Source organism: Natator depressus, chromosome 15, assembly GCF_965152275.1.
Source record: "Natator depressus isolate rNatDep1 chromosome 15, rNatDep2.hap1, whole genome shotgun sequence".
Classification (NCBI taxonomy): Eukaryota; Metazoa; Chordata; order Testudines; family Cheloniidae; genus Natator; species Natator depressus.
In genome coordinates, this window is record NC_134248.1 from 6,585,176 (window position 1) to 6,873,533 (window position 288,358).

General features: G+C 47.6%; 1 protein-coding gene and 1 long non-coding RNA gene across 4 annotated transcripts; one reads left to right on the plus strand and one right to left on the minus strand.

The window, feature by feature from the left end:
- Positions 1 to 22,999: 22,999 nt before the first annotated feature.
- RBM19 (RNA binding motif protein 19) lies at positions 23,000 to 158,057 on the minus strand. Of its 3 annotated transcripts, none has more exons than XM_074973153.1 (25): positions 157,877 to 158,056; positions 148,609 to 148,791; positions 147,386 to 147,517; positions 147,106 to 147,144; positions 146,268 to 146,490; positions 141,984 to 142,270; positions 139,927 to 140,007; positions 139,486 to 139,564; positions 138,523 to 138,594; positions 136,752 to 136,952; positions 134,836 to 134,966; positions 134,193 to 134,314; positions 133,533 to 133,629; positions 131,528 to 131,638; positions 129,898 to 130,098; positions 128,279 to 128,396; positions 121,083 to 121,231; positions 118,897 to 118,957; positions 116,669 to 116,748; positions 115,987 to 116,042; positions 111,684 to 111,800; positions 71,336 to 71,441; positions 60,961 to 61,081; positions 43,614 to 43,734; positions 23,000 to 23,400 (listed from the first exon to the last, which is right to left on the minus strand). In XM_074973153.1, the coding sequence occupies exons 1-24, from the start codon at positions 157,910 to 157,912 to the stop codon at positions 43,646 to 43,648; spliced, it is 2,892 nt and encodes a 963-aa protein (XP_074829254.1). In that variant the 5' UTR covers positions 157,913 to 158,056; the 3' UTR covers positions 23,000 to 23,400; positions 43,614 to 43,645. The 3 variants fall into 3 exon arrangements, with proteins under 3 accessions (XP_074829254.1, XP_074829255.1, XP_074829256.1); XM_074973154.1 differs by lacking the exon at positions 157,877 to 158,056 and adding an exon at positions 156,689 to 156,825 and having other exon boundaries at positions 23,001 to 23,400; XM_074973155.1 differs by lacking the exons at positions 23,000 to 23,400; positions 43,614 to 43,734; positions 60,961 to 61,081; positions 71,336 to 71,441 and adding an exon at positions 102,673 to 102,815 and having other exon boundaries at positions 157,877 to 158,057.
- Positions 79,508 to 90,069, plus strand: LOC141999406 (uncharacterized). Its single transcript, XR_012642003.1, has 3 exons — positions 79,508 to 79,519; positions 79,929 to 80,034; positions 90,037 to 90,069. It is a non-coding gene; the product is annotated as an uncharacterized LOC141999406 (long non-coding RNA).
- Positions 158,058 to 288,358: the final 130,301 nt, after the last annotated feature.

Genomic DNA, 288,358 nt, shown 5'->3' on the forward strand with positions numbered 1-288,358 from the left:
GAATTCAAAATCGGTTTAACTGGAATTGTGCTTAAATTGAATTCAAACTTATTGTTAATTACAATGTGCAGTGTGCTAGCACCTAGAGGCCCCAACCAAACACAAGCCCCCGCCCATGCTAGATGCTGTACAAACACACCGAAAGAGACAGTCGTGGTCCTGAAGAGCTCAGGATCAAATAGCTAAGACAGACAAATGGTGTGAGAGAGAACAGAGAAGTGACTCACGCAAGAACTCACAGCAGATTAGTAGCAGAGAGAGTGCTAGAACAAAGGTCTCCTGAGCAGAGCTGGACAGGAAATGGGAAAAACTTGGAGATTAAAAAAAAAAAAAAAATCCCATCATGAATCAGGATGAAAAGTCAAAATCTCAAAAATTTCCACAAACTGATAACCCAAAAAACACCCCCCGCCCAAAAAAAAACAGTTTGGGTCCATCTAAATGGTTTGATAATTTTGAAACATTTCATTTCAATTTTGACTTTTATTACTATTATTATTTTTAACTGTACATTAAATTTTGAAACAAAAAGTCATTTTAAATCGAAACGCTGCACTTTTCATTTTGACACAGGCAAACCGGCCTATTTTGACAATTTTGGTTCCTGCCCCCCACACACACTTTTTTTTTTTTTTTTTTTTTGAAATGGGAAAGAACTGATGCTTTCCTGCCAAAAAAAAAAAAAAAAAAAAAAGTTTTTCATTTTTTATGAATTGGCATTTTTTGATGGAGAAATGTTTTGTTAAAAAAAATTCCAACCTGCTCTACGCCTGCGTTTTAGTTGAGTGCCCAACACACAAGACTGCTCTGTCTCTGGTTGTTTTTCAAACATGGTTCAACAGTATAGACAGGGGCCTGTTGCTTACCTTCATCTCACAGGTATGGAACGTGGCATGAGCCCACTGCTGATCACCTTTGTACAGACCTGGGCCTTCTTCCATGGAGTTTTAGAAACTCAGACATGGCCAGTTTTTCACATGCAAGGAACACTGGGGTGGGCATCTGAATTTGATCCTGGGCATGTACTCTTTTTGCCAACAAATGCAAGGTGTAGGGGTTGGCAAAAACAATGATTAAGTTTCAAAACCACCTGTGGCAATACTGAGACATTCATGAATTTCCCTCTCCCGGGTGAAAATTCTTTCTTTGTTTAGTGAAAAAGTCAGTGTCCTTGTTGCTGAAGCTGCAGAAAAAGGTGGTAGGGTAAAAAGAAAAAAAAGGGGGGGTTTTCTCCCATCGCCCCAGACTTTGGAGCAGTGGCTTAAGAAAAATGACTATGGCCTAGAGCTCCTAACTAGACTAAAATTCCCCTAGTTCTAATCCCACCTTTACCACAGATTTGGTGTATGACCTTCAGCACATGGCTGAGAGGAATTGGTTTGGATTCAGGCCTTGTCTACACTAGAAAGGCTTTTCTGGCGTAGTTCTATGGGGAAATCCTCCTAGCGGTGATGCAGCTTGTCCATTGGAAGAGTCCTTTTGCCAGTGCAGTTCATACCAGTTCCCCAAATGAAATAAACCATTCTGGCAAAAGGACTGTTTTGCCGATATAGCTGCATCTACACTAGGGCTTTTGCCAGCACCGCCATGCCAGTCAGGGGATGATTTTTTCACTCCTAACTAACAAAACATTTAAGTGGGCCAGGCCTCATCTTGGGACGTTGCTCCTGGTTCCATAGACCTCTTCCCTTCAAGCTTTGTTTGTCTCAGCCCTAGGTGGCCTGACCTGATGAAGCTGTGGGGACTAAACCCATAGCTTGGAGAGAAGGTTATTACAGTGACCCACCAGAGCACTGGTGGAGCAGCCTGTTAGCTAAGCAGTGTCCTTCCTCAGCGCCATCCGGCACCGACTCAGTCCCATCACCCTCTCGTGAAATAGGCCCTTCCCCCCAATGAGAGAGAAGCGCCCTGACGCCAAATGCAGGAGGCGGCAGCTGTCAAGCCACGGTGACAGGTTTAACCTCGCACCCATGGCTGAGGCCTGGGAAGCAGCCAGAGCATGGTCAGCTCTGTGCTTTGAGCCAGTAGCCAGCTGGGATGGGTGTAGGCTGGTCACAATGGCCATGAGAGCCTGCGACATCATCCCTGGGGGCAATGTGTCACCCAGAGCAAACGAATGGCTGAGGGAGACAGCTGAGCCGCCGGTTCTGGCCTCCAGCACAGAGACCTGGACGCCAGCTCCAACCCCATCCTGGGACTCTCACGTTAGGTGCTCAGGCCTCGGCCTGGGAGGCTTCCTGAATTTGAGGTCACAGGGAACCAGCTCAGCTGCCCCGACTGGAGACGTCTAGGCAAATAGCCGTTTTCTGACGAGGTCTCGAAGGGGTGCAGCTTCCGCAGGTAGGTATGGGACCGAAGCTCCCTCCAGGGCAGGGGGTCTGTGCTGTCTGTGTCAGGCTATCCACAGCCCAGTATGAAAACTCCATTCCCAATACAATCCCCTGGGCCACCCCAAAGCATCGCGTTTCCACCCTCCTTCATCATGACATGAAGTGAGACTGCGCATCTCCTCCTCCCCCAGGGTGACAAGCCGGGGTCTAGGACCACCTTAGACCAACGTATTCCTGCTACTTCCTCCTTCCACGGGTCCCTCACCTCCCGTTCACATGGGATTGGGCAAACACCGGCTTTCCCCTTCCTCCTGCCCCTGTCTTCTCACCACACCCCAGGGCCTGCGACCAACCCTCCCATGCCCCCCTGAAGCCCACCCAGCCCTTAAGAGCCGAGCTCTCTGCCCACGCCCTCCCCTCCTGCCTCGGCCTGCCCAGCAGTGTCGGCGTGTTTGTGGCGAGCACGGTTCCTCATTGATCCAGCTGTCTGGCAGCGAGGCTATCTGATAAATCCAGGCAGCAGTAATGAACCTCCCAACACGTCTCTTCCCAGAGAATAAACCAGCCCTAGCCCAGGCGGTTAATATTTAACTGAATAAGGGCCATAAATATGGAAAATGGGACTTTTAATTAAATAAGCAGCTTTTAAAAGGCCCCTTGGGCTAGAGAGGCTTTTGTTTAAATATGATTGATTTGACACGTCCTTTTCCTCACGCTATCTCGCTCTCGCCCACTCCTCGGAGTCGAACAAGCAGGGACACTCGGTCCCTGGCCTTGTTCCCAGGGGCTAGAGCCAGCCCCGGGAGGGGAGGAAGGGGAGCAGCCCCACGACCGGCTGGCTGCCTCAGGGCTTCCCCATTGGGGTTATCGCCTTTTCACAGCACCCTGACGGGCACGATGGGGAACTGAGTGTAAAAGACGCAAGAAACCAGCCGAGGAAATCTTTGGGTTTGGGACAGTGGGGAGGGTGATAGGGAATGGGCGGCAGGGCTGTGCACACTGCCCTCATGCCCCTGGCCTCACTCTCGATCCTGCCACATCCCCTGCTATTTCAGTGCTGATATTTCTGCTGATGCACCCCAGTGCCACTCCACAGCCCCCTGCTACTCCCATTCTGGCCTCCCACACACGACTCTGCCAGCGGACCTCAGGCCGGACCTCGCAGCACCACTCTGACTCCAGGCCAGGGAGCTTTACCAATGCCCTGCCGCTCCCCATGCCATTCCAGCCCCGGTCTCCTGCTCTGCACTTCCCACATACTTGACTCCTGGCCCGAGACACTCTTGCAGTCCTGCTTTCCTTAGCAAGCTCTGCCAATGTACATTTGGCCTGCAGCCCATCTTCCTGCTCCAGGACTGTTCCCATGCACTGTGCTGCGAGCACTGGAGGAGAACACTTGCTTTTCCCATTTGCACTCCTCCAGAAGAAGGGAGTTTTGCAGTAAAGACAGAGGCTCCAGTTAGATTCACTTACTGCTCAGGCATGCACCGTGTGGCAAAGCTTGGTTGCCCCAACCCTGCAGCGCTCAGCCCTGGGTGGCACAAGTGGGCAACCATTTGCAGAAGTTCACAGGGAAAGGCCAGATACAGAGCCCATCAGTTCCCTGGTGGAAGGGGCTAACATTCAGTGGTTTGACTGGGGAATCTTCCCTTTATTATCCATCAACTCCACACCCTTCGGGCTGGATTTCCCCACCCTCCTGCCCTCTCCTCCCTGGGTTGCCCAGCTACTGCAGGGACTTGGGTGCGCTAGGAATTGGACAGAAAGATACTTCCATCCCCTTTGCCTAATTGCTCTGAACTTTCCCGTACTTCACAACAGCATCTTGCTTCAGCCGCAAACGTGGAGGGGGCAAAAGGCTAAGGCTTAGGTCCGCTGAGATATTTAGGAACCTAACTCCCATGGATCGCAGTGGGAATCAGGCTCCTAAATACCTTGGGGGATCTGGATCCAAGTGTCTAGGAAGGTCTTTGCCATCAGGTCATCCCCATTGTCCATCAGAGCCCAGAGGTGCAATGTCAGCGATGACAGTTGCTTCTTCACCCTTTCCCCAGGAGGGAGGATTGAGCTGGTGAATTCACTACAGACCACCAAGGCCTAGCACATGCTGCATCCACCGATCCACTCCTATGGGCTGCTGTATCAGTGTTATATTGCAGTAGAGTCCAGAGGCCCAGCTGAGATTGGGGTCCCACTGTGCTAGGTGCTAGAGACAGGCCGTGCCCTAATCAGCTCACAGTATAAATGGACAGGACACCGGGTGCATGAGCAAACTGAGGCATAGAGGGGAAATGACTTGCCCAAGGTCATTTCCTGACCCCCAGGCGAGTGCTCTAGCCACTAGACTACACTGCCAGATACAAAATTGCCCTGGGAAGGGATATTGGAACGAAACCATGGATTCCCTGCATTCCAGCAGCTCTCAGATCATTGAATCAAAGAAAGGAGGGAGGGCAGCCTTTCCCCTTCCCTGCATCCTCCCCAGAGCCCTTGTGTTGTGGCGACACCCCAGCAAACCTGGAGACAACTTCATATCCCAGACTATTCTGCAGCAATGGGCTAAACCATTCAAGACAACCATGACCACAAGACAGCAGCCAGGATGCCTCAGAGCCTTGCTCAAGTCATCAGAGAAGCAATAGGAACAGTGTACGCAAGCCAAGCTGAAACTGCACCTATCCTGGCTCCCTGGGGAGTGAGAGGCAAGGTCAAGACTTGAGCACTGCTCCCCCTAGTGGTAGGACATTTCCCACAGCGCCGTGGTTATGTTAAAATACATTAAACCACATTTTCTTTAAAGTTGTTTAACATGGAGGCTCATTTAGGCTTCAGGGTGTTTTTATTTTAAAGCTATTTTGTAGATTCCAGGTTATTTCCTATTCTCCCAGTGCAATTGGATCAAATTTTGTGTATGAAACTTTTTTTGTTGAAAAATGCAGATGTGGCAGCACGGAAACGTTTCGCAAGGTGAAGTCTGGTTCCCAGACCTGTGTCAGCTGGAAACCCTAAAAGTAGTTCTAAAAAAAATCAAAGTGTTTCATTTGGATGTTTTCAAAACAAAATGTTTGATTTCTTAGAATAAAACAGTTTCATTTTAAAACTCTGTTAATTTTTTTAATAAAAACCATCAAACCTGGTTACAAATGCTCAACACCGAACTCACATGTGTTGTTTGACTTCAAGCAATTTTTCTTCCAGACTGTTTGATTCTCCAAAACTTTTGAAAAAAATAGTTTTTGGTTTAACCACAAATGATTTTTCTCTTCTGATTTTTCGGAATTGCCAGTGAATTGAGAATCTGTTATATGCGTCTTGTTCTATGTCACAGATACAGGGCTAGCTGCCCCTTGGACCCCTGCTTCCAATCTCACTGAACACACCCCACTCAGCTGTTAGGCCCTTTGCCTGTAACTATACAAGGGGCAAAACTATGATTACCCCATTCTCAGACCAGTCTCTGCTGTAATTCCCTGGGCATCAGCTGTGATTGCTCAGCAGGATCAACTGGGTCTAGTGACCTGCAGGCTTTCCCTTCAGGAGCTGGAGTGAGCACGGGGACCTCAAAGCAAACTTTTCAGAATAAAGTATTTTTAATTTCAAAAGTAGGAACAAAGCATCAACAGAGCACAGGGTTCTCAACACAATGGAAGGTCTAAGCACATCTCTATCTTACCGAGATGCTTAGGGAGGCCTAGCTTATCCCAGACACCCCCACCTCCAGGGACTGGGGCTCAGACTGCTTCCCTGCAAGTATGTCTGCACTGCAAAACAAGGTGTGTTCCTAATTTGGGTTAAAACAGCAATGAAGACACAGCAACTTGGCTTGTAAATACATTAGGGGAGCTCAACTCAACTCCTCCCATCCCCATTTTTCACTCTTCCTATCTGGTCACCCTAGTTTAAACCCAAATTGCTGTGTCTTGACTGCTATTTTAACCCGAACCAAGAACACACCTTCGGTTTTTTTGCAGTGAAGACAGAACTTCAGTTGTTACCAACTCTCATGACCTTGTCATGGGTCTCAGGATAATCATTGTTTTCCTTAAAGCCCCAGCTCCTGGAGTCACGTGGAGATGTGATGATTTCAGCCTTGATTCTTAGAGAAACAGTAAGCTTCTGGCCCTCGGAGCTGTGGAGAAAGCATCAAAATGTGACCTCAGTGCACCCTAGAGGCTCAAAAAGCAGAAGGTAAATTAAAAAAAAACAACAAATCAGTATTTTTACATAATCTCACAATTTTAAAGCCAATCTCGTGATTGGTGGTGAGCCTGACTCATGATTTTGGAACATTTGGGGTTGGCAGTTCTGTAACTTGCCTGTCTCCCCCTGTGCTTCTCTTCTGTTCCAAAGTTCTGCAGTTGCCTGCCTGGAGGCCCCCCGAGATTATACCCCTGCTTGCCAGCCAGGTGGCCTCAGCATGGACCAAGGTAAACTCTAAGGGGAAAGACTCTTGCACTGTCCTTTAAGTATTGGTAAGCAGGGCACCGTGAAGCTAACTGTCTCCTGGACAGGAGGGCATTAACCCTTCGTAACCCTACGGCAAGTACTACCGTAGTAGTACATCAGACAGATGGAACATATAAAATTCATGAAATATTACAGGCATCTCCCATGTCCATAGGTGCCAAGTCTGTGGGTGCTGCAGGGCTGGAGCAGCTGTGGGGGAAAAAAGGTGGGTGCTCAACACCCACCAGCCACAACTGTTTGGCAGCACCCCCAATCAGCTGTTTGGCGGGGCCCCTGATTAGCTGATGGGAGATGCCGCCAAACAGCTGTTTGGTGGCTGGCAGAGGGGCTTGGGGGAGGGCAGAGAGCAGTGAGTGGGCAGGGGCCTCAGGGAGGGTGCGGAGCAGGAGTGGGAAGAGGTGGAGTGCGGGCAGGGCCTTGACGGAGGGGGAGGAATGAGGGGGAATCTTGGGGAACAGGGTGGAGTGGGGACGGGGCCTAGAGGCATTTCTGCCTATAAGGTGCTCCCCCTATGCCCAGGCACGGGGGGGCGTGCAGCAGAATGAAAGCACAGATTTGGCAGATGATCACGTTTTTATATGCCATCCTACTGTGCTCCAACAGGGCTGAGGGAAGGCAATGCCCCCGTTAGGCCCTGATTCAGCAAAGCTCTTAAGTGCCTGCTTAACTCGACACACGTATTTAAGGCCCACTGAAATCAACAGGATTTAGGCACACAGGCCGGAGATTTTCCAAGGGCCCAGAGGGAGTTTAGCTGCCCAAATCCCATTCAAAGCCAGTCAGAGTTGGGCCCCGAATGTGCACAGGCACCTTTGAAAATGTCATCCCCCTTAAAGATAAGCACATTTTCAAACGCTTTGCTGCACTGGGGCATAGTGGGGTGGGGCAAAGAACTGAAGCTGCAGGACCGTTACTGAGCTGGCAAGTGTAGCAAGAGTTAGGCAAGTGGGGACAAAACCTCTAGGGGTGTTTGTGCTCCCCCCCACCATGAACGCCCTTTGTTTTAGGGGTTTGGATCTGCTAGAAGCCCTTAGGGTGCCTCCCCCTCTTTTTAAAGTTTTTAAAATGTGTGGAGTGGGGGAAGAAGAAAAATGATTTAAAAATATAATGGCTGCTACGCAGAAAGCCTCATTGAAGTGCCCGAGTGCCGCCCAACTGCACCAGCCAGAATGCACCTGCTGTGTAGCAGGACAGCCCAGGCAGGAACCAGCATTGCAGGAACTTGGATTTATCGAGGGCCTTTCAGCCCCTGGAGCTCAGCAGACGGTTCCTGGAGAGGGAGCGGAAGAACAGGAATTAGGGCGCACTAAAGCTCATACAAGGAAGGAGTGGAGCCAACGTGGCATGCCCGCGCCCCTGTCAGTTTTCTGGGCTGGGGGCCACGGCTGCTTTGGTCATTTGGGGCAATGCTTGGGGCACAGTAGACTGGAATGATGGGCCTAGTGATTCTACCCCAGGCCTTCTGGGTGACCGGAGGCAAGTCACTTACATTCTTTGGGCCTCCACTCTGAACCTGTGAAATAGGGAGAATGATTCTTTCCTTTCTGCCCCTCTTTGGCTTGTCTCTTTAAACTGTCAGCTCTTTGGGGCAGGGCCGTAGTCTGGATGTTGCTGGGCTGACCACCATGAAACTCTGAAGAATCTAGCCTGGGCCTTTGAAGTCAATGGGAGTCCCACTCCCTGACCCCAATGAAGCCACACTCCATCTTGCCAGTAACACTGCCTGGATTCTATCAACCCTTCTCCCGCCCGTCACTCAGCCCCGGAGATCTTATACCACTGCTGGTGACCCACTTGATTCTACTCCTGCCGCTTTGCACTCACTTGGGGACCTGGGAGGGAGGGAGGGAGGGAGGGAGACATCTCCCTTGAGTCTGGGGACCAGTACGAGGGTGAGGCAAGAAATCAGGACCGAGAATGAAGCGTTGACTCAAAGAGCCTATGCATCAGGGAACTTACTGCCTTTTATGGCGACAGTCTGTTTCCAGCGTGCACTGAACAAAGGCCCTTTTCTGAATCATAAAGCATTTGACAGTAGTTCCACTTTGTTTAAACCTAGATGCATTCAGAAGGGTCCCTCTCAAGATCAGAATCCTTGATTTTGAGAAGTAATGTCCCTAGCTGAGGCCCTGACAACACTTGCCATTACTACAGTCCATATTATTTTTTAAATCTAAATTAGTGTGAAACTCTTCCATCAGCTACACACCAGTGTAGTTCAGAGTAACCCTGCTGCCTTCAATGGAGTTACACCAGCTTTCCACCAACATCCCCAAGGACAGAATTTGGTTGTTCACTTAACACATACATTTACTTTGTGCACTGAACTCAGCTTGGGCATTTAAACTGGCTGGTTTGGGTGCTGCTCATAAGGCACAGCACTCGAGTCCTTCTCCTGTGTGCACTGATGTGAATCAGGAGCGGCGTCACTGAAATCAGGGGAGAAATGCTGGCCTGAGCGGGGTGTAAGGGAGAAAAGAATCAGGCTCAGTGTCTAATCCAGCTTCTGACATGCAATCCGCACACCACAGGCTTTGGGGGGATGGAGGTGTGTGGTTCACTACCTTGTATCAGCCCACATCCTCCTCCCCTTTCAAAGACGTTAAAAATCCTGAAGGCACATTTTCATAACAGAGACTAGCAAGGTTTATTTTATATACTTACAATAAAGCCTATTATTTGTATGTATTTATATTACAGTAGCATCTAGAAGCCTTATCTGAGATAGGGGCCCCATTGAAATAGGTGCTGTACAGACACAGAGTGCTATGAAAAGCACACAATCTAAGCAGACAAGACAAAGGGTGGTTGGGGAAACTGAGGCACAGAGAGGGGAAATGACTTGCCCAAGATCACCCAGAAAATCTGTGGCAGGGCTGGGCATAGAACCCAGTTCTCCTCCAACCCAGCCTAGCTGCTAGATGAAACTGCCTCTAAAAAACAACCTTCAAGCTGAAACTCCAGTCAACGAGCAGTGTCCCTTTGAGAGACAAAGCGTTTGTGGTTTATAGTCTGGAGACATTAAAAAACAAACAAAAGAGCCCAACAGAAGTGCATAAAATCCCCCCGAACAAAGAGACCAGATTTTGGCTTTGGAGAAGAGAAGGTTCCTAGAGCAACGCTCCAGGCAGATAAATGACTTTCTGTTACTCCTACAAGTTCGGCGGAAAGGGAGAGAGCCGAAGAAAAGCAGCGCGAGGGAAGGAGGGGAAACCAGAGAGCGGGTAAGGGTGGATAAAGGAGAGCAGTAGGGAATGCTGTGCAGCAGGCAGGCGCAGGTCCAAGGTCAGCGCTCCCGCTCTGCTCAGTATGCCGCGCTACCTGCCGACTCCACATGAGCACACCCAGGCAGCCTGAAGCTATGCAGAGCCGTGGCCTCTGTCAAGCACACGCCACTGGCAACACAGCCCCCCTCCTCCCCCAGCCGAGAGGCCAGAGCTGTGCTTCATCTCCGTGTGCCAGCTCCAAGGGCGATTTACGGCTGCCCTCGCTGCCCCGCTCCCGGATCCCATTTCACTGCAGGCCGGGCTTTACACAGAAAGCCTTGGGGCATATGCTGCCGCAGTAATTCATGCCGCCTGTGACACGCCACAGCCGCTGCCTTGGCAACGGACGAGGGTGTTACAAGGCACCGTCGCCTGTGTACAGATGGGGGTGGGTTTGTCTCTGGAACGGGGGAACCGTGGCTCAGCTGCCAACTTAGATGGACCAGCCCGAGATGTGCTAGGCAGGGCCGCATTTGGCGCTTGCCCGGCTACGGTCATGTCAACAAAACAGAACACGACCAAGCCAGCCTATTCAAGCAGAGAGCTGCAATGTCTGAGCTGGATCCCAAGGATCTATAAGATCCCTGTCAGGATCCAGGAGGTCAGGGCACTCACTGGCCTTTTAGCCAAAGTCAAAACATTTTGCTGCAGGTCCCAGTGAAATTACCTGAGCTGAAATTTCATCCCTGTCACACGTTTGTCCGTTTCACGAAAGCATGGAGTGATGGGACAGTTTGGCATCGCTGGGACTGCAGGCCCAAGGAGAACACTAGCCCAGGACTGGAAAAGCAAGGGGGGTATTGTAGGCCAGGACTGAGCGACGTTGGCAAACCTGGGCTAAGGGGGCAGGACTGGAATAGCAGGGGTACTACGGGTCAGGATTGAGGGACAGCTGCAGAGCTGATGTGAGAGAGCAGGGCTGGGGGTACTCTATACTGCTCAGGACGAGGCTCCTCCCTTGCTCCAACCAGAGATCACAGCCCCTGCGTTATACTATGTCTGGCTCTAGCCAGCATTATCAGCTACTTCCCTGAGTACTTACATTCACGTACACCCCCAAATAACTCAAAACTAGAGTCCGAATTAGAGGATAAGGTGCAGAGCTACAGTAATAGCTTGATAGGTGTCCCTTAAAGACTTGAGAGGTGCTGTGTCCTAATGATCAGTACCTGTGCCTGGGAGTTGGGACTCCCACGTCTGAACTTGGTAACTTTCACCCAGCATCATCAGGAGAGGGAAAGTGTCTTGGAGGCTATGGTCACAATTCCCATGTGGAAACAACTGTTTCATGGCAGCCCCCTAACCCCAATAACCCATCCAGTGCACTGCCAGGGCCCGGACTGCACGATCTGGGCATCACAGCATGGGGAGTAGATGGCCAGCCCTCAGTGGAGAAAGAGGTGGTTAGGGACTATTTAGAAAAGCTGGACGTGCACAAATCCATAGGGCCGGATGAGTTGCATCCGAGAGTGCTAAAGGAATTGGCGGCTGTGATTGCAGAGCCATTGGCCATTATTTTTGAAAACTCGTGGCGAAGGGGGAAGTCCCGGATGACTGGAAAAAGGCTAATGTAGTGCCCATCTTTAAAAAAGGGAAGAAGGAGGATCCTGGGAACTACAGGCCAGTCAGCCTCACCTCAGTCCCTGGAAAAATCATGGAGCAGGTCCTCAAAGAATCAATCCTGAAGCACTTACATGAGAGGAAAGTGATCAGGAACAGTCAGCATGGATTCACCAAGGGAAGGTCATGCCTGACTAATCTAATCGCCTTCTATGATGAGATAACTGGTTCTGTGGATGAAGGGAAAGCAGTGGATGTATTGTTTCTTGACTTTAGCAAAGCTTTTGACACGGTCTCCCACAGTATTCTTGTCAGCAAGTTAAAGAAGTCTGGGCTGGATGAATGCACTGTAAGGTGGGTAGAAAGTTGGCTAGATTGTCGGGCTCAACGGGTAGTGATCAATGGCTCCATGTCTAGTTGGCAGCCGGTGTCAAGTGGAGTGCCCCAGGGGTCGGTTTTGTTCAATATCTTCATAAATGATCTGGAGGATGGTGTGGATCGCACCCTCAGCAAATTTGCGGATGATACTAAACTAGGAGGAGTGGTAGATACGCTGGAGGGCAGGGATAGGATACAGAGGGACCTAGACAAATTGGAGGATTGGGCCAAAAGAAATCTGATGAGGTTCAATAAGGATAAGTGCAGGGTCCTGCACTTAGGACGGAAGAACCCAATGCACCGCTACAGACTAGGGACCGAATGGCTAGGCAGCAGTTCTGCGGAAAAGGACCTAGGGGTTACAGTGGACGAGAAGCTGGATATGAGTCAGCAGTGTGCCCTTGTTGCCAAGAAGGCCAATGGCATTTTGGGATGTATAAGTAGGGGCATAGCGAGCAGATCGAGGGACGTGATCGTTCCCCTCTATTCGACATTGGTGAGGCCTCATCTGGAGTAGTGTGTCCAGTTTTGGGCCAGACTCTACAAGAAGGACGTGGATAAATTGGAGAGAGTCCAGCGAAGGGCAACAAAAATGATTAGGGGTCTGGAACACATGACTTATGAGGAGAGGCTGAGGGAACTGGGATTGTTTAGTCTGCAGAAGAGAAGAATGAGGGGGGATTTGATAGCTACTTTCAACTACCTGAGAGGTGGTTCCAGAGAGGATGGTTCTAGACTATTCTCAGTGGTAGAAGAGGACAGGACAAGGAGTAATGGTCTCAAATTGCAGTGGGGGAGGTTTAGGTTGGATATTAGGAAAAACTTTTTCACCAAGAGGGTGGTGAAACACTGGAATGTGTTACCTAGGGAGGTGGTAGAATCTCCTTCCTTAGAAGTTTTTAAGGTCAGGCTTGACAAAGCCCTGTCTGGGATGATTTAATTGGGGATTGGTCCTGCTTTGAGCAGGGGGTTGGACTAGATGACCTCCTGAGGTCCCTTCCAACCCTGATATTCTATGATTCTATGATCTCAGATGTTTTCCATCTCTAACTTCTATGATTCTCTGAGGTGTCAAGTTCAAGGTCTCAGTCCTTAGTTTCAAGGCGCTCAGTGGCCTGGGCCCCAGACACCTCAAAACTAATCTAAAGCTCCGGGATAAAGATGGTGATCAGCAACCTCATTCCCCAGACACAATAGAACCTTCTACCACCAGGGTAGAGCTCGTTTTTAGACTGTTCAATGAACACAAGCACTGAGGACCATCTCAAACCTCCCCACCTTCTGATTCATGGTGGACTTCTCTGACCTGCCTTCTCCACATGCGGAGCAATGCGTCCATTTAAAAAATCAAAACCAAATGCTCTACTGCACATCCGATTCTCCCCTCAGAAAAGGGCAAGAGAATGAATGCACCACAGGAAGTACTCAGAGACTGCCGTGATGGGGGTGTGTGATAGGGCGTTTGTCCCACACTAGCCCATAAAGGGTTAATAGGACCCTAGGGAGGCTGTGCAGGAGATAGCCAATTATGTCTGGACAGGCCCATATAAGAAGAGCTGCAGGGCAGAGCAGGTCAGTCACGCCCTGGAGCTCAGGGAGGGAGGAGGAGGAGGACTGGCTGCCTTGCAGGCAGAGGTCAGCTAGCACCTTGGACAGAGCAGTGCTGGGCAGGATCAGGGGAGCAAGAGTGAGCTCCTAGCAGACTGCTGACAAGCTGGGGCTCTGAGACAAGAGCGGAGAAGGTGCTGGGGCTGCGGGGAAGTGGCCCAGGGAAGTAGGCTAAGGGGTTGGTGGGGACATCACATGTGGCTGCCATCTACAGGGTCCCTGGGATGGGACCTGGAGTAGTGGGTGGGCCTGGGTCCCCGCCTTTCCCCTAACTGTTACCAAGGAAGTGGCTGGACAGTGGACAGCCGTTCCCCTGGAAGGGGGAAGAACTGAATGTGACACAGCTGGAGGGCTATGTCTTGAAGAGGATGCCGCAGTCCTTGGGGTGACATGGGTCCAGGAGTGGAGGTGATGGCAGGCGAGACACCGGCAAAGAGGGCGCACCGACTAGCAGAGCTGATCCCTGGGACATCCAGCAGGAGGTGTCGCAGTGGTGAACCATGCCCCATCACAGGGTGGATAAGAACCTACGCAGAAGAACACAATAGAAGGGTGACCCTTTGCTGAGTAGGCCGATATAAGAAAGGACAGGGACGTTTCTGGTGAGCTGGGTGAAGTTACAATCCCAAAGCCATGGAGCAGCCGCTGCCTGGCCTCTGGGTGTTGGCAGAGCCCCACCAAAGAGTGTAAGCCACAGGATGATGCAAGTGCCAGTTGACTGGGGTTTGCTGAAGAAGCCATGGGGAAAAAAGCACCTCCTTAAGAATCTGCATTGGAATCTAGGCTGGGCCGAAGCACAAACCCAGCCAGCAGCTCCTGTGCTTTGGGGGTGCATAGAGCTATGTCCCATGAAAGATCTGCGGCTCACAGGATGGCCCTGTCTCTGATGCCAGCAGAGTGAATAGAGGGGGAGGAAACACGACTGCCAGACCTTCATGTGCCCCCATCCAGCTATGGGATAGGGGGGCAAACTCATCTGATTTCCCCTTCACAATAACTTGAGATCCCACAGACCCTGGGGCGGGGTCAAGTCAGAATCCAAGAGAGGGTTTTACCAAGGCAAGTGGCACACAGACACAGATGCACACATGGGACACACGCAGATGGAGATGAACCATTGTATGGTGACTAGGGCTGGTTGACAATTTTCCAGAAAAATGGTTTTCCATCAGAAAACGAAGAGGCATCCAAACTGGAACCGTTCGTGGAAAAGGGCTGGTTCTGACAATCTGTTCGACTACAGATATTTTTGACACCAGTTTCTAAGTCGTCAGAATGTTTCATGTAGACATTTTCTCAACAAAAAATGCCCGTTCTCTGGTTCCAACAGACTTCGCACTTAGAAATTTAAGTGAAGAATTGTTACAAAAATTAAAAGTCCACTTGGAAACAAAAGGTTCTGATTGACCTGAACCAAAATTCTTCATGACTTTCAGTTTGCAAAACTTTTCAAGACTTTTCAGCTGGGAAAATTTTTAGATCCCAAATTTTCGAGGGACAGGAAAACCAACCTCAAACAGAGAGCGACCAACAGGAGCTGTGTTCTGCCAAGAGAGAGACAAAGTGCCGTGTGGCGAGAGGACAGATGCCCCCTCCCAAGGAGGGTGAACTCTGTGTGTGATTAACATGGGTCTGTACTGCTCAGTCACTTTAAAATCATGGACTCTTCCTGCAAATGAATCTAGCCAAAGGGAACGCCATTGCTCTGGCAGAAAGGAGACACACACACAGAGCCCAGCTTCAAATATGCAGTAAAAACATGACTTAATAGCTTTGTTATTGTTTGACATTTGGGTTTTACTCGCTATAGAAAGTGGCACTAATTACTTCTTAGTTACACAGGAGCTGCAGTGTAACTGGAGCGCAGGGTTTTATGGAGTGCTGCCAACTGTAATTGCAAAGCCGTTTTGTGGGTGAGCCGCGCAGTTCCCAGTTCTGCAATGCACTGCCCACCCTCAAAGTCAATGCAGTCCTAAGGGTAGCAGAGGCCTCACGGGGGCTGCATGTCTGGCATTCACAGTGACCAGTGGACACAAGCGACCACACTCCATACAAAGTGCAATACTCTCTCCGGGCTATAGCTGCCTCTGACAAATATGAAAGTACTAAGGTGAACAGAGGAGGGAGACAGCTCACACCATCCCTCAAGCTCTCTCTGCGTGGCAGGCTGTTAGCTCATGTCCATGGCTGGCTTTGGCATTTCGCTGGGAAGCCATGGGAGTGAAATACAGGTGCGAGCCTGAACTGCTGAGCAAATCTGCCCAGCTCCTGAGATGTACCAATGCAGTGATGTCTGCTGTCTGGCCTGACCAGAGCTCTTCGCTGTTTGTTAGGCTGGAGGTCTAGGTTGGATATGAGGAAACACTATTTCACTAGGAAGGTGGTGAAGCACTGGAATGGGTTACCTAGGGAGGTGGTGGAATCTCCATCCTTAGAAGTTTTTAAGGCCCGGCTTGACAAAGCCTTAGCTGGGATGATTTAGTTGGGATTGGTCCTGCTTTGAGCAGGGGGTTGGACTAGATGACCTCCCGAGGTCTCTTCCAACCCTATGATTCTAAGATTCTATGAATTCTCCCATCGTCTTTTTATGACACCATTTGCTTCCTGGGTACCCTGGTGATGGGGCATTAGAAATCTGTAGATAGCGCACAGGCAATTCACCTGAGCCTGTCAAACTCAATCATCCAACACCTTCCCAAGCACATGATCCTCCAGAAGGTCCCTCACCCACGAAGGAGCGAGGTGGCTCTTGACTTTTGTTCTTATTGTTACATTTCACACTAGATTGCTCCACCTCTCTCTCTCCCCGCTACTCCCACCTCCTCCAGCAGACAGATGACAAGTGAGAATGTATTGTCCCATAGAAATGATCTTCCCAGCATAACTCCCTGCCCTTGCATTGTCTGGACAAGCCTGGGTGATTCATAGTGGCAAAAAAATTGGGGCGGGGGGGGGGAGGAGGGGGGGAATGGTCATTCAGAAAAGCAGAAAGGAGGGGGAAAAAACCCATCTCCCCATACACTCCCCCTTCGACAGCCTGTCTGCAGGGTGAGAATGAGACACGCCTACCTTGTGAGATCCAGGGGGATTTTGAAAATTTCACACTCACTCCCAGTCTAATTCCACACACTCAGAAACTCTGCCCAAAGGTCTCTCGACACTCCCAGCAGCACAATCTGAATTTTTCCCTATGAAAAGCCACCTTCTTGCTCACCCTCCCCGCTTTGCATTTGCTGCCCAGCCACTAGCACGCAGAGCAGGGCACGTTCATTCCGGGTCTGTTTGCCTTTTTGTTTTGCTTGGCTCTGCTCCTGCTTCTGGATGTAATAAACTCTGCTCCAGCTCTGCCTGCATGAGGGAGGTGCAATGGGCTGGCCAGAGGGCGCTTGGCAATGCCACATTCCCAAGGGAGTTGGAACCTCTTGCTCAATGGTTGGGCAGAAGATGGGAGCATCAGGGAGGACAACACACAAGGAGGGTGGCTGAGGTGCCCACCTTGTGCTGGGCCAAGCAGACTCCACAAGCTAAGTGGGATCAGGTCTGCTCTGTGCAGCGCTGGGAGACCTCTAAAGAACACAAAGGAGCTCAGGACGTGGAGCTGGTGGTTTTGTAGACAGCACTATTTTCTTAGGTGATTTAAATACGATGGGACCCGCTTAATCCAGTCCGTGGTTGCAGAAGTACTTTATCCTGCTGTTGGCCATGTAGTAAGAAAGATGGCCTAGTAAAGACAGCCCGCGGCTGGGACTCAAGAAACACAGGTTCAATTCCCAGCTAGGCCACAGGTTTCCTGTGTGTGACCTTGGGCAAATCACTTAATCTACGTTGTGCATCCCGGGGAACAATACTGATGTACCTCACAGTAGGGGGATAAATCTGCTCAGATACTATGGTAACAAGGGCTGTAAAAGTACCTAGGATAGACCACAGCTGAAGGGGAGGCGGCCTTGTAGACTCCGCCAGTCACGATGGCACAGGCTCCTCTGCTCTATACGTCATGGTTACCTCCTGTCCCGCTCTCTGTGGCAGCCCGTGGCAGCAGGTGGCAGGTCTCGGTAAACAAAGCAGGTCCAGCTGCTCCCATTTTGCAAATTCTGAGGGGGGGGCAGCACCTGTCGCTAAAAAGGGCTAGGCCTCCTTCCCAATGGCAAAGTTGTCAGTAACATTCACCATATTAATGGTGATTCCGTTTAATTTCCACCTTTTCGCTACGTTTCCTCCACCTATTTACATTTAAGGAGTCCTCGTAGAGGGAGGGTGCACGTAACTATCTGCATGAACAAAGCGACGCTAACTATGCCCCGGACCGTGACTTGTTCCCGAATGGAATTGTGTGTGTAAAGTTCCGAAGAAATGAGCGAGCACTAGCTTGTTAACAGAGCCGGTTAGACTTAACTTCCAAGCATTCTGTAGGTCAAAGCCTGGAATGGCAATCCTCTAACTACGCTTCCCACAATGCCCCAGGAAGCTTGAGCACACCCTTAAAACCATTTATGAGCTTTTCATTGTGATGGCAGATTGTTACATTAATTTTTCTTTTTTTACTGTAGAAGTGAGGCCATGTGCTATTTTTATTAAATAAGGTGAGACGCATTAAAAAATCAACGTTTAAAAGTTAGCCTTACCATTTACTGTTCCAGTAACTCCATACACACACAGTATCGGCTCCACTTCCCGGAAGTCCAGTCAGATGAGGCCGCTGACACACAGCAAACACAGCCCAGCATGAGGAAAAAGCTGGATATTATAAGAGCTTTACTTTTTTTTGACAAATGTCTGGTTAAATTAAACTGCTATAAAAGCATCAGGAGGCCTTACCTTACAATTTTTAATGTCACCCACCTCTCATTAATTCAAATGCTGTCTCAAATGACATCATCAGATAGCAGTTCCTGCAGGGAGGATGGCTTCCTCTTGACTGTTTTTTTTTGTTTTGGGGTCTCTGAATCTGTTTTTAGTGACATACTCTTTAAAATTCCTAAAATATATTGATAAAATGTATATTTCATACCACATTGGAGTTTTCCTTTAAATAGGGGTTGAAACCACCTATGCACATGTACATGCAATGACCAGTGCTTATATGCCATATACTCTCTACTGAATATAGAGTGGCCTAAATTTTCCAAACGGACTTTGGCTGCCTCAATATTGGGGGGGTGCAGATTGAGATCTGAACACCCGCACTCCGAAAACTAGGCCTTTTTAACACATCTCAAGTTGGGCACTTAATAGTGGAGAAAACCCAAGTCTCCAGTCGCTTTTGAAAGTTGAAACCAATGTACGCCAATGAAACCAATGTTGTTGTAATTCCCAACGATTTCAACAAGCTCCTCAGACCAGTTGAAAAGCTCCGCTCCAGGACAGGATTATGAAGAGGTCACTGCAGAATCAAGTTCTTACCTGATTATGTAGACGTTAGTAAGGACAGGCTGTGAAATGGGTATAATCTTTATGTACAACTGTCCATGACCCAAGGACCGCTTTCACTGACATGCTAGTTCACCGAAGTGTGTCACGGAAGGTCTGTACTGAAAGCCTGTTTCACTCTGATCAGCATAATCATTGCAAAATATAAGTACAGAGAATACGTAAAGAGCTATGTTTCTATACACACACTGAAAACTGTGTTTTTAAGGTACATAAAACAGGTCAGCAGAAGGCAGTAAACAGGTTCCATTCACACAACGGACAGGAGACACTTCTCTTCCTGGCTGACCATTGTGTAACGGGTAACAGGTGTAACGGGTAAGCTGGGGTGTACCATTCCTTTGGGAACAGCAGGTCTGGTAATTCTGAGAATGTCCAGTGGAACAGGGGCTGAACACTGCGGAAGGACGCTCGGAGGGTTCGGGGGCTGTCGGGCGTCTGTCACTAACCTGCAGAGGGACAGCAGAGGCTGTGTAGGCTGGTGGGGGAGTGCTTGTGAGGTCTGTGGCTAGGGGTGTCGTAGAGCTAACAGGCACATACAAGGCTTCTTCACGCTAAGCGCAGGTGGTAGCGAGGTGCCTCACAAGAGTGGGTATTCCTAGGAACCATGACACTGCCCCTCACTGGGCTCCACAGAGGGTTCATTAATGCTTTGAGATCACAGAACAGAGAGTAACAAGAAGGGTTTCTTCAGGTATGTTAGCAACAAGAAGAAAGTCAAGGAAAGTGTGGGCCCCTTACTGAATGAGGGAGGCAACCTAGTGACAGAGGATGTGGAAAAAGCTAATGTACTCAATGCTTTTTTTGCCTCTGTCTTCACGAACAAGGTCAGCTCCCAGACTGCTGCACTGGGCAGCACAGCATGGGGAGGAGGTGACCAGCCCTCTGTGGAGAAAGAAGTGGTTCGGGACTATTTAGAAAAGCTGGACGAGCACAAGTCCATGGGGCCGGATGCGCTGCATCCGAGAGTGCTAAAGGAGTTGGCGGATGTGATCGCAGAGCCATTGGCCATTATCTTTGAAAACTCATGGCGATCGGGGGAGGTCCCGGATGACTGGAAAAAAGCTAATGTAGTGCCCATCTTTAAAAAAGGGAAGGAGGAGGATCCTGGGAACTACAGGCCAGTCAGCCTCACCTCAGTCCCTGGAAAAATCATGGAGCAGGTCCTCAAGGAATCAATTCTGAAGCACTTAGAGGAGAGGAAAGTGATGAGGAACAGTCAGCATGGATTCACCAAGGGCAAGTCATGCCTGACTAATCTAATTGCCTTCTATGATGAAATAACTGGCTCTGTGGATGAGGGGAAAGCAGTGGACATGTTGTTCCTTGACTTTAGCAAAGCTTTTGACACGGTTTCCCACAGTATTCTTGCCAGCAAGTTAAAGAAGTATGGGATGGATGAATGGACTATAAGGTGGGTAGAAAGTTGGCTAGATTGTCGGGCTCAACGGGTAGTGATCAATGGCTCCATGTCTAGTTGGCAGCCGGTATCAAGTGGAGTGCCCCAAGGGTCAGTCCTCGGGCTGGTTTTGTTCAATATCTTCATAAATGATCTGGAGGATGGTGTGGATTGCACCCTCAGCAAGTTTGCAGATGACACTAAACTGGGAGGAGAGGTAGATACGCTGGAGGGTAGGGATAGGATACAGAGGGCCCTAGACAAATGAGAGGATTGGGCCAAAAGAAATCTGATGAGGTTCAACAAGGACAAGTGCAGAGTTCTGCACTTAGGACGGAAGAACCCCATGCACTGCTACAGACTAGGGACCGAATGGCTCGGCAGCAGTTCTGCAGAAAAGGACCTAGGGGTTACAGTGGACGAGAAGCTGGATGTGAGTCAACAGTGTGCCCTTGTTGCCCAGAAGGCCAATGGCATTTTGGGATGTAGAAGTAGGGGCATTGCCATCAGATCGAGGGACGTGATCCTTCCCCTCTATTCGACATTGGTGAGGCCTCATCTGGAGTACTGTGTCCAGTTTTGGGCCTCACACTACAAGAAGGATGTGGAAAAATTGGAAAACATCCAGCAGAGGGCAACAAAAATGATTAGGGGACTGGAACACATGACTTATGAGGAGAGGCTGAGGGAACTGGGATTGTTTAGTCTGCGGAAGAGAAGAATGAAGGGGGATTTGATAGCTGCTTTCAACTACCTGAAAGGGGGTTCCAAAGAGGATGGATCTAGACTGTTCTCAGTGGTAGCAGATGACAGGACAAGGAGTAATGGTCTCAAGTTGCAGTGGGGGAGGTTTAGGTTGGATATTAGGAAAAACCTTTTCACTCGGAGGGTGGTGAAACACTGGAATGTGTTACCGAGGGAGGTAGTGGAATCTCCTTCCTTAGAAGTTTTTAAGGTCAGGCTTGACAAAGCCCTGGCTGGGATGATTTAATTGGGGATCGGTCCTGCTTTGAGCAGGGGGTTGGACTAGAATACCTCCTGAGGTCCCTTCCAACCCTGATATTCTATGATTCTATGACGCTGGCGAAAAGCAAAGTAATTACCAGTACTATGGGAGAGATTATTACCCACGAGGCTTCAGAATTTGAGTGCTTTTGGTGCCTCTTTCTCTTGGACTCTATTGAAAAATCTCCGCCTACATTAATATCCGCCAAGTCTTCACCACCTCTAGATTTCCTGGGTGTGCATCTTTTAGACCGTCATCTCTTTGGGGCTGGCACTGGGACTAGTTTTGTGCACTGAGCAGTGCCACACGCATCGCCAATGCTAACCACACCACTATGCCCATCTCTAGTTTAACCATTTCATGCCAAGAGTAAATGACCTCTACAAAACGACGACTGATCCGTCAAGCCCAAGGAGTTACCTCTGAGATGACATGGTTCTTTCTCAGATGCCCAGTACCTCTGAGTAGAGACTTGGGGTAGGATTTTCAAAAAGCACTTGCTCAGCATTGGCCCAACTCATACCATTGATTTCAAAGTGAGCAAACCACCATTTAAAATTCTCCTTTTAAAACCTGAGCCACCAGCTGTGAGAGTCACTGACACCTCCCCAGTGCATCCCCATCTAAGAGGGCAGAAAACCAGGCATCCTGCATTTGAGAAAGGGGCAGTGGTGGGACTCCCATCTCCTGAACTAGAGTCTGCCCCACTTGGCCCAGGTTTGCCTCTGTTCAAGGCTGGGCCATGCCTGGCATCCTGCAACCACTTCCCACTTGATGCTCAGAGCGGGATTTTCAAAAGCACCATGCATCCGCCTAATGCTGCTTCCCAGTGATCTCAATGACAAAATGCCCATAGCCTTCAATGGGAGCAGAGTTAGGCCAATGCTGAGTGCATCTGAAACCCCTTCTTTACAGGTGGGAACGAATAGAGACCGCATCCCAAACTCCGGAATCATTTTAGGCAGCCACAAGATGTAACCTTCCAGGGAAGCCTTAAGACACCTTCCCAGGGAGCAAGCTGACACTGTGACTGAAGGCAGTACTGGGCTCACGTCCACTCCCTTGGGAAACCAGGCAAATCAGGCCAATAGCAGAAAGAAGGGTTTTTTAAAGCTATGCAGTGATAAAACATATATATAAATAAATAGAAAATTTGCAGCAAACATGTGTGATCTGTTGCATCCTCTGTTAGCCAGAGCAGTTTTGATGTAAGACAGCAATTCCCAGGGGGAAGGGGGTGAAGTGAAATACTTTATCAGCTGGGTACATATGTAAACCAGTACCCCCGGCTGAAAAGCAAAAGCTTCTTTTCCTTTGAAACCGGGGAAGTGAAGGGCCACTGCTGGCTGCGAGCGTGGACAGAAATGACAGGCACAGAGATGAACACGAACATTTTCACCTTCCTCGTGGGCTCGGATAAACAACCAATTGTGGTTAATAGAAATAAAAAGGGATTCATCTATTTTTAGTAACAGTTTTGAATTTTATTTTTTTTAAAGTACACGGATGTTTTTTAAATTATTCAAGCAGTAGGAACAATCGGTTACAAAAGCAAACGACTGATGTTCCCTTGGGGAGTAGCTTTCTCAGTCTGAAGGGCCAGCTCCCCAGATTGCAATGCTGGTGGGTGTGCACCTCGCTGAGGTGAAGGACTTAACGTTCTAGCCTGAAATCCTTCTCTGGTTTAACAGGGCCTTCCCCAGGCGCACGCTGACGGGCATGTGTTGCTTGCAGATGGAAAAGGCTCGTCTTCCACCTGTGGATTCAAGGGGCATTTCCCTTTTGGCTTTAAAGGGCCTGGCTACCAGATCTGTGTCTGAAGCAAGAATTGGTCCTCTGGTTTAAAGGCCTGGCATAGCAGGTTCAGATGGCAACAAATGTGCTTCATCTTCTTGGTTGCAGAATACAGAGGTGGATGCATGCCACTCACTCTCTCTGTGTCCATCAGCAGATGACCTGAAGGAACAGAAAAAACAAAAACAAAACACCATGTGGCATTGTTACCTTTCATCACTGTTTAGAAAGCAGGACAGAATCTTCTGCTACCAAATGTACACAGCAGAGGCCAATGTACCAATAAAATGCAGCAGTGTGGAGGTGGGGGGAGGCTGAAAGTGACCAGACCAACGCACCTGAAAGCAGCCAGCCCTTGTGGTGGGGGCAAAGAAACACAGACCCCTAAGGGAAGTCCCCTAAGCCACAGCCCAAGTGAAATGCCCATTAAAAATGAACAGTGCTGCTCCCCAATTCCAGGGAAAAGTTTTAATACACACAAAATAAAGGTAAGCAAAATGGATGGAGATGAAGGAGGAGGAGAAGAGAGAGAGAGAAAAAAGGAGAGAATGAATAGAGGGACAGGGAGAGAGGGAGAATGAGAAAGAAGGGGGAGGGAGTGAAAGAGCACACACGCGCGTACCCATCTGGGCAATGCATCACATTGAAATTGCCCCGCATTAAAAATTCACCAGCCAGTGAATTTTCAAGGGATTTGTAGTAATTAGATGACAAAATGCTGGCAAATCTCAGGCTTGCCGAAGATGTTACTCAGGGGTCAAAGACTCGACACTTTTGGCTGGGTAATTTGTAAGTGTCAATCACACTCAGCCATCAGAGAGAAAGGAAAGATCTAACGGCTGAATTCTAACTAAGTCCACTGTTCTTGCCTTCAGCCACCCTGTCTGCTATCATCCCCCCTCGCTCCCGCCTTTATCTAATGCAAACGCAGCCACTGCCTCTCGCGAGGGACTCAAGACTCGGCAGTTTAAACACAGATTTCTTTTTTTAAACTTCCCGTTTTTTATTTTTAAAACCCGGATGCATGGAGTGAGTGAAACCTGCGTGGTTATTTTCATGTGGCTAGAAAGACGACTGCATGGCAGTATAACGACAGTCCCTGTCACTACAGGTCTTTCCCTGGTCTCCCCAAATCCCAGTGCCATTTCACCTACTGGTGGAAGAATGCATCGCTCCACATCAAGGCTTTCTCTAGCTGACCCTCAATGTGCCCTAGGCCCCGTCTCAGTGGCTGGCAAATCAGGATTTTCTCATTTAGTCCCTTGCTAGGTTCTTAGAATCACTTTTAGACAATGGGCTCTTATCCCATCCCTCGTCATCCCCCTGGCTCCTGGGAGAAAAGAACAAACCAAAATAAAGCATTTGCAGTTTCATTTGCCTCACATGATACAAAACCAAGATCTACTCAGGCTGTCACAGAAGACCCAGGCCCCGATCCTGCGATGCACTCCACATCGGAGTCCCTTATGCTTATATGCAGCCCCACTGCATCTGAAGGGGATGAGCATGGGTGCAGGGGTTTAGCTGCATACAGCCCAAGGGGTCTCAGTGAGCAAACCCAGTAATAAATCCCGAGTGCGGTAATCCAGGGAAAACTGCTGCATAAATGACACTGACCTGACCGAGCGAATAGGAAAGAGAGGAGAGGATTTACTCCTTTTCTTTACTCATGAACCAGGATGCCCTCCACTGACACACTCCCTTACAGGAGGCTTAGACAGAGGTCAGAAGTTTGGGAGTGCAACAGACATGGCAGTTCAGTGGCGAGCAAGATGAGACTTGTAATGCAGTCTTATGAAAGGGTCACCAGCTTTCAGTCACCAAGTTACAGACCGGCAGCCAGAGGAAGGGTAAAGCACAGAACTGGGAACGAGGTTTACTGGGCTCAGTTCTTGGCTCTGTTATGACTTCCTGAGCCAAACTCTGCTCTCACTCACACCTGGCTCAATCCAAAGTAACTCCACTTCGTAGTGGCTTCCACTTTAGGGTCTTGACTCAAACTTTGACTAACTGGTGCTCTCTCCTGCAAGATGCAGCACAGCACTTAAGCACGTGCTTATCCCCTTTGAAGTCGGTGGGATTCCTCATGTGCTTACATTTAAGCACATGCTTTGGAGCTTGGCTGGATCTGGGCCAGACCTCAGCACCTTGCAGCCTTTGAGCCACACAACATTCCTGAGAGGAGTAAGTTCCATTTGACGGATGGGGAAATGGAGACACAGAAAGGTTTGAACATTTGGCTTTAATGTGGATGCCTGAAGTTAAGCACCTAAATCCTTATTTTGGTGCCAGAATTAAGTGTCTTGATTGTCCACAGCACCCAGCGGCTTTGATGGGACCTGTGGAAGCTCACCAGGCTCAACAATCAAGCTAAACTTATTCAGGTGCCTATCGTCAGGCATTCAGTTTTGAAAGTGTTGATTTAAGTGGCTTGGTCAAGGTCCCATCATCACCATGGCAAAGCCCTAAGGGGCATAGCTCCTTGCAGACTGAACACCACCTGGATCGATCTCTAGCTAGATCCTTAAAGTGGTCTGGCTGGATATTCAACTTATGTCCATCACTGGCGACCTTAGTGCATCACTGAATCTTTCAGCCAAGGTCCCCCAGGGAGTCACATTCTATTCTCATCTACTACTAGTATACCCCAGAAGCTGCCACTCTCGCCTTGTGAATCACTCCAGGCTCACACACCTTTAAGAGCAAAATTTGACCCAAGAAACCTGTAGCACAGCTGGGCATAGGACCCAGGACTCCTAACTGAAACATCATCCTCTCTCTAGGGGTACCCTGGGATCAATGCGTTTCAGATCAGGGCTCTGCCGAACCAAACTTCACTCAAGCTTATGGCAATCACCCAACTCCCTTTGATGGAATAACAACCCTATAATTCATAGCTGCTTATTCAGGCCACGTTCGAGATACAGCAAAAAACTAATTGATTCACAAGCGTGTGTGCAAGTTATTTTAGGTCACCAAAAATCACAGGGGCGTGTGTCTAGCTGCATTCACTTTACCCATGTTTTATGTGTTTAAACAATGTCATTGCCCACTCTCTAAACCCTGTGGCTCACATCTGTTTCTGGACTGCCAGTAAGGAAGAAGGAAAAGTGGGAGGAGAGGTAACGACTAAGGTAGTGAAGGTGTAGGACTGTCATGAAAACCCAATGGCAAGTGGCTAAATCTATCCTTTTCATACAGCAGAGCACTGGGCACTGCGGCAATGACGACACAATCTAGGGCAACTGGGATTATACAGAGGGGACAATTTGGGCATCAAAACACCAAGAATTTTAGTGTGGGTGAGGCTGACCCATCAGACAGATCCCAGGGCAAAGCAGTCCTACCGTATGTGACAAAGAATTCCCAAAATACTAAAAAATCTAAGTCTCAGAAAAACAGCCCTCTTCCTCAATCCCTCCTGTGGGCTAAATTTTGTAAGATTCTGCATGTTATAGAAACACAGGAACAGAAGAAAATTACATTTGAAAAGAAGAGATACACTTTTGTGTAGCAATCTTGTCAAATCTCGCCGTAGGGTGGTGTGACCATTATATCAGTGGTAACTCAGCCAAACAGCATTCTCTTGATCTTGGCCCATAGAAATGCCCTATGTAAATGAGCTAAGGGGACTGTTAATGTTGCTGCAGGTTTCGCCTTAATTTAAAAAGTAATTTAACAGCTGTGAAATGCTGCCCAACAACAGAGCAGATTTGAGTTGGGGCTATTTTTGCTAGCCAACAGCAGGATTTTAGTTCTATTATAAACATTTAAATAGCATTAATTGTGTGTTAGGGCACCTAGAACTTTACAAAGGTGTCTTTTTTATTGTTATTTACATTGAATGACATACAACCAAACATGCAAAGTACACATGCTGGCAGGTAGATGAGGACAGAGCTAAGGTTGTGTGGGGTATTTTCTCTCTTCATTTTCCACAGTTCCCTCCTTTTTTTTAGTGGAACTTTAACTTTGAATTTCTTGGCTTTCATCCATTTGTGTTTTTAAACTACAACATTCCACTAAAGTTTTTTTTTTTCCTCCTGTAAGTTATTGATACATATTTACAACTTTAACTCAATGAATTTCTCCCTTGGGAATAGATAAACTATGGATCTGACCACATATACACACCCACATGTGCACAGCGAGTGAAAGAACCAAGCCACTGCTGTGATATCCCACTGATGATCTATTAGGTCAGACCCTGGTCCCAGGGAGATGCTCTCCAGAATTGCAAAGGAGCCAGCCAATGGAATATACTCTGCATTTAAAGTCTTTTAGGCTTCAGTTGAGCAAAACACTCAGGATAAAGTTTTCAAAAGGATGTAGGTGATTTAGCAGCTTAAGCTCTACTGAAAGATTCTTGGAATCTGAATAAGACTCAGGTCTGGTCTACACTACAATATTGCTCCCACCAATGTAAGCCCCTCACTAAACTGACTTAATTGCATGAGAGGTGTAACACTTAGGTCACTTGCAGCCAACAGAAGGAGCTAGTATGGCCATGCAAACAATTTTGTAGTGTAGACTTGCCCATAGGCTCGTAAGTACCTGAGTCACTTTTAAAAATAGGTCTTAAGCTCCTAAGTCACTTAGGTAGTGGCAGTGTGACTTGCAGCCACTGAATACGGGCTCAAGATACGTGTTTAGGTGTGACTAAGCAGGAGTGATCCTCCAGCCTCTTCCTGCAGTTCCAGGAACATACCGATTGCCACATGGGATCAGCCCAGTGCAGTCTCCTGCCTGACAGTGGCCAGGACCAGCTCCTTCAGAGCACAGTCCCAGAAACCTTGCAGTAGACAACTGCAGAACATCCTGCCTATGGAGGAAGTTCTGCCCTAGTCCCTGCCAGTCAGAGGTCGTTGTATGTCCTGGAACAGGCTAATATCATAAAACCCATTGTTTTTTCAAGGACTCTGTTTAGTCATATTGTACATCATCCACTCCCCCCATCTTACAACCCTCCTCAAACGCTTCACTGCCTGCACCCTTTGGTTCTTGCCATCATGGCTTGACAAAAGATAATGCAGCAGAGCGTCAATCTAACATTGCGGTCCATCTAATCCAGGAGCCTGTCTCCAACAGCAGCCAATGCAACATGCATCAGAGAAATTCCCCAACACCTCCTATAAATACACTCCTATGTGCCACAATGTACCAAGGGAGGAAGTTTCTTCCTAAGCTCAATCCATTGATGGTTTTACAGTCTGGGATGAGGATGAAAGCTCATCTAATTGCTTTCCCCGGGGAAAGCCATATGCTAGTCTTAGTGACAGGTCTAACCGTTTATTAAAAATGTCACCAAGATGTTTGACTCAGCCATATCCTGCCTCAGTGAGTTCCACAAGTTAAAAAGGGAAATAGTTTGATATGCAATTATTAGTGTTATATTTATTGCCATTAAGTGCCCTCCTTTATTATAACAGAGTACACAGGCAATAAACAAGCCTTTCTGGGCACAATTCCCTATTATATATATAACTCAGCTCCTCTTGCTCATCTTTCCAATGACACATTTATGTTTATAAGCAGTGCTGTGTGCAATCATTGACACAGTACCTTTGTTCAACCTTGTGCCCCGGCCTTAGAGCATTAAAATGATCCGATGGGGACTGCTCCATCACTTGCAACACATGCAGTATACCTGCAGAACAAGAGGAGGGTACTGAGGGGCAGCCATACATGCTCTCATTCTGCTGCTGCCGCACACCATCGGCTCAAGCTGCACGGCCAGGGTTTGACGTGCTCACAGCCTCTCGTGTGAATTATAGCCTTGTGCTCCCAACTCCTTTATTCTCTCTCTGGCTGGTGAAGGTAATGGCAAGAAGAAAGGAGAATTCACAGCTTAGGGGAAGGTGGAGGTCAAAGGTTCTGGAGTTCCAATATTTCTTTATCTTCTCGAGTGATATGGGAAGATGCTCAATCCCACAGACAGTCAAAGAATTACAGCTCTGTATGTCTCTCTCCAGTTTAAACACACAAGGAAACCAGTGTGGAGGAGTTTAACCAATTAGTTTGGGGGCCTTTCCAACCTTTTACTCCACAGTTCATAGTTCAGATCATTCTGGCCTAGCCTAGAAGGACTATAAAGTGGTTTGAGGCGAGACGGAGGTTCCTAGATTACTGGACATCTTCTGTACCTACTCGGAGGTCCGCAGGCCCAACAGATCAGTGTTTCTCTGGGCGCTAGACAACTCAAGGCGAATTGTAACAACTGTACCACACAGGGATAAGAGTCTGGTCGCCATTCCTTCCCTCTGGATCAACTGGGTGTGTAAAGGGCCTCAGCTCTAGCTGGAGAGTGAGCATCACTACCAAGGGCAACCCAGCCCAGAGTACAGGATGTGTACGTTACTCCCTGAACAGATTGCTGAGACACTCACCCCGAAGTTGGGCTTTTTAAAGTGCCTGGCAGATTCTACTGGTCAGGCTAGAACACCTTCCTCCCTTCCCCAAAAACACATGCTCACTGAAGTCAGCAAAAACATCACTTCATAGATGTTAAGGCCAGAAGGGACCATTCTGATCTTTTAGCCTGACCTCCCAGATAATGCCGGATCATTTAAAGACCTAGAGAACTCTTGCTCCATTTGGTTTGGGGTATTAATTAGAATCATAGAATATCAGGGTTGGAAGGGACCTCAGGAGGTCATCTAGTCCAACCTCCTGCTCAAGGCAGGACCAATCCCCAATTTTTGCCCCAGATCCCTAAATGGCCCCCTCAAGGATTGAACTCACAACCCTGGGTTTAGCAGGCCAATGCTCAATGACCACTGAGCTATCCCTCCCCCCATTCATCCCTGATGAACAACATTGGCTGGCTCAAATACACAGAGAGCCACAGGTCCATTTCCTACTTCTCCTGCCCCTCCACCGAGGCTCCTAACCTCACCACAGAGAATGGCAACCCAAGTCTAGATCTCACTCTAGCACGCAAAGGGCCATTACATGGAGCTACTGCACCAGCTCCAGTGCCGATGCTGAAGTCAAATATGGAAGGCACTTGTTGCCAATGCCCTCACAAGGGATGTCAAGATTGCCTTCCAAACTCGCCCCTTCCGTTGCCATGCCTTGCGGACAGATTTTTATGCTATTTCGTCCGCGTACGGCACTGGTTTGCATATTTCACCGATTCCGGTCACATCGTGTACGCATATGCCTCAGCCAACGTTTGTTGATATTCTCTCTCCCTCTCTCCTAGTTCCAGTTTGGGGTGAAAGCCTTCCTTATTAGCCAATTTGGATACCCATTTACTGTGAATTACTGAGCCTGATTATTATTCATGAATGGATAAATCTGAAATCTCAGTCTCTGCCATGCGATTTTTCTCCCTCTTGAATGCATATATTTAGGGAAAATAGGAGGCAGTGTGTATCACACAGTCTCTCTCTCTCACACACACACACACCATAGAAGGAAAATCTGGACAGTGGCTTTTCGCAGCCCTCGTTTGCTTTTTAACCAGTGTACATGGATCTGCCACAATCAGCACTGATGTTCACTGAGATGGGACACAGTAATGCAGGTGGATGCTAGCACTGTGTTACCTGAGGTGAGGGACGCTTTAAACTGGAGCAGGAATGGAAACTGGAAGTTACGGGACAGAGAGCCAACACCAGCCAGGAGCTCAGAAAATTGGAGCATTTTGACTGCTGGGTGCAGGAGGCTTAAGAACACATTCCAGCCCAATGCACACAACACTGGCTTACGACGCTGAGAGTTAAAGTCTGACGAGGCAGGAGTAGTTTCGGGCTGCCATGCAATCTTCTATAATTGATTCCAGGTTCTCCAGCAGGGTAGGCAGAGGGTTTTTAAAATTTAAAGGGCATAAATAATGATGAAAGAACGTAATTACTAGCTAAGGAAAGAGTCCAAAGGCTACATTAAAAAAACAAAAACAAAAAAACCCCAAAGAAATCACAGCGCACCTGCACAAACAGCGGGGACTTGTACTGTGGACTCCACAATAATCATCACTGGCACTTATTGCATGCAGCCGTTTCCAGCCGGAGAGATACAAGGTATTTTACAGATGGGGAAACTGAGACAACGAGGTTAAGCAACGTGACTACCACATTTCCTAGCTGCCCTTGCAGTCAAAGGGAATGAGGGAGGCAGTGTGGCCTAATGAGAGCACTGGACTAGACTTAGGAGACCTGCGCTCTATTCCTAGCTCTTCCACCAGCCTGCTGAGTGACCCTGGGCAAGTCACTTAACTTCCCCGTGCCTCAGTTTCCTCATCTGTAAAAATGGGGATGACAATCCAGACCTCGTCTGTAAAGTGCTTTGAGATCTACTGGTGAAGACAGGCATTATTAGTATTATTCTAAACTAGAGCTCGCTCATGGGTGGGGAATACTGCAGGCTCTTCCATAGCTGACCTTTGAGAGACTTTGGTAACTTCAGCCGAAACGCCAAGTTGCCTGCTTCAACCTGCAATTATTGTGCAGCTACAGGGAACCTGACAGGCTGGGGACCTGGGCTGAACCCCTACATCTTCACACACAGATTGGAGTATTCGCACACACTCCAACTGGAGGCATCCTCTTCGGAAAATCTGGAGCATGGTTTGCAATTGCTTTGATAATCCAGTGATACCCAAAATGGAAGAGAGAGTGCATTGGATGTGCATGCCACTCAGAGAAGTGCAAAAGGGGCTAAGCCACAGGGAGTGACGCGACCACCTTTTCCTTTGTTGGTCGAGGAGAGCAGGCAAGGTTACAGAGGAGAATGACCATCGGCACAAAACCACAGGAATACAGAGTTTACACACACCCTTGCAAGGATCCAGCAGCTGGCTGCAGCTCGGATGCGGAAAGGATTGAGTATGCCGCAACAACCTGGCAAGATGTGAGTTCTTTCTTCATCTCCACCAAAGGGCTGGGAAACAACGTTGACCATGCTGGTTTCTTCTTTGAATTCAGCCTCGAGATGTAGGTAGGGTCTTGTGACAGAATACACCCCTGCATTCACTGCCTACACAATACTGTAATAATCTTTGTACAAGGTATGTACAAAGGGCCGGACGAGTTGCATCCGAGAGTGCTAAAGGAATTGGCGAATGTGATTGCAGAGCCATTGGCCATTATCTTTGAAAACTCGTGGCGAACGGGGGAAGTCCCAGATGACTGGAAAAAGGCTAATGTAGTGCCAATCTTTAAAAAAGGGAAGAAGGAGGATCCTGGGAACTACAGGCCAGTCAGCCTCACCTCAGTCCCCGGAAAAATCATGGAGCAGGTCCTCAAGGAATCAATCCTGAAGCACTTACACGAGAGGAAAGTGATCAGGAACAGTCAGCATGGATTCACCAAGCGTAGGTCATGCCTGACTAATCTAATCGCCTTCTATGATGAGATTACTGATTCTGTGGATGAAGGGAAAGCAGTGGATGTAGTTTCTTGACTTTAGCAAAGCTTTTGACACGGTCTCCCACAGTATTCTTGTCAGCAAGTTAAAGAAGTATGGGCTGGATGAATGCACTATAAGGTGGGTAGAAAGTTGGCTAGATTGTCGGGCTCAACGGGTAGTGATCAATGGCTCCATGTCTAGTTGGCAGCCGGTGTCAAGTGGAGCGTCCCAGGGGTCGGTCCTGGGGCCGGTTTTGTTCAATATCTTCATAAATGATCTGGAGGATGGTGTGGATTGCACTCAAGGCAAATTTGCGGATGATACTAAACTGGGAGGAGTGGTAGATACGCTGGAGGGCAGGGATAGGATACAGAGGGACCTAGACAAATTGGAGGATTGGGCCAAAAGAAACCTGATGAGGTTCAATGAGGATAAGTGCAGAGTCCTGCACTTAGGACGGAAGAACCCAATGCACAGCTACAGACTAGGGACCGAATGGCTAGGCAGCAGTTCTGTGGAAAAGGACCTAGGGGTTACAGTGGACGAGAAGCTGGATATGAGTCAGCAGTGTGCCCTTGTTGCCAAGAAGGTCAATGGCATTTTGGGATGTATAAGTAGGCGCATAGCGAGCAGATCGAGGGACGTGATCATTCCCCTCTATTCGACATTGGTGAGGCCTCATCTGGAGTACTGTATCCAGTTTTGGGCCAGACACTACAAGAAGGACGTGGATAAATTGGAGAGAGTCCAGCAAAGGGCAACAAAAATGATTAGGGGTCTGGAACACATGACTTATGAGGAGAGGCTGAGGGAACTGGGATTGTTTAGTCTGCAGAAGAGAAGAATGAGGGGGGATTTGATAGCTGCTTTCAACTACCTGAGAGGTGGTTCCAGAGAGGATGGTTCTAGACTATTCTCAGTGGTAGAAGAGGACAGGACAAGGAGTAATGGTCTCAAGTTGCAGTGGGGGAGGTTTAGGTTGGATATTAGGAAAAACTTTTTCACTAGGAGGGTGGTGAAACACTGGAATGCGTTACCTAGGGAGGTGGTAGAATCTCCTTCCTTGGAAGTTTTTAAGGTCAGGCTTGACAAAGCCCTGGCTGGGATGATTTGATTGGGGATTGGTCCTGCTTTGAGCAGGGGGTTGGACTAGATGACCTCCTGAGGTCCCTTCCAACCCTGATATTCTATGATTCTATGATTCTGTGTCTTGTAAGGTTTCATTTGAAAACTCATAATTTGCTGCTCAGTATTGTCCTGATTAAATATGTGTGGCAACACTACGTGAAGTTATAAGATTCCCCAGCATGATGCTAAGAGTGCATGTTCAAGATCCACATAGCACCAAACTGGTCCAAAAAGCCTGTCTTGAACAAAAGAGTGCATGTTTGCCTTAATTTGCATTTAAGCAGTAAACAGAGTCATCAAGCAGGAAGGCAAAACAAAGGAAGCTCAGACAGGGGGAAAAAAAAAACCAGCAGGGAACATCCTTCCACACAGGCTCTGGCTCCTAGTACCCAGATGGAAATGTTTTTCAAAAGGGGGATGGAAACTATAAAAAGAAGAGGCAAACACACCAAGCCACCCCTCTTTCTCTCCCTGCCCACCTCATTCTCTGCATCTAAGAAGACAAAAGGAAATGGCCCCGGGACTCTGGGAGAGGAGTCCTGACCTGTAAATTTGGTCAGTAATCTGCTGGAGCCTGCAGTGAGACAGTTTGCTTTGGAAATGAGATAGTTTTTTAAGTAGATACTAAAAAGCCTTTTATCTTTATTTTTCTTGTAACCATTTCTGACTTTTATGCCTCATGACTTGTACTCACTTAAAATCTTTGTGTGTAGTTAATAAACTTCTTTTGCTGTTTTATCTAATCCCGTGGTTTTAAGTTGAACTGTCTGGGTAACTCTCTTTAAGATAATAAGCTGGTATATGATTGTCTTAAAGGAAAAACAGACTTAAAATATTTGCACTGTCCAGGAGAGGACTGGGTAGTCCAGGGCATACATTTCTGGGAGAAGATCCGGGACTAGGGGTGTGCTGGTATAACCAAGGCTGGTAAGAGGCAGGGTATAACTGGCAAGCTGCAGTTACACATAGACACTCAGGGGGTGGCTTGCATGCTGGAAGGCTGTTTGTAAGCGGCTCAGGTGGGAGCTACTACAGCAAGGCAGGGTAAGGCACCCAAGGTTGCAGGGCAGGGATGACACAGCCCTCCACTGGTGTGGATTGTGCCCCGGTAGGTCAAAGGCCTTTATTCAATTAGCCAAACAGATGCTGGGTTATCAGGTTCTCCCTTCTGTAAAGGTACAGCTGGAATAGAGCCCAGAGCAGCCAAAACCCACAACGTATGCTCCAGCCAGGGCAAATCCAGTAGAGACAGGAAGAAATCACCTGGACCTAGGTACCAGAGTGATGCAAGGGGACACAAACACACACAGAGATCATCAAGCTTTCCTGAGTAGGCAGCAATACAAGGTGTCACAGAGTCACCGGGTGATGCTCTGGAACTACTCCATATGAAGCCAGTCAGGACTCTGGGGAAGCCTCCTCTCTCTGAGCAGACTGTCGCCAGGGCAAGAAGCTTACACAGCTTCGACCCTTCCTGGGTCTGACCTCGGAGCATTCAGCATCCCCTTCCTCACTGTGTGTTTCCTGCAGCGAGTCCGCCTGGGCAGGGCTTCTGGGGAAGCCAAAGGGCCCTGCACCCCAACTCTGCAGTGACTCTCAGCCAGCCAGTAAAACAGGTTTATTAGCTGACAGGAACACAGCGTAGAACAGAACTTGTTAGCACAGAAATCAATGACTTTCAGCCAAGTCCAACTTGGGGAGTCCTGTGCCCTGGACTCCCCCTCCAGGACTCCCCCTCTTCCAGTCTCCCCCAAGCAGACTGCTCCGTTTCCAGCCACCCGACCTCTGACATGCCCATTGCTCCCCCTCCTTGTCTTTGTCCTGCTTCCCGGGCAAAAGGTGTCACCTGGTCGCATCCCCCTCCCTGGTCTCAGGTTATGAAGGGCACTGGCATTGCCTATGTGCAGACAGCTGGACAGCCTCACCAGCCCCGAGGGCCTCAGCAAAAATCACACACCCAATTCCCACCACCAAAATATTGGTGCAATACATAGGGAAACTGAGGTACCCACAGGATTAGTATAGGACAGTAAGACTCGTTTGCAACATAACAAGGTGAATAAAACCTCACTTCGTCACACAAGGGTGCAATGTGTGAAACCACAACACAGCAGGCCTGGATGCTGGTTTAACATTTACAAGCAGATTGCAGGCTATACCCTGCGGTTTCATTTCTGTCTGGGGTATGGGATGGATCAGAGAAACCCCACAGACCCTGGCCAAGATTTTCCAAAAGTGGCTAGTGATTTTGGATGCCCAATGTATGTTGATTTTCAGGAAGTGCTGAGCACCTGCCCTCTAAAATTCCTAATCCTTTAAGATGTCCCAAAAATAGGGGCACTCAAAATCACCGTTGAACATTTCGCCTGATATGTTTATTACTGTCTGTATTACACTGGTATTGTTGTTGTCCCTTAGTAGGTACTGCTGCCACCGAGGCCTTTGGCAATGGACAGCTATGCGTTAAAGCTACGCTAAACCATATTACTTTATCTAACCCAGTAAAAAGGCTACATTCTAATACAGCCCTGTCCCTGTTCTCTCCGCCCTCCCTGTGGTCTTTGGTCTATGGTTCTCTTCTTCCCAACACACAACTGAGCTGGATTCTTAGCTGGTGTAAATCAGCAGAATTCAATGACCTATGGCAATTGACACCAATGGAGCATCTCATTGACAACGCTTCATTTAAATATATATTTACTTGTTTTGTGATCCATGACAGGGGCTACTAGGTACTACCATAAAACAAAGAATAAATAATACTAATAATTCCCAGCCAAAATAAACACATTAAGATGGAGGTCATGTTGAGAATGCATGTAAGGCTAAAAATCAATATAGGGATATTTGGTGAATTAACGATAAGGAAAGTGAAGAGTTTGTATTATTCCATCATTAGGTTCATCTGAGACCAAAAGAAGTCTTACGATGGGTGCTACATTTCTTAAAAGACCCATTTACAATTTCATTTCAATTCAAACTAATTAATGGATATTCTTGTATGTTGTCAGAAAATCCCTTTTGAGTGCTGTAATTTCAGGGGCAGGCTTCATGGTGTTCTTTGTACATAACAAAGAAGTTGAATCCTTGCTCGAAGAGTAAAAATCAACTCAAATTGTACCATGGAGCTGTGATCAGCACCTCCATAATATTCTCTCTCTCTCTCTCTCTCTCTTTCTCTCTCACACACACACAAAAAACTGTGTAGCTGTGATCAGCACCTCCATAACAATGCACACATACATATATTATATATGTACATACATGTAAAAGCTTCCCCCACCAACATTAAAGAGATTTATTTGAAACTAAATTGTCTGAAAAATTGGCCAATGCCAACTGCTGAATGAGATAAGTATCATTAAGGGAAAAGAAAGTCTTCATTACTTTCAAAGAGGAAAAGCCTGTACACCAATGGGGAATAACATGTTTTAAAACATATCAAAGGGTTAAATTAATTTTCATTAAAATTTAAATGCGGGAAGGCTCCCTTCCCCCCCTCCCCTGCGCCTTTGAATGTTTGACTGGCAACCATTTCATATTTCAATCTCGGCAGAACAAATTGAATTAGATGTTGAAACCAAACTCTGCTCTGTTCTCTAAAGCCTACATGCTCTGCTTGCGCTAATCCTTTTCGTTGCTGCTACAGAGCACAGAGACGCTCAGCAAGAAATCTGCCCTGCCATAAAAGACAATAAGAAAAGAAGGGGGGAGGGAAACACAACAAACCCACAACCCCATCAAGCCTTGCTTAAGTTGTCTTCCACGTGTGCTTTAAAAAGACTGGAGTCAGAACCCCCATTCTGACCCCTCACCAGTTGTCATCAGGGTAGAATGGATATCAAGTATTTGTCGTCTTTCCACTCCTCTACTCGCTCCCTCATCATTTTATACATACCTTTTAAAAAGAGTTTAAAATGAACCAGAATCTCGACTTATCTTTTACATGATTTCCACCCACCCACACCCAGACTTCTGGTTCTCAATTCCAAATATGCAAATTCTATCCACACAAGCCAACTGGAAACTTCCCCATCAAAAGATGCATCTCTACCCAGCCTGTCTTCTCAATTTCATGCCGTGAAATCATCATAATCTCAATGACCTCACAGCTACTGGAGATCAATAACAGGCCTTTCTGTTTGTTTTTCCCTCCCCAAAGCGTAGTTGATAAAGGTACCACAGACTGAGCAGAAGACAGGAATGCCACAATGATTATTAATCATTGATATCTTTGTAGCTCTTAGGAGTCCTGTCATGGTCCAGATCCCATTGTGCCAGGAGCTGTACAAACCCAGAGCAAGAAAACAGTGCCCCTGCCTCAAAGAGCTTCCAATCAGTCTAACCCCATCCCTTTTACTGACAAGCTGACACACCACTTTAACCTTTCTGTGCCTCAGTTTACCAACCTGCAACATGAGGACAATGTCCATCCTGCCTCTTAAGAGGGTTGGGAGAATCCATGTTTGCACAGTGCAAAGCACCGTAAGGGCTAAAGTGCCATTTAGTGGACTAGTCTTTCTCCACTGCAGAGATGAACCTAAATCTTGGGCTTGGGTGTCAAGCAAAAGTGAGTTTGCCTGTTACCAAATGGTGAAGTAACAAAACTACGAATGCAGTTAAGAGATTCATAGATTCCAAGGCCAGAAGGGACCACTGTGATCATCTAGTCTGACTTCCTTTGTAACACCGGCCAGAGAACTGCCCCACGATAATTCCTAGAGTAGAGCTTTTAGAAAAACATCCCATCTTGACTGTAAAAATTGCCAGTGATGGAGAATCCACCACGACCCTTGGTAAAATTACTCCAGTGGTTAATTAACCTCATCATTAAAAGTTGACCCCTTATTTCCAGTCTGAATTTGTCAAGCTTCCATTTCCAACCCCGGATCATATTTGACCTTTCGCTGCTATTTGAAGAGCCCATTATTAAATACTTGTTCCCCATGTAGGTACTTCAAGGTCCAGTTCAGCATGACTGGAACAGCAGGGAGCTGCAGACAACATTAAAGGGATGATGGTAGAACCTTTGTTCCCTGTGCCCACAAAGGACTGGAACGGCAGAATGCTATGGATCAGGCCAGAGGTACATGGGGAGAGCTCTGTGTCTATTGTTGCCAGGCTCTACCCTGCCTGTGCTATTCCCAGCTCTAACCAATGCTCACCGTCCTTTCCCCTCACGCTGCTCCCTCCCCACCCCCACGTCTCTCCTCTTGCTCCCTTCTCAAGAGGGAGGTGTTAACAGCAGATGCATCTGGAGGCATCCTTATATTAGAGCCATTCCAAAAGGACAAATGGTATCTCAAGGCCCTGTACTTATTCCAGACGCACGGCATGGAGCAGACAGTTATTTAACCCAGCTTGGATTATTCCTGTGGTCATGTAGCCACCTTTCCTTTCATCAGCAGAGCCCTGATGCTGTGTGTGCTTCCGTCACAAACGGGAGCCTGGGAAGGCAGACATATTAGAAAGGTTATTGGTCAGCTGTAGGCCCAGATGTGTTTTGAGTCACTATTCAGGAGGCCACCGGTATTGTGGGTTTAACAAAAGTCCAATAATAAGTAAGGTTATGAGCATCCCACTGCTAGGCGTATTGGTAAACGTCTCGCAACAATAGACAGCTATCACAGAAAAAAACAGCCTCTCGCACACTAATACACATCGCACACAAAACACATGCCACTGAGAGCTGGATGACTATCTGCGCACACAAGGGCCTAGTTCTGAGGACACAGCTAAGACTGAAAAAGGGTATGTGTGTGGGGGGGGGGGGGAGGGGGAGACCCTTTCCTTAGACATATTAAAACTAGACAGGGAAAAGCAACTGAAAACTAGGGAGCATCCCAGGATTGGCAGGGAGAGTAGATGCCCTAATTGGCCTTCGTCATCCCGTGACCCCTGGGTAACCTCAAGAAGTTTATGAGCAGATGCCTTTCCTGACCTGTTCTACACACACAGTAAACAGGGCAGGTAACATTTTCAAAAGCACACAGATGACTTAGGAGCCTAATTTTCGACTTAAGTTAATGGAACTTCAGCCATTTTGAAAATTGTACCCAGTCTGAGCTCACTTCTTTGTTGGGTTTTGCTTTACCATCGGAGAAAACAACTCAGGGTCATGGCTTTGCCTCTTTTGATTCTGGAAGTCGCTCTGGGAATCAGGGGAATTGGAAGACAGACACTCTTGGTTCCACTGCAGGAGGAAGAAATTCGGAATAACTCAGGCCTTTTTCGGAGCCAAAGTTCAGACAATGTGTGTTGCTCTTGGTGGCGAACAAGTCTGTCTCAGGGGGTCTCCACCGTTGGAAATCAATTTGTGATGGATCTGTGCAATGACAATATGTGTTGGTCACTAACTGCCTGCTCACAAGTCTGATTCCTGGGAGGTGATGGGCCACTGGTGTTACCCTGTTCTGATGGCACCTGTTCCAGAAATAGATGGCTTTGAGGCAGAGAGGTGAGGAGTGGGCACTCCCTTGCTTATCTAGCACATGGTCATCATGCTGTCTGAGATGATCACCATGACTGAGTTTTGGAGAAGAGGCAGGAACGGCACACGGGCCATTCTGATGGCTGGGTTCTGGGACGTACACATGCAGCCCCCTGTTGCTTGGGAACCAGGTGACTCAGAGCTACAGGTGGTGCAAGTGAGCTCTCCATCCTGTCCCTGACACATCTGTGATCAAGATCCTTGCTGGGGAGAGGACTGAGAAGGGGAACCCTTTCCAAGTGTTTGAGGGTGTCAGGCAGCTCCAAGTGACATGATACACTACTATCGCCTTCTCGTCTATCAGGTGTTTCACCGGAGAATAGACTGCCCTGAACCAGAGCTGGAGGGCATGTAGGTAAAGCCTGGCAAGTGGCATCATGTACTTGCTGAGGTGGCTGCCGGACTCAGCTGCATCGATGGCCCCAGTGTCGGGTGATCAGCGTCGATGTCATCAGTGCTGATTTTGATGGGGTTTTCTTCCTGCCCTTCTCACTGCTAGACCCCAGGATGCAGTGTCTGCTCAGAGAAGAACTTGCTGAGCGTCACCCCCTGGGTTCCTCGGAGGCGGAAGTCTCCTCCAGGCTGAGGTGACATGCATCAACTGCTTGAGCAGGTGAAGTCTGAGCCATGTGTCCCTGGGCACACGAATCCTTGACAAGAATGATTTGCACACCAAGTACCTATCAAGGATGCGACCCTCCCCCAGACAGACAGGGGCATCAGCTGGGCCCATCGACGAGAGGGATGAGTCCGTTGTAGGTCGGGTAAGGCCCAAAACCTGAAGGTTTGGAGTCCACCATAGCAGTTAGCATGAAGCACCCTGCCCTGCTGTGCATGAGTGGGTGTCTCCTGATCTTTTTCTCTTAGTTTTGGAACGTCCCGTTTCAAAGAATTAACAACGGAGGAAAGTGATGAAAGACCCTTCTCAAAACTAATGAGTTTGAAGCTCACGAAAGAGCAGTGGGTCGGACAGTCGCCAGGATCCACGTTGCTGTCGAGGGCAGTCACAGAACAGAGGGACCGTGAGCTCTCAGCTCTTCATGCCCTCACATGGGAGCATGAGGTGGCATAGGGCACGTGTGCAGCCCTGATGGACGCTGCTCCTCCACAACATCCGATCAAGTGCCTGAGGGGCCAGTGCACCTACAGTGGGAGCCATGCTGACACATCATTAAGGAAGAAATGAAAGTTATTGCATTAAATACACACACAAATTTCTGATTGGTGCAACAATTCAAAACGCTGCCTCGCTCATGTCTGCACACGTAGGTGGTGAAAATGCAGCCACGTCTAGCCACCTGTACTGAAGAGGAGTTTACGATAAATCCACCTAATTAAAAAAATATCCAAAAATACATTTATCCCTGGAAACTCAGCAACCAAAAAACCAACTCTATGCATAGAATATTAAGTTAAACCTGAAGATGTGCAGCGGAAGGCTGGAATTCACACTCAGGGTGGAATGTGCCAGCTGTAGCTGTCCCCCCACCATAAGCAAATGCACTAAAAAATCTGTATCAGCCACAATCCTGCAGCCACTGTCCTTGCACGAGCGCCACTGGTTGCGGGCACTAGCGCTGGGTGAGCAGGATTTGCTGCGGGGGCTCAGGAATGAGGTGGAAAGGGAGCTATAACCTGCAATCACAGGCACAGAAGGGTGCAGCAGGCCTGGCTTCTTATTTATTAGTCTGCAAGAGTTTCCACAGAAGCTGTTCCATCCTCCCTAGAGCCTTCGAGACTGTGTCCCCTCCCGGCGCCCCACGCCATGGAACTGTAAGGAGAAGACATGAGCTGCACAGCACAAGAGGGAGCAATGCCAATTACCACTCAAGGCAGCATGAACAAGACACTCTAAGTAGCTTACCAGTCAAAGGAAGAAGGCAGTGCAAAATCTTGAATCCTATTACATGCCACTTTGGGGCTAGGTGGCTTTTGTTTTGTGTCACAGCATTTCACTTCCATCATATTTTGCCAGCAAATTTAGCCCTGCTGAGAAGCATCAGACTGACAAGACCACAGAGCAGGCCTATCTGGGCATGGTAGCCACACACTGGCCCACCGAGATACACAGACAGCGTGCTCAGACCTCTGGGTCAGAGGAGCTCACTATGTCCCACTCCATCTCTGGCCTCTCCACTGAGATGGCTAGAGGTCCCAATTGGATTTCACTGCAACAGTTCTGCGGCTACCTGCCCCACTGGAAATGGGACTAAGATCTCAGTCTCGTTTCATACCTGCCGGCTAACGGCGATGCCTTTGCTCACTGCAAACCCGAGACTCTGGAGTGGACTGGCTGCATGCAGCAAGGCCTGAGCTAGCCAATCCCCTCCAATACGACAGCTGTCTCCATCAGTTTGTAGCAGGTGACTATAGAATGTCACAGCGGTGTCTGAACAGCACAGCTGTCATCCAGCCCCATGGTAGCATCTCCGTGACCTTGAGGTGCCTGGTCCCTACAGATGGAGCGAGGCGGCACAAGTCAGCAGTGGTGGCAGGAAAAAGGAGATTGCCAAGCTACCCATTTTGCGGCAACAGCTGCTGGCTGCTCTCTAGACAGGCTCTTTGGCATCCCATCTGTTTCCTCAAATGGAACAGGGGCAGGTGAGGGAGAATTCGGTATTCTCCAGCTCCACTGCCTTTCCTCTCAAAGCCCCGTGAAAGTGCATAAAGCGAGCAGGCTGCTGACTGATTTCACCCCAAAGCCCAAACGTGGCACCAGTACTGGACCTGGTTCTGATCCACCACCCCAGTATTGTGACAAAAAAACTGGTGAGGGGGTGACAGATTGCACACAGGGGCATTGCAAACCGGTCGAGCACTGATTCCAGCTAATGGAACAACCAGCCTTTGAGGCAGTGCCATCTGGTAAGTGGGAGTTGGGACTGCTAGGATCTTCTCCGAGCTCTGCAACTGACCTGCGGTGAGACCTCAGTCATGACATTTAATACCTGCTGTGGGACTTAATGTTTCTAAAGTGCTTTGGGAAGTTTGGATGAGAGGGGCTAGATAACCAGGGAAGAGCAGGGGCTGTTTCCACACTGAAAGGAAACCTGCCCTTTGCTTCTGTAAGAGCCGCGACCCGCTGCAGCAAAAAGGCACATGCACCTCACAAAAGACCAGGCAAGCGGTGGGCTGCGACCTCCGAGTCTCTGCTAAGCTGCTTATTTTACTATTACCCTGCATCCTCCCCTGCCTCCATCTCCATTTGTCTTTTTGGACCAGCTGTTGCATCCAGTCCGACACGAAGACTGTAACTCTGAGGCAGGGTCTGTCTTCTTTGTACAGCACCTAGCGCAATGGGACCCTGATCCTTGACTGGAGCTCCTAGGCGCTACCATAATCGAAACAATAATAAAACAACTGAAAGTTGAGAGGACTTGCCCCTGCCCCTGCATGGAACACATACCCTCCGACACCAAACAGCAGCTGATGAGTCTGCTAGTCGCCCGCATCGTCATCCCTGTCCTCCTCCAGCTGCTCGAGGATTTCGTCCAAAGCCACAGCACGCTGCTTCTTCTTCGGGGAATCTGTGAGGCCCAGATGGCAGAGGAGCGGGCGGGATGAGAGAACACAGACACAGTTAGAAGACATGCATCTGTACCTCACTGCAGCCAGCTTCTGAGGAGCTTTCCCAACCCCTACCCGTGCTGAGCCGTGCACGGGGCTGGCAACAATCGCATTCAAACGCTTCAGAGCCTGGTGCTGTCACAGCTGGGATTAGAAGCCAGGCATTCCTGGCTCCCAGGCCTGAGCTCTGATCATGTCTCTCCACCCCAGACAAGCCGAAAGGGCCTCCTCACCTTTAGAGGAGCAGAAGGCCAAGTGAGCTTGCATCCCGGTATCTGCGCCATGGGGCCTGGGGCAGGTTGTGGGGAGGAAGAGGACGGGCTGTGGAAGCTTCCACACTGCTCTGACTCTTGTGGGCTTGTCTTTGTAACAGTGGGGAGGGCAGGACAGGAGAGGGCTCCTGGGGAGTCTCTCTCCTTCCACTTGCCGTTCTGCAGGATGAGTGCGTGTGATGGGGGGGATGGGACGGGATTGCAGATCTTCCCCCTTTCACCCCTCTGACCAGGGAGGACACTTGCACCCTATGGGGGGCAGCCAGATGTCACGTGTGTGTGCGGCGCCTATCAGAGGGGCTAATCACAGGAAGCAAAGGGGTGAAGAGCAGGACAGAGGGGCAGCACACCTGGTCTCAGCGAGATGAGAGCACATGGATGGGGATACTGACTATGAGGTGGGGGGGGGAGAGCAAGGCAACCGGCAGCTTCCCCACCAGGATCATGTCCCCTGGACGGTGTGCACAGGAGGGAAGCTGGCTGCCCCAATCCCCCCTGCAGCAACCCCGGGCTGCATACGCCATCCTCGTTAGCTCCCTCTCCCCCACTCTAGCTCTCCTGAGCAGCTCGTCTTTAAAGCTCTCAACTATCATTTGCTTCTTCGTAATAATCAGGCTCTGGCAGTGCACAATGGCCTCTGGAAATTGAATTTGCAGGGAGGTAATGGGAGCTGTGGCAGCGGCGGCAGCCGGAAACAGAAGGGCAGGTGCGGCAAAGCATGAACTAAATGCCTGTCACTCTCTTGGCTGATGTTAACAACGCTGGGGCTGTGCCATGCAGACTCAGCCTGATGTAGACCTGCTCCCCAATAAGGGGCGCTCCCTGGGGCTGGGTGTTCCGGGGGGTGGCGAGCGACAGCTACGACTCACTGCCTCCAAAGCTGGCGGGAGATTTAACCCCTCTCCTGCTGCAGCCCCTGCGGTGACAGGGCTTTGTTTGGAGGCAAACCCGCACATTGCTTTAAAGAAATATGCAGTGGGATTCCTTGCAGTGCCCACTCCTTTGATGTACCCTGATCTATTGAATCCATTTATACAGGAGCACATCTCATGGGCATCTAAGCCCCCGTGAGGCATTCAAGTCAGGACTGAGGGTCCCACTGCTATTTGTCAGGGGGGAGGTGGATGATCCACCCAGGACAGGGCTACATGCTACATCTGGGGTACGATCCCGTGTGTCCATGGGCCAGCAATGTCCACTCTGGATTGATTGATAGGGGTTATAGTGGACAAGAAGCTGGATATGAGTCAACAGTGTGCCCTTGTAGCCAAGAAGGCCAATGGCATTTTGGGATGTATAAGTAGGGGCATTGCCAGCAGATCAAGGGACGTGATCGTTCCCCTCTATTTGACATTGGTGAGGCCACATCTGGAGTACTGTGTCCAGTTTTGGGCCCCACACTACAAGAAGGATGTGGAAAAATTGGAGAGAATCCAGCGGAGGGCAACAAAAATGATTAGGGGACTGGAACACATGACTTACGAGGAGAGGCTGAGGGAACTGGGATTGTTTAGTCTACAGAAGAGAAGAATGAGGGGAGATTTGATAGCTGCTTTTAACTACCTGAAAGGGGGTTCCAAAGAGGATGGATCTAGACTATTCTCAGTGGTAGTGGATAACAGGACAAGGAGTAATGGTCTCAAGTTGCAGTGGGGGAGGTTTAGGTTGGATATTAGGAAGAACTTTTTCACTAGGAGGGTGGTGAAACACTGGAATGCGTTACCTAGGGAGGTGGTAGAATCTCCTTCCTTAGAAGTTTTTAAGGTCAGGCTTGACAAAGCCCTGGCTGGGATGATTTAGTTGGGGACTGGTCCTGCTTTGAGCAGCGGGTTGGACTAGATGACCTCCTGAGGTCCCTTCCAACCCTGATAGTCTATGATTCTATGATCACGAACATTACACGCGGTTCAAGCTGTACTGGTTAGTAGCGATTTGACATGTAAATCACATGGGCCTTTCCTTCCCCATGTTGGATTACAGCACCAGCACGTGATGTGAGCCCTCGTGTACACCTTTGACGGTGGCTTTCTGAGAAGGTGCGACATTAGGGATAACCTGCCTGGGTGAACGCTTGCCAAGAGTGAACCCAGAGGAGAGCGAGCGTGGCCAGAGTGAATTAATTTCAAGCTCCAGGCGAGCATCCATGGAAAAATTATCACCTAGCTTAGTGACACCAGTCAAGGGAGACCTTTAGCCCTGCTTGCTGAGGATGGCGTCTCTAGGAAAGACAGACAAGCTACCCCCACATCCTCCTCCCATGAGGAAGCACACCTCCACATGGAGAACAGCTGTTTAAATCCTGCTCTCAGACATCAAAAGCCTCACTGGGTTTCTCAAACAAACAAACATACCGCAGGACTGAAGAAAGGTGTAAAATAAATAAATGGAACAAGCTGTGCATTTTCTTTTAGTATTACAGCTGCTGCCGAAGATAAACAACAAGGAAATGTCACAAAGGATCAATACAGAAGAAATTAACCTGACAAAAGCGCACACCCCCTCTTTCCCCCTTAAACAATTTTGCATTTCTGGAGTTCCCATCTAATGATTTTATTTTTCAATTAATTCCTTGACAGAATGCCAGAATTGGTCTCCCTCGACTTCTAGACTTTAGGAATGCTGTGGGAGACAGGCGAGGGGGAAGGGAGATCAGGGGGGTGGGGGGAGAGAATATTGTCCTGCCATGGCTTCCGCTCAGTGTCAGACCCCTGGAGACAGGAGGAAGGCTAAAATGATCTATTCAGAGAGCAACCCTCCCATTGTTAAAGTGAGACATAAGGCTGCAGGTGTCTCTTGCTTAAACATGACAAGGAAAATTGGGACAAACTGAAACAATTGAAAGTCTGGAACCTCACAGCCACCAGTAACCTTAACTCTGCCCTAGGATCCTTACCCAATCGCCATCTACAGACCCCTAATGTTACCCAATACCCTAGTCATCTTTGACTCATCCCAGATCACCTTTCTACTAACTTTCGGGGACATCAGAATTAGCCCAGCCTCCTACCTGGATGTTTCCCCAATCTCCCTCCCCTGCACACACAAAACCCTCTCACTCAAGTGTAGTGGTGGTTTCAACTTAGGCTAGCTGGGGCAGCAGGGCTTTCACTGGGGCTGTAACCCACCTGTTTTTCAGTGAGGACACAGGCTAAGCCACTCAAGTGCTGAAAGTCCTCTAATGCCTTCCCTCAATTCACCCTGTGAGCTCAGAAGGACAGACAAGTTCTCTTACAATTCACTGGGGGAAAAAGCCATAAAGCGGCTCAGCTCACTGAAGTGCGAAGCACCCTGGGATGGGCCCCCAGAAGTCCTAGTGACACACATGCAGCACCAGTGAGGACACTGTAACTTGAGGTCACACTTCACTCTGTTATTGAGAAACAGGGATAACATACTCTCCATATACGTGCACCAAGTCCAACTGGTACTTTGCGCTACACACTGCACGAAGTGGGAACAGGTACGGTTACTGTCCGACCACCATCATCAGTGTTAACTCATATGTGGTAGTGTGCACACACGGCTGGGTTCAGATTTCAGGGGTGACTCACGAGTAGCTTTGCTGATGGCAGCGGAGTTATACCAGTGTAAAGGAGATCAGAAGCAAGCGGCATCTGTCTAGGGGAACCAAGAACTGGAGACAGACGCCATCAATCAGAAGGCTGCTGATGGAACCTTAACTATAAACATTAACTCCAAATTTTCAAAATTTAGAGAAGCCCTAATCATCCTTGTGTTGCTTTTTGGTGTCTAAATAGGTTATACCTTATATGACGGTTACATTCATAGCTGTAAAGGGTTAGCAATTGATAGGCAGCTGTTTTAATAAACAGTAAATTGTCAAAAATTAAACATGTCATTAGGTTGCTTATAACCACGGCTTGTCAATTACACCTTCCACTGATACCCTTATCTAACACTTACCAGCCTTATCTGCATATCACTATCACTTATTGACCCTTTATAAGCTACTTATTACAGACAAAAAATGTGTTAAAAGAATGTTGCAAAGTCAAACGCTCAAAAAATAGGAGCTGTCGGAATTAAGGTTCCACGGGTCAACCCTAATGTGGCCTTGGGCGTGTTATAATAGCATAGCGAGCCTGAGGGTCTCATCTTGCTCTCCCTCAAAAGATCAACATCAACGCGTATCCCTCGAAAACAACAGCCCAGATTGGGGGTTATTGCTTAGCTTGAATAGGAGCACAGGATGTTGACAGAGGGCACCGCATCAGGCAGCGTTCAAGTATTTGACTAGGCACTTCACAGTCACCCCGGGGTCACTCCTCAGCTTCCAACGCTCTGCAGTGTGCCTGTACGCTGACCAAACCTGGGACCCGATGCCCCACGCGGGAGAAGGTAGTTCCACCACTCATGGTGCTTCATGGTAATACCACGCCAGCTACTTTCCTACCTAGGCTTGTGCGAGACGTGCGTACTTCTCACTGTAATGGTGGCGGTATAAAAGAGGGAGACAGGCAGTCCTCAGCCTTCCTTTTGTCTGAGGAATTTACATGACCTTCAGCCCTATGGCATCTGAGCACCTCACAGTCTTTACACACACCCCTGTGCGGTAGGGCAGGGCTAATGTCCCCATTGTACAGAGGGGAAACTGAGGCACAGACACACTATAAACTGCTCAAGGTTACACAAGAAGTGTGTGGGGCAGCAAGGAATTGAATCTGGATCTCCCAAGTCCCACTGGACCTTCCACCCTTCTACACTGTCATCCTAACCTGCTAAGGTGCCTATAAACAGCGGCTGAAACACCAGGGGTCTCAATAGCAAGCCTGTGGGCTTTGTAAAATCTGTCCTTCAAAATCCAAAGTTACTGCCAATGCTTTGCATCCTTTCTGCTGCCTAGACTTGCATGGCCTCTGACAGTTTGAATTTTAATTCTGAATAATTAAAATCACAGCTGAAAGCAGAAACTCACTGAAACGCCAACTCTGCACGAACGCCCAGCATAGAAACTGTCTGATCCTTTGTTGTTTTGCAGACAGAACTGGGATTTGGCCAACGTCGCATGGGAAGCTGGTGGCAGAGTCAGGAATAGAACCCAAGAGTCCTGACTCCCCTGTGGGAGCGACTGCTGCTACGGCTCCCCAGAAATGAGTACGTCCCAAGATGCACATAGCTGTAGCAGGGAGATTTCAGCAGCTGGGCATAGTCAGCTGAAGGGTCTTGAGAGGGGCTGCACAGAGCACTGTGAATGGGACCCTATCTGGGAGAAAGCTTCTCCACCTCCTGGCAGGCGAACTGGCCAGCTAAGGGGATGAGGGATGGAAATGCAGAGCCTTCCGCCTCTAGGTCGTCAGCTGCAATCTAGCTCAGATCACTGTGAATGAGCATTACCATCGCCCGATGGCGATGTGGTGGCCTCTGACAAATCAGTTGCCACAGCCCATGCCCTAGTAGGCGAGTGTGTATGTCATCATGTCCCCTGCAACTGGTCACAGCAGGCGACGTCTGGAGACATGACCAGGAACAAAAGGGCCACAGGGAGTCAGCGGCTGTCAAACCATTGGTGAGCTCTACTGTACTGTGCAGGGTGGAGGCATCGCACCTTGATGGGGCTGCAGGTGGGGAGGTGGGTGTGGGAAGCTTTCCCAGGCCATACTGCTCTGGGGGTGGAGGAGTTCAATCTGCAGCGCTGCCAAGACAGCACCTTGGATCAGCATCAAATGAAAATAACAATATAAAATACAAGCTGCCAGTGAGGATATGCCTCCCCCTCCCCCGCCACTTGCCAATGCAGAAGAGATCTGGGTTCAAGTCCTGGCTCTGTCACAGACTTCCTGAATGACTCTGGGCGAGTGTCAACCTCTCAGTGCCCAGAATTGTCAGTCTTGCCTATTTAGAATGTAAGCTCTTCAGGGCAGGGACTGCTTCTTCCTCCGTGTTTGTACAGCACCAAGCACAATGGGGCTCTGATCTCAGTGCGGTTGCATAATTAGAGGTGGGCGCTCACTCTCTACATAAGCAGGCCCTTGCTCTCCAGACTAGGAACTCCCAGAGGTGACACAGGCAGGCAGCTGCTGGGAATGCACATAACCATTTGCGCACCTTCAAAAAAAAGGAAGCAAATTGGTTTGACTTTGGTGCATGCATCGAGGTTCTGCTGCTCCAAGCTGGTTAAGGTTTGCCTGCTAACTATGCCATTTGCTTCCTTTAGACAATATCAAAAGCCAATGAGGGCGGGGGCTAACGGGGAATTACCATGGGATTATCACATGGCAGGGTTGTGGCTGTCACACTAATCCGGCAGGGTTTTACTCTCTGGCTACGGCATGTGTTTGCATTAGTTACAGATGCTCTGAAAAACAAAACAAAAACAGAGGCACAAAGCAGAGGGGAAGGGAGATACATACTGGTGAAAGGAACGCGTCTCAAATGAAAACAAACACGGGCTCTGAGGAGCTCTTCAAACTCGATTACAGGTGGGGTCTCTACAATGCACTTACCAAAAGGCCACCAAAAAGCCTCTAAAAAACTTTCCAAAGGACTCAAGGATAGCAACACTGGGTTTGATAGTGATAGGAAGTATTACTGGGCCAGATCCTTAGCTGGTGTAAATTGGTGCAGCTCCATCGATGCAGACTGTAAATAGTGGGCCAGATCCTCAGCATCAGTGGAGCTACACTGATTTACACCATCTCAGGATCTGACCCATTATTTACAACCGCAGTGCATGCACCAAAGTCAAACCAATTTGCTTCCCACAGCCTTCTGCAGAGCATCTGCCTGGTCATGTCTGTTCACCCCACAGCCTCCTGCAGAGGCTCTGGCTGGTCATGTCTGTTCACCCCACAGCCTCCTGGAGAATGAGAGGAACTGGTTATAAAATGTTGATGCCTTGTTTTTTCTGTGCATCTTTAGCACTGAAACATGAAACAAGTCCCCTGTCATGCCGCCCCCCCGCCCCACATGCTTTCCATTTGGAAGCACCCCTATACACACCCACACTTGCTGCCCCCATCTTGCCCATGAAAAGTCACTTTCCCCCTCCTAAGCCTAGTGCGAAATTCCCCCTCCGTCAGTTTAATTCTTTGATCGATGGGGAAGAGAAGGAAAAACGGCCCTGCTCAGCTAGCCTCCCAAGTTACCCCTGGCAGGAGATCGCCGGCCCCGCTGGTGACGGCTGAGTGAAATGTTTGCGGAGCACAGAGAACACAAGTCAATAGTAATTTAACTGGATTGGGAGCAAGTACCTTCCCTGCACGGATTGCAGCTCCCGGGAGAGAGGGAGCGTGTGCAGGATATTACCGGCTCGCTCGGAAATAGTTCCAAAACACCACTTGCCAGAGTGAGGGAGGCAGAGGGAGGCTTGCAGGCTGACACCGGCGCTACTGCTGTCTGGAATCGCAAGGGCTAGAGAAAGCAAGAGGGGGTTGTGTCTGTTCATAGAGGTGTGCCCCTCTCTGAGGCATCACCTCCCCTGGGAACTGACTGGACAGACCAGACTCCAGGTTGGAAAGCATCCGCAACCTCCAATTTCCAAAGGCCACGGGAGGATTGGAGTGGTGACAGCGGGGTGCACCCCAAAACGAGCAGGGCTCAGCTCCCAGTTCAATCGTGCACTGGTTTGTGTGCAAAGCAGCCTCAATTGTAAAAGTAACTCCCCCACACTGGAAAAGTATTCTAGGAAAATTCTTCCCATCACCCAACTCCTTCCCTGCAGGAATCCAGAGCCCTACGTAAGTTCTCGGAGCAGGGTCCGATGGAGCCTTGAGTGGCTGAATGCAGATCAGCTGCCATACAGGCTCATAGGAAAGGCCATAAGAGATAACCCCAGTGGGCCGCCCAGCCCAGCACGTGTCTGACAGTGGACAGCACTAGATGCCTTAGAGGAAAATGGAAGGAACCCCATTAATAACCTACGTACAGGGGAAAGCTTCTTCCCGACACCCCCCCAGTTAGGGCTTGTCTATACAGTGACACTCAGGAGAGCTAATCCAAATGAATTTTTCAAGAGGATTAATTAAGCCACATTAAATCCCTGTGTGGATGCACTTAGTCAGAATTAAAGTGGCCTTAATTCAGTCTAGTTTAATTCACTTCAGAAATGAATTAAGTGTTCACGCAGGGGTTTAATGTGGTTTAACTAATACACTTTACATACATCTTTAGATCATTCGAATTAACTCTCCTATCTCTCCGTAGATAAGCCCTTAGTGTTTGCTTTATAGCCCTGCAACCTAACCCAAACCCAATGGGGACTCAAGTACAAGTTCCTGCGTGGGATAGCTCAGTGGTTTGAGCATTGGCCTGCTAAACCCAGGGTTGTGAGTTCAATCCTTGAGGGGGCCATTTAGGGATCTGGGGCAAAAATTGGGGATTGGTCCTGCTTTGAGCAGGGGGTTGGACTAGATAACCTCTTGAGGTCCCTTCCAACCCAGATATTCTATGATTCCTCTTGGGCCGTGGCTGGGTCAGCTCAACTCCTGCCCATGTGATCAGCCCGGTGGCAGCTGCGTGTCCCACTCCTGCAAGCTGACACCTCCCTGCACTGTGCGCTCTGTGGAGCGAGCGTGCCGAGGAATTGCAGCATCTCTCACTGCATGGTGCACACAGCGCAGCAGGGGGCGGTGGACAGCAGGAGCAGGGCACGCAGCTGCTGGCGCCAGCTCCATGGGTAGGAGGCATCAGTGTCACTGAATCGGGTTCCAGGGGAAGGGTTGGGAAAGGTGAGCTTGGGTTTGGTTTCAGCTTAAAAATCAGACCCGAGCAGAGCTCTAGCTCGTTTTATGTCCTTAAGCAGAAGGGTTTCTATCCTTTACATTTGTTTTTTCTTCCCAATGTTACAGTGGATGTTCTCTTTGAACATAAAAGCATCTAATACTTTCTGGAATTCTGCTAAGCTCCTGCCTCAATATCATCTCATAGCACTGAGTTCCACGGGCTAACGGCGTGGTGTATAAAAAAAGTATTTAAAACCTGGGGTTGTGTAATGCATAATGTATACAAACCGAGAGCACTAAAAAGAGGCTATACTAATATATGATAAGAGGGCAAACACAATCCTTGGATGCATATGCAGGGGAATATCAATTAGGAGTAGGGAGGTGTTACTGCCACTGTAGATGGCCGTAGGGAGACCATTCTGGAATACTGCGTCCAGTTCTGGTACCCACATTTCAAAAAGGAAGTTGGAAAAAACATGGAAAGGTTTCAAAAGAAGCTACAAGATGATCCGAGGTCTGAAAAACAAGCGAGAGCCTGAAGACACTATCTATCTAGTTTGCTGAAGAGAAGGCTAAGGGGTGACTTGATGACAATTGCAAAAACCTACATGGCAAAGAGATTTCTGACAGCTGATGGCTCTTTAGTCGAGCAAAAAACAAAAACCAAGATCCAATGATTGGAAGATGAACCTAGACGAATGCAGATTAGAAATAAGTTGCATACTTTTAACAGTGAGGGAAATTAATTCTCTAGCTGGACCAAATTCTCTAGCAATGGTGGATCCTCCATTGCTTGCAGTCTAGAAGTCAAAACTGTATATCTTTCTAAAAGGTACCTACAGAAGTCATAGGCTAGATGCAGGAATCAGTTGGTGAGATTCTCTGGCCTGTGCTATTTGGTAGGTCAGACTAGATGAGGATTATGATCCCTTCTTTCCTTAAAATCTATTAGTCTATACTTACTTTGATGTATAGAAATGCTAAAAAGGGCACCCATCCATATGGTCTAAGACAGTAGTTCTCAACCTTTTTGATACCAGAGACCAGCTTGCTGCCTTCCTAAACTGTGTCAGGGAGATCACAGGTCTAGAGACTGGTCGTTGAGAACCACTGGTCTAAGAGAATCACTATGAAGAGGATGGAGTTTATTGTTCGTGCAAGCCAAACATTTAGTGAAAGTGTGGCCGCAGTAGTCTTGGAGCGTGCACCGTGTCATCCAATGTTAAAAAAAATGGACAAGTTGTTACAAACCCATCTCCCTCCTCGTTGGCACTGTGAAGCCTGTCCTACACGTGGACACATGAGGTATTAATGTTGGCAACACCTGTACAACCCTGTTGCGGCCACAAAGAAGAAGAAACTGAAAAAGGGCTTTTTCATACCCCCCCCCCCCGGCAAGTGTTTCAAAATACTTTTTAAGTTTTACTATCAATTAGCATGAAACATGGAATGACACGACTACAAAAGGGGTACATTCTGAAACTTACGAGGGATATGGAATATTCATCACATTTGTCCTGCCCAGACATTTGCCTTATTCTAGTATGTGCAGAAACTTCCATGACACGTTAATTGTTTGCTCACATTTCCGTGCAAGTTTTACTAATAACCAGGAAGAGAGCCAGGTGTACTGTAGTCCAGGCTTATGTTCTGCAGCTCTGCCTGCATAACACTGCCAGTGCAGCGTGATATAGACGGGCACCACCTCATTATACAAGTCCTGAGCCTGACGTGACCAGAGTCTACAGATTTATTCAGTGAATACAAATCACTTGCATTTCTGGGGCACTTTTGATTCTAAAGGACCCCAAAGCGCTTTGTAAACTATACAGGCATCACTTCACTGCCCACAGAACGGCAGCCCCTCTGGTGTGGCAGGACGCAGCTGTTGAACAATGCACAGTAACACCGCACAGAGTTTAGGGCAGGAAGCAAAGAATGCTCCATCAGCCCAAGGAAGGGACTGCTGTGCCGTCAGTACGCTGAGGACACCGAGCTCCAGTTGTCCTTCTCAGCTGTGGATAGTAGAGCAGAAGTGGGGACCGGCATGAAAAGTTGTTCACTCCTGGCAATACAGAAGTGGGAGCTTTTTGGTGGAAGGGAGCACTTGGAAGAACTGGTAACAATAGTGACCTCACCCTTAATGTAGGATGTCTGCTCTCCATGTCTCAGGGTCCTGCTGGACTCATCTCTGCTCCTGGGCACTCAGAGCCTGGGTGGGCAGAAATGCCTTTTCCTCCTCCTCCTCCCTTTCCTCTTGGATGCTGCCCTGGTCATGGTGGAACATGCCTTGGTGCCCTCAAGGCTAGGTTACTGCCACAGGAGGACTCTTAAAGCCACCTGGAAACCACAGCCAGTTGGGCAGATAGCAGCCCTCCTCATAAGCAGTGCTCATGTTGGTCCACCCAGGGCTGCACGTACTAGACGAGTAGTTTTCAAACTGCAGGTCATGACCCAGAACTGGGTTGCGGAATGTCAGGCACTGGGTCGCGGCGGCTCCGATCAGCACTGCTGACCGGGCTGTTAAAAGTCCTGTTGGCGGTGCTGCCCAGCTAAGGCAGGCTAGTTCCTACCTGTTCTGACACTGTGCTGCACACCGGAAGCAACCAGCAGCAGGTCCGGCTCCTAGGCGGGAGGGCCACAGGGCTCCGCACACTGCCCCTGCCCTGAGCACCGGCTCCACACACCCATTGGCTGGTTCCCAGCCAATGGGAGCTGGAGGGGTGGTGCCTTTGGGTGAGAGCCGCGTGGAGACGCTTGCGCACCTCCACCTACGAGCTGGACCTGCTGCTGGCCGCTTCCGGGGCGCAACGTGGTCTGCAGTGTCAGGACAGGCAGGAAGCCTGCCTTAGCACCCCCGCTGCAACGCTGTCCAGGAGCCGCCCAAGGTAAGCCCGCACCCCAATCCCCTGCCCCAGCCCTGAGAGCCCCCAAACCCGGAGCCCCTTCCTGCATCCCATACCCCTCATCCCCAGCCCCACCCCAGAGCCTGCACCCCCAGCCCAGAACCCTGACTCCCTCCTGCACCCCCAACCCCCTCCCACACCCTGAATGCCTCATTCCCGGCCCCACCCCGCAGCCCTCACCCTGCACCCCAACCCTGAGACCCTCCCACACACCAAACCCCTCATCCCCAGCTCCGTTGGGTCATGGGCATCAACAATTTTCTTCAACTGGGTCACCAGAAAATAAGTTTGAAAACCACTGTGCTAGACTGTCTGCCAGTCTAACTCTGGGTCCGTTTCAAGAACACAGCCTCCATTCTTTAAATCCCCAAACTTGGACTTGAATCTGGCTCTCCTTAAGATCATCTCTCACCTGCACCCTGCCCATGCCTACCCTATACCACTGAGGCTGGCAGAGCCCGCTTTCAAACTAAGAGCCAGGAAGCAGAATGCTACCTGGGAGAAGGCACCAGGTAAGATCTCTCCTGCTGGATTTCCCCTACCAGGTAAATGAGGCGCAATCATGGCTGTGCACACTGGACACCACACCCAGATTCCTTCTTGTCAGTGAGCAGCTTTGCTACAGGGACATGTAATCTGTTGAGGGATGTAATCAGTTCAGGTCCTGGTGCCTAGGTACTACGGGGAAGGGACCTTAGAAATGCATGCAATGGAATAACATTGGGAAGACCGCAATGACTGCTACTGGAGACTGGCCAGGGTAACACAGCTGTCACCCCTCTTCTTGTGCTATGGGATCTCCAATGACCACACATGGTCAGGACCTTACTTTGACGTGTCACCCAAAACATAAAACCACCAGTACAGCACCCCCAGTACATTAGGCGCTATGTCAGTGTCTACTCAAAGCACCAATTACTGTCTCACCAGCACCACATCCTGCAGCAACTTTGAATCTTTGGCGGGGTCTCTCAATCCAAGCAACCACCAGCTCTGACCCTATTTCGCTTAAGACTGGACAAGCTCACAGCCCGAGTGAGCCTGGGGAGAAGTGGTGGTGGGGTGCTGGCATGGCTGCCGGCTGCTAGTGATGCAAGTCGTATTTGAACCCAGTTCTCCAGGCAAGAGCATTAACCCACAGCACTGCCCTACCTGCTATTAACAAAAGAACAGGAAGGGGGGCATTTTTTTAAAAAAAAACAACCTGAGCATGTAGCCAAACAAAGCCATTTCCCTTCTGCCTGAGAGGCCAGCAAACAAAGATTTCTGCATCAGATTCTTTTGGCACTATTATATGCACTCTGCTGAATTCACAGGCACTACGGCCTGCAAAAGGACTGAAAGCTTCTCTCAGCCACGAGCCTGCTGTTTGAACCGCACTCTGGATGAATGAGACACAGCCGGCAGCTTACTTACTTTCCTCTGCTGTGTTCACTTCTCTTCCTCTCCCGAGCTACCTCCGACGCACGTCTGCCAGAGCATCCCCCGCTTTGCTTGCTATGTGGGTTCGCTTTCAAAATCCAATTCAGGGGAGGGGGAGGGACAGAAGATGCTGTACCCAGACAAGCAGAGCTCTCCGCCTTCCCTGCTGATGCTTTCTGCCCTCTAAGGCTGCTGATCTTTTGAGCGACTTATGCTCCTCTTTGAAACGTCTACTGCATTGCAAGACGCCATGTTCTCTGTCTCTTGGGAGACACAGGAGAAAGAAAACAAGGCTGTGTTCTACATGGCCAAGGGCCCAACCCCCGTGGCTAAAAGCACGATATAAGCTGCCCTCAAATTCAAGGTAAAGTGTACGCACTGGGTTGCACATAAAAAACCTGGCTGTCCCATGCATGATCTGGAAGAACCCGGGGTGCACTAAATGCAGGGGAAACCATGTGCTTCAATGGAAATGGCTCGCTGGAAAGCAGAAAGAAAGGAGAAAAATGGAGTGTGCTCTCCGCAAAGGAGGCAGCGCGGGGCCTCAGCAGAGCGGAGCGGGTTCAGGTGGTGTTTCTATGTTCACAGTACGTGTGCCCCCAGCAGGAATGCTCATGGCTGGCAACAAATGAAAAACGTTCTGCTCCATGACTCACTCTCACTCTGCTAATCTAAACTGCGGCCTTGCTTGATGGGTGCTTGTGGTCTGAACAGCTCCCTTATCAGCCGGCGCGGAGCAGGAAGCACGGCTGGAGAGACGAGCACGTGGGTGGTTATAACAATCTGTGCCACAGTAACAACTAGCTGCGTGGCAAGATGGGATGGAGGAGGTCAGGGGAATAAATGGTGAAGCAGCTTTCGATTACAATCACCAATGACAAGAGTTTGGGGCTCTCAGACACAGACATGTAGACTTTTTATTCCAACAATCACTCACAGGACAGTATTAGAGTCCCAGCACTGGGCTAGACGCGAAGGGTCAAAGAGGTTTCAGAGCAGAACTGCAGTGCATTGGCACAAAGCTGGGTATTGCACAGCGCATTGGCACAAAGCTGGGTATTGCACAGCGCAGACCCACAATATGCCTGGCTCCACCAATGGAAAAAATCAGCCCCTCTCCTCCCCTAGCTAACGTGCTATACCGACCAAAACAATGGTGAAGGTGTATCAGAGAGGCTCCTGATAGAAGGGAGAGATGCAGTTGCAGTTTACCTATGCTTATGTCTAGCCCTTCCATTTTCTGCAATATTACAGCAATGGTATGTGTCTCCCACACGTTCCAACATGGCAGACTGAAGCCACACAGAGCCTGGTGGACACACATTTCCCGTTCAGCTCCCAGTAACGCTGTCAGGTTCCCTTTGGGGGTGGCTTTGAAGGACCATATGCTGGAACAGAAAGCTCCAGGCAACTAGGAGATGAGCTAAGTCCCAGATATAGTCACACTGGGCTCTCAGACAACCACTGAACCCAGGGTCCAGAAGGGGCATTGCTATTAAATACGTATATTTCAGAAGCGCCTCTAGGGCTGAATTTGGATCAGGGCATTGTACAAACACAAGAGGCTTACTATCCAAGTAAAGAAACAAAATCAGCATCGCTGGAGGGACTGAATCCACCAACCTTTCAGTTAACAGCTGCATGCACTTGCTCACTGTCCCACAGAGATGTTTGGTCAAGAGCATTCCTTTTAAGTAGATGCCCTCACAGTGGACTCCAGGTTCAAGCCCTGAGTCCAGTCCATGAGGTCTGGCCTCTTATGTATTTCCCTGAAAACAGGGCTAAGCACAAAGCAACTGAATGCCAACTAGAAGTAACAATTAGCCAGGGGCAGTTGCCAGTGCGCAGGTAGGGAGGGCAGGGGTTGAAGTCCAATTGGTCTGTTTCCCTATCTCCCAGCACTCTCACACCAAGAACAATTCAAAGCGAGAGACTGCTCTTATTTTCAGTTCCAAACAGATGTGGCTTACTGAACTGTCTCTTGGTCCACAGCTAAGATCCTGGGGACATGGTGCCAGTTTGGCTTCCAACTTCTATCCACAGCAGATAATACAAATGCTAGGACATTAAGATCCCAAGGACTCAGGGAAAACAAAACCAGACAGAGAACAAGCGCAGAGAAATCAGTGCACCTGTTGGAGCCCAGTGTGACCTGTTGGCAGAGCTGGCTGAGGGGGAGGTTGACAAAGCAGGGGGAGCAGTCTGCATTTTTATTAGATCTGCAGTCACCAGGGAAAGTCAAGATCCGTTTTTTAAATGACTCCTCGAGGTGGCACAAGGGCTCTGGAGACTATGAAAACAGAGGGGGAGGCAATTCTAAGTATATTAGGGACAAATAAATCACCTTCCTTGCAGCTCCCTTCTCCTCTAGGGTCACCTTGAGGAAACCTCTTTCCCCACCTTACATCTCCAACTCCACATGCCGTGTCTGGAGCTATTTACATGCACAATTCCTCCCCCTCGGTGCACTGACGCCCCCTGGTGGTTCAATTTTGTTGGCAGACATTTGCACATGCCAGGCCTCTCTTGTGGTATCTAGGTCACACCAGTGGCTCGCCTATTATTTCCAGTGCTCACTTGCTTTCCTGCCTTTCACCAACAGCTGACTGTCACCCCTTCACATTCAACAGCTGGTCCATCTGGTGGGATCCAGCCACACCCCTTTCACTGGAGACTGTCTTCCTAACCTGAATGTCTGTCAAGAACCACTGCCCATGCAGTCCTCTATTCCAGGGTGGGGGAGACGTGAGGTTTGCGTCTCATCGCCATGTACGTAAACTGATGCTTTCAACGCTTCCCTGGAATTACCCATCTCAACCCTTTTTTCTGGAGGCAGCTGGCTTGTGTATGTTGGGGGCAGATTGCGTTGAAAGGCAGAAGGAGGAGCATTGATCTCCACTATAGTCCTTGAACCCAGGGGAGAGCTTCTTACACAAATATTTGCCAACCAACGCATTGGCCCTTGTCAATGGCTGTCAATAGAAGTCTGCAGTAGGGTTATCTATGGAAATGTCGGCTTCTGGAATCTGATCCAAACAACACTGTTCAACTCTCAACTTCTTATCTGTTCCATTTTTACCTGGACTTCATTCTCCTCCTTCTGGAGGCCTGTATTTCTTGTAAATTAGCCACTCCAGGCACTAAACATGCTACCTTAACACACAGCATATGGGGATGTAGCATTTCAGTGTGCCAAAGCACATAATATCACGCTCTAATGTAGAACTCTTCATCAGTAGATCTCAAAGTGCTTTACAGAGGTGGTCAGTAGCACTACCCCCATTTTACAGATGGGGAAACTGAGGCTCGTCAGACCACTGGCTGGGCCAGGAATAGAACACAGTGTCTCCTAAGTTCCAGCCCAATGCTCTACCCACTAGGCAATACTGCACAGTTCCACGGCCTTATTATTCAGAGCCATGGATATCAAAACAGCTTCCTGACCATTACCACCTCACCTCCTATTTGGGATGCCTAAATATTTGGAATTACCCACAGCATTGCCAGACTAGTGAACCCATACGGACTGCAGAAAATCATTTCATGGATTGACTGCTCCAGCGAGCGCATAAAGGGTCAACATACAGATGCATACAGGCAGGCATGAGCAAACGAGTAGTCAGGATGTTTCATGACACCTTTCCTTGGCACAACCTTCATTACCAGGGTATGGCTTCCCGCCAGTGCTCCTCGGTGCGGTTTACTCTAAAAGCACAGGAGACATCCTTGGTTTCCACATCCACCATGCAATACACCTCGCAGTTATGTTCTCGGGTTCCACCATCCATTTGCCAACCCATGAGAACAGACAGCTCCTGGGAAAGAACTGGTCTGACCCATACCAGATAGGGACACACTTATCTCAGATGTATTCACCATCTGGCTGGATGCTACTACATTACCGTGAAAATGCTCGGCTGTTTTCCGTCTCAGAGCCTCCACTGTTTCCTCCGTGTCAGCCCACTCCAAGACCAGCCTCCTGCCGTACAAGTGTGTGCTGTGGCACAGGGCGCTGAAGGCTTTCTGAAGGTTTAAAGGGGGGTGGGGAAAAAGAAATCTCATGTAAGGAAACAAACTTAATATCTGTACGGGTTAAGTAATAGACATTGCCCTCCCTCCACCTCAAAAAAACCAAAAACCAAATCTATAGGGACTCCTGGAACCCCAAGGCATCCAACTGTGGGGGTAGGGGGCATTACATAAGAATGGACATCCTGGGTCAGACCAAAGGTCCATCTAGGCCAGTATCCTGTCTTCCAACAATGGCCATTGCCAGGTGCTTCAGAGGGAGTGAACAGAACAGGTAATCATCAAGTGACCCATCTCCTGTTGTCCATTCCCACCTCATGATCCAGACAGGGTGCTGATGTTCCTAAACACCTGCATTATGGAGTCTTCCCCTTGAAATCCAGCTACTCAAGGGGTACATCTACACTGGAATAAAAGACCTGCGGCACAGCCACAACTGGCCTGGGTCAGCTGACTCGGGTTAACCGGGCTCAGGCTGCGGGGCTAAAAATTGCAGTGTGGACATTTGGGCTCGGGCTGGAGCCTGACCTTTGCAGGGTCCTCGACCTCAGGCTCCAGGACAAGTGTGAACATCTACACAGCAATTTTACAGCCCCTCAGCCAGAGCCCCATAAGCCTGAGCCAGCTGACCGGGTCAGCCACAGGTGTTTAATTGCTGTGTACACATACCCTAGAAGACAGCTCTCTCTCGGGAAGAGCAGTCTTCTGCAGCATGGTATCTTACGAATGCATTTGGTGGGGGCGATGGGAGGAGACATAAAACCGGGTGCAGTTGAGAAACACTGGCACAGGTTGGATGTGCCATTCCGCACTGCCTCCAGGCATACGTTTAGTGCAACACAACAGCTGTACAACCTGGAGTGTGGTCTTCTGCTTAGAATGGGAGCAGTCATCTAAGTCTCTCACACCAGGAAAGGTCAGACTAGATGACCACAGTGGTCCGTTCTGGCCGTGGAATCTGACAACACCGCAGACCATGTCACTCTCCTGTACGTCACAGTGAGAGTGTGAAACACAAGCATGACTCCAGAGCTCAGCTTTATGATTAAGTAGGTCCGCTGAGGCAATGCATTTTGAGAACTCCAGCTACTGGGGGTAAGAAGTCTTCCCTTCCACTAAATTCTGGCGATAGCATAAGTCACGGGAGCAAATCCGGATGCATCAGAACCCCAAAATGGAATTGCCTTCTATTTCATTATTGTGGTTTTGTTTCTCACATAGTAAAAAGGTTCGAATGTTTCCCTATTTGCTATTGCTAAAGAACGTGAGGAAGGCCATGACCCCACACTGACACTGAAGGCACAAGTGCTGGCAGTACCATTAACACAACAGACTTTCTAGATCCTCAGCTGATCAATGGGAATGCTCAGGAAACACTGGCTTTTTCCTTGGAGCTGTGCTCGGGACATTGCAGGAGTGCGCCCCGTTATGCAAACACACAGAGCCAGCATTTCTATAGCTCCATTCATTCCAAGGGACTGCAAAGTGCTTCAGAACAAGCCCAGACACATTTAGGAAGACTAAAATGTTCTCATAAATGTGTTAGATAAGACTGAAATAAAACATGTTTATAAGGTTTGTAAACTGACTTCTATGGGACACCTACAGTGACTTAAATGTATGTAGAGTGAGAAACGAATCAATTCACCAGGAAGTGAAATTGCAGCCATGTCTGGGGTGCAACACAAGAGCTTTTTAACAGCATACAGTAACACTACACAACTACTCAGGACAGGATTTGAACAGCATATGCAATTAAAACAGGGACAATTTAGACAGACAGTATTGTAGGTAGTTACTCAGACTGGCACTGGGTCAGGATACCAGAATTAGCCTAGTCTGACTCCTGTCTCCTACAGTGACCAGTCTTAGAAACTTTAGAAGAAGTTGCAAGAATCTTCATAATGTCTCACGTTTGAACCCAAGCCCCTTTCCATCCTCTCATAAATCAGCCTGACTCGGCACAGAAAACACTCAGGAACCAGATCTTAAGACCCTGCTGAGGGATGGGTCACAGCCTGAGTCTCACTAGGACTCAGGTCCAAGTCCTGTCATTTTGCAGTAGAGATAAAAGGTCTGCACAGTGCAGTGTGAATGTGTGAGCATGGCTGTGCATGGCTGTGGGACCTGGGTCCAGCAATCACAAATCCAGGTTTATCATGTAGCTTGGACGTTCAAGCGCAGGTATGGAAATACCGAGTCCGCAAGCCCGGGTCCCGCAGATGCGGGTTTACAATGCAGTGTAGACATACCCTTAGGGACTAACCTGCCAAAGGGGGGAGGAAAGGGGGAGTATTATTTTTCTTACTGGCCCTACTCTGTTGATGGCTGGTTCCTACTTTGAAGCAGGCAATTTTATAACCAGCATATATGTTTATCCAGACATAACCATGCATGTTCTTATCCATATAAATGTCTAATCCTTTTATGTGACTCCTACAAAGCTCCTGAAGCAATGAATTCCACGGGTTAATTATCTGTTGCATAAAAAAAAATTGCCATTTCAATATATTGCCTGTTTCAGTGAATGTCTCCCCCATTCTAACATTAAAAAAAAAAAGAGTGAACAGGAGCTCCTGATTTGCCTGCCCTCCCCCATTCATTATTTTATTGACCTCTCATCTCTCTCTTCTTCTTCTCCTCTCTAAACTATATGATCCTAAACTGGGAAAGGACGGATGCATTAATTTTCGGTTGGGCGTATTTTCTCCTCCTAGTACTTTTGCAGCTACAGCTGTTTTTATTTGCCGCCGCTGTTGTTTTAAAGGCCTATTTTCACATGGAATGTTAGCCAATTAGCAGAGCAATGTGTTGGCTTAAACAAATAGTCGAGGGGTAGGAGGAGGACTCGGGAGCAGAGAATTGTGATGGCTGTTTACATTGGCACAAAGAGCAATTCCACCCCTGGCAAACAACTGCAGCTCTAATCACTAGGCCTCATTTGTTAATTTATACTTTTTAATTTCTCACTTCCCACAACCCGAAGAAGAGAAAGGCTGTATTGAAAACAGTCAGGAATGAGCACGTATTGCCAGGGCAGCCATATTTTGCCCTCCTGGGGGGTCCAGCTGGTAACCTGCCAGGCAACTGGGCACCTCATCTATATCAAATGAAGCTGTCTGCAGCCACCTGTATTGTTAACGCAGGGTGCTGCCTGTGGAGACCACAGGTCCCAGCATGCTGGGATGTTCCATCCAGTCTGCTTGAATATGTTAACCCAATTAGTGTTCTTTATTCCTGTGCTCAAATATATGGACTTAATTTGTATTGCCAGTTTACAGGTTTGTTAATAAATGTGAGCATTATTGATCCTTTGGAAAAAAACAAAAAACATTGCATGCTGGGAACTATAGTGTCTGTGGGACCACCTTCAAGATGACCTCCCAAAGAAGGTGCAGGGGAAAGGAAGATATGTTTGTGCCATTTTTTTATTTCTTTAGGAGATATGAAGAAGGCCTATAAGGATTTTTTTCTTCTTTATTTTTAATCCTCCCCCTTCCTTTTTTTTTTAAACATTAGAAATTCAGGTCATGTCTACATTGGAAGAATCTGTGGACAACCAGTGAACAAGAAAGACATTGCGAAGTCACCAGAGAAACTATACGTGTTATAGACGGACAGTAATTTTTTTTTCTATTCAGACTGTTTACATCTCAAGAGCCGAGAAGGCTCCTCCCAAGCCCTCACCTCTGGAATTTCTCCAAAAGAAAACAGGCAAGATGAGACTTGACATTCATGATATCATTAATATAATATAATATAATGAGAAAAAAATTCTGATGTTCTTTATACATCATAAAGGAAATGAGCAGAAACCTAACTCTCTCTCCGTTTCAGGTCACCTTTTAAGAGGAGGTTGGGTGAATTCAATCCTCAGGATCACACTTTATCCCCATCCGACCTACTGGCTGATAACCAGAGCTGTAGCCAGCTGTTCATCCAAGACTGACACTCATTGGAAGAGACTTCTAACCCTCCACTTACGAGTATCTCTTTACATCGATGTAAAGGAGGGTGGTGAAACACTGGAATGTGTTACCTAGGGAGGTGGTGGAATCTCCTTCCTTTGATGTTTTTAAGGTCAGGCTTGACAAAACCCTGGCTGGGATGATTTAGTTGGGGATTGGTCCTGCTTTGAGCAGGGGGTTGGACTAGATGACCTCCTGAGGTCCCTTCCAACCCTGATATTCTATGATTCTATGATTTAAAAGCTCTAGGTGCCCTTGATTGTTGAAAAATGCAAATCAAAAAGGAACTCCACCACAACCAAGCAGCAGCAACCTCTGCTAGTACAACCCAAGCTAGGTAAATGAAAATACTAAGCATCCTTCCCCCTCCAACTCTCCACCACCCTTACGATTCTCCCCGGCTTTCAAAATGCCTCAGGGCTTGCATGAAAACTACAGGCCTAGTGTTTAAGGAAAAAAGGACATGCTCATGTTTAAAACCTTGCTTCTGAACCCTTGTGGATCTGATTTTACATTGTTTGGTTTAGCTTAATGTAACAGCTCGCTATGGCAGGAATTCTTTGCTAGCTAAGTGCCACTTACAGAGTCCTAAAATTACAATATGGCTTTGGGAGAGTCAGCCAGCTGAGTTAGAGTTGGCTGCTCCATGTGCTGTGAATAGACTAAATCAGCCTAATGCAGTTTTCACTTGCAAATTTAAACAAACTGCACCCCAAAATGCTTTGTAAAGTTCAGTAATAAATTAAATGTTGCTTATTTGTAATCCACTTCCAGGGTGCTCATTAAAAGGCATCTAGAGCCCATGCAGATGTGAACCAACAGCATACATAACATTTCCAAAAAAGCCTAAAGAAAACCAGCTAGCTAAATCCAGAACATAGCCAGGAAGCATCACACACATGCTCAAAATGTGTTTTCTGATGAGCTATTGAACTGTGGTGCTGCTGGAAGTACTGGTAGCCAGGTCCTGGAAAGGGTTAGAGAGGAGGTAGGTGTTGGGTAAGCCAAAATGAACAGGGAAAGATAGAGAGAGGAAGAGGTGGCCAAGAAGGTGGGGTGGAACAAGCTGATGGAAGGTGTTTTGAAAGCCAGAAGGGCAATTCTGCGATGGATTCCAAAGCCAAGGGGCAGCTAGTCAAGCTGTTTGGGGACTGGGCTGTGCAGATGGAAGAGACAGTCTGCTTGTAATGGTGTCTGATGGCCTGGGGATTTGGAAAGTCATAGATCAAGAGACTGGACCACTCAGTTAATCTCCCTTGGGTGCTATTCCTCACCATCTCTAAACACTGTTTTAATTTTGGGGACACTGCTTCTTTGCCTCTTCATTCCCCATTGCCCTATTAAACACTCAAGCGTAAGAGCCTTAGGGCCAGAGTCATTAGAGGGACAAAGGGTTGATAACATTAGACTGCTGACAAATTTTCTTTCCTTCCTAAAAAGGAAACAGTCCCAGATGAGGACATTCCCTACAATGCCAGCTGAGCTCAAGTTTGTTTTAAAGGGTTGAACATCTTTCCTGAATGGGCAATTTCTATTTGGAGACCAGATGTATTTTTATATCAGCAGGGGGGAAGGAAAGCAGAAACTCTGCCTGCAGTATTAGCTAAAAACAACCCAACTCTCTGCAGTGAGTACTCCAGGAAACATACAAATAAGCCAGTGCTGCTTTAATCAGAATCAATGTGCTTAGCAACACTGATCTGTGCAAAACAAATTCCTCCATGCAGCCACAAAACCAGATACCTTTAAACTTGACATCCATCTTTCAGAAGAGATGTAAACCAATGACCTGGCCTGCGGTTGTTAAAAATCCCAGGGTGCTTTTTAACAAGAGTCAGGATGTTAAAAACGGCTGCCCTGGCTACATTCCAATTCTGATCATTCCTCACTTTCAGTTATTAGAGGTGATAGCCTTCAGTTCCTGTTCTAACGTGTCTAGGGCTGCTGTGTTCTGCCATACACCAGAGGTGGTTGCATTTCAATAGTGGATTGTTAATCTTACTATAGGAGCATCTTGAGGTGATCATGGCCCCATTGGACCAGGAGCCCTGTTAACAAATGAGAGAGAGTTCCTGCTTTGAAGACTTTACAATTTAAAAGTCAGATGGGAGGTTCAGCTTCAGTAACTCAATTAGAATAAAGAAAAGGAGTACTTGTGGCACCTTAGAGACTAACCAATTTATTTGAGCATGAGCTTTCGTGAGCTACAGCTCACTTCATCGGATGCATACTGTGGAAACTGCAGAAGACATTATATACACAGAGACCATGAAACAATACCTCCTCCCACCCCACTCTCCTGCTGGTAATAGCTTATCTAAAGTGATCATCAAGTTGGGCCATTTCCAGCACAAATCCAGGTTTTCTCACCCTCCGCCCCCCCCAACACACAAACTCACTCTCCTGCTGGTAATAGCCCATCCAAAGTGACCACTCTCTTTACAATGTGTATGATAATCAAGATAGGCCATTTCTAGCACAAATCCAGGTTTTCTCACCCCCCCCACCCCCCTCCAAAAACTACACACACAAACTCACTCTCCTGCTGGTAATAGCTTATCCAAAGTGACCACTCTCCTTACAATGTGTATGAAAATCAAGGTGGGCCATTTCCAGCACAAATCCAGGTTTTCTCACCCCCCCCCCCCAAAAAAAACCAACAAAAAAACAAAAAAAAACCACACACACACACAAACTCACTCTCCTGCTGGTAATAGCTCATCCAAAGTGACCACTCTCCCTACAATGTGCATGATAATCAAGGTGGGCCATTTCCAGCATAAATCCAAGTTTAACCAGAACGTCTGGGGGGGGGGGGGGGGTAGGAAAAAACAAGGGGAAATAGGCTACCTTCCATAATGACTTAGCCACTCCCAGTCTCTATTTAAGCCTAAATTAATAGTATCCAATTTGCAAATGAATTCCAATTCAGCAGTTTCTCGCTGGAGTCTGGATTTGAAGTTTTTTTGTTGTAAGATAGCGACCTTCATGTCTGTGATTGCGTGACCAGAGAGATTGAAGTGTTCTCCGACTGGTTTTTGAATGTTATAATTCTTGACATCTGATTTGTGTCCATTTATTCTTTTACGTAGAGACTGTCCAGTTTGACCAATGTACATGGCAGAGGGGCATTGCTGGCACATGATGGCATATATCACATTGGTGGATGTGCAGGTGAATGAGCCTCTGATAGTGTGGCTGATGTTATTAGGCCCTGTGATGGTGTCCCCTGAATAGATATGTGGGCACAGTTGGCAACGGGCTTTGTGCAAAGATAGGTTCCTGGGTTAGTGGTTCTGTTGTGTGGTATGTGGTTGTTGGTGAGTATTTGCTTCAGGTTGGGGGGCTGTCTGTAGGCAAGGACTGGCCTGTCTCCCAAGATTTGAGAGAGTGTTGGGTCATCCTTCAGGATAGGTTGTAGATCCTTAATAATGCGTTGGAGGGGTTTTAGTTGGGGGCTGAAGGTGACGGCTAGTGGCGTTCTATTATTTTCTTTGTTAGGCCTGTCCTGTAGTAGGTGACTTCTGGGAACTCTCCTGGCTCTATCAATCTGTTTCTGAAACCTGTCAATTAGAATAGCACCTTACAACAAGAGCTGGCTATCACAGGCTACTTGTGGAATAAAGAACATCCTACTCATCATGAGCAAGGGCATCAGAATCTGGTTCTAAAAGACCCATTTGAAACACAGTGGATTCTGAGAGAGAGTTAGGTGCCCAGTTCCTTTAGGCTGTTATGAAAATTCCAGTTCACTCACTCAGAGTCATTGTAATTGCCTTGCGAAACAGGTGGACAAGGCAGTTCACAGGAACTAAGAGCACTTTTATCACACAACAAACATTTTATGTTTACAATAGGTTCTTCTTTCACAGTCCACAACAGTTCAGCTCAGAGGTCTCTCAGCCTGCCTCCCCCCTCTCTCGTTCCCATAGCATTGAACCGGGAGCCAGTTATGCAAGGGTTTACAAAATTCAGAATCCTACTCATCGATACGTGGTTCATTCTTTTCTTGACGGCCAACAGAATGAACCTGCTGTGCACTTTCTTAACACAATTAAATCCCCCAAAGAAACAGAAAACAAAGCTACTTTCCTCAAAAGGAAGAAAAGCACAAAGCTCTCTCTCGATGCAGGGCAATGCCCCAGCACAAAAGGATCTGTGCCCTTGAGAATTACTGCTAGGTCGGTGTCTAGGGACGAATGAAGTCACACACTGGACTACAGATCTGAGGGATGTTGCCCAGGTGAAACCTCTAACAGGGAAGTCTGCCCCTTTAGGGGCAGGGGGTCTGGGGACAGCCAGCCCTGTTTTGAGCCAGGGCCTCTTTAAGAGCAGATGCTCGGGCCTGGGAGAGGAAGTAGGGTGGTTCTGGTGGCAGGCCGTGGAAAAGAGGGACTCCCAAGCAGACAGTCTGTGGGAAGACTGGGGATGAACTGCCAGGGACAGGGAGTTGGATTTACATTGAACCGTTTTCATGTTAGGTATCAGAGGGGTAGCCGTGTTAGTCTGGGTCTGTAAAAGCGGCAAAGAGTCCGGTGGCACCTTATAGACTAACAGACGTATTGGAGCATAAGCTTTCGTGGGTGAATACCCACTTCGTCGGATGCATGTAGTGAAAATTTCCAGAGGCAGGTATAAATATGTAAGCAACAATCAGGCTAGGGATAACAAGGTTAGTTCAATCAGGAAGGATGAGGCCTCTTCTAGCAGTTGAGGTGTGAACACCAAGGGAGGAGAAACTGCTTTTGTAGTTGACTAGCCATTCACAGTCTTTGTTTAATCCTAAACTGATGGTGTCAAATTTGCAAATGAACTGAAGCTCAGCAGTTTCTCTTTGAAGTCTGGTCCTGAAGATTTTTTGCTGCAGGATGGCTATCTTTAAATCTGCTATTGTGTGTCCAGGGAGGCTGAAGTGTTCTCCTACAGGTTTTTGTATATTGCCATTCCTAATATCTCATTTGTGGGCATGTTTTCATGGTGGGGCTTACTAAAGATTGTAGTGCAGCCAGTAAATGGTGCCAGGGAGAAAGGGCCTGAACAGACTCTGGGAGTGGCATTTACTCTTTCCTGGGCGATGGAGACAAGCTGACAGCTTAGGAAGCCTCTCTGATGCATCTGTCCCCCTTACAGGCACAGGTGGCAGGAAGAGGAGCAGCAAAGCATGAAAAGCCAAAACCTTCATTTTGAGGCTTGCTGCTTTTTTTTCCTGCCACAAGTCCCAACCCCCGTGCCTCAGGGTATGGGATACAGCAACTCATTCGAGACAAGGTATAAACACATACAACAGCCAGTAGAGGGTGCTAAGGTGGATAGGCTCAGCACATCAATCTCCAGCCCCAATCAGGACCCCTTTGGTTGGAGCCAGGCTGACATCTGCCATCTACCATCCGATGAAGTGAGCTGTAGCTCACGAAAGCTCATGCTCAAATAAACTGGTTAGTCTCTAAGGTGCCACAAGTACTCCTTTTCTTTTTTCTTTTTACGAATACAGACTAACACGGTTGTTACTCTGAAACCTACCTGACAATTGGGATCCAGGAACTCCTTGGATTATTCTTATATGTATAAGAATAGTATTTGCTCAGATTGGGGCTCCATTGTGCTAGCCACTGTACATACACATAGCGGGAAACAATCCCTGCCCTAAAGAACTTAAATTAAATAGACCAGACAGACAAAGGGTAGGACTAGGGAAGTATCTTTACGCCCATTTTACGAATGGGAAACGGAGGCTCAAAGATGGGAATAACTTGTCCAGCCAGAGTCAACCAGTGACAAAACCAGGACTGGACCGAGGAATCTTCCTAACTTCCAAACTTGTGTTCGTTCCTCCTGTGATGCTATTCAACGGCGAGCCATACAATACCATTTGGTGGCTTTTACACGACAGCAGAGCTGTCATGACAGCTTCTCTGGCCAGTCAAAAACTCTACTAGATTCATAGATTCCAAGGCCAAAAGGAACCATTGTGATCATCCAATTGGATCCCCCTGTATCTGAAGGCCTCAGGCGGTAACTCCTTAGTTTAGGCCTTGCCTACATTGAGAATTAGCAAACATTCCAACCATTGCTGGCCAAGCACCCAGGAAGATGCACCACTGCAAAATCCAAGTGCAGACAAGGAAAGCCACAATAAAGTAAGCTGCTGATTGCTGAAATCTGGCCTGAATCCTACCCTAGACAAGGCCACTGTTCTTTAAGTGAAAGGCCAGAAAGCAGACATAATTTGAGGGCTGGAAGGAAGAGGGATAGGGAGAGAGGACTGTGCCACTAAGCTCACCTTGGCATCCTGTTTGGTGAGGAAATCCACAAATCCAAAGCCACGGTGAGATCCTGTCCCGGCCATTTTCTTTGGCAGGCGGACGGTCTTCAGCTCTCCAAAGGTGCTGTGAATAAGAGACAGGGAAACAATACTTTGACAAAAACCCACCTCATTTATGAGCCAAGGCAGTGCCATTACAGGGATGTCCCCTTTTCATGTAAGCCTGGCAGGCATTACAGCTACAAAATGATCACTGCAGGCAAATGCTGTACCATTTCTCTAGGCCACATTTAGTGACAGATCTTGGCTACTAAAGGTCTTCCAATCGGACACTCCCCAACACAGCAGAAGACATATTTGCAGTATTTGGCATGTTTCTTCTCTCCTCGGAGGAAAGTGAGGATTTGTGCTGTACCACTGTACACAGTGTTGAACGCACAAGTACATCTCCTCCTCGTTAACAGTTTAATATTAGGCAGCAGCACACTCGGCCTCAATTTATGGTGAACTCCCCATTCCTTTCAGGCGGTATTTAAAATCAGCCGCTGTACACAGGGCACTGATGTGAACCAGGAAAGGACAGGAGCCCATGGGGATAGAAAGCCATGCCAGGCAGGCTCACAGTGCTAGCATGGTCTTTCCAGGAACAGCTCCCCTATCTCCCACAGGTTCCACTCCTCACTCCCTGCGGATGTGAGTATCCTCTGAGCAGCGTCATAACGTGTAAAGCATTAAAGAATCAGGCAGCTGACTCTAGTTACCTCCCAATCCTGTCCGATTGGCTTCTCTTTTCAAGCTATTCTCTTACTTCAGACCCCTTGATGGGCTGGGTCAGAGGGAAACGTAGCTTGTGAGAACTGAAGGCTGATTCTGAATACTTTACCTTCTCCCCACCCCCCCCCCGGAGAGAGAGAGAGAGACACTGCCATTTTAGAAATTCCACAAGAGGCCACCTTTCTCTGCAGCTGAGCTCTAGCTCCCTTTCTTTTCTTTTTAATGTCCAGTTATCATACACATATGCACAAATTGCAGACAATAAATATTTAATGTGGACTGGGTCTGAATAGATGTGTTATTTTATTTGAAAATCTACACACACCCAAAGAGGTTGGAGATGCAACAATGCCAAAGAGCGACCGGGACTAAACACAGTAAAGGCCGTAAATGCTCTCGTGAAATGATATAAGCTAAATCCAGAGAGTTAACCCGCTGCACTGGCAGCATGACCAGGCATTCATCTATCCAATTTCCTCAGGCAGTGCGGTGTGTAAATGTAGCATTATGAATCCTCAAAATGAATCTGCACGTCTGCTCCTCGTAGCTCTTCCCCCCCCCCCCCCGCAACCCCCCCCTTTGAGATGGTGCTAAGGAAACAAACAAACAGAAGAGACGCAACAGCCTTGGAGAGCAGGAGCGCTCAAGTCTAAACGCGGCAGAAACATTACATTGTTTTTGGTGGTGAACCAGTCTCCCACAAGGTGGCTGGTGGGGAATTGAGACAACAAGAACTCCATGTACTTCTCCATTACTATTTGTATTAGAGTGGTGCCTGGCTGAGCCAAACAAGATTGGGGCCCTGCTGGTCTATGCACACCTAGTAAGAGAGAGCCCCTGCCCCAAAGAGAGTACAGTCTGAAGGGACAAGACAAAGGGTGGGAGGGGAAAAAGAAGCAGACAGAGGGGAAGTGACATGCCTAAGCCACCCCAGGTCAGTGGTCACATTAAAATGCAGGTCTCCTGGCTCCCAGACCAGTGCCCAAATGACTAGACAACATCAGGTCACACTTCCAACAGGGGAATGTTGCAGGGTGGATACAAATCAATGATTTAAAAAAAAAAAAATTAAAAGAATCAAATTTTTTTTTACTTAAATCAGATTTTTTTTGATAAAATGCTTTTTGAGGAAGAAACTTATCTAAAGACAGTTTTAACTGAGATACATTATAGCTCAAAGATATCTCAACATGGAATAGGGATATAAATTCTAATTCTATAGTATGAGACAATATATTCATGTAATGTTTAAGAAAAGTTTTGTAAACGAGTTCTAATAGTTCATGGATTAGGGACCCAATCTTATGGGATTCCACAGGCTTCTGTATAGGTTATTTAGGTTAATCGTTCTATCTACCCAATGGGACTCAGTGCTCAGCCTAGAAGATACCATCAGAGATGCTTAGTTTTGCAGTTCTCAAACTGGTTTCAGAGTAACAGCCGTGTTAGTCTGTATTCGCAAAAAGAAAAGGAGGACTTGTGGCACCTTAGAGACTAACCAATTTATTTGAGCATGAGCTTTCGTGAGCTACAGCTACAGGTTGCATCCGATGAAGTGAGCTGTAGCTCATGAAAGCTTATGCTCAAATAAATTGGTTAGTCTCTAAGGTGCCACAAGTACTCCAGTTCTCAAACTGTGGATTTGGATTTCTCTCTCCAGTGGTAACATGCTTGTTAACAGCAAAAATGTTTTTAAATAAATAAATAAATATATAGAGGTGAGAAATAACAGACCTCAACTCTACTGTCCCTCTGCAAATTTGTGTACACAGAGTCAATCCCCTACCTCTCTTTAAAAGTGCAAAGTTTCAAAAAATTCAATGAACAGAAGATTGTTGGGGGCGGAATAGATCTGGACAAGGAGAAGAAGTCTGGAGATAAATGTGAGAAGCGAGGGACATATGTTTTTTGTTAAAATATTTATGTTTGCTGTTGAAGAAAAAAATCCAGAATACTTAATGTTGTTTTAGTTAAATAAAACAATTTAAATGCCTGTCTGGTGATGTTCTCCTCCTAATACAGCCTGGCAAGAAAATCCTCCAAATATTAATGATTAACCTGTTGAATTGGAGATAGTTCACCTCCCAATTTACCTTTGGTAAATGAAATAACCAAACAATCATTCATTTTCTGATACAGCTGTAAAACTAACCTGAAAAGTTTTCAAAATAAATCACTTAAAAAATGCATAGTGTGTACCTTCTAAAAATGAAACATACGTCTCTCTCTGAGTTACGAAGAATATGTATTAAGGTTATAACAACCAACAAGAATGCACTTTTATGTAGAAAACCATGATTAAATCGAGTCTTCCTGACTAGTGATTAAAATCAATTTGATTTAAATCAAATCCACCCTGGAATGTTGATTCTTTTGCGGCACTGCCTGGTGGGGAGTGCATGAAGAAGGGCCTTTGACAGGAGACATGCACACAAAAGAATATGAATTATACCTTGACCTTATATGATATGCCTCCCACAGGAAGAAATCTCTCACAGCTACATACAACCATGATGTGAAATCCCACTACCCTGATGTGAGATAGGTGGGCATCACCCCGTTTTAACAAAGGGCAAACTGAGGCACAAAGGCCCAGATTTTTAAATGTATTTCGGTACATTGCCACTGATTTTCAATGAGAGTGAGACTCCTAAGTCAGGTGTTAGAATGATGATCAGAAGAACACTTACATATCTGTGAAAATTGGGTCAAAAAGCTTAAGTGACTTGACCCAGGTCACAGACGCAGGCTGTGACAGAGTTGGGAAAAGAACCCTGTTCTTCCGCCTCCCAGGCTTGTGCCTTGCCCACCAGAAGCCCAGGTAAGAGGTCAGTGAGGGAAACATGCTGAACTCTGCCCATAGCTCTCGTGTGTTATAACCACCACATTATTATAATAATTAGTACTGACCCCTGGGGATTGTTGGTTTGGGGAGATGACCTGAAAAAACATTGACATTCAGACTCACCCGAAGAGCAGGAAACCAGCAAGAGCGTAAGGTGGGCATACCCACAACCTGGGCGGCGGGACAGATTTAACACACCTGTAGGGACTCCACGAGAGCAAGCAACACCATCATGGGAGCGGAGCACGTTTGAGTCCCTTGGGCCTAGGGGAGAGGGTTGGATGGGACAGACACCAGCTCCACCAGACTTGAGCTACTTACTTGACAGTGGTATCCATGGAGCAGCCGCTGAGGGGCTCAGAAGGGAACGCCCAGAGACCCTGGCCTGGGCAGAAGGGGATACACTAGGACTCCCAACAGAAGCACAGATGACCCCGCTAGGGATAGGGAGAAAAGCCGCCCCACTGTGTTGATAATTAGAAACCATAACACAGCAATTACCATACGAGCAGCTGTGAATGAAGTGGAGAGATTGGGCCTTTAATGTTCCCCTTGCCACCTCGGTGGAGAAACTCACACCTCACGTAACCAATTATTCCCTCATCTAGCTATTTTTAAAATGGGGGGGGGGGGAAGGGTATAATTATCCTCTCCTGAATGGGATATCCCTTATCTGGGGAAGACAGTTTATGCTTTGAACAAAGGGAGGCGTTCTCACATTTCTAACTTGTTTTAAGGGGTGTCCCATGCATGCATAGGTACAAAGAGGGAGGTGTGCTTTATGGCAGCTCAGATCAATGACATCTCCCTCCCTTCCCTATAACCAACTTTGATGCACACAAATCCTACTTGCCCATAGGTGTAAGTGTGACAATGGGAGGGGTGGGGATGGCTCCCTGATCTGTGTGTCGCAAATTGGACTCATCAGAGAGGGTTGCCGAGGAACCTGGCTGTCGGAGCTACTAACACAAAGCGACGCACTGTGCGGCCCACACCCTCTCCACGTATGAAGGGAAAAACCAGTGAGACTCAGAAGTGGCAACTGACCCTTTCTTCATGGGACACCCATGGCCAGGACCAGAGCTCAAACTCTCTGAAGTAACTAGTGACTGAGCTGAGATGTTGGGAAGGGAATTTGAAATCCCTCATTTGTACTGTGCTACTTACTGCCAATGGAGGAGAGTTTAAAAAAAAAAAAAAAAAAAAAAAAAAAGCAGTGATTATGGTATTAAAATTCAGTGAGAGCCAAGGCAGAAGGATCCTCACATACTGAATACCAACATTCCTTCCCTAGTGTGTCTGCCAGGGTTCATACACTGCCTCAGAGCGCGACAGGACTCACAGAGCCATGGGTGCCTCACCCTCTCACTCCGTAAAAGATGCAGTGGTGACTTTGCTTCATACCAATCAACATTCATGCAAAGACAACAGCATGTTGGCCCTACTGGGGTGAATCATCTATATGGATTCAGGAACTGAGGGTCACATACTTCTCCTCAATTGTGCACAAGCCCTGATCTGCACCTCTACAACCCACAAACTGCAGGAACTCAATGGAGAGGCGAGACCTGGAGGATTCACCGAGGCAAGCCAAAAATCACAGGTGGCAAATGAGCAAGATGAGCAGACTTCCTGTGCAAGACCTCAGCCAGTGGGGCACATCAGTGCTCCCACTGAAACAAACGCAGCAGCACAAGGGTTTGCAGATTGTCTGCATGGCGTTCCTGGAAGTCAATAACATTCCCACAACACTGCTAACTCTTCCAGCAATTGAGTGGATTTCCTCATAACCAACTGGGCGAATAGAGAGAGAAGCAGACGGAAGCTGCTAGACTCGTTTTCAGCTGGGAGCAGACGAGTTGGAAGAACGAGCCCATGGCCTGCTGACCGTGAGGATGGTATGTTACTATCAAATGGACTGAGATCCTTCGTTTAGTTTTGTGGATAACAAAAAAGCCTATTTGGCACCTCTCAGCCCAGGAAGGCCCCAGATATCTGGTGTTGGCACTTGTGCTCCTTTAATGGTGAATATGAAGGAGAATACAAATGAACATGGCCACACATGCGCCTCCTCAACACACACATTCCCCTGTGGTGTCTGCTGCTGTTGCCAATAAGCACCATCCTCCCTGTCACTGAGGCCTGTAACCTAGGGACCATCACTGACCCCTCCCCTTTCTTTTGCCTTACACAACCAGGCCATGTCTAAATCCTTCCTCCATAACATCTCAAGGTCCATCATCATCTTGCTGTCCACGCCCACAAAAGTCCTTTCCAGGCCCTCATCTCAATTACTGTACCCTCCTCCTCGCCGACAACCCTTGCCCCTCCCTCTCCCCCCTACCCCCATTCATACTCTTCACTCCGGCTCCATTACTCCATACCTGGATACCTCCAATGGTGCCCTCGCTTTCCACCATGTTTAGTTCAAGCTTTTTGTCCTCACCATCAAACCCCTTTATAGTCCTCCTGCATTTATTTACCTGTTCTTTTCTATTATTGTGTTGCCCCTGTGACCTGCAGTCACTGCTGAACCAACCTCAGCCTCGATGACCTGTCTGTCCATGTCTCCCACAACTATCTCTGTGCTTTCTTCCACAGCAGCCCCTAGGCCCCTACCCTTTCCTCTTTCAAATTTCCTTCAAGACCTACCTCTGCTGTGATGCCTACAAGAAAATCAGCCAAGAAATGCTGGCTCAGCAAGACATGTTCTAACCCCGACTGCTCTGCATCTTTGCTGTGTCCTTTCATCCCATTCTCCGTCTGAATAATATCTATTTCGACTGTAAGTTCTTCAGGGCAGGGAGCTTTTCTTCCTCTTTGCAAAGTATCTAGCATGCCTTTGGCACTACATAAATAACAGCGATTGTACTAGATGCTTCCATAATTTAGCCCTTTCACATTATACACTTCTGAAATGGTGTCATTATTCTTAGACCCTAGACACTGAGCAAAGATCAATCAGAATTAGTGCGATAAGCTGTTAGTCACTATCTAATCAAAGGAAACTCAGCTGAAAGACTCCAAAAAGGAAAGGGAGAGCATAATTTCACCACTGATCTATACAAATGGTTGCACAAGAGACTACATACAGTGCATCCCAAGAACAAGATGGTTAATCTAACTGTTGCAAGGAATCACCCCGAGACCCCCACCACGCCCAAATATAGATGCTAGAAAGCTCATCTCCCATTCCAAGTGAATCCAGTGCCGATTACATTGCAAAGTCTAGTCAAGAAAAGATTTAACGGTTTGCCAGTAACATGGGGCGTTCTGCGCAATGAATGCAAAGTTCCCGAGGAGGCACAAGCACAGTGTAGCTTCTCCCTTCACTGACCTGCAAAATGCTGTCTACAGCATCAGGCCTAAATTCTGCATCATCTGAGCAAAATTTAGTCTTCGCTTGGCAATGATTTTCTTTCTTTCTTTCTTTCTTTTTTTTTTTTTAATAAATCACCCCCAAATAGCAATTCGCCAACAAACTATTCCTCGCCAGTCTCTGCTCCTGCACCAATTTACTGATTACAGAGGAATAATGGCCTCTTTTCTTTTTCCTCCTCCTTTTGGAACGAAGGACCCTGCCAAATAGTTTTGCCCCTGGGCTGAGTCGTGGTCAGTTCCACCCCCTACATGAGAGAGTTAATGAAATACACAGCAGAATGTTCCTCCCCCTCAGGTCTTCAGCTGACTCCAGTACAGCTAATCCCATTACAAGAAAATAACGTGGATAATTCAAGCTAATGAAATCGTTACAAGAATGTGGACAGCCAGAGGTGGACATTCAGAACCAATTTAACACTCTTTGGTGTCGTTATCCCCAGCACAGGAAATATCTGAAAGGAGGAAGAAGAAAAAAGCCCTCCTCTCTTGTTAGCTTAAATCCTGTTCGAGAGTTCAGGAATTAATCTGCCACATATCTTCCCTATTACTATTATCATCATCATCAATGTCTCCTTGGTAACCTCAGAAAATTAATGAATGAATGCACGGGAAGGAGGGCAGGAATGGAGTAAAGCTTGCTGACATGCTGAAACAAGTCTGCTGCTCTTATGGCCAGCAGCCCCGGCTGAGCAATAAGGCAGGAGAAGGTTGTTGGAGGGACTTTCCAGCGGAACAGGCATGGGTCTGCACAGCTAAAGCAATCTTAAGAAGGGGCTACTCCCACAATAACCTCCCCAGGGGCGAATTTGAATACAAGGTTAATGTAATAGCTTCTCACCAGCTGACTTTGCCTACACTAGGCAATCCTGTTGGACAGGATACTGAATACTGACCACCCACCTTTCACCCCCCAAACCAATGTTACAAGCAGGTGTCCTCTTAGCATGGATGAGGAAGAGAACCCAGACGAGTGTGCTTCCCATGCTTTATTAGATAGCACTTTTGTCTTCAAACTTGTTTGGCTTTTTGCTCACCCTACACCACAAGGCTTGTTTGGAGGCTTCTTCAACTAGAGCTGTGGAAAGGATTGTGGCAGGAGGCCAGAAACTGGGGGCATGCCTTGTGGAAGAGGGAAACGCTGGAGACAAAGCAAACAGATACTCCCCCCCTCCTTTATACATCCTTTACTAATGAAGGAAGAGGTAAGAGAAGTCTAGAACGGCTGTACATGCCGTCTCAAACTGTGATCTTGCATGCTAAGCAGGCTGGACATGGCCAGTATGGGATGGGAGACCTGCAAGTCGGAGGTTCTGCAAGAAATGGTGATGCTGATTCTGCATGGGGCACTCTTTCTTCCGAGCCAGCACTAAGGGAATGCCCTATAACAGTTTTGGGTGGCACTCTATCCTGGGGGTGCCATATTGTGTGTGTCATGGAAAATAGATGGCCCCACCTACTTATGGTCATTTATAGCCCCTGGCACTTTTAACAGGAGTAGAATTGTTAGCCTTGGTGTCCAGGCCAAATTCCATCTTGCATAATAATTCTCTGCCTATTTAATCCCTTTGTAGTTTCAAATAGAAATGATACTTAACTTTTCTCCATTTCCAGACCTGCACTGTTGGATAGTGTTGGTATGCCCTACTGGACAACTGCCGTGTTCCAGCCCAGAAGGAGCTGCACTTCAGCAGTGAGTTAGATGATCCTGACTTATGCTGTATGTGCTTTGCAATCCCATTCAATGTATATAGTTCATTTCCCTGAAGATTCTAAGACTAGATTCAGTGAGACAGAGAAGTAGAGTTAGAAAACAAAAGTATTTTAGCTCGCAAGGCGACACCAAGCTTTCCAGGGAAGCAGACTACTCCATGAAATAATGGTAGCAGCTTGGAATGCCGTTTGGCTGGACCCTGTTTAAACATCCCATGGAAATGAAGAGTAGCTATCTTTAAAAGCCAGAGCTAATCTTTAGGGGTAGAGCTCAAGCAGATGCCAGTATTTAGAGCTGTGCTAGCCCTTAATCAGCTGCAAAGTTTGATCTGTTAAATAATCCAATAGTTATAACATGAGAATGGACTTGTGGGTTCTATTCGAGACTCAGCTGCAGATTTGCTGTATGACCTTGGGAAAGTCACAACAGCCCTGTTGTTGGGGTTTGCCACCTGCAAAATAGGGATAATATTTACCAACCTCATGGAGTGGTGTGAGGCTTAATTCCTTAATTAATTAGTGCTAGCAGAGTGCATTGAGATTAAAAAAAAAAGGTGCAATGCAAATGCAAACATATTCAAGGGGTAAAGAAAAATAATGACACACTCCAAATGTCCTGATGAGTTTTAAGACACAAGAGAGTGATTTTGGTTTGCAAACAATGCAAACCGCCTCAAGCCCTGTGTGATTGAGAGAGAGAAAGGCTTCAAAATCAGCTGGTCAGTTGGGGTTTTGCAGCCAAAGGGCACCTAACAGTTATTCTGTGGCACACGTGGTCCAAACTAACACAGAAGGGAGTCAGCAGGAGGACTTTCCTTTCTATGCTAAAAGGAGAAGAGCCAGAGAGGGAGAGGGATAGGGGGTGGGTGGCGTGGCCCATGGGAAGTGCCCAGAATGAATGCCACGGTTAGATTTCTCAGGGTGCTCTCTTGCAAACGTGTCTAATTACAGCCAGACGGCGCTTTCGGCGCACCTGCCACAGCAACTGTTTATCTCGCCGACGAGTTAAAGAGCATCATTTGCAAAGTTCGCTAGGAAGGAAAGCCAATTATCATGTCGCCGGCTAGGCACAAAGCACGCTCGCGCTTTATCTCCCCGCTCGCGCTCCACAGTGCAGCAGAGGAGCCTTTCATGCTAATTTCTGCTGACTTCCCATCCCCCCCCCCACCTCCTTGCTTCGCTCCTCCGTTTGGAAAATGATTCTACAGCCTCTCCGAGAACTGGCCCACCAGCGAACCTGTGAGACAGCAGAAGAGGGAGCAGGAGGTGGAAACAAACAAGCGTTGCTGCCAAAAACCAGACCTGTTCTCAGGAGGTCGCTCTTCCACCCCGGACCCACTCCCTTTTCATCGCAAAAATTTTCAAACTTCCCCTGATCCAATGAGATGCCAAAAGGCAGCTGGATTAGGCCACCCCTGAATAAGGAGACTATGCGATATCATAATTAGAGTGGTCATTAGTGACACACGCAGCAGAAGGACTTGCAAATGAAGTGTGGCTTTCTCTCTCTCTTTTGAGCTTACTATGAATATAGGGAGAGGTGGGGATTTGTCAATGGGATCAGCTTGAAGTGGTAAAATAAAACGACATGCTGTGAACAGGTACAAAAAGAAAAAAAAGCTGCTGGTGAAGCGAGTGGGATGCAGGGAGTGAAGCTCCTGAGTGGGTGCTCTCTGCAGCTCTTCCAAAATCCTCTCTTCAGCCACTGCATAGGGTGGCACATTTCTTTCTGTTTAGCCTTGCTAGTCACATCTATCCCTCCGCACCCCTCTCACTGCCACTTTGCTGAGCTCATACCAGCCAGCAACTATTGTCTTGTCTTATTCTCACTTCTTTCCTTTTAAGGTACTGTCCCAAACCTACCTTTCCCCCCTCCTCACTCCCCCACTGTCGTGCTCACATCCTTTCAGGCATTGGGGGGAGGGATAGCTCAGTGGTTTGAGCATTGGCCTCCTTAAACCCAGGGTTGTGAGTTCAATCCTTGAGGGGGCCATTTGGGATCTGGGGCAAAAATTGGGGATTTGTCCTGCTTTGAGCAGGGGGTTGGACTAGATGACCTCCTGAGGTCCCTTCCAACCATGGTATTCTATGATTCTCTCCCTGTGATTCAGGATTCTAGCACCATGGCTAAGAACCTTGGCTTTGTTCTTCTAGCACTAACTCTTTGCGTGTCTTGCCCTCTTGTCTTTTGACTGTCATGTCAAATCCCTTCTTTTCTTAATGCTCCTGCTAATGGGTTGATGTCTCTCCCCTTCCTCTGCTTGTCAGCCAATATTCTCCTCTCACATGGGACCACCAGTTGACTTATTTGTTTTCATTGTTGATTGAAGTTTTATTGCTGTGTCCTGCTACACCTTCCCACGCACTTGGGATTAAAGGCATCTGTATAGATCACGTGATGTCATGGTTGCCGGAGGGATGGAGCAAGCCCAGAGCTCAGCTTCAGGGTACAGGCAGAGCTAGGAAGCATGGTATACAACAGAAGAAATGCATACTGTATCTACAGCTAACAGAGGCGAAGTAGCTGCTTAGAGGATTAAGCACCAGCTTTTGTAGACCTGGATCCCCCCAAACCACAAGCAAAATCCCAGCAGGATAACTCAGTGTTTCCCAAGGGAGATAAGCCCAAGGTGGCTTTCAGTATTTGTTTAATACATTCATTATCATTAAGGCCCCATTTGAATCACAGGATGATTGTCAAATAATTGCGTCTGAGTTGTGGACAAGCCACGGAAAATCATTGAAAGTAATAATGGACAGGTATCATTTGCAGTAATTTGGAAAAGCTGACAACAGCAGGAGCCCCGCCATGTGTGGGGTTGACAATGGGAGCTCCTGCTGTCAGCCACCTGGGGCAGAGAGTGGGAGCCCGGGGCTGAGAGTGGGGTCACCTGCTGTCGGCTGCCCGGGGCTGACAGCGGAATCCCAGGGCTGAGAGTAGGAGCCCCGCTGTGTGCAGGGCTGAGAGAAGGGGCTCCCGTTGTCAGCCGCCCAGGGCAGCAAGGGCTTCTGCTGTCAGCCCCCTCACACGGTTAGGTTCCCACTGTCAAAATTGCGAGGTGAGGTGGCTACAATGTTATTTGATGTTAACTCACAAAGTGTCCCCTCTGCTTTTCAATAACATGTGATGCGTATGGGATAGAAAGCTGTGGGTGGTTCTGCCTAATATACGACTCCACTGAAGTCAGTTTGACCCAATTCCTAAGTCTCTTCTCCCTTCACAGGATCCTACAAGTTCAGGGCCCATCCGTATCTGAGAGACGTTTTTGGGGAGGAAAACTGTAACATACATTTCCAGTATATTAATCCATATATATCACCTCTCCTCCTCCTGCTCTGTTCTCCCAGAGAGATTTAAATCCATCTGGGCATGGGCTCTGTTGTTGTTTTGTTCTGTGATCTAAACTTGGCAACTCTCCACCACCACTTCACTCTAGCATCACCTTCCAAATCATTAGCATAGAGAAACCCTGCTGTCCCAATACCCACCCACAGGTCTTATCCATGTGAACTGCATTTTCTGTGGTGCTCAGGGGCCACCATATGTGCTTCTTCTGAGTACTTATCGATATGCTCTCAACACCCATATGAAATAGGTAACAATTACCCTCTTTTATAGAGGGGGAAACAGAGGCAGACATTGACCAAAGGCCACACAGGGATTTTGAAGCAAAGCCAGGATCAGAATCAGGACCCTGGTCTCCTTAGTACTAGTCCAGAACCCTCCCCACAAACCCATCCTTCCTCTCTCAAGAGCCCTCTAAGAAGTTAATCACTAGCATCGTTTCCCCTTGCTTAGACTGTTTTTAGAAATGTAACAAGGTTTTGCCCCTTACTCAGTTTATTTCCCTTAATCGTTGCTTATGAGGGATCTTATCAAAAGCTTTCCGAAATTCCCAGTAAATTAGTAATTAGGCAGGTTTTCAGAATGATAATTATGCCCTTCCATACCCCCGATGTATTATTTACCTGAGATGATGTACATAATTAGGGCTCTTCTTTGTAACTGGTATTACGGACACTAAATTCTCCTCCAGTCTATCGTGTAATTACACAGTTAGGCTGCATGCTAAACAGAATAAGCATAATTCCAAAAACTGGGCAAAAAAAATCCTCTTTCAGCCGCACAGGGAAGGGGTTTAAAATGTCAATATCCCTCCATTTAACTCATTTTAAACAGGTGTTAGTATCAGGTTTGGCTTCTTAATTTTGTTTAATTTAATCCCACTTTGCAAGGTTTAATGTTGTGCAAGATACTAAATTCCGTAAAGAGATTTACTTAAAGCCAGTTTTAAAGGGGCATTTCCTTTCTCAGGTCTGTACAGATTTGCAATGATTGTGGAAGAAGAATTGTATTGTCTTAAATTCTCTCTCTTCTCCCTCCCCGCACACTCCTTCTACCTCCCAAATAATGATTATTTTTCGACAGCTTCTCAGCTGCAGCTAGAGGAGAATGACAGACATAGACAGGTACAGTTGCCATGGTACAACTGTCACAGTACTTCAGCTCTACAGTGCTGGCTCCTACAGAATAATTTAACCAGCCACAGTGGCAGTAGGGAAGGTGGGGAATGATGGGTGGCTGAGGCCAAATAATCTAACTTTGCCTGCAGGAGAACCTAGTTCAAACCCCACCTTGGAAGATGCATGTTGCTAGGTCCACAGAGGTAGTGACTAAGAGATCCCCAGTGGAATGTCTTTGGAATTAGAGAAGTACAGAAATGGATTAAATTGGAAGAGCTATAAAGCCTAGTTTGCCAGTATCACCACTTCTAAAAAATATGCCACACAGCAAACTCCAAAGGTGTCTCTACACTGCAATTAAATATCTGTGGTTTTCCCGTGTCAGCTGACCCGGGCTGTAAAATTGCAGAATAGACACTCAGGCTGAAGTCCAAGCTCTGGGACCCTATGAGGGAGGAGGGTCCCAAAGCCCGAGCATCTACACTACAATTTTCCAGCTCCGCAGCTGACAAGGACCAGTCACAGGTGTTTAACTACAGTGCAGACATACCCCAAGGTGCCAAGTTCTGCCCTCTGATACACAGATGCAACTCCACCTTGGGTCACTAGATGGTACCTACATGTGTCAACAGGAAGCTCTATGATCTACTGCCCCAAACCATGCGAGACACTGTGTGTGGCTGAAGCCAAGTGAGAGCTCCACCCAGGCAGAGCATCCCACATGAGCTGGGACTCTAGACTGTAATTCTACTTGTGCAGATCAACTTGCAGAAGCAGGGCCTCAGAGTTCAAAAGCACCAAGTCACCATGATAGTGGCACAAAGGCTCGACCGGGCCTGAGATCTGGGTGCCCAACTCCCTTAGAAAACCCTCCCCTTGAAAATCCCAACTCTAAATGTTTAAATTGCAGCCATGGTCAAAAATAATTTAAACTAAAAAAATAGCCGCTCCAGGAGAGCCCACTACAAATCTACTCTCCCATAGCCTTCTTCTGAATCAGTTTCAAAGCCAGACATTTAAATTTTTGGCTCCATGGAGGACATTAACTGAGAACACATTCTATTGTGCCTTGAGTGTCACCAAGAAAAGCCCCAACTATTTAGCCCATGTGCTATATGAGTAAACAGAGTATCTGTTAGATACCAGGCTGAGATTATGGTGCTAGCAGCTGAAAGACATTCATTTCAGGTTCAGTTTTAGCAGACTGCATCTGATCTGATGGAGAATAAATACAGAGGCACCAGATATTATTTTTAGGCAGACACCTATCTGAACATAGCTACAATTTGCAAGAGAATTTCCATTCCTGTAAAGCTGCAAAATAAAACTTCAAAAGTAACCAGATTATTTATTTTAATCAGAACAGAGCAGCACACACAGATTAAGAAATGCAAATATATTAAAAATGAAGTTCAAACTAAGTGTCTGTTTTCATTATTTGAGTAAAATAACAATCATGAGATCTGAGTGTGGGGCATGGTCTCCAAAGAGAAGAAACTTCCCCACCCACCTCTCAGGTCTTTTTAAAATTGGGACTGGACATAGTAGAACATGGAGTTAACATACCCTTTCAGAGTCTGATGAAATGAAAAAAACGAAATAACCGTTCAGACACAGAGTATTTTTCGTATTTGAATCTTGAATTTGGGTGTCCGTTTCCATTAAACACCACAAATAAAGCCTCGTGTCCAAGTATCTATTTGGCTGTAGGTTGTCTCTCTGTATAAGCACCTTATTAAACATAAAACTGCAGCATACAAGAAAATGTTTACCTCCTTATTTGCGTATCAGCCCGAGGGATGATGATAGCAGAAGCCTGTACAGCCTTGGAAATAGCGGCACTACGCACAACGGAGTAGCTCAGCCTTCTTTTGCCAAATGGACACTGCAAATCTAATAGTTCTCTCTTACTCTCCTGTAGATTTGCTTTGCAATCTCTGTAGTGATCCTCAAACTTTTGTACTGGTGACCCCTTTCACACAGCAAGCCTCTGAGTGCAACCCCCCCTTATAAATTACAAACACTTTTTTTTAATATTTAACATATTATTATAAATGCTGGAGGCAAAGCGGGTTTGGGGTTGGAGGCTGACAGCTTACGACCCCCCCACACACTGGTTCACACTGGTTCGCTAGAACCGGTTGTCCAATTTAGAAGCCCTTTTAGAACCGGTTGTCCCACGAGGGACAACCCGTTCTAAAAGGGCTTCTAAATTTAACAACCAGCCAAAAGTGGCACCTTAGGTGCTGACTCCATGGGTGCTCTGGGGCTGGAGCACCCACAGGGAAAATTTGGTGGGTGCAGAGCACCCACCGGCAGCTCCCCGCCCCGCCCCCAGCTCACTTCTGCTCCGCCTCCTCCCCTGAATGCGCCGCCCCGCTCTGCTTCTCCACCCCCACCCTGGCTTCCCGCGAATCAGCTGTTCGCGTGGGAAGCCTGGGAGGGCTGAGAAGCAGGCGGTGGCTTCGCGCTTAGGCCCAGGGAGGCGGAGCAGATGTGAGCTCGGGGGGGTGGGGGGGGGAGGTCCACCCATGCCGCAGCAGGTAACCCACCAAATTTTCCCCGTGGGTGCTCCAGCCCTGGAGCACCCACGGAGTCGGCGCCTAAGGCGCAGCTTTTGATGTGATCAGTGGGGGGAGCGGCCGCTCCCCCCTGCTCCCCCCGCAGCTACGCTCCCCCGCCCCTAGGAGCCAGAGGGACCTGCCGGATGCTTCCTGGGAGCTGCCTCAGGTAAGCACCGCCGGGACTCCCCAACTCGCCCCCCAGCAGGTCCCTCTGGCTCTTAGGGGCAGGGTGGGTACCCACTACGGTGGCCCACGAGACCCTCCTGCCCAGTTCTGGGGGCAGTCAGGGGACAGGGGTCGGCGGGGGGAGGGCGTCAAGGAACGCGGGGGTTGGATGGGGCAGGAGTCCTCGAGGGTGGGCCACGACCCCTTCGTGGGGTGAGGAGAGAACCAGTTGTTAAGATTTTGGCAGCTCATCACTGCCCCCATGTAATAACCTTGTGACGCCCTGAGGGGTCATGACCCTCAGTTTGAGAACCCCCTATCTATGGTATATATTCAGAATTTAAACATGCCATACCAACTTAAATCAGTTTTAAAGTAGAGTGAATAAATACTTTTGCCCATATGTTACATGACAGAACCTAGTTTTAAGAGTCTGTGTTTGCATTTGTAACAATCAGTTGATGTTGTGTTACTATAATAGAGCTAGCTAATTCTTTTAAGTGGGCTCTCGTCTATATTATGCACACGTACATATCTCACCCTGGTACAAGCCTATACAGACAAGTCGACAGGAAAAATCCTGCAGAAATATTTATTACCAGGCGAGGAAACATGGATGGTCTTGTGGTTTTGGCACTAGACGGGGACTCAGAAGATGATGTTTCAGTTTCCACCCTTGCCACGGACTTCCTGTGTGACTTTGGGCAAACCACGTCTGTACCTCCGTTTCCCACCTGTAGACTAGGAACAGCATTTGCTTTCTCCACACTTTGTGCACTCTTCAGAGGGGGGACTGTGTCACTGTTTGTACGTACAGTAGCAAGCACCATGGAGTCCTGATTTTTACGTGGAACAATACAGTAATTCAAAGGAATAACAAACAATGGTTACTAGCATGAGTGGTTCCATCCATGAGCCTTATCCTCATTTACGCTACACTGCTGTGCAGGCGTAAAAGGGTCTTACATGTAATTTATGCTAATGTTAAGGGCCCTTTATACTACCAGAGCAGAGTAAATGGGCCGTTATGTACAGGAGAATAAGGCCCAGTGTTTGAAGGAGAGTATCCTACATTTTAAACTAAGATTAGTCTAATAAACTGTTGCAAATTGACATCGCCATTTAATGTTTAGAGTAATCACATGATAAAAGCATATCTTAATTGCACCACCAAAATTGTGCTCTTTGCACTTGTGTGTTTACTAGAGTTCCTGCGTGCTTTGAATTTGGTGCATAGGAAGTCCGTCCACTTTGATCATGTAACACTAGATTCTTTTAGTGTAGCGTAGTGTAGTGTAAATTCTTTTAGATTTTTCATGCTGTCTGGAGGGGAAGAGGAAAAATGGTTTATGCCTTGATCAGGTATTAATTTAGTACGATTCCACAGTAGTACAATATAGATTTCAAGAATGTACAAATGGGATTTACTCAAGCAAAGCTGTACCTATCCACAGCTCTCTTAAATATGGTCCCATTGTATTGGCATGCAATATATTGTAAGCAGAGCGAGCCCGTGTAATAGCAGCTGTGAACCCTGGCCACGTAACCTCACTAATTTAATAAATAGACATTGACGAGACTAAGTGGCTGCTTAGATGGCTTTACCACCCTCTTCCATTTCTCCCCCTCCCAACTAAAAGCCTCTTAAATAAAACAAATTAAACCACACACACACAAAAAACCACCACACTGCCTGAGCATTTTATGGCTCCATTCTTCAGCAGGAGCCAGAAAAATGCAAATGAATCCAGAGACCACAGAACAGCTCACTGAAGACTCAGAACGTTGTACGGGGACGTGTGTGTTTTGGTTCCCTTTCTTCCCCCCACCGCTAAAACATCTGTAATAATATTCAGCACAATGCCATAGGTGTCTGCAACCAATCAGAGGCGATGGCAGACGCTTGCACCTTGCTGACAGGTGCTGTCAAAATAGCCTTGCAGTCACAGGCTGGATGATAATGTGAAAATGAGATACAAATGAGGGGCTATCAGAGAGGGGTGGGATCAATGTTCTACTCAGTCCACTAGCACTGCACACTCAGACAAATCCAAGAGAGAGATGTAACACACCCAAGTCCTATAAGAAGGGAGGAAAGAAAAGGATACCCCAAAATAAACTGCAATGTTTTAAAGAGACATGCCTATAAAGGGAGAGTGGAATTCACCTTTTCTAAGCGGCAAACACTTCTATTAAACACCACCTTGTGTTTATAAGCTGCATTTTCAGACCCAAAAGCACTTAAAGCTAGTGTACGCTACAGAGATCTTTTCCCCTGCTGAAATGCAGCCACTTCTGGGGTGGGACAAAACAGCTGTTTTGTGCCAGGAATGTATCTATATTTTTTGAGAGTCAGGAAGGAGAATAACTTCTCCCAACTGAAATTGCAGGGAAAATGTAGGGAAATAGGATGCAATTATCCAAAGCTATAAGTGGGCTAAGTCAACATGGGGCTCCCATTCCTACAGCTGTGAAAGGGTAAAGAAGTCTTCAGGCTTACAGTTTCAAATATAGGCACCTACACTGATTCTCACAAAATATGCATGCACCTAGATAAGTACCTGTCTGTGCACCCAGTTGCCAGGGTTGCAGGCAAAAGAGTTACATTTTAGATTTTAAAGATCACAAGCAGTCGTGGTCTGGGTTTTATGTTTCACCTGAAACACAGACTTTGAATAAGGTGTCAGAAATAGGTTGACTCAGAGCAGAATAGATTCACAGATTACAGGGACAGAAGAGACCATTGTGATCATCTAGTCTGACCTCCTGTTACTCCTGGGAGAATTCGCACGCACAGAATTTTTTCTTCTCTGCAGGAAATACATTCTGCCGGAGAGGTGCTACAGTTACGCCTTTTACCCAGCAGGGGCTGCTGTGGCATCAGGACAAAGGGCAGCTGGTCCAGGGCAGGAGCAGCCCCAGATTCGGCTAGGGAAGAGAAGATGCAGCATTCTTCACAGCGCCCTGCCTGTGGGGCCAAGTTAGGAGGCATGGCACATGTGAGGATGGCCATCGTGGGGCATATGGCTTTCGGGGGGGTCACAGACTGTGGTCCAGAAGGGCTAGTGCGGGGGTTGAATAGGAGTCGGGATGCAGGGACAAATGGGAGTGGGTGGCTGAGTGGGGGTTCAGGGCCACATGGGGTCTGAGGGTGGCTGAGTAGGGGGTATGGAAAATACATTTCTGTACTGTAGTTGAAATGAACTATTACTCCAAGTTCTGTATTAATATGCCTAGTAAGGAATCTCTCTGTCAAAAAACATTTCCTGAATCTTTTTTATTGTCTGTATTGTTACAGACACACTTGCTGACAGGTATTTTGAAATAAATTACCAAAATAATTGAAACTGTTGTGATTATACTGTGTTATTTTGACAAATAAAATATGCAGAATTTTAAAATATTGTGCACAGAATTTTTTGGCACAGAACTCCCACAGGAATATCCTGTGTAACAGCCCCCAGGACTTCCCTGAACTAATTCCTCTTTGAACTGGAGCATCTCTTTCAGGAGAACATTTAGTCTTGATTTTAAAATTGCCAGTGATGACGAATCCATCATAAGATTAAGTTGTTCCAATGGTTAATTACCCACCTCTGTTAAAAATCTGCATCTTACTTCCACTCTGAGTACATGAGGTTTCCCCAAGAAGACTGGTTTTAGGTTTGAACAAGTGTGGTTGCCCCATTAAAATAAATTAAGAGTATTGCGCTAACAAAGCGATCCTTAAGCAAACAGTCTGCAGCCTTCTGAACTTCAGCTGGAGAAGTCCTAGATCAGGGATGACTTCAGGAAGCAGTGTATGGTCTGGTTAATTCAGTTCTAAATCTATGTGCTGCAGAGGACGAACTGGGTCACAGCTAGGGGTCCCCACAGCTATTTGGATTATGGTAGTGCCCACAGTGTACAACACACTGTACACAGATGAAGAGCTTACAATCTAAAGAAAGTGGGCAAGTCTTCTTGGAGCAGCCTAAGTCATAGGAGAGAAGTGTTGGGGGGGGGGGGGGGACCTTTAATCCTAGATGCTTGGAGCAACAAAGTAGTAGTGTTTGTCACTTATGTAGGGCTTTTTCCACAGACTTCAAAGCATTTTACAGAAGTGCATATTCTCATGTCACAAATGGTGAAACTGAGGCACGGGGCTGTGATGTGACTTGTTCAGTCAAGTGGAAAGTCAGTCAGAAGGCGAGGAAAAGAAATTGGGTCTCCCAACACCTAGTTTGGTGCTCTATCAACTGGACAATGCTACCTCCCTAATATACATAACATCCGCTCACGATGTCTAGGGAAAGAGGGACTGAAGACAGTAACTTGTCTTTTAAGAGGAGGCTTTCTAGAGGAACTGGCACGTGCACGGAGGAGCAACGAGTCAGAAAGGTTGACTCTCTTCAAGCAGAGTATCTTTTAAGGTTGGACAGTTCCTTTAATCTTCATCTGGAAACAGTCCCACAGAATTGTTCACACAATAAGAGAAGGAAGCTGGTAAGAGCTGGCAGCCTCACACAGTTCAAATGTAACCTTGCAAACCTTGCTGATGAGTTTTTATATAGTATTCCTGCAAATAGTCACTGCTTGAAGAGCTAACAATAAGCGCAGTGTACCAACAAAGGTCTCTTCCTAGGGTATTATTTGGAGCAACTGTACCTACACTGGGCCCAACTTTCACTGTACCCATGAAAATGCAGATTCAGAGTCAGGGAGCTCAACAAGAGATTAAAAAGGAACAGAAGGCAAAAGGCTGCTGGGCACCATTTCCAAAGAAACTGAGCGCTTGCAGCTCCAACTCGAGTTTTGGGAGCTCCACACCTCTAAAAAAATATCTGGCCCGGTGAGTCTACATGCAGCTCCTCTAAGCTCTCAAAGCTGAGTGTTTTACATGACACATCTTTACTGCGCAGAACCTCAGACACAAGCTGCTTCCCAATGAACTTTACAGTGGGGTTTTTTAAACACAGGATAAAAACAAAAGGGAGAGGAACGTTAAGCAGCATTGGCGAGAGAGGAGAAGCAGGTTTGCAGATGAGGCCAAGGGGATAGCTGAGTGGTCTAAGCTCCAGCTCTGAAGTCCCTAGAGCCACAACCCTTTCTTCTTCTGAGATGGGTAAATTAAAGTTTCCCAGGAAAGGCTCTTTTCAGACGTAAAAGGCCAAGGCCATGATCTTTGCTTTGATGGACATGGAGATGCCACGGACTTGAGAATTTTGGACTTAAATTTTCAGCTCCTCCACTGTTGTACAACACGCTGCAAGCTTGGCTGATGCCCTCTGCCCCAGACGTGGCTGTACCCCCTCACTGCTGTTAAATATACAGTTAGGAAAATGCTGTGGGATCCCTTCAGGATGAAAAGGTATTACATAAAATACAAGACAGTGTATTAGGAGAGGGGATGAAGACTCAAAGGCAGAGATCCAGCTCCAGATGACTGGAAGTTGAAAGCTCTTGCACCAACAGAGCCGGAGTAGGTGAAGGGACTGAAAGGAGGTAAGCAGGGGACGGGCTCATGGAAGATTTTTAAAATGGGAGTGTAATTTATAGACACAGCCTCACTGCATGTCTGCCCCCCGCCACTGCAAGAATCCTCCCAGTCACAGATGGCAATTGCATGTAAAGAAGGCTTTTACCAAAGTCCAACGTGTAAAAGCTTCCTTATTCCCTACAGGTAGTACAGTTTCCTCCCACCCTTCTCCTGTGCCGCTGTTTGCAGAGTAGACCTGCCTGCTGCAGCAGACCTAATTTCATGAGGCTTTTGTGCAAGCAGCGGGGTGGAAAATGATCAACAGGGGCCATCATGTGGAGACGCGCCCCTCCCGTTTCCTAGATGCAGCCTCCCTCCCCCAGAACCCAGGCAGCCTGAACATGCTGGGCCAGTGCTATAGCAGAGAGAGGCTACCAATGATCATTCCGAATACCAGCCGTTCTGAAGCGAGAGCGCTCTCTGTTCCCATCCCATCACAGCTCCCGCCTTCCCAGACACTGATGAGCAAGACAGCGCAGTCCTGCGTGACAGCGTGAAATTAATACGATTTTGGGGAAAGTTGGCAATGAATAATGAGCATCTGAAATACCTTAATTCCACCCCTTGCTTCCACTTTAACCCCTTTGTTGCTGGCATGCCACTCTGGCATGTATGTGGGCTTAAGGTGCAAACAGTGGCAATTCTGTAGGGAAGCAGCTCTGAAGATGCAGTTGGCTCCATGTAAGCAATTGTATTGCAGAGTACGTTTTTTTCAAAGGCCAGATTATGCTAGAAGCAGTTGCGCCTGGTATGAGGAGGTGCTCTGATCGCACCCTGGGCTTTGGAGTACAGGAGTCCCTGGACTGACCTCTTCTTCCAGCCTAAGTGGTGGAGCTCAGATGAATCACACAAAGAAATGAATCCCCACGCAAGGGAACTAGAAACCACGAGGCATTTGCCCCTTCCTCTAACCCCCGGGTCAAGTCAGAAAATGCCCCTGCTAGACTGTCCAGAATAAAGGGTTAGATCATTGCCTCATATCATAAAGGGTAGCAGAAAAGACCTCACAGCCGGGACACAGGGATGAAGGAATTGTGCAAAAGCCAAGAAGGGCCCCAACCCAACGGGAGTGGAGAGGATATTCTGTGCCCAGATACCATTTGCTAGCAGAATGGTCTATGGGAGCTCCCATGATAAAGGCGACTAAACAGAAAGGAGGCCTCTGAAATCTGACAAGGTGAATGGGATCAACTATGAGAAGAAAGAGCTTTTAATTCTAAAAGACACTCCACTCTTACCTAGAGCTTTTCATCACTAGATCTCAAAGCACTTTACAAAGGAGGTCAGTATCTTTATCCCCATTTTACAGAGGTGAAAACTGAGGCAAAAAGAGGGGAAAGTGACTTGCCCAAAGTCACCCAGCGGCACGGCCAGGAACAGGTCTCTCAAGACCCAGTGCAGTTCTCTATCCACTAGACCACCCTGTCTCACTCCTTCCTCTAAGCAGTATACTTGTACTGTTCCACTGGCAGGCACTGGCTGTTACATACCCTTACCCACTGTGACAGGGTCAGGCCAGATGGCTTCAGGAGAGTAATAGAAGGCAGATATATTAGCCCCAGGTTAAGTAGGTCTCTTTTCCCTGGGTAAGGTAACAGGGAAGGTTCCAGAACAATCAGGAACCTTCTGGAGACAATTAAGACAGACAGGCTGATTAGAACACCTGCAGCCAATCAAGAAGCTGCTAGAATCAATTAAGGCAGGCTAATCAGGGCACCTGGGTTTAAAAAGGAGCTCACTTCAGTTTGTGGTGTGCGTGTAAGGAGCTGGGAGCAAGAGGCGCTAGGAGCTGAGAGTGAGAACGCGGACTGTTGGAGGACTGAGGAGTACAAGCATTATCAGACACCAGGAGGAAGGTCCTATGGTGAGGATAAAGAAGGTGTTGGGAGGAGGCCATGGGAAAGTAGCCCAAGGAGTTGTAGCTGTTGCACAGCTGTTCCAGGAGGCACTCTAGACAGCTGTATTCCACATGGCCCTGGGCTGGAACCCGGAGTAGAGGGTGGGCCCGGGTTCCCCCCAAACCTCCTAACTCCTGGTCAGACACAGGAGGAGTTGACCTAAACTGTGGGTTCATGAAAATGGCCAAACTGAGGGCTACCGTGAAGCTCCAAGGCGAGCAAATCCGCCAACAAGCACAAGACCCACCAAGGTAGAGGAGGAACTTTGTCACAACTGGTGTGAGAAGTGGGATCTGGTGTGCGCAGCGGAAGAAGGAAGGTGTTTGGGGGGGGGGAGAAGGAGAGGGTTTATTTTTTTTTCTCACCACAATGGAGGAGGTAGTGCTGGCACTGATACAATCCATGGCTACCCAGCAGGAGGCTACTCGTGTCCAGGCAGCCGCCCAACGGGAGGCAGTGCGGCTGCAGCAAGAGACTAATCGCCTGCTGATGGACCAGGCTGCTCAAGACCGGGCTATGTTGCGGGAACTGGTAAACCACGTAAAGGCCCTTACAGAGCTGAACTGCGGTCATGATGGGACGCAGATCATGAGGGCCAGCATCTGGTTGCAGAAAATGACGGAGGAAGATGATGTAGAGGTATACTTCCTGGCCTTTGAGAGGACAGCCCTGCTGGAGGCTTGGCCCCAAGAACAGTGGTCTGGCATCCTCACTCCATTCCTGTGTGGGTACGCCCAGAAGGCCTACTATGATTTGCCTGAAGAAGCTGCGGTAGACTACCCCCAGCTGAAAGCAGAGATCCAGGCCAGATCTGGGATAACGACCACAGTGCGGGCCCAGTGATATCATGAGTGGAGGTAGCAGGAAAACAAAACCCCACGGTCCCAATTATATGACCTCATCCATCTCCCATGAAAGTGGTTACGAACTGAGTCCCGAAGGAGATACTAGAAGTTCTTGTCATCGACCGGTACGTGAGAGGACTACCGCCAGACCTTCGCGCCTGGGTAAGCCAGAACGAACCCTCCACCTTCGACGCGGTTGTCACGCTGGTAGAAAGGCGAAGGATGGCGAGGGAGCTGACCCGACCAGTTAAGGAGGAAGCACCCTGGGTTAAACTAGCAGCACCAAGCCCTAGAGCTTGGGTGACTGGGCCACCAGGAGAGCACAGGTGCAAAAAGAGGGGGGCTGAAGGCCCACCAGAAGCCACAAAGAGTCGGAGCACTGGGGGGGAAGAGGATCGTGATGTTAGACTGCCCAAACCAAGAGACCGGGGAACGCCTAGGGCTCCATATAGATGTTACGCCTGCGGGGAGTGGGGACACATAGCTGCACAGTGTCCCAATGCCGAGGAGCCTATGCAGTGTAACCTGGGAAATGGGGCAGATCCATGCTCCCTAATCCACCTTGTGGGGGTCTCACTAACCCCACATATGTACACCAGACCAGTGATGCTAAATGGGGTAGAGACCACAGCACTGGTTGATTCGGGGAGTGCTATCACGCTTGTCTCAGGGAAGCTCGTGAAGCGTAGTCAGCTGCTGTGGGCTAAGCGTACGGGGATAACATGCTTCTATGGGACAGTTGGTTATTACCCCACCATCCCAGTAAAAATCGAGATTCAGGGGAACACTACTGAGGTAGCAGCAGGTGTAGTCCCTAAACTCCCATACCCGGTGCTCATAGGGAGTGACTTCCCAGGGTTTGGAGACTTACTCCCGGTAGGGGAATTGCAGAAAGGGGGAAGCCCTGAAAGTAGTAAGGCATACAGAGTAGACTGTCAACCCCCAACCTTCTCTGAAATATCCCCAGATTTGTTCTCCACTCCCAGACAGCGTAGAAAGACAAAAAGGGAAAGAAGGCAGCTAAGGCCTTGGGAAACCGAATACTGGGCCAAAGCCAGAGGGTCGCTCTTGTAGGAAGGTGGACCAGAGCAGCTGAAAAGGAGGCCACCCAGGAGGGAGAAGCACCTGAGTCGGGCCCCCACCCTAACGCCTCTGAACCAGTAGAGGCAACAGAGACTGGCCCCCTAGATCTCGGGCAGATTAGCCCCGGGAGAGGAAATTTTGGACGGGACCAGGCTGAAGACCCAAGGTACGACAACATTAGGAAGGAGGTGACCGAAATAGATGGGGTCCCCGTGGAAGGGAAAACCCAGGGGACCAGGACCCTACTTCATAATGAAGAAGAATCTCTTATACCGGGTTGCACCAGTACAGGGGCAGAAGGTACAGCAGATCCTAGTACCTCAAACACCAGAATGCCGTATTAAGTCTGGCCCATAGTCATCTTTTTGGGGGGCATTTGGGGGTAGAGAAGACCCTGGCATGGGTCCTGCGACGATTCTTCTGGCCCAGAGTTCATGAAGAAGTGCGGAGGTACTGTGCGTCCTGCCCGGAGCGTCAGCTGCACAATCCCCATCCCTACTTGAGGGCACCTTTAGTACCCCTTCCCATCATAGAGGTCCCCTTCGAGCGAATAGCCATGGGTCTAGTGGGACCCCTGGAGAAGACAGCCCGGGGCCACCAATATATACTTGTCATTCTGGATTATGCTACTCGCTACCCAGAAGCCGTCCCTCTGCGGAACACGGCCTCTAAAACGATAGCTAAAGAGTTGGTGGGGATCTTTGCCCGAGTGGAGCTACCAAAGGAGATATTAACAGACCAAGGTACCCCATTTATGTCGAAGCTAATGAAGGAGCTCTGTATGCTGCTTCATATACATACCCTGAGAACTTCAGTCTATCATCTGCAGACTGATGGGCTGGTAGAAAGGTTTAACCGAACCCTCAAGGCAATGATAAGGAAAGTGGTAAGTCAGGACGGGAAGGATTGGGACACCTTACTACCCTACCTTATGTTTGCAATCCGGGAGGTACCTCAGGTCTCAACTGGGTTTTCCCCCTTTGAATTATTATACGGACGCCACCCCCGTGGCATACTAGATATTGCAAAAGAAATCTGGGAAGAGGAACCCAATGAGGGGAGAAATATAATTGACCATGTGTTGCAGATGTGAGAACAGATAGCCCGGGTCACCCCTATTGTATGGGAACATTTGGAAAAGGCGCAGGAGGCCCAGTGAACCCATTACAATCACCAGGCAAAAGTCCGACAGTTCCAACCAAGGGATCGGGTGATGGTGTTGGTACCCATGGCAGAAAGCAAGCTTTTGGCCCAATGGCAGGGCCCTATGAGGTGGTTGAACCCATGGGAGAAGTAACCTACAAGGTGCGGCAGCCAGGACGCCGGAAACAAGAACAAATTTATCACATTAACCTCTTAAAGCCTTGGCACCAACGAGAGGCGATCCAGGGAAATAACATGCAGGAGCAGATCAGGATATCCACTGATCTGACACCAAACCAGAAAAGGACGTAACTGAGATGATCAACCAATACCAGGATGTGCTTTCAACCAAACCAGGTCGGACCACTGAAGCATATCACCACATTATCACAGACCCTGGGGCAAAGGTAACTTTAAGGCCCTATCGGGTCCCAGCGGCAAAAAGGGAGGAGATCAAGGCAGAGGTAAAAAGGATGTTGGAGCTGGGAGTCATCGAAGAGTCCCACAGTCAGTGGTCAAGCCCGACTGTGTTGGTGCCCAAACCAGATGGCACCACTAGGTTTTGTAATGACTTTCGCCAGCTGAATGAGATATCCAGATTCGATGCATACCCCATATCGATGAGTTAGTTGACCACCTGGGCAATGCTCGATTTTTGACCACCCTTGATTTAACAAAAGGATACTGGCAGATTCCCCTTGCCAAAGATGCGAAAGAAAAGATGGCACTCTCTACACCAGAGGGTCTGTTTCAATATACTGTTCTTCCTTTTGGACTGCATGGGGCACCTGCCACCTTCCAGCGTCTTATGGACAAGCTCCTACGGCCCCATACCAGTTATGCAGCGGCATACCTGGATGACGTGATTATTCACACCCCCGACTGGGAAACCCACTTAGGAAAGATGGAAGCGGTTCTGGACACGCTAAGACGGGCTGGCCTCACAGCCAACCCAGCCAAGTGTGCTATAGGGCTAGCCAAGGCAAAATACCTTGGCTACATTGTAGGAACGGGCATGGTCAAGCCCCAACTAAACAAACTAGAGGCTATCCAAAATTGGCCCCGGCCGAATCGGAAAAAGCAAGTCCGGGCATTCCTCGGTGTGGTGGGGTAGTACTGACTATTTATTCCCCATTTTGCTACCAGAGCGAGTCCCCTGACAGACCTGATAAAAGCCCGGGGTCCAGACATGGTGAAGTGGACAGATGCCGCAGAGAAAGCATTCATGGATCTACGGACAGCCCTCTGCAGTAACCCCGTGCTCATAGCCCCAGACTTCAACAAAGAATTCATTTTACAAACAGATGCATCTGAAGTAGGATTGGGAGCTGTTCTATAGCAGATGGTCGGAGATGAAGAACAACCAATCCTTTACCTCAGCAGGAAGCTCCTCCCGAGAGAGCAGAAGTATGCCGTGGTTGAAAGAGAGTGCCTAGCTGTGAAATGGGCCATGGAAACACTACGTTATTACCTTCTGGGACAACGGTTTACCCTTGTGACCAACCATGCACCCCTCCAGTGGATGCAGAGAAATAAAGAGAAGAACGCAAGGGTGACCAGATGGTTCCTGTCCCTACAACCTTTCCAATTCACCATACAACACCGGGCTGGAAGCCACCATGGGAATGCAGATGGCTTGTCACGAGTACACTACCTGACGTCCCAAGTTGCCCAACCCCGTAGTGTTGAGCGGGGGGAATATGTGACAGGCTCGGGCCAGATGGCTACAGGAGAGTAATAGAAGGCAGATATATTAGCCCCAGGTTAAGTAGGTCCCTTTTCCCTGGGTAAGGTAACAGGGAAGGTTCCAGAACAAACAGGAACCTTCTGGAGACAATTAAGACAGACAGGCTGATTAGAACACCTGCAGCCAATCAAGAAGCTGCTAGAATCAATTAAGGCAGGCTAATCAGGGCACCTGGGTTTAAAAAGGAGCTCACTTCAGTTTGTGGTGTGCGTGTAAGGAGCTGGGAGCAAGAGGCGCTAGGAGCTGAGAGTGAGAACGCAGACTGTTGGAGGACTGAGGAGTACAAGCATTATCAGACACCAGGAGGAAGGTCCTATGGTGAGGATAAAGAAGGTGTTGGGAGGAGGCCATGGGGGAGTAGCCCAGGGAGTTGTAGCTGTCGCACAGCTGTTCCAGGAGGCACTCTAGACAGCTGTATTCCACACGGCCCTAGGCTGGAACCCGGAGTAGAGGGTGGGCCCGGGTTCCCCCCAATCCTCCCAACTCCTGGTCAGACACAGGAGGAGTTGACCTGGACTGTGGGTTCATGAAAACGGCCAAACTGAGGGCTACTGTGAAGCTCCAAGGCGAGCAAATCCGTCAATAAGCGGAAGACCCACCAAGGTAGAGCAGGAACTTTGTCACACACACTCTTATCTTTCTTGCCCGAAGTATTTAGCTTATAAATTGAAGCAGTTGGTGACTTGCCATCTGATGTCCAGAGAGCCAGCCCTAAGAGGCTACCACAGAACCAGCTTAACTTGACCTTTTCCATCCTAGCCAAAGACAGAAATGGATGCTGCAGCTTCCTTTTGGTTCACAACTTCCAATCTGGTGAGGCGACCCCTAATCTCAGCACTCTCAGAAAGGTCTCTCCTAGTGCAAGAGTCAGGCTGGCTTCTAATTTCATCCATGCTTTGGTCATGTGACATAAGGATGCGTCTCAATTCCAATCTGACTTGTCTTTTTCACCAGGAGGGCTTTGGGCAGGGGGCAGGGCAGCGTTTCTGCTGCTGCCCGATTCCCTCTCAAACCAAATCAAACACTGAACATTCCAACTGCTCTTCCTGGTTTTTCAAGGGCTCTATTCCCCAAACCACTCTCGTAAGAGGCAAAAATACGTAAAAGCTAGATGTCCGTTCACCTGCAAGGCTAAGGTTCCTGGGAGGAAAGGATAACTTACAAGAGGTTTATAAAACTGTACTGTGCCTTTACATAAGCACCGAGAGTGAAGACTTGCTAAAAGTATCTGGATTTTAAAATCCACTGGATTGAAAGGAACACCAATAACATCAGTCCAATGTTGCAGCTTGTTAAAACAATGCAAAGAATGGATTTTGCAAATGTCAACATGAATGGAAAGCATTTGGGTGTCTTTAACAGAATGTGATTTTATTAAGACATTCCCATGAAGGGAGGAAGACTGAAAAATAAAATACACTATGTACTACTGAAAAAAAGATAGTGAAATTGACCTATCTTCATGGTGAAATGCAAAAAATTAAAGTGCTTTTCATTCTCAATATTTCAAGAAATCTAAAAATAGAAAAAGGTTTTTTTTTTTAATACTTGTTTTCAATCTTGATTGTTCCTTGAATTACAAACTTAGAGGTGAACTACAATTTCTGTATAGCAGCTTCTAAAAACCCTTATGGCCAACTTAAAAGCCATCTTAATAGTCAAGCATGCATCTTGGAAACACACATGCTTTGCCTCTGCCCAACGACAAAAATATTCTTTTTAACAGGTCAGACAAAAGAATAATACCTTGTAATATGAATAGCACTGAATAGGTATCCAAAGGAGATGTTGAACAAGATTACTGGGACTCAGCAAGTTACTTCCTATGAAGAAGAAACTTAAAAAGCACCCATTCACGCACATGCGAACCTTAGAGTCACCGATCAGAACAAACAGATACGGGGGGGGGGGGGGGGGGGAGATTGCCAGAGGGTAACCCGTTTGAACATGGTATTTCAAACAAAAAACAGAAAAGCATTGATGAAAAACAAGGAACGGGGTGTAGGAAACTAATTAAGCCCCATCACTAGGTTCAGCTTAGTGCATCGGTGAGAGCTACATCACCAAAAATCACAGTGAGGGACCCTGGAAATTCTTAGTTTGCATTAGACAATCAGCCAGAGTAAGAACAGGCAGTTGAAAATGGCTCAGTGGAGAGGTTTAGGGGAGCAATGAGGAGGCTTGCGGTCTGGAATGTTAGCAACTCACTAAAATCAACTACTGTGATTAATATTCAGACCTCAGAAAGGAAACATACACTGAAGTAACGCTGTCAAGACAGAGTTAAAAAAATTATTCTGTTAAACACTTTTCAGTTTCAATTTTTAAAAAGAACATTGAAAACCCATTTAACTTATTATTTCATGGCTCATCTTGGACAGTGAAACTAGACTGGTTTGTTTCATTTGCTTGTTCCCATGCACTAGTCCAATACTGCTCTGTTGGGATTTCCAGCACTGCATGAGCAGACCTCAAGAAGAAAGAAAATCTTCATTTAAAAAAAAAAAAACCAACCATGAACACTTTTATAATGTGGTGACAGACAAAGACATGCACAATCCCTGCATTTGCATCTGAAAGCAGGTACTAGTATCTCTCAAAGCTGCATCTGCAATTTGATTTCAATAAAAGCAATTTTATGGAAAGCACATTTTCACATTGTCAGAGGTAACCTGGTGTTTTGAATCCAGTGTGTGGAACTATTAGTAAATCCTCTGGGTCAGGCCTTGTTGTAAGCATGCACCGGGGTAGACTGTAAGGCCCTGACAACAGCAACACAAACACAAAGTTACAACAGTGTTCTATTATTCTTTATATTGCAATAGCCTCAACAGGCCTTAGTCAGGGATGGACACCCTATTGTGCTCGGCGCTGTACAAACGTAAGATATTCCCTGCCCCACCAAATAGTGCAGATTGGGTGTCCCTGAAATGTGCAAAAGCCTTGGATGTGTGCAAGGGCTGAATGCTGTTAAAAGTGCTGTCTACACTATAGAATGGAACCAGACATGACCACAACTGTAGCATACACAGGCCCCAAAAACAGAGGCTAAAACCAGCACTTAATCTTTAGTCATTTCCATCAGGGAGCAAAAAAACAGGGATAAAAAAAAAAAGACTTCGAAGACAAAAGGGACAAAGATCACACAGATGTACAACAGGTGAGGCCACTGCAGCCCAACCCACACACTGTTAATGAATGCTTCTTCCCACCTGTTGTGAACGCTGCCATTCACTCTCCTAGCAGGAGGCTCACACCTACAGGAAGGAACAGGTCCCAGAGATGCTCTGGAGGAGGGAGAAGTGCAGCCGAGCAGAGAAACTCCATCCCTTTAGGACTGTGAGGCAATGTGGAAAGACACCTACAGCACAGAGGTTCTCAGTCAGGAAGGGTGAGGGCAAGTTGCTGGGACAAATGCACTGATGAAAAAGCATCAAGCAGTTGTTTGGTTTTTTTAAAAGCACTTAAAGTATTCCCCAGCCTACCGCCCACAAACCCCACCTAATCAGAGATTGGATGCATGGGCCGGAACACAAGCATAAGGGCTAGAAATGTAATATTTCAAAGATAAAATTCCAGTTTAAATTCTACATCGCAATTCTGCAACCTGTGGAATTGCAGAGCACACAGGGCTTGTTCACAGTTACAACACTGTGTGTGTTCATACGTGAGGATCCCAGCTGTCAGACACAGGATCCTAAACAGGAAGCTGAAATCCAGAATTAAACACTAAAGGGTAAATCGTCAGCTGGCATAAACTGAAACTACTCTGAGTGATGCCAGTTTAGGATATGGCCCTAAACGGTGCATCAAAGATTGCTTTAATTCACCTATAATAAATGTCCAGGTATAGGATCTGCACATTGTATTTAGGTACCACCTTTGAAACTGGGCCTCCAGCATAGAGGTTTTTCACTAGTGAATGTACAGATTGAGCAACACAAACCCATACAAACGATTACAAACACATGAACCCATCTGTAGTGTAGACACACACCATACGCATGCATCTCAGATGTATTTTAGTCTAGCTCTACCATCTACAGATAGTCCCAATGAAATCAGCTATGCAGTCAGTTAAGTAGAGGATATCAGTTCTTCCTCGGCATCTTTAAACCCATCCTTACCTCTTCATTCCTATTCCTAAAATCCATGTGTCCTCATCTCACTTGCCTTGATTACTGCAAGCTCCTCCCTTCTTTGCTTCTCACCTTGTTCCTGGTCCCCTCCATCTAACAAGCACTGCCGTTTGGCCTATATGACTCCATTTCAAATCCTCTCACCAGCTTCCTCTCCTCTTCCTGAGGAAGTTCAAGCTCCTGATTCACCTTCACAATCCTGCACAATCCTACTGCTCATGCCCCTCTTGCACCAACCAAGCCTTCCTACCCAATGACCTTTTTGTCTTCTGTGCTTGGCCCACTCTGGTCCTTCTGCTTACAGACCCTGCTTTACAAAGAACCACTGTTTCCTTTCTTCTTCAACCACCTTCTAACAATAACCCACTGACAAAAACACAGGTAGGAAAGAGGACTTCTGCTCCACTTCGAAATTAGATGTTTGCCTGGTTATCAGGCATATCATCTGAACTGCATTATCCATGTGCCTTCTCTAAGTAGGCACGGCACCTAGCTGCTCTAAGATAAACCAATGCCCATGTTAATCATTCATCCTTCCCACTCTAGCACAAGCAGGTCATTCCAGCTAGCTTCAGCACTGTGATCATAACAGGAAATCCACCAACGAGATAGCGATAGTAACATTATCCACCTCGTAAGAGGCCGTCATTCAGATGAGCATTCAGTACATGGGTCTCTTCGGAAAATCCAAGAGGCAAATCTGTTGCATATTCAACCACCTAATTATTTCCCTCCTCAGTCTGAACATGCTCTAACAAAAATGTACGAGACAATTCTGTAGCTTTCAGCACCAAGAGAAACAGCAGCGTCTTTCATTTTAATTTACTCCCTGGGCAGTCCAATGTTCCCCAAGAGACAAAGCGTACTCGTGTGTCTTCGTACATAAATATGATTCCTCAAACAATTCTAGCCAAAAGCTGATATTAAATATAGATCTAATGACAAGTGGCAGTAGCATTTGGTCATTCCAGGATTACCAGGTTTTCCTGTGCTATTTTTGCTCATGCATACTAATTTTTTTTTTATTGGTACATTGCTAATCCTGACTTGCTTCACCAACAAGGTTACAGACAGAGCTAGTTGAAATCTGACAGAACAGCTTTCTGCCAAGAAATGCAGTTTCCCTGAAACCTAAACATCTCATGGCAACATGTCAAATTCAACAAAGTTTTTGATAGGGGAAATGTCTAAACAATTTGTTTAGACTTTCATTTCAACAAAGGTAAAAACGTTTCATTGTGACTGTTTGATTCCGTTTGTTTCAACTTTTACACTAAAATAGTTTATTATATGTATATATTACCTAGGTTTACTATGTTAACATAATATAAAAGCTAAACAAAATTCATCAAAACATTTTGACATTACCAAAGTATTTTGAAAGTCCCAAATTGAAGTGCCCCGAAATTTTCATTTTGTGGGAAATTTCAGCTTTTCAATCAGATTCAGAATAAAATATTTCAGAATTTCCCCACAAAATGGAAATTCCAGTTCCCAACTAGCACTAATTATGGATCTTCAGTGTCACAGACACCAAGTGTTTGACAAATTTCATTAACATTTTACTGTCCTGAAAAAAATGTGATAATGCAGTCTGGTCCTTAGGTGAAATTCTGAGGACCTCGTCTACATTAGAAAATTAAGTCAGTTTAATTACATCACTAAGAGGTGTAAAAAATCCACACCCGAGTGGCGTAGTTAAGCCAACCTAATTCCCCCTGTAGACACTGCTAGGTTAATGGAACGATTCTTTCATAGACCTAGCTACCATCTCTCGGGGAGGCGGATCAGCTACGCTAACAGAAGAATCCCTCCCATCGGCTTAGGTAGCATCTACAATGAAGAACTACAGCGGCGCAGCTACATCAGTGCAGCTGTGCCACTATAGTGTTTTTAATGTAGACGAGCACTAATACAGACAAGTTGATTATCTGTGTTATGTCCTTCCACTGATTTTGTATTTTAGTACACTCAAACTTTACACATCCCACAATTCGTTTAGTCAGCATTATATTCCCATATGTGCTGATCTGTTTTTGCTTCCGTTTTATAGGTGTAATAAATAGAAAGCATTATATTAGCATTAATAGCAATCCTTTTTGTTAATGCACATACGTCTGCCTAGTCTTTGTTTCCAGAGGTTGTATGGAGGATTCTTCTAGGGCTCAATATTTTGAACTGTTGAATAGACACAATAATTTGACCGGAAAGATCTGTACTGGGTTTTAAGCTGCTAGAAGGATTTAGCGAGTCATTTGAAAATAAAAATATCTAAAATAACCATTCCCACTTTTAAAATTGCAGCTACAGTACAATAATCAGTGTCAGGTGCTTAGCTATCTAAGCATTTTTAGTGTGTCATATACCCGAGCATATAGGAGCTGAATGTACCAATTAATACCACCTAGCTCTTATATGGGTAAAACCTCACTGTCCATTAATGGACAATTTTCTCTCTTCTGCCTTTGGTTAGTGAAAATTTCTATGGGTTCAAGTGCAGGAAGATATCTTGGGGAAGGGAAAATTTTTTACCAGTCTCTTTACTTTGAGAAAGGTGTGAACATGGAGTGTGTCTTGCACTAGACTTCATTATATCTCCGTGTTCCTTCATAATGAGGAATGAAGAGCTCATTCTGGTAACAACTCTTATTTGAATAGGTCATTCCAAGCTTTGAAGAAGTGGATAATGACATAAGAATAACTTTATAAAGATTTAGTTAAAAAAATAAAAAAACTCGACCTATTTTATCAACTGTATCCTTCACCCATACTTTTTTTTCTTCCAGAAGAACAGATCCAATTTCCAACTCTTACCTCTTGTACTACAGTTTTAGATTCATGACTGCTTCTACTTCGTCGGTCAGAGGGAACTTACTTCTGTCCTGGCTAGTCTGGCTAGATTGCTCTTCTAAAAGCACTACGTGGTGAATTGTGGTTATTTTTGGGGGGGGAGGAGGGGTTGTTTTTAAGAAAATAAGCAACAACAAAGTCTTTGAAAAAGAATAAAATAGATAGACCATTTATTTTTAGTACATTGAACCTGACCAGTATCATATTCCAATCTTTAATCCATTGGCTTCTCTACAACACAATGTTACTTTCACATAGCAATGGGATAGGCTATATTTATTCCTAGGAACCATAACCTGGTACCCTGTTCTGGTACTATTTTCAGCTGTGTTTTTTTCCCCCAATAGCTGTAACCTTATTCCTGTTAAGAGTGAGGTCCACATAAATTTTGTAACCAGAAAGTCTTACTAAATTTGAATGAATTAGACTCCTACAGGTAGGATACAGAGGTGATCAGACGTACAATAATGTATCTACATATAAAGCTATATAACTTAGTGTTTAGACTGGAAGTAAACCTTGAATTTTGGGATTTTCTCTCTCTCTTTTTTTTTTTAATATGTTCTGAAGGCAAATAATGGGGCTAGTGGGCAGCCTGGTTTTCTTCCTCTGCTCATCTGGAAGCATGAGGCAGTGACAGATAGTTCTAATTTTAGAAAAGGGTTTATACATCTTACCCAATTTACATGCAAGTTCCCCAAAACCATACATTTCTGAAAGAAGCCCCACTCGACCCCATCACAAGCTTTTTCTGAATTTGATTTTATGACAGCTCTTATTCCCTTATTTGGTGGAGCATGCACCATGTGCATTTATAATTCTACGAAGGTAGCCTACAGTGTTCACCCCTCAACAAGTCCTATTTGATCTAGAGAAAATGTAAAGGACCTTTTTCCATTTTAGTTGCTCCTATTTTAGGAGGGGAAAAAATCTTTGTAACTTCATGTTCAGTGATGTGAGTCTGTACAATAATGCCTCCATTTTTTATGCTCTCTAAGTTGGTGTACGAAGTGATATGGCTATGAAACAAAGCATTAAGATCAAGACTTCTGACGGGAAGTGGTGATTACGTGGGACAAGCATGACACGTTTGAAAGGAACCTAATTTTCAGAAATTGCTCAGGAGCTGCCCTCTGAAAAATAAGGCCCTTTTCACAGGTCTCAAATTAGACACCCAAAATCATTACTCATTTTTGAAAAGATTAGCTTAAGAGACTCTCTCAATATAGTATCAAAGAATTAAAAGTCTTCATCTGAGAAATTTTTTTCGTCTCCCCTCCCCCATTTCGGAAATGGACAGTTATAAATTGATAAACTACATAACTAGCAGCCTCAGCAAAGAGAGCAGACAGACTGAAATATCCTCATTATTAGGGATAGTCCCTCCAGGCCAGGATTCGAGTATGGCGACAGATACAGTATGAGGAAAAGCTTATTTTAGTGTTGTCCATGCTTAGGCAAAGGATTCAGACTCCAGGACTGCCAGTCTGGCAGTGTTCACCATCACCAAATGCACATGAAGAAAATGGAGTACCTTCACTTTCCAACACACTCCCTATGGATTAAAACCTTATCCCTAAACCTCTGAAACCAAAGATATGCACCTTGAATCCCCTGCAAGCTACAGTTTTGGGAAAGCAACACTAATTTAACACCCATGCATGGATTTTCCAAAAGTGTTTGTCTTCATCCTCCCTCTTCCTCTGAAAGTTTTGTTAAAGTAATCCAAAACCTACCACTACCACGACCAGGGTGCAGGTCTTCAAGGTTAGTTTGAATTGGCTAGAGGAGAGTAACAACACAGGACTGCAAAGACAAGGCAGCCTTTTATATGTATCTCAGCTTGTTAGTATTGCATCCTAAACTATAATCCTCATTCCACAGAGAGGCTAAGCACTGTGATGATGGATCTTTGAATCGACATAATACTAGAGGAGAAAGATGAACAGGGTAAGCTGCAACTCTGAACAATCCATGAACGGAAGACTCCAAAAGTCTGCACTGTTTAAACAAATCAATCATTGTCCATTTCAAACAGCTAGCGTTGCTAACACCTATTCTTGGGTAGATTTAAAAGGGAGAGTTCATGTGACAAAGCTTGAAAGGTGAAGACATTTTTATAGAATAAAAAGGATTTTAACCTTCTGTGTTTCATATCCTCCCCAGACAATAATTCAGAAGTGGAGTAAAGGAACTGGGTTATGGGACAACATCACTTGGGTGGCTAGAAAGTGGCTTTTAAACATGTGAAACAATAGAGAAGAGGTTTGTCCCTCAAAGCCTTTAACCTCCACAGGCAGAGCTACCATTGGCCTGCAGCGTCATTGTCTGCGAGCAACAACTGCCGTTCCCCTCTTGTCCTTTATTTCCTGAGAAGACTAAGAGTGCCCCCTGCTGCCTTGATGAGGGAAATGCCTCTGGTTCCAAAGAATAGTTTTAAACTAAAAAATTATTATTAAAAAGAAACCCACCAAAGGACCTAAATCTATGGCAAAGACTTACAATTTTAAACAAAACCCAAAAAGAATGCCTGGCATTTAATAATGTTCAATGTGTGCAAATTTTTAGCCCTTCTGAAAAAAATAAGTAGAGACATTATTAAATCAGCTCAGTTCTCTCATTGCTGGCTTTTGTTCTGAAGATAAATAATGTGTTCCTAAATATATTGTGTAACTAAATGAAACTGACATTTTGGTGGAACATTGCTTCCTGATTAACGTGCATTGTTCTTAACATGCTTTTGATAACTGGCTATAGAAGCCTCGTGTTCCTTAAAACAGACACTATCAAACTGGTCCCATACCCCCATCTTCTCAACCATGCATTGTTTTTCAAAGCCCTTTTAATAATGTGAAACAAAACATCTCTCTGTACTGATCTTTTATCTTTGGACAAGTACAGATTCCTCCTGTTCCCTGAATATATTACAGAACCGAAAGCCAGCCCGGCTCTGTTTATTATTTGGTCTGTTGGCTGGTAAACTGTGGATATCAGTTGAGCACTGGCAATTTGACGCATCAAGTTGGTTGCTCTACAACTGGCAGGAAGAGTTAAGTTTGGGGCTTGAAGGGTCTCCTATGATTAGAAATCCAGCGGCAATTTTCCTCCCCATCCTAAGAAATTTGAATAGCTAAGATCCAAATTTTGGGTCTAGACCATTTCTGGGGGCTCTATCACTATTCTGTCAAAGAACAAGCATACAAGATATAAGCGCCTTTAAATAGACAAAGACTTCTGGCTAGAAGAGCCCTCTCTAGTCTATATACGTTCTTTTACTGTGCTCATTACAATAGTATCTGAGCAGCTTCCAGCCATAAGCAATGTGACTAACATACTTCTAACACATGGTTACCTCAGCCTGGTTCCAATTAAATAGATACAACGTCCCTAGCCCGCCCCCACCCCTTGCACAGAAGAATTGGCCAACAAGCAGTGAGGACACAGGATCACACTTTCCTCCTACGGAGGCCTAAGTATTTTGTCTCTTATGCCTTGGCAACACTTCTACAAGATTTCATGCTAATACAGTATTTAGAAACCCATGAATAAAAGCTCTGCAGGGACCTCTGGTTTTGCTCACCCCAACATGTCATTGGAGGATTGTTCCCTACACTGTTCTTCAGTGCACGACATCTGTTTTCTTTGAGTGGGTTAAGCATCTGGATTTCCCCCCCCATGTCCCTTGGGAATGAACCTACAGTCTAACAGGGTTCATTGTTAGGAAAGCTAAAACATATTCAACCTAACCCCGCAAGACCTGAAGAAGTCCTCTCTATACTCTTTCCAAACACTGACACCGTGAACTCACACCCTAAAAGACTTTGTTTTTATATAGCTGTTTGCATCAATATACCTCAAGGCAGGTCAGCATCATTATTCTCCAAGACACAGAGAGGGGAAGTGACCTGCCCACGGTCACCTAGCAGGTCAGGGCAGAGCTGGAAATAGAACCTAGGGGGTCAACTGGATTATTTGATATTCCCTTCTGTCCGTAAACTCTATGACTCCCGCAGTTTACTCTAGTATCCGAGCAGCAGCACAATTAGACGAGGTTGGTTGGGGTAGGAAATAGCCTTATTCAATATTATGCGAAGCATCCCAGATTTGCGATGTTTTATCAATGCTTAAAAAGCCAACACCCAAATGAGTGACATTGTGCATGTAGTCAGTGAACATGCACCTACAAGTATCACTTTAACAAATGCAAAGTCACCCCCCCTCCCCTTCGCAGTAGGTGGGACTCCCTGAAGTTGTAAAGCACTCCATGTTTAGCTACCAGTATCATCCCACACAGTTTTCAATACTGAGGCATGCTACTGGTTGAGAGGATTCTTGCTGAAATAGTCCTTTACAGAAGTGTTCTCACAAAAATAATTCCTATTTGTTTCATACATGCCAATCTTGGGGCAACCCTTACACTGTACAAAGTACTTTACACGCACACACCACTTTACATGAGGTTAGTTATTCCTAGAGAACCAGGCTTTAGGGACTCCTTCACAAAGGGCGTGCACAAACTGTGGTGCCACGTGTTCAGGACAGGTGAGGAATTTGGTTAGTCATATGTAAAACAATTCTATCTGCTGTCTGGCCAATTTCTTGGTGCTCCTCACACCTCACTTTCTTGGGAAAGCCACGGAACACATTCTGGACAAGGAGACATTTGAGGTCAGATTCTCAGTTATGATCTGAACCCTTTGCACTGCTTAAGGGATGCAAAGGAGCCAGTTTCTGTCTGTTACCCACCAGCTGAGAACTGCCCCAGTTAAAAAGAGTTGGGGTACAGAACTCAGCTCCTGCACCAACTATACCAACGCAGCACAGGGAACATGTCAGAAGAGATAGGGATGTATTGGGGCATCTCGGTGTGGATCCTTAGTGGGCATATGATCCCTAGGGGGCCAGACACTGCTGGTGTACATTAGTGCAGCCCCAGGTTGCTCTAATTCAGACAGAGGCTGGAGCAGTTTGGCCCTCAGGATGAAGACACTATGACCCACTCGCTAATGCGCCTCCCCTCCCGCCTCGCATGCTCCTGCTCAAAGCGAAGCTCAGACACAGAAGTAATCTGCTTATTTCATGTGTCCATATCTGCACTAAACAAAAGTCTCACTTAACCCGTAAGACAACAGTTCCGTCATATTTATGATCACACAGCGAGGTTACCTGCCAAAAGCAGCCACCAATGCCCCAGTGAGTAACGTCCCACTGAGCAGATGAGCAGCAGCAGATTTCTTTACCTGAACAGCTCTCTGATTTCCCTCACGGTTGCCTGGAATGGGATATTTCGGACCAAAATCTTGGAGCTCTTTTGCTTCTTGAGTGTTTGTTTTTTGCGGGATGGTGTCACAGTGGGCCTGGTAAATCAACGGAGACATGGTAAGTTACACTGTAGAGAACAGAACACAGACCTCGCTCTTTCTGGTTCCTTCCAGCCTACGAATCTAGACATTCTGGAGTCCAGTTTCCTGATCGATATGCTCAATGGCTTCTTATTTGAATCAATGGATGCTTCATAGACCAGGTGGGAGAAGAGAACAGTTTGATTACAGTTATACTCGGAATATATAAAAATCTGCCTCATTATTTTAAAAAGGTCATAGTCTTCCTATGTGTTTGTGCATTATCTTGCAGACAGGACCCGAATCGTAACAGGGGCTTCTGGGCTGGGTGCTATTTCAAGACAAGTAAATAAAGCACTACCTAGGGATTACCATTCTGGAACAGACCAATCCTTCCGTTGATTTGCTGACCTGCTCTGGTACAGCAGGGAGAAGTAGTTTGCAACACTGGCTAAAGTAGTGTAAGTGAAGCATAGCTTGTGCCTTTAGTTTCACTTTTAACTGTTCTCTGACAGGCTGTAAATAGCATGAACAGTTCATACTACTGTGTAAAGCCACCAGGTTTAATTTCAAGACATGGATTCTGGCTGTCCAAGCCAGCAGGAGGTGGAGGCAATTCTTGGGCCTCAATGTACAGAGTGGTGCATTACCCCACAGCAGCCGAAGAGCTGTACAGATGGGCTGTTAAGGGAAGTCCGATGCAGCTCCCCTTGGTCTAACAAAGATGCCTTCAACAAGAAGGAAGGGGCACAGAACAATATCATCTACAGGACAGAGGAGGACGACAGTGGAAAGATGCTTTTCTTTAAGAAGCTGGGAGGAGAATAGCAAATTACCCCAGGGAGACCCTTATGACAACTTTTCTAGTATAAACACAGAAACACAGAAGATTAGGGTTGGAAGGGACCTCAGGACGTCATCTAGTCCAACCCCCTGCTCAAAGCAGGACCAACACCCACTAAATTATCCCAGCCAAGGTTTCATTAAGCTGGACCATAAAAACCTCTAAGGATGGAAATTCCACCACCTCCCTAGGTAACCCATTCCAGCCCTTCACCACCCTCCTAGTGAAATAGTGTTTCCTAATATCCAACCTAGACCTCCTCCACTGCAACTTGAGACCATTGCTCCTTGTTCTGTCATCTGCCGCCACTGAGAACAGCCAAGCTCCATCCTCTGTGGAAACCCCCTTCAGGTAGGTGAAGGCTGCTGTCAAATCATAGAATCATAGAATATCAGGGTTGGAAGGGACCTCAGGAGGTCATCTAGTCCAACCCCCTGCTCAAAGCAGGACCAATCCCCAATCAAATCATCCCAGCCAAGGCTTTGTCAAGCCCGACCTTAAAAACTTCTAAGGAAGGAGATTCTACCACCTCCCTAGGTAACGCATTCCAGTGTTTCACCACCCTCCTAGTGAAAAAGTTTTTCCTAATATCCAACCTAAACCTCCCCCACTGCAACTTGAGACCATTACTCCTTGTCCTGTCCTCTTCTACCACTGAGAATAGTCTAGAACCATCCTCTCTGGAACCACCTCTCAGGTAGTTGAAAGCAGCTATCAAATCCCCCCTCATTCTTCTCTTCCGCAGACTAAACAATCCCACTTCCCTCAGCCTCTCCTCATAAGTCATGTGTTCCAGACCCCTAATCATTTTTGTTGCCCTTCGCTGGACTCTCTCCAATTTATCCACATCCTTCTTGTAGTGTGGGGCCCAAAACTGGACACAGTACTCCAGATGAGGCCTCACCAATGTCGAATAGAGGGGAACGATCACGTCCCTCGATCTGCTTGCTATGCCCCTACTTATACATCCCAAAATGCCATTGGCCTTCTTGGCAACAAGGGCACACTGCTGACTCATATCCAGCTTCTCGTCCACTGTCACCCCTAGGTCCTTTTCCGCAGAACTGCTGCCTAGCCATTCGGTCCCTAGTCTGTAGCTGTGCATTGGGTTCTTCCATCCTAAGTGCAGGACCCTGCACTTATCCTTATTGAACCTCATCAGGTTTCTTTTGGCCCAATCCTCCAATTTGTCTAGGTCCCTCTGTATCCTATCCCTGCCCTCCAGCATATCTACCACTCCTCCCAGTTTAGTATCATCCGCAAATTTGCCTTGAGTGCAATCCACACCATCTTCCAGATCATTTATGAAGATAGTGAACAAAACCGGCCCCAGGACTGACCCCTGGGGCACTCCACTTGACACCGGCTGCCAACTAGACATGGAGCCATTGATCACTACCCGTTGAGCCCGACAATCTAGCCAACTTTCTACCCACCTTATAGTACATTCATCCAGCCCATACTTCTTTAACTTGCTGACAAGAATACTGTGGGAGACCGTGTCAAAAGCTTTGCTAAAGTCAAGAAACAATACATCCACTGCTTTCCCTTCATCCACAGAACCAGTAATCTCATCATAGAAGGCGATTAGATTAGTCAGGCATGACCTTCCCTTGGTGAATCCATGCTGACTGTTCCTGATCACTTTCCTCTCGTGTAAGTGCTTCAGGATTGATTCCTTGAGGACCTGCTCCATGATTTTTCCAGGGACTGAGGTGAGGCTGACTGGCCTGTAGTTCCCAGGATCCTCCTCCTTCCCTTTTTTAAAGATTGGCACTACATTAGCCTTCTTCCAGTCATCTGGGACTTCCCCCGTTCGCCATGAGTTTTCAAAGATAATGGCCAATGGCTCTGCAATCACAGCCGCCAATTCCTTTAGCACTCTCGGATGCAACTCGTCCGGCCCCAGGGACTTGTGCACGTCCAGCTTTTCTAAGTAGTCCCTAACCACCTCTTTCTCCACAGAGGGCTGGCCATCTACTCCCCATGTCGCGATGCCCAGCGCAGCAGTCTGGGAGCTGTCCTTGTTAGTGAAGACAGAGGCAAAAAAAGCATTGAGCACATTAGCTTTTTCCACATCCTCTGTCACTAGGTTGCCTCCCTCATTCAGTAAGGGGCCCACACTTTCCTTGGCTTTCTTCTTGTTGCCAACATACCTGAAGAAACCCTTCTTGTTACTCTTGACATCTCTTGCTAGCTGCAGCTCCAGGTGCGATTTGGCCCTCCTGATTTCATTCCTACATGCCCGAGCAATATTTTTATACTCTTCCCTAAAGGTATAGTTCACCTTTAGTCTAGCCTCTCTCACTTCAGTGATGAAATCATTTAGTGTTGCTTTGCTTTCTTCCGATTCCCAGAAGCTCAGTGCTTCCTTTTTTATTTTCTACTTAGTCTAATAAAAACAGATCACCACCTAAAATTTCAGTTATTCCTATCCACTTGTTGGCCAATGCATATATGTTAGGTGTAGTATACACCATATTAATAGGTATTATGCACACAGTATTAATATAATACACATCGGAGATGGGAAATTATGTTAACTGAATGTATTATGCTCTTCCCACAATTCTGTTCACCTACGTCATACATCCCACAACACTTTGCGAAGCTGAAGTCAGCTTTGGCATTAGAAAACAGGAAACTTTTCAAAGCAAGGATGCAGGAACCCTTTGTACCAAGTACACTTTGGGAGTATTTTCATGGCTCATCAACACTTGGAATGCAGCAGTTCAACCCAAGATATGGGAAAATATAGGGAGGTACTAAGGACAAAGCTGGCATAAACCAGTGGGTTAAAATCTTACTTTAAGTAATGTGCAAAGTATTCTGTAACTTGTAAAAAAATCATACTATAAATACTACCAGTTGCAACGTGTATCTTTGAAGCACAACTCGTGCGTACGGTGAACATGCTGTGAGATAAGGATTGCTTCCCAGAGGGAGGGTATGTATGTTTCCTTTTCATATTGTCCTACTTTGCCTTTAGACAATAAAATTGGTTAAGATTAGTTATTTGGTCTCTCTAACATTTTTAAGAATGAACAGCGAGTGTAATCAAACAACTGGCTACACCTTGGAGTTAATATACTGGACTAACACCATTACGACTGCTATTTTTGAAGACCTACACCTGATCATCTGAAAGAGCCCAGGAAAAACATTTGTTCCATAGGATTGTTCCAGCATATCAGGTAAATGTGTATTTAAGACTGGCACTATTCACCAACTGAACTATGAAGTGCCACCAGCAACCATACTGTAAAGAAATTAAAGAGCCATTCTGGGCAATCAAGGGCTGCTGCCGCTTAAGTCTATTTGGTGCAGAGAAGTCAGACAGGAATCAGACAGACTTACTTTATGGCCCTTTCAGAGATCTTCACATCCAGCTGATGGCCATCTACTGAGCAACCCTAAAAAAGCAAGTTACAAAGTTTGCTAAAAGAGATAGACCTTAAGAACAGAGAAGAAGTTTTACATCTCATTTCTACTTCCTCCCACCTCTCCTTCACCCAAAGCTCTTCTCTTTCCAAGCGCAGCTAATACAGGTGAAGAGTATACAATACAGATGGGGAAGCAGTGTGGGTCTAGTAGCCAGGGCATTGGCATGGGAGTCAAGATACCTGTGTTAATCCCAACTGTGCCACAGACGTGATGCTGAGCGCGTCACTTTCCCTCCCTGAGCCACTATTTCCACTCCCAGCCTGTGTCTTTAGATTGTGGGCCCTTTTGGGCAGGGACCATCTTACTAGGGGGTATGTTCAGCACTCAGCACAATGGGGCTCTGACCTCAGTCGCAGCCTGCAGGGAACTACTGAAAAACAAATATTAGAGGGGTTCTCGGTGCCTCATGACCAATGTTCCCTCTAATTTCTGACAGGCCGTGTGCGCAAAAAATTTCTTCTGTGCAAAGTTTTGTACACGCAATGTTTCACCGTGTGCGCAGGGTTTAGGATCTGTGTGCACGCGCACAGCTTAGAGGGAACAGCGCTCATGACCCCACCCACTGCTCCCCTTTGGCTGCGTCTCCCATGGTTACCTGGAGCTGTCGGAGGGCTTTCTGAGCATGCTCTGGTTTCTTATACTCCACAAATCCAAAGCCCATAGGAAGTAAAGTGCCTGCCAGAAAGGGAAGGAAAGAGCCCCGTAAACGCTTTGGCGAAAAGCATTCGATAGTGGCCTGCACAATGGACAGGCCCTTGTGACTGGTTAATGACCGACAACAAAAAAGTGAATCAACACTGCTAGATATGGGGTGAGCTTTGCTGGACTAAACCTGCCCCAGAGGAGCCATGGTAATTAAAACAACTGATATTGTGACACTTCAGGATAAAGTCACCCTGGAGATGATGCAAAGAAAGTTGTATGACAGCTGTGTACAGTGGAAATCCATGTCATATGTAACTTCTGTGAATGCAACTAAACAAAAACCTAACTATCGGTCCAACAGAAATGATAGCTATGCACATAAAAGGTCAGTGACCATACTGCTTACATACAAATTTGTCCATGCACAGGGTTTCCTGCACTGCTGCAGTGGCAAACTTTTGGAATGAAATTTTCACCATAATCCAGACACAGGCACACTCTGGGCATTCCTACCATGCCCTATTCGGACAAAGATATCCCCTAATAATTTACGCTTCCTTTTAGATGGATGTAAAACCTGCGGCTGGAGTTTTGACTGTATTTTTATCTGAAACCCACCAAAGAGTTCACTCTGGCCATCAAGGAGGAAATACATTGCACATGCCAATAAAAAACAATTGTAAATGGAGCCTTAAAAAGGTTTGTCATCTACGTAGATCCCTCGTCAGAAAGGATGGGCTTTTGGCTAGAGCCCTGGTCTAAGACTCAGGAAAGAATTGGCTCTGCCACATGTTATGTATCTCATGTATCCATAGGCAGCTCATTTCAACTGCATGTGCCCATTGCCAATTGTGAAGTGGAGACAATATGTCCTTTGTCATATTTATAGGGTAAGCTCTTTGGGGTGAGAGACTGTCTCTGCGTACATTCAGTGCCCAGCATATGGGAGCCTGAACTCTCTTCCTAGATATGTGAATGGAAACTGCCTGTTAAATAATTCCAAACCAGGAGTTCAATTAATTTGGGAACCAACGATTTCATGCTCTCCACTCTTCCATTGGTTAATGTAAAAACAGCGTCTGCCCTTTAGGGTGGCCCTATTCCCACTTGCCAGACACAGACTTCTCCCTTTATTTCCAAAGGCTTCAGCAGCTGACAGAATGACTATTCACCCCTTCCTGGTTATTCAGACCACTGGGGATGTCAGCAGTACAGCAAGTGCACAGATACAGAAGCAGCTAACTAACTACTGCTACCGAGCCAGGAGCATAGGGCTTATACATATTAGGTCCTCTCCAAACCACCGTGCAAATGTCTTGGCAAGAGAGTAAAGGATTGAGATCTATTTACAAGCCAGAGAACATTATCTGATGTCTTTCACTTTATCACCTAGGTTGTGCCCTAAATTTCACTTGTGTGCCAGAGTCCCTCTGAGTGCCACAGAAAAGATGCAAACTAAGCATAGTCCCTGTATGGTCACTCTTATCAGTTCTAGGTTACGCACTGAAGAATGAGACATTCGCTAGAGACGACAATGAAAAGCTAACTTGATCTACAGCCCTTTAATTATTTCCTTATTTAGCAAAAGTTTGCAACACCCAAGGCCATGCAACGCTTTTAGGGAACAGGGTCGTAGTATCGTAACTTCAGGGATCCATAAGTAAGGCCCTGAGCAGAAAACACAATGACAAGTTTCCAAACTTTGATGGCACTAAGCTACAGAAGTCATTCTTCAGTGACAGAAATTGATTGTCCTGGAAGGTAGAGTGAAGCTAGACACGGGTCTCTCCTGAAACCAGATCATGTGTGTATCACAGATCATGAGCAAACATGGGGCTGGGTAGGCAGATGTGCCTGTGAGGTTTCTTTTTAAAACTGACTGAACTCTTCACAAGATCTTGGTGTGAAGTAGAGCTTATGACACTTTCACGGAGCCTTCAGCTGAACAACTACGAGTCCCACCATGGTTTAATACTTACCTGTGGGGCATGACCTTCCTGGTTTAGTCAGCACTTAATTTTTGAGGCTTATGTTTTCAGTCATTTCAACATATGTATTTCTGGGCACATAAGGAAGATTTTTAACATCAACTATCCAATTGCCCACACAGATGAACGCAGAAGGCATCACCACCACCAACCCAAGCAGAAGGAAATGCACAACAATTCATAGGAGTACCTGCTTTGTCTGTCTTCTTTGAGATCGTGCAGCTCTTCACAGCTCCCACTTTGGAAAACGTCTGCAAAGAATTTTACATGGTCCTTAGTTCTCTTTGTAATTAAAGTGTAACCCTTTGACAACGTTCCCCTTTTGTAGGAACTGAAATAGACAAAGTCAACCCACAGCGAGAGAGAGAGATGCACACCGAACAAGGAAAAGACACACATCATGCATTCTGTTGTGACAGCCTTTATTTAAAACACTCTCTCAGTAATTATCCAACACACTGCACTATAGCTATGGAAAGATGCAGTAGTTTAGATCACTGCTACAGAATACTGAAGTACTTAAAAGAATGCTTCCACCCAGACACTGGCTCCTTCAAAGCTGATCTAACCATTGCCAGTTCATTACAATATCCTTAGAACATTTCTCTTTCCAGTACCGCATGGGAGGTACCAAGAAGTGCCTGTGGCAGCTCTCCTATGTAATATGTAGGCTCGGAAGGATTCGATTTTTATTGACAAATGTTGGTGAACGTTGATTTCACTGTATACACATGCACACACAAAAAATATTTCTATCCATGATAATCAAACCTGAAACAGACAGGCAATAAAAAATGCTGCTTGAGAACTACAGTTTAAGGATTTTTACTTTGTATATTTTGATGTGTGATGTTGACAATTTATGTTTTAATGGTTAGAAAGCTTTAACTTTTTGAATCTCAACATCTACTGTCATTAAATAACTGTCTGACACCCTTCCCCCCGAGTGTCCAACCCCTCCTATAATTTCCCACAACTGTGAAAGTTTACAACAAAAAAATGCTAGCAATAAACATTGCTATTAGCCATCAAAATTATAAAAAATAAAAACTGAATTCTGCCAGGCTTAATTATATGTTGCGTAGCCCCAGTGTAAGTATAAGGTATGGTGAAGGGATTGGACCTAATTAGGTACTAATGAATCTACAGGAGTTTGTGGTTCCCTTAAACCATAGAATGAGGGGGGATTTGATAGCTGCTTTCAACTACCTGAAAGGGGGTTCCAAAGAGGATGGATCTAGACTGTTCTCAGTGGTAGCAGATGACAGAACGAGGAGTAATGGTCTCAAGTTGCAGTGGGGGAGGTTTAGGTTGGATATTAGGAAAATCTTTTTCACTAGGAGGGTGGTGAAACACAGGAATGCGTTACCTAGGGAGGTGGTGGAATCTCCTTCCTTAGATATTTTTAAGGTCAGGCTTGACAAAGCCTTGGCTGGGATGATTTAGTTGGGGATTGGACTAGATGACCTCCTGAGGTCCCTTCCAACCCTGATATTCTATGATTCTATGAACACATCAATTCTACAGATTCAAGGCCTTTGGATCCATGATATGTACAGGAAGGAAACAAAGAGGAGGATGGATAAGTTTCCTCCAATTTTGACTACCTGTATGTAAGATTATTGAAACATTTGGTGTTTCAACAGTGAGCTAGGCATGAAAGGTAAGGGAAATGGGGGTACCTCTACTGGGATACAGGATTGGATAACACACTCCAGTCTGGAGATGGATCGCTAGGGATGTCTGAGCAATTAAGTTAGCCTTTGAAAACTGCCTGGGCTGGTAAAGTTTCCAGGTAGACAGTCTACTTGACTGCCCTCTAACATGACAATTGATGTGAATGAAAAAACCCGACTGCAAGATTCTCTGACCATTCAAAGCTACCACCAGCCCCAATCTGTGCAGGATAATATTTTCACAACCAAGCTGGAGAACAGCTCTAGCGTGGTCTATAGCTACATCTATTGTCTCCTACCAGCAAAATGGAGAGTTGTTTAGTGGCTGGAAAAGGAAACAGAAAGAACTTCAGGTTACTCTTCCTGACTCTGCCACTGACTTACTGTATGACCTTAGGAAAGCTACCTCACCTCTCTACTACTCTTTACCCTAGCAAAATGGCTATGAGACTTTTCTCACAAGGGCCAGGGAAGGCTCAATGTTTGTAGAGGCTTGGATGAAAGATATGTACTGATGAATGCTTTATCGATAGCTTTAAAATACCAAACAGTAGAGCAGCTGAAGGACTTTTAAATCCAGGTTGAGCAACAAACTCACTGTTTGACCCTGACCAAGCCACTCAAACCGAGCTGCTCCATCTAAACAGAACATTGCTGGACACATGCAACACCCAGTCCCACCACCTCTCCCTTTGTTCACCTCCTTCAGCGTATCTTCTGTGGTGGCAAAGTTGAGGTTTTTGATGAACAGTGTACATCCTGGAACACTCTCCTCCTCCTCCTCCTCCTCCTCTTCATCTACAGCTATTTCTTCTGAGCCCTTTTTAGCTTCCTCAGTTTCATCACTAGCTGTAAAGCAAAAGAACAAACCATAAACACCATAACATGTAACTAACTCCAGGCAGTTCTGGAGACTGAAGGGATTTATTGTATTTTGATCCTACCGGAGTCATCAACGCACAGACTATAATGACTCATCTCTCTAGCTGCATTTAGTAAGTTCTGTGGGTGAATTTGATGCTCTTGGACACGCAGCCACAACATGTATAGCTAGTGTAAGCCATGTATTGTTCTTCTAACACCCTTGAATTCCAACCTACAGCATACTACTTCCCAGGAGGCCAGACACTCTGGTGACAAGCCTAGGTAGATACTTGCTCCAACCCTGGGATCTTGCACAGCTCTACAAGTATCCCTCAACCTTGGCCTGAAATACCCACTGCTACTCCAGGATAGCCCTCTCTTGACAGAGGCTGCTACTCAAGTATTTGATGTACAAGGTCTACTCCTGCATCGGTGCATAAAATACCTCAAAATACTCAACTCACTGACTGGATAAAAGGACAACTGAGGACCAGGTTCAAGATGGCAGCCATGCTCCTAAAGCACCCAGCTAATACAGTAGTGCCTCTGCTCTGCTAGTTTATTTTCCATGATCTATGGACCTTACTCAGCTGAACTGCAATACAGATCGTAGCATTTGTTAATCAACACACAACTGTACTGCTCTTCTGAAATACCACAATTAATGACGACTCTGCTGTAGTGTTCCCTGGCACTCACCATATTACATATTACCTGGGAACCGCCACCACAAACACAACTGTATCACCTCGGATACAGTCCAGTGCACCACAAAGGAACCTCCAGCACTGAGAGACAACAGCACCCCTTCTGCTATACCACAGAAGGGCACCTGGGAACCTCCAGCACTGAGACAACTGTATCCCCTCTGCACAACAGCCAGGAATCAACAGGGTAGCAAATGCTGCATCTCACTTGGCTTACTTAATTTTTAAAATAGTTTATGGGCCAATCTTCAGTCACCTTCGCTGCGCCAACCCATCCCCTTCGTGAACAGCTTCTGCTTCAGCCCATTTTGATAGAGGCTGTAGCAAGGTTTGAAAGACTTGTGTACGTGAAAGGGAACGTCACGGGTTTTTGTCCATAATCATTCGACTCACCACAGCAAGTACCACAAAGACTCCGCCAGCCTTTTTCCACATTCAAGAAACAAACCAAATGTATTAAACTTCTAATTAATCTTCAAGGGCTCTAGCATGAAATGGCCCTTTTATGCTTTAATGAAAACAGCAACAATGATAATGTCGTCCTTTTAACATCAGTGGAACATGCAGCCATCCTTTCTCTGCCGCAAAGAGAAAAGAAAAAGGAAAGGAAAGGGGAAAAGAACTTCACATTTTTCTGAGGCCTATTGTTTAACAACTGAGGAAGTTGGAGAGGCTGTCCAGAAAGGAGGTGGAGAAAGGGAAAGGCAGGCTCAGGAGGGATGCACAACCCAGAGCATGAGGCTAATATCAGAATCTAAACTGGAAATTTGCCTTGTGCCCCAAACTTCCCAGAAAATGATCCACATACAAAGTAGGGAATTCCAACATCTCTATTCACCACCTTCTCCCATCTCCATTCCAAATGCTGGCATTAGGAAACAACCCATGGCTGGCTTCCAGCATTATCAGCAATTCAAACCCACATGCTGTCCTCCTTCCACCTGGCACCAAGGCAAGGTAGAAGAGTGACTGAAACACTCTTCCTCCTCACCCAGAGAGGAAGATATCGCCAACACAACCTGGCTCTTGGGCTCTCTCCTCCGCAGAAAAGCTGGGCTGCAAAACCAAAGGCAGCTGTCTGGAGGGTCTTCCAGAAATGACAGAGACCCAAGAAGCAGGTCTTACAACTCTCACTATACCCCCAATCTCTCTAAATGCTCACCTAGCCCTCCACTACCATCGTATCCGAGCACCAAATGTGGTGCTTTCCCTAAGTACCCAGCCTAATTCCTTAGCTTTAGGGCCTACCCTGAGCACCTCCACTGCTGACTGCAATTCCCCTCTCTCACCCCAGCATGGTATGCACCAGCACTGGGCACCAACAGCTCTCTCCAGGGCTCACCACATACACACGAGTTGCCAAACCACATCCAGCCGGCCTAGCCTCCCACCTCAGTGATCAGCATAAGATGCTTCAGAGGAAGGTGTGAGAGATCCCTTGTAGCCTTTGGGCCTCATCCAAAGCACACTGAACTTAACAGGGATCTTGACACTGACTGCAAGGGGCTTAGGATCAGGCTTATTAGCTCGCCCCACTACAATTCATGGGAGGTGGTTGGAGTTTTTTATTGTCTCCAAGAGGAGCAGGATCTGACCCAATCCACTGGAGAGGTGTCGGAAGGCGTACTTGGTGCCAAAGATGTATGATTAGCTTGGCCTTCCTATTGCATCTACCCTTTGTACTGAGTATTGTGCTGATCATCTGCTATTCTGTTGAATAGGAATGTTCTGCTGAGACAACAGTGCCATGAGCTGGGTTGGTTTGAGAGTGTATCCAGATCCCTGCTTTGGTTAAAAAGCTGCTCAGGACCAGACACAAGTCATAGAAACAAGTGATCAACTGTAAATTTCTTCTGCCCTGAAAAAAATGTTTCAAGTTTTTTTTCTTTTGGCCAAGAACTTTCACCCTTAATTGCAAGAGAAACTTTTAGCAATTGTTGGAAATCAGCAAACTTGTGCAGAAAATTCATTGGTTTTGAAGACAAATGGGTTGGAAGAAGGGAAAGATTTAGGTGGGGGAAAGGTGCCTCCATCTGCAGTTAGCACAACAGTCACACACAGCCACATGGGGCTCTGTTTAATCAGACTAAGGAATTTACTGCTGCCTCCCTCCCACACCTTTCTCCAGGCGTATGGTGCCAAAGGCTGACAGCAAAGACCATTATCAAACTGAAGCAGCTTTCCAGGAGCTCCTGTGCTTAAAGCCCTTTATCTGGAGGTGAGGGTCTCGGTTATGGGGAGATAAAACAGCTGCCCCTATCTTTGTCCCTCCCCCAGGACCTGGAATGGGAAAAGCTTTTCATCAGCTCCCTCCACCTCCCTGATGGTCTTGAAAAGGCTTCCAGGGGGAAAAAAAATTACAAATAATAAAACCTCAGCTATCCAACCTCCTTCCGTACTGGTTTTAAAAGTGTTTAAGGCCCCAAATATGCAAGAGCGATGCTAAAAAGCCCCAGGGATGGAGAGGGGAAAGACATAAAAAAGGTCATGTCCTTACCATAAGAGCAATGGGAATTCACCCACACAAGGCGTGCAGTGGGGCTTGAAATTAACACAGGCAAGCACACAAATGCACACGCTGCTCCACGACCTGCCAGCCAGGCAATCAGCTGGTCTGGGCCCTGCTGCCTGGTGCTACCTTCCTTTGTTCAATTAGAGCTGGGATCCTCAGGCCTGGCCCTTCAATTAGGCTCTTTAGACCCTTACAGGAGGGCACCATGTAACACATGCGGACAACAGGCATGTGCTCAGCTGTGTCGCTCCCCTCCCTCTGATGGGGAAATTCTGTCAATAACTGGCTTTGTTATAAAGTTTGGGGGAGGGGTCAATCTGCTTCCATGTCATGTTGTCGATACTAAAGCGCCCCATCACAGCTACTGTTGGTGTTACTTCATCCTTCCTATCTCAGTACTGATAGGGCCCTCATCACCATGGTATCCAATCACCCCGAATTCACTGAGGGATTTTTTCCTCAACATCTCTGTCGGGTAGGAAAGCACTGCCCCCAATTTACGATGGGGAAACTGAGGCACCGGGTGGATTCAGTGACTCATCCAGGCAGGCTGTGGCAGAGTCAGGAATTGAACTCAGCTCTCCTAAGTCCTAGTCAGATGCTGTAACCACGATCTCATCCTCTCCCCCGCCCCCAAACCATTCCTCTCATCCACCTCATCGGTCTTGCCTTTCAGACTAAGCTCTCTGGGGCAGGGGCTGTAATTGCTGTGTGTTCACACAGCACCTGGCACAATGGGGACCTGACCTGGTTGAGACCCACTGGCACTGCTGCATGTTAAGTAACAGCAGCAGATTGGCCTTGCTCGTCCTTTTGTTCTGGGACTGCTTCTCCTACCCTCTTTATAGAGCTCAGTCTCCATTTATACCAATTATGCACATGGAGAGAACTCTCTAGTTGGGGTGGTGGCTTGTACAGTCCCTGTAAGCTATTTATGCTGCCTCTTGGAATAATTGACACACGAGATGGCTGAGATAACATCTTTTACTGGACCAACTTCTGCTGGTGAGAGAGATGAGCTTCTGAGCTACACAGAGCTCTTCTTCAGGTCTGGGCTATAATAATAATAGTAATAATAATAATGTTCATCATAATACCCTTTCTAAAGCAGAAATAGTACCCATCAGCTGTCACTTCAGTATCTAAGCGCCAGTGAGGCCAACTCTCAGATTTGACAATCTCAGGAGTGCGTCTACTAATGGCAAGATCTTAGACAGTGTGATCATCTCCACTAGAAGTGGAGTTAGTCCCATCCACCAAGACTTTTAAAAATGGACTACACTGAGCACCAGAAACTACTGTATCAGGAACAATCCTGAGCGTCTCAAGGCACTGAACGTGCCCTGCGTTCCCCCGACCTCCTAACTCCACCTAACTCCAAGGTGTTGAAAGTGAGAAGTTGCTACAGTTCTCTCTTTTGGGGCAGTGGAGCTGCTGAAGGCTCAAGATCAGAAGCTCTAACAGAAGCCACCACAGATCCTCGCACAAAGCCATAAATATTCACTGGTTTCAAAGTTCTCCCACTGGCTGGGCTTCATGGACACAAAGCTGAGAGTGGCAATGAGACTAGCACAATTGCTACCTTGTTCGGCCCTGGTCGTGAGTGCCATCTTCTAGCAATGTGTGTGTTTCAGGGGCAGGAAAAAAGGCCTTCAGCCGGACACTTCCTGCCTTTTTTGGCCTGGCTTTAATCTCATCTGCCTAGTTTTCCTGAAACTCCTCAAATCACCCTCCTTCAACAAAGGAATCTGCATATTTTTGGAACCAGTACTGATACTAAAGTACATGAAGCATAAAAACTATTGCACCCAAGAAAGAGGCACATTTTCTTGGTCCACACTGCATTTGCATTAAGGGCGAATAAGGGGAAAGTCTAAGCAAACAATTTCTCTTTGCATCTCTTCTTTAGTTCCCCCTTCTCTATTCTATCAAATATTCCATCCTCATCCTTCTTGACCTGTCAGCCATCTCTGATACAGTCATCTGTGCTCTTCTTCAAGTCCTGTCCTCCCTTGGCTTCCGTGACTCTGTCCGCTCCTACCTCTCTAATTGCTCCTTCAGCGTGTTCCTCGGGGGATCCTCCTCATCCACCCTTCAACTCCCTGAAGGGTTCTTTAGGAATCTGTCTTTGGTCCTCTTCTCCTCTCTCTCTGCACCTCATCTCTGGGTAATGTCACTGGCAAACACAAATTCAATGACTACCTCTGTGCTGACAACTCAGATTCACCTCTTCACTCCAGACCTGTCTCCTGTCCAGATTAAAAACTCAGCCTGTCATTGACACTGCTTCATGGTGGGATAGCTCAGTGGTTTGAGCATTGGCCTGCTAAACCCAGGATTATGAGTTCAATCCTTGACGGGGCCATTTAGGGATCTGGGGCAAAAACTGGGGATTGGTCCTGCTTTGAGCAGGGGGTTGGACTAGATGACCTCCTGAGGTCCCTTCCAACCTGATATTCTATGATTCTATGAATCTCTAGACACCAGCTCAAACTAAACATGGCTAAACCCGAGCTCCTAATCTTCCCCTGCAAGCCCTCCCCATTACCTCCTTTGTCAACGACTGGATACCACCATTCAGACCTGCAACCTGAGTGTCATCTTTGACTCGGACCTCTCTCTAAGTCCTCGCATCCAGGCTGCATCTAAATCTTGCCAATTCTTTGGGCATAACACCTCTATGATACAACCCCTCTTATCCATGCACACAGCTACAAAATTCTCATCACCTCACGGCTCGATTCTGAGAGCATCCTTCTCTGGCCTTGACAAATCCCTGCTCGCGGCCATTCAGAATGCGGCTGCAAAGATCATTTCCCTAGCCCATCACTTTGACTGTGTCAGCCCTCTTTGCAACCTTCCACTGGCTCCCCCTTCTCCATTGCATCAAAGATAAGCCAATTGTACTCACTTTCAAGGCCCATCATAGGGTCTCATTTGCTGTTGAGCTGGCGACATTCAGCCATGAGGCCATCCTCCACTGCCCACTTTTTAAATTTTCAACCCCCTCTATGCTTTCTCCTGCATTATTCCATATGCTTGGGAGGCACTGCCCATAAACATTGGCACACCTACCTCATTACCCTCCTCCAGACCCCTCCTCTGTCAGGATGCCTACGCAAAATATGGCAATGGGCAGGCTGTTGGTGTGCACAGATCTCTACCTCTCACGCAGCCCAATACTGTCTCATCGTTCACTTGTACTCCTCGGCACATCAATAGCCATCCGTTGCCCCTTATGATGTACTTCGATTGTAAGCCGCTTATGTCAGGAACTGTATTTTTGTTGTGCGCTTCTACAGCGCCTAGCACAATGGGGTCTTGGTCTATAACGAGGGCCCCTGGGTACTATGGTAATACAAATGAATAACGCTGCCCCTGCATTTCTGAGCCACAATCATTCTCCCACACTGCTTAATATTCTAGCTCTATTCACCCCTCTGACCTCACACACGCTACCAATTGAACCCCGCTACCGCACCAAATCTTAACCCCATTTCCAACACCAGCACTGGCTTCCAAAAACCCAAAGGGAGAGAATGGCAACAGCAAGCAAGTGCACTGTGTACCGCTTAGGTCTAGAGACATCTGCTTTCCCAGGTCAGCAGTCAAGTGCCCTGCAGAATGATGGGGGAAGAGAAGCTCTGCTCATCTCTAGACACACGATCCTCAAAGCAACTTCAAGAGGGGACTTCAAGTAAGGCAGAGGTTCTCATCCATTTAGGACAAGAACAGCATGGCCACTGCTCTACAGGAAAAGCAGGGTCACACACACTACAGTAAATACCTCCTCCCCCAAATAAAAATTCTTACCAGTTCCCAGCCTTGCTTCTCCTTCCTCTTCTGGAATCTCAGCCTGCTTCTTCTCAGGGGGTGGGCAGGAAAAGACACCCATGGGAGCCCACTCGAGATATAGAGGGACGTGCTGAAACTGCAAGGGTGACAGATACAAGGGATGGCTACAAGGCAGGTGTCAAGGTCCCTCCCCCACTCTGAACTCTAGGGTACAGATGTGGGGACCTGCATGAAAAACCTCCTAAGCTTATCTTTACCAGCTTAGGTCAAAACTTCCCCAAGGTACAAAATATTCCACCCTTTTGTCCTTGGATTGGCCGCTACCACCACCAAACAAATACTGGTTACTGGGGAAGAGCTGTTTGGACACGTCTTTCCCCCCAAAATACTTCCCAAAAACCTTGCACCCCACTTCCTGGACAAGGTTTGGTAAAAAGCCTCACCAATTTGCCTAGGTGACTACAGACCCAGACCCTTGGATCTTAAGAACAATGAACAATCCTCCCAACACTTGCACCCCCCCCTTTCCAGGGAAATGTTGGATAAAAAGCCTCACCAATTTGCATAGGTGACCACAGACCCAAACCCTTGGATCTGAGAACAATGAAAAAGCATTCAGTTTTCTTACAAAAAGACTTTTAATAGAAATAGAAGTAAATAGAAATAAAAAAAAAAATCCCCCCTGTAAAGTCAGGATGGTAGATACCTTACAGGATAATTAGATTCAAAACATAGAGAACCCCTCTAGGCAAAAACCTTAAGTTACAAAAAAGATACACAGACAGAAATAGTTATTCTATTCAGCACAATTCTTTTCTCAGCCATTTAAAGAAATCATAATCTAACACGTACCTAGCTAGATTACTTACTAAAAGTTCTAAGGCTTCATTCCTGGTCTATCCCCGGCAAAGACAAAATATAGACAGACACACATACCCTTTGTTTCTCTCCCTCCTCCCAGCTTTTGAAAGTATCTTGTCTCCTCATTGGTCATTTTGGTCAGGTGCCAGCGAGGTTACCTTTAGCTTCTTAACCCTTTACAGGTGAGAGGAGATTTCCTCTGGCCAGGAGGGATTTTAAAGGGGTTTACCCTTCCCTTTATATTTATGACAGCAGGGGAGAAGTGACTTTGCGGATGCGAGGGGGTGGGGGAGAACATACATTCAAATCTCAGCTCTACCTTCTCAAGGGACATATTACAGGAGATGGGAGCTGCCTGGAGGTTAAAAGCCACAGCTGCATGCTCTCCCCGCAGGGCGTGTTCTCACTGGGGGTTCAGGAGCATTCTCTAGGGCTGAGTTTGAACGACACCGAAGGACCAGGAAATAGCAACATGGGGGGATTTTATTCTCCTAAAAATGCCCTGACCTTCTCCCCACTTCTAGAGATTGTTTCTTTCAGCCCCTCCACATTAAGCAAGAACTTGAACCCTTTTGAATTTGAATTTGATTACTAATGATTACATCTGAGGCTTTAAGATATTGATACCTGATCAAATTATTCCTACCTGGCTTCTCAAAGTGCCAACACCGGGACAGAGAAGAGGGCGGATTTGCATTAGCCTGCCTAGCCTGGATCTCCTCTCCCGAAGTGACAGTTCCACATTAGACGACACATGTTGCCATCCCCATGCTTACCTTGGAGTAGGCCAGCTTGGTGAAGGCTCGCTTGGCTTCTGTGGGCTCCAAGAATTCCACAATGGCTGTGATCCCTCCTTCTGGGAGCAGCACTCGCCCGAGGCTGCCATATGGGCCAAAGACCTCCTCCAGCTCCACCACTTTAGTGCCGGCAGGGAGGTTCTTAACTAGGATCACAGTTTTACTCCGCTCTCCAGCAGCCTGAAAAGGTGTGTGTGTGTGGGGAGAAAAATACAGAGGAGGATTCTTATAAGGGGTCTGAGACTTTGGGGGCCCCCCTGCTCCATTTTATATGCTTCCAGGATACACTGCAAACCCACAAAGAGCTGTGTAAAATTCCCTTCCTGCCATTTGAAATGCAGCCCCAGTGGACAAACTCCATTCACTCACGGGGCCAGGCATCAGTTCCCAACATACAATACATCCACACCCACTGCTGTTCTCCATTTTCAGTTCAGCTAGCTTCGTATTGCTGCGTGCATTCAAACAGCTGCCATGTCCCACTCCAGGCTGGGCACATTTCTGTTTTGGGTGAATCTACTCCTGCACATTTAGGGTTCAATACTGTAAGGTGCTGAGCAATCTCAGCAACTGACTTCAATGAGAGGTGAGGGGATCAGGATCAAACCCCCATCATTTGAGATACTTGGGTGGGGAGAAGATAATACATAACCCTAAATTGACTTATTTAACACTTACATATGGATATTAAGGGCTGGGACGGAAGGATGAGAACTATTAATAAGCTGTGATCATTCAGCTGGTCCTGCACCAGCCGTCAGCCAGCAAACCCTATCCCCAGAGCTGTGCTGAGGAGGTCTGTGCACAGGGATGGTTAGCATGCAAAGATGCCGTGCAAGTTCTTCTAGCCTAGCACCAATTTCAGACATGGCTTTTACTACTCTACTCAAAACTGGGCCCCCCCAAAAAAATAATAAAACAAAAAATCCATATTTGCGAAATGGAAAACCGGGGGAAAAAAATGGAGTAGGGACTTTGTAGTTCACATTTTTATACTCAAGCTTCTCAGAATCTCATTGAGATTGACCTGAGGCTTCTGATGGATCTGCAGACCTCCAAGAGGAGAACACAAGCAGACTGAAAAGCCCTGAAGGGGGATTTCTAGAGACAGATGGCTGCAAATAAGTAAGAGGGTGAAAGGAGCCAGGTCAAATGTGTTCACCTTTCCTGGCAGCTGGAGAAGAAACATCCCAAATCCTAGTGCCACCGACTCCAAGGTTTAAGGTTTTCCTCTGCATCCAGCCATGGCACTGTAAGGACTAAGCACCAGGAACCAATGGGATGACAAGCGTGAAAAGAGCCTCAAATTTCGTGTGTGTTGCGCACCACGTGATCAAGAGAGCTGAAAGGCCAATGTTCCCAATCCTCGTAGCACCCAGCTTGCCCACTAAGCCAGGAGCAGACTGCTAACTTACAGACCATTCTCTCTGCTGTTCACCGTTCAAGTATTTATAGATGAGTGACCCAACCTGACATAGAGAGCACCCCCACACCATCAGCCTGCATCACTCTCTCCTGAACACCCAGATACTAAGGTGAGAAGAAATAAGCCATCTGCTGCTGCAGCGAGCAGGGTTTCTGCTGAGCCAGAGCTACTGAAGTGCCTCACCTGACTGAAGGAATCCAGGCTGACTCCATTGTCGATCAGGAACCGGCGGACGTCCTGGACTAGCTGGGTTTCGCCCAGAGCTACCCTCACGGCCACGCTGCCTTTGCCTTCCTGCAAATGAGAGCAACAGTGGTTAAATCCAAAGAGTGACAAAGTCAGGAGCATAAACTACGCTGGTAATAACAGGCCTAAACCAGAGTAACACCCACACCACTCAGACTCTGGCCCAACTGGAGGTTTGCATACAGACAGAGGGTGAGATCTTGGCTCCGTTGACTTCAGTCAAGCCAGAACGTCACCCTGAGGTTAGCTGATGACTCGTAGGCCATACCTAAGCTTTTAGGTCCAAATTCCTGCTGTTATGCACATGTAACTCCCATGGGAACTCCACCCCTTGTAACTGAGGGCATAATTCAATCCTCAGCTAGTGAAAAGAATGGTGCTGAATGAAGCAGTAAAGTGTTATGCAGGGTAGTTTTAGGACCACAGCTATTTCAGCTGGTGTCTACTTGACCAGTTGTGTGTAGTTATGAGCACACAACTGCAGTAATTGTGAAGCAAATTAGGCACAGACAGTACAGCGTGGATTTTATGAACACCAGTGTTACGAATGACCAGTTGTAGGAACCATGTTCTCCCCACAAGGGAAACAAAAAACAAACAAAAAAATTATCACACAACAAAAGTGATGTTAATGAAGAACAAGTCGACATCCCCTCACATTCTGAGGCCTTCAATGCACTGAAAATTGCTTTGCAGTGCTTTGAACAAGTGATGCAGTGTGCCACACCGCAACCTATGTACTGTACGAACTGTAACTGAGATCTTCAGTTTTATGAACTCCTCAACCCTCAATTAGTTCAAAAAGAGATTCTACTATACTTGTGCACTTAAATTATCTGAATATCTGCCCTTTGATCTCTCGTTAGGCTTCAGAGTTAACACGTGACTATAGTGACTTGAGCAAGGCACACCTTCAAATCTGTGCCATGCTGCCTAAACCAACATTACATCAATCACATCCAACAGGCTTTCTTCACACAAGAGCTAGGAGCTACTTGTGTATTAAATAAAAGCAGTCAGATTCTCCAGAATGCAAGTCACGTGATTTGGACAATGTGCATACAGGGATCAGACCCAGCCCAGCCACTGGGTGTTTGGTACCACTGGTCCATAGTAATGAGGTGGATACTTCACACGCATGTCACTTCTGATCTCAGTGGGCTATAATGCAACTCTTCCGAGGTGAAAGGCTGGCACATGTGAATACTGCTCCAATTATGCAGGCAGAGCCAGGAATGATTTTTGTGAAAAACTTGCTCCTTTTAAAGCCTGAGACACCCACTGTAAGACTCATTAACTCCTCCCCAATATGTCCTCATTTAGCCTAGAGATGAGGGTAGAAACCACATGCTACCTGCTTGAGAGAGGGGGCTCCTGCTTCCTGAACCAGAGTCTGATCCACCTGGCCCAAGTTTGCCTGTTACCCCTGTTCACCACTGGGACCTGCCTGGCGCCCTGCTGCAGCCTCCCACTTATCACTCACAGCGGGATTTTCGAAAGCACCAAGCATCCCCCTAACTTGGCTTCCCATCGACCTCAATGAAAACTCCCATTGGCTTCAATGGGAGCAGCATTAGGCCAATGCTGAGCGCTACTGAAACCCCCGCACCAAAGAACGGGAAGGAACATTGGGAACTGCTAAGTAAAAAGAGCTGCCTTGGATGACCCAGGTGCCTGGATATACACCTTGTATTTCATTTAGCACTCTACAAGTGACCCCCCATTCAGATGAACTCCCAGATACCGCCCACATCTAGCTGTTAGTGCCGAGTTAAGAGCCATTCCACGCACACATGTACTAAGGGAAACTTAGTTCATGGTACCAAGAAGCGTGCTAAGAGCTTTCTAAGAAAGACACCCAAAGCAGCAGCCTTTAAGCTGCAGGCCCACATGCTTCCATCCATGGACTGAAACGATGCTTCCCAGCTAGAATCCAACTCACGTGATCAAGCACTTGGCTCTTGGTGGCATTGTACTTCTGTGCGATTGCATCCACCACAGCGTTCGTGCCCATGAACAGTGCGTTCCAGTTGTGAGAGCTAGAGGGGGAGGAAGAGAAAATAAAATGAGGCCTAAATCTAAGATCGTTCACACCTTCCAACTGGCATCTGCCTCAGAGCGACACAGAAAAGATACGCTCAGCGGGCCAACAAGGATCACAAACTGAATGGGAGGAAGGGTAGAGGAGGATGGGGGAGCAAGTGGGTTGTAAGTAGTGGGAGAGAAAACAGAGAGGCTGCATTTCAGTGGAATAGGACATTCTTCACTCCTAAACAGTTACAGAGCATTGACTGGGCTCTGTTTAGCCTGCCACTGCTGGAGTTAGGATACTGGATTAGAAGGACTGATCTGGTAAGGCAACTTGGATGAGCCAAAAAAAGATCCCGGTTCTTTGGATGAGCCGAGGACAGAAAGAGAGAAGATGCCAGGACATTAGAGTCAAGGAAGGGGCAACATAACAGTAATTTGACTGGCCTTGTTCCTTAATACACGCCCTAGAGAAGCCGCACACATTTCAAGTCTGGTCCCAAAGGGGAATTCTGCAGTTAGTGCCATATTAAAACAAAAGGATCCTGCTGTGTGACACTGCCCCCCTCTGTACCTGGCACTGTTTGCTTTGTCCTTGGACTCTTTCTGCTTCTTGTAGGAAGAGGATCCTTCAGCATCTAGGTTCTCCCCTTCTTCCTTCTTTACAGTGGAGGGTAACACATGCAGCATCCTGCCCTAGGAGACAGAGAGTATAGGAGCTAGTGCCTCTGAATCCACATTCACAAAAGAAAGAGTCTCGCTGCCTCAAGGTAAGATGAACTACCGTCAGTGCAGCACTGCCATGCAACTTCCTCCCACAATGGCCTTTCAAGCTGACCTGGGAGGACCTCCCCTTCCTTCTCTGCTGCTCCAGGCTGGCATCAATGCAACTCACCAGAGCAACCCAACAGGGAGTTGGAAAGAGCAACAAACTCCAAACTCTTTCCCTCTGGTGATCTCTGCACGGCACCGTGCTAAGAGCAGGCCGGAGTTTTCTGAACCCACTGGCCCACGCAAACTGGTGCTGCTACACCGCTGGCCTAGCACTTCCCATCTTAACAGCACTCTATTCCTCAACACACTGAGGACATCAGGCATCCCAATTAGCAGTGCACAGTGGGACCACCACAAGCATTTGACCTTCTGGCAATAATCCCTATGATCGAACATCCCCTCCCCCTCAACCTAACCATGCAGGCGAGTCAGAGTCATTGTACCTGAAACACCTGCCCATCCACTTCTGCAAAGGCCTTCACTGCATGCTCAGGGATCATGTAGGTGATGAAGGCAAATCCCTTGGGTTTCTTGGTCAGACTGTCTATGGGGAAATGGATCTCTGACAGGGGACCTGCAAAAGGCAAATCCTTTCCATGAGATATACCCCCTTCTCAGGCACTGCAGAGCAGGGTTCTGAGCTGGTGTCTTCTGTAGGAGCCCAGCTGATGGAACGAAGCCATGAGCATTGGGTCAGCTTAGCACGTGCAAGGAGAGAATCTGGGCCTGCTCAAGGGTTGTCTGCATGGATACCGAAACCTTTATTTACCAAGTTGGCACAGTAATACCAACCCTAATACCAACTTCCCCCACATCCTACTCCTGAGGGTATTCTGTGTCAAAAATTAAAAATTCTGCACATAATATTTTAAAATTCTGCAAATTTTATTTGTCAAATAAATGTGGAGGCTCCAGCATGGCATTGGGGAGCACAGGCCACCGGCTGCACAGAGGTGGGAGATCACTGTACATCTCCACCCCCACTCTCCCAGGACACGGACTCAGCGGTGAGGCTGCACCCAACCGACATAGCGCAAGGACCAGGCCTGCCCCAGAAACACCCCAGGGCCCTGCCCCTCCTCGCGAGGTGCACCAGGCAGGCAGGCAGGATCCAAGTGTGGGCAGGCAGGCTCAGCAAGGCAGGATCCAAGTGTGGAGGGACTTAGTAGGGGGGAATCCAGGTGTGGGTTGAGATGGTTCTGTTTGGGGCAATCTGGGTACAGGCGGCTCAGTGGGGGATCCGAGTACGGGGGGGGGGGGGGGAACCTGGATACACAGCGGCTTGTTGTGTTTTTTTGGTTGCAATGGTAATGGGACTCTGCTGGAGGGTCCAGGTGAAGGTGTTTGGGAGGGGTGCTCTAGGTGTAGGGGGGATAGGGCTCAGCAGGGAGGTCTGGGTGTGGGGGGCTCAGTGGGGGGTCCAGATGCTGGGGGGGTGGGATTCAGTGGGGTGCAGATCCAGGTGCAACTGGTTGGGGCTCAGTGGGGTAGGGGTGTGGGTGCAGGTGGAGTGGGGCTCGGGGGGGTGAGGCTTAGCAGGAGGGTCTGGGTGTGAGGGGGTCTGGATGCACAGGGGTTGGACGGATGCGGGTGCAGCTCCCTGTACAGGGATCCTCCCCCCTGCAGCTGAGGCGTGATGGGTGCAGGAAGGGGTGGGGGTGGGGGGTTGCAGAGCTTCCTGCAACCAGGGGAGAAATCTGGTGGTGGGTCTGCCATGCAGGGGAAGAGGAAGTCCTGTCCTCCCCAGCCCAGTCCGGACTAGCAGCTGAGCCCAGCGCAGGGTAGGAGCCACCAGCCGGGTCTTCCCCAGTCCCGCCTCCTGCCCCACAGTGATTTACCTTTCTGTCAGCTGCCCTGGGCACCCAAAACATACGGCTGGAAAAAGTCGCATGACAGCTCTTATGGCTTCCCTTTGTTTCCCCTTCAGAAAGTCATTTTTCTGCAGGGAAACAAGCCAGCCAGATCTATCCGGGGCCAGAAGGGGAGGCAGTTCACCACCCAATCTTTTCTCTTCCAGTGGCACACTGGGGCTCCATAAATCCTACTCAGCCCTGAGCTAGGAGATGTCCTGGAGGTGGAAGGGAATTCAGCCGAGCTGGCCTCCTCTATAGCTGGCCTCCATACAGAGATTGCAAACCAGAAGGTCAAACATAACCATGAGTTTTGAAATGGGTTCCAGTTGTAAAGATTTAGTCTTAAAATTGTGCCCATCCCTTAGTATCTGGGCATCTGCAGGCTAAGAGAGTGCCACAGCCTTCTCTTTCCCTGGCATCCAAATGAGCATTTACAGCCAGGCAAGATGATTAACCCTCAGATTTCTGGGGGGAAACAGGAAGCTCACTGGAGCTCCATTCCCTACCATATTTGGAAAATATTTGCTCCAAGTCCTCCTCAGTGCTAGTGTAAGGGAGATTCCTGACAAAGAGCCTTCCTGACTCAGAGAGGTCCTCCTCTTCCTCATCATCCTTCTTCCTCCTTTGCCAGGGCTGATCTTCACCCTTCCGGGTGAGCTTCATCTTCAGCCCACTCTCCTCTCGGAACACCTCAATGTAGCGCCCACCTGCCACACACAACACAGAGGGGAACCTTACATCTCAGGCACTTCCAAAGGCCTCAACCAGACCTGAGTCTAGATAATTAAAATATATGGTCATTTCTAAAGATACTGGGCCAAATTTACTGACAATGTAAGCTGGCAAAACTCCACTGACCGCCTGTGGAATACCACCCCCCACACCCCCATGAATGCAGCCCACCCCATCTCTGTGAGAAGAAGGTTAATGATGTTTTGGGGAGAGCATGGTGCTCATCAAAATGAAAGCAACACCACTGGCTAGACACCTCACAGAGTCAGGGCAGCGCATTCCAGTTCTCACGACCCCTCTCCATTCCAGTCCTATTGCTTCCACACAATAATGGTTTTGCAATATAGGACCGGCTTTCATTGAGGACTGGGATAAGAGCAGGATTTGAACACAGGGCTCCAGCACTAACCCACTGTGCCATCCCAGCCAGGTTTAAATCATGGTTTAAGACAAATGGAAAGACCAAGACACTTCTCCCAAGTGCATAATGGAGCTTTGGCCTAACACCAGAAGCTACAAAAGTGCTGCATGTCAACAAGTCAGTTCTACTGTAGCTGCTTCTACGGTGCTCATCTCAGTGTCATTTTGTATGAGAGACAGAATTCCTCATTTCTTGCCCACTGCTTCTGATCATAGAGCACTGAAGTTTTTGAAGATACCAGAGAAGTGACTTTGAGAGCCAGCTTGTGGCATTCGGCCTGCACAGCAGAGATCCCAAGATCAGGACTGCTCCCCAGAAGGTTTCTTGCAGGAGGGTTAGTGCGGGTGAAAGGTGCTACACTGACAGGTCAGAGCTCGCCATACAGCCAGAGACACAGATACAGCATAGGCTGCCGCACAGCAAGCTTCATTCACATTGCCATGGTGGGACTTTTTGGGCAGGAACGGGAAGACTCCCCAAGACTCTGCCAATCCCTTGACCTCTCTGCTCAGACTCCCAACTGAGAGGGTGGGTTTTGTGATGTGGCTACTGGACTGAAATCCACCAACTTGGTTCACAGAGCCAGCCAGTCAGCAGAGGACGACAGCTTTCAGCCAATACCAACAGGTTATTTATGACACTCCCTGCTCTCCCAACCCCATACTACTTGGTTAGGTTGTGACAGTTTAGCATTCGGTTCTTTAATGAATTTGAGTAACAGAGTCAGGGTTCAGAGTAGCAGCCGTGTTAGTCTGTATCTGCAAAAAAGAACAGGAATACTTGTGGCACCTTAGAGACTAACAAATTTATTTGAGCATAAGCTTTCGTGGGCTACAGCCCACTTCATTGGATGCATAGAATGGAAGCTTATGCTCAAATAAATTTGTTAATCTCTAAGGTGCCACAAGTACTCCTGTTCTTTTTTGCAGAGTCAGGGTTGTAGATCATGCTGCTCTTTGCTTTTGGCCTGCGAGCGTGATCAACATCATTTCCTGCCAGAGCAAAATTAAGAGACAGACCAGAATCCACTTGACACTTTAGCAGCAAACAGGGCCTACAGCAGAGCATCACAACACCTACAGACCCATCAGGGTCGGTAACAAGGACCTACAAGCTGCCCTTACCCATGTATTCCTTGTTTTGTTTCAAGGCTTTCTGTACTTCCTCCTCGCCGCTGAAATCAACGAAGACGTAACCTGGAAGGAAATCAGGTTCAACTGAGCATCACAAGGGTTATACGGATGCTTGTATGTACACACACACTGGCACTAACTAGCCAGTTAAGCACAACCTAATGATGCCAGCTTTTTCTGTATTAGATCTCCATAGACACGTGTTTATCTCCCATTACAAATTGACTCTGGGCTGAAAACAACAATCAGATTTCAGACAGGAAGGGATCTTTCATTAAAGAGAAATGATTGTTTAAGATGACTTTTGTTCTTGCTTGTGTGCAGGTAAATGGTCTAAAACTGATTTGGCAGCTACACCCCATGGGTTCCATACACTTTAACATACCTCGAACTAACGACGGGATAGAAGATGCACCCCCCTAAGGTTATGAAAACAATGCACAGTGGAAATATACTACCAGCCCTGGACTCATTTTGGGTCCCTTCTGGTCCACGCACCATCACCAATAACCATGACCCAACTCGGTTCCAGGTGTGGTTAAGAGCTGAACCTCAAGGTAAAGAACCTCTAACTGGAATTTGGTTAACAGTTCTATAGAAGATGCATGAACCAGAACAGAAGCCATCTCCCATTTGACTCTGCAGAGCTTGGAGTTGTAGAAAGCAGTAAATCCCACTGGTCAGCAAAGCAAGTCAAAGTGGCTCATTGCACACAGGGAACAGAGCTGTAGGGCAAGGGGCACCATTTTTACAGTGTCACGCCTCATAACTCCATTCTAAGGTAAGGCGATTGGAGCAAGTCAAAGGAACTTGATGTATGAGAAATGGGGCAATTCGTAGTGATTTGGAATCACAGGTACAGGAGACAGCAAAGGCCGGCACAGGAAAGAGCATTCCTAACTATATCTCTGCTATCTCCTGCACCCACAATGCACAAACCCCCGCAGCCAGTACCTGTCTTATTCCCATGTACGTTTCTTGCAATCCTGATCGCCACTGGCTTCAAGGGCAAGAGGAATTCTCGAACGTTTTGCTGCAAATAGAAAAGAGGAAAACAAGAATTTTAGCAAGTCAGGCAGATTTCGGAGGCCTACTTTTGTAAAGGTTATGAATGCTGAGTAGACACTACAAAAACCTTTCATAAACACAGTCAGGGACAGACAGAGTCCAAGGGACCCTCTACAGTATGAACAAACCAAGCCAGATTCCATTCTCATAACTAACCCCTTAACCTGCAGATACCTAGAAGCCCCTGCAAAATACATGATGGTTTAAGTTGCTGGCTGCTGAATGCTAGACCTTGGGAATCCAAGGACCATCGTTCTCTTCCCTGTTACAAGCACGATTTAAGCCCTAAACGAGGGAGCAGTAAGGCTGCGATGGCAGGGCACATACCTCAGTAACACTGAAAGGGGCACCACGCAGTTTCACTGTATACGGCGTGGTAGCTGCATTAGGGTTGGCCCGATTCTTCAGCTGGACAGAGGAAAAAGTGAGAAACAACATTTGAAAAGTCATCCTTGGCAAGAGGTTTAATCTGGAACAGTTTCCAGACCAACAGACAACCGTGGCTGGCAGCACAGTGTAAAGATGGGAGAGTTAGAGGCCTGATGCCACAGAGCTAGTCTTACCGGCAAGCAGGAGGCTGGGGAAAGGACTGAGAAACAGAGGAATCCCTCCCTCCCCTCACATACAGAGTCAGGAGACTTGGATAGGGCAGAAACAGAGAGGGGCAGCGCTTCGGCCCTTCCAACAGCCAGAGGTGGGGTAGAGCGTTCAGTTAGGCACTGAAATACTATAGTGATGGGCACACATGGGATATGAAAGGCAAACACCCCTTCTGCCCCTGGACAGCAATCAGGGAATCCCAGAAGCTTGGAGATGGGAGGGCTGGGATTCACATAAATGGGTTACCCCTGGATCTCCACCCCATCTTTTATATCAGCTTCTGACAAGAAGATGTGGCTAGTTGGCAGGCCAGTAGGTTATTCAAGCCCTGCCTTAGAGAGCCTCGAGGTTTCAGCCCTCCAGTGGGTCTAACAGATCCCACATATATACAGCATCTGCCCTAGTTTGGCCTGCAGCTCTCAGTTACTCCATGAGATTCCTGCCTTATTTAAGATCAAAGGGCTGAGACTGCATGCGTATAACAAGTTCCCAGTTTCTGCCTGTTCCTTGCTCAGGTACTTAGAGACTGAGCCCCCACAGTCAGGCAAAGTCATAGGTGCCACAGTGTTCATAAAACAGCTGGTGATTCCACGGGGCCAACCTGAGACATCTTAAAGGGCTCCAAATTTTGGAGGGCACCAAGCACCCATCCTCTAAAATTCAGGCCTCTTCAAGGTCTGTCAAGTTGGGCATCCAAAATCTCTAGCCACTTTTCAAAGTTTTGATTAGCATGTCTAGTCAGTTACAGTGTAACCTGGGTGAGACAGTAAAACACAGGATTAATCAGTACTAAGGGCAGTAATCCTGTACATATTCCCATTTAGTAGTACAATGCCCTGGGCATCCTGTGACTAACAAGGCATACTAGACAAGGGTAGCCGGTAAGATGGCTCCAACTACATCCACAAAGACTTCAGAGTATCTGACCCAGCCTAATGTGTGTCTAAGGATGTAACAGTAAGGGAACGTACCATTACATTCCCTTCAATGGTCAAATAATTTAATCTGCTTTCACATTTCTTCATGTGGTGTCCCACAACTTGACCACCCAGGGGACTGATTTTGAGACAGCACTATGGAAAACTGCCCCTTTGAAACAAAATGCTAAACAAGGAGACATACAAAACAAAAGCCTAGGTATTTATATGGCCCCCACCACTGTACTGTCAGAGCACCTCATAATACCCCCGTGAGGTAGGCAACTATTATCCCCATTGTACAGCAGAGGAACTGAGCCAGACACACTAAGTGACTTGCCCAAGTTTGCACAGGAAGTCGGTGGCACAAAAGGGAACTGAACCCAAAACACAAACAGTCCATGCCCTGTGTTATATCTGGGTTTGCCTAAAATCAGGCGCAGGCCCAAAACTTTGCGTCTGTGTCTGCTACATCTTGAATGGCTGCAACTCTGGTGCTTGCCTTTATGAGATTTGTCAAATGAACGGGGACCTTGCTCACCTCTCCCTGTGATGTCCCCGTTCATGCCTGTGTTTCCTGGCAGCATCCCATGCAGAGAACGCACGTGAACCCATGTCTCCCAAGTCCCTAGTCACCGGGCCATCCTCCCTCTCTTACAAATACATCTATTTAGAATAGATACAGTGATTATTCATTGCAAACCCAGTGTTATGGGAGGGACAGGAGGACACAGACCTTTAGATTTGGAAATCTCTCCCTGTAGGAATGGAGATGGACTGCAGCTGCCAAGTTCATATCCAGAGCCAAGCTGCAGGGGAGCTGGCACCCACGGTTACAATTCAGGCCCATCTCTAATTAGGTTATACCTCCAATTTTGCTCCTTTCGTCTTCTTCCTCTCCACCACTGTCCCCTGCCCTTTGCTATGTCCTGCCAGCTCTGCCCCTTTTTGCACCTGGGCACCGATAGTTTCCAAGCTGCTGGGCTTCTCCTCATCCTCGCTTCCCCCTTCATGCTGCTCGCTGTCCAGCTGGTCCTCCTCACTCTCCTCCTCGGATGAGGAAGACGAGGAATCTTTCACCACTTTAGATTTCAGGTAGTCCATATCAGAGAGCTCTGGCCTGGCAGCTGCCTTTTCTCTGGGGCTCTTCTTTACTGCCAGAGAGGAGAGAGATGGGCATTAGATATTGCACATGCACACACACACACCCCTTTTCCCCAGCAGGGGAAATGGCCCATAGCAGCACGAGCCCCCACATTCCTTTTGCCCAGCTGGGCTACTGCAAGAGCAGACACCCTGTACACACAGGAGGTACCAGAGGATGGCTCAGGTTTTCCATCCCAGTACCATCCCCTTTCCTCTTCTCGGGTCAGATGATCAAATCCAGCCACGGCTGGTAAGGATGAGAAACTGTTACTATCTGATGGGCTGTTGGGTGATACTGATTAGACGGTCTGGTGATTCCCAGCAGAGAGGGGTCCCATCACAAAAATCACCCGTGCTATTGGCATTACACTTTCTCAGCAGATGGGACTAAACAGGCCACGGATCTGAATGTCTCCCTCCTACCATTGAGGGTTTTCCGTACAAAGTGACTGTTGGGGAGAATCCTACTCTGCTAACGCTCACCCTACAGGACTCAACAGAAGGTTTTGGCTTTCCAGGCTGTCGGCCTTTCTCTGGCACTAAAAACACTCTGCTATTTAAAAAGTTGGATCAGCAATACACAAGGACAGGGAAACACACGCTACGCTGGAGACCCACGCTCTGCATGTTATTGCGTTCTTCATTACTAGTTATCCATATCACAACTGCACCCAAGGCACTGACATGCTAGGCATTATACAGGCATAAGACAGGCCCTGCTCCAGAAAACTTCGTCTTAGCTTAGGACAAGGTGTGACAGGCGAACAAAGGTGGAATTGGATGGCAGGGAAGAAGCCATGATAACAGTAATACAAGTGCGGTTTTGCATGGACTAGCCGCGAGCACAGCTTATAGAGGAGCTGACTTTGGGGTTTGGTTTACAAATGGAGACCAATAGGCAGACGAGTATGAGACTCTCAGCTGAAATCTGAAGCACGGTACACAGCCAGGATATATGTGCATTTGTTCATTGATTCACTGGAGACTTACATTTCTCCAGTTTCCCCATCTGTAAAATGGGGCTAACAAGATCAGCCTCCTTTGTAAAGCGCTTTGAGATCTCCTGATGAAAAGCGTTAGATAAGAGCTAGGGGTTGTTATTCTTGTCCTCTCTTGATATTTAAAACGTTAACCACCTCTGAGTTTGCCAAGATTCAAAGAGAAATCTTTAAAAAATAGAAGGGACACAGGTATTTGTAAAATGCGCATAAGAACGGCCAGACCGGTCCACCTAGCCAAGTATCCTGTCTTCCAACAGTGGCCAGTGCCAGATGCTTCAGAGGGAACAGAACTGAGAAATCCATCCCCTGTTGTCCAGTTCTGGCCGTCAGACGCTTAGAGACCCTCAGGGAATGGGACTGCATGCCTGACCATCCTGGCTAATAGCCATCGATAGCCCTATCCTCCAAGAACTTATCTACTGTATATACTCGTTCATCAGCCCGTTCGTTTCTAAGCCGACCCCCCCAAGATGATAGGTAAAAATAGCAAAAACTGTATGACCCTTTCATAAGCCGACCCTATATTTCAGCGGTTGGCAAACTTTGGCTCCCAGCCCGTCAGTGTAAGCCGCTGGCGGGTCAGGAGGTTTTGTTTACCTGGAGCGTTCACAGGCACGGAGCCCCTCAGCAATCTGTGGCCGTGGTTCGCCGTTCCCAGCCAATGGGAGCAGCGAACCACAGCCACAGGGAACTGAGGGCTCCATGCCTGCAGATGCTCCAGGTAAACAAAACGACAATGCATTAGATATTCAATTCAACTGTTTCATAGGGTTTAAAATCATCAAATTTTGGTGTAGACCTGTTTATAAGCCGACCCCTGCTCTTTGATGCGTCACTTTTTTACCAAAACTATTTGGCTTATGAACAAGTATACACGGTAATTCTTTTTTGAACCCAGTTCTATTTTTGGCCTTCACAACATCCCCAGTAACAAGTTTCACAGGTTGACTTTGCGTTGTGTGAAGAAGTATTTCCTTGTTTGTTTTGAACCCACTGCCTATTAATATCACTGGGTGATCCCCGGTTCTTGTGTTATGTGAAGAGGTAAATAACTCTTCCTTATTCACTTTCGCCACTCCATTTATGTCTGTGAAGACCTCTATCATATCCCTCCTTAGCTGTCTCTTTTCTAAGATGAACAGTCCCAGTCTTTAATCTCGCCTCATATGGAAGCTGTTCCACACCCCCAAATAATTTTTGTTGCCCGTCTCTGTACTTTTTTCCAATTCTAATATCTTTTTTTGAGTTGGGGTGATCAGAATTGCAAACAGTATTCAAGGTGTGAGCATATCATGGCTTTATATAGTGGCATTAAGAAAAGACGACAGAAAATATCAATCTTTTTCCTAACGGTTCCTAACATTCTGTTAGCCTTTTTGACGCCGCGATCTCTTTCTTGAGTGTTAACAGCTAATTTAGGCCTCATCATTTTGTGTGTATAGTTGGGATTATATTTTACAATGTGCTTTATTTTGCATTTATCAACACCTAATTTCATTTGCCATTTTCTTGTCCAATCACCCAGTTTTGTGAGGTCACTTTGTAACTGTTCTCAGTCAGCTTTTGCCTTAACTATTTTGAGTAATTTTGTATTGTCTACAAATTTTGCCATCTGTTTATCCTTTTTTCCAGATCTATGAATATGCTGAACAGCACTGGTCTCAATACAGATTCTTGGGAAACCCCGCTACTTACATCTCTCCACCGTGAAAACTGAGCATTTATTCCTAGACTTTGTTATCTTTCTTTTAACCAGTTACTGATCCATGAGAGGACCTTCCCTCTTATCCTAGGACTGCTTATTTTCTTAAGAGCCTTTGGTGAGAGACCTTGTCAAAGGCTTTCTAAAAGCCCAAGCTCATTGGATTACCCTTGTCCATATGTTTGTTGACATCCTCAAAGAATTCTAATAGATTGGTGAGGCATGATTTCCCTGTACAAAAGCTGTGTTGACTCTTCCCCAACACAGTGTGTTCATCTATGTGTCTGATCATTCTGTTCTTTACTATAGTTTCAACCAATTTGCCTGGTACTAAAGTTAGGTTTACCAGCCTATAATTGCCATGATTGCTTCGGGAGGTTTTTTAAAAATAGGGATCACATTAGATATCCTCCAGTCCTCTGGCAGAGACTGATTTAAGTGATAGGTTACATACCACAGTTAGTAGTTCTGCAATTTCATATCTGAGTTTCGTCAGAACTCTGGTGACTAATTACTGTTTAATGTATAGGTTTGTTCCAAAACCTTCTCTACTGACACCTCAATCGGTGATAGTTACTTAAACATGTCCCCTAAAAAGAGTTCAGTTCAGTCAATTATATGATTTTCAGTAGCACCTAGAGGCTCTGACCAAAATTCCAGCCATATTGTGTTAGGTACTGAATGCATGCACAATCCCTGACCCAAAGAGCTCACAATTTAAATAGACAACATGGACAAAGGGGAGGGGAAAATGAAGCACAGGGAAGTGACTTGTCCCAGGACACCCTGAAGGTCACTGGCAGAGCCAGAGATGGAAACTTACATCTTCCAGCTCAGTGCCTTATCCAAACTTTCTGAAAAGCCTTTGGGTCTGAGACAAAGCAGGAAAAATGTCACTCCTTCAGAAAGAACGTTAGGGAGAACATAGCAAGAGGGTTAATTAAAGGGTTGAGAACCGAGTGGCTGCAGAATCCCAGGTGGACAGGGAATGGGAGAGATTCACTTGGGCAGACGAACCAGGGAGTCTACAGTTCAGATTGTTCAGGCTCCGTGGAGAGGGACTGAGGGTCTCAGCCTTTGTTACCCACACTGAAACCATAGTTACTGCACAGTTTGTATCTCCTCTTTTGGGATACAGGGCTTGATCCTGTGAGGTGCTGAACTATTGCAATTCCCACCACTTCCAGTGGGATATGAGGGCACACAGCATTTTCCAGGAGCTGCTCGGCACACCGCAGGATCAGGCCCCACATCAGTACACCACTGAAGAGAAGGATGAACAGAGCAGAGGGAGAAATTTACTTTTGGTGCCTGTGGTTTCTTGCTCCTCGTGGCATTTGCTCCTGCCCTCCTCCTCTTCGCTGAGCTCCTCTGACTCATCCGAATCGAAGTTCAGATAGTCATCTGCTGGCTTTGATTTCCCTGTCTTGGGTTCCTCCGCCAACGTATCGTTAGCCCATGTGGCCACTTGCGTCCGTTTTTGATGAACCACCAAAAATTCTCTGAATGCCTCATCTCCTTCCAGCTGTTGGAAAAAACCACACACATGAGCAGTGAAGACAGACACAGGGGCAAGTAGCCAAGTTTAGATCAGGGCCACTGTGTAATTCCTCGCAGGTAAGATCTCAGGGGAGGGCGTCTGCTTTTCGCCTGCCAGGGCTGATTTCCCTTCCATGAGATGTGGACAATTACGCTCCATTCACGAATTTACATCCAGTATTATAGGATACGACATAGTTAAACCATCTGTCTCATCTGAATCAACAGCTCTGGAAGAAGCACTGCTTCCTAATTAAAATGCTACCAATTAAACACAAGTGCAGACAGTAACTCTGAGGCAGCAAGTGAAATTCTTAATGATATAAAGTATTTTGCCCTTCTATGAAGCACCTTTAACCTGAGGATGTCAAAGCACTTTAAGCACGCAACACAGACAACCTACAAAGTTCACTATTTTACAGATGAGGAAACGGAGACACAGAAAGGTCAAGTGACTTGCTCAAGTTGGGAATAGAACCCAGAAGTCTTGGCTCCGAGAACAGAATCAATTCAGAGAGTACTCAGCAATTTCTAACCCATACTTTCTATATCAAACCCTTCTCAAATGAACAATTCTCACACACTGCTCTTCTCAACTCACCTCTTTTAAGTTTCCTGTTGTATTTTTCTTCTTTTTATCCTGAAAGAAGAAAACATACATGGTTCAGAAAAGCCTGTCTAAGATATAGCCATGAACCCCATTATACAGATCGGGAAAAAGGCAGAAAGTGCTCACTAAGATCACAAGCGAATGGTAAACCAAAAATAGGACACAGGAGCCCCGAATTCCAGACCCCCTGCTGCAGCCACCAGAGTGCACTTCCCCAGACAAAGTTACTGATGTACATGTTGCATACCTGAGGAAAGCGAGTATGACTTACTTTCTTTGTCTCTGTGGGAGCTGGACTTGTTTTGGGCTTATCGGTGGGTTTCTCTGGTGCAGAAGGCTTCTGGGAGTATTTGCTCCAAGCTCTGGGTTTCGATGGGTCACCGAATGATTTACAGAACTCTACCTGAAAAGAGACACCAACAAGGAGGCCCCTTATAACAGGTCCTACGTTTTATTATTTCAGTTGCATTTAAAGCAGAAAGACTTAGAAACTACCATGCTAAGGGCCCATTCAGAACCATCTGTTTATGGCCCTTCAGTGGAGGGAAGTCTGTAATTATATTAATCATTTCTGGACATACTCAAACAAGCTGTTCTGTTCTCCACTGTCATCCAGTGCATTGTCTCCGTAGAACAAGAGAAAATGTAAATTTCTTAAATAACTTTAAGAAGCATGTACACAACTTCAGCCCAGAGATCTGAGACTTTAAATCAGCCTAGCACTGGAACAGCACTGCTGGAGCAAAGGATAGAGCAGACTAACAACCAATTCCATTTGTATTGCACACCTGAATCTGACTGCTCCTCTTACCATCAACCTGACCAAAACTAAGAAGATTTTCACCTGCCTTCCTCTGCTTGAAGATCAAATGCTGCAGATCATGCCCTACCTCTGCAGTGGCTCCCTTCGCAGAAGAACTGGTATGGTCCCACTGAGTGCATGGAAATAGGATGCTGGGGGAATGCCATATTGATCACGTTGCAGCACCCACACGGCAGATCCTCCTGTTCCTAACCCCTGTATGGAGCCTGAGAACATATTCCAGCCACTGGGCCCAAGTAGCCAACAGCTCCATAGCTGCTCTGCAGCTTGTGGGGACAGAGGAAGGGGAGGATTTTATCTCCCACATATTTGCCCAGCACATGGCCTGCTTATTCAGGCTGGACACTGGGCAAAGGACTCTTTCCTTAGTGTGTAGCTTCCACAGTACTCCTAGCCCTTGCCAGTGGGGGAGCAAGAGACTAGGACGCAAACCTGGCTCCCTGAACAGCAGCAGGGATAATTACTAACACAAGTCACTGGAATGCCTGATAATCACCCCACAAACAAGACTCCACCACTGAAGTATATATAGCCAGCTGGGTTTAGTGAACCTCCTCTCCTCCTCTGCACAGACACAAACACAATTAGTTCATCCTAAAGAGTAAAATAATATCAAGTGGCAAACTTCTCCCAGAGAGAGAAACAAACATTTCATTTTAAGACCAACTCACCGTTATTCTGGCCATGTCTATGAAACTCTTGTTGAAATGATTCATTGCCATTTTGGCTTCATCTTCGGACTTAAAGCCGATAAATCCAAACTTGCGGAACTTGCCATCCTTGGTGAATTTCAGGCTGCAATCAGTCAGCGTGCCAAAGGCTGCAAACAGCTTCCGGAAGCGATCCTCCTTCATCTGTAAAAAGAGGACAGGCACCAGGGAGGCAAATTATTTATAGCACATCAAAAGGGTGGTAGGTGGTTTATAGACAAGTCTTTGCACTGAAAAGCTCACAGTTGAAGTACACTAGGACTTCATCTTTATGATGCCTCAGAAACACAACACAATGCACCACTGCTGCAGCCCTTATCGCCCTAATACTGAAGCACAGGTTATGTTGATAACAGTCAAATTCCCTCTCAGTTTGCAAGCCAGTCCTGTTGTCTCTATATCTGTCTGTCAGATTGCAAGATCTTCAGAGCAGGGGCTCTGTATTTGGTGCCTTGTAAAGCACAAGTATATCACTGATTCAGAATAAACAGCAACCCCTACATGACTTCCATAACTCAGCCTAAGAAGTAAGCTCCCTCTTGACCAGGGTTAGGTTCCTAGCATAATGGTCAGTGAGAGTGAGACCCTTCATAACAAAAAAGCAGAGCAATCCCCAAATTGTGCCCCCTAGTCCTGCAACTTAGGGGCACCCCCTAGCCTTTGTCCCTCCAGCCCTACTCCCAAAGAACTCACCTTAAACCTGGCCCCAAACCCTCCTTGCCCTTCTCCAATATGGGATATCCCCCCACACTGGCCTCTCCCTCCCCGCCCCCCGCCAAGGCTTTAGCCCACATGCCGCACCACATGGGACCCCTCCGACTGTAACCTTCCCTCCTCCTCCTCGTCAAGTGCACCCCCCAGTTTACCTCTACTCCCCCCCGGACCCTAACCATCCCTCCCCATGTTGAACCCTTCCCTCGCTTCACCTCTCGTCCCCGGGGCTACATCCTACCCTCCTCTGCACATAGGGCCACCACGCAAGGCTATGCTCACCCAGTTGTTGGTGACACTGGGCACTACTCTAGGTAACTCAGGAGGGTGGAAGACCACGAGTGGCAATGAAGCCCTCTTGCTCTAGGCCCAGGCAAACTGAAGCCCCTCCACTCCTTAAACTTTCTGTGACCCTGCAAAACTATGAGGAAGCTAGCACACAAACAGACAGGTTTGCACACGGCTCGCTAGCCAAGGCCAGCTTCGGCCTAGAAAACTTATAAATAAGGCAGAAATGTTTAGCAAAAAACAGTAACAAATAGAACCAAATAAGGCAAGGCTCGGGCAATGCTACTGAGGAAAAACATAACTGGCTGCTTTAGCTAATTGGCTACGGTATTCTACGGGGCAACAGGTAATTGGTTGCATAAGCTTGTGTAGTAAAGTAGGCAAAGGTATAAAATGTATACTGAAATCTGCATGCGGGGCTACAGGATTTGAAACAGTTCAGTCTCCCTGCGCCCTATCTAAAGCTTCAAATAAATCTCTCTGCTTCTCCACCCCGTTGTGGTCATTGGCGCGACACACACCGGGCAACGAACCCAACTGTTGCTTGCCTCGGGCACTCTGTGCCGGCAACAGTTCTTGGAGCCCAACGTGGGGCTCGAGGCTGCTATTTAGCCTTGCCCGGACCCCTCCTGGTGGTCGACGGATTGCGGCGACAACCAATGCCCAGCACGCACCGGTGAGTTCATCGGGAGGCCTCGGAGGAGACGCGATTTGCTCGACCTCGGAGGGCACAACGGTGCAAAGCGCCCCTATAGTGGACAAGCAACTGCAGGCGACGGTAGGAAACCAGTCCCTTGGAAAAGGTAGGAACAGTCCAGTGGTCTGGACTTTCTCTGTTAAGACCTGGGGACGCCCAGTGTCGTCCGGAAATATGGGACAGGGACAGAGTACTACAGGCAGGGCACAGTGCACGCCCCTAGAATGCATTCTAGCAAACTGAAAAGTGTTTGGATCGAATCCAATAACAAAAAGCAAATTAAAAAGGTTTTGTACAGTAGACTGGCCTCAATTTCGGCTAGAGGACCAGGAACGGTGGCCACCGGGAGGGTCAGTCAATTATAATACGATCCTCCAATTAGTTCTGTTTTGTCAGCAAACGGGTAAATGGAATAAACATCTGTATGCGCAAGCGTTTATGGCTTTAAGAGATAGAACAGACATTCTACAGAGATGTAATTTGACTCCAACAGGACCGGTGGTAGCTAATGTTAGCCCCCAGAACCCCCTCAATGTTGTAATGGCAGATTCAGTGTCCCCTTCGGCCCCCACACCCCCACCTTATAAGGGTAGGATGCCTCGGGTTACAGAGATTGCCCCCTCGGTGGGACTCTATCCTTTGATTACCGAGACTGTTGTGGTTCGCCCAGGGGCAGACAGACGCCAGGCCACCACCATGCAAGTTTACACCCATGTGCCGTTCAATTCAGTAGACTTAGCAGCTTTTAAAACACAGGCTGGGGAATTCTCAACGAACCCAAGCTGGTTTATTTCAGTTTTCGAGGGGTGCCTCAATAGTCACAAGCCGGATTGGGACAACTGTAATATCCTCCTGAAAACCCTGTTGTCTAAGGTAGAGCAAAATCAGGTTACAGCTAAGGCAAGGGAGGAGGTATGGCAGAGACACGAAAGGGATCCAAATAATGTCCCCACTGCCGAGGACGCGGTCCCCCTAGCAGATCCCAGGTGAAACCCGAATGACCCCGTACTCATGACCCATCTCACCTCCTATAAGGAGTTACTTTTGCTTGGACTCCGACAGTCAGCTATCCGACACAACAATTGGGCAAAACCGTCTAAAATAATACAGGAACTGAAGAAAAGTCCGGTTGCCTTTTTACAGCGCATTCGGGGTGCCATTCGGCAGAATACTAACGCAAACCCCTATGGGCCTGACTATGGCTTTAAAAACTGCAAACCAAGCTTATAGTCTAAAAAAGGAAAAAAAAAAAAAGCAATGTAAAATACTGGTAGCAGCAGTGCAGGCTGGCACAAAGGGAAGACCCCGGGATGGTAACAGTGGACGGGGAGGAAGGAACCGAGGACGAGAACATCCTGGACCGCAGGAGAGACTGCTGGGTCGCAACCAGTGAGCCTTATGCCGGAAAAAGAAACACTGAAAAAATGAGTGCCCTGAAAGGGAGCATACCCCCATGATGGCGGCAGGGGAGCAGAAACAGGGGTGTCAGGGGGGACGGACCGCCCTGCCCCCGGAACCCCGAGTAAAAATGCGGGTGGAAAGCTCACATATAGATTTTTTAGTGGACTCTGAAGCGGCACGGACTGCCGTGAACCGACCCCTTCAGTTGCCGGTGGCAGACTCCCTTACTGTGGTGGGCGCCACAGGCAGAGGCACCAAGTGCCCAGTGTATGCCCCAGCGAAATGCGCTTTGGGGAACAGAACTCTCTCTCACAAGCTGGTATACCTCCCTGACTGCCCAACGCCTCTGCTGGGACGGGAGCTGCTCTGTCGCCTAGGCGCCACCCTGCATTTTACTGAGGATGAAATGAAATGAGGATGAAATAACCCTTACCTTACCCCCCAAGAATGCATGAATCATGTCCCTTGCAGTTGAACCCTCAGCTCTGCAAGCCCCAAAATGAAGCCAGTGGGAAGACCAGGTGTACCCCCTAGTGTGGGCAGCAGGGGTCCCAGGAAAGGCCACCCACCAAACCCCTGTCAATGTTCAGCTCATGCCAGGGAAGGGCCCAGTACAAATCAAGCAGCATCCAATCAAAAGGAAAGCCAGAAAAGGTCTGCAGAAAACTATAAATCGGTTCCTAACATACGGCATCCTGAAAAAATGCCAGTCAGCCTGGAACACTCCCATTCTGCCCGTACAAAAGCCTAATGGCACGTATCAATTGGTACAGGACCTAAGGGCGGTAAATAAACGGGTTAAAACTCTGCACCCCCTTGTCCCGAACTACTGGCTTCTATTGGGGGACAGGTTTCAGAGTAACAGCCGTGTTAGTCTGTATTCGCAAAAAGAAAAGGAGTACTTGCGGCACCTTAGAGACTAACCATATGCATAAGCTTATGCTCAAATAAATTGGTTAGTCTCTAAGGTGCCACAAGTACTCCTTTTCTTTATAGGGGGACAGTATACCCATTTTTTGGTCCTCAATCTAAAAGACGCTTTCTTTACCATTCCAGTTGACACCCCCTCTCAGAAAATCTTCTCCTTCAAGTGGAAGGACCAAAAAAGGGTTAAAAAGCAACTTTGCTGGACAGTGTTGGCCCAGGGATTTAAAAATTCCCCCACCCTCTTCGGCCAGGCTTTGGCCAGGGACCTAAAGAAGTGGGACAATAAGGGAAAGGCCCTCCTTCTGCAATATGTAGACGATTTGTTACTTGCCACTGTGGGCCTCTCCCCCTGCCTTGAAGCCACCGTAAGCCTCCTGAACCATATTGGGCTCCAAGGATATCGGGTTGCACTGAGTAAGGCTCAAATCGCCCTCCCAAAAGTACAGTACCTAGGGTTTCACATACGGCAAGGGGAGCGCCAGCTTTCAAACAAAAAAAAGAAAGCTATATGTCAAGTCCCTACCCCAAGCACTCGTAAACGGCTCAGGGCTTTTCTGGGTATGGCGGGCTTTTGCAGGATCTGGATCCCAGACTTTAAACTATGGGCTAAACCGTTATATAACGGTGTCAAGGGAACGGATCACGACCCCTTTCACTGGTCCCCAAAAGCCAACAAGGCATTTAGAATCTTAAAAAAAAAGCTAATGAAAGCTCCAGCCCTGGGTCTGCCGGATCTCTCTAAGCCATTTCAATTGAATATACATAAACAAAAAGGGGTGGCCCTGGGAGTGCTAACCCAGTTGTTGGGGACCTAAAAACGTCCCGTGGCTTATTTTTCTAAACAACTGAATCAGGTTGCAAAGGGTTGGCCGGCATGTTTACGGGCAGTCGCGGCTACTGCCCTAGTACTCGAGAAAGCCAAAAAGCTAACATTGGAAGGGGTTATGCAAATATATACTCCCCATATGGTCCAAGCCCTACTGAACACCAAGGGTGGTCTCTGACTCACCCAGGCTCGGATAGCTCGGTATCAGGCTAAGCTGTTAAAGAACCCTGAGGTCGCCCTGCAGCCTTGCCCCACCCTCATCCCAGCCACCCTCTTGCCAGAAACAGAAACACAACTGTTTAGAAATCATAAATGCCCAATACTCCAGCCGCCAGGACTTAAAAAATCAGCTGCTCCCAAATGCGGATTATAAGTGGTACACTAATGGTAGCAGCATTGTCATAAATGGGCAAAGGAGGGCGGGTTATGCTGTCGTAACCCTCCATGATACCATAGAGGCCAAGGGGTTGTCCACCAGGGCCTCTGCCCAGCTGGCTGAGCTGGTAGCCCTGACCCATGCGCTCAAACTGTCAAAGGGAAAGAGAGTCAACATTTTTACCGATTTAAAGTGTGCCTTTGGGGTGCTACATGCCCACGCTGGCCTGTGGAAGCAAAGGGGAATGCTAACGGCCCACGGCTCCCCAGTCAAGTACGGGCCCCAAATTCTCCGGCTCCTAAAAGCCGTACAACTCCCCTCGAAAGTAGCGGTGGTGCACTGTAAAGCCCATCAAAGGAAAAATCAAGACATGGCCAGGGGCAATGCCAGGGCGAACAGAGAAGCCAAGCATGCTGCCATCTTGACTCCACCGGAAGCTAAGAATGCCCACATGCATACCCTTATCCCATCAGTTGGGAAGCTTCCAACCCCTCAGTACTCTGGGGAAGAGAGAAAACTAGCTAACAAACTTGGTCTTCAGAAAAAAGAGGGATGGCTTCATTCCCCGGAAGGAAAAATCCTCCTACCGAAGGGCCTAATCCGGCCAGTACTGCAGCAGCTACACCAAACCACTCACGCTGGCAGGGAGGCCCTTATCCAGCTAATGGAAAAATACTTTCTTGACTTCAGGACTCCGACCCCTGGCTACCCAGATACAAGCTGACTGTTTAGCCTGCCAAAAAAATAACCCTCGGCCAGGACATCCAGTAACAACAGCTACCCTGGAACCCACTCCAGGCCCCGAACTGGTGTGGCAAATAGATTTTACTGAGTTTCCCCAAACTCAAGGGTTCAAATATCTCCTCGTCTTGGTGAATCAATTCAGCGGATGGCCTAAAGCCTTCCCATGCCATAATTGCACCGCCAAAACAGTGGCCCTCAAGTTTGTTAGGAAAATTATTCCCCGCTTCGGACTCTCCCAATGGATAAAATCTAACAATGGAACGCACTTCACGTCAAAAATCGTTCAAAACATCTCAGACGCCTTACAGATCCCCTGGAAACTCCACACACCATGGAAACTGCAGGCCAGTGGTGTAGTGAAGCGTACCAATCAAACCCTTAAGCAACACCTCTCAAAAGTGTGCCAAAAAGCCTCCCTGCGATGGCCCGATGCTCTGCCCCTTGTCCTGCTCCACGTCCGTGCTCTCCCAAAGGGTAAATTAGGGTTTAGTCCCTTTAAAATTATGTTTAAAAGGGCATGGCCTATAAATGGAAAACCGGTTCTGGCAGGAAAGTGGAAAATGGGGTGTGGTTTTTCGTCTCAGTATATGTGCTCTCTGTCTGCTGTTCTCTCTTCTCTCCACAGATATACCAAAGACTCCCAGCCTCTTCCATTAAATGCCCCTGTCCACTCCTTGCAGCCAGGTAACTCCATGCTTGTTCGTACCTGAAAGGACAAGCCTCTCCAAAAAAAGTGAAAGGGACCCCACACCATCCTGCTGGTTTCCCACACGGTGGCAAAGGTCAAGGGACACAAAAAACTGAATCCATCACTCTCGCCTAAAGGCAGTGCCAGTCCTCCACCAGCGGAACAGTGAACCATCCAGCCCATCACCACATCACCCTCCAACAATCTTGAACTCAAATTATTGTTTAAAAAAACATAAGCACGGGGGGCTACAAGGGCATATACACCATGAGGTCCCTCATAGTGGGTGTCATTTGCCTAGTATTCCCCATATCTCTCGCTCTAAAAAAAAAATAAATAAAAACCATTAATTTAAATGTAAATACCTATAAGGCCTTCAAAATCGCCTTTGCCCGTAAATTTAATCTAGCCAACTGCTGGATATGTTCCCAGATCCCCTACCATGCGGCCAGCTTCCCTTGGAGGGCAACCCCCCCCCCAACTGGTCAAACCTCTGTAACGGGTAAATAAAAGCAAACACCGCTCGGTTGCAAACGCGGCCCACCTTAACAGAAAACTGTACTAAAGAGGCCAAGTTTAGCAGCAACACTAATCCCTGGAAACCCTACTGAAATGCGACCCATGCCCCCAAACTCATCCAGCTACGCTCCATCCCCATGGGCCTCCTTTGTTATCGTCAGGAAGCCACTGTTAACCATACCTGGTTTGCTGGTAATAGTACCTGTCAGTATTATTTGTCCCCGTCCGCGAATACCACTATTCCTCTATGTAATAGTGCCGGCCAAGACACAGGCGAAGGGCTTCAATATTATACCCCCTTAAAAGCCGCAGCCGACAAATGGGGCCACAATGGCAAGGTAGCCAATGAACAGTCCTTTTATGTCTGTGGTAACTCAGCCTATAAATGGCTACCCCACCGTTGGCACGAAAGCTGTTATTTGGGATACTTACCCCTCCCCTTCGGGTCATGGCCCATGTCCCATCGGGCTGTCCCCGGCATCAGCGTCCCTGTATGCCACCCCCGAACCCATTAGTAAAAAAAATAAATTCGGTACAATCCTTCTCCCAGCATATGGGGTGGGTAAATTGGCCAAGCTCTATCGCCAGCTCTCTGTATTCCTCACCAAGTTAGCCAATAATACCTTGGCCATAACGAAAAGCCTCAACACGAAACTTTATCAACTCTGGTTGTTGTCCCTGCAAAACCGCCAGGCCCTAAATTACCTTTTGGCTGCACAGGGCGCGGTGTGTGCCCTAATTGGAAATAAACGCTGTACGTATGTCCCAAAAAAGTCACAGGATATTAACAAGCACATCCTGTCAGCCAAACAGGCTCTTAACCAGTAAAAAGCCCCCCCAAAAAGCCCACTATTTTTGACTCACTCTGGGAATGGCTGCCCAACCTGCGGGAAGGCATTATTCGTCTCCTGGTCACAGGTGCCGTGTTGTGTATTATCATTCTCCTCTTGCTTGCCTGTTGTAAAGCACTCATATACAAAATATGTGCCTCCCGCTCCACAAAAACCCCAATATATCCTCTTGTTAAGAATTCTAACTCCTCAGCACTTAATCACTTATTGTCCTTAAAATATAAAAAAACTCAGTTGCAAGCTTGTTAAGTGTTCTCAAAGAAGGGAGTTGTTGGTGGCACTGGGCTCTACTCTAGATAACTCGGGAGGGAGGAAGACCACGAGTGGCAATGAAGCAAGCAGGGGGTTGGACTAGATGACTTCCTGAGGTCCCTTCCAACCCTAACCTTCTATGATTCTAAGTCCTCTTGCTCTAGGCCCAGGCAAACTGAAGCCCCTCCGCTCCTTAAACTTTCTGTGACCCTGCAAAACTATGAGGAAGCTAGCACACAAACAGACAGGTTTGCACACGGCTCGCTAGCCAAGGCCAGCTTCGGCCTAGAAAACTTATAAATAAGGCAGAAATGTTTAGCAAAAAAACAGTAACAAATAGAACCAAATAAGGCAAGGCTCGGGCAATGCAGCTGAGGAAAAACATAACTGGCTGCTTTAGCTAATTGGCTACGGTATTCTACGGGGCAACAGGTAATTGGCTGCATAAACTTGTGTAGTAAAGTAGGCAAAGGTATAAAATGTATACTGAAATCTGCATGCGGGGCTGCAGGATTTGAAACAGTTCAGTCTCCCTGCGCCCTATCTAAAGCTTCAGATAAATCTCTCTGCTTCTCCACCCCGTTGTGGTCACTGGCGTGACGCACACGGGCAACAAACCCAACTATTGCTTGCCTCAGGCACTCTGTGCCGGCAACACCTTCCCCCCCCCAATTCACCTCCCCCTTGGTCTACAGCCATCCTTCCTCCTCCCCCAGTCCCTCCTCGCAGATTTACCTTTGCCCCCGAAGAGGCGACCCCCCACCCCCAGGCTATGCCCATTCCCCCACCTACCCTCAAGAGGGGACTTCCCACCAGAGCTGTGCCCATTCCCTCGCCTCCCCCCCAAATGGGGAACCCCCCCAGGGCTATACCCATCCCCCCCCAAGTGGGGACCCCACGGCGGGACCCCCCCAGGCGGATCACCCCCATTCCCCCGCCCCGGACTCGCCCCGCTCGGCAGGTTCTTCACGATGAGACGCGACATGGCGGGGAGGGGCCCTGGGCCCGCCTGTTCCCCGCTCAGAGACGGAGCCCCTCGCGCTCAGCACCGCTCACGCCGCCCGCTGGCCGCCGCCATCTTGCCCGCAGCGCGTCACGTGATCGCCCCAACGGCAGCAAGGCACGCACGCGCGAGGAGGCCAAAGGACGGAGAAACCTTGCGGGAAGGGGTGGGGGAGGGTCGGTCCCCCCTCCGTGTAGCTAATGCGCATGCGCGAAGCTGGGACCGTCTCCTCCTGTGGGCGCAGTGCCGAGGTGCGGTCAGCAGGGGGCGCTGGCAGACGGGGGAGGTTGCAGCCCTGAGCTGCGGGGCGGGAGCGGGCTCAGCCCTGGCCAGCTCACACCTGGCTTGGAGTCTCCGCCCAGGCTTGGGGCCCGCGGGCAGCGGCGCATGCGCACCCAGGGCCGGGGGCGGAGGGGGAACCTGCCTTGCGCGTGGCTGCGTCAGCGCCGGGGTCACCTCAGACTCGCCGTGCTGCGCTCGGGTGTGTCTCTGTTCAGGTCCCGCCCCAGAAACGCCCCTGGGCCCGGCCAGCGCCTGGAGCCGCGGGCAGACGCCGTGGCCGGAGTCAGCCCCGCACACGCGGGGGCATTTCCGGGGAAACCCAGCGAAGACGTGTCTCCTCTTCGCAGCCGGCCTTTGGTGCCCCCCTCCTCTCCCCGCCCGCCCCCGGCCCCGGCCCCGGCCCCTTCTCGCCCGGCTTTGGTTCTCGTCTCCCAAGGGCTGAAGAGCTTTTGCCTAACCCCGGTTGCTGGGCTCCGCACGGGGGCCGCCGGGTGGGACGGGACCGCACGCCGGAGCTCAGACTGGGTGCTCGAATGGTCCCTGTGGGCCCGACACGCTGTGAAACTCTTTGGCCCAGGTTGGTGGGGGCCAAGTCACGCCCCATCCTGCCGGCTCAGGGGCTACGCGACAGGCGCTGAGCTGGCGGCATCAGTCCAGTTCCTGGTAGGAGGGAGTGTGAGCTAGTGGTCAGGGCGGGGGACTGGGAGTCCGAGCTGGTTTCTAGTCCTGATTCTGTGACCTCGGGCAAGGCGCTTTGGGAGCTGTGCCTTGGTTTCCCCAGCTGTACGCTGGGGTTCGTGATGCTTGGTCACCTTTGTGATGCGCTTTGAGATCCGCAAAGGGTCTGTGCGTCCACACGTGAAGTGTGAGTTGTAGTATTCAGGGTAGCAGCCGTGTTGGTCTGTATTCGCAAAAAGAAAAGGAGGGCTAGTGGCACCTTAGAGACTAACCAATTTGTTTGCATCACAGACCCACCACAGAGTGGGCATTCACTGTGAGTCCCAGCAGAGAGGCTAAGAAATAAATGACCCTAAAGCCTGAATTGTCTTATTACTCCTGCATCTCCAGGGCGGGTTTGAGGCACTTTCCAGGGGCAGAATGAGGGAAGCACTGCATCTGTAGCTACTCTGAGTGCAAGCAGAGAACTTCAGTGTGCCGGGCTACCAGCATGAAACCCCCTCCTCTCAGGAGTCTGTGGACCGTCTCTCCCCACTCCTAACGCACAGTGGCCAAACGGAGGTCCCACCCTCACTTATTCCACACTTGCTCATCTGCAAGGCCTTGCCCTGTCCACAGCCAAGTCCCTCATAAAGACACAGAGGTAGCTCCTCAGCTGGTGTAAATTAGCATAACTCCACTGACTGCCAAGCTACCTCCACCTAATCTGACCCCAGCCTCCGCCTGCGCTGGCTTATGGATACATTGCCTGGTTGGTGGTCCCCTTCCCCGGACTTCTGGCTCCATTATTCTATGATTCCGTGATCCTTGGGTTGGGAGCTCTCAGGCACGGCCCGCCTGACCTGGAACGTCGGGAAAGCACCGAGCTCATTGTGGGCGCTCCTGTAAATAGTACGTCTTGGGAAGGACGCATGGCTTAGCTGCTGGGAGGGGGAGGCCCAGCCAACAAGCATGGTTAATTCTGCCCAACCTAGAACTCTTCCCTCTCCAGCTCCTCACATCTCTTCCCTCATCCCGTTCACAGCCAGACCAGAACCAGCAGTGGCCTCCAGTTTCTGAGCTGGATGCTTCTGGGCCATGGGACTGGTACCAAATGAGAAGGTGGCTGTAAAGGGGAGAAATATCCTGTACCTCTGCTCTCAGCTTTCCTGGCTTTGTGGCCTTATCACCGCTCCAGCCATACTACCTGAAACAGTGCGTGTCCTTGGACAGCAGGCTCTCGGGAGACTATTAAGCAGAGTGTCCTTTATGCCCATGCATGGCTTGGGTAATATACGGCTAGGCTGAGCAGCCATAATCCATTAGCGCTCACGATAATTGCTCACAGCGGCACCCTGACTTGTGGAAAGCAAGGGCCGAACATCCAGAGAGAATGAGCCTCTGGCGGCAAGAGGAGGCTGCAGAGGGATGGAATGGAATCAGAGATGAGCGAGTCAAACCATGGAGACAATCAGGGCGAGGAAGATAGCGTTCTCGACTGCTGCAAGAGTGTTGTTCTGTCCTGCTACTTCCTGCTGTCCCCCCCACGCTCCCGCACTCAGCAGCCAGAGCATGGCTTGCATGTCTGTTGTTCTCCCTCTGCCCGCTCTCTTTTGCCCCACAGCAGCTAGCAGGGAGGGGTTCAATTCCCTGCTCTGCCACTAATGTGGGGGCCTGCTAATGGCCTACGGCAGGTCGGAGAGGATGGTGGGTGGGCCGGGGGGTTGTTGGTTGGTTGCTCATGGGGGGCTGGAAAGAGCTCTGCCTGGCAAGCAGAGTAAGGTATCAGCCCACCTTATGGGGAGGGGTCTGGCTCTTTTCAATCCATGGCCTACATGCAGGGGCTGTGCTGCTAGGGATTGGGCTTGCATGGCTAGATGGATGAGCACTTTCCCTCCAAGGGGCCTGAGAACAGCTGCTGGTTGCACAGAGGAGCTGCTGGAGTGGGCTCAGCCCTGCTGGTAATGGCTGGGGTGGCCGGAGAAGAAGACAGAGCTGCGGGTGGATGGCTGCGGGGGCAGAGAGCGGTGGGGCTGGAGGGGAATAGGAAGCCTTGTATGAGGTTAGATGTAGCTTCTCTTTGGGAGGGGGACAGGAGGAAGAACCCAGCTGTCTTTTGAACGCTGCAGTTCAAACGCCACCAGTGCACCTTATTCAGGAGGTCCTGCTGTGGCCCGTCTGTGTTCCCAACTCTCCGGGCAGTGGGACATACAAATGCTGCTGCCCTCCCGGGTGTAATGCAAGGGCCCGTCTGCCTCCCTCTTTCCACACAGGCAGGTCCTCAGAGTCCTGTCTCCATTTCCAATGCAGCCCCAGCTAAGGGCATGAATAAATTCACAGCCATCGGTTCCTCCTCTGCAGAGCAGGGTGGGGGGGTCAGCGCTAGGCACAGCAAATAGTGACTCAGGACTGAGACACCTGCTTGGAGATCAGCGGATCGCCTGGAACTGGTGGCCACTGGGCTGTAAATGAGCCTGTAGCTCCAGGTGCAGAGAGGCATGACTGCTGTGCATGTGTTTAGAGCCGTCCCTTGGGTACGGCGAATTGGGGCAACCGCCCTGGGCCCCACACTTTGGGGGACCCCAAGCTTCCATAAAATCATGAGGAGGCAAACAAGGAGGTGAGCGGCAGGCGGGTGGGCAATGAGGAGCCCCCCTGCCAGAACCTGTGCCTCCCCACAGAGCCTCCTGCCCACCAGTGAGCCCTGCTGATTAGCGCCTCCCCCTCCCTCTCAGCGCCTACTGCCTGCCACAGATCAGATGTTTTGCGGTGTCGGGGAGAGGGCTGAGGGCGCAGTGCACTTAGGGGAGGGGGCGGAACTGGACGGGGAAGAGACAGGGTGGGAAGAGGTGGGGTGGGGGTGGAGCGGGGGTGGGAAGAAGCAGGGTTGGGGTGGGGCCTTGGGGGAAGCGGTGGAGTGGGGGCGGGCCTGGGCAGAGCTGGGGGGGATCACCCCCCAGCAGATTGAAACTCGGTACCTATGTCCTGGGTCCTGCACCCCCCTAGGGATGGTCCTGTATGTGCCCCCACAGTTTGAAAACCTCTGTGCTAAATGGAAGGCACAGATCTGGGGATGGGAGCAAAGAGCCCGCTGGGATCATCGATATTTTGAATTTTCTGGCCAGATAAAGTGTATGTTGCAGAATTCCCATAGTATTAGAGCAGGTGGAGAGGTAAAATAATAATAATATCTCCCTCTTATACAGCACTTTGCATCAGTAGACGTCAAAGTGTTTTACTATGAAGGTCAGCATCATTATCCGTATTTTACAGATGGGGAAACTGAGGGGAAGTGACTTGCCCAAGGTCACCCAGCTTGCCAGTGGCAGAGCCAGGAATTGAACACGAGTCTCCTGAGTCTCAGTCGGGTGCTCTATCCACTAGGCAATGAGCCTGAGAATGACTTGAGGAATTCCTGTACCAGGCACACAAAGCCATACTGTGGCATCTTTGGTGAGATTTAGAAAAATTCCCATCCCGAACGGTGATGAAAAGCCAAAATCTTGAAAATTTTCACCAATCAAAAAAAATAAACAAAAACCAGAGCAGATCAATTGAAACGTTTTGTCAATTTCAAGAGGTTTTAAAAATACATCTATGTACTAAAAATTAACTTTAATTTCTAAACAAAAAGTTGATTTGAATCCAGACTTTTCCTTTTGAAAATGTCAAAACAAGAAGTTTTGACAATTTCCAAATTCCCCGCTCCAAACATTTTTAAAGTAGAATTTCAGCACTGACCCTTTCCCACAAAGAGTTTTGGTTTCTATGAACTGGCATTTAAAAAAAAAAATTGTGGAAAGATTCCCAACCAGCATTCCTGCTCAGCACTGAGATATCCAGGAGAGACACTTCCTTCTATTCTGAGGTAAAAATCCATTAGCATTCTAAAACCATGTAATGCAAAAAAGTGATCCCGGTAATTATAGGCCTGTTAGTTTGACATCTGTAGTATGCAAGGTCTTGGAAAAAATTTTGAAGGAGAAGGTAGTTAAGGACATTGAAGTCAATGGTAAATGGGACAAAATACAACATGGTTTTACAAAAGGTAGATCGTGCCAAACCAACCTGATCTCCTTGTTTGAGAAAGTAACAGATTTTTTAGACAAAGGAAACGCAGTGGATCTAATTTACCTAGATTTTAGTAAGGCGTTTGATACCGTGCCACATGGGGAATTATTAGTTAAATTGGATAAGATGGGGATCAATAGGAAAATTGAAAGGTGGATAAGGAATTGGTTAAAGGGGAGACTACAATGGGTCCTACTGAAAGGTGAACTGTCAGGCTGGAAGGAGGTTACCAGTGGAGGTCCTCAAGGATCGGTTTTGGGACCAATCTTATTTAATCTTTTTATTACTGACCTGGGCACAAAAAGTGGGAGTGTGCTAATAAAGTTTGCGGATGATACAAAGCTGGGAGATATTGCCAATTTAGAGAAGGACAGGGATATCCTACAGGAGGATCTGGATGACCTTGTAAACTGGAGTAATAGTAATAGGATGAAATTTAATAGTGAGAAGTGTAAGGTCATGCATTTAGGGATTAATAACAAGAATTTTAGTTATAAGCTAGGGACGCATCAATTAGAAGTAATGAAGGAGGAAAAGGACCTTGGAGTATTGGTTGATGACTATGAGCTGCCAATGTAATGTGGCCGTGAAAAAAGCTAATGTGGTCTTGGGATGCATCAGGAGAGGTATTTCCAGTAGGGATAAGGAGGTTTTAGTACCGTTATACAAGGCACTGGTGAGACCTCACCTGGAATACTGTGTGCAGTTCTGGTCTCCCATGCCTGAGAAGGATGAATTCAAACTGGAACAGGTACAGAGGAGGGCTACTAGGATGATCCAAGGAATGGAAAACTTGTCTTATGAAAGGAGACTCAAGGAGCTTGGCTTGTTTAGCCTAACTAAAAGAAGGTTGAGGGGAGATATGATTGCTCTCTATAAATATATCAGAGGGATAAATACTGGAGAGGGAAAGGAATTATCTAAGCTCAGTACCAATGTGGACACAAGAACAAATGGATATAAACTGGCCACCAGGAAATTTAGACTAGAAATTAGTCGAAGGTTTCTAACCATCAGAGGAGTGAAGTTTTGGAATAGCCTTCCAAGGGAAGCAGTGAGGGCAAAAGATCTATCTGGCTTTAAGATTAAACTCGATAACCTTATGGAGGAGATGGTATGATGGGATAACATGGTTTTGGTAATTAAATATTCATGGTAAATAGGCCCAATGGCCTGTGATGGGATATTAGATGGGGTGGGATCTGAGTTACCCAGGAAAGAATTTTCTGTAGTATCTGGCTGATTAATCTTGCCCGTATGCTCAGGGTTTAGCTGATCGCCATATTTGGGGTCGGGAAGGAATTTTCCTCCAGGGCAGATTGGAAGAGGCCCTGGAGGTTTTTCGCCTTCCTCTGTAGTATGGGGCACGGGTCACTTGCTGGAGGATTCTCTGCTCCTTGAAGTCTTTAAACTACAATTTGAGGACTTCAATAGCACAGATATAGGTGTGAGGTTTTTTGCAGGAGTGGTGGGTGCGTTGTGCAGGAGGTCAGACTAGATGATCATAATGGTCCCTTCTGACCTAAATATCTATGAATCTATGAATGTATTCTTCATGCAGTTAGAGCCAGGAGTTCACCAGGAGTTAGGTTGGATATTAGGAAAAACTTTTTCACTGGAATGCGTTACCTAAGGAGGTGATGGAATCTCCTTCCTTTGAGGTTTTTAAGGTCAGGCTTGACAAAGCCCTGGCTGGGATGATTTAGTTGGGGATTGGTCCTGCTTTGAGCAGGGGGTTGGACTAGATGACCTCCTGCGGTCCCTTCCAACCCTGATATTCTGTGATTCTAAGGCTGAACCATGGCAGCCCACAATACAGAGAAAATGAATTTAAGGGCTCGCTTACACAAAGAATTCGTTCACAGCAAGCTGGGGTATGAATCTACACTGCACTAGCCTGCCACGGACCAACTGTCCATGTGGATGCTGATGCTGCTGCTCATTACCCGCTTGTTAGTGCACTTAGATCTAGACCTGTTTCAAAAGACTAGATGGAAGCACAGTAAGGACCTGTTGTCTGGATAGTGATTTGGATGGCCCAAAGAGTTAAAGGTGTTTATAAACTTTTTGACTTTCCAACATTAAATAGTAATAGGCAGGTTTTTGTTTATTTTAAACAGGGCTCTGGTTTTATTTGGTTACTTATTAAACAGTCGAAAGCATTTGTTCAAATTGAAAGTGTATTGATTGAACACAAGAAAGAGTAATACATTCAAAACAAGCTTGTATATTGAAATTATGATGGAGTGATTATGCAAAACAAACTTAGACCTGATCAAAGTCTCCCTCCTTTTGTAGTCAAAATATTAGAGTTTATGTTTAGAGCAACCTTTGATGGAAAGGAGAACGTTAATTTTACTCTCACTTCCTTATCCAGTTCTTACCAGACAAGGTGGAGGAGAGACAGAATAGAAAAGATGGGTGAAATGCGGCTTTTGTTGAAGTTTTTGGAACACTGAACTGCTGGTTAGTTACAAGTGGATGCTTTGGCTGGCAAGTGGACCAAGACATCTGATGCTTGGACCCTGGTTAGTTACGATCTGTTCAGGGCTGTCATCTGGTTGCAGCATTTCTCCTTACACAAGGCAGGTTTGGATGGATGCAATATAATTGACTTCATGATTTGATGAAAAGTCAAGAGAAAGAGAACTTATACTATGTTACAGAATCCGGGAACCCCCAGCACTGAGACACGCCTGCATCCCCTCTGCAAGATCACAGCACCTGGGAACCCCCAGCACTGAAACATCCCTACATCCCCTCTGCTAGGTCACAGCACCTGGGAACCCCCAGCACTGAGACACGCCTGCATCCCCTCTGCAAGATCACAGCACCTGGGAACCCCCAGCACTGAGACACACCTGCATCCCCTCTGCAAGATCACAGCACCTGGGAACCCCCAGCACTGAGACACGCCTGCATCCCCTCTGCAAGATCACAGCACCTGGGAACCCCCAGCACTGAAACATCCCTACATCCCCTCTGCTAGGTCACAGCACCTGGGAACCCCCAGCACTGAAACATCCCTACATCCCCTCTGCTAGGTCACAGCACCTGGGAACCCCCAGCACTGAGACACGCCTGCATCCCCTCTGCAAGATCACAGCACCTGGGAACCCCCAGCACTGAGACACACCTGCATCCCCTCTGCAAGATCACAGCACCTGGGAACCCCCAGCACTGAGACACGCCTGCATCCCCTCTGCAAGATCACAGCACCTGGGAACCCCCAGCACTGAAACATCCCTACATCCCCTCTGCTAGGTCACAGCACCTGGGAACCCCCAGCACTGAGACACGCCTGCATCCCCTCTGCAAGATCACAGCACCTGGGAACCCCCAGCACTGAGACACACCTGCATCCCCTCTGCAAGATCACAGCACCTGGGAACCCCCAGCACTGAGACACGCCTGCATCCCCTCTGCAAGATCACAGCACCTGGGAACCCCCAGCACTGAAACATCCCTACATCCCCTCTGCTAGGTCACAGCACCTGGGAACCCCCAGCACTGAGACACACCTGCATCCCCTCTGCAAGATCACAGCACCTGGGAACCCCCAGCACTGAGACACGCCTGCATCCCCTCTGCAAGATCACAGCACCTGGGAACCCCCAGCACTGAAACATCCCTACATCCCCTCTGCTAGGTCACAGCACCTGGGAACCCCCAGCACTGAAACATCCCTACATCCCCTCTGCTAGGTCACAGCACCTGGGAACCCCCAGCACTGAGACACGCCTGCATCCCCTCTGCAAGATCACAGCACCTGGGAACCCCCAGCACTGAGACACACCTGCATCCCCTCTGCAAGATCACAGCACCTGGGAACCCCCAGCACTGAGACACGCCTGCATCCCCTCTGCAAGATCACAGCACCTGGGAACCCCCAGCACTGAAACATCCCTACATCCCCTCTGCTAGGTCACAGCACCTGGGAACCCCCAGCACTGAGACACGCCTGCATCCCCTCTGCAAGATCACAGCACCTGGGAACCCCCAGCACTGAGACACACCTGCATCCCCTCTGCAAGATCACAGCACCTGGGAACCCCCAGCACTGAGACACGCCTGCATCCCCTCTGCAAGATCACAGCACCTGGGAACCCCCAGCACTGAAACATCCCTACATCCCCTCTGCTAGGTCACAGCACCTGGGAACCCCCAGCACTGAGACACACCTGCATCCCCTCTGCAAGATCACAGCACCTGGGAACCCCCAGCACTGAGACACGCCTGCATCCCCTCTGCAAGATCACAGCACCTGGGAACCCCCAGCACTGAAACATCCCTACATCCCCTCTGCTAGGTCACAGCACCTGGGAACCCCCAGCACTGAAACATCCCTACATCCCCTCTGCTAGGTCACAGCACCTGGGAACCCCCAGCACTGAGACACGCCTGCATCCCCTCTGCAAGATCACAGCACCTGGGAACCCCCAGCACTGAGACACGCCTGCATCCCCTCTGCAAGATCACAGCACCTGGGAACCCCCAGCACTGAAACATCCCTACATCCCCTCTGCTAGGTCACAGCACCTGGGAACCCCCAGCACTGAGACACGCCTGCATCCCCTCTGCAAGATCCCAGCACCTGGGAACCCCCAGCACTGAGACACGCCTGCATCCCCTCTGCAAGATCACAGCACCTGGGAACCCCCAGCACTGAAACATCCCTACATCCCCTCTGCTAGGTCACAGCACCTGGGAACCCCCAGCACTGAAACATCCCTACATCCCCTCTGCAAGATCACAGCACCTGGGAACCCCCAGCACTGAAACATCCCTACATCCCCTCTGCTAGATCACAGCACCTGGGAACCCCCAGCACTGAAACATCCCTACATCCCCTCTGCTAGATCACAGCACCTGGGACTTTGCCACTGACTCACCTCAAACCAATGTCCACTGATTTTGGGCATCCACCTTGAGACACCTTGATCTGATCATCAGAGAACCCTAGGGTTAGAAGTAGGGTGACTATACATCCCATTTTGGCCGGGACAGTCCTTTTTTTAAGCCCTGTCCTGGCTGTCCTGCCTTTTTTGGCAAAAGTGGGCATTTGTCCCATTTACTCTTGCCAAATTGATCAGGAAGTTTTTTTGCTGTGGCTCTGGTCTACTTCAGCTGGAGTTGTGGGTGCTCAGCTCCTCTGAAAATCACGACTTAAGGCCAGATTTTGAAATATCTTTAGGCTCCTAATGATGCAGATAGGCGCCTAGTGAGAATCTCAAAATCACCTGGGCCCTAGCTGCATTTTAGGCACCTAAATACCTTTAAAAATCTGGTCCTTCTCAGGTGGGGCACTCAGAACTATGGGACACTTTTGAAAACATTGGTCTTACCCTCCTATGCCTCGGTTTTCTCTCAGTAGCCTAGGACCCCACAGGGAGGTTGGCCTGTGAATTCATTACTAAATATTCCGAAGATGTCATGAGATCTTTTTAAATGCAAGGCAAACGCAGCAGGTCTGAATGGAGGGCACACAATCCGGAGAGGGGAAGAGAGAGGAAGGCATCCTGCCCTAGCACATCATGGATAACTCATGTACCACGTCCCCCAGGTCCGCCCCATAACATTCCTAGCAGAACTTCATCCCCCAGATACAAAGCATGGCCGTAGTTTATGGTAGCAAGCAAACACCATGGGCATGATTCTCCAGTGCCTTGCATCTTGTGCAGTCATTTACACCAGTGGGTAAGTAGCAGTAGTGGGTAAGAGAGCAGTAGCATTTTATATCCACTTTGCACTTGCCTTGCACGGGTGAAAGTGACCGCACGAGGTGCGGGACAGCGATGAGTTAGGTCCTGTAGCTTTCAGTGCTGCAGCAGCTTTTGGGGAGAGCACAGTAGAAACTGACGTGATAGATGACCAGAGTCCAGTGCCCGATCTTCTAGCTCTTTGGAAAACTTGCCTTTTTTTGCTATAAATGACACGTCTTTTATTTGCCCTATTACATTACAAATACGCTGGAAATATTTGCTTCTGCCAGGTTGTTACTGTAAGCAGTTTGACTGAGCTCTCCCCTGACATCTAGTGGTGAGCAGATGTCAGGGGAGGGCCCTGAAGACATCTTGGCGAGTGGCCAGCAGGGAGGCTGGCGGAGAGGCGCGGCGAGTGGCCAGCAGGGAGGCTGGCGGAGAGGCGCGGCGAGTGGCCAGCCGGGTGGCTGGCGGAGAGGCGCGGCGAGTGGCCAGCCGGGTGGCTGGCGGAGAGGCGCGGCGAGTGGCCAGCCGGGTGGCTGGCGGAGAGGCGCGGCGAGTGGCCAGCCGGGTGGCTGATGCAGAGGTGTGGCAGGTGGCCAGCAGGGAGGCTGGCAGATGGGGCCAGAGCAGAGCCCCGCAGAGAGGCAAGGCTATGGGCTTTTGGGGCGACGAGCGAGTGCCCGAGCAGCGGAGGGTGTAAGGTGCCTCCTTACCTGCCCCCTTCCACGCAGGGTGGGAGGTGAACTCTGCGGCTGAACCTCTGAACTCTGGGGCTGTGCTGGCCAAGGACAGCAACTGTGAGTGGGGTACAGAGAAGGGACAGGCAAGCTAAAGGGACTTTTGGGTTGCTGGACTTATGACCGTGAGGGGAAAAGGACACTGCCCAACTTACCTGGGGATGGGTCTTTTGCTCCTGGTTTGTTCATGAGCCCGAGCTGCAGTGTCTTCCCAAGTTAATGCTGAGTTAATTCCCTCCTTTTATTAAAAGGTTTTGCTACACTGAGACTCTGTGCTTTCAAGAGGGGAAGTATGGCCTCTTAGAGGCACCCAGGGGGTGGTGTGTAATTGTCCCAGGTCACTGGGTGGGGGCTCGAGCCGGTTTTCTGTTGTATTATTGAAAAGGAACGCCTAGACCAGTGTTCTTCATTGCAAGGCTCGCGAGCCAGTGGCGGCTCTCATCGACCTGAAGTGCAGCTCCCTAAGTTCCCTCTGAGCCGCATGGCCCCGCAGCAGGCTATAAATAGCCGTGCAGCAGCTCTAAAGGGCCACGCAGCAGGGACCTGGAGAGGAGAGAGGTAGGGGTGGGCGGGAACTGGGGAGGGGAGCAAGTTGGGTCTTGCAGGTCTGCTGTGGGCCTCTCCCCTAGCCCCGGAGCTCCCGTGCTGCCTGCCAGCAGGGGGGGAAAAGGGCCCCTTCCCCTGGAGCTAGCTGCTGCAGGCAGGGAGGGCTGGGGGGAGTCCTCTAGCCCTATCCCCAGCCCCAGGGCAGCCTGCCTGCACCCCAAACTCATCCCTGGCCCCACCCCAGAGCCCACACCCCCAGCCAGAGCCCTCCCCTTCCCCCTGCATCCCGACCTTCTGCCCCATCCTGCACCCCAAACCCCTCATCCCCAGCTCCCCCCTAGAGCCCTCACTCCCAGCCAGAGCCCTCACCCCCGCACTCTACCCTCTGCCCTACCCTGGGCCACCTCCCACACTCCGAACCCCTCGGCCCCACCCCATGTGGCTCTCACATTGAAGGTTTTTTGCCAAAGTGGCCCCCACTTCAAGAATAGTGAAGAGCACTGCCCTAGATAGTGAACCTGGCCCTTGTTGCTGCTGGTTCCACCTTGCAGAAGGTTTACTTTACCATCTAGTTGTCCTGGTGATTTTACTTCCCCAGGATTGCTTCCATCTACCTGTTTTTGTAGTGCCCATTACTGTAGTCCCTACACACTTTCATTCCACTGAAGAAAATCAGTGTCTACCCCAATAAACAATTTAAATACAAGCGGAGACCTCCAGCAGCGATGCCACTCGTGACCCGAAGAGGGAGCTCTTTGCTTGTCTAATGCCCTAAGATTCAAAATTAGATGCACAGCAGCGAGTCTTGAAATTCAGGAGTGATTGAGCCAGAGACAGGGAGGAAGAGTGCCCGACGTCCCCAGGTGTGGTTTGTTCTGGTGTTAGTCTGATGGGTGTACATGGGCCTGGCTGTGTTGTGGGATGTTTAAACCTGTGGTGGGACCATTGCTGGTAGTTCTGCACCCAAACAATGATGCACAATTTGCCCTTACACACGCTGGGGATATTTGCCAAGCTCTTCTGGCCAGGTCACTTGCTCTGTGCCACCTCTGCTCTCCCCTATACTGAGGGAATCCCTGTGCAGCTGCTTTATGCTACTGTAACTGCACCAGGGAAACCCCCAACCTAACAAAAGAGCCACATGACTCCCCCCAGCCCCATCCGGAAAAGACCTAGGGTCTGATTCTGATCTCAGAACTCCACTCCTGACTCCTAACCTTAAAGATCAGCTGGGCTTGTGTTCTCCATCAGATAGGCATAGGGTCCAGAGGGTGGGGGGAGGGTGGCAGGTGACCAGTTTTCTGCAGGAAAGTCCGGTCAAAAAGGGGACCTGACAGTGTCCCGTCAGATCTACTGACTGGATACCCACCGTCCAGTTACTGCGGGCCAAGGAGGTGGGGAGGCACCGGGTCATCACCCGCACCAGCCCCTACTCAGCTGGGGCCACATCCGATCTGCACTGGGCAGCTGCAGCTCCCAGCCCTGGTTCTGCAGGTGAGGCCCTCCCGACCCAGGCACAGAGGGGTGAGAGGGGAAAAGCAGCGAGCGGCCGGGGGAGGGGGAAGAGAAGCAAACAATGGGGCAGGGCTTTGGGAGAAGAGGCGGGGCAGGGCCTCAGAGAAAGAGGCAGGGGAGGTTCTGGCGCTCCTGCTGGAGTGTCTGGTTTTTAAATATTACGAAGTTGGCAACCCTAGGTGGGGTATAGCTAGGCATAGTGGGGTGAAGCTGAGCAATGGGGAAGTTAGACGGACTCGCTCCAAAGGAAGGATGGCACAGTGGTTAGGTCCCCTAACCTGGGATTTGGGATATCTGGGTTCATTTCCCTGCTCCCCTACGACTTCCTGTGTGACCTGAGGCAAGTCACTTAGCCTGTCTGTGCCTCAGTTTCCGCATCTGTACACTGGGGAGAATAGCCCTGTTCTGTCCCACAAAGCATCTGAGCACCTCACCATGCCTATCGTTTAACGGGGACCAGAGAAGTATCGTAGACAGGCTGGCGTGCTGACGGTGAGGTCTATGAGATGTTGGAACAATCTTCCTAGTTTCAGTTGCTGGGGCTGGAGAAAGAACTGGGAGACATCCAGCAAGGGCCAGTCCTGCCCTTTCTCCACAACTGACAGCTCTGACGTTGCTGAGCTCGCTAGCATCCTACATGTACCCAGACCCTGTTCCTTTAGAAGAGTTGATTGGCAGAAAGGATATTTGTTTGCTACATGTGTCAGCAACCAGCACCCCATTTTGTTCCCTTCCGAGCTGATGATGGGGGGTCCCATCTATGGGATAATGCTCAGCCAGTTCCTCCATGGCTGCAGGTGAGTGTAGCTCCATTGACTCTGTGGATTGACATCACCCGAGAAGCCGGCCCCAGCTCCGGATCAGTCCTTTAAGGCCAAATTTTGGGACTGGGAGATGAGTCTCTCCATGTTTTGGTGCCCAGTTTGACACCCCCTTTTCAGAAGGTGCTGAGCAGCCGCCCCCTGAGAATCAGACTCTGTGCAGGTGTTTCAAGGGTGGCGCCCAAAACCCTGAGTCACTGTCAGGGGGCAACAGGGTCTGCACACCCTGCAGCAAGCGACATCTGGCAAAGCAGGGAAGTTCTCTATGCCCAGAGGGCATGCAGCATGGGCAGAGGCCATGCCTGCTTCCTCCCGGGGAAAATCCAGCCTTCCTAGCACCCAGATAGTACTGCCAAATGCTGATGAATCAGGTCATCTCCCCCTTTATCTGTTTGGGGCCTGGTACAGATCCGCCCCCTGCCACTCCCCATTTAACAGTGATCCCCCCAAAAAAAACCTCCCTCCAGGGAGGCACTTCGCACCACTGGCCCCATGACCTTTCCCCACCTTTCCAGCTTAGGAGGTTGGGGCAGGCAGAAGGATGTACCTGGCATGATGCCCTGTCGCTCGGTGACAGCTTTCCTAGGGGGCCTGAGATCTGCGGGAACCCTATGTGGCTGCAACTGCAGGCACAGGTGAGGGAAGGCAGCAGCCCTGGATAAAGGGTGGGGGATTCCCACCCTGGCCTTCCCCTGCATGCTTCTTTCCATTTCTTAGAGCCCCCTTGCTCATCCCCTGGCTGGCAGCATAGGCATCTGTGTCTTGGGGGGGTTGGGGGCTACAAGGAAAGGAAGATACCCATGCGCCAATAACTATACTGGCAAACAGAACCCAGCCTTCCTCACAGAGCAGTCTCTGGGCAGTGTCACGGTGCCAGCCAGCCGGTCTCCCTCCCTCCCCGCACCTCGCCTCCTGTCCCTTCACAGGGCTGTCGTACCCATCACTCGGAGTGAGGGCCGGCACTGACAGAACCGTGCTCACACTGATGCTGGCATGTCCAGACCGTGTCCTTGCCTCCCCTGTCCTCTCCAAGACACTGTGGGTCCCTGGAGGCCCAGGGCAGCCCCTGCCATCTCTGTATGGAGAGACAGCTCGGCCCAACCAGCAGGTGGGCTCTCACAAACAGGGATGGATTCAGGAAGGCACCTCGATATTAGACAGTAATTCCGTGGCCTTTAATCCGAATAAGGCCCAGCTCCTCAGCTGGTGGAAATCGGCATTGCTCCGCTGACTCGGAGACTTGGTGTGGTGGTCACAATGACTGCAGTGGAGTGTTGCCGATTTACACTACAGGGATGCAAATTACCAGCAACTTCTCTCCATTCGCAGCTCCCCAGGGGACGTGCAGGGAGATGGAGTGTACTTACCCAACCTGGAATGTGGCCCAGACACCTGGGCTGACCCCAACTCCCGTGAAAATTACCAGTGGATCTTTAACATCTGCAAGGGGGCCCCAGCCTTCATTTTCTCTCTCTGGTCCAAAAGACCATGATGGCACCCAACATTGCTAACCCCAAGCCTTTCAAAAAATGGGGGTCCTCAAATATCAGGAGATGGTTTTTAATTTGCTTTCTGGCCCTTGAGGTTACACTTAGGTCATGTTTTCAAAGCTTTTCTCTACAATCACACGGGCTAGAAGCTGCATTCATTTTAAAAAGTTAGAGTTCCCCACTGATTCCCCTGACTCTGGGAGCTGGGGCTTTAAGACAGACAACTCACCTGAGCGAATAGCCACTGATGGACCGACTCGCCAGGATCCTAGCTAGTTATTTTTTTAACCCAGTTATACTTTTGGCCTTCACAACATCCCTAGCAATGAGTGCCACAGCCTGACTGTGCGTCGTGCAAAGAAGTATTTCCTTATGTTTGTTTTAAGCCTGCTGCCTATTAATTTCATTGGGTAACTCCCAGTTCTTGTGTTATGTGAAGGGGTAAACAACACTTCCCTGATCACATTGTCCCCAGCGTTCATGATTTTATAGACCTCTGTCGTATTCCCCGCCGTTGCCTCTTCTAAACAGAAGAGTCCTGTCTTTTTAATCTCTCCTCCTGTGGAAACTGTTCCATACCCTAATCATTTTTGTAACTCCTCCCTGTACCTTTCCAATTATAATATACATTTTTTTTAGATGGGGCAACCAGAACTGCCCCCCATATTCAAGGTGTGAGCATACCATGGATTTATATAGTGCCATGATCATATTTTCTGTCTTCTCTCTTTCCTAGTAGTTCTTAGCATTGTTCGCTGCTCTGACGGCCGCTGCCCACTGAGCAGATGTTTTCAGAGAACTCTCCACAATGACTCCAACATCTGTCTTGAGTGGTAACAGCTAATTTAGACCCCTCACTTTGTATGCATAGTTAGGGTTATATTTTCCAAGGTGCATAACTTTGCATTTATCAACATTGAATTTCATCTGACTTTTTGTTGCCCAGTCACCCAGTTTTGTAAGGTCTCTGAATAAGTAGGGTGTTAGTCACAACTCCCACCTATGGTAGGAGCTCAGATACCATGGTGATGGGTTAGGCTGGCACAAAGGGGATCTAGGGCAGTATGACGGGGTGCTCTGCTCACCGTAGGTATGGTGCCTCCTCCTGGCTGTTCTGCGGAATAACTTACCAGGTTGACACCTCTCCCCACGATTCTAAATTGTCCCTCCACCTCTGTCTGCAGCCCCTCTCTCACTCCAGAAGCTGCTGTGGCCTCTTCCTGACTCAGCCCCCCAGCCAGGTCGCTCAGCGTTCCCCCTTTGGTGGTTTAGTCCTTCAAAGTCCCTGTCACTCGCACAGCGACCCAGGCAGACTTCCAGTTCACTGCCCCCACCGGTGCCACTTCCCCAGGTCCCACCCTCTACTCCCGGTTCCAGGTCAGGGACCCTCTCGCCAGCAGCCAAAGTCTGTTCCCTTCTTGACCTCACTGCCTTTCACTGAGCCCCCTCCTATCTTCCTAGCCCCCCTCTCTGTGGGTTGGCCACCTCCTTTCTCCCAGGGAGTGGCAGCAGACTGCATCCCTTCAGCCCCCTGTCCTGCTACAGAAGGCCCATCTGTTCCCACAGAGGTGAGCTTCCCCTAATTAGGGCTTTCCACTGAGCCTGTGGCCTAACAGGTTAATTGGCCCATCTGGCCTCCATGAACCCCTTCAGGGTGAGTGTGGGGTGGACACCCCATCCCAGGCAGGCCTAATACCTTCCCTTCTGGGCAATCCCCCCAGCACAGCACGGGCCTCCACCAGGCACAGAGCGGGCATAGCCTCTGCAGGAGACCCCTCCCTTATAGCACATGGCACATTCCAGGGCAGCCCAGAGAGGAGAGGGGCATATTGGGGGCAGGAGAAGGCAAACCTGGTGGGTTTTTCCCCTGTAGCATCCCCAAAAGGACATGGTTTTGGCTGAAAAAGCTGAGGCAACCAAATCCACAAGGGGTTAAATCAGGGATGCTCTACTGAAGCCAATGGGCATTGAAATGGGGGGGGGGGGGCTAATGAGGGACAGCCTGCAGAGGGGACTGAACCAAGCCCCAGCTGCTCCTGAACTGGGAAAGCAGAAGCTGCCTCTGCACCCATGCAGGAATGGATCTGGCCTTCAGGGAGCAGGGTTTCACCTGGCTGCCATGAGGCTGACCGTGAATCAGCCTTGCCTCCTCTGTCGGGCCAGTGAATGCCAGCCTCTCCGACACTGCGTAGCCAGGACAAGGCCCCAAAGTCTCTCAGGGAGTTAACTTGTCAGCAGGAGGTTCTGTAATGTATCACAAGCCAAAAAAGAGCCGCCCAGCCCAGCGACGGCAGGGCACATGCTGATACCACGCCCTGCCAAGCTCTTTGCTTCTCAGAGCTCTTGGCAAAGGCGGGTGGGGAGCACGACCCCCATTTTACAGCTGGGGAAACTGAGGCACTGCAAGGGGCAGTGAGTTGCTTGAGAGCCTACAGCAGGCCAGTGGCAGAGCTGGGATGAGAACTCACCTCTCCGAAGGATCACCCCACAGATGTCCTTGGGGGGGGGGGGTGACGATTATCAAAAGGGCTCAGCTCTCTAAAGAAATCAGCAGATTTTCAAGAGAAGCAAGGAGCTGAATGCTCCAGGCTTGGATACCAAGCACTTGGAAGTCTGTGCCCTCTGTCACCCAGAAAGGTTGTTCTTTAACCCTTTCCTTGTTGCAGAACATGCTCAGGTAGATCCTGGAAGTGTGCCAGGTGCACCATGGTTAGGCCAGGCACCCACCATCCCGCGAACGGAAGTGGAATGAACTCTGCTCTTGGGATCAAACCTAGCATCCAGGAAGGGGTTAAACAGATTGTTTTTTGAAGCAGGCATTTACCGTAGAGATGTGTGTCTTTTAGTGGGTCTGTTCCCTTCCAGTCCTTTAAATAGGCTCCATCGAGGACCCTTGGGATTCCCAGAAAGTGCACAAGCAGCTGGGTCTTTGCTCTCCCGCTTCCCCCCATCATCTCCGTGATGGTGGCCATCAGATCAGAACACTCAGGGCCCCTAATGGACTGGGCAGCCATAGCTCTGGCTGTCATTCTCCTGCCTTCTTGATTCCCTGGACCTCTCTCCATCAAGGCCATCAAGAAGCCGGGGGCTGGGGAGGGGGGGGAATGGTGACACTGAATTGTGCTTCCAACAGGAGAGGGGGAAAGAGGGCTATTAACAAGATGGTCCTTCTGTACGTTCAACTCGAACTGTCACAAAGCATTAGGTGACCTGCTCATCAGAGGAGCTGGACGGGGAATGGCACCGCGCAAAAGAGCAGGGGTCACCTTGCAGTTAAATAGTATTATGGGCTGCCTGCAGCCAAGCGGCTCAACTTTCCAAACCACTGTCGGATACGGGAGCCTGAGAGTCTTGGGGCCATTGCGCAGCAGGGGGATGGAGGGACTGCGATTCTCCCCCAGGTGGCTAACACGCCCGGAGAAAAAAGGACGTATGCTTTTTGATTTGGTCCTTGAAGTTTAGCCAGCAGGAATCAGGGCAAAAGAAAGGTCGACCCTTTAATAAGACAGGCAGATACTGCAGCTCCTATGTACAACTAGGTAGGGACATATAGGGAAGTTACGGCCTGATTTAAAGCCCATTGACATCCGTGGAAAGACTCTTCTATGCGCTTTTTGACTCTTAGTACATAGGAGGTGGAATCCTGTAACCAGCTGGTAGATCCCATCAGAGGCCATGAACCCCAGCCCATCTGGCAAGGTTGGGGAGCCAGAATGGCTAAGGCCAGACTCCTGCAGAAGCTGTGATCCTGGAGGTAGGAGAGACACTGGCTGCAACTCTGGCACGGAGCCGACTTGTAGAACTTTACTCATCAGAGAGGCAGGGTTTTCCAGGCTTGTAACTGCTAGTCCACGACTGGAAGGACGGACGCAGCCCTGGGGGAACCTTCATGCTTGTCTGATCAGGAGCAACTTGTCTGGAGCTGGACGCTGGTGAAGGTGAACGGGGAAGGTAAGACCCCAAGGGAAGCTCCTGTGAGTGCCCCTGCTGTTCTTGCCAGGCAGTCTCATGCCACTCCTTTCCCTGGCAGCAAGTAGATGGCCAGAGCTCTGAGAGGCACCCTAAGAGCAGCTTCACGCCAGGAGTAGAGATGCAGAAGCAGCAAGTGGATCAGTACCACTTGCTGCAGGAGCTGGATGTGTTAGCTGCATCAGTAGGGGGTTAATACTAGAGCTTAACTGTCATCCCTCTCCGTCCCCCAAGGACCCACAACCAGGAGGCCATTTGACAAGGTGTTGGGAGCAGATCAAGAACAAGTCAATTTCCCTCCCCAAGTGACCAGAGCTGGTTTCTTCCAGACAGGATGAAGCTTTAATGAATTCACTTGCATTCACACATACATCACAGCCCCATGTCAAGCCTGCTGGAGTGGACAGCACTTCCCCTTAGCGGATGAGTTAATGAAGCTCCTTCCTAGCTCATTGAGGAGAACCCTGTATTTCTGGGGGCCAATGGCTGTGTGGGATCTGTATGTGATGCCCCCTCGCTCTGGTTAATTCATCTCCCTAGCATTAGTGTATGTTCACAGGCAAGAGCTGCTTCAGTGGCAGTGACAATCTCCTCTCTGCAAAGGCAAGAGGCTGAGTATATTCCAGAGTCCATGCCAGAGTGAGCCTGGGGATCTGTATTCTAGTTCCTCCTCTGCCTTTTCCCAGCAGGTTGGCCTCGTGTCTGGGCTTCTCTTTTCTGGTAGTGAGCGACACCCTTTGCTCACACAGATGCACCTGGCAATCAGCTAGTCTGGAAGATGGTTCACTGATTCAGCATTGCTTAATATGCTAGGCACACAGAGCGTGTGTGTGTGTGTGGGGGGGGGGGAGTTGCCCTCCCAGTGCCACATTATATCCCCCTGACATGATGGCATGTCAATGGAATTCCAGCACTTCAGAGAACACCCCCACTTTGTGCATTAGTGAAGCCATGCACAAGGTCTGCATGTTTAACAAACCCCGGCTACCTCCATACAAACACCGTGGAAGGATCAAAGTTGGGGCCTTCAGCACCAAGAGCACAGGTCCTTAACACCGAAACTAAAGGAATAACTCCATCAGGTCTGACTAAGTAGCAGGCTGTTACAGTTACTAGGCCAAGCCACTAGAGGGAGACATGATCGCACACACTAAGCGTCTTATGCATGGATCCATCCCCTTCATTTTTTCCCCAGCAGTTTTACAGTTGTGTTATATAGTCATGATCAAAGCCAGGGGGTGGTGGCTGGTCTAAATTCTGCTGCTGTTGAACATGGTTAAACTATTCATATTCTTACAGTAGTAACTAGAAGCCAGGCCCCTACTTTGCTAGACACTGTACACATTACAGGAGGTTGTCCTGGCCTTGAAAAGCTTACAGTTAAGGCTGGTAGAAATTTTTTTGTTAAAACTGTTTATTGGTGGAAAGTTGGGTTTTACGTAAGTGATTATTTTTTTTGGCTAAAATTTCAATTTTTCAGTGAAAAACTGAACACCTGAAAAACCAAAATATTTCAGTCTGGAAATGATCATAGAATCATAGAATATCAGGGTTGGAAGGGACCTCGGGAGGTCATCTAGTCCAACGCTCTGCTCAAAGCAGGACCAATCCCCAACTAAATCATCCCAGCCAGGGCTTTGTTAAGACTGACCTTAAAAACTTCTAAGGAAGGAGATTCCACTACCTCCCTAGGTAACGCATTCCAGTGTTTCACCACCCTCCTAGTGAAAACGTTTTTCCTAATATCCAACCTAAACCTCCCCCACTGCAACTTGAGACCATTACTCCTTGTTCTGTCATCTGCTACCACTGAGAACAGTCTAGATCCATCCTCTTTGGAACCCCCTTTCAGGTAGTTGAAAGCAGCTATCAAATCCCCCCTCATTCTTCTCTTCCACAGACTAAACAATCCCACTTCCCTCAGCCTCTCCTCATAAATCAGGTGTTCCAGTCCCCTAATCATTTTTGTTGTCCTCCGCTGGACTCTTTCCAATTTTTCCACATCCTTCTTGTAGTGTGGGGCCCAAAACTGGACACAGTACTCCAGATGAGGCCTCACCAATATCAAATAGAGGGGAACGATCACGTCCCTCGATCTGCTGGCAATGCCCCTACTTATACAACCCAAAATGCCATTGGCCTTCTTGGCAACAAGGGCACACTGTTGACTCATATCCAGCTTCTCGCACACTGTAACACCTAGGTTCTTTTCTGCAGAACTGCTGCCTAGCCATTCGGTCCCCAGTCTGTAGCGGTGCATGGGATTCTTCTGTCCTAAGTGCAGGACTCTGCACTTGTCCTTGTTGAACCTCATCAGATTTCTTTTGGCCCAATCCTCTAATTTGTTTAGGTCCCTCTGTATCCTATCCCTACCCTCCAGCGTATCTACCTCTCCTCCCAGTTTACTGTCATCTGCAAACTTGCTGAGAGTGCAATCCACACCATCCTCCAGATCATTTATGAAGATATTGAACAAAACTGGCCCGAGGACCGACCCTTGGGGCACTCCGCTTGATACCGGCTGCCAACTAGACATGGAGCCATTGATCACTACCCGTTGAGCCCGACAATCGAGCCAACTTTCTATCCACCTTATAGTGCATTCATACAGCCTGTTTAACTTGCTGGCAAGAATACTGTGGGAGACCGTGTCAAAAGCTTTGCTAAAGTCAAGGAACAACACGTCCACCGCTTTCCCTTCATCCACAGAACCAGTTATCTCGTCATAGAAGGCAATTAGATTAGTCAAGCATGACTTGCCCTTGGTGAATCCATGCTGACTGTTCCTGATCACTTTCCTCTCCTCTAAGTGCTTCAGAATTGATTCCTTGAGGACCTGCTCCATGATTTTTCCGGGGACTGAGGTGAGGCTGACTGGCCTGTAGTTCCCCGGATCCTCCTTCTTCCCTTTTTTAAAGATGGGCACTACATTAGCCTTTTTCCAGTCATCCGGGACTTCCCCCGATTGCCATGAGTTTTCAAAGATAATGGCCAATGGCTCTGCAATCACATTCGCCAACTCCTTTAGCACTCTCGGATGTAGCGCATCTGGCCCCATGGACTTGTGCTCGTCCAGCTTTTCTAAATAGTCCCGAACCACTTCTTTCTCCACAGAGGGCTGGTCACCTCCTCCCAATTCTGTGCTGCCCAGTGCAGCAGTCTGGGAGCTGACCTTGTTCGTGAAGACAGAGGCAAAAAAAAGCATTGAGTACATTAGCTTTTTCCACGTCCTCTGTCACTAGGTTGCCTCCCTCATTCAGTAAGGGGCCCACACTTTCTTTGACTTTCTTCTTGTTGCTAACATACCTGAAGAAACCCTTCTTGTTACTCTTGACATCTCTTGCTAGCTGCAACTCCAGGTGTGATTTGGCCTTCCCGATTTCACTCCTGCATGTCTGAGCAATATTTTTATACTCCTCCCTGGTCATTTGTCCAATCTTCCACTTCTTGTAAGCTTCTTTTTTGTGTTTAAGATCAGCAAGGATTTCACTATGAAGCCAAGCTGGTCGCCTGCCATATTTACTATTCTTTCTACACATCGGGATGGTTTGTCCCTGTAGCCTCAATAAGGATTCTTTAAAATACAGCCAGCTCTCCTGGACTCCTTTCCCCCTCATGTTATTCTCCCAGGGGATCCTGCCCATCAGTTCCCTGAGGGAGTCAAAGTCTGCTTTTCTGAAGTCCAGGATCCGTATTCTGCTGCTCTCCTTTCTTCCCTGTGTCAGGATCCTGAACTCGATCATTTCATGGTCACTTCATGTCACTGCCTCCCAGGTTCCCATCCACTTTTGCTTCCCCTACTAATTCTTCCCAGTTTGTGAGCAGCAGGTCAAGAAGAGCTCTGCCCGTAGTTGGTTCCTCCAGCATTTGCACCAGGAAATTGTCCCCTACACGTTCCAAAAACTTCCTGGATTGTCTGTGCACTGCTGTATTGCTCTCCCAGTAGCTATCAGGGTGATTGAAGTCTCCCATGAGAACCAGGGCCTGCGATCTAGTAACTTCTGTGAGTTGCCGGAAGAAAGCCTCGTCCACCTCATCCCCCTGGTCCGGTGGTCTATAGCAGACTCCCACCACAACATCACCCTTGTTGCTCACACTTCTAAACTTAATCCAGAGACTCTCAGGTTTTTCTGCAGTTTCATACTTGAGCTCTGAGCAGTCATACTGCTCCCTTACATACAATGCAGCTTCCCCACCTTTTCTGCCCTGCCTGTCCTTCCTGAACAGGACTCATGGTAATTGCAGCTGGGTGGCCTCATGTACCTGTTGCCTCTATGAGCTGGTCTCTTTGGTAGTCTGACCAGACTACATCTCCCAGTATGCACCATGGCCTCCCATGATGCACTGCCTCCCTTCTCCAAGAGCTGGGACCACGGTGCATCATGGGAGATGGAGTGAGACCAGTGAGCCTGGCCTACAGTGGAGAATGTGAGCATGAGGAACCCAAAATTCAGCTCCTGTGAGGCACCCCGGCAGCACTTCCAAATTGAAATCTAGGGGTTTGACTAAAATTCTTGGATTTTGAATTTTTCTCCCCAAAATTGAAATTTTGCATGGAAACCTCATCTCCCATTTTAAGTGGAGCTCCCAAACACTTACAAAATAAAAATACAGACAGCAGGTAAAACAAAGATGGAGGCACACAAGGAAACAAGTGGTCTTGTGGTAGCGTGGCCGGAGCTTATGAGATGAAAGCCCAGCCAAATAACCCAGACACAGAACCAGACACAGAACACCCGCCTGACTCCCCTCACTGGGGCGTGGTGGCAGCAGAAGGGTCTCTGCTGTGTTGTCATTTCCTCTCAAACAGCATTTCTAAACTGCTCGTTACCATTCAAAACTCAAAACCAGTTGCTTTCGGGCCCTGCTCTGATTAACATGAACATGCTCGGAGGCTGTGTTGTCTAGTGGTTTGAGAACCAATTAGTTTTCATCTACCCTACGCGCCCCTGGTGGCGGCATGTAGCTACATGCCACAGTGAAAAGTGAGCTGTGCGTGCACTGTGGGGCCTAGCTACACATGGCAGTGAAAGGCTCTGGTAGCAGGGAACGGTTCAGCCTTTCCCCACTGCCTTCCCCTGCCAGAGCCTTTCCCCATGGCAGGGAAAGACTCTAACAGTGGGGAAGCAGCAAACGCTACACTGCTAAAATAGCAGTGCCGACAGGGAGGCGCTGTTTGGGAGAGTAGGGTCATGGAGTAGATACCCACATCCTCCAGGCATGTCTTTATTCCCCTAAGCCGTGCCTCATGGGCTACGCTGCTTTTATACCCCTGCTGGGGGGCCACATGCGGACGTAGTCTATATGCTGCTGAAAGATGCATGCCGTGGAGAGGTGCCCTTAGGGCAGATTTCTGAAGGCTCAGAACCCAGCCTCCTAAGCACTGTTGAAAAACTGTCCCTTACTCTGGTGCCTAAATGGAACGTGAGCTCTTTCGAAAGCCTGATCCTTCGCAGCTCTGATTCGTTAGTGGTACGAAACATTCCCAGCTCCCAGTGACTTCAGTGGGGGATGCTCAAGAAAATCAGACCCTTACCTTCTCCCTGCGCTTGTTTCCCTCTGTTAAATGAGGATAATGGGCTAAATTCATCCTTGGTGTAATACCATTGACGTCAGGGATGGATTTGACCCCAGTATCTTTTACCCAGTTTTAGAAGGTGCTTTGAGATCCACAGCTGGCAGACACTCTACCACTGTGAAGCGTTAGTGGTCAGTATCACTCTGTGGAAGAGAGTTGGTAAACGTTGCTGTTTCCTTTCTTTCACCATGTGCGGCTGCAGGCTGAATGCGAACTGGCTGCTGGGTAGCAAAGAAGGCCAGGAAGCCTGCATTGTATGTGAGCAGCAACAGGAGTGTGGGGTTGGCAACGCTCCTCTGAGATGCCTTCCTGAAGGGGCACACGCAGCTGACACTGATCAACGTCATTCCCACCGTGGGGCTGCTGCGATTCATAAACAACTGGGGGTTACATTGGAGTGGGGAAAGAAAATTACAGGCCCTGTGGAGTGACAGGGAAGCCTTTGAAATACAGTGATTTATAGGTCTGCCCTCTCCCCGCCCCTCCTGCGGAGGGGTACTCCAGCACAAGGATCTGAACAGAGATGCAGAAGAACTAGGAGCCTTCTTGAAGGGCCTCCATCACCTCTCTTGTTTCTTGCGCAGGGCTCCCTGATGAACATCCATTCTTTGGTCCATGCACCGAGAGCAAAGCTGGGCAAGAGGGGATCCCCTGTACTGTGTATCTCTTGGACTGCTGGGACTCGGACCAGCCTCCTCTGCTGTCACCTGTCCCAGTCTGATCAGGAAGCAGATAATACTTGTGCCAGTGATCAGGTGATTAACCAGCCACACAGAATAACTTTGCTGCGCTGGCGGCTGGGAGGATGAACTGCTGCAAGGTTACAGAGGGCAGTAATGCCGCCCGTGCTGGTCTCTGCTGGAAGAGTGCGAGTGTGTTCCTGTTTGATACAAACACACTCCTCTCGGGAAGAGTATTCTGGGAAAGGGCAGCAAATAGAAATTCTTGTGTGTCGGATCCCCATCCCCTCCCTGTTCTGGGTTGTGCGTCTTCCAGATGTAAACTCTTTGGGGCCAAGATTCTCTCTCTGTCTGTTTGTTTGTATAGTGCCTAGTACAATCGGGGTCCCCTTCCTAACTGGAGCCATGGGGTGCTATCATAATAGTGTGATAATCCCATAATCAATAACAACAGTAAATAGGTGAGTAAATTGGGATGTGGAGCTCCCCCGCCCCCAACTAGGTCACTTATTTGAATTAGCCTGTGGAACTCATTGCCACAAGTTATGATTGAGAGCAAAAGCTTAAAGGGATTCAGAAAGGGACTGGACGTTGATATGGATAATAAGAAAAATGACAGAGTTAGTGTGGTATGGTTCATTTCTTTAATCAAGAGTTTTGGAAAGGACACAAACCCACCTGTGCTTCTGCAATACTCTTAGTACTAATAATTATGATGGGCATAACCCAGACTGTAACTAACAGGGGTTAAGAAGGAACTTTCCCTGGAGGCAGGTTACTCCATTATTGTCTGCTGGGTGGGGGAGTGGGGGCTCTTGCACCTTTCTCTGATGCTTCTAGCCTTGCTAGTGGCAGCGAGGTCTAGGTGCTCTGATCCACTCTGGCAATTCCTATGTTCCTAAGGATCCAGAAATCATTATTATCTGATGACTGTTCACCAGGCTCTGGGAAATGAGCTGATGAGTCTCACTTCATGCCTGGTGGACAGATCTGTCTACCTATCTAATGTCACCAGGGACAGCAGGGACTGAATGAATGTGGCGATTGGCTGCTCAGACATCGGAGCAGGACATGGATAAGACTGACCTCTCCCTCTGGATTGTTCTTCCAAGACAGAGGGAGGCACATTGGTGGGATGTTTGCCCTGCACAAGATACTTATATTCATAGTACCCAAGCACCTCACAATCTTCACCATACTGATGCTCCAGACTGTGAGGCAGGGCACCCCATTTTACAGACAGGTAAGTGAGACAGAGAGAGGCTAATTGATTTTCCCAAGCTCCCACTTGCAGTCTGTGACAGAGCAGGGAATTGAACTTGTGTCCCCTAATCTGCAGGCTAGCAGACGAGCCCCTGGACCACCCTGCCTCCATTCCCTAGCTTTCAGTTCCTAAGGTTGCAAAGCCAGCCTCTTTCACTAGAACTGGTCATCCTAGTGGCTGTGGTTGGGACCCTCCATTTGTGTGTGTGAGGTGGGTCAGGAGAAGGGAAGCCACCCAACAGTGCCCCCCAGTCCCTCTTCCCAACCCTCTTCTACCCTCAGCTTCCTTCTCTGGGTGCTGTGTGTGTAAAGGGGCTTGGGGAGGGTCCGCGCAGCAGCTGCCTTTGATCAGCCTAACATGTGGGAGACAGGAATGCCGCCTCATGATCAAAGGTGGGAACTCGGTGACAGCCAGGACTTGGCAAAACCTCATCCATATTAATAAACAGGGGTGGGGTTACCAACCCACCCACGCAGCCCAGTCTGCGGCCAATCAAGACTCCAGGGGAGGAATCTCAGCCCACAAGGTTGGGGGAGGGAGGGGAGAGATGCCCCTGAACTGTTTCACAATCAGTGCACTTACAGATAGAAGAAATACACAAGCAGCCTAGTCCGTTCTATCTGCCCAGCCAGGGCAGCAGTGCTCCTTGCATTGGATGATAACACCGAACACTGGGGGTATGGTGAGCAGGGGGCACAGACTCGCATCCATCTGATCACCTCCTGCTCCTTTTCCTTCTGCGTAGCCAGTGACGCACATTCCTCTTTCCCCTTCAAGATTTCTAGAAAGAACAAAGCATCTGGGAAATAAACAGCAAGCCGGTTAGCTGGGGAGACACGTTCTGGTGGCAAAGAGCACAGATAACACATAAAACACCTTGGAAGGATTCGATTTTAGCGGTAAATGTCGATTGCGCTGTGCATGAACAGACAGAGGAAAAAATATTTCCACTGATAATCATCCAAATTTACCGATCAGCAGAGTAAGAAAAATGCTGCTTGAAAACATATTTGAGTTTGATTTAAGGATATTTGCTTTGTGCGTTTTGCCATGGGATGTTGGGAATGGGTGTTTTAGCCATTCCGAAGCTTTAACGCTTTGAATCTCAACATCAACGGTCATTAAATGATTATTGGCTGACCTCCTATAATTTCCCATAAGTAAGAAAGTTTAAAGTGATAAAAATGGGGGGGGGGTAATGCTAAACCTCCATAATCTTGCACAACTGCGAAACTTTAAGAGATAAAAATTTAAAAATGCTTGAAAACAAAGATTGATATTATCCATCAACATTATTTTTTAAGAATATATCAAACGTTGCGGAGCCTGCACACGCACCAAGTGCATCGCTCCCAGGTTATTGTTATCCATGTTCCTCCCCAGCCCCCCGTCGCCCCCCAACACACAGCAGATCCTTTAGTTGTCTCCCAAGCAGGCGGGACATAAAAAAGAGCCAGGGAGCTAGATGCTGGCCTCCAAATCTCCGATCAGTTGAGACCCTAGGGCACATGCCATCCAGCCTACACAGGGTGGTTCTGCTCCCAGCTACAGGACACACAGACTGCAGAGGGGCACTTGCCCTGGGAGATACAGGCACCATTCAGGCCCACCCAACCCTAGGAGCACATACTGCTAAAAAACGGAGACTGACGCCCTCCTCCCATGTTCACAAAGGGCTTGGGACACTGTCTGCTTTTAAGCTCTCAGAGACTTTCCCAGTCAGTCAAATTCCCAGCCTCCTGCCCTGGCTAGCCTCCCTCAATTAATCCCTTCTTGACAATACTGCCCCCACCTGGTAAGAAGAGGGAAAGAAAGAGGACCCAGAGCTTAGGGGCAAAGGACCATTCCAATGGTTGCTCTGTCTCCTCTGTACAGACAGCCTGTCCCCTGTCACTTTGCGCCTGAGATGGCAGAGGGAGGGATGTCCTAACACTTTTATCATCCCCATAAAGATGAGGAGAGGGTTAAAAGGTCACTGACTATAAAAACAACTCAGAGGAAACGGGGAAGTGGCCAAGACGAGTTAAACTCCTCTTGAGAGACAGCTGGGTTCTAGAAAAGGGGAAATCCAGGTCCACGCTTTTCCCTCCATTACAGACTCAAGAGTCCCACTAGGTCGTGTGGCCTAGGTGCCTGTATAAGGGTGCAGGATTTGTGGGTTTGCCTTCAGCCCGTGAACCTATCCGATGCCACCTTCTCTCTTTTCCCCACTAACCCACTGTGCAGCTAGATCCTTGCTGTTAGTCTGGGAAACTCCTCTGGGGAATTGGCTTGACCGAGCTGTAACAAGCTAAGGCCCATCTCAAAGGGGTGAGGACACTTAAAGGCAGGATTCTCAGCCAGGGAACTGCCTGCTGATGGAGAGAAGAGCAAACTGCTGCATCAGCACAACCCGGGCACACTGAAAACTCTTCGCTTCACCCACAGTGCAGCAGAAGCAGAGTCTAGCAGAATTTGCCTAGAGGGGGAGGACTTCACTGCAGCGTTAACACAGGGGATCAGCCCCGGGGTAGCCTAGCCTGGGTGTGAGCAGCCACAGTGCAACGCCCAACCCAGGTTGTGTCCTTGCAGGCGCTGTGCTTCACCGTGTGTGGCAGTTGGCCTGCTGGGGGCATATCCCAGGATTCGTTGTGCTGCAATAAAATGAGCTGCTCTTCGATTCTTTCCCAGGGAATTGCAGGAGAACCGGTCTGTCTTTGATTGTGCCTCATACTAGAGAAGCAGAGTGGGCCAGACCCTGGACTGGGATCAGGTTCTACTTCCTCGTCCATCAGGGGACTGTTGCCTCTTGTCTTAGACTTAGATTGTAAGATATCAGGGACCGTCTTCCTGTTGGTGCAGCGCTTAGCACAATGGGGTTCTGGTGGGGTTTTGCAAGTCGTACAAATAATGGTATCTACAACACAATAACTTTGCCTTTAAGGCTCAACTTAGGCCCTGCTAGAAACACGCAGTGACATATGAAGCATGAGAAGAAATCTGGAGCTATGTCAATATGACCACCTAGCCCTTAGACAACACTTCTCATCAGTCAAACCCAAAGAAAATGAGTATCCTTATCTCCATTTTACAGAGGGGGAAACTGAGGCACAAAGAGGGACTTACCCAAGGACACTAGGCAGGTCAGAGCCAGGATTAGGAACTGGGTCTCCTAAATCCCAGTTTGGAGACCTAGCCACTAAGTCACTCTGCCCCTTACACTGCGGTAACAGAATCACACCAAAGGATCTAAGAGCAGAAGCCGGTTCCTTGAGGGAGAGAGACATGGTTTTATATTAGGCTCATCACCGAGTTCCAGCCCATGCTGACCTTTCCTGTCTGTGCTCACTCTTAGCAAATTCAGCCATGCTCAGCAAGCAGCTTTGCGAAGGAGAATGAAGATGCTGCTACCATTATAGTGCCTACAACGCACAGGTGCTACACTTCTACCAAACTCCATCCAGCCCTGAGCTTTTCCATTTCCTTTCATATACATTGCGGGGGAGGGGTCACATTACTTATGTATTTATTTATTTTTGTTGAACAAGGCGCCGCTGTCACTGTAAAGAAAGAACCATTTAAAGGCCTGATAAGCATTAATCGTGGAGGACCACTCTCTCTACCCGGCTGCCTGATAATGAGTCAGTCAGGGCTGGAGTTTTGAGACAGAATTTATCAGCAGGCTCTGGGAAAGTAAAGAGATGAAGGTGGCTGCTAATCCCAAAGCCAAGTGATAAAGGAGGGACCATGCCAGGGGGTGTAGCAGAGACTGAGCCTACGTGCTCTGGGAATCTTGGCTTTAGAAGGTGTCGTGGACCATGCACAAGAAGCACAGTGTACATGTGAGAGAGATTAGGGGAGGTAAATAGCAGTAGAAAATAGAATCCCAGAGAGAACTTGTCTTTCTACAAGAATCTACTCAAGGATCGGGTCTGTCGTACAAACCCTATTTTAAAAAGCACCAGTATTTTGCATAGGAATGATCCCAAAACACAACAGCCTCCAAGTCTGCAGCTAGCAGCACCGGAGCCATCCAGCTAGAGGACTGCTGCAGCATTTGGAGCTACTAGGAGGTGGACGACTGGAGTAGTCATAGCTCCGGAAGAGGCACTGCTTCTCCCTGTCTCAATTCCACAGAAGGGCAGGTAGAACCAGGAAGTCCTGGGGGCCTATCTGGATTGTGGAATAGTCAGAAAAAAGACCCACCCGAAAATCCACACTGGGTTTTGTACTGAGCTCAGTGCATGCCAGGACAGGACTATGGTCCAGGCTGGGAAGTGTGGACACTCGTACTGTATAAGCTTGTTCTCATCTGACTGCACCAAAGTAAACCAGGGCCCTGGGCTTATGATGGATGAAGGATGGAGTTGGAGGGTGCAAGGAGCAGTGGTGCAAGGAGCTCCCAAATCCCACTCCTCATGGGCCCCAGAGCCTGGCAGTGCATCCCCAGCATTTGGCCCTCTCACAGTTCTTTTACTTCCGGATGTTTTGCAGACATTAGTGAAGCACCAATGGAGGGGACGTCTACACTGTGACCCAAATGAGCTTGTGCCCTAAAAATAGCAGCAGAGCCGCAGCAGGTCAGGCTACCTTCCCAAGGGGAATGCCGGCTGAGACATGAGGTTTATGCTCGGATGGCTGGCCTCTGCCACCATCCATGTCACTGTGGCTATACTGCTATTTTTAGCATACTAACTCGATCAGGGCTAGTGTGGGTACATAACTCCCAGCTCGGGCAGACACCTCCAGCTGCAATGTAGATGTACCTTAATTGCCCACTCTATAATAAACACCAGGCAGTGCATTCCCTGTGCTCAGCTGCACCAACAATCAAAGACTTGCCAAACCTATGTCCTTCAAGCCATTCTCTCCCTACGCAGCATGCCAAAGGATGGCTTTGCTTTGGCGGGCCTGGTGCCCTGAAGAACACATAGTACTGGAGAGAAAGGTTTGTACGACTTCCCTATTACACCTCAGCTGAGCTCGGGGCTCCACTATGGTAGGCATGAACACACGCATTAAGAGACAGTCCCTGTCCTGCAGATTCTACAGTTTAAATACACAAGACAGACAAAATCAAACCAACCGGATAGCTTTCTTGCCAGGGTAACAAGCCCTGTGGATGGGGGGGAAGTGGTAGACGTATAGCTTGATTTTAGTAAAGCTTTTGATACTGTCTCGCATGACCTTCTCAAACAAATATGGGAAACACAACCTAGATGGAGCAACTATAAGGTGGATGAAAAACTGGTTGTAGTTGTCAGTGGTTCACAGTCATGCTGGAAGGGGATAACAAGTGGGGTCCTACAGGGGTCAGTTCTGGGTCTGGTTCTGTTCAATATCTTCATCAATGATTTAGATAATGGCATAGAGAGTACACTTACAAAGTTTGCGGACAATACCAAGCTGGGAGGGGTTGCAAGTGCTTTGGAGGATAGGATTAAAATTCAAAATGATCTGGACAAACTGGGGAAATGGTCTGAAGTAAATAGGATGAAATTCAATAAGTACACATGCAAAGTACTCCACTTAGGGAGGAACAATCAGTTGCACACGTACAAAATGGGAAATGACTGCCTAGGAAGGAGTACTGCGGAAAGGGATCTGGGAGTCATAGTGGACCACAAACTAAATATGAGTCAATGCTGTTGCAAAAAAAAAAAAAAAAAAAAAAAAGCAAAACATTATTCTGGGATGTATTAGCAGGAGTGTTGTAAGCAAGACACGAGAAGTAATTATTCCGCTCTATTCCACGCTGATTAGGCCTCAACTGGAGTATGGTGTCCAACTCTGGGACCACATTTCAGGAAAGATGTGGACAAATTGAGAAAGTCTAGAGAAGAGCAACAAAAATGATTAAAGGTCTAGAAAACGTGACCTATGAGGGATGAGTGAAAAAACTGGGTTTGTTTAGTCTAAGAGGGGACATGATAACAATTTTCAAGTACATAAAAGGTGGTTACAAGGAGGAGGGAGAAAAATTGTTCTTCTTAACCTCTGAGGATAGGACAAGACACAATGGGCTTAAATTGCAGTAATGGAGGTTTAGGTTGGACCTTAGGAAAAACTTCCTGTCAGGGTGGTTAAGCACTGGAGTAAGTTGCCTCAGGAGGTTGTGGAATCTCCATCATTGGACATTTTTAAGAGCAGGTTAGACAAACACCTGTCAGGGATGGTCTAGATAATACTTAGTCCTGCCATAAGTGCAGGGAACTGGACTAGATGACCTCGCGAGGTCCCGTCCAGTCCTATGATTCTATGAAAGTGTGGGAGGGGAAACTGAGGCCAAGAGCAGGGAAGGCCCAGACTTGACCATGGGCACCCAGCAGGTCAGTGGCTCAGTAAAGAGTGGGACCTAGATTCCCTAATCCCAGTCCAGTTACTTGCACACTTTGCTTCTGTAAGTATCAGGAGCAATCAAGGATCCAAGCCAATATTTACTTGCTGAAGGGTTTGCAGGGGACACAGGAAGACACAGGAAGCCGCATGGCTGGAGCTGAAGGGTGGAACTCAGACCTGCTAGCACTGCCGGTACTGGGCAAACAGCCCAGGACATCTGTTCACATCCACCCCTTGAACAAAGAAAAGGCAGGAGCCTGTGGTCACTCCCAGAGGCAGCCACCTCTGTCTTATCTTCCCAGGTGCTAGAAACCAAAGTAGGATCCTTCTGGCTGGGTTCAGGGCTGCAATTTGTTACCAACAGGTACAGTAAGAATGAGGTGGGTGTGGGGGACAGGAGAGGGAGAGAGGAAAGAAGGAGAAACAGATCAAAGAAGGGTAAGAAAGGAAAACCCAACAGCAACTCTAAAAGCCAGGAGGAGTTTGAGCAAAAGGAGAGGTGCAGGCACAGGGGAGCGAAACAGACAGGAAAGAGAAACAGACAGGAAAGAGAGAGAGGAGCGCATTGCATTGGCACAGCCTGTCAACACATGACAGAGCAGGGAACGGCTCCGAGGCAGCGTTAGGGACAGGTCATTGCTGACACTTCGACATGGCAGGAGACCAGCTAACTGAGCAGACAAGCCCCGTGCATGAGAGAGAGTGGGAGGGGGATGCAGGCCGAGATCAGAGCCCCTCAAAACAGAACCAGCTTGGCATCACCTTGGCAAGGACACAGGCCCCCCTCATGCCCCGGGCAGCCCAGGCGCTGTCAGGAGGGTAGGAGTGTCAGAGCGACTGCTCCTTTCTCTCTCACCAGAGGACAGGCCATGCGCCTTGGCAGCAGCAGGAAGGACTCAGTGTCAGCTCTGGGGGAAGGTTTGGATCTCGCCCCCCGCCCCACCGACATGCATCTTGCAAACACTTTCCCTATCAGAGAGGCTTTACATGACGAATATTGAAAGCACCTGCCTGGCCTGGAATGGAATCAAAGGCCCTGGCGTGCCATTTGAAGGGAACAATTATCCCCGGCCAAATGCTGTGCAAAAGAATGTAGGGCATCGTCTCATTTGGGAGCCCCCAAATAGGAGCAGAGCGCAATTAAAATAAGCAATGCCAGATGGTTTATTAGCAAATACAGAGCTGGGGGCTGAGACTTGTTTACACATTCCAGTCAGTGGCTTAGGAGCTAGTATATCACATGCACGCTCCCCTGCGCGCGCACACACCAGATGATGGAGCAGGGCGGTATTTTATTTGTTGAGAAACGTGGCATGCAGATACTGCAGTAGTGAGCTCATCAGTCCAGTAGATGGGATTAGATTAGATTATTGCATTACCACAAAGGATAAGCCCCTAGGAACTGTTGTCTTAGATTAACAGAATGTAAGGCCAGAAGGGATCTAGTCTGACTTCCTGAACATCACAGGCCATGACATTTGAGCCAGTGAGTTATAGCCATGTTGAGCTCAAGACCCTGCATTCGGCTAAAGCATCACCAGCGCTTCCAGAAAGGCATCGTCCAGTCCAGATCTGAAGCTATAAGAGCGGGAAAATCCAATACTTCCTATGGTTGTTGGTCCCATTGGCTACCCACTCCCACTGGCCTTATCTCTAATAGGAATTAGTCTGGTTTTAACTGCCAGTCATCGGTTCTTGTGCTGCCTTTCTCCACTAAGTCAAAGAGCCCCTAAGGAGCCAGTGTTTTCTCCATGGGAAGATCCGTATACACTACAATCAGGGTACCTCTCAGTCTTCTTTTGAGAAAGTAAACCGATTCACCTCTTTAAGTCTCTCATACTAAGGCATTTCATCCAGCCCTCAACTCATTTTTGTGGCTATTTTCTGCCCCTTGGCTGCATTTTAAGGATGTTGAAAAGCTGGAGACCAGCGCTGTTCACAATATCCCGTTATTTTTCTCACCAATGCCGCACGCAGAGGTAAAAAATCACCTCCTTTCTCCTGCTCCCGTTTTCACGTCCAAGGATCGCATTAACGCTTCATGCCACAGAACTGCACTGGGAGCTTATGTTGAGCTCTTTGTCCTCTGTGACCCCTAAATCCTGTTTGGAGTCACTGCTCTCCAGGTTACCGCCCCCCATTATGCAGAGGTGGCCTGCATTCTTTGTTCCGGGATATCTGATGTAGCATTTGGCTGTATTAACCCACGTTTTGTTTGAATGGGCCCAACTTCCCAAGCTATCCAGATCACTCTGTATGAGTGCCCCATACTCATCATTATTTACCACTTCACCAACCTGTGTGTCATCTGAAAATTTTAATGAACAGTGATTTGATATTTCCTTCCAGATCATTGATGAAAACGGTAATAGTGTTGGGCCTACTGCAGACTCCTGTGCAGCCCCACCAGAAATACCCCCATTCAAATACAATTCTCCACTGACAATGACTTCTTGTGATTAGCCAGTTCTCACTTCATTTAACATGTGCTTCATTGATATTGCCTAGGGCTATTTTTTAAATTAGAAATGGGATGGATCACTTCATGATTCCCTCTTCTGCTCATTCCCTCTGAAGCACCTGGCATTGGCCACTGTTGGAAGACAGGATCCTGGGCTAGATGGACCTTTGGTCTGACCCAGTATGGCCGTTCTTATGTTCTAATGTCCTGCAACACGAAGTTAAACACCTTACAAAAGTCTAACAGTTGCATCTATGCAATTACCTTTATCAGCCAAACTTGTCATCTCAAAGAAAGAAGTCAGGTTGGTTTGACAAGATCTAGTTTCCATCAAACCATGTTGAATGTCATTAATTCTAATCCTGTGGACACAGCAGATTCCCCACAGAGTTCCCCTTGCTGCCCCACTCTTATCAGGTGTTTGATCCTGCATCTTAACTAGTGCTGATTTATTGGGGCAGATGTGACTCAGACTCCAGCCTTCACAAAAGGGAAGGGAGAATCGCCCTTGTCAGTGGCACTGCTTGTATGTGTAAAGTTCAGCAGGTGTAAGTGTTTGCAGGATCAGAACCTTAGTTGATGAACTTTTGGGCCAGAACCTTGTCTCCGAAAGATGCGCCCCTATGGCATATATCCACTAAGGGTAATTAGCCACAGGAACAAACAAGCAGGGATAGAGAAAGAGGAATTTCTTTCTCTTGACATCTTCAGATCAAGACAGGATGCCTTTCATGAAGACATGCTGAAGTCAAACACAAGTTATTGAGCTCAGCGCAGGAATAACTGGGTGAAATTCAATTGTCTGTGCTATACAGGAGGGCAGAGCAGACAATCTAATGGTCCCTCCTGGCCTCTTGAAGTCTATAAAATGTTAAAGATGTTGAAATCTTGCAAGCAGAGGGAGACTGCAGCCCCAGCTGGGGAATCACGTGGGAGCTCTTGTGAGTTCTCGGACCTCCTGAATTGTCAAACTCTCTCCAATCCTGCTTTTCTGACAAGATTTCTGCCGCCTCAGCCTTTGTTGTAGTGCCAACTCTTGCCGTTTGAATCCCAAGTCTCCAGATATTTGGTGTTTCTTAAAGCTCCAGCTCCTGGAGTTATGAGAAGTTCTGCTTTCATTGAAATACATTAAAGTTTCTAACTCTCACGGTGGGGGAGAAAAGCTAGAAATGTGATCCAAGTGTAGGGTAAAGGCTCAGAAACCAGAAGCCAAGAAGTAAGTACCCAAAATGTTGGTGTGTTTTTTTTTAAAATCATGATTTTTTAACATGTGATATTGGCAATAATGGCTTCCTCCAATATGGACACAGAAAAGACATATTTTATTATCATTATTTGTGATTTGTATTATGGTAACGCCTAAGAGCCGCAGTCTCAGACCCAGACTGCATTGACTAGGTGCTGTAAACACAGAACAGAAAGGTGATCTCTGCCCCAGATAATTTACAATCTAAGGGCTAGTCTAGACTAGAAAGGCTTTGTCCATACTGGCAGAGCCCCTTACTGAAGATGTAGCTTCTACCAGAATAAGGACTTCTTGTGGTGCTATAGTTAAACCACATCCTTGAACAACATAAGCTATCCTGAAAAGAGATCTCTTTTGCTGGTATAGCTGCATCTACACAGGGGTTTTTGCCAGCAATAGCCATGTCAGTTGGGGCATGTTTTTTACCACACCCCAGGGCCCAGACTTGTATAGCTAGGTAAATGGTGGCAGAAATCTTGCTGGTGATAATTTGTCCTTTAGCTCAAATGACACAGCTGTGTGCTTTCAGAACAGTGGGATGAGGTACTAATCCTGCCTCCCTGAGAGTCTGTGATTTATATCTCAGGAATCAGTTTATTTAATTTTCCTCCTGCCATTCCAGTGTTTATTTTCAAACTGGTTGCATAAATTAAAAAAGTCTTTTTAAAGCAATGTTGTGCATAGTTATTTTGATGATAGGGCATGCTTTGGAAAACAAAAAGCCACCAAAAATTCAACCTTATTGCTACTGACTTTGCATCAGCAAAATCGTGTAAGTGAATGCATTTTATGAATCAGCTTTCATAATCATCTTGGAAAGCTACTAAAAATATTCAATGTTCCTTAAAGGATTGTTTTTACAAGTTGGAAGTTAGTAGCGCCTTACTCTTATGTAGCACATTTCATCTGTAGACCTCAACGCGCTTTACAAAGGAGGTAAGACATCACCTTATTTTACACATGGGGAAACTGAGGAATACAGAAGAGAAGTGACTTACTCAAGGTCACATATTACTAGTAGAAGCACGAATAGAGCTCATGCTTCCTGAGTCCACTCTCATCTGCTAGCCATTGGCCCAACACAGTCACACAATATAAGAAAGTACCCGTCCCATAAGTCAAATGTTTTATATTCTTCCCTAGTATTTCAATTCAAACTGTTTCAGCTTAGGCCCGGATTCTGTAAGTGAGCAGTTCCTGGCACCATGCAGGCCCGACTGTGTTGATCTTCTCAGCACTTTACTGTGTGCCGTAGTCAAAACTAGAGTTTGCCAGGAACAGGATTTTCTATACTGACGTAAATTCCACGTTTTCAATTTTTTTTTCCTGTTCCAAAACAGACCAAAACCAAAAATGTGGAAATTTCCTGAGAAACGAAATTCGGAAGAAATTTTGTTTGGGTTGATCAAAATGTTTCCTTCCAATTCAATCTTTAAAATGTTTTTAAATATAAAAACCAACGAATTTCATGTTGAAAAGCCATTCCGAAAATGTCAAAGTGGGCATCTCCATGTTACCCAAATGCCTTCCTTCATTTAAGCTTCCTAAAACAAAATTTTGTTGAAATGGACACTTTTTCAAAAAATTTCAATTTCTACCAAAAAAAAAAAAAAAAAAAAAAGACTTTTTTCATCACCCCACCCTTCTGATCAGCAGTAGTCAAAATGTGTTCATTGATCCATCCTGGCTTCCCAGGAATAACTGGTGTAATTATTGGGAGTGATTTACAGATCGATGGTTCTCGATGTAGCGCCTCTGGGGGGAGATCTGTGTTCTCCAGAGCATATTCATCCTGGAGCCAGTTCTACACAGGCCTGCTGCCAGACATAGCTGAGAGCAGCCCTGCAAATGCCATAACCTGCTCTGGCTGTCCTCACAAAAGGCCTTTATGCCGGCTGGGTACTGCTGGGCTGCTGCTTGCCCATGCCTTGGGCACTGGGGAATCTCTGGCTGGCTTTGCATGGCTGGAGTGGTGGCAGGGTTAAGAATCTGTCCCATTGATTTCAGTAGATTTTGGCGGGTGTACATGAGATCAGAATATGGCCTGTAGAACCATATCAGCTAGAGATGGACAAGTGCGCCTCTAGCTCATCTGTGCTAGGGAAGGCCTGTTCCCTGTTGTCCAGTCTAACTTAAAAGGAGTTAAGCAATGGGGCTTCCACTGGCTACATGGGAGACTATGTCACAGCTGAGCCCATCTGTCAGGACAGGTTCGTTCCAAATATCAGCATTTTTTGTTGTTCATGTTTCTGCTCTTCCTGTACCCTAAGCCGTCCTTCTCCCGTCTGTGTTTACAGCCCTGTAAGCCAGGGCCTGAACCGCTCACTGGACACCTCTGACAGTTTATATACTGCTGCGAGGTTCCCTCCAACAGTAGTAAGAGATTTTAGTGCCCTTTTAAGTGTAGTTAAGTATTACAGCAGATCTTCCCAGGGGAGGAATGAGAACAGGCTGTTCCATCTTGGAAACACTCCGCAGCCTTCCTGTTACACAAGGGCTTGGCAGCGCCAGCCTGCAGAGCACCGGCTCCATCCCGAGCGGCTAACAAAAGGCAATGGATCCCCAAAAGCAGCCACAGACCCTCAATAGCTCTAGCTGGAGAGCTGCAAGCCACGCAACAGCTCAAAGGCCACAGCAAAGAGCCACCGCCGGAGCCCGGCATGCCATGCAGCCGCAGCCGAGGGCCAGAACTCTGTACAAATGCTGGGGGTGGGAGACCCCCTTCTCCCTGCCTTGCACACACTGCTTCTGCCGTTTGTTTTTGTGTCCAGAGCCAGAGGAGGTACAGTTGCCAAGCAGAGGGGGCTGACACCTCTAACGAATTACAGTCATCCCAGCTCGAGGTGAACTCCAAAGCGCCTGTTTACACAATCGCTGAACTCCCTTCAGCCGCTCTTTGGTGCCGCAAGTCCCTCCAGCCTTGATGGATCCCAGCCGAGTGGGCGCAGAGGCTCGTGTTTATCATGTCAGAGTGACAGGCTTTGGATGGGGGAACAAGTTGCTCTATTTCCTGGAGTATTGGCCACAGGCGTGATAAGATGCCCACCCAATGCTTGTTCCTGCCTTTTCCCCCAGTCACTGCACAGAAGCCTATGGTTAGAGAACACCTCACACCAAAGCACTTTAGAAACGACAGCTGCTGGGGATGGCCATGATGCTCTGATGGGAGTTCAAGGGGTCCAAGACCACACAGGATTGGGCCCTAATGGGTAAACTAGAGCAAATATTGGTGGGAACGCATTTGTGCAGTTTAGAAGTGAATTCCCCGTTCCCGGGGAAGAGTCACCCCTGTGCAAAAGGCCAGCCCAAGGCCTATCCACCACATAACTACCATAGAGCTTTATTCGGCTGCCCATCTCCGTACTGCCTGAACAACTTAGGTCCCACTTAAGCCCATGCGGGTTAAGCCAGTGCCTGAACTTCTGGCTTAAGTTGTGCTCGCAGCCAAGGACTTCAAGCAGCCAATATGGAAGCCATGGATCAGCAGGGCTGAGGGAAGCCCCAGTGACCCCATGTATCCCCTAGCCATGTCCTCCCATACTCCAGCAGCAGATAGAAGCTACAGTACTGCTCTCCAGTCACTGGAAGTACCCCATACACTGGGGAGGTACTCCCGTGGCTAGTTATGTGGGCTCGGTGGCCACTTTCTGCCAGTTCAAAGCAGCCAGGCTGCACCCAGGTCTGACAAGAGGGGGAGAAAATGGGGGGACAATCGTACGGGACCCTGAGCTCAGAGGGAGCCCAAAATGAAGTGTAAATGAAGTGAAATGGGAGGGCGAGCCCAAGCGAATGTGATATACCGGGGCACATTTCTTTAATGAGCCTGCCCTAGCACTAACAGCAAAAAGGAAACGGGATAGAAACCTAGGTTTGCCTCAGGCCAGCCAGTAGGTGGAGACATCACAAACTGTAGCTGGCTGTTGGTACACGGAAGGGAAGGGACAGTATTCGGATGCTAGATTTCTCTGTGAAGTGGCTTGTGCTCCGGTTTTATTTCAGCCTAGAATGACCCAAATTGTACCACGACACGCTCTGCCGTCTGTATGATCTCCTCTAGTCCATGCTGATTTCCCTGCTGCAGGCCTCTGGGCAGCAAACCCTCACGGGTGGTGAAAGATGGAAAGCACAGAATTGACACCGTGGCCATCAGAGGACGCGTTCCAGTCCCTGCTGCTGGGGTTGACCAGCTGAAGGACAACAGAGTTCAATAGGGTTAGACAAGGGACTGGAGGAGCCGCACTGCAAATAGTGAGGAGGGAGTCAAAACCATAGGCTACACGCACATGCGTGCATGCACTCAACCGCGTTGCTTGCTTTAGCCTTGTCAGCATATTATTATAGACCAGCCTCCCTTCTCCAGGTACTTGGAGGAATAAGACCTCAGGGCTAGCCCTTAGGGGAAGAGGCTTCTCCTTCCCCGCTTATCTCCTGACCTCCTCATTTTGTTCCAGAGTTATTTTTGGAAATAAAAGCCTTTCTTCCTCCCCCAGCCCTTGCATCTACCATGCAAAGTGCCATTTTAAGCATCCTGCCCACCCAACCAGAAAAATGGCGGCAAAGCCAGGGTAGAATTAACCTTTAGAGCCACTAGAGGAAAGGAGAGGCCTTCTCGACTGATTAACCCTCCACTAGCATGGCCACCTGCATGGAAAGACCTCATCGGCATGACAACGCAGGGAGGGGCAGCCACAAGTGAGCCAAGCTGCAAGGTCTCAGCATTCTTCTTGCCATTTGGTTCATTGGATGAGAGCTCTGAGAAAGGAAGAGATGAAAGAACAAAAGGGCAGATAGAGAGAGGAGAAAAACAGAGGGATGAAAGGGAAAGGAGCATGGAAGGGATTCTGCAAAGGATGGAACCTGCAGAAGAAAGGGGCTTGGAGGGCAGGGAGTGCCAGGAGGTGGGTGGGTTGCTGGGTGACTCACCAAGGCAGGGGTGGAGCTAGCACAGACAGGTGCAGGTGGATACCAGGATGGGGCCAGCTAGTGAGAGCAGCCTGGAATCCTCAGCAGCCTGCAAGACCACAAGGCACAGGACAAGAAGAGTTCCCAGCTGACTGGTGACAAGTTGCACAGACTGGCTGGCTGCTCTTCCTGTGGGATTAAATAGTTGTCTCTGGGGGTCATCTGACCTGGTCCTTACTCATGGATTGGCTGCTGCAACATGCTTGAAGGATGAGTCATTGCGGGCTCTGGCTGAGGGTTTAGCTCACAGTGACGTGCCCATGCTTCTATGCATAAAATCTCTGCTCTCAGTAGTCACCGGCCCAAGCCCCTGTGTGCTTATTATTAATATCACAGCACCACCTTAGGCCCCCAGTTATGATTTATTGTGTTGTGGAGGCACCTAGGAGCCCCAGTCCAGACCTGGACCCCATTGTGCTAGGCGCTGTACAAAGACAGTCCCTGCCCTGGAGAACTTATAGTCTATGTAAATGAGATCAGGGCCCCATGGTTCTGTGCACACTGTATACACACACTGGGAGATGGACCCTGCCCTTGCAGTCTAGACAAGATAGATAAAGAGAAACTGAGGCACAGAGAGGTGAAGTGGCTTGTCCAAGGACACACAGCAGGTCAGCAGCAAAGCTCGGAATAAAATGGTCATGTATAACAACAGGGTAGTAGCCAATAAATAGTCTGCAAGCCCTCTAGCAGCAAGCTCTGTGTTCTTATGTTTAGAAAGGTTCCAGAAGAGCCATGCAAATATGTAGCTAGGCCTTGCACGTAGTTAGTAAATCCTGTTATCTGGACCCCAGCGTGCTCATGTGGCTCCTTCAGATAGCATTTGGTGTGTAGAGGGCACAAGGCTCAACAAAAACCCAGGTTTCTGGATCCCCATCCCCTGCCCTATCTGCAAGGCCCCACTGCTGGCCTGGTCTGGGGCCTGAAAACACCACTGGTAACAGGACGGGCGTATTGGCTGTACGGGTCCTTCCCACAGATGAAAGCAGCTCCAGGTGTGTAGCTGAGCAGTTTGAAACTCGCACACCTTAGACCTCAGGCAGCCCTTACTCTGGTGAGCCCCCTGCTGCCACGAATCCTATAAAACTGCAGTGCAGCGACAGGGCAATGCTTCCCAGTTGCATGTCTGCAGGGGTTGTTGGGCTTTCGCTGTCCACCCACGTCACCGTGCTCTGACGCAGAGTCACAGTGGGAAGCCATTGAGAAGGCTCAGGCCCAGCGTGCTGACCCCACCTGAGCTCCAGCCTCTTTCCCAGGATACGCTGATGGCAGCCCTTGCTGCAGGCAGGTGCCTGCCCTGTGTGCTCCATGCAAAGACATCGCACGTCTCTGCAGCTCACTTGTGGCTTCTTTCCAGACATGGCCCCTGTCACTCTCCACGGGAGTGTTTTTCTTTGGCTCCTTTTGCCTTTGTTTTCATGTTTTCTTCGAATGGCTGGAGCCCTGCCCACAAGGGGGGAGGAATGAGGGACGAGGGCTCCAAGATCTGACGACCTCTTCAGCCCCCCCAGGGCCCAAACACTGTCAAGTCAAGGACATGCTTGGCATCTGTAGACATTGAAGTTGACAGGGTTTCTATGCCAACGCCAAGGAAACAAATCCCCATCATTCATGGTGATGGAGATGATGGCAGGAGACTGGACAGGTGCCAGATCCCAAACAAAGTCAGAGGGAACGGGAAAAGGCACACGTGCTGCTTGGTGCCAGCGTGGCTGCTACAAACATGTCAGGGCAACAGGGCTCCAAGGCAAAGGTACTTCCTAGAACGTTAACTGCTCCATTGCCACCTGGATGAAGTCCACGAAGAGACCTGGGCACCGATCCCCAAAGGTATTTCGGCACCTAACTCATTCATTTCATTGGGAATTAGACTCTAAATCACTGTGTTGTGTAGGGACCCGGAGCCTTTAAATTCCACCTGCCCTCTAGGAAGGGAGTGGGGTGGGGTTTTTTTAAACAGCAATTCAATGGATGTATGATGACCAGCATCTTGGCAGGGAGGAGCACGGGATTGAACCGGAGACCTCCAGAGCTTTAAATTAAACAAACAACCCAGCACCTAGACTTGTGCTACAGGCCCAGGTCTTGTAAATAGTAGCTGGAATAGACACCTAGCCTCTGGGGATTGGGCACCAAGAGGGACATGAAACACACACAGACCAGTGGATTGTAGATACGCCATGTAACGCCAAAAATCCCGTGGGATTTTAACACTCCAAGACTGCAGATTACGTAGTGAGAAGTTGGATGGCATCACAGGCACCAACTTTCCAAAGTGCCTGGGGTGCTCGACCCCCAACTCTGCCCCAAACCCCACCCCCACTCCACCCCTTCCCCCAAGGCCCCACCCCCTCCCCGCCTCTTCCTGCCCTGCTCCACCCCCTCCCCTGAGTGCGCCTTGTCCTCGCTCCTCCCCCTTCCCCTCCAGCCTCCTGCACACAACGAAACAGCTGATTGCGGTGGACGGGCGGCGCAGGGAGAGAGAGGGAAGCGCTGATCGGCAGCGCCCGTTGGTGGGCAGGAGGCGCTGTGGGAAGGGGTTGGTGCTGATAGGGGGGCTGCCGTGCGTGCTCGAGCCCCGGAGCACCCACGGAGTCAGCACCTAGGGACAGCATATTTGAGTACACTAGAATGTGCAAAGTGATTTCTGAGTCAGGGCACTAACTTTTCGCCCTGAGGAGGGCAGCTCGTCTAAACTTGTTAGAATAATGACCCTGGGCAGTGGCTGCAAAGGGAAAGATCTTTTGTTTTCACTTTTCCCATTTGGAATCTCTCCTGTTCTTCCCCTTTTCCTTTGGTTTGCATCCTGCTGTGCATTATTGCCAGAGGTTTCGGCACATCTCCACAGTAGCCTCATCATTTACTTTGCTGCTCAAGTGCTTTATGGTTTAAAGACAGCCCGGAGGATGCACGCTCTCTGTAGGTGGAGGCCCCCTGCCTTGGCATTGAGTCAGAAGAAGCTGTTGCAGCATAGCTCCATCTGCTGTTGCAGAATGGGCCACGTAGGTCAGCAGAATACAAGTTGCAAAGATGGTACTGAAGCTGGTGCATCAAGGAGCTATGAGACATGGACCCCTTGGTGCGTCCTTCCAACTGCCAACCCCAGATATGTGCCCCTTGCAAGAAGTGATGCAGCCTTATAAAAGAAGCAGGATGGAAGAGGGGTGACCCAGAGTGAGGATTCATTTGTCTTGTTGCCATATGTTCCTGGATCCCCTTCCAAAGTCCTGGCTGACTCCTGGGTTTTTCCTGGGTCTGAAGATCCAATTCAAGTATAATCCCTCTGAATGCGACAAGTGCAGGATTCCTGGCTTCCTCTTGGTACAGGCTGACCTGGCCAGAAGTTGGTCTTGGTCACCTGTGTCCCTAGCTGCAGACAGCCATCAAATCCCCCTCACTGACACAGCAATGCTAGAGATAAATACAGTAAAACCGAGAGATACAATGGCCACTCCAGGGTGGCACGGGAAGGGGATGTGGTGAGTGGAGGGACTGTTGCTGGAGGCGCCAAGACAAACTGCAGATCATAGAAGCTGTGTGGCCTAGTGGATAGTGCACTGGACTGGGACTCAGGGGAAATATATGCTCAATGTCATGAAGGAATAACAGTGAGGTCTACTATGGGGAAATTCACTCCTGTCAGTGGGATCTGGTTTGTGGACTCGGTGTTTCCAAGTCCACACTGCATTGTAAACCTGGGCTTACAATTGCCGGACCTGGCTCTGACTCAGCCCCCGACAGAGGCCCAGGCCCTAGGTCCTGAGGGCTTGCTGCCCTGAATCAGACTGATTTGTGCATGGATGGAAGAGGGCCTTGGGCTTAGTGTGCCGCACAGACGTACCCCACGAGGTCTGGCACCACTTAACTTACACCTACCTCCTAGAGCTGAATTGGTGCCCAGGCCTTGTGCTGGCTCCCTCAGGCCGTGGAACAGTCTGAGCAGCAGGGGAAGCCTCTTTGCCAGGGGCATTTGAAATAAGGCTGGTTACAAAGATTTACAAAATGGACGGCAGGGAGCAATCGGCTGGGGGCAGGGGGAGAAGCAGAGGGGGAATAGACTGGGTGACCCTGAGGGGGCTTTTCTACCTCAGCCTGAGCTGAAAAGAGGAAGGGAAATGGGTAAGCGTCCGCTGCTATTTGAAGGGTACAGCTGCACATGCCTCTAGCGAGGAAAGACATCACCACAAGATGTCACCAGAACCCTTTGAGCAAAAGGGAGAGAACCCAGTGTGTTGTTGAATGTGCTCATCTGCACCATGGACAGGAATTCCCGGGCCTTTCCTTGTGTTCCTATCGCCTGCCACCGTCTGCTGCAACAGGCGAGGGATGGCAAGGGAGTATTACCAGACAGCTGTTCTACCACCAGGCCGTCACTATGGTGACTGCCTGGATACATCATAGAATCATAGAATCATAGAATATCAGGGTTGGAAGGGACCCCAGAAGGTCATCTAGTCCAACCCCCTGCTCGAAGCAGGACCAATTCCCAGTTAAATCATCCCAGCCAGGGCTTTGTCAAGCCTGACCTTAAAAACCTCTAAGGAAGGAGATTCTACCACCTCCCTAGGTAACGCATTCCAGTGTTTCACCACCCTCTTAGTGAAAAAGTTTTTCCTAATATCCAATCTAAACCTCCCCCATTGCAACTTGAGACCATTACTCCTCGTTCTGTCATCTGCTACCATTGAGAACAGTCTAGAGCCATCCTCTTTGGAACCCCCTTTCAGGTAGTTGAAAGCAGCTATCAAATCCCCCCTCATTCTTCTCTTCTGCAGACTAAACAATCCCAGCTCCCTCAGCCTGTCCTCATAAGTCATGTGCTCTAGACCCCTAATCATTTTTGTTGCCCTTCGCTGGACTCTCTCCAATTTATCCACATCCTTCTCGTAGTGTGGGGCCCAAAACTGGACACAGTACTCCAGATGAGGCCTCACCAGTGTCGAATAGAGGGGAACGATCACATCCCTCGATCTGCTGGCTATGCCCCTACTTATACATCCCAAAATGCCATTGGCCTTCTTGGCAACAAGGGCACACTGTTGACTCATATCCAGCTTCTCGTCCACTGTCACCCCTAGGTCCTTTTCCGCAGAACTGCTGCCTAGCCATTCGGTCCCTAGTCTGTAGCCGTGCATTGGATTCTTCCATCCTAAGTGCAGGACCCTGCACTTATCCTTATTGAACCTCATCAGATTTCTTTTGGCCCAATCCTCCAATTTGTCTAGGTCCTTCTGTATCCTATCTCTACCCTCCAGCGTATCTACCACTCCTCCCAGTTTAGTATCATCTGCAAATTTGCTGAGAGTGCAATCCACACCATCCTCCAGATCATTTATGAAGATATTGAACAAAACCGGCCCCAGGACCGACCCCTGGGGCACTCCACTTGACACCGGCTGCCAACTAGACATGGAGCCATCACTCAGGGGGTAAGCTGGATAGCAGCAAAGGTGAATGATACTGGGGTGTAGGCGTGGGCTGGCTGTTTGCCATCAGTATGTAATGAGAAAAGGAGTACTAGTGGCAACTCAGAGACTAACCAATTTATTTAAGCATAAGCTTTCGTGAGCTACAGCTCAATTCATCACGAAAGCTTATGCTTAAATAAATTGCTTAAATAAATTGGTTAGTCTCTAGGGTGCCACAAGTACTTCTTTTCTTTTTGCCAATACAGACTAACACGGCTGCTACTCTGAAACCTGAAGTATGTAATGAGCTGAATCCATACTCTGCATCCAACATATGATAACATGTGGCCTCCTTTAATGAGAGGACCAATTTCTCCAGCTCCGTCTCTGAAGTTTACCTTTTTCTGTGGGAATCCCCTAGAGTTATTTCACTGCAGCCTTTCACCCCTCCAGAGACCGGGGGTCAGAAATCCTAGATCACAAATGAATTAAATTAGCTGCTCTCAGTCACGTCTTTAGAAAACTTCCATTGTTGGGCATCTGCTGTGATGGGCAGTGTCTGCTCAGGCTAGGGTTGAAATGACGTGGACTGTTTCAGGTAGGTAGGCAGAGCTGTGTAGTCTAGGACTGGAAGAGAAGGGCTGCTGCTTGGCATTGGAAGAACAGTGTGGAATTCCACAGCAATAGCAGGGAATGCTGCAGGTCAGATATACCTTGCAATGGCTGAGCTGAAAAAAACAATAACTTAATAACACTGTATGGAATAATTGATTATACACAGTGTAATTAGTTATTACCTGAAAGCAGCCCCTGGCCTCATGAGGGTATCACTTTTAGGGACACTATCCTTCACCCCAAAGTAAAATAAAAAAAAAAGTAAATAAAGCAAGCTAAGATAAAGAAAGCCAAAGGTGGCAGCCAGCTCTTTTCTAGTCAATGGGATGATGGACATGGGCCAAGTTGCGCATGGATATTAAGTGTTTGTGGACTCCAGCCTTGCGTTGAATGAATAATAATTAAGCAGCTGCAAATCTGGGTTCTCAATGAGCAACAGTGCAGAGTTTTTGTCCTTGTCAAACAACCCTTCTCCCACACGGCCCCCGTTCCCTCTTTATCCACAGTCCATGGGAGTCAATGGAAAGACTCCCCCACTGATTTCAGTGGGCTCAGGGTCAGCCACAGAACAGCAGATATTCTATATGGGGCAAAAGCTGGCAGGGTCAGTGACATCAGACTCATGCAACTCCTCTGAACGAGCTGGATGGAGTGACAAGGAAGTTGAGGCCATGCAAATGTTGTCCTTTCTGGAGCTGAGGAGAGTTCTCAGCGCACGGACAATGCTTGGTGTGCCACTCAGGCCTGGCAAATAAAGAAGGCTGATGTCAATAGGGATAGTCCCCCAAAGGCTGAGCGACTGGAGTGGTGGAAAGGGACTGCACATACCCTCCCACTGGAAACCAGATGGACAGATGGGGGCAAGGGAGGTGACATGAAGGACTAGCCCAGCCCCAAAAGTGAGAGGTGTCAGTCACAAGAGGAACACGGGGGCAGGGACTGTCTTTTTGCTCTGAGTTTGTACGGCACAATGGGATTCTGGCCCATGAGTGGGGATCCTAGGGGCTACCGTAATACACCTAATAGATAAAGATAGTAATTCCCCTATGGAGAGCCAGGAACTAAAGCTGGAAAATGCCAGGACACCAGCAGGGAGCCATGGTGGCACAAGGGATGTGTGTGGAAAGCGGTGTCACTGCACCTCCTTTTGGCACCTTTGGTGCATCTGACCCCAAATCCGTATTTAAAACTAGGTTTTTCTGAGCTTCCCTGGGGTGACCATTCCCGAAAAGTAGCATTAAAGGGAAAGGCTTTGACTTCCAGGAAGGGCACTGGGCTAGGAGACCTGGTGTCTATTCATGGCTTTGCCACTGCCTGCAGACAAGTGACTGAAACTCTCTGTGCCTTGGTTTCCCCATCTGTCCAATGAGGTGAGCGGTGATGGCCCCTGGTGGAGCTCTATGGATACAGAGTGCTCCTTATGGGCTAACTAGTGCGTATCATTCTGTGACCCCACCCATGTGCAGAGAAGGTGGGGCCAACTCCATGCCAGAAACCCAGCCCTGCCATCCAGAAGGGAGAGTTCCTGGGGAAGGAACAGTGATATTCAGGGGAAATATAAAACAACAGTTTCCTTTTGATTGATGAGACAGGAGCCTCTGTCCAGTTTATGGCCAGATCCTCAACTGATGCAAACCAGCATAGCTTCACTCAAGTCAATGGAATTACTCCCGTTTACATTAGCTGGGGATCTGACCCGTCCACACCATGCTCCTGGTGTCACCGCTGGAGGACACCAGCAGGGGGGTCAGAGAGGCTGAATTTAATGCCAAACTTGGTTTTTCCAGGGTAATTCCTAGCTGAAATTTACTCATGGGCAGATGCCTCTCAGTCAGCCAGGTGAACCCTCAGAGCCCTGCACTTAGCAGTCAGGACTAGGTGCAGCTTTCTTTGCAGCTACCTGGAGGGGGCCAGTGCTGAAGGGGGAGGGGGCTGGTTTGCTAAGTGCTTTAGAGGTCTGCTTTCTTCTGGGAAGCGCTGATAGCTTCTGAAGGGAAATAGGCTGGTGCGTGACTTTACTCTTCACATGCAGCTCTTTCAGCAGGGCCCCAGCTCGCCTGCGCGTGCTGACACCTCCTCCTGCTTCCCACCTGCCTGCTGCTAAAAGCGGACAGAAAAACCCAATCCCTGCCTCACGAGTGTGGTGGCCACGGGAAGGGCAAGGCAGGCAAGGGACAGGACAGGACAATTAAACTAAGTGGCCGTTTCCCATCCGATGGGCCTCCCGCTCCCCCTTGTCGGTCTTGTGCCCTGGGAGATAAGTGGCCGGGGCGGGGGCGGGGGGGGGCGCTGTGGAGATATGGAGGAGGGAGTGGCTGCCTCAGGGAGCCCTCTCCCTGGTGGAGGGGCAGCGTTGAAGCCACACTCAGATCTGGCTTTGGATTTCAACCAGGCCCAAAGCTGGATCCCTGTTTGGATCAGGGCTTTCAAGCACATCTCTAGCAAACCCCTGGTACAGACAGGGCCAGCCCCTCTGCAGAGCAGGATGGAGTCCCCAGATCAGAAACTACAGGATGCTTGAGCTTAGCCTCCAGGCTGCAAACCCTTGGTTCCAGTCTGAGAATGGGCAGATTCCTCATACAGCCTGTTATCCAGCGGAGGAGTCGTGTCCTTCTGAGGGGGCAAGCTATGTACAGTCTCTTCTCCTCTCAGAAAACCTCCTCTGGGTTTTCCCCACAAAGGGGGGTCCACAGCCCAGGAGCCCCTGACTTCAGTCCTTCTGCTCACTTACCCTATGGCTCTCCTTGGCCCCTCTGCCTCTTCTCTCCTATCCCAGCTCACAATCACTCACCCACACAGCTATCAAGAGAGCGTAAAAGCTTTATTCTGGGGAGCCACATTTTGCCAACAATGGCTGTTGCTCTTTCATAAAGATCCAGTGATTTCCAGCTGGCCAAGTGCTAGTATAACCATGTGCAGAGAGCTTGCACAGTATCTATGGGCTTAAATAAGATCAAAGTGGTACCTAGGCTTTCTGCTGGTACGTGGGTGAATTTCACCCACTGCAAGTGTGATTGAATGCCTGGAACAGGGGGCAGAGTGGTTCTCTAACCAGGTTGCGGGAAATTCACAGACTCTTAATTCTTATTAATTAATTCAGAGTGGCCAACCTTTGAAAGCTGCTCGCCAGACAGTACTGTAAATCAGCTGGGAGGTTGGCGGCCTGTGGGCAGCTATGAGTACATTCTGAGGCATGCTAGTTTATTATTATGACAGTAGCCCATGGAGACCGCAACCGAGATCAGGGCCCCATTGTGCAAGGCACTGTACAAATACATAGTGAGAGACAGCCCCTGCCCCAGGAAGCTTATGCTATCATTAGACAAGGCAGACAAAGTACCCAAGGGACACAGAGAGAAGTGACTTGCCAAAGATCACACAGCACATTAGAGCAATAAATAGAATCCAGATGTCCCAGGTAGTGCGCTACCCACTAGACAACATTGCCTTTCCACTTTAAAATATGAATTTTAAGCCTCAGGTTATCAAAACCGATCTCCTCCTATTCAAGCCCTGGTATGATTTTGTACAAATCGGAATGCTAGCACTGGGAAGTTGCACACCACTGGCTGGGCATCTAAAAATCTTGCCACTGATTTGAGACAATAGAGATGTTCCACTATTGCCATGTATACATGTCTATTTAGTCCGCCGGCTTTCATATGTCACCAGCCTCCACCACAACCTTATAAAAGAAGCCTGCAAGGGGATTTGAGTGCAGCGTTTAACATAAAAAAAAAAAGACCTCTGTTAAGGTTACAGACTGATAGCCAAACAAGAGGTCATGATCTAAAGCTGATTCTGGGCCAGTTTGGAGCTGATACCAGGAGCAATTTCTTCTCCAAGAGAGTTTTGCAGAATATGGAATAGACACTGGGGCCTGAATTCAAATTCTCTTGAACTCATTGGCAAAACTCCCACTGACCTCACTGGAACAGGGGCAGGGCCCAGGACAGGCAAGCTGCTAATGTTCAGCAATAAGGAACCACCTGTTGCAAAACAGGGCTTTTCACCCAGAGGCTGACGGAGAATAGATCAAAGGAATCAGAATGGTGTGATTTTCGGAGTGCTGCCAAGCCTAGATGTTCAAAATCAGGAAGCAGGCCCCCTAAATATCGTGAGATTTTAAAAAAAAAAAGATAATTTGGGTTTTCTTTTTATTTGTTTTCTGATTTTTGAGACTTTAGAGGTCATATTTTTCAACTTCTCTCTGCAGCCATGAAGGCTTTTTCCAGTAAGAATCCCCATCCACTTTTCAAAGGTGGGAAGCATCATCATGCCCTTTTATAGATAGGGAAACTGAGGCACAGAGCGGTAACATGACTTGCCCAAGGTCAGCCAGCAGCTTTGTAGCAGAACTGAGACTAGAATCCAGGCTTCTGATAGCCCAATTAGCCACTAGGCCAGGGGTTCTCAAACTGGGGGTCAGGACCCCTCAGGGAGTTGTGAGGTTATTATGTGGGGGGTCGTGAGCTGTCAGCCTCCACCCCAAACCCTGCTTTGCCTCCAGCATTTATAATGGTGTTAAATATATTAAAAAGTGTTTTTAATTTATAAGGGGGGTCGCACTCAGAAGCTTGCTATGTGAAAGGGGTCAGCAGTACAAAAGTTTGAGACTCACTGCACTAGGCCACACTGACTTGCCATTAAAAGGAAAGCTGAGAAGCCTAGATAATCACATGATTCCAGGAGCTGGGGCTTTAAGAAACTCTCCCTCCTCCCGCACCGGGAAATATCACAGGAGTTGGCAACACTGTTCTCCATGGACTTCAAGGCCAGTGCTGAGCACTCTGGAAAATCCCATCCCAGTTATTCTTAATCTTTGACCTTCTCTGCGGAGATGCATTAGCCTCTCTGTATGGCCTCCCCGATGCCTGAGCCATAAGTGGGATCCTGCTGAGTTTATTATGGAGGCAGAGGTGCTGACTCAGCAAGGTTTCGCAAAGCTAGGTTCCCTCTCCCCTCCCCCCCATTTAGATCAGGTTGCGTTGTTTAATGGACTGGTTTAAAAAAGGCATGTCTGTTGCAAGCCCCCACTGTGTCTTATAAAAGTCAGTGCTGCCAACAAGCTGTGAGCTAGGCTGTATGGACTCGCTGCTGTGCTTAGAGGCAGGTTATTGCCTTGTAAAAGCCCCGAGCTGGAATAAGCAGCACTCTATATGGGCAAATCAATGCTGCCCTTTGATTTGCTAAATAAAAAAAAAAAAAAACAAATTAGATGTCAAGGAATATTCAATATGTTTTGCTCTTTGGTGTCCAGAAGGAAAGGAAATTATTAGCCCATTAACAACTGCCCCTTGGTCTGTTTTTCCTGATTCAAAACAAAGCGCTTGGAAATTTGCAACCGGGTCAGCCTGAAACATTTGTTTTGCCTCTGATCACTTGCAACACCCTGTAAACTTGGTGGCTTTTCGCTCCCTCACTAAGGGGATTTCTCCTGTTCGTTTTTTTCCATTTGTCTCCAACATATGGAGCAATAAAAAACAAGCTCGTAGCTGGTGTTGTGAAATCGTTGTGGGGAAAACAAAATTCAGATCTGCGTGACCTGGCGGAGACCCGGGCCTGAAGGAAGCTCATGTTTTTATTAGCCAGGAAATTGCAGGCTCGGCTCGGGTTGTGCTGGGTATCCACATTTGTCCAAGTTTCACATCATAACCTGCATCTCGGTGGAGTCATTAATATGGAAGGAGAAATCTGCATGGATGGGATGGTAGCTTGATGAGAGGGATGAATCGATGAAGGAGTGAAAGATGGATTGTTATGTAGATGGCTGGGTGGGTGGGTGGCTGGCCGGGGAACGGATGAAAACCTGATTGAAGAATTGAACAGATGGAGGATAATAATGGAGAAAGAATTTGGGGAAGGATTATTGTATGTCTGGGTAGATAGAAGAAAATGAATGAAAGGAAAGGGGCATGAGGCAAAATGTAGGGATGGTTTATAGCAAAGTGGCAGAGTCTTCTATGGCCCTGACTGTTCGCAGGCATTAGAACCTTGCATATAAATGCTGATTGATCCCTGCTGACTCATTGTGGCATGTGAGATCACTGGGGATTTGGGGGGAATGGATCTCTGGGCAAAGGGAACTAGATATGGGACAGAGAGATTATCCACTACAGGAAGAGCCCTACAAGCAGCCCCGCGTGGAAGAAGGCTTGGGCTGGGATTTATGTTGACATCTGGTTGTTTCAACTGCCTATAAATGATCCATCCCAGGAAAATGGGGTGAGTTCGGGGACTGGGCTAAGAGTCAGGACGCAGCCCAGTCACAGGGTTGGATAGATGATCAGGAGAAATTAAACTACTGTTAGTATTAAAGTATCAAAGGCCCCAGTCAGGGCCTGGGTCCTATTGCACTTGAAGCTGCAGAAACATACAGGAAAAGACAGTCACTGAAGAGCTCAGCGTCTGAAACGGAGCATATGGGACAAAAGAAGTCTAGGATATATTAGCTCCATCCACTCTGTTGAATTAGTACTTGTACCTTTTAACAATGGGCCATTTCCTCATCTGGTATAAATCACTGTACAGTAGCTTCACTGAGGTCAATGGAGCTGTACTGATTTACGCCTGCGGAGGAGTTCATCCAATGTATATTTTTTGTCTAACTTCTTTTTAACAAATCATCCATACTAATTGCTTTTACTCGGCCCACGGTCATGCGTGCTATGCATTATCTGTGCATACACATTTTACCTGGTTTCCTAGCCTCTCATTCAGCTTATGACCTCTGGTTCTTGCCCCGGGCAATAGTTCATATGGACTTGTCACAAAACTGCTATTTGCTGTGAGAACAGTGAGAAACAAACAGGAGATTAACAGGGGACCTCGCACCAGCTCTAACTGCAAACCATGGCGAGGTTCCCTGTTACTCTCCTGTTTGTTTTCCAAAGAATAATTACCCCAGGGCATTCCCCAAAACAAAGACTCTGTATTATATTGGTTCCCTGTTACAAGTTGGCTTGCCCCATGGGCTGGAGAGCCTGGTTCCGAAGCTAAACCTGCCTGTGATGGCCCCCACCTGAGAGGAATCGGGTGACTCTAGTATACAAGGAGCAGGAAGCAGCAGGGAAGAGCCAAGCCAGAGGCAGAGGCAATTGCAATCTCTGTCTCTCTCTCTGGGCAGGGAGGTGGATGAGAAATCTTGGGTTGGGAGAACTTAGGAGTGGACTTTGTTTTGGGGTTTGAGCTACTGAGTTTATTTTATATTAATAAACCCAATCCCTAGCGAGGGGCATTGTGACCAAGAAAAAGCCTGAAGTGGAGTTTCTTTGAGCAGTCCAAGAGGGGGGACGGTGTGTATATGAATACAGGTGTGCATGCCGCTTTGATTATGGGCATGAGGGCATGTGTTCGTGTGCTCTGTGCACGTGCAATTTTGATTATTAATTGAGCACATCTGTAGCATGTGGCTGCGTGAACTTATCTGAATGCTGTACCTATGTGTATAGCGCACGCGTGTGCGTGTGAAAGGTCTGAATGACTATCTCTGCCCGCTGCCTTGAGCTCAGGGAGGGGGATGCTATGGGCTGAATTCCTTGATAAGGACTGTGTGAACACCGTGCTTTGTGCTATTCTTTCCTTTGCTTTGCTTCCCTCCAGGGGCTCGTGAGCAGGGCCGGAGCCGGGGGAGGCGAGCAAAAGGCTGGCATTTGTAAAATTGTGTCCAGCTGTCATCACTGGCATTTGTCAAACGAAGTGACCACTCTCAGGACAGGTACTATTTCAAAAGTGGACATCACTTTAAAAAAGTGCTAATGTACGAGGCTGTCAGGTCCCGGCCTCAGGAGCAAGATCAGTTCTCTGATGTTTGGGGGAAAGATAAGGAAGCAGCATAATGGCTGGCTGTGGTCTGTCTCTCTAACGTACCCTGGGGAAGGGACCTAGTCTGGGCTGCTTCTACAAGTCACTCAGCAGAGTGCAACCAAACCTCATCTTCCAGAAACTCTCGCTCACTGAGCATCCTCCCAAGCATTACAGTCATCCCTGTGTTACTCCAGGCTGGGAAGGAGGTTGTTTCGCAATAGGTTATTCCTGATTAAGCTCACAGTGCTATTTAATGTATCAGGGACCAATCATGTGTTTGCAGAAGTAACAATATTCCACACACCAAACAGACTTGCACAGTGTACTACCATATCACCTACAGGCTTCTACTGAGAGACGGGCCCCCACGGGAGCCAGTGTGGCCTAGTAGATAGCATAAGGGACTGTGCAGCAGGGCGCAACTCAGCCGGCGGCGCCTCCTGCTGGCTGTCCAGAAAATTAGCGTTCCAGCCTCTGGAGCGCCCTCTGCAGGCCGGTGTCCCTCTTGCCGCTGGCCCTCCCGTGTACCTCTTGGACCCCGGTGCCCCTTTCCCTTGGGTCCTGCCCCCTGGCAGAAACCCCACAGTCTCTGGGTCTTCCCGGGGAACCCCCAACCCCCTATTCCCACCTTGCCTCAGTGTATGGCTACTGCCAGTCACTACCTAGCCCCCGTTCACTGGGGCGGACTGCAGTGTAAAGGCCACTCATCACAGGCAAGCGGGGTTTGGACCTGCTGCTGCCGCCTACCCTTGGGCTGCCCTGTGGCCTGGGGCTTTTGCAGCCTGGAGCCTCCCAGCTCCTCTGGCCTTCCCCAGCCCTGCTTCACCTCAGGTACCCTGGTACACTCCCCAGCAGCCAGGCCCATCTCTCTCCACAGCTAGAGGAGATTCTGCCTGAGCAGCTGGCTCACAGCCCTTTTATAAGGGCCAGCTGTGGTCTGTTTGGGGCATGGCCCCAGCTGTGCCTACTTCCCCAATCAGCCTGGGAGCTACCTGCCCCCAGCCACAGCCCTCTCCTGGGCTGTTTTAAGCCCCTCTGAGCAGGAGCGGGTGACCATCCTGCTACAGACTGGGACTCACAAAACCTGACTTCTGTTCCTGGCTCTGCCACTGGTCTGCTGGGTGACCTTGCGCAAGTCATGTTACCGCTTTGTGCCTCAGTTTCCCCATGTGTAAAACAGAGATAATGATACTGACCTTCTTTGTAAAGTGCTGTGAGATCTACAGCTGGAAAGTGCTTGAGAAGAGTAGTATTATTATTGTGCTAGGCACTGTACAAACACACAGTATGAGACAGTTCTTGCTCTGAAGGGCTTAGTAGTTTAAATAGACAAGACAGAGAAAGGCAGCTTGATTATAAACGGGAAGGTAAAATATAAAGGGATTTCATGACTTGTCCAAGGCCACTGGGGGAGTCTCTGGCAGAGCTGTGAGTCACCTCAGATCTCCCATGTCCCACTCCAGGCCCTGAACCAGGAGCCCATCCCCCAGCTCAAAGCTGAATTAATAACATATATTTAATAGAAACAAAAAGTTATTTCAAACTGAAAAATAAAAACTTTTCATTTAAAAAATGTCAAGATGGGTCATTTCAATTTTTTTGGAATCTTTTTAAAGGTTTTTTTTCCCCCACAATGAAAAATGTGGCAAAACTGGCACGTTTTTGAGAAATGTTTTGGTGTTGCCAAATCTGCATTTTTTGCGGAAAAAAAGTTTGGCTTGAAAATTTTGCCCAGCTCCAATTGCAAACTCCTCAGGCCAGGGACTGTCTCTTACTATGTGTGTTCCCAGTGCATAACGCAAAGGAAATCCTGATCTCCCATAGCTGCTAGTGTAATATGAAGAGCAGTGATAGGACAGCAATACCATCTGTGAGCTAAAAGGGGACCATACATCTTCTTATTTCCTCTCCATTTTCACTGAGCTGCTCGGCTCCTACCCTTAATAATGGACCTTGGTGGATTTTGTTCTAAACCTCATCCCATTAGCTCTGCACTCTTTCACAATCAGAGCTGCCAGCTCTACACAGTGACCTTTTAACGCCACCTAGCTTGGTTTAATTTTAAAAGTTCCCCTCCCTCTTCATCCTCCTGATCTAACTCTCTGTAATTCCAGACAGGGAGCATGATTTGGAGAGGGTTTGCTGTCTCCCCCAGGTACTGAGACAGATGGGCAGGGCCATCTGAAAGCTGTTCCTTTAGTCTCATCTCCTCAGGAATGAAAGAAACATTATTTGTTCATTTCCCTTCTTTGTTCTTTACCTGGTTAGCTCAGAAGTGATCAAACCCTAAATTGGAAGGGTCTGGTCTGATTTTAAGAGGTCAGCAATGGACTGCTAAGCGGGCCACCTAGTTATATTGCTCTGGTCATTCAGGGTACAGGTACGCTGCAGTAAAAAAACCAAACATGACACCAAGTCTCAGAGCGGGAGTCAACTGATTCAGACTGGCAGGGCTTGGGCTGGAGCCTGGGCTCTGAGACCACCCCCCCCCCCCAATAGGGTCTCAGAGCTTGGGCTACAGCCCAAGCCCATATGTCTATTCTGCAATTTTATAGACCCACAGCCCGAGCTCCTTGAGCCTGAGTCAGCTGACAGGCCAGCTGTGGCTACACCAAAGGTGTAGACGTGCCCTGCGAAGCTGACCATCTGGGGTATACTGTTCTGGTCATTCAGAGTCAGCTCCAATGCCCATTGAAATCAATGGGAGCCTTTCCATTAACTTCACTGGCATTAGATTGGGTGTTTAGTCTATCTGGGCTTCCCCATTCTGTTCATCTGACAATATCCACTTCTTTTAAGATTAAGAAGGGAAGTTAATCTTTATATTCAACTCAGGTGAGATTTACAACCCTGTGCAGTAGGCCAGCACACTATTTTGAGTTTCTGGATAAAAATGTTTTCTGGTGAATTTGCTGAAAAATGCACCAAAACTATTTAGAAATTTGGGGAATAGTTTTGATATAGAAAAACTTGAAAAAAATTGGGAAATATTGAAATATTTTGTTCTGACATTTTCAAAATGAACCATTTCAACATTTTGTTTTGAATCCACATTTTCAAAATGACATGTCATTTAATAGAGTCCAAGGCCAGAAAAAACATTTTGAATTGGCATTTTATTTAGAAAATGTCACTTTAAATCAACATTCAAAACATTTTGTTTGACCTGAATAATTTTTTTTTTTTTTTTTTAGTTTGGTGAGGTAAAAAACAAAACAAAACAGTTTCAGTTCAAAACTAACTATTTTTTAAAAATGTGTTTTATCAGAAAAATCAATTATTTGCTCAGCTCTAATTTTGAAGACCTACATGGCCTGACTCTCTGCAAAAGGATGAATTTCTTAGAATTGCTACATCAACAGATCACAATGTTGACCAAGAAGATCCATTGTCACTTGGGATCAGAAGGGAGTTTTGTCCCATGGGTCTTTCCTTCCAGTGCTGCCATCATAATGGACTCCAGCCATGAATAGGTGATTCCTATTCTTCTCACACTTTTTCTCTCTTGGGGTGAGAGGGGTCTTTGGTCTTCACCAGACTCTAACAAGCCTAACTCTGCTATGCTGATACCACCATGACACCTTCTGTTGTGACGCTATTCATATTCACAAGCTGAACTAGCTCAATACCAGGATGGGAGACCTCTGAGGAACGTCTAGATGGTACATGAAATGGTTTTGGTGGCTTAACTGAGAGGAAACTTTCCACAACTTTGCAGCAGTGTAGACACAGACTATGTTTAGCATGATTAAACACTAGTCCCAGAAGGGTTTTTCCAGAACTAGCTGACATGCTGCTGAACATGATTTGTCCATCTCTACACTGACTGTGTGGCCGGCATCTCGTTGATTAATTTGACTCTTCAAAGTCATGTTCCAACATGATAACAGTTTGGAGTGAAGACAAGCCCTTTGTCAATAATGATTGCAGCTGGTTGAGAAAAGCATTGTATTTTGATGAAAATATTTGATGAAAATGAAAACAATTCATTTTTGCCAACATATTTTGGGTTTTCAATGAAAACCTGAAAATCCCAAAAAGGAAAATGTTTCAGCCTTTGACAACCAAAATATTTATATGAAAAAAGAAAAGGCGTACTTGTGGCACCTTAGAGACTAACCAATTTATCTGAGCATAAGCTTTTGTGAGCTACAGCTCACTTCATCGGATGCAATGAGCTGTAGCTCACAAAAGCTTATGCTCAAATAAATTGGTTAGTCTCTAAGGTGCCACAAGTACGCCTTTTCTTTTTGCGAATACAGACTAACACGGCTGTTACTCTGAAACCTGTCATTATATGAAAAAGGGAATTTTCCATTTGATCAAAAAGTCATTAATCACTGAAAAAAAGTTTAGATGAAAATGTTTCAACAAGTCTCATACTGAACCAATGCCCCTGTTTGGTGGTGTTGGTAGAGCTGGTCAGTTTTCTTATTGGAAAAATTTCAAATTAAAAAATGAAAGTTAGTCAAAATTAATGTTTTTCATGGGAATGTGTTGATTTTATGGGAAAAAAGTAAAAATATTTTGTTTTGAGAGCGTCAAAACCTTTCATTTCAATAGGGCCATTTTGATTTTTTTGCTTGTATAGTATTGTAATTATTTGATTGTATTTTATTATTGTATACATTTTTACTTGTATATTATATTACAATATTAACTGTAATATTTATGTACATATATTTAAAATTTTATTCTAAAATTCAAAACTAAATGAATGGAAACAACACTATTGAAATGAAACATTTTGACACTATCGAAATGAAACATTTTGATGGTCCTGAACTGAATGTTTGTTTCACTGGATATTTTAAAAATTCCTGAACCAGAATTTTTTTTTCCTGAAATGTCAGAATTTCTCATCGAACAGAAATTCTTGTTCTTGATCAGCTCTGTTTACTGGACACTGTTCTTTGGGAAATGCCATCTTTCCATAACTCACACAAAGACACCCTGTGATCTTTACCACTTATGATAATAAAATATCCCATAGCACATTTCTTTCTTCCTCTGTCACTAACATATTTTGTTTTCTGTTTTCCATACAAACAAGACAAACACAGGAAAACAAATACTAATAGCATATTTTTAAAATTAAATAAAATGACGGTTAAATGCAATATACAATTTTAGATACATGGAGGCTTAACTGAAAAATCTCATTGAATGTCTTGACTAAACTATATTTCTGAAAAAATGTAAATGTCTCTGAATCATTTGCTGCTAACCACAGTAGCAAACTGTTTTGTTTGAGTAGGCTGGGAAATCCAATGGGAGTGGGGTGCTTAGCTTCCTCAGGGTCGATTGAAAATTTCAGTCTGAATTTATTGTTGTTTCTTTAAAAGGTAAATAAATGTAAACGATAAAAAAGAAATACTTTTATGCACAATGCCGAATTAGCATGTGGAACTCACTGTCACTACATATGACCAAAGCTAACACCTTAGTAAGATTTTAAAAGCGGATTAGACATTTATATGACTAATGAGATGTCCACAGTTACAGGATAGATAGGATAAATAGGTCTTAATAGGGAATGTAGGTTCTCATGCTTCAGGGCATAAGCCAATCTTTAATTGTTGGGGCTTAGGAAAAGAATTCACTTATAGGCTATTTGTTCCTGAATTGTCTACTGGGAGGTTTTCTGTACCTTTCTTCTGAATCACCTGGTGTTGGCTACCAGGATACTGGAGCAGATGGGCCATTTTTTGATTTGTTATGACAATTTGTGTGCGACTGTCAAGAAGCTGTAGGCATAGATGAGTATCCAGGTGTAAATACTGAGGTAGGAAAAAAACAAATTACTAAAATTGTTCAGATACCCCAAAATAGAAGCATCAATTAGACTCTTCAGCAGCTTTCAGCCTTGACCAGCTCTTCCCCAGCCACCAAACCTCACAACAACTAGTGGTAGGTTTCTTATCATGGGCATCTTACCAGTAGGGATAGGGAAGGCATCATCGTCCCATGTCTAGGGCAATTGCCTGAGAGGAGACCTGATTCCATTGCTTGGTTGCCACTGACCTGTTCTGTGACCCCCTTTGTGCCTGTTACGCCTTCCAGGCTTTGTCCAGCTTGTCTATTTAGACTGCAAGCTCTTTGGGGCAGGGATTGTCTCTCACTATATGTTCGTATAGTGTCTAGCATAGTGGGAATCCACTGTCACTCAGGACCTCAAGGCATTACTTTAAGACAAACACATAATAACAACAACAACAATAATATGGGCTTTCATGGGGTTAATGAACTCTTGTGAGGCAAAAAGTCAGTACAGTTTTACTACCCGACATCTTCTACCAGAAAATCTCATATATAGTAAATCTCTTAAAACGTTTCTTTGTAAAACATGATTTTACTATGGAACCAAAAAAAAATAAGAAATTACTTAGAAAAAAAAAACTAAAAAGAGCTGGGAGTTGGAGGATGGATTCATGAATAATGTGTGAAATAAAGTATCCCTACATCTAAAATGCCTAAGCAGCTCCAGGATTATATAAAAACAAGGAGTCCAGTAGCACCTTAAAGACTAACAGAGTGTTTTTTACCCATGAAAGTTTATGCCCAAATAAATCTGTTAGTCTTTAAGGTGCCACCAGACTCCTCGTTGTTTTTGTGGATACAGACTAACACGGCTACCCCCTGATACAAGATTATATAATGACTGGAGGTACACACTGAATTTTTGAGAGTAAGTTTCCTTGAGGATATTTACTACTTCTGTCCCGGTGCCTTCTGGGAAAAGGGAAAGTTCAATCTGGGACAAGGAAGCCAGAGGATGAGGATGTCATTCCTGCGAGTTCCTCAGGGGATAAAAAATCAAGAGCCAGCAATGAGAAAGATGGTGAAGATCACACACAAAATACAGGGAAAATCAGAGCAAAGAACTGTGCTGTGAATGGGCCTGAGCCAGAGAGAGTCCAAGTACCCATAATTCTCAGTGGTGTCTGTTGGAATTGCTGGTCCTCAGCACCACCCAGAATCAGGCGCTCTGTGACCCACAACAACAGAGTAAGGCCTCTGCACCAGAACTGGGACAATCTCTTTTCATGAAGTTTTGATGGTCCAATGACCTATCTGCCATCTGGGTAGCAACTAGAGCTGTGAGCAACTCAGCTGTTTTGGCTGGCAAAGGTCTGTGGCTGGTTTAAAGTCATCAGAACATGGGGCTTACCAGCTGTATCAGACCAATGGTCCATCTATCTGCATCCTGTCTCTGGCAGGAGCTTCAGAAGAAGATGCAAGAAACCTCCAGTAGGCAGTTACAGAATAACATGCCCACAGGAAAAGGTCCTACCTAAACCCATTAATTAGAGCTGGCTTATGCCCCAAAACATCATTTGCTTCCTGGGGTTGAATCCACCAGGAGACTCACTAGCTGATTCAAGTTCAAGTGCATCCAAAAATCATAGCTGAGTTGCCACATTATGTCTAGTTTTGCATGCTATAACCCACACCTGGCTCAGGCATTTGAGGCTTACGGTGTCAAATCCTTTGGGTCCCAGTTCAGTCCCTACTTCTGACAACTTGCGCAGGAGCATGGTTTAACACTGACAATCATAAACTGATCCATATGTACCAGAAATTCCAGGCTCTACTCCTGACTGGGACTCCAGGTCCAGATTCTCCCCAGTCTCAAAGCACCGAGTGCAATGGGAGGGAACACAATGTGCTACACCATGCTTACAGGTTCAGGAACTTCAATGACCTTAGTTCATTGAATGTAGACTAAGTTATACAACCCAAAGCCAGCCAAGTGGGGCCTCATTTCAGGCTTCCTCTGTCAAGTTTTCTAGACTTTGCTGGGGGCGGAATATGCAAAGGCACACTAGGCAGTTAAGTGCTCGACTCCCTGCTTTTCAGAAAGGGCCGAGCACCCATCCTGTGAGAAACCAGGCTCCTCTAAGGCATCTCAAGTTGAACACAAATAACTGACTCTCTAAATAATGAGACAGTTTTGAAAATCTTGGCTATGCCCAAGGACATTTCTAGGCCAGGAGTTTCATGCTTATTTGTGCAGCCAACTAGGAGATCATCCTTAGAGAGAGGCTAATCATTTTAGTGTTAATCCCTATTTCCCCTTCTTTGAAATGTTAATGGAGGTCCTTCTCTAAGGACCTCCAACGAGAAAGCCCCCTCTCTCTCGCTGTCCTCTGTAAGGACCTCCAAAGAGAAAGCCCTCTCGCTTGCTGTCCTCCGTTGAAGTTACTAGTTTAAAATCCCTTTTAGGCTGTTCCCCTCATCCATGTCAATATGAAATAAGCCACTTGACTGTATTAGCCCTGATGACCACTTCCATTTAACCCTACTGTTCTGTCTCCAAGGCCCATCTCCTTGCAGCAAGGCAGGGAAATATCAGAGGCACCCATGTGACCTTTACTGGCTCAGAAGGTAGAGACTGGCTGTGGGAGAAACACCCAATTATTTAGCAGCTGTCAGGGTTAAGCTAAGTAACCCTAGGATGGGGCAGGTTGAGGCATGTGTGTGAGAGAGCAATCTTCCTAATGCAGAATGAGGAAGAGAGCAACGTATGAATTAAATACATTGCGCAACGCCAACGAGATGGATGCCTGGTTTTCGAAGAATGAAAAAAAGCTGGGGATGTCCCTCCAGACGCGGGAGCAATGGGCTCTGAGCAGACAAGCCCCACCAATTCATCAGAGGACGTCAAGCTCTCAGAGCTGGCGATGGGATAAATCAAACTGCAAGAGGGGATGAAAAAAAAAGTGTCGGAGGGGGAGTTGGGGGGGGGAAGAGGGACGGAAAGGCAGTGAGAGGGAGAAAAAAAACTAGATCAAAGGCAGAAATTCATCAGAGATAACGGAATTATTTATTTTTCCTGCTGCTAGTGGGGATTTTTTCCCCCTTTGAGGCCCCCCAGATCCTCTGGGTTCCTACGTCTCCAGCCAGTCTGTTATTCTCAGGCATCCCACCCCATCCACAAAGCAACATGTTCATTTCATCACACTGCTCTACTTTGCACAGCGAGACCTTTTGATCTTCGTCTTTTCCCGTGTTTACGCGGGACAGTGCAAGAAATATATTTACAATCCATGAGGCTCTGGCTGATGCTGTCTGTATTCATTTGCACATTAATATTGGGAGCGGGGAGGAGGAAAGAGCGCTCCTTTAATTCCCCCATCATTTGTTAAAATGTTTATTTATAAATCCACAGGGCCATTTGCCTGGTTATTACTCACGGCCTGATCAAATAATAACTCAGATTCTCTGGGTCACACAAGACAAACCAAATATACTCTAGATGGGGGTCTTTGTATAGCCTGTAGGTCCATCTTCTTGCTTTGCATTTTGTGTGTCAGGGACTTGGGTGGGCTCAGGGGACCTGTACTGACACATGGCGCTCTTCATCTCTAGGGGTGTCAGTTCAACCCTTGCCTAGGTCAATAGCAACTGAAAATTATTACTGCAGGAGAGCTTGTCCTGGGCTGGCTGGTGGGCTTAAGCTAGTTCCAGTGGCCAGGTTACAAGAAACCACTAACTGGCCCCCTTCTTGGCAGTCTCAAGTATTATATGGATTCCACAGTTGCCATCTAGCCCCTTCAGTTTGGGAGGCACATTGTAGGTTGGGGGGAGAGTGAGAAGGGAGCGCTCTTTACTGCACTTGCAGTGAAGCTAAACAGAAGGCTTCCCAGTCCCCTCTAACTGAGGGCTGGGCTTTCTATACCTCTTCGGGGCTTTTTCTATTCCTTTAGCTTTGGGTTGAATAGATTGGCACCATTGGTGAGCTCTAATCTCTCTTTTCAAATGGTTTGCTTTGGTCTTCATTGCTCTTCCTAACTCTTGGAACAGGACTACTCCACAGGATCACCCCATAGGCCATTGCGTGTCAGTAGCTGCCATTGTGTTCCGGAGACATCACAACGCTCCTACTAGCAGAACCGGAGAATGGAACGCATGTCCTAGCATGATGCTTTCTGGGAAATATAAGCTGTATAACACAGGCTCTTCTTACATTGACCTGGGAAATTGTGTCTTAGTATGTTGTGGTCAACAATGTAATATGGGGAATACTGAACCAGATTCTCTGCTGGCATAAATCCACTGAAGTTAATGGAGTTATTGTGCCACTAGAGAATTTGGCCCAGTGTGTCTTGGCACATGAAGAGCTGGGATCTGATGCTGTAGTACATTGGGTTCTGGAAATGGCACCATGAATGTCCGTTGAAAATGATAATTATGCTAAGCTTCCCAGCCTTGGGTGGTATTAAAAAAAACAAACCAACCTCCTCAGTTCGTTAGAGAGTTTCATATTTTATACATGTGGATTTAAAATGCATATAAGGTGTAATAAAAAACTCACAGTGGAAGAAATGTTAAGTTTGCTATGTATATATTCTTTACGGTCACTATTGATAGAGGTGTCTTTGATAACTGCTATTAGTCTAGGGGTCTGTAATAAAAACAACTGGAGTCAGTGAATGCAGATACCTGCCCTGGGACAGGTGTGTATAATCTTTTATAACCTTGATCTATGTCATATGACCAGGGCCAGGAAATAAAGAGCAATCTTTCCCTCCAGCATGCTTGTGTGCTCCAGTACGGTTATAAATACCTCCAGAACAAATGCGTGTAGCATACACACACATGATCTGTGTGGAGGGGTAACCACCACTCATACCCCACCCAGATGGAAGGATATTTTATTACCTGTGTAAATCTCTTGTTGGCCCTGCCTAACTGGGTGCTTTCCTTTAACACTATCTAAGCCAGTGGTGGGTGTCCTGGCCTACAGGATCCTAGAGTGTGTGCAGGGGAAAAACCATCTGGAGGGTTATAGCTGGTTATATAGAGAGCTGTTGGGGAGATGGCTGTTGCTCTCTGTGCACCATCCTCCTGTCTGAACTGTAGCTTCCAGCTAAGGAATCTCAGGAGGAAAAAGACTCATGTAGCTCCCCTGTCCACCAGAGTAGAGCAGGCCACATGCATATACATTCTTACAAAGTTCAAAGGGCCCTTTGGAGGATAAAGCCATAGATCAGCCAAGCTGTTCAAACCAGTTGAGAGGAGAGATGGTCTTGTGTTAAAAGCATTAGACTGGGGGTCTACAGCTTTGGGTTAAGTCCCGGCTCTGCAAATTGCTTAATCTGTGTTCATCAGCTATGAAATTGGAGCGGGGGAGGAAATGCTTCTCAGTGGTATAGGGTAATCTGTTTGTTAACAGAGCTGGTTCAAACCTGGAAATTCCATGCCACAGGACATTCCAAATTCCCCTTTATCTCAAATCAGAACAAAAAGTCCAAAATTTCAGAAAGTTTCCCACTAAGTAAAAATGCCCCCAAATTGTTTCAGAAATATTAAAATGATGGTTTTTAACTTTTTCTTTGCAATAATATTGACGCACTTTGTTTCTGCTTTTTCATGTTGACCTATTGAAACAAAAAACATTTTAATAATTTTTCATTGAACATTTTGATGAGATCAGTATGTTCCCATGAAAGGTTTCAATTTAGTCCAATCAGCATTTTCTGACACGTGCTCAGTCAGAACATTTTTGACCAGCTCTGTTCACTAATGTTTTGAGGTGCTCAGATACTGTGGTGATGAGGGCCATATAAGGCAATAGATCCAGTCAGATTCCTCCACCATTTGTCTGTGGAATGCGGACATTTGAAATGGATTTTTTTTAAAAAAAAACCTTATTCCAATATGGCACCTTTCTTGGATTAGTTAAATAACATTTTCAAATATAATAGTAATAACGAGATCTCTAGATCTCAAAGTGGTAGAAACTCTAAGGATTAAGGTTGCAAACCATTTCCATTTTTAACCCTCTTGTTTTCTGGGGCTCACAACTTTGCGAAATTATGTATATAGGAAAAGGATATTTTAGGAATGGCTAATATCAGGTTTTGGTAGACTTAGTTTAAGACTTCTTGCAGTTACTTTAATCGCCCTTCTCTCACACCACCCACACACACATGCACACGCACAGCTAGCTGTAGTCTCCCTCGCGGTGGTGCAGAGGGAAGCGCACAAAGCAGAGCTCTCAGCAATTAACAGCTCAGAGTGGATTCTCCCCCCCTTCAGTCCTAAGTTGGTGAGTCACAGCTTTGAAATCTGCGCTGGATGCCAGCTGAAAACAGAGGCTTTACATGATCAAATTGACAGATGATGCAAGGGCTGCCCTGCTAGGCACAGACTCATCCATATTCCGAGTTAAAAGAAATATTGCATTTTTAAGGGTAAAGAAACATATTTAAAAGATAAAGGAAGAGAAAAGCTTGCTGGTCATTAATTATAATAATAAAACAGAGGAGGGGGGAAAATTCACTTTAAAGACACGTTAAAGCCCCCTAATCTTCAAAGAGATAAAGGAAGGCCAGCTGCCCCCAAGTGAAAGAGACTCCGCCAGGAGGCAGCCGTGATTCCTAAGCTGAGGAGCACTGGAAAAGTTACTCCCGCACCCGGCGTGAAAATAGGCCAGGGAATAAACTTGAACTGAGCTTGACTGAGTTCAGATGCTAAAAGGGAGGGGAAGGAGGAGAGGAAAAGCTGGACTGAGGGACGCTGTACATAGGTCTGGGGGCAAATGGCTGATGCCAGCTCAATGGATTCACGGGCCTGGGGGAAAGCGTACTCACTGGCCTCACGAGTCTTGACTTTAAAGGGAGAGTGGAGTGCTCTCCTTTGAATTAGTCATGTCCTCCTCCCACCCCAAGAATATGCTTTAAATGCCTACTGAATACTGTGCTTTCCCCAGACTGTGCAGATCAATGGCTGTAGCGAACACTGGTGTGGTAGGTTGGTTTGACTAATGTTATTATTATCAGTGTCTGGGTTTTGACTATGGTTGGACCAGGACTGGTGGGTATTTAGGCCCAGATCCTCAAAAGACATTTATGCTCCTATCTCCCATTGAAATCAGTGGAAGTTAGAAGCCTAAATACCAATGAGGATCTGGGCCTTTAGAGCCTGATTCAAAGCCTTTTGAAGTCAATGGGAATCTTTCCCTTGACTTCAATGGGCTTTTGTCCAGGCTAAAGGTCCATAGAACATTTCCTGTGTTGGGTATGGCATTGGACAGATGGATGTGAATTAGGTGGAAGATAATGTAGAGGACATGGTTCTCCACTGCCTCATACTTCATGCAATGATTTACACACACTAGTAAAAAGTGGGTGTTGAAAACTACCAGACCTGAATGGTTATCATCCTCAATCATCATCATCTCGTATTTGTATTGCAGAAGGGCCTAGGAGAGCTCTCGTCATGAACGAGAATCCCATTGTGCTAGACACTATACCAGCACAGAACAAAGACCTTTGATTGCAGTAAATGCCTACACAAGAGATAGAAAAGTGGAGAACTAGACCAGATTCTCTAGTCTTCCAATTTGAGGCCCACTTAAACTTCTTGAACTCACACGTAAAACTTGTTGAAATCAATATTCTGCTTAGGATTCACTTAAAATTTGGCATTGAACTCAGTGAAAGCAAATGAAAAAATAATTTTAAAAAATAGAGAATAGAAGATTATTTTTATGCTCAGGCTTTGTATGACACAATCTGTCCAGGGAAGAGTGGTTTTGTTGAATTCCAAGTAATTTCCCATTCTGTTGTATGATAAAAAGAATTCTTATGTGTATGCATACAAGCTTTTAAAGGTTCTAGAACACCCACATCTTTAAGATCAAAGGCCTAGTAGAAAGGACAGTCAAACAACCATGGAACAAATGGCTAGTTTTATACTGGCTGGGCCAGCAAGCTCACTGTAAAGGAGAAACTGGAGAATTCTCAATCCTGCATGCAATGTATAAAGGACCCTGTTTGAAGTGGATTGGGAATGGATGCAGAACAGCAGCCAAAACCATCAATGACAAGAAATGTTTGAACCAAAGCGATCCGCATAGGTAGGTCCGGAACCGGGGAGGTATATTTGCTGCCAGTACTCCTCTCCAGTCTTCACTTCTTCCTTCAAGAAAATATTGTCTGCCCTCTAGCAGTCTTGGCTGAGAGCAACTGGGAAAACGTCATTTGAAATAGGGGCAGAAGTTAGCCGATGTAGCAGGGGTATGAGTCACTGAGGGAAGTTTCTCCAGCACTGCCATGATAGCAAGACAGCCTGTAGGTAAGAGATGGTAATTAAGCGTGGGTGTGGTTGTGGGGGGGGGGGGGAGGAGGGGAAGATGTCAGTCATTTGGAGGTGTAAGTTACAGTCCAAAATGCAGAGCTTTCTAGAGGGAGTTAAACACCATTATCCACTTAAAACATTCCTCACTGAACATTTGAAAGGCGTTTCCTAGCAATGCAGAAGCTACAGACATGCTGAGGAAATTAGAGTTTGCTGCCTCATGCCTAGATTGTCGCTAGTGCTTTGTAAATGCAATTTATTGGATTATTAATAATATTCTGTTATACTTCTTTTAACAAGAACCGAGTCCAACTTGGGATCTGCCATCTGGATGTAAATCATTTCAAACAAACAATATAACTCCACAGAGTCCAAACTAACTAGCTTCCAGGAGGGCTTCTGGAGTTGTAGCCATGTGCCGCAGCAGATTAATTCACTAACCTGTCTGTGAGAAGGTGCCTTTCCCGATCTGCTCTACAAACACAGTGAATTTACTGTGTGGAATCCAAATTCATCCCCTTCCCTGGGGTTTAGCTTTATGACAACAATAAAAAACCAAAATGGTACCTTAAAAATCACCTCAAACCTTCTCCCCAGGTTTTGCTGCTCTCAAGGTTCCTCCTTAGGGCTGCTCAGACCACAGATCCTGTCCTCTCTGAGAAACAATCCCACTTCATCTGTATCTGGATGGAGTTAATGGGTCATCTGCCTCAGTGAGCCAATAGAACCCACCCATACCTTTCCCACCAGAATCAGAACTTACTAACAGATCGGGGTTGCTTTGGCCAAACACAACCAGCCAATTACACTTTCTGTCCGGGCTACTAGAACAGAATGAGAACAATTAACAGTCAATTAGAATGGAGTTTATTGAAAACAAAAAAACAAACAAACAATATGAAGGTCAAGATCAGAAGAAAACCAGTCTCAAGTATCCTGCTCCCAATTTACATAAAAGGAAACAAAAAAAAAAAATTGAATCTTCACCAGAAGGATTCCCACCAGATAAACCTTCACCTTAGTGCATTTTCTAGTCTCCATTGTACACATCACAAACCCAATAACCTGTCGCTTGGTCAAAGTGCAGGACTGGAATAGCAGAGGTGAGAGTTTCAAGGACACTGGCAGAGCAATGAGTGAGTCTGGGCTGCTCTACACCCAAAAGGCCTGGTTTTCCTCATGGCAACTCTGGCAGATCAGGATTAACTCCACTGAAGTCCATGGAGATGCATCAGAGTAGAACTGGTCCAAGTGAGAAGAGAATCAGGTCCACAATTTTGTTTAAAAGGGAGTGGGGAGATAAATAGAGTAAGTACGTATGTCACCATCAACACTATGCTTGGCTTGGGATCAAACTGTAAAAACACCTTTTAATTAGAGCTGGGTGTAATATGGATTTTTCATTTGATTGGACATTTCAAAACATTGGGGGAAATTGTTTTGGGTTGGACCAGCCTCCTGAATTTTGAAAAAATTTTGGCAAATCAAATAGTCAGAAGAATGTTCATATTGAGTCACACGCTTCATTCTGATTGGCCCTTTTCAGGTTTTTTTAAAATAAGAAAATTTTGAAAGAGTCTTTTCAAACAGCTTGAACAGTTTAGCAAAGTCAGCACGAATTCGTGAAACGTTTCAGTGTTGCCAGATCTGTATCCCTCCCACCCCCAAAAGCTCTACTTTTAATGCAGCTCAGAGCACCCCTCATGGACCCCAATGCTACTGCTTGGTAGATGTTACTATTCCCTTTTTCTACAGATGCCTTTAATACCCACCTAGCCAGAAATTGGGTTGTTCCTGATCCATCCTTTACTCTCTTGCTGAGCAGTTCCTTTTACACCCATTCCTGGGATTACTTGTCTGGCTTTATAGAGTCCCTTTCTGTATGCGCCCAATCTGGGCCGCACATATAGTGAGCCATCCAGACACACATTAGATCTTGGAGGAACTGATGGTGGAATGAAGCCCGATTCTCACAGCTTTGGCAGGCTCAGAGCCCCAAACCTATTTCACTCAGGTGAGGTAGGTTAGAAATAGCATATCCATTTTGTGGATGAGTTCAGTTGAGTTACAAAGCAAGCAAGTAACCTGCCAAAGGTCAGATAGTGACTAAGCGGCAGAATAACTCAGGAGTCCTGACATCCAGTCCCCTGCCCTAACACACTGCTTGTCTCAAAGGCCTGAGCCAGGGAGCGCAATCATTGATGGACCAGCATCTCTCTAGCCTCAAAGGGCCCTAGAGGCTCTTAAAAGTTGTTTCCAGTCTAAGAGCTGAGCTAGCACTGAGAGTATATCATGACGATCAACACCACACTTTCTCTTCACCTTGCCAGCCAAAACTAAACAAACACCCAGCTCCTCATTCATTATTCTAATTCCATTGTAAAACATGCCAAAGCTGGCTCTGTCTGAGGTTTTACTTGATTTACTGCCTTTGCAAGAGAGGCAGGGTCTAATGAATTGGGTAAGCTTGCAGGTCAAGTTATATAGGAGCTGCAAAGGACCTCACAGCTATTCCAACCTCTCCCAGCAGGGGTCACTAGAGGGAGTTGGATGGAGTGCACAGGTAATTCAGATTCCCTCAACAAGAGTCATTCTAGAGCATGGTGCAGGAGCATTGGCTGTATAGTACGTCACAGCTACTCCTGCCATAATCTCCACCAGCAGGAGTCGCTGCAGGGAATGGAGTAAGTGTGTTGGCTGTGGAAGCTCCCAGACACCTTACTAGGATGCCTGTTTTTTTTTTAAGGGTTACTTTCTCCTGTATCTATCTGGACCATTATTTCTGCAAGTAGACTGTCACTTTGATGGTTTAGAAGCTCAGCAGGGCTTTAACCCTTCACTGTCCCTACTGCTTGGTTGCCATTGAGAATGTTTAGCATGGATCTCCTCTGACTTTTTCCCCGAGGAGGCATCAGTTCTAACTGAAGCCAAGTCTGCATGCAGGTTCCTGAGAGATATTATGCCAAGTGACATGCTATGTGGGTAACGAGACCGATTCCTTAGCCATCTCGCAGCATGCTGGTCAAAGGACCTTGTCAGTTAGTCTGCCTCCTAAGCGGGAAGGTGGGGGGGAACCGCCCTCATCAGTTACAAACATCTGTTTCTCCCTGATCAGGGCAGACCAAAGCCGAGTAGCTGTTATCTCTGCCAGAGTGAGACTCAGAGTTGGAGGGTCTTTGAGTTACCCAGGGCTATTACAATAGGGCTTTATTTGGCATGACATCTTCCATGCAATCTCTGTGCCCAATTGCCAAACATGGGTGTCTAAACTTAAGTGCCTAAAGACACAGTCACCTAACTGGATACTTTGACACTTGAATGTTAGGGTTAGGCTTGCACCAGCCCCTGAGGTCTGAGCACACTTGAACTTGGTGCGAGTCCAGATCAGAATGCTGTGACTGGTCCTAGGATCTATAATGAACTTAGCCCCCAATCCTGCATTAGAGGGACCTTTGGATCTGGATCAGAACTTTGTATCTCAGTCCCATCCCTAGAGAACATGGATTTAGGTGCCTACATTTAGGGGGTCCCCAATATATCCATTGCTGGGATGGGGAAGGGTGTGTGCATAGGACCCCTTCAGTGCCACCAAACCCTGTTGGAAAAAACAATTAGACAGTTAGCCCTGGTCTGCACTTTAAATGTAGATGGACTTAGCAATGTCACTCACACCCCTGAGCGCTGCAGGTGCAGGTAGGTCAATGGAAGAATTCTTCCATCAACCTAGTGACCACCGCTCTGGGAGGTGGGTTATCTACGTCAATGACAAAACTCCTTCCGTCAATGTAGGAAGTGTCTTGTAGCGTAGACCTGCCCTTAACATCGCCTGGAGTGGCACTGAACTTTCCTATGCCCCCCATCCCCTCTCCCGGCCAGGTAGAGGGAGCGGTGGTTGAGGGAAGCCTTGGCAATGTAGCACCATTAGCTCTATGTTGCTGGGGAGCTGAATAATGATGGGGGCCTCAGAGGCAGCGTGGAGATGCCAGGCATTGGTATGGAGGGCCAAAACCTCCTGCAGTTCTCTCAGGATCAGCAGCTCTTAAGGGGTAAACATGTGGTAGATCAGCAGGGAAGAAAACCCCACCCCGAGGGAGACAGATCCCAGGGATACTGCTTGAGGAATGGTGACAGAATGTACCCCAGTGTCCACACCCTACACACGATTGTAAGAGTCTTTGTACAAATTGTGCCTTGTGAGATGTCACTTAAAAAAAAACCAAACTCATAATTTGCTGACCAATACTGTCCTGATAAAATGTGTGAGGCAACACTGTATGTGAAGTTATACAATCCCACTGTATCTTAACTCATGTTCCAAACTGAAGTTGGCAAACAGGCCTGTCTCAAACAAAAGAAGGTGTGCCCTGCTTAATATGCAGTTCAGCTGTAAAGAGCAGGAAGGGAATCAAAAAAGCTCCAAGAGGTGAGGAAAAGCAGCAGGGAACATCTTTCCCTATAGGCTCTGGATATCTTGAATCTCAACTGGAAATGTTTTCCAAGAAGGGGATAGACATCATAAAAATGAGGGACAAACACCTCAAGGCACCTCTTCCCTCGGTCCATCAATTCACTACACCAGAAGAGCGAAAGGAAGGAGCCATTAAACTAGACAAGGGGTCCTGACCCAAGAATTTTGTTCAGTAAGACTGTTGAGCGCATGTGGTGAGAAAACTTTGCTTTGAATTTAACATAGTTGGTTACATCAGGCACCCGTTGCATTTTATCTAGGAATGGGGGTGTGCTGTGGTCACTCTGCAATATAACCCAGGCTAGTAGGAGCTCAGGTATGTCTGACTGGCTACAGCACTTACACAGGCACAGCTGGGAATGACTTGCATGCTGGAGGCTGTTTGTGAGCAGTCCAGGCTGGAGGCTAGAGCATCCAAGCCGTTTAAGGGGCTTCCTTCATTAGAAAGGGGGGGTGCAGCTACTCATTAGTCCGGATTGTACCCAGGGACCCTCCCAGCTGCTTCTGCCCTCCAAGACCATTGGATCAGGTGAGCTAGGTCTCTGGAGAGCAGCGTAAGGGAGAAGCTGGCACTGATGCTGCCTGTGATGGGGCTATCCAGGGGACGCTGCTGGTCTGACACCCTGGTGCCTTTCTCCATTCACTCTACCACAAAGAATCCACCTCCCAAACAAACCCAGGAAGCTGGAGTCAGACACTCACACCACCAGCCCTCACCATGGACACGGTCAGCAGCTCTCTCCCCCCACAGTGCCCTGAGCATGACTCCAGCTACAAGTCTCTGTGTGTAACAAGAGCCCTCCTCTTGACTATATACTTTCAGCAACGGCTCCAGTCAGATTGTTTTTCTGACCGTTAAAATACAACAGGGACATGGGTGTTGGGAAATGATGAGAGGGAGGCCAGGCAGCCTGGATTTTCCTATGGTGGGTGTGAGGGGAGGGGTCCAGTTCCCAAACTTAGTGAGCCTAAATGGGATTGACTCCATGTTGCTCCTACTCTGTTGTTTTCTCTCCAGATCTTTTAGTCTGGAAGCTGGCAACAGGCCCCCCAGTGTCTTAACGGCACATCCATTTCCCTATTTTGTTCCTACCCTTGCTCACGTCTGCTGTCCGAAGTTTTTAAGGTCAGGCTTGACAAAGCCCTGGCTGGGATGATTTAGTTGGGGACTGGTCCTGCTTTGAGCACGGGGTTGGACTACATGACCTCCTGAGGTCCCTTCCAACCCTGATATTCTATAATCTCCAACAGCTGGAGATGGGACACTAGATGGAGAGGGCTCTGAGTTACTACAGATAATTCCTTCCCATTTGTCTGTCTGAGGGTCTTGCCCGCATGCTCAGGGTCTAACTAATTGCCAGATTTGGGGTTGGGAAGGAATTTTTCCGCAGGTCAGATTGCCAGACACCCTGGGATTTTTTCCACATTCTCACCATGAGGCATGGGCCATTGAACTAGAGTAAATGGTCGATTCTCTGTAACCTGAAGTCTTTAAATTAAGATTTGAGGACTTCAGGAAATCGGTCAAAGGTAATGGGGTGGATGAGGAGTGGGTAGACGAGGTTCTGTGCCTTGCAATGTGTAGGAGGTCAGACTAGATGACACAGGCCCTGACTTTCCAAAGTGCCAGGGGGTGCTCAACCCCCAGCACTGCCTCGGGCGTCGCCCCCACTCTTCCCCTTCCCCAAGGCCCCACCCCTGCCCTGCTTCTTCCTGCCCCAGCTCTTCCTGCCCAATTCTGCCCCCTCCCCCAAGCATGTCGCATCCTCGCTCCTCCCCCCTCCATCCCAGCCTCCTGTACAACGTGGAACAGCTGATTGTGGTGGGATGGAGGCACTGCGGGTGAGGGGGAGCTGATAGGGGGGCTGCCGGTGGGTACTCAGCACCCACCATTTTTTCCCCGTGGGTGCTCCAGCCCCAGAGCACCCACGGAGTCGGCGCCTATGCTCGATGATCATGATGGTTCCTTCTGCCATTTAAGTCTATAAGTTGCTCCATATTAAGTGGCAGGACAAGATCAGCAATAATGATACTCACAGCTGAGCCCACCCACCAACCCCCTCTCTCAGCACAGGTTTGGTTTTAGCAGCTTTCTCGGTCTGAACATATTAGGATGGAAGACCAGCAAGTTATGAAGCACATTTTCCAAGGGATGCCACTACACTGGCAATGATCACATAGGCACCAAACCTTTCAGTAGTGCAATAAGACCACCAATGATAGATATAGACTGAACATCCAGCCAGACAGCCAACGACAGAGAGAGATCAATCCAGGGGGTGCTTAATCTGCCAGGAGGCTATGTCCTTTTGGCATCAGCCATGACGACAATGAGAAATACTGCAAGCAAAGCAGCAGCTTCATACAGAAACGCAGAGGAGTGGGGGAAAGGAAAATAAGGCCTTGTCTATACAAAAGGGTTGCACTGGTTTAATTCAAATACGTTTTTAAATCCATCTAAACACTCTTTAAACCAGTTGGCAGTTGGTTCACACTGAAACCAAATTAAGCAGACCTGATTTAAGGGTGTCCACAAGGAACCACACTAGGTCCATTTAAATGACAATTTTAGTTAAACCAGAGCAACTTGTGCATGTAGTAAAGCCCTAGGAGATGCATGAGATGCATGGGGGCAAGATAGAGACGGAAATAGTTCCTGTAGCTTCAGCCAGTGAGAGGCCCAAACGCAGACTGGTTCCAGATGCCCCAGATTTGATCCAGATAAAGATCCCAAAACTCTGTGCCTTGGAGCCCTCTGCAGTCTGGGCTGGTTAGGTAGGAGCATGCAAATTAGGGTGACCAGATGTCCCGATTTTATAGGGACAGTCCTGATTTTGGGGGCTTTTTCTTATAGAGGCACCTATTACCTCCCACTCCCTGTCCTGACTTTTTACACTTGCTATCTGGTCACCCGAATGCAAATCGGCTGCATGGTGCCCAGGAGACATGAATACATTTGGGGAGCTCACACAACCATGATTTAAATAGCACATGCCCTGTTTGTAACGTGTTAAGAGTCATACCCCCTCCTTTCCCACCCTGCTTCACCTTGAGCCTTGCCATGGAGCAGCAGGTAGAGCCCTATAAATAAACAACAATGGGAAGGATACCATAGGTTCTCCAGGAAAGCTCTTGGAAGCTGAGCTGGAGACGAAGAGGGAGAGGGAGGGGGAGAAAGGTGTGTGTGTGGGGGGGGGAAGCTGACTGATGGTGATTTAGAACCTGTCTGAAAAGCAAACAAAAGCAATTGAAAATGGCATCATCTAGGAGAACTTGGTAGGCTGTATTTTCACAAGTGAGGACTGATGGTAAGGCCAGTCTAATCCCCCAACGGACTTTCCACACCTCCACACAGAGTCTGACAACGCCAGCTGTTTTGTCTTGCAGCTGATTGTTGAAATAACATTGCTAGACCCTCACACTATTGAAACGTGTGTGTGTGTGTGTATGTGTGTGTGTGTGTGTGAGAGAGAGAGAGAGAACTGAAAGAGAATATTAGAAGAAATCTGTTAGACTTTCTAAACCCCACAATATTCCCCAATTTCAAGTCTTCCTGTAATAGCCAGGTTGGCATCTCACGTCCTGGTAGTAATGGACAGCGACCCTCAAATTGTTCAGGCAGGATCAGCATCTTTGGTCTAGAAAAAGGACTTAAAGTCTATTGAGAACAGACTCTGGCTCTGTGCTGGGACTCCAGCTGATTTTGCGCACATCAAAACCCCACAGGGATCGCATTCTGTTGGCTTTCAGTCCCAGTTCGAAGCACAAGTTCATCAGAACATGGCAAGAACAAATTCACAGAGGTGCAATGGTAGCCTGCTGCCTTACGTGACGGTTCCTGTCCTGGCTGACACACCAGGATTGAATCAGGAACCTCCACAACTAAGAACACGGATGGGTTATGCCTAGCTGGGGCTGTGACAGATGCCCAACATCTGTGGATTGGACACAGAGCGTGATCTGTAACACACACTCACGAATGGGTGAGGGGGAAATGAAGGAGACGGGCTCCCCTCAAGCTTTTCACTGCCTTCTTACTATCCATGTAGTTGCAGAATTCGTGCAACCTCTGCCGATCCCCACAGCTTTTTAATTGCCATGTGGTTGCATAACCCATCCCTAGTGGCTCAAAAAAAAAATAAAACCACCACATTTATTATTTTTAAATCTCATGTCTTAACTTTTAAGTTAATCCTGTATTTTGCGGGGGGGGGGGGGGCAGGGATCTGGTGCATGATTTTTGAACACGTAGGGTTGGCAATACTGCAGGACAACTTAAGCCAGACATCTGGGAACTCAGCTGACTACACAATATGCAGATTCCAGTTTATGTATGTGGTGGCAGGCTGGTATGTACGTAGCTCTCTGCATGCAGGTCTACATTCATCCATGCTCACCTGAAGCTTCCTTCCACCCTTCATGAGCTTCCTAAAGTGTGCCATTATTGCATCTCCGGTTTTCTTATTCCCATAGGAGCACCTGAGAACATCTGGAATCCAGACCGGATTTGATTTGTTCTTTTCCTCTTCTTGAAAGAGGGTGTGGGAGGGAAATGATTGACACTTGGCAGTAATACACAGGGACATTAAAGTGGAATACTGGGTGTCAGTGGGTTGTACTGAAAGATAGAGCTGTTTGAAAAAAAACTTCAACAGAACACTTTTCTATCGGAAATCACCAAAGTGATTTAGCTTCACCAAAATCTAAATGCTTCATGGGAACAGGTCGATTTTCATGGGAGGACTTCCTTGTTTCATGCTGATAACGTTGGAGTGTTTGGTTTTGATAATTGTTTCACCTTTTATGTTTGAATAAACTATTAATAGCATCTGATATTTAATATTGTATATATTTTATGTGATAATGCTTTGAAATTCTCAAAACAAAATGTTTCTGAATCAAAAGCTTTCAGAATTTCCATTCCATGGTAAATTTCAAAATTTTGACTTCATTTCAATTTGGGATGAGAGCAAAATTTCAGTGTCTGAATTTCCCATGAAACAAAAATTCCATTTTCCAACCCTCTCTGCTGGAAACCAAATCAAAGCAGTTTTGACCCTGTCTAGCCTGGCTGACTGTCTCCTTCCCCCCACCCCCATCTTCTGGTTCTTAATGGGTATGTCTACATAAATACCCACGGCTAGTCCATGTCAGCTGACTGGGGCTCAGGCTATGGGGTCGTTTAATTGTAGTGTAGACAGTTGGGCTCAGGCTGGAGTCCAGGCTCTCGGACCCTCCCTGCTTACAGGATCTAAGAGCCCAGACTCCAGCCTGAGCTTCTACACCGCAATTTTACAGCCTGTTTCAGCTGATGGAGGCCAGGCGTGGGTGTTCAATTGCTGTGTAGACATACTCTAAGAGGGGACAGAGAGGAGAGTGCAGGAACAGTTGGGGTCAATGAGACAGGAGAGAAATAAGGCACACCACAAGAGATTTTGCTGTGATGCCTGTAAAATGCTGAGAAAGCAGGCTGGAATAAAGCTCTCCCTGCACATAGTCATTTACAAAGCAAGTTATAATGTTCATGAAAACTCAAAGGCTAATAGCATGGGCTACAGGCTGGCACCACGCAGACTGTGACAGTGTACCTCAATCCTGGCCCACAATGCTGGGTGCGATAGTCCTGCCGCTAAACACACCCAGACCGCCACCAAAAGCAACCCAGTCCTCCACCTGCAGCAATCCCTGCTGTTCCAGTTCTGGGACATCTGTATCATCCTAGAAACACCCATTCCATAATCCTAATCCATTTTTTGGAACAACCAAAGCAAGGCCTATCCCCAGGAATCCATCTCAGCTTTGCACTAGTCCCACTGTATGCTGGGACAAGTTAAACTCCAGTTATGTCATGTGATCCTTCAAGAAAGCGAAGTGTGCTCAAGAGAATGTGTCATGCTACTTTTTAAAGTATATTTATTAATTAGATTCAGTTAGGGCACAATAGAATGTCCTCAGGGTATGTCAAGCTCTTTGTCTAGAACAGCAAAAAGTGTTTCGGGTGCAAAACAAAGTAGAACATTTTAGCTTTTTGAGTTAATTGCCCCCCCTCAAAAAAAATCCTTCTTTATCAGACAATTTTTGCACATTTTGATCAATAGACATAGAAAAAAAAGACTGAGCACGTATTGCTTCTGAGTGGCTTTCTCGCCACCGACCAGGGGAGCAAGAACACTGCAGGAGGTGGCCATCCTGTAAAATCCATAGACCAAGGGCCAGTCTCTTTTATTCCACTACTATTCTAGCTAATATTACAGCAGCCCCGCTAACGTTCAGAATTACCCGATGGGAATGGTACTTTAACAGGAAGTGTAATAAAGCAATGCACTAATTCTAGTGTGTGAGTGCCTTGCAGTCATGACAGTATTACTCTAGTGTTTGAGTCCCAGAACAATTATTTAAAAATTTTGAACTTGTGTTTAGCTGGAGCCGATCAGACACATTCTTACTCAAAGTTAAAGGACCGGGGGAAGGCCTAATCCCTGAGTCATCCAATAGCCCAGGACTTGAGAGCCCTCAGTTCAAGTCCCTGTGTCCCTACATGCTTCCTGTGTGACCTTTGGCAAGTCACTTAACCTCTTTGTGACTTGGTTCCTCATTTGTAAAATGAGAACAATAGAACTTCCTCACCTCAGAGGAGTGTTATAAATATGTACTCCCAGATACTAGGTTATTGGGGACTGTATAAATATCCAAGGATGGGTCTTCATTTAAAAAAAAAAAAGTGTTGCTGATTAAGTTTAACATAGCAGCTCAGGCTCCTCTTTAGGAGGAATTGCTGGGTCTTCCCTGCTACTTTAAACCAAGCCTGCCTTTTTGTAAGGACGACAGATTCTACGATAGAAAGAAAGCAACAAAGAGTTAGAGCTCGGGGGTTCATGGCACCCAGGCCTATACTCAGACTACTAGATCGCCCCCCCCCCCCTTTCTTGTCCAAAGATAGCCTTGAGTTACCTACAGAGGTGCCCTCAAAATGTTCTTAGCTATAGAATCATAGAATCTCAAGGTTGGAAGGGACCTCAGGAGGTCATCTAGTCCAACCCCCTGCTCAAAGCAGGACCAATCTCCAATTTTTGCCCCAGATCCCTAAATGGCCCCCTCAAAGATTGAACTCACAACCCTGGGTTTAGCAGGCCAATGCTAAAGGCTATGACACAGATCTAGAGAGTGGAGCGGTCTGGAAACGTTTGGATGCTGCAGTGATGAGCATTGGACAGACAGAAAGGGTTAGGACAGGGGATATTTATGGAGCCCCCACTCAAACGCAGAGGCAGCATTTAATACATTCTGCAAAAAGAACCCATCCTGGGCTTATAGGACACTCCCCTCTCAACTTGAAGGCTCCTGAGGTCAGACTATTTCCCTTGTATGAGAGCGTGAGTGGTGGTGCCTTTTAGTTAACATGCTGTCGAGTGACTGAAAATGCCAGCATGATAATACATGTGCTGAAGTGAGGATTAGTGCAGTGGAGCCAGGAGTGGAATATGAAACCACCACAAGGCAGCTTCTGAACAGAAAGAACATTGCAGAAGAGTGACTCACCCCTCGCATACCCCCTCATGGCTGGGCACAACACTGCAGGCACGTGCTCCTCAGTCACCTCCACCAAACCCCATTCAGGTCTGCTGAGGATCCCCTTCTTGTGATGTGGCCCTCCAGCTGGGTTATGTTCTGTCCCACCCTTCCCAGGGTATCAATGTCCCAAACAAGTCAATGTCCTGACTCATTCACAGGACATATGTGTCCAATAACTAATTAAGCCAGACCATCAGGATCACCTGGACTGGCCAGGAGGGGGGGAGAAATGGATAGCTCAGTGGTTTGAGCATTGGCCTGCTAAACCCAGAGGTGTGAGTTCAATCCTTGAGAAGGCCATTTAGGGATCTGGGGAAAATATTGGGGATTGGTCCTGCTTTGAGCAGGGGGTTGGACTAGATGACCTCCTGAGGTCCCTTTCAATCCTGATATTCTATGAATAGTTGCTGCATCATAGGTGAAGCTAGGCCTGATTTCCCCAGCCTGTGACAGACGACATAACATGCCTGACCCTGCTCTTAGCCCCTTATTGTCCAGCTTAAACTATTCAATTTTCCATTTAATAGCAATGGATTCCCAGGACTATTTTCTTCCTACCCCATTGTTAACTTTTGCCTTGACTATAGATGGATCCAACCCCCTGATCCACCTCCCACCCCAATGCCATCTCTGAGGTTTGGGGGTGTTCAAAATTGAATCGGAGCAAAAATGCTGCAGCTGGTGGTTATTTTGATACAGGGGGCCAACCTCCCAGATCCTAAGTTTTAAGGGATTAAAATTTAACTCTGAATTTTACAACTTGGGGCCTATTTCCAATCATGACCCATCTCCGGGCTGTGCGTATTTCAGATGTGGGACCCCAATGACCTCTCCGAATCCAGACTCGGTGTTTAACCCGGAAAAGGAGGGGGGGAAAAGGCAAAGAAACATAAAGGCCCTGAGTGAGTGAGCTCTGATGCACTTTAGCTGTGAATGCAGGTAACGGGCAGACGCTGCCTCAAGAAGAAAACAATTCCATGACCCTAACCTTAGACATTTTCCTGAACAATTGAAGGAAAGGAGGGGGAAAAAAGCAAACCGAAGGCCCCACATCTAATTGATTTCCTGATGCAGACTCCTGTTTTATCACTTGCTATTTATTGAGTACCTGCACTGGAGAGCTGTAGGGTTTCTGCACCCCTGGGATTTCTCTCCTCCTCCCTTCCAGACCTCAGTGAGGATGATGGACTCATTCGCTTCCATTCACCCTGTCAACAGCCCCCAGCCTTGATGGAGATGGATTACGAGCAGTGCAGGCAATCAGGTACACTTCATTAATACTGCATTCCCCCGGTTAGCAAGCGACCGCGTGCAGCATATGCTCGGTGAGTCCCGCATGTGTGGTGCCGGCCCGTTTACCGCAGGTTGCCGTTGTGTCTGCGGGGGTGGGGCTGAGGGAAATGCAAAAGGATCTCTTACATCTGATATGATCCCTACGTTTCTGGGCTGTTCCTAAGAATGGGCTGAACCAGCTTTGATAAGAATCCTGTAGTGTATTTAACTATGCAATTGTCTCTTGGTTTCTAGGTCCTGTGCTCGTATATCTCTAAGGACGCTGTCATCTACAGAAAAAGCCAGCCATTTTGTATTCATTTCAGTACAGACTGTTAGAGGAAGCAAACATACACTCTGCGCTCGCCTGGAAATTTTACTTTCATTCTTTCTTATTCTTATTGTAAAGCAAACGACATTTTGACAAAGTATGTTTGCTTTTTGTATAGAAAAGTATAACAGGTCAGACCCCTCCTGTATATTGATCCTGAATCAATACTTTGTAAGGTTTAGTTCTTTTTCCATGTTTACTCTCCTCTGTATTTCTGTCTTCCATCAGGGGCCAAACACAGAATCAAACTACCATGGGAGAAACTTTGCAAGAATCTTGCAGGAGGAAGCCTCTTCTTTTGAGACTTACTTCTGGGAGATATCCCCTCATTATTCCAGACCAGGACTTTGCAACAACCAAAGAAACACCTGTACCCCTCCCCTCAGCAAACGCACCAGAGATTCCACCCTGGGTTTTACATTGAACTTGGTGGACAGGACTTTGGGAGGTTAGCTTGTGTTGGGTAGATACTCATGAAACACAGATCAGAAAAGCTCAGAGTTATGTACTGTTATAGAGATTCAGCGGCTTGAGTTTAGGAGCCCTCACTGGGTTCAGTGGGAGTTATATCACAAATTAATTTGGCCCAGTGGCTCCAGTTCAGAGATGAAATTACACTAGTTTAAACCCACCACGTGTGCAGGACTATTGAAAAGGAAGTGTAAAGCTAAGGGTAATGGTATCTCAAAATGAAGCAGAGAGGTACAAAATGGTGGCCTAACAAAAGTCAGTGTGAATTGTTCAAGAGAAGGAGTACAGAAAATACCTGAAATAACCTGAAAAGCCAAGAGTGGAGCTTATTTCCTAGACTCCTGAAACAGCAGCATGAGGTCAGCAGCTGAGACCAGAGCTCTCAGGACAGTTGGGGTCAATTAGAGGGGCTGGTGTTTCTGGGAGCAGGGAGAGACGCCCGGTTGAAGGGCTAGTTTTGGAAGGATTCTGAGTAGGGCTAGTTGAAATTTTTTTGAACTCTTTTTCTGATGGAAAACAGGGATTTTGACAAAATGAAATTTTTCATGGGAAGCATCTGCTTTCCCAGAAAATTTTGAATTTTTGTTAGAAAGCAAAAACCTTTTTGTTCAAAAACCTAAATACTTTGGCTTTTGAGTTTCCAATTTAAGCAAAATCAAGTTTTTCCTCAAACCCTCCCACCTTTTCCAACCAGCTGTAATTGTGACACTTGTCAGAGGGGAAACCAGGTGTTTCAGGTTCTCCTGACACAACAGATGCCACAGAGAAGTCATCTGCTTTCCATTACCACCCAGTGACCTCATAGGGTCCCTCTGTTCTACATAGGCAGTAAATCAATGGTCAGAGCTGAGCAAGGGATGGAAAAAATGGTCCATGAGTAAACTAAATTAGAAAGAGAATTGCTACTTGACTGTAATTGACTATTGTAGTAAGTTATACCTCTTTGGAGCCCCTTTGGGAAGAGAGTGGGCACTCCTGTTGTCTCCCCAGATCCTGGTGGGGTTGCCCCAGGGTCTTCCATAGCAGGGACCAAGTAGTCTAAATGATGCTGCCACAGCCCACAAAAGGTGGAATCCAGAGCCTTCAGGAGAGAGAGAAACCAGCCACTCTCCTTTCTGAGGCCCTGGGCAGCCAAGGGTCATGAGCTTTTTCTCCAAGACAGCAACCCTTGCTTCCAGGAGCTGAGGACCTCTGGGTGATAGCCCCACCTTTCAGACCACCACCCCAAACTGAGCTAGCATAGTCCTTTGTAAGGACCTGCACCGCTCCAGACTTGACAAGCATCACAGATGCTCCCATTTGGCTGACTGTGCCCACAGGAGCTCTTTAATGCCTTCTCTGTGGGGGTGGGGATCTGCCCCACCAGAGCTACCCTCTCATGTTTGTTTCCTGCCAGCATCTGAACCTTCCAAGCCTACTTGGGCCAAAAATGGTGAAAAGTGAATTCTAGTCATGAGTAGTCACGGAGGATGAAATTCACACTTGTGCACTGTTTAAGTTTCATGAAGGCCACAGAGGATTGTGCTGGCAGGGGCGTATTTTCCCCAGTATGTGCTGGCAGTTAATCATCTAAGTCATCCAATCATGGAAGAGAAACACTAGGCCATGCCTTGTATTGCTAACTAGCATAGCACACGTTGAGGATATGTACCCAAACTGTTCCAAAATGATCTGCACCCCAAGAATTATTCACCAATCCTTTGCCATTACAAGCCCTTTGGAGAATTTCACCAGCTGTTCACACTCCAGAACAGAAAAGGGAAAAAACCCACATTCAATAAATATTAGTGGCCAGTTATGCAGTCAGCTCAAGATGTAGGAATCTTAGATACCACTGTGTGGTGGCAGTTAGGACATGCTAACTTTGCCACAGTGACCACTGTACCAGGGCGTCATGTCAGAAAAATGTTACAGGGGCAGTTGTGTTACTATCCCAACTTCTGCCTCCTTGCTGAGGCTGCAGCCACTCATAGGGGAGGTGTTAGTGTTTTGGTCTCATCCTGGAGGGGAGCGATGAGGTGGGAGGCCAGTCCAATTCTGGGGAGTGAGGAGGATGGTGGGCTGGGAGAGAGGTGTCTCACCGACAGCCAGCCCTGCGTGGGATTGGGGCCTGGCTATCTCCACATTCAGCTCTGACCTAGGCCACCACTGCTGTCTGGCTGGTGGGGAGGGTGTGTGCGCCAGAGTCTGCTTGAGACAATCTGCTGCCCCCCTCCCGCCCCCCCGACTACCAATAGACCTAGGGTGGTAGAATAAGGCTGGTTGCCTCTCCATCATGATGGATGGGTGGACAGGCCAAATTTGAGTGAGTGGCATTGTGATCTGGCAGATGGGGTTGCAACATCAACTCAGATTTGGCCTGCCTGCTCCTCCCTCATGACAGAAGGGCAGCTGGGCCAAATCTGCTGCTCTAGGCAGCTGCCCAGAAAATTGCCACCTAAAATCAGGGGAGGGAAGGGTGGGGAGCAGGGCTCTGTCCCATAGCAAATGGTGCCCCTGCCCTGTACTTTCCAACATATCAAAAGCACTCTAGATTTCTGTATTACTGTTTCACTTACTTATTGCATGGGAAGATGGGCATTACCAGACTGGATCAGACAAATCGTCCATCTACTCAAGAAGGCAGTACCAGCAGCTTAAGAGGAAGATGCAAGAAACCTAGCAGTAGGCAGTTAGGGGATAGCCCGCCTTTAGGGAAAGTTTGTGCTTCACATCCATTAGTAATGCTGCCCGAAATGAAAATTTTGTCCATTGAAAAAGGGATTAAAAAAGGAAAAAAATTTAGCAAAACCAATACTGAAATCCTTATAAAAACCTGGTTTTTGGTTAAAAAAATTGATAACTGCTTGATAAAGATTTGAGACTCCCCCCTTCTCTCTCAAAACAAACAAAGCAGTACACAAAAAACTGCAAAAATAAAAAAGGTTCATTTTGAAGCTTTTGCTATTGAAAACACCTTTGAAATTTAGTATTTTTTCCACAAAATGTTTTTCATTTTAACCAGTTTTGTTAGCAGCAGACTTATGTCCCTAGCTTGATGGTTTAAATCCCACCCCACTCTCTTGCTTTTAAATCTAGACTAAAACACCTCAGAATATTCTTCATTATCAGACGCGAGCAGGTGTCTTTGTGACGGGACGGTAAAAAGTTTCCTCATAGCTTTGTCATCTCTTGGCCCCTCACGTCCCTTGAAAATAAATGCCTGCGTTGTGCTTCAAATGATTCATTTTCCAATATATTGCAGGAATAGAGGGGAAGGCAAGTAGATTTTTTCACTGGGGCGGGGGGGGGGAGGAGAAAGAGGGGAAGAGATTGGGTAGTTTGTATTCAGCAGCAGGTAGATGGCCTTTTGATCCCATGGGAAGCCTAGGGCACAAGGGCCTATGGATAAGACTGGGGAGACTGGCTCCACAGCAACTCCTCTTTCTCTAATTCCCTTCTGAAGTGCTGGAGCCACTGTCACTTCTCATTAAAAGAGGCAAATGCCCTTGTTTTAATTTCCAACCAGAGCAGACTGGATAATAGTATTAACTCCAGCAGGGGGTTGCAATAGACGGCACCTCCTTGCTTCAAATGTTTGGACAAAAAAAATTGCTCTCATTAGGGCAGAAATCCAGAAGATGTCGCTTTTGTACCCTTGTCTCAAACGGTATCGAGTGGCTTTGTTCTGTCTGAAGTCCTCCTCATCTCATCAGAGTAAAACCAGAAAATATAATTGGTCACAGGCAACAGCTTGTTGTCAAGGAGCCAGAGAGTGAGACACATATACACAAGGGAAGGGAAGGTCAGTGGCATCAGACTCGTGATTCCCAATTTTCTCTTGAGAAAAAACTAGGTCATCCTCAACACCACCAGCCACAACCATTTTGCCCCTTCCTGGCCATTACCAGACTGGAGTGGCAGCCGCTAAGGTAAAAGGGTCTCTGCAAAGCCTCTGACTTGGCTGTAAAAATTGGCTCGGGATGGAGAACTAATCACTGACAAAGAACCATAGCTCGGGGGTGGGGAATGAATGATTTGTTTACAGCATTAGCCCTTTGATTTTAATAGGATCCCCAAACCCAACGCAAATTGTCCGGGAGATTCTGAGTCAGATTGACACGTGGCATAGGTAGCCATGGAGAGGGATAACAGATGGTAATCTCCACCCCCAGAGGGCCCTCCCAGCCCTTGGGTGCAGAAGGGTAAAAATGCAGCATATCTTTCTACTTTGACCCCTCCCTCCCAAGCAAATTGGTAGGGAGCGATGGTACCTCGGCTCCATCCCCCATTCGGCAGTACACATGAACTGGTGCAGGATGGAGGAGTAGTAATCTGCTAGGTCACTGGTTAGGGCCAGTATCTAATTACAACCCTCATAGTGGGAGGGGGCATCAGAGAGGGGATTGTGCCTCTACATCCTTTGCGCCTATAGCAGCCCTGTGCTCTGGTCTGCTTGTATAGGCTCCATCTCACCTTGCGGATGCTCAATTTTAAAACGGTTTCTGCAATCTCTCATTTTTTGCAGGGGTTGTTACTCCACAATAATGTTACCAAAATGTAACTACATGACAGAAGGCTGCAGACATGCAGAGACTGGTCATAATGGGGTTGGCCAAGGGAGTGGTGTTCAGCTTGGAATTAAGGTTAAATTGGGTTCAAGGGTGAATCAGGAGTAAGGGTCAGATGTGACAAGGCCTTGAAAAGGAAAAACGGCAGGACTGGAAACTGGGCCCTTCCCAGTTTTGGATCCAATCCAGAACCAAAATAGTAGAAGTAGATAGCTGGTTTAGTATCCAATTCTCCCATAGCCCAGCAGGGCTTGGATTTGAGGTGATCGTCCAAATCTATCTGTGGGTTTATAGACATGAGGTCTGATTCTCTACTGTGTTCCAACAGTTTTTAAACGGTGGGACTCCAGTGATCTAAGTAGACCTACTCTGGTAATGCTGGTTAGGAAATGATTATTCTCCCCCCCATGAAAAGTTTTGTTTTGACAAAGAAAAAGATCCACCATTTTCTGTTTCTGGGTGAAATGTAGTTTTCCATTGCCAAAAACAGCCAACCAACTACAAAACCCCAAAAACTAGAGAGGAAAATGGAATTTTTTCCATGAAAATTCCAGTTTTGCTGGGGGGAAAAAAAAAACAAAATACACACTCCTCCTCACACAAACATTTTGATGGAAAATTTGTCAACTTAACTGAAGGAGGGCACTGGAACCCAATGGTTGACCTCCATTGTTGGCAATAGGTCATTCATTCTCCTAGTGAACAAGCATGTCCCGAATGTCCTTCCACCATCACAAGCTGGGAATGCTTGTGTATGGTGCCAGTATATGCCACATCTCCCTGAACCCTGCTCCATGTGCAGGAACTGAGTAACTGAGATTCAGACCCCAAATAATTATCTCCCTCTGTCTTAAGGCCCTGATTTATTTAGGTTGCCAGGAGCAGATACTGGGGTCTGACAGGCAGGCAAAGATTTATTTTTCCATAATAGCTTGTTCTTGTCTGTAACTGATAACATAGCCTGGAGGATTCAGAAGCTTTTCAGGACAAACATTGGAGAGCGGCTGATTGGCCACCATCTTGTCTGACACAGGGACTGAACTGGAGACCTCTAGAGCTAAAAAGGGGGATACTAACAACTCCCTTCTAGCCACTGGGCAGTTTTTCTGAAATGATGCCCTGGTACAGTGGTCATTGTGGCACTGCACAGTGGCATCTGGATTGTACAGAGGGGGACCTGTAACCCACACTCACCAGGGGTTTACAGCAACAGCTAGCATTAATCAGATATTTTCCTAGGGACACCACTAGTACCACAGAGTCCGATTTCAGTGTTTGTCTCTACAGAGCAGCTGTCCACTGTGGGATCTGCAGACAGGTTACATACACCCCACGTGAGTAGGGCTGGTGGGATTTGGCCCATGACAAGCAGCCCGGGCGTCCCAGACCCAAACGGATGTCATGAGCAGGTAGTACTTGACTCCACTGAGACGCTAAGGGGATACCACAGCAGACCCTGCCTCTCTCAGCAAGAACTGGTGTGGAAGTTGGGGGCGGGGGTAAGGCAATGGAAAGGAAGGTGCTTCAGAAGACAAATGCAGCAGTGCAGCCAGGAGCTGAGCAATAACCAAGAAGGAGGAAGGCTCGGCATTGGAGAGAAATGGCTGTAATCAGAACCACACCCGTCTCCTCTGCTCAGAAGTATATTGGCAGCTGAAAAGCAGCAAGTCTGGTTTGGAGGGAGGTTGTGGGGGGAAAATTACAAGAAAGTGTTCAATTAATTCCTCATTTACAACACAGCATTGGGCATATTGCTGGTCTCAGTCTCTGCCTCTCCCGCTCCAGCTGAGCCGAATCACCTACTGTCAGTACGTTTAGAAACAGGCTGGAAATGAATGTTTCTTTCCTGTGGGGTAACTGTCACAAAGGATAAGAGTTTTCTTTAGATTGTTTGTTATGATTCTATGAAAGGTACAGAGCCACGTTTTAGAGAGACCCAGCTGATAGAGGCCTGGGAATAGGGCAAATAAAGATTAAGTGCTCAGACTCTCCCACCAAATGCCTGAAGAGGCAATATTGCCCATTAGGTAAGACACTGAATTTGGAGTCTAGATTTCCTTGCCAATAAAATGAGAATAATGATTAACATTTACCTTCTTTTATAAGGTGCTGTGAGATCTCAGATGAAAAGTGCTTTATAGGAGTTGGTTATTAACTGCTTAGCTATTGGGTGGAGGTTGAAAGACACAGAATGAAAATAGAGCTGGTCAAAAAAAATGTGACCCTGCCTTGAAAAATGTGGTTTTGTCAAAAATGAAAAGTTGTCTGAGAACATGTGGATGTCTATGAAATTCAACAGGAAAAAGTCAAAACAAGTTGTTTTGACTTCTCATTTTGTTATGGTCAAAACCTTTCATTTCAATAAGCTAAAAACGTTTCATTTTGGCTTTACAATTTTGATGTTTATATTTTAAAACATTATATATTTAATATTATGCACAATATTATTGTGATATATTAAAATATTAATTGTAATATAGGACAAGAGTCAAATTAAAAAACTTTACCTTCTCAAAAGGACACATTTTTATCAAACTGAAACTGTTCATTATCTAAATGAAACATTGATAGTCCTGAATCAATTTAAAAATTTTCATTTCACAGGAAATGTCAAAATTTCAGCTTTTTGTTCCAAGTTAGAACAATTTTTCCCCCCCAAAATGTTGGAATTTTCCATGGAATAGAAATTCTGGTTCATGATGACTTTGGACTCTAGGTGGTCAATGGAGTTAGTCAAGAAATACCTCATTTTCCCCCCACAAAAAATGTGCATGGAAATTAAACTTTTGTTTTCATCAATTTTGGGGGAGGGGGGGGTTCACTGAAAAAGCACAATTATTTTAACTGCCAAAACACTAAACATTTGAAATGAAAATGGTATTTTTTCATGAAAATGTCTGCTTTCCCATAGAAAAAGAGTTTTAATAGACAAATGATTGACCAGTTCTAGTCATTAATGTAATGATTTTTACAGAAATGTAACAGCAAGTAGTATGGATAGTTAAAGGCCTTAAATTGTGTGCCTCAGTTTTAGGCATGTTGGGCTCCAGTAGAATGACATACCTTGTTGGGTAGGATTGCGTGTGTTTGTTCTAGGACAGCAATGATTTAACTGTGGTCGCTGGAGCTTTGCTGGTGACCCATGGAGACCTGGCTGGGCAGATGGTGCTGTCTACTCTGCCAAATATCTAGCTGATTAGTTGCATTAAAAGAAACTAAAAATGCTTTAAATCCTGTCTTAATGTTGCTTGTCTGTGTAAGTTAACCTACTGCTCAGTGTGCGCCCCCACCCATAGCTGCTGAGTGTTACAGCTCCTGGCTAGACAGCCCAGTGTTGTGTGCTTTTCCATACTGGAGGGCCTGAGTTCATTCCCTGCTTTGTCAGCCAAGATGGAAGCTGGTAGAGAAGCAATTACTGTAGTTGCCAGTGATGCTAGGTTATTGTGACTGAGGGAAGTGACCAGTGGGAGAGGAGGTGGTAGCCATGAGACATATCTACTGACCCATACCTTGAAGAAGTTAGAATATTCCTCCTCTGGAGTATATCCCCGCTGGAAGGGATTGTGCCTCAGGGATGGTAGTCTGAGCCTGGCCAGCTTTACTGGTGGGTGCAAGAGGGCATGCTAGAGCCCATTGGTTCACCTTCACCCCTAACTATTCCACCCTTTGGGGGAAGGGGAGTTGTGCCCCTCCTTCAAGAGGATGCAAGGCCTGTATTTGTGCCTGGACCCTGCTTTGAAGATGCAAAGGATCCTTGCACCCGCTACCCTCCCTCCTTTGTGCATCTGGGCAGGTGCTGGGCCACAATATGGAGTGTTCTGATCCACCTGGGAATCTTGCGAGAGCCTGCTCTGCTGCAAAATTGGGCTGGAAATCTCAGACACCAGAGTTTGGCCATGTCTCAAACCCTGGATAGCAACAACATTGTACCTTAAATTGTCATTTGTCCAAGACTGAAGCCCATGACTGTACTTTGCAATGCCTGCTGTTATGTGTGGGAAGGGAGAAGGAAGACATTCTCTTTTAATTCTTCATTAAAAAAACTGCTATCCCCTAAAAATGGCTCTGTGCTTTGGAAAGTTAGAGACAGGCCCACAGGAATTAGGGGTCAGAGTAACGGTGAAGGAATTAAAGGCCTGGAAGAGATGATTTGTTCCATAATTGGACAGTTTATCCACAGGCTGGGGAAGGATGGGATTACATTATATCCCATGGGGGAAAAGTTTGTGGGATTCGATAGAAATACACAAAGTCTTACAGCTGCACAACTATAGTAGCCATTTCAAAACATTACAGAAAGCAGGAGACAAGAGGACAAAAAAAATCAAAGTAATTTTATTTTTATGTAGATACACCAATACTAGTATGCAGCCACCTCTGCCCTGGAAGAGACTGCTGTTGTCAGGGTCTATGGGTTTGAATTCCCTCACCAGAGACTTGGGCTAGTTGGTTTGGCCCTCAGGCTGGTAAACAAGTCCAGCTGGTCTGTGGCAGAATCACCTGATTGGCGGCCTGCCTGATTGGCTGCAAAGAGCCATTCGGTCTGCATTTAAGCTCAATAGCTGTGGCAGGTTGCTGGCTTATCAATTTGTGCAGCAAATAATACAGTTAAAAGCTCCATATTTTTAGGTGTGATATTTGACAGCACTTGGCAGAATCAATTGACTAACAGTATTTTTGGAACTTCCTGGGGTGTGGATAAGAAAGTGGCAGTAATGCTGTACAGAGAGCTACCACCACCAATTATTGGCTATGCCAGGTCTTCACTTTGGCATCAAAACTGATTTTGAGAAAGCTTGATTCAATCCAAACTCAGATGTAAATTCCCTGTGATGCCTTCATCACAATGCTGATGTACTGCAGATAGCTGTGGATGAAATGCCTGTTACTTTGAGAATTAAGTTTTTAGATTTAACCTTTTGAGCTAAAGTCACTGAAAACAGTGAAGAGGCAAAAACTCAAAGTGTCTCATGTAAGTAGGAATAAAGCAGGGGTGGGCAAACTTTGTGGACTGAGGGCCACATCTGGGTACGGAAATTGTATGGTGGGCCCTGAACGCTCTCAAAATTGGGGGTTGGGATGCAGGAGGGAGTGAGGGCTCTGGCTTGGGGTGCAGGCTCTGAGGTGGTGGTAATGGGGTGGGGGTGCAAGAGGGTGCTCTGGGCTGGGACTGAGGGGTTCAGAGGGCAGGAGGGGGAAATCAGGGCTCGGGCAGGGCTTGGGAGGGGGTCAGGCGTGTAGACTCTGGGTGGTGCTTACCTCAAGCAACTCCCAGAACCAGCAGCATGTCCCCCCTCTGGCTCCTACATGGAGGGGCAGCCAGGCAGCTCTGCATGCTGCCCTGTCTGCAGGTGCTGCCCCTGCAGCTCCCATTGGCCACGGTTCCCAGCCCATGGGAACTGTGGGGAGGCACTTGGGGCAGGGGCAGCATGCAGAGCCCCCTGCTGCCCCTACATGTAGGAGCTGGAAGGGGAGGGACATGATGCTGCTTCCAGGAGCCACACAGAGCGGGACAAGCCTTGGACCCTGCTCCCCAGTGGGAGCTCGAGGGCTGATTAAAACTTCTGGAGGGATGGCTGTGGCCCCCAGGCCATAGTTTGCCCACCCCTGGATTAGAGCATCAACAAAGGATCTTAGTGAAAAGAAAAAACTAAGAGGTTAAGATCTATAGCTTTGGAGGAATGCATTATAAGTGAAAAATTATACCAACTGAGGTAGATCTGGAATTATATAATGAAATTAAAAGAGGAAAAGGAGTGGTAAATGTGCAAGATCTAGCAAATCAATAGGTCAGAGATAGATGGGGATGCTACTGCCAAATGTATACCAATGGCTTGAAAAGATCTAAGTACAGGCAGAGTGGGAACAGCATTCTCTGTTTTTACTGCGAATCAAGAAAGCCGTAAGGCTATCAAATTCTGTAGTTGCTTTGACAGCTGAATTGGCAGGGATAATGCTGGCATTAAGTGGAGTCATAGATGTGTGCCCAGCCACCATGGTCATCCTGTTCCAATTCCTTACTAGGACTATTGGTGATCAGAAATAGCACTTCAGATATCAGAAGCGATATACTTAATGAAATATTACTGGTAACCACAGAACAGATGCAGTTGGGTATAAATCACAGTAATATCAGGGATTCCAGTGGATGTCAGAGTGGTGGGCAAAGACTTGAGACAAAGTGGCAAAAAATGCTGTCAAGCATGAGCAAGTTGATTTAGAGATCCCTTTAGGTAAACTGGAGATTAAAAATCTCATTAAAAAGGAAATTGAGAGGAGTGGCAGGAACTATGGGCAAAGAAAATGAAGGAAAAAGATTCTGTGAAATTGGGTTAGGCATCAAAAATTCTGATATACTCCAAGGGCCTGGTAGAGAGAGAGAAATGGCTATTTAGAATTTTAACTGTCAACTGTGGCTTAAATAGTTATTTGTGTCTAATAAAGAAGGTTTATGTGGAATGTACACAGTCCAGGAAACAGTTGATCTATGGAAATACAAAGGGGGTACCATCAAAAGGGGGTATTTATCTGAAAAACACAGAGGCCCTAAACTATTCAAATTTTCATTGCAACACCTACAAAGAGCTCCAGGAAAATTGGGTCCTATTAAAAAAGCAAGATTGCAATTCTTTAAAAATACTGGGAAAGGTGAAAGACCAATTCTTGAGTTACTGAGGTATCCAGTACTTGATGGTTACAGACTCAGCAAGAGAGTCTGCTTCACCATAAAACAGAAGGTGGTTGCTGGCTATGCCTGCAGTTGTAGTGTCTATGCCTCCCTTGTTCCCAGCCTTGCTCCAGCCCTACTCCCTTACCCAGCTTCTGACTCCAGCTCTGACCCTTGGCTCTAATTCCTGGCTCCTGTCTCTGGATGTAACCACTCGGCAGGCAGGTCTGGCTCTAATCACTAGGTATGACTACCCATGTCCCAGTCCCTCAGTTAACTGCTGTCAGGAGTGAGATTTTATACAGGACAATGGCAAACCCCTGCTCTCAGAGAGCTATGGGAGTTTTACATCTGTGCAGAATAGGTAGGAAAGACTCCTCAACAAGACTAGCTTAGAAATAAACTTTCCTCTGGTAATGTTAGGGCATAGTTTTCCATCATTGCTGTTTAGTGTATTTCTCGGAGGTACTGGCCACTGTCAGAAACAGGATACTAGATGGGCCACTGGTCTGATTTGGTATGGCAGTTCTTGTGTTCTGAAGACCACCATGCTCTAAACTGCATGGGGCTCACTTTCTTCCTTAGAAAGAATGAAGGGCTGAGCCATAGTGATTTCAACCAGTAGCTCCAGGAAGCCTTGGATGCTTTGATGGGCATGCTGGTATGTGCTTGGGAAGACAGTTTTGACTTGCTCTGCCACTCACAGGTAGGATGACTAGATAGCAAATGTGAAAAATCTGGACAGGGAGGGAGGGGGGTAATAGACACCTATAAAATAGGGACAGCCACAAATATCAGGCCTGTCCTTATAAAATGGGGACATCTGGTCACCCTACTCATAAGGGGTGTGGTCACCTTAGGCTCCTGCCAACACAACCATAAAGTAAGTTACATGGCTTGGGCTCTCATCCAGCATATGAAGCACATGGTGGTGTGAGGGAGTTTGGGGTGCCTTCATTACTCACAACAAGCAACGCCCTTACCTTAGGCAGGTCTTGTCAAGCAAGTGCCAAAGAACCAAATACAAACCTGTTATACTACCACCAGCTGTTAGATTTGACACTTTAGAGAAAAGACACATTAGAAAAAGATGCATGAGTGTGTTATTTTTGTCAGGAGTAAGCATGATCTAGTGGATCAGGTCCTGGACCAAGTGCCGGGAGACATTGGCCAACCCCCTGGCTCTGTCACTGACCTGCTGGGTGACCAGGGGCCTCTGCCTCCCCTCACTCTTTCTGTCCTGCCTTTTTAGACTGTACACTCTTTGGGGTAGGGTCTGTCTGTCACTATGTTTGTGCAGTGCCCCGCACAACAATCAGATCCCTCCACCTGTGGGTAAATTCCTTTGAGGGTCTGGAACCCATGACTGCAGGCTCCTTGGTAGCAGCTGCAGCCACACTGCCATTCGATAACTCTAGCAGAGCAACAGACAGCCACCTCAGAGGAGCCTGCTCATGGAGGCCCTGACTGGCAGTGTCTACTGAGTCCCCTGGTTGGCTCCAGCACGTTATTTAAGGTCTGGGAGAAACAGTTGGAGGCTATCTGTGAGGCTAGGCAAACCCTGGCTTCTTGCCTTTCCTGATTCCTTGCCTGGCTCCACTACCCCAATCTTGGCAGACCCAGTGGACTTTTGACTTGGCATAGCTCACAGTCTCCAACTTAATCCTGCAGCAGGATACCTGGGCAGATTGTGGCTACTGGCCTTGACCAGTGCCTGCGATCCTGATACTTATAAAAAGAAATTAAGCTATGTGACAGGAATATTGCTATGAATTAAAAGGAGGGCCCAAGGCCAAGATTTGGGGATGGGGTGTGTTCATTATACAGACAAGCTTGAACAGAGGAGTCTAGAATTAGACCAGAATTTACCTGATGCTTAGGGGTATTTAGAGCCAAGGTTCTGATCTAGTTTCATCTTTAATATGAATAACTGTTAAAAACCTATGGCCCCGGTTACATGCTCAGTTACACAAAACTTCCACGTATTGACTTCAGGGATAGATCCATGAGCACAGCTGAGAGCAGAATTGGGCCCTGTGACATTTTCGTTTACACCAGGACGTCACAGTTTTACAGTTTGTGATTTCACAACCCCTAAATGCTTCATGTTAGAAAGCAGGACGCCTGGGTCCTCAATAGACTATTGCGGGTATTTCTAGCCCTCATGGGTCACAAGATATCAGACCTTAAAACTGTTGGTCCACCACTGAATATTGTCCAACTTGGACCAGGGCAATCATTTGTGGGGGTTTTTTTTGGGGTGGGGGGGTGGAGGGCAGGGGTGAGGAGTTATTCCTCATTTGCAAAGGGAAAGAATGAATTGTTTGTTGCACTTGTTCATAACTGGGTATCTGCTGAAAGCTGCTCAGAGGTTTGGCATGTGTGAATTAGCCCTGGCTGAGGAGGTGGATGACTAGGCAGAGAGCAGGTGAGCTACTCCAAATTGAAAAAGAAATGCTGCTTATCACACAAGGATCCCATATATCACCTGGCTGCAGAAATAAAGGCATTTGCAAACCAGATATCATTAACTCATGTGGTGTGTGTGTTTTTACATGATGCATAAATGGCTTTTGCAACCTGCATAGGACTGGAGCTTTTGATTGGCTGGCGGTTACATCATAATCATAGCTTGAATGCACAGGTTCTTGAATGTTTTCATTAAGATGTAATTTCATTTCATAATAGTAATTAGACACCCGGGGCAATACATCTCTTGGGGATTATTGGCTTTAGCTTTGTGCTGTATGGCATATGCTATAATCACAAAGCAATGCACTGCCTGGCAGGTCACATTAAACCCAGTTTATACAGTCACCTATTAGGTGAGATGGCTGGATTAGGGCCATAAAATTGTATGGCCATTGGTGGCTAGAGTTAGGGTGTGTAACTGTTCCCGATAATGGTTTGCAGCTGTGATAGCTCAGCCTAGAAACAGCCTCAACACCAAAGCTAGTTCTCACCTCTCTTACAAGCTGGTTAGGAGCTTAGTCAGCCCACTGAGCTGCTGAACAAGGCAATGGATTTAGGAGGTAATTCTGTGGCCTTTTACTTCTCTGCGTCCCATTTGGGGCCTGTAGATAGGGTCAAGAAACACCCAGCAGACGAGCTCATTCTCTACCCTGGCTCACAAGTGCTGCCTGCAGGGATTTTCATTGGTCAAGTCCCAAGGTGGATTACCTCTACTGTCTGCTGCCCATAAACAACAATCTCATCATTTACAGGATTTCCTGGAGACTGGAGAAGTGAAGGAGGAGGAGGGGGGAAGGCTGGACTCAGGCTGTTTTCCTACAGTGAATTGTGTCACTCCAAAGTTATTTCACGGGTTTGTAGTCAGACTGGGCATCTGCAGGAGGCCAAGTGTCTGAAAATATAGGGGGAAGGTCCCCCTATTCCAACACTAAAGGACAGGAGAATTGCAGCCAGCAGGTGACCCCAAACAGGTGCTTCCTACCCCTGCTAACAGCATCTGGGGAGACATGAAGGGCCTGTTACAGCCTATGCTGTCTGGGATGACTTCACAACTCATGTTTCCCATGGCCACCCTGAACGGCCTCATGAAAATCCCAGTGCCCGAAGAGGCTTTAAGCCAAGCTGCTGCGAGGTGGACAGCAAGGAGTGGTCAGCAAGGAGTTCCAGCCCTTCGTGGAAAGTTCTCTCAGGAGCCTGCAGGAACTCTAACAAGGTGGCATTTGTCAGGATGCAGCCATTTAGGACAATCACACTGGCTCAGACTCTCCAATGCTGCGCTCCTCACCTTTCTGTTCAGGTGGAGGAAGTTGTAGCTCATTCCCAAAAGCGAAAAGGTGAGGGACAGAAAAGGCTGGGGCTGGTGACTTTTCTTGACAGTCTTGCAAGGCTGAACTTAAACTGGTTTCCTAGCAGTCTGTTGATGGTCTTCTTGATTACAACTTTGACCTGAACATTAACCAACAGATTCAGATTCCAAAGTGATTCAATGTTCATTCACGTCTTCTTGATCCTTCCAGATGCTAAGTAATCTGGCCCCCTGTCCAGCAAAGCACCAAAGCTAGGGATCAGCCTGATGGAAGTAGTATTCACATGCTTAAATGCTTTGCCAAATCAGAACCAGATTGTGCCAAACCTTGCGGGAATCAAGATCCAAATGTTCAGGTCGGTAACAGTAAAGAAGCCAATCAATCAATAGAAGATTCTTGAGACAAGGACAGTCTTTGTTCTGGGTTTGCACTGTGCCCAGCACAATGGGATCCTGGATCAAAGCTAGGGATTCTTGGAGCAATGGTAATACAATAATAATAAAACTGATGAGTTCAGCCTTGCAAAGTCCAAGTAAGAACCTGCCATCAGATGGCCACTAGATGAACAGAGTTTCTACTCCACCCCTAGTGCAGGCACACACACGTTCCCTGCCAGGGGGTTCTTTATTCTTACCTTTAGAGAAAAAAATATAAATCTTGGTCTTGTCCCTGCTGACTTTCTAATGTTTCTCCTTGCTAGATCTCCTCTCTAGTCAGTCACATTTAGCAACAGTCACACAGATTCTTTTATGCTCCTGGGGTGGCACTGAGGCCCACCTGGTCTGACTGCCAGGAGGAGTCAGCAGATTAGCCCTATGCAGGGCCTTGGGAACCTAGCAGCCCATCATAGGCACACACAACTCCCAGTGATTTTAGTGGGAGCTGTGCCTGTATCTTGGATGGCAGAAGTGAACCTGTAGGCCAATGTGTAGCAAGCAGGCCAGGAAGCAGTACAAGGTAAGGATGTTATTGTACATTGCAGATATAATTTAAATACCTGCAACTGAGTCTAATCTTCTTTACCAGGGACACCAATCTCCTCAGTGTAGAGGCCTAAGTTGTTGTTGCTTTAAGGCAAATTCAAGTTTTATTTGGAGACCAGAACACAAGGACTGCTGGAACTGGGGAAAGACTGGTTCTCCCCTTCCTTGCCACAAGTGAAATCATTACTCTCTAAGCCAGTGGTTTTCAACCTGTGGTCTGTGAACCCCAGGAGTCCTCCAACTAGGTTTAAGACTTCTAAAGGGGTAGATACCTCTATTTGAAATTTAGGGGTTTGCAAATTAAAAAAAGGTTGAAAACTACAGCTCTAGGAAATAGGAGTTAGCCTGGGCTCTAGAGGAGGAAACGACCTTAAAGGACAGAAAGATATGGGCCTGATTCTCATCTCCCTTACACCAACTTCACTGGCTGCAATTGTTATTCCTGCTTTGCACACAAGTCAGAGAGAGATCAGAATTGGGCCCTATTGCATTAAACTAGAGGCAGGCCTACCCTCAAAACAAACACCCATCCCCTCTGCACTTCACAATTCAGCTCTAGCCTTGGTAGCTCAAGCCTGTCCCAATAGGTTAGACATTTTGGCTGCCAGAGAGGGCTTTGTCCCATCTGCTAGCAGCTGCGCTGGCCTCCCCCTGCATAACAAAGGCCACTGTAGTTTAAAAGTGGAAACCTGTTCTGCAGGCCATACAATGAGCTAGTGACAAGCTGAATCCAAAAGGAAAGAGAACAAGGAGAGAGAGTAATAACCGCCTCTCCTTTACTGCAATGATTCTTTTTTCTCTTGCTCTCCCTAAGGCTCATTCATTTTGTTCTTTTTCCTCTTGCTGTTCTGTTTGACTCTTCTCTTGCTTTCTTCCCTTGCCTCTCGCCTTCCTTCTGTTTTCTTCTCCCTCCACCCTCCTTTTCTTCTTTCCTTCTCACCCATTTTGAGTGGCCCAGGTGTAATACCCTAGTGGCGTGTTTGTCACTTATTTATCCCCTTGATGTGTGCATCTTTGCAATGGATCATTTGTATACCTAGGTTTGAGAGGGTTAGGTATCTGTCAAAATTATAAACCAGTACAAACGGAATTCTGCCAAGCCTGTGTACACTGTACCTTTTGGAATATTCTACATTTCACGCATGATGATTTGTTAAAGGTTTGGTTCCATGTCTCCTTTTGATTAGAAGTGACTTTGGGGGAGGGGGGGGTTGAAGGGGAGAGCACTTGTTTTGTTTTTAATTTTTATAACATGCTTCAAAGACTGGCCCAGCCAGCTCCTTGGGATTGCTCCACTCATCTCTGCAGCTCAACAGAAATGCTGGTTGTTTAAGGGCCTCCCCCTGCCCAACAGATTCTCCGGGGGTACTTTGCAAAATTCCCCTCCCTCCCCACCGCTGTCCCAGAGCTTGTTAAGTGTTAAATTACTCAGGAAATAAATCATGGTTAAGGGCAGATTTCAAAGCTAGAAGAATTCCCCATTCAGGCAGATGGGTTGAATACTCTCATTTAGCCCCACAAGCTGCGAGCCAAAAATGACGCAAGCATCCAAGGGATCACCTCTTGGCCTCCCAGCAATCTCGAAGCGCAAACAACTTTTAAAGTGGCCTTTATTTTTTTAAAGGGTGAACTTTATGCTCAGGAATGAGAGAATCAGGTGGTTTACAACCTGGCAAAATGAAATGGGCCACCCCTCCACTCTGGCTATGCACTTCAATCCAGACCTGACACACGCCCTGCTCTTCCAGTCCTGCCCTAGATAGCTCAATCCCATTGCTAGGTCAGTCCTAGCCCCTGCACTCCTGACTATCCTGGTCCAGCTGTGCTGCAGATCTGTCTATGCATCTTAGCTGCAGCACCCTCTGCTAGTCCAGTCCTGCAAACCCCTACAACTCTGCCAGTGCACCTCAGAACAAGTCTGAGCTTCAGCACCCTCCTGCATTCAGCTCTAGAGCGCCTTACACAATTAGGCCTGTGCACTTTTATCATCGCCTGCAGCACCCCACCTGCCACTCCAGTTCTGGATCAGTACCTCCAGCTCATCCAGTGCTCCTCAGTCCTAAACTGCAACACGCCCCTACTGTTGTCATGAGCAGGGCCAAATTCAGGCCATTGAGGGCTCTCTACACCCCCAGTGGGACTTCCTGTAGACAACCGCACCATGGCCTGGCATCACCTTGGGGTGGCAGCAGGTTTCCCTTAACTCTTGAGCCTATTGTTTCAGGCAGTCTTCAGACTCAGGCATTGGATACACTAGGGTCATGGCTCCAATCCTTTCTTTGCTTCTATGAGGGCTAGAAGCCCAACTACTTTTTAAATGGAACTAAAGATTCTGATCTCACCACATGACTCCAGGAGTTAGAGCCCCAGGCACAGGCACATACTGCCTAGGCCTTAATCCAGCCAGACTCTTGAACTCCTCTCAGCTCTGTTAATGCCCCTCAGTCATGACCCACAGCTATTCCACTGCTCCCAGCACTGGAGACCTTTTACACCAAGCACGAATAGCCACTGCAGACTGGGATGAGACAACAGCAGCAGCCTTGCAGCTCCAGCCCCACAAGCTGTATTACAGTTCCTATTGCTGCTGCTGGGGCCAAAAAGGCAAATTCCAAAGGGACCTCTGGTTATAGATGCACCCTTGGGACCACAGAGGGACAGAGGGTTTATCAGCTGCAGAAAGCCCTTCAGTATTAGAGGGATGTGCAGGGAGGAGGAAGAGGGAACCATGGAAAAAAGTAAAGGGAAGTGTCACACAGCCAGTCCACCTCATCCCCCTGGGGGCAGGCCCACCATTAAAGCTAACAGGCCTCCCCTGGGCTGCAGGGAAGCACAGCCCATGGGCCAGAGTCACCTCAGTGGGCCATCCCCTAAAGGCGATAGCCAGGTTGGGGGGACCCAGGCCCTCCCTGCTCCACCAGGTCCCAGCCCAGATAGTGACAAATGGGTTCACCACTATGTTGGTGGGGAATTCACCTGCAACACACCAATTGCTGCCAGGACACTGGCTAGACCCTCCCTGGGCTAGTTCCTACTCATGCAGCTGAGGTCAGGGTGTCTTCAGAGTCTCGGGCTCCTCAGACAGTGACTGCAATCTCCCCAGGGTGTCTCCAACTCCCACAATCTGGGATCCTGGCTGTGCCTCAGCTGAAGCCAGCAAGGTGCATCCTCAGGGACTGACCCAGACTAAGCTGTGCTTCTCCCCTTTATACTGCAGCAGCAGTTGGCGCATGCTCAGCAGGGTCAGAGGGCGTGGCTTCTGCTGCTAAGAGCACTGCTTTAACCCCTTCTGCTCCAGTGTGGAGCCAGTACACCCCATCACAGGGAGCTTGCTGCACTCATACGATTCTGCCAGCATCCCTGGAGGTGCTGGGAGGAACAGTAGCTGTACATTTGAATGACTGATTCTCAGGGGCATCTCCAAGTGCTTGCCCTCCCCTCCGTATGACTTGTTAATTGCCATGGGGGAGGTTTCAGCCCCACTGGGGTTATGTAATTTCTATGCCCATTAGACAAGAAATCACCTTTCTGTTATCTCTGCTCCACATGTCTGCTTACATTAGGGGGCTCCCTCACCCACAGAAGTGCTGCTGAGCTGGGGTCAGGTTTTGGGATGGCCTCCCCTCTACTCTTCATATCCAATCTGGGGCTGGAACCAGCTTAATAAGAAAGAACTCCCATGTCTTGTTTGATGCTTGGGGTGGCAGGGGGATTGTTTCTGTGCCTTCTTCCTTATATGTTACAAACTAGGGTAATGCACAGTTGCCATTAGGGATCTGAGTGCTTTTGGCCTGGATCCTTATTAAGTTCAAAGAGGAATTAACCCAGGTCCTTGCTCTGTTAGCTCAACACCCTTCACTGTGTTTGGAATTAGGAGGTTACCCATGCTCTAGGTTTGGCCCCAAGGATTAGGGGCTGGGGATCCTCCCTATGATTGCGGTGAGCTAGGTGTTCAACCCACCTAGGCCCCACGGGGAGAATGCATTTCTCTGCCGTCTTTAAATATAGTTTGTTGCCTACACTTTAGAAAGGGTAAAAGAAGAAAGAGTAGGGAAAAGCTGATTTTTGCCCCATTTGTCTGGGATCCCAGCCGCCTTGCTTCTCTGCCCATGCCCACGGCTCTAGGGTCACACGGAGCTCTGCTGATGCTTCTCAGACCAGACCTGCATCCTCTTGTTTCTATCCTCCTGGGGTCCCCACTCAGCTCTGCTAATGCACCTAAAATCCACCATGCAGCACCCCTTGCTAGTCCAGTCCTGGGTGTCCACACATTGACGTCCCTCAGTGCTGACCTGCACCACACTCCTGCTTTTTTCAGTCCTGGTCCATCCGCCAGCTCAGCTAGTGCATCTCAGTTCTAACAAGCAGCATCCCCTGCTATTCCGGCCCTAGTTCTCCCCTGAGCAGAAACTGAAAACACCACCAATCTGTGCAGCTTTTTCAAGCGGCACAAGTGATATCCCTAAGTCGTTTCTGTCCTGGTGATGAAGGGGAGCCTCCATGGAGGAAGACTTAGTTTCCCGACCCACTGCCCTGCATCGCCCTCCAGCAAGATCTGCCTAATTTGGTCATGGCAAGGTATGAGAATGAGTCCTTGTAGGTTCTCAACACACTCTCAGAATTGAGGTGATGCCTGTAATGAAAGGCAGCTCTTGCACATTGGCTTATGAGGGCAAGCTTGACACGGCCCAGGCAGCACACTGACTCAGCCAACCGGAGATGGTAAAACAGTGCAGCCTCTAACAGAAGTAAAGCAGCGGTCATTCCTGCTGTATGGACTCCATCCGTTGTGCACCGCACACACAGTTCATGGGTAAGTCACACACATGCCTGGGGAGCGGGGATTAGAACCCTGATTCCCAGAGCTCTAAAAAGCACAGGCCTCAACTACTTGCATCTCTCTAAACCACTGCATGAGTCAACCACTAGAGGGCAACATCTGTATATCTAGGCTTGGAAGGATGAAATTATCGGTAAATGTCAGCAAGTCTCGATTTCACTGTACATGCACAAACAGACAAAAATACATCTCCATCGATAATCATTGAAATTTACAGATGGGCAAAGGAAGAAGAATGCTGCCTGAGAACTTACTAGACTTGAAGGATGTTTACTTTGTATATTTTGACATGTGATGCTGACAATTTGTGTTTTAATGTTATAACTTTTTGAATCTCAAACCCTACTTTCAACAATTATTTCCCCTGCCCCATAACTTCTCGCAACTGTGAACATTTAAATTAATAAATAAAAATGCTTAAACCCCATAATTTTAGTCAACTGTGAAAATGTAAATAGATAAAAATGCTTAAACAAACATCAATATTATCCATCAAAATTAAAAACTAAAAATTGAATTCTGCCAAACCTACTTATATCACAGTATGGTGATGAGAAACATCCAGAGAACAGGGCAATATGGAATGGGGCTTTAGGAATAAGGTTGACAATAATGTACTGGGAAACAACCCTCCGGGCAAAAGAGAGGGAAAAGGAACCTACAGATGAATTTTCATAACCCTGCTGTATGTTCTACTACAGGCAGGGTTGATTTCTGATCACCTGTGACTTGTGATTTTGTCTCCTTGAATGCTTTGGTGTCAGCCCTTTAGGCAGCCTAAGTGGATAGCAGACAATTCCTCACACACACACACACACACACACACACACACACACACACACACACACACACACACACACACACACACACACACACACACACACACACACTCTTCTGGTCCTTAAATGAAGTTGGCTGGGTAGGTGGGTGGGGAACATTTTTAATTTCACCCCACGGCAATGGAAAGGGTTAATCCATCCCGGGAGAAGTCCCACAGGATCAGGTGTTTGTCTCTGGATGTTCACGATTTCTCCCAGGGCGCAGATTTAATGTTTTCTACTATCACCAGGGATGGGGAGCTTTACATTTTGTCTAGCTTCTACACCTCTGAGGTGCAACAAGAGGCTCCTGATTTGGGAGCAGGGTCAGCTGGCTCCAGACCCCCCTAGTTCAGATTTTAGGCAACTTGTTCCACTGAACCACGGTTCAGAGTGGATGTTTTGCCACCCACAGCCTGGGTTCCACCTGTTTTGCCTGTGGTCCCCAGGGAGTAAATTGTGCTCACACTCTGAAACATGCCTGCTCCTTTAACAGGGATGCATGAGAAGCCTCTCCCGCTGTTTGCTGGTTTTCTCCACAGAAGATGCGTTTACTTCCCAGTACCATCCCTTTAACAGGTCAGGTCTCCATTGCATCTTCCCCTATGAGTGCCATGGCTGTAGGTTTCTAGTTTCCTCAGTGGCTCATTTCACAGGGTTGCCATTCATAGTTTGTTTCATCTTCTCCTTAAAGAGGCAAGCGCCACAGTGGGCCCCACCGTATCCTAATAAATGCCAGAGGAATTTGTGATTAAGCCGTTCCATTAGTGTTTTATCCAGCAGGCTTTTGATTTGGTCGGTCATCAGCCTCAGGCTTTGCCCTGAGCACCCCCACTACCTCCATGTTTATCAGGCCCCGAGTGGTGGGAGATAGGGAAGGACTATGATAAGACTTTTCAAGTGGCAGTGTGCTGTAAACATTCCCACTGGTGCTGTTAGATTAGAGCGCTGGGAAAATGCCTCAAGCCCCCCCGGACCACCAATGTGTCATGACAGGGCTAGGGGCTGCAGAGTTGTTGAAAAGCCAGGTGGGAGGAGCTGGCGGGGCTGAGAGTGCATAAACTAAAGTACTTGGCTGTCAGGCAGCAGGACGGGTTCTTGCCTCACAGGATACATGGCTCAAATGCAGTGTGTAATGCACACCCACAGGGCCCAGTTTTCCTGGGTGCTGAGCATTGACTTCAGGGGAGTTGGGACTGATTAGCCCTCAGGATCCCAGGCCCCTCTGGCCTATATATATCCAGGCCAACACTGAAAGTGTCTTGGGGTTTGGCTCCTAAATGGAGATATGAGTAGCCAACCCTCCAGCTGTAGTTCTGGACACAATCAGTAGGGGCTGTGTTTAACAGGTCAAACCAGATAATCATCACAGACAATTTTTATATCGAGATTTTTCTGAAAGATCTGCTCTAGGAATGATTTGGAGGAAAATTCTCTTATACAGGAGGCCAGAGTAGATGAGCACAACGGTCCACTCTCGTGTAGGAATCTATGAATTCAGTAATCCCATCCAGCCTTAAATTCCGTGACTCTAGACGCTTCGAAGCCTTTCTTGTTCTCCCAATGAGGAACGTAGAGCAGGTCAAAACTCTGCCTTTCCATTTCACAGGCAAATTTCCAAAAAAGTGTTTTCATTTGAAATGAAAAATATTTTCAAAGTTTCCTGCCAGAAGGAATTTCTGAACATTTCAGTTTTGGAAAATTGTCATTATGGAATAGCAACCTTCTCTGGAACGGAAAGTTTCCAACGTGAGAAAAAATGTCATTTTGAATCTGGGAGGGAATTTTTTGTTAAAATCAACATGTTTTCCAAAGGATCCAATTTGGATGAAAATGACATTTTGCATCAGACTCATGTTTCAAGAAAAAGCTCTAGTAGAATTCTTTGGTGTAATTCCATAACAACTTCCCAGTTGCCACAGGCTTCCAGCGACAGCCAGAAATCTGCAGGATTTACCCAATAATCTGGAGACATCCAAGAAACATATATATTTGGGGGAACAGAGGCTGTCTTATTGTGCTGTATTTGTGAGTGCAAAATGGTAAGGTGCTATCGTTCGGCATACTACTCATTTTGACTGGTGTAAGTGACTTTGCACAGTGCTGAGCAATGGAGAAGCTGGTCCACACGCCTATAATTTTAACTCTGACAACATGTACAAACTAGCTCGTCTTTGCCAATGCACATCAGTTCTTGTTCTAGACATGGAGTGCCTGGAATAATGCTACAATGGATGGGTTCTAATGTGCAGTGTTGGCAGTGAATTTGCAAGTCCAGTGTGGCCTCATCAGAAGAGGAATGTGAAACCTTATAGGGTTTCACAGAAAGTGATGCTGGTGGTACAGTAGGTGGTGCTCTTTCCACTGAGAGAGCACTGAGCCACTGCCCCGGCATGAGGTTTGCTAGAGCTATGCAAAATCTTCTCAGCCAGACCCAAAACTGCATAAAAATTTGAAACCTAGAACTCAGATCTTATTGATCCAAAGGTGGCCAACACGGGCTCAGCTTATAGCAAACCAGGGCTCATTTATTGGGCCAGATTCTCAGCTGGTGTCAGGTCAGTTCAGTAAATTCAAAGGAACTGCTCCAATTTTCACCAGCTGCGAATCTAGCCCACTGCTTCACATTTTTCAGCATAATATGGTCCCATCTCTAATGGAATCCAAACAAACCCAATTGACTTGGGTACCCCTGAACTTCATGGCTGTCTTTGCAATCTGAACCTAAAGCTAAATTTTGCAAATGGCCCCACACATTAATAAATGAGCTGAAACAAAAAACTTTGGATCCAAACAGCCCTGAACATTGAGACATTCAACATCCAGCTCTGGATCTCAATTATGCTGCTTGATCCTATGATGTGATTTCATCTGAGCCTCGCTTTGAGTTTTTGAATTCAAAAGAATTCAGAACTCAAAACAAGACTTTCAGGGTGCAAACTCACATGGGCTGCAAGTGACGAGAATGTTTGTAGGAATCGTATGGAGAGAGAGAGAGAGAGATTCCCATCGCTCTTGCATTCGGGAGCATTGCATTCATAGCAATAAAGGGCCAAATTCTGCTCCCACTAACTCCCGAAGTCAATAGATTTACTCTGCATTACGCAGATGTAAATACCAGCAGAATTTGGCCCAGGTGCTTTTTGCGTATCGATGTGCACTGCGAAAGAGCAGTCACATTTCACCCCTGAGGTGGCTGCATTTCAGTGGTGGGTATAATAACCTTGTATGTAGAGTCTGTAAGAGCCTTAGCACCAGGGCTTCGCTGGTAAGACAGTGGGTTTACATCAGCTGAGGCTCTAACCTTTGGTAAGACTAGGGAACAATAGGAATGTAAAATGTTCTTAGAAACCGGTAGGAACAAAACAGCCTTGTATCAGCCTATGATCTGAAACATGATTCACACATGTAATGAGCATGATCCAATTCCCATTGCCACTGAGTTCAGTGGGAGCAGGATTGGGCCCCTTGTGTTCTACTCAACTCACAATCCTGTGCAGTCTCAAAGGTACATCCTCTCCCATAGGTTGGACCACCAAGAATCCTGGAGAGGGGTGCGGGGGCAGTGATGCTGGGGTCTCTCTGCAGTCTCAGTTCCCAAATGGAGGGAGATGAGGTTGAGAAGTGGTTCCATATGGAACAGGACCCAAAGCCAAAGTGAAAATCTATCCGTGAGGCTGGCGACTGGCATCGCAAAGCCAAGACCGAGGCTTTTGCTACACAATACGGCATTGAAGGAGGAACACAGAGCGGCAGCGGAATGCATCCTGCAGATCGGATGACGCCCGTGTCTGCTACAAACCTTGTGCTCTGCAGTTTCTTAGTCACAGATTATAAATCCACAAGCGCTAGTGTTGAGGTACAACTGCAGGGGGAGGAGAAGAGGGAAACATAGCCCCCCAGCATCTCCCCACCCCTTGTGCATTTCTAGTGGCCAGTGACTCTGATACAGACATGGGGCAGATCTTAATACAGCAAAACCTACATGAAATGCAGGAGGAAACAGTCGAGACAGTCAACCGGACTCCCAGTTCTGCTCTTGCTTACACCAGTTACCCATTAACTTCAGTGGAGTCGCTCCTGATTTACACTGGTGTGAGACCAGAATAAAGCCCAAATGTGTTTACAAGGGTCTGACTGCTGCTGGATGCTTCATGCACTGAATATCAGCCCCGATTCCCATGCTGGTTTTATGCTGGTGTGACTCTAGTCACACCAGTGGAGCTCGCCCATATTTATGTTGGCAAAAACAAACAGGAGAATCAGGCCCACCCATTTCGGTTTAGAGACGAAGAGTCGGATTCTCTGGTTCACATAAGCAGCACAAAGTGACCTTAAACTGGTCAGAGATTCCCACTGGAGAATTCACACTGTATAGGGCAGGGGTGGCCCACCTGAGCCTGACAAGGAGCCAGAATTTACCAATGTACGTTTTCAAAGAGCCACCGTAATACGTCAGCAGCCCCCACCCATCAGCTCCTCCACCCCGCTCCCAGAGCCTCCCACCCCTGCCGATCAGTGCCTGCCCCTCCCTCCCTGCACCTCCCGATCAGCTGTTTCATGGCAAGCAGGAGGCTCGGGGTGGGGGGGGGGAGCGAGGGCACTGCAGGCTCAGGGGAGGGGGCAGGCTCAGGGAAGGGGTGGAGTGAGTGCAGGGCCTGTGGCAGAGCCAGGGATTGAGCAGTGAGCACCCCCCGGCACATTGGAAAGTTGGCGCCTGTAGCTCCAGCCCCAGAGTCGGTGCCTAGATAAGGAGCCGCATATTAACTTCTGAAGAGCCGCATGGGGTTCCGGAGCCCCAGGTTGGCCACCCCTGGTCTAGGGGGAATCTCTGCCACGGAAAAGCCACCTGCCATGCCAGCTGCCCCCACCCCCAACAAAAGCAGGAGGAGGGGGCATGTTGGGAGGACGGCGAGGTGGAAGGAGGTATACTGGAGCTGAAATCTCCAGTGGAAGGACCCCTGCTGCTTTAATGGCTGCCGGGGCTGAGCAACTGGGGATCATGGAGTCGCAACCAGCTCCCTGCAGCCACCACTGTCCACTAGGTCAGAGCACAGCTTGGATGAGGTGGAAATTCGGGCTGAAGGGGATTCAGCTCTGATCTCATTTACCACCAGCATCAACAAGGAGCAACCCACTGCCTTAGTGGGGTTGCTTTGGATTTATAGGGATGTAACCGAGGGAGACTGGGGGTGCAGTTTGGAGGTAGGAATGGACTAAGCACCCAAAAAGTGCTCCTCCCTGCTCTCAGCCAGAACCTCTTGGGTCTGCCACAGGGGAGAAAACTCACACAGCCATCGTTTATCATTGTTCTGGCAGCACCTGGAGGCCCAAGTCAGGGAGCAGGGCCCCACTGTGCTAGTCACGGACACACAAAATCATTCCCTGCCCCAAAGAGCTTACAATTTCAGCATGTGTTAGTGGAAGGAAGCTTTTTTCCTGCTTAAATCTGGCATTGAACTAGCCCTCCCTGTTCCATTTGGGGGACAGGCCTCCTCCCCGCACATCAAGTGCAGAGATGAATGAAGGGTGAGGGTGGGGTGGGAAGGCTTTTTTCTAATTTCCTAATTGGCTGAGGTTGGGGTTGACTAGCATTGCAAGTGAAGGTTCATTCTGGTATTTATTTTATCTAAACTAGTTTGCACACACACCTCCAATAAAAACCAAATAGCTGCCCCACCTACCAGCCTGGTGATTTATTATTGGGGTGGGTTTTTTTTCTTTTTTATGCTCATTCTTCAGCGGTTTGTGTTGCTTCTTCGCATTTGGAATGTGTTTTTTCTTAAGTGTCATCATAGAGATACACACATACAAACCCTTCCATACACACCCACAGTGTCACACACACCTTGTCTCACTGACCTCTTGTCTTACACCTAGACTGCAAGCTCTTTGGGGCAGGGATCAGCTCTTTGTTCTTTGTTTGTACAGCACCTAGCACAATGGGGTCCTGCTTCTTGACTGGCCTCCTAGGCTCTACTGCAAACATAAAATGACATCAGCACTACTACCACACAGGGTAAGGTCCTAAGCCAGTGGAAATTGATTTCAGTGGAGCTAGGCCCATTTATATCAGCCAAGTATCCTGGCCACAGAGCCATACTAGTTTGCTCATTTTGTTTGCTAATGCATCATTGCAAATCCTCCCTGAAACACTGCGTAGTGCCGTGAGCTCATTGGACATCACTCCTGCTTGAGTCTATTCTATTTTCCAGCCGAGGACAGATCATAAAACACTCCTGGATCCAGACTATCTGGAAGCCATGAGGAAGGCGGGGGGAATTTCTTTGAAGCAAACAGCTGGCCTTCTATGCTGCTTTGATGCAAACTCCCCCTGCCCACCAATAGCATCTTGGTCTCCATATCACTTTCATAGCTTCTACGCCGGCAGCGCTGAGCTCTGGGGTCCTCCCTCTTTCCCCTATTGGTTCCACAGTGAGTAAATCTCAGTCCTTTCATGACTCTAATTTATTATTTTTACATTTGCCGTGGGTCTCTGGCCCTGTTATTAATGACAACCTCCAGGAAAGCTCTTCAGATGCAGAGCTTGATTTTCTGCCCAGGACCTGTGGACAAGTTTTTCCAAGACAGCCTCAATAAAGCAGCAGGTTTCCATTAAGTCAGAGGGAATGGACTCCTTTACTTTTGGGATATTGAAATCCTCCGGAGCAGGATAAATCTTTCACTTTCTGAATTTCTAGCTGCACTTTCTTTTTTAAAATAAGAAAACTCCTTGTTGTCTTACACTGGCATTAGCAACATCCTTCAAGAGATGCCCAGACTGTGGCCCGGGGCCTGCATGCAGCTTGTGATATCCTCAAATGTGGTCCACTTGTGGTCTCAGCCCTCTCTGCAATTGGCAGGTTGAAGCACTATGGGGTTTTATTTGTGGGGAACACAAGCAACAAATGATTCCCAGGAGTCTGTCAAAGGTAAGAAGGCAAGCTAACTTTATGGAGGTGTGCATTCTTTTATGATGAAATATGCAAATATGTATGCAAATTAGACATGGGCCTTAAGCAGTTACAGCCCTCTGTGTCACAGCAAGTGAGTGTCCCCAGTGTAACTCACCAAATTGTGTCTAATTGGAGTACAAAATATTTTATATTCATTGATAAGTATGCATCCATCTCCAAGCTTCCTATGACATGTACTGCGACTTTTTATAAACCTGTCAAATCTTCCTAAAGAGTAGCATAAATGTTTTCTACAATGCCATTGTTGGGGGTGGGAGGAGAGGGGAAAGAGGGCTGGTAGATAGCTTTTGTATATGACCATGAATTCTTTAAATCAGCACAGTATAAAATAGTATGGACCAAATTAGTGGCGGCTGTATCAGAATCATAGAATATCAGGGTTGGAAGAGACCTCAGTTGGACATCTAGTCCAATCCCCTGCTCAAAGCAGGACCAACCCCAACTAAATCAGGTGACTGACAGTATAGAATTTGACTTAATTCGCTTTTAGCTTGTGCCTTTTGTATTCAATGTACTCTAGCACTTTACAAAGCAATGGGCTAAACACAGTACTGTCAGTTCAGACGAATACAGCTGCTCTTACGTGCTCAGCATGCAGCTGTGAACTTAGAAAGATTCTTTTATAAGGATGCTGGTGTTACTAATAAAAATTATACCCTTATATCTATATACTGTAGCTCCTTTTATCAAAAGGACTCCAGTGCATAGAAAGGGATCGGTCGCTGAAATCGGTTCAGAATCTGTTATTGGATAGAAGGTCTACACAGCAGTCTTAAGGAAAAGTGGAGAACAAAGACAGACAAGGGATATAAATATTTAAGCTTCGTGTGGCAGGGAATGTCTTGTTATTATATGCTTGTACAGCACCTAGCACATGGCCTTGGGGCCCTGATCTATAAGGTACAGAATAGATATATACACACACAGAGCCAGGACAGTCCGACTCTTTCTGAAAAGTGGCATTCCAACTTTAACTTGCATCTACACAGCTACCAGAGAGAAGAATAAGGGCCTGTGTGGATTCCAGCATAGATAATCTAACCCTACCCTTATCCTGTTAATAGGGGATTTGAGCCTACGTCTTTTTGATTCCAAGGCAAATGTATGGCCAGTGAGGCCTGTCAGAACAAGAAATGAATGATGGCAGGAGTAGGGATATGACTGTAACATCAGCTAGTATTAATGTACCAAATGGGTCAATTTCAGGGCTTAAAAGTCCCCCTGAGATGGACTTGTGGTTTAAAATTGGCATTTAGGCTATCAGACATTATGTTTTAACTATCAAAATGGCCCCACTAGCTGATTTTTCAGAGGCCAGTTTGACTGTCCTATACGGATATAAAAGAATCGTTATAGAAAACAAGGGCCAGACACTAAACCGGGGTCAGCCCTCTATATGATAATAGTGATAAGTAATAGTCAGCATGGATTTGTCAAGAACAAGTCATGTCAAATCAACCAGATAGCTTTCTTTGGCAGGGTAGCAAGCCTTGTGGATATGGGGGAAGTGGTGGATATGGTATATCTTGACTTTAGTAAGGCTTTTGATACGGTCTTGCATGACCCTTCTCATAAGCACATTAGGGAAATACAACCTAGATGGAGCTACTATAAGGTGAGTGCATGACTAGTGGTAAAACCATTCCCAGAGAATAGTTATCTGTGGTTCACAGTCAAGCTGGAAGGGCATAACGAGTGGGGTCCTGCAGGGATCAGTTCTGGGTCCAGTTCTGTTCAATATCTTCATCAATGAGTTAGACAAGGGCATAGAGAGTACATGGATAAAGTTTGCAGACGATACCAAGCTGGGAGGGGTTGCAAATGCTTTGGAGGATAGGATTAAAATTCAAAATGATCGGGACAAACTGGAGAAATGGTCTGAAGAAAATAGGAGGACATTCAATAAGGACAAATGCAAAGTACTCCACTTCGGTAGGAGCAAGGAATTGTACACATACAAAATGGGAAAGGACTGCCTAGGAAGGAGTCCTGAGGAAAGGGATCTGAGGGTCATAGTGGACCACAAGCTAAAGGTGTGTCAACAGTGTAACACTGTGGGGGAAAAAAAAAAAGCAAACATTATTCTGGGATGTATTTCCAGGAGTATTGTAAGCAAGACACAAGAAGTAATTCTACTGCTCTACTCCGCGCTGATTAGGCTTTAACTGGAGTACTGTGGCCAGTTCTGGGCGCCACATTTCAGGAAAGATGTGGACAAAGTGGAGAAAGCCCAGAGAAGAGCAACAGAAATGATTAAAGATCTAGAAAACGTGACCTAGGAGGTAAGATTGAAAGAATTGGGTTTGTTTAGTCTGGAAAAGAGATGACTGAGAGGGGACATGATAACAGTTTTCAAGTACATAAAAGGATCTTATAAGGAGGAAAAAGAAAAATTGTTTTCCTTAACCTCTGAGGACCAGAAGCAATGGGCTTAAATTGCAGCAAGGGAAGTTTAGGTTGAACATTAGGAAAAACTTCCGAACTGTCAGGGTGGTTAAGCACTGGAATAAATTGCCTAGGGAGGTTGTGGAATCTCCATCATTGGAGATTTTTAAGAGCAGGTTAGACAAACACCTGTCAGGGATGGTATAGATCAGGGGTCGGCAACCTATGGCATGCGTGCCAAAGACGGCACGTGAGCTGATTTTTAATGGCACGCTGCTGCCTGCCGGGTCCCAGCTGCAGGCCCCGCTCAGCCTGCTGCTGAACCCAGGCCGGGACCCCGGCAGGCAGCAGCGTGCCATTAAAAATCCTGCCCGCCCCAGCCTACTCTTCTCCGCCCTGCCCCCTCCCTGCAGGGGCAGGGTGAAGAAGCTTGGTCCTGCTGGCTGGTGCTGGAGGGCAGGCAAGGTCCCCCCTCCCCTGCCTCTTCCCCCAGCGTGCTGGGGTTCTGCCCCTCCTCTCCCTCCCTCCCCGCTGCTGATCGGCTGATGGCCCTTGCAAGGGAGGGGAGAAGTGGAGCCGCAGCACGTCCAGGGAGGAGGCGGAGAAGAGGTGGGGATGGAGCCTTGGAGAAGGGGGGTGGAATCAGGGCATATCCCCTCCAGCCCCCTGCCATGAGCCGCTCTGGGCAGGGGTCTGGGAGCACCCCCACGACCCAAGCCCACACCCCCAGCCCTCTACTCTGAACCCTGCACCCCCCCACAACCCCAGTCTTGACTCCAGCACCCTCCACACCCCATGTCTTGACTCCTGCACCCCCCTCACATGCGCCCAGCCCTTTGCCCTGACTCCTGCACCCTCCTCACACACCCCCAGCCCTCTGCCCTGACCCCGGCACTGCCCCACGACCCCAGCCTTGACTCCAGCCCCCTTCACACATACCCAGCCCCCCCACACCCCATGCCCTGACTCCTGCAGCCCTCACATTCTCACTCCCACCCTGAGCACCAAACGGGAGCTCCTGCACCCCCCCTCCACATTCCTACCTGCACCCCTCGCACCAAATGGGAGCTTCCCAGGTAAGCACTCCACATCCCAACCTCCTGTCCCAACCCTGAGCCCCCCTCCCTCATTCTAGCTCCTAGCCTGACCCTACACCCCAACCTGCTCCTTCACCCCCAGCCCTGTGCTCAGTGCACTCCCACCCTCAGCTCAGTGCAGAGAGAGAGGAAGAGAATGGGCTAGAACCAGGGAGAAGGTAGGTACCTACTCTATGTGGGCAGGGCCAGGATCCCAGACCGGCAGTGTGCTGAGTGGGGCCGGCAGCCGGGACCCTGGCTGGCAGGGGCCGGCGGACGGAACCCCAGACTGGCAGCGGGCTGAGTGGCAGCGGGCTGAGCCACTCAGCCCACTGCTGGTCTGGGGTCCCAGCCGCTGGCCCGGGGTCCCAGCCGCTGGCCCCTCTCAGCCCGCTGCCGGTCTGGGGTTCTGGCTGCCGGCCCCTTGCCAGCCGGGGTCCCGGCCACAGGCCCCGCTCAGCCTGCTGCCGGCCTAGGTGAACGGAACCCCAGGCTGGCAGTGGGCTGAGCGGGCCGGCAGCGTAAGATCAGCATTTTAATTTAATTTTAAATGAAGCTTCTTGAACATTTTGAAAACTTTGTTTACTTTACATATGACAATAGTTTAGTTAAATTATATATATATATAGACTTCTAAAAAACGTTAAAATGTATTACTGGCATGCGAAACCTTAAATTAAAGTGAATAAATGAAGACTCGGCACACCACTTCTGAAAGGCTGCCGACCCCTGGTCTAGATAATATTTAGTCCTGCCATGAGTGCAGGGGATTGGACTAGATGATCTCTCAACATCCCTTCCAGTCCTACAGTTTTATGATTCTGTGACACAAAGGGCCTGGAAAGCAGCCAGGTTTCCCAACCTGGAGATTGTTTTGGGGAGGGAGGTTTCACCAGCATGTGCTGGCAGATGTAGTCCTTGGAGGTGGGGGTGTTCAAGGGCTAGGATGTGTGTGGCTGGAGCAGCATACTTAATAGCCAGTCTGCTTCGGTGTTTTTCCCTCTCTTAGCTGCACTGGTGAATTCAGCATCTAGCCCTTACATTTTAAAAAGGCACTCTGGGTACGTCTACACAGCAAACATACCTTGGTGGCCACAAGTCTTAAAGCCAGGACAACTGACTTGGACTCGTGAAGCTCGTGCTATGGGGCTGAAAACAGCAGTGTAGATATTCCTGCTCAGGCTGCAGCCCAGGCTCTGAGAGCCACCTGCCGCACCCGGTCTCGGAGCCTGAGTAGGAACAACTACAATGTTTTCATCCCCATATCGTGAGCCCGTGTTTGTAGAGCCGGGCTCTGAGACTCCCTCTGAGAGCTTTGTTTTTTGCCATGTAGCTATAGCCTCTGTTTCTAACATGGACTTATGCTCTTTGATTGAGCTTTCTAAATTGCAAGTGTCAAAATTATTTGACTTTTTACATATAGTAAATGGCTCCCTACTACACATGTATGTAGACCACACTCTCAGGGCTAGACTGGGGGTGGACTGCAAGGTGCAAGTGAGCAGCAGTACAGAATTGTTTGCAACACATCAGCTTAAGTTGGCAGGGGCCCTTGAACGTATAGTACATGTGTAACAGCCACGGTCATGACATAGGTACACCCTGTCATGGGAGTCAGGTCACATATGGTTAAAAGAAAGGGAAAGGCTGTACTGGAGCTGGCTAGGGCTTATGCTGATGACCCTGATAATAAGGCATGGTAGTGTGACCTAGTGGCTGGAGTCAATAAAGTCGTCCTTCCTCACAGGGCTGTGTGGCCCAATGGCCAGAGTTAATGGAGTGGCCCTTCCTCACAGGGCTGTGTTGGCCTACTGGCCAGAGTCAATAAAGTCACCCACCTTCACGGGGCTGTGTTGCCTATTGGCCTGTTGGGGAAGTGGGGCACCACCTAGGGGTGTGTGGCACCCAGGTAGGGGGACTCGGGCCCTCCCTGCTCCTCTGAGTCCCCGTCCAGGGCCCTGGCAGTGGTGAGGGTGCTCGCCTCTGAGTCCTTGGGGATCTCCCCAAAACACGCTGACCTGTTCCCCAGTTCTCCAACCAGAGCAACGTCTAAGTCCCCTGGGCTGCTCCCTCCCCTGTCTTCCTTAGCCGTGGTCCACAGTTCCCCAGGGTCTCTGGGGTCCTCGGCTGGTGCAGCTCTCGATGGCTTGGTCCCCTCTCTGGGTTCCGCAGCAGCCTGGAATCCATCTGGGGCTCGGCGCACCTTGGCTTTGTGGTCAGGGCCTTTAGCAGTTCCCAGGAGGGCGCTTGCGATCTGCATCCTTCCCCTTCAGCAACCTGGGCAGACTAAGCTGGCCTGCTTCCCTTTATGGTCCTGTCTCCAGCCAGAGCACGCCCAGCAGAGTTGGAGGGGCGTGGCCTCCTCGGCCTGCAATGCACAGTTAACCCTTTCTGGGCCAGGGAGGGGTAGGCACACCTCCTTACAGCCACCATCTTGTCTGACACACTGTGCATCTCCAAAGCTAAAAGCATGACCTGCTACAGCACTAAATCTTTGTGGGGTAGGCTGTGAAAGCCTCATAACCTCTCTGGATTGAGTAGAGGAGGACCTGTAACATACTCACCAGTGAGCTGCATGCATTTAATACTAGTAAGCTATTATACTTTTTATGTCCTATGCACAATGAGATCAATTGATGGCTGTTCTGGGAATAAAATATATTTTGTTTTTTAACTTGAGAGTTTCCATTTAAAGAATGCCAGCCTGCAAGTCAGATAATGCAGGGTTAACACTTGCAGTGTGTTTGATGACCTGGGGTGGGGGGATTGTTGTAGAAGTTCAAGGTCTTGGTCCTTATCTTCAAAGCACTAGGCCTAGGACACCTAAAAGACAGTCTAAAGCTCTGGGACCAAAACCGTGGTTGAGCACTTCATTCCTCTGGCACAGCAGAGCTCTCACCAATAAGAGTAAATTCTCATCTCTGCAGGAGATAGAACTTTCTCCAGGAGCTGGTCCATGACTGTGGAATGAAGTTCCCCAAGAACTCAGGACCATCACAAACCTCCCCACTTTCTGCTCCAAGTGCGAGGCACATTTCTTTGACCTTGCCTTCTCTAATAGAAACACATAGCAACAAGGATATTTATTTAATAAACCTACCAAAAGAAGACATTCGATTGCACATGTTTTTCCCTCTGGGGAGAGGATAAGAGAAAAAATGTGTATGACTGTATATAGTCACATTGCTTAATGCTCTGCTGGAAGATGCTTAGATACTACAATGATGAGCGTGGTATAAAAACGTATATAGAATAGAATGGGCAATTTTCAGTGTTGCTGAAAGTCCTGAAAACATTCAGGCACAGAATCGCTCTGGCTCCATCCTTCTGCAGTAGTTTTATGCTTCACAACAGGCCCCCATATCCTGTTAAGCAGTGGCCAGCTGCAATAAACACAGTCATTAACCACATTTCAGAACAAATACATAATACTATGTGGTATTTATATTTTTACCACCCCAGTGGGACTTCGGCAAGTAAATAATATTTTACCACCATGGGCCAAATAACCGTCCTGAAGTGGAAATATCATATTTCCTTTGCCTGTAATAACGACACTATTGTTCCAAAGGGGATGTCAGCTCTATGCTCCTGAATCAACTAGATCCTGAGGAATTTCCCTGATTCTCTCTTCACTGTACGATGACCTGCAATACTGGGGCCTGATCCAAAGCTCTCACTGATGTCAATAGAAACAGTTGACTCAACTAGGCTTTGGACCAACACTATGACCATTAAAGAGAAGGAAGGATTAATGGGTTTGGTTAAAGCAAGATACTGCAATCTATCAGTCTGCAACTCTTTGTCCGTCCTCCACCATCTCTTTCTCATGGGATTCTTGATCTGATGGGGATGTACAGAGGGAAGGATCTCAAGGCATCAGTGAAAGCAATTAAATTTTTCCTTTGTTTTCTCATCCCTATTTCCTTTCCTTCTCCTTTATAAAAACAAGGAAATTAGATAACCAAACTCCCCCTCCCCCAGGCCTTTATTGCCCACGTAAGGTTGAGAATTTAATTGCACTGAAGTCAGGAAATCCCAGGTTTACATTTCCAAATAAACCATGTGCTGACTGCATTGGGCATATGGCCTTCTCCCTGATCTAGCCTACTACTGATGAATACACACACAGCCGTAAGCAGAGACATGCCAGGTACATGAGTTTCCATGAGAATTTTAACCTCTGCATTTTCTGAAGTTTGTTTAAATTCTCAGTCTTAATGTTTCACTGACGTAACTTCTTGCACTGGCACCAAGGCCCAGATCTTCAAAGGTATGTAGGCACTAGCTGTCATTGAAATCAATGGGGTGTTTGTCCAGATCCTCAAAGGAATTTAGGTATCCAATCCTGCCACTTCCATTGACTTCACTGTGAGTTCTCACATGAGACTTCAGGACTGGGTCCTTATTTTCCAAATGCTGTGACCACATTTGCTGAGCTTTGAAAGTCAGCATCCTCTATAAATATGCTGTTATTTAGGGTACTTTGGGCTACACCCTCCCCTCTTATACACACAGATGGGTCCCACTGCAATCAACAGATTAAATTTTACAGTGGGGTGCATTCAGGTGGCTCCTTTCACGTCAATGGGAGTTGCATGTTTGAACGCAGAATTTGGCCCTGTCTGTACAGCAGGTGACTTGTTAGAGAGCTACAGAATAAGATAAGGCTGCCCCTTTGCTGTGTGCCAGTACTGTGTTCACCTAGTGTCTGGCCAGCCCTCCCTTCTTTTTAATGGAAGGATCAACTCCTCAGTTCAGGTTCTATAACTCCAACAATGGAAACAGCTGCCCATTCCCTTCTCCACCCTGGATCAACACTGTCCCTGCCAGATCCCAGCCACAGCATTCGATGACATACATTATTTATCACTAATTGGACTGGATGCTTTGTGTGTGCCAATGAATCAATTAATTCATGAGTATTTTCCATCAGGTTTCTGAGCACCATCAGAGAGACTTGCAGCACCAATGACAGGCAGCAAAGGGCTTGTGGGGAGTTCAGGGGGGAAGGTAAATCTCAGAGAAGTTTCCCCTTTGCAAGGCATTGGTGAACTGAGCTGGAACCCAACGCAAAGCAGAACTTACCTTGCACACCCACACCTCTCTGAGGTCCAAGAGAAGACTTGAGCCAGCTTTATCTACACACTATCTACATCTCCATCACCTTCCTCTCCCCTAATGACCCTACCTTACCTTAAAGGGTGTACTGCTGGGGATGGAACCCTTCTGTCCCACTACTCTCCCAACCTGCTCAGGGATGGACCACTGTCCTCCTCTCACACTTATAGTCTGCAGGTGGTAGTGATCATTTTGGATGCAATTGGATGGCCTCCTTTCCAGGCTGTCCAAGGTGCAACCACCTTACGGTCTTAGGTCTTGTCAATACACTAACTTGCACTGGCTAATTTAAACTGGTTTAGTTAAAGTAGTGCAAACCCCTGTGTGCAGGATCTTCTTGTGGTTGAAGAGCAGCTTATTGCAGTTTAGCTTAACCTTGTTCCTAATCAATTTAAGCTAAATCCAAATAAGCCAGGCTAACGCTGAAATAAAAGCATCAATATAGCAGCTGGTATTTGTTTAACAAAACTGGTTTCAAAATCGCACCTGAAGTTAAGGTGGCACAGTTCTACGTGGATGAGACCGTAAGTGCTCAGACACCACAGTGAGGGGCGTGGCATAAGGACTAGAATAGAAAGCAGTAGACTAGACTTTCCCATTTCCTTAGTCTGGGATCTTTACGGGGGTTGTGTGTGAATCCACCTTCACTCCAGCCTATGGAAAAGACCATCAGCTAAATAGCTACCCATCTGCTTCCCAACTCCAGTTAGCAGCGGCAGGCCCATGATATCCCCCTTCAGTCCTGTTGCTGCTAATTTGAATGTCAGTTTATCTTCTACTCTGGCTGGGTAAAACAGCTTGTGAAGGAGAAGCAGTGGGGCTGCAGGGACATTTCTGACTCCTGTTACTGGATGGGAACGTGGACTGTTGGCCCTGAAGAACTTTCCCGTGGATTACAGGGGCCAATGGATTTTTGCTGACTAACCAGTTCAGAGGGAGGATCAGGCCAACCAGTTGCCCCTTGAAGCTCCAGCCTCTGCAGATCCCTGGGAGGTTGATAGGAGGCAACTGCTTCCTTCCTCCTAAAAAAACAGTTAAAGCTAAAGGAAACTGGGGTTCTAAGGACTTTGGGAGGCTGTTGACAGGAGACATGGTCCCAGAAATCCTGTTGAGGGGAGGTGGGATATAGGGGCAGAGGGCTAAGTCAATAAATAAACCAGGTTTCTTATGAATCTACCCGGTTTTGCAGGATCTGAATGGAAGGCCTGATCCAAACCCCATTGGAGTCAATGGAAGACTTAACCAAAGCACAGAGGAATCATAACCCCTTGAATGAGCGAAACTCATCCACGTTGCCTTGCTGGACCTTCACATTGCAAGCACCCTGGCTGCATAGGAAGATGTATATCCACCTGGATGGTTCCTCTCTCTTGGTCTAGCTTTGCCTTCTCTCTTGGTACATACCAGGACATCCTCACCAGCTGACTGGATCGATTGCTCTTTATTCCAGGCCAATCAGAGAGAAATCAGGCCAGAAATCAGGCAAGAAATCAGGCAAGAATAACCTACTCTTCATTTGGAATTCAAGCTGCAGACGGACCTCAGAACACACTCTACTCATGGAACAGCCTCACCATGGAGAGGGTTGTAAAGTGGAGCAGCCCCAAGCACCAAACTGGCCATGGACAGCCCTCAGGATTGGGGGAGCTCACGGGCTTTAACCTGACCCATGGTGGAGGGCACTACACACACATATAGGAACAGACCATCTGCTGAAGTGTTTACCCTCTCGTCTAAATAGACAAGCACAGAGAGAGGAAATGACTTGTGCAAGGTCAGAGCTGGGACCTGCATCTGCTGCATTCCAGCCCACTGCCCTATTCATTGAACCAGACTGCCTATCTTATGAGGCACGCATGATTACTAGGACAGTACTAATCACGATTACTACTGGAGTTCATGCCCTGCTGGGAGAAGCAGATAGCATCTAACCCAGGTAAATGCATCTCTGTCTCTCTACTTCAAGCACATGCCCCTTAGCACAAAGGTGAGTGACTGCTTACTGTATGTTCAATGCCACTGATTTCCACAGGCCACAAGATACCCCAGGAAGGGCACAGGCCTGTAAGTTGTGCGGGAGATGCTTCCTGCGCCCGTCACAGTGCTTCTTCAGCAATCACATCGGGCTGCTCCATGCTGATTCCCAACAGATGTTGCACTAATGAATAACAATGTAATCTCAGTTCCTTAATATAGTGCTGGGGCGTGATAAGTCTGAAATTGCTGTCATCGTCGGTGCTGGGATGGTCTGGTCATTGTTCAGAACTGTCCTCCTCTGATGATTATGTGAAGGGGAATTTATTTTCTTCCATCCACTCCCACTCCCCTCCCTCCCCCATATTAAAAATATTTGGGCATATATATTTAAAGGAGCTCAATAACAGGCCAGGACGTACATTTTGATGGGGGAAGCATGGATTGGAAATGGGGAAACCACATATAACCATGCCTAGCACAGAACACACAATTCAATATTGTACACATCAAATCAGTGAAAGAACCCAGGAGTCCTGGCACTGCAGCAGCAACCATGATTATTTGCAACATATTTGGCCATTGTATGGGGGTATTCATGAGTGTAGAACAGAGGTGGGCAAACATTTTGGCCTGAGGGCCACATCTGGGTATGGAAATTGTATGATGGGCCATGAATGCTCACGAAATTGGGGGTTGGGGTGCGGGAGGGGGTGAGGGCTCTGGAATGGGGCCAGAAATGAGGAGTTCAGGGTGCGGGAGGTGGCTCCGGGCTGTGGCACGGGGTTGGGATGCAGGGGGTGGAAAGGTGAGGGCTCCAGCTGGGGGTGCAGGCTCTGGGGTGGAGCTGGGGATGAGGGGTTGGGGGTGCAGGAGGGTGCTCTGGGCTGGGACCAAGAGGTTCAGAGGGCAGGAGGGGCATCAGAGCTGGGGCAGGGTGTTGGGGTGCAGGAAGGGGTCCAGGGTTCAGGCTCCAGGTGGCGCTTACCTCAAGCAGCTCCCGGAACCAACGGCTCAAGCAGCTCCCAGAACCAGCTCCTGGAACCTTTGGCTCCTACGCAGAGGCATGGCCAGGCGGCTCTGTGTGCTGCCCTGTCTGCAGGCGCTGCCCCTGCAGCTCCCATTGTCTGCGGTTTTCGGCCAATGGGAGCTGCAGGGGCAGCATGCGGAGCCTCTTGCTGCCCCTATGCGTAGGAGCCAGAGGGGGGACATGCCACTGCTTCTGGGAGCCGTGCGGAGTGGGACAAGCCCCCGACCCTGCTCCCTGGGTGGAGCACCGCAGCGGGGCAAGCCCTGGACCCCACTCCCTGGTGCGCTCGGGGGACAGATTAAAATGTCTGGAGGGCCGGATGTGGCCCCTGAGCCATAGTTTGCCCACCCCTGTCTTAGGCCTTGTGATGGCCTGAGGGACAGCCCTCTTGCTAACTCCTGTCTAGTCTGGACCCCTTCTGGGATGAAAAAAGTACAACTAAAAGTTAAAAAAAAAAAATCCCAACCCAAAAGATCTTTCTCCTCCTTCTTGGGCTAGTCCTTTAGGCTCATTCTCCAGCCCCCCTGAACTTAATTGTTCTTATTTTGGCCTTGTATGCCCTTTCCTCAGAGCTGGTAGGGGAACCCAGACCCACCCTCTGCTCTGCATTCTGGCCCAGAGACCCCATATTGAGTAGCTAGGTCTGCTCCATCAGACATGCTGCTGTTTCCCTAGGTCACTTCCTACCTCCAAGCCCCATGTGCTGCATCCCTGCAGCCTGTGCTAAACACAACCCTTCCTCTGCTTCCCAGGCCTCTCACTTCTTCCTAAATTCTCCCAGCACCTTTTTTCTCTGCTGGAACACCCACCCCTCAGGATTTCATTTCTGGGCCTTGCCCCTTTTCTGGGCCCACGCCCACACAGAGATTAATTCCATCTCTGTGGCTGTCTTCAGTTTGCCTTCCCCAGGCCCTTCCCAGAGCACAGGAACTCCCTCCCTCCTGGGATCCTCCTCTAACTGAGTTCTCCACTCTGTTTATGCAGTCGTCTCAGATCTCCTCACAGTGGGGTCAGTCATTATAATAAAGTCTCCATATCGCATTCAGCTGGGGGATAGCTGCCAGGTCTGATTCTGGCTTGCCTTAAAAAGCCAGTCAGCCTGTGACACCGCCCTCTTGCACATAAATCAATTGCGTCCATCCTACCCAATAGGGAAGTCCACTGGCTTCTTTCACAAGCCATGTGTCACATTCAAGTGTCAGGAATGGGGAAGGCTAGATTATGAGGGGCACAGCTTTACTGGGGGACACCTCCTATGGAAATTTGATGGCCCTTTGGTAAACTTAGTTTCTGGGAGCTGAATGTGATGTTCTTGGAAGCAAGTGCTTGAGAACATTAAGTATAGTCGGGCACTGCACAAGTTTCGCCCACCCTTCACTGCAGTCTTGGCCTGCACCTGAGAGCTGGTCAGGAACTTTTTGACAAAACTTTTTTGTTGGAAAATCCCAATCTGTTGAAACCTTAACTGTCTGCCAGAAAAGGGCCAGTTTTGCTGAATTTCTGTTGCAAACAATTTTTTTTAAAAGCATTGAAATTGTCAAAATGTCCCATTTTGACATTTTGTAAATGAAAAAAATTCCAGGTTTTGGGTCAAAGCGCCTTTTCATTCAGAAATGTAAGTAACTGATAGGGAGTTTGAATAAAAGTAAAAAATAAAGTGAAATCAAAATTAAATGTTTCAATTGACCCGATCCACATTTTTTTATTATTATTATTTTCAGTTTATGAAATTTTTCAAGATTTTAACTTTTCAGCCCAATTCACGGGGCAGGAAAAAATTTTGAAATCTTGAAAATTCTTACCAGATGGGAAAACCTGTTTCCTGCCCATCTCTGCTACACTCCTGCTATTCATGTCCTGCCACTCTGCTTTCCTTAGCTACGGTCAACACATCTTTACCCTAACCCACAGCACTCTTTTGTATTCCAGTCTTGGGTTCTCCACCCACGTCTGCCAAGGCACCAGGGTCTCAAGTTACACAATTTTTTTGGTCACAATATTTTTTTCAATGAACTTTTCAACCAAAATTAATTTAAAATAGTCACTTTTGTTGAAATTTTCTGGTTTTTCAACAAAAACCAATACCCTATATTTTTTGGTAAAAATGTTTGGGTTTTGAAAACCAAATATTTATGTTGAAGTAACATTTTTGTTATTGTTTTGGGGTTTTTATTAAAAAAAAAATTTTCCTTGGGAAATTTTGAAAACATTAAAAGAAAATAAGAAATTTCCAGTGCACAATTTTTTAGCATTTTTCAAGCCGCTCTTTTTCCAGCACACCCCTGTTATTTCACTCTAGAGTCTTTTCAGAACAGAGACGGCCAGTTATGGAAAACAGTTACAGTCTGTGGTGGTTTTCTGACAGAGACAATTGTCCACTAGAGACTAACCTGAGAGCCTCCCAAACGCTATTTCATTTGTGACTCAAGAAATCTTTACCCAGAAGGTTCCAGAAGTGAGGGGCCAGCATGTTATCCCCTTGCATCTCATTGCTTCCCATTGTGGTTTTATTTGAGTTTTATGGCTATGCCGTTTATTTTCTTGAAGCATTGTCTTGGCTCCAGCAGGGAGCTCAATAAAATGGCTGTGAAAACATTTTGTTCCAATGTGCTGCATAAAATACGGCAAAACACTGTCCACGATTAGAGGAGATTTTTCTGGGGTGCAGCCTGGCTTTTAATCTGGAGCAGCCTCTTTTCTCTCTCACTGTCCAAACAACTGAGGAAATGTTATGGCCAGGTAAGAGATTCCTGTTTCCCAGTTTTAACTGAGCCCTGAATATTTCATGGACTATTCAGGGATCGACAGAACCAGAAATAATTTGTCTTTATTACAAATAGTACCAAACTGCAAAATTCACGTTCACAATATATCCAGATTTGGCTCTGAAGTTTCGTTTGTTCCGTTATAAACCTGGGACCCATTTGCAAAAGTGGGATATGGATCTTGAATATACCAATGTTTGGGTCTTTTGGGACATGGGAGTTTAGCATGGGACCATATCTCATTTCCTTATGTTAATGGGTGAATTTCAGAAGATTTGGAGTTCGAGTTTCTTTTGAGTGAGCACCCAGGTCTTTGGATACTTACTTATACAGAGCAGGTCCAAACATCCTGAACCCATTGGGTCTTCAAAACTGAGAACTCAGTCTCATCAGAACAGGTCCCTTCAGCTGGGAATTCCAGTTATAGGTAGTGTGGGGATGTGGACAGCTGTTGACTAGAAACTGGACCAAAACCCATCAACTTATTTCATTCACGGAAAAAACAGCCATAATATGAGAAAACTATCAGTAATTACCAACTTGGGTGAGCTTCAATCTATACTCAAGTAGAGGTGCAAGACGGTTCTGTTTCCTCTTCCAATCTCCCGAGCCAGCTTTGGTTTTTTTCTTGAAATTAATCCATCTTTTAAAAAAAAGAAAGACAAAGAAATGGTCACTCTCACTTACCTGGGCTAAATCTCAGAGGAGCTGATCCCAGAGGGACCCATTCACAATTGCTCTATGGGAACAAAGAATTATCAGACCAGAACAGGGAATAACACCCACTTTATACCAACACAAATGATGACACAAGGCACAGGGCAAATGTGTAGCAGGCTAACACAAAAAGAATGCCTGAATTATTCAGCATAACAAAGAGATTCATCGGATTTCGTTAATATTACATATCCTAGGGGCTGGGGAAATGCCAGCTGGGCTTCTTTAACTCTGGATTGAGCTGGGATGGCTAAATCCCATTCTGAGAATATGATCTATCTCCTGCTCTTTTTATAAGTCTCCATTTGTCAATGGCCACAGCAGACATCTCCATGACTAACCCTGCGATCCTTGGGTCTGGAAACAGTGCCGGTAAAGCAGATGGGAACTCAGCTGTAACTCAATCTAGCTTGCTCTGTGTAAAATGTAATAAGAAGGAGGCCCAGGCCCGTGATTGTAAATTTTCCTTCTGCACCATGCCTGTCCTCCTGCGTCTCTCTCTACCAGGCTATTCCTGCAGCTGGGCTGTTGTATACCGTCCTGCTGCCTTCTTGACTCAAGGATTCCAGGGAACAGCAGTTGGCACTAAGGCAGATAGCCCAACTGGCAGGAGGAGGGGAGGCTGGCAGGAGATGGGGAAGAGTGAGAAGAAAAAACTGTATGCAATTAAGCTACTTGTACCCAAATAAGGTAATTGGATTGGTCTGGGGTGGGAGTCTGACAGGAGGGATGGAGTCTTCTGCGTTCCATATGCACATATGTAGGGAGCAGTTCGGGAAGGGAGGTCACTTCCGTGGCACTGGTAATCACTAACTTGTGTGCAGCTGGGGAAATAACCAGCCTCTAACTGTGTTTTTCTTTTATCTAAAGGTTTTAATTGTAAAGAAATAAACTGAAGTGAAAAGGTCTCTTCCCTCCTCCTCTTTGAGACCATCTCGTCCCAGGTTCTCACAGGCAGTCGGATGCTACAGTAAGGCCTGTAAACAAACAGAACTGAAGAAAGGTAGTCCCACGTATAGCCTCCATGGGCACTGTGTCTTTCATATTCTTACGCTGGTATTCTCCACCGCTCTCCTTAACAAGAGCCCCTCAGTTCACACCTTATTGTTATCATCATGTGTCAGCAGCCCAGGGGAGAGGAAGTACGGTCTAGTGGTGAGTGTGCTAGTTTACGAGTTGGGAACTAGGAGTTCAATTCCCTACTCTGCAACAGACTTTCACTGTGACCTTGGGCAAGTCACTTAGTCTCTCACTGTATGTCTACCCTGCCAATCCCCCTCTCCCTTGAAATGTAGCCACCACATTAGCATTATCACCTTCCAATAGCACACCAACTTCTGAGAGGGACACTACGGTGCTATTTTGAGCCCCACAAGCACTAGTCAATGCAACTCATTGGCAAAGTAGGGTTTTGTTGTTGTTGGTTTTTGCAGTGTAGTACCCTATGTGCCTTAGTTTCCCATCTGTATAATGGGGATAACAACACTGCCCTACCTCGCAGGGGCATTGCGTGAATAAATAAGTCTCAAAGATTGTGAGGGGCTCAGCTACTATGGAAATGGGGCTATATAAGTATCTCAGGCAGACAGATTACTATGTTTGCTTAAACTACATTTACTATCTACTATGATAGATTACCTAGTTTACTATGAGCCTATTAGCTCTCACAACCTATTAGGTTTGGCCTGGATCATTCTTTGGAAAGCCAATACTCTGCAGGAAGTAAGATCTTGCTATGGAAAGTGGTGTTGTTCCATCTGACCAATCTCTGACTGAATGTCCCTGTCAGGGGTCACTGTGCTATTGGAAGGTGGTAGGGCAAAGGAGGTAACTAAATTCCAGTTCGGATAGAACACACCAGCTGCAGGTCAGCTCTGAACCCTCCTGTTTAGCAGAGAGGGAGACTTAAAATGGGAACAGGGAGCAGTAGGGTCTGAGTCTAGCTGCTGCTGAACGGGTGCCACATCACAAAACCCACTCCCCACCACCAGACCCTTCTGTGGCTGCCTCAACAGAGAGTGCCTTTCATTTGGCTCTAGGTCAGGCTTCAGACCCATTGTGAGGCAGCTGCATTGATGCTGGCCATGCTATACCCATGATGTGACCAGAGAGATGGGTTGAGTGACCAGGACCCCAACAGCTGTTACCAGCACTAAAGCACTTCAAGTTGCAGTGGGGGAGGTTTAGGTTGGATAGTAGGAAAAACTTTTTCACTAGGAGGGTGGTGAAGCACTGGAATGCCTTACCTAGGGAGGTGGCGGAATCCCCTTCCTTAGAAGTTTTTAAGGTCAGGCTTGACAAAGCCCTGGCTGGGATGATTTAGTTGGGATTGGTCCTGCTCTGGGCAGGGGGTTGGACTAGATGGCCTCCAGAGGTCCCTTCCAACTCTGTTATTCTATGATTCTGTGACTAC

Coding starts and splice junctions, on each gene's coding strand:
- RBM19 (XM_074973153.1), bottom strand. CDS start 157,912: ATGTCGCGTCTCATCGTGAAGAACCTGCCGAGCGGG. Junction 128,397..129,897: donor CCAAGCTGGCCTACTCCAAG/GTAAGCATGGGG, acceptor TCACCCTTGCAG/TTTCAGCACGTCCCTCTATA. Junction 121,232..128,278: donor AGAAGCAAGGCTGGGAACTG/GTAAGAATTTTT, acceptor TTTGCTTTACAG/CTAGTGATGAAACTGAGGAA.